Source organism: Loxodonta africana, chromosome 4, assembly GCF_030014295.1.
Source record: "Loxodonta africana isolate mLoxAfr1 chromosome 4, mLoxAfr1.hap2, whole genome shotgun sequence".
Classification (NCBI taxonomy): Eukaryota; Metazoa; Chordata; class Mammalia; order Proboscidea; family Elephantidae; genus Loxodonta; species Loxodonta africana.
The window spans coordinates 65567782-65856139 of record NC_087345.1 but is presented as its reverse complement, the minus strand read 5'-3'; the positions used below and the strand labels follow the sequence as shown (position 1 = coordinate 65856139).

Genomic DNA, 288358 nt, shown 5'->3' with positions numbered 1-288358 from the left:
CTCTGAACGCTGTAATAATTTTATAAGTCGACCAGATCTTCAGAGAGGATTATCCTGGGATTTGGGGGTGGGGGGAGACCCAATGTGGCTACTGACAACCACCAAAAGTCACTTCTTAGCAAATAACATTAGCCAAACCACTCAATATTTTACAAGCTGATAATAGTCAGAAAGAGTATTGAAAATGATTTAAAAATGGCAATCAAGAGATGAAACGGCTCTTGTTAAAATTAGGAAACATAGGGTGCATCTCCCTTGATTTCAGAATAAAGCCCGGGCACTAAAAATCTATTTGTTTTTTAAGCTTCAGTTAAAGATTTTGAGAGCCTACTGCTGAAATCTAAATCCAAAGTAATCCAGTAGGAGCCTCATCTAAATGAGGCTTTTTGATTCCTTAGAAGTAATAATGTAGATGAAAGAGGAATGATCAACGTCTTACTCATATAATGCTGCTATAACAGAAACACCACAAATGGGTGGCTTTAACAAAGAGAAATTTATTCTCTCACAGTCTAGGAAGCTAGAAGTCCAAATTCAGGGTGCCAGCTCCAGGGGAAGGCTTTCTCTCTCTGTCGGTTCTACGGGAAGGTCCTTGTCATCAATCTTCCCTTGGTCTAGGAGTTTCTCTGTGCAGGAGCCTCAGGTCCAAGGGGCATCCTCTGCTCCTGGCGCTGCTTTCTGGCTGGAATGAGTTCCCCTACTTTCTGCTCACTTCTCTTTCCTTTTATCTCTTGTAAGATACAAGGTGATGCGGACCACAGCCCAGGGAAACTCTATGACCTGTGTAAAGGTGTTACATCCCACCCTAATCTTCTTTAACATAATCCAGTCTTGCCTCATTAACTACAGGCAGAGATTAGGGTTTACAACACATAGGAAAATTACAGCAATCGTGAAATGGGGGACAACCACACAATACTGGGAATCATGGCCTAACCACGTTGACACATATTTTGGGAGGGACACAGCTCAATCCATAACAGCCAGTAAAAGCCCATGGATTTGATCTTACTCTTAAAACTATCTGTGAAATGTTTTAGTTCTCTTCTGTAATGTGTGTGTGTTTAATAAAAACTAATGTACTGTGAAGTGAATATGAATTTTAAAGAGTTTAGGTAATTTTATTTTCCTCTGAGGTCCCTGGTTGGCATAGATGGTTTGCACTTGATTCCTAACCTAAAGGTTGGTGGTTCAAACCCACCCAATGGTGTCATGAAAGAAGGCTAGTGATCTGCTTCTATAAAGGTTACAACCAATAAAACCGTATGTAGCAGTTCTACTTTGTAACACGGGTTGCAATGAGTTGGGATCGACTACAGAGTAATGTGTTTCATTTTTTTTTGTTTGTTTTCCTCTGTTAGAAAGTCATGGTTACCCAATTTCCATTGCAACCTTTAATTCTGACCTAGAGAGAATAAGTAACTTATCCAAGTTCACAAAGTTCATGATAGAGCTGCAGTTAGAGCCCAGATGTGGTTGTATCCCTTCCCTAACTAAATTGTAAGCTGTTTGAAGGAAGAAATGATGCCTCTTCTATTTGTGTTTCCATAGGCATTAGCACAATTCCTAAGCTAGAGTAGATGCTCAGTAAATATTGTTAATTTTCTTTGGGATGGTTTAGATTTAATAAAGTCATGTCTATAGAGAGTGAATTGGCCTAATTATCTTCTTAGATCTCTGATTAGGGAATATTTACACTTTCTATAACTTGAATTATGTGATGAGCAAAAAAAATCTTAAAAATTGCTATGTATAGGAAAATATTAATACATAAAAAAGTACTTAGTAAGTATTTACTGCTCACCCCTGGGCCTCTTCTTGTGCTGATGGGGTAATTATTGGAGAGAAGAATTAATTTCAAAAATTGATTTATATGGATGAGTTGTCAAGCTATTTATAATCAAAGAAACAATCAGTCAATCAATCCAGAAGTAGAGATAAAGACTAGGAAGTGAAGGGCGAGGTGAGGAGTCTAGAGGGGCCAGATTTCCTTTTTTGTGTGTAGCGGGTGGGGGAAATACAGATGGAAAAATCTGTGCAGGACCAGAGTTCCAGAACAAGGAGTGGCAATGGAAAACACAGAGAGAATTGTCAAAGATTTGCTGGCGGAAAACTTCCCTAATATCATGAAAGACGAGAAAATATCCATTCAAGAAGCCCAGTGAACTCCATACTGGATAGATCCCAGAAGAAATTCACCAACGCCTCATAATCAAACTTACCAAAACCAAAGACAAAGAAAGCATTCTGAGAGCAGCTCAGGAAAAGCGAAAAGTCACCTACAAAGGAGAACCAGTTACTAAGCTCTGATTACTTATCAGAAACTCTCATACAGTCAAGAAGGCAATGGGATGACATATACAAAAGCTTGAAAGAAAAAAAATGCCAACCAAGTATTATATATCCAGAAAATTGTCTCTCAAATACAGTGGTGAAATTAGGACATTTCCAGATAAACAGAAATTAAAGGAATTTGTAAAAACCAGACAAGACTTACAAGAAATATTAAAGGAAGTCCTTCAGATAGAGAACCAATGATAGCAGACAACAACCTGAGTTTAGGACACAGGACAAAATCTGCCAGATACCAACCCAGATAAAGAATTCTCAAAAATAAAACAAAGCTAAAAGACTGAAAATGGAACCAGAGCCTTCACTCTGTAAATGATGATGCCAAAACAAAAAAGGGAGGATAAACAGCGTAGTTATAGAACTTTCATATGGAGACAAAAACAAACTAAAACTCAAAGAATGGGAAAAAAATATCCAGCAAATAATAAGCAAAAAAGAAAAGGAGTGGCAATATCAGTATCTGATAAAACAGACTTTAAGGCAAAATCTACCATAAAAGATAAGGACATTATATAATGATTAAAGGGTTAATTCGCCAAGAGGTCATAACCATAATAAATATATACACACTCAATGACAAGACTCCAAAATACATAAACTCTGACATCATTGTTATGGATTGAATTGTGTCCCCTCAAAATGTGTGTCAATTTGGCTAGGTCATGATTTCTGGTATTGTGTGTTTGTCCATCATTTTGTCATCTGATGTGATTTTCCTATGTGTTTAAAAAAAAAAAAATGTAGATCCTACCTCTCTGATGCACAATTAGAGGCAGTTATGTTAATGAGGTAGAGCTCAATCTACAAGATTTCTTGAGTCAATCTTTTGAGACATAAAAGAGAGAAGTGAGCAAAGAAACAGGTGGATTTCATACCACCAAGAAGGAAGCACCAAAAGCACAGCATATCCTTTGGACCTGGGGTCCCTGTGCTGAGAAGCTCCTAAACCAGGGAAAGATTGATGGCAAGGACTTTCCCCCAGAACTGACAGAGAGAGAAAGCCTTCCCTGGGGCTAACACCCTTAATTTGGACTTCTAGCCTCCTAAACTGTATGAGAATAAATTTTTCTTTGTTAAAGCCAACCATGTGTGGTATTTCTGTTGTAGCTGCACTGGATAACTAAGACAGTCATTGAGAAGAGAAACAGACAGTTCCACAATAATAGTAGGAGACTTCAACACTACACTTGGGGTGAATGACGGAACATCTAGAAAGAAACTCAACAAAGATACAGAAAACCTAAATACCACATTCAACCAATTTGACCTTACAGATATGTATACAGAACACTCCACCCAACAGCAGCAAAGTATACACTCTTTTCCAACACACATGGAACATTCTCTAGAATAGGCAACATTTTAGACCACAAAGCAAGCCTCAACAAAATCCAAAACATTGAAATATTAGAAAGCATTTTCTCTGAGCACGACACCATAAAAGTAGAAATCAATAACATGAAGAGCAAGGAAAAAAAAATCAAATACATGGAAACCGAATAATACCTTGTTTAAAAAAACAGTGGGTAATAGAAGAAATAAAAGATGGAATAAAAAACTTCCTAGAATCAAATGACAATGAAAACACATCTTACCAAAAACAGTTGGGAAACAGCAAGAGCAGTACTCAGAGGTCAATTTATAGCAGTAAATGCACACATCAAAAAAGAAGAAAGGGCCAAAATCAAAACATTAACCCTACTAGCACAAACAGAGAGTAGCAAAAGAAGCCCACAGTCATGGGAAGAAAGGAAATAAAAAATATTAGAGCAGAAATAAATGAAATAGAGAACAGAAAAAAATAGAATCAACAACACCAGAAACTGGTTCTTTGAAAGGATCAACAAGATCGATAAACCATTGGCCAAACTGACAAAAAAAAAAAGCAGGAGAGGAAACAAATAACCCAAATAAGAAATGAGATGGGTGACATTACCACAGAATCAACTTAAATAAAAAGGATAATAACAGAATACTATGAACCCATAACAAAAGAAGAGATTAAAGAGGTAATAAAAAAAAAAAAAACTGCCTCCCTCCCCCCCAAAAAAGCCCTGGCCTCAACAGCTTCTGGGGGAATTCTACCAAACATTCAGAGAAGAGCTCACATCAATACTATTCATACTATTTCAGAGTATAGAAAAGAAAGGAATACTCCTGAATTCATTTAATGAAGCCAGCATAATCCCAATACTAAAGCCAGGCAAAGATGCCACAAAAAAAGAAAATTACAGGCCAATATTCCTCATGAATACAGACACGAAAAATCTCAACAAAATTCTAGCTAATAGAATTCAACAGCATACCAAAAAAATAATACATCACCACCAAGAGGGATTCATACCAGGTATACAAGGACTGTTCAACATTAGAAAATCAATCAATGTAATCTACCACATAAATAAAACAAAAGAATCACATGATCATCTCAACTGATGCTGAAAAGGCATTTGATAAAGTCCAACATTCATTCCTGATAAGACTCTTAGCAAAATAGGAATAGAAGGGAAATTCCTCAACCTAATAAAGGGCATTTATACAAAACCAACAGTCAACATTATTCTCAACAGAGAGAGACTTAAAGGATTCCCCTTGAGAACAGGAACCAGACAAGGATGCCCTTTATCACCACTCTTATTTAACATTGTGATGGAAGTCCTAGCCAAAGCAATAAGACAAGATAAAGAAATAAAGGGTATTCAAATCAGTAAGGAAGAAGTAACACTATGTCTATTTGCAGATGATATGAAAACATACATAGAAAACCCCAATGCTTCCACAAGAAAGCTACTGGAACTAATGTACAAGATCAATATAAAAAATCAGTTGAATGCCTTTACACCAACAAAGGGAACTTCAAAAAGCAAATCAGGAAAATAATACTATTTACAATAAAAAAAAAAAAAAAAACTATTTACAATAGCACCCCCAAAAGATAAAATACTTAGGAATAAATATAACCAGGGACATAAAAGACCTATACAAAGAAAACTATAAAACACTACTGCAAGAAACCAAAAATGACCTACCTAAATGGAAAAACATACCATGCTCATGGATAGGAAGGCTCAACATCATGAAAATGTCAACACTACCCAAAGGGATCTATAGATATAATGCAATCTCTATCCCATTTCCAACAGTGTTCTTTAATAAGATGGAAAAACTAATCACCAACTCTGTATGGAAAGAGGCCCCAGATAAATAAAGCATTATTGAAGAACAAAGTATGAGGCCTCACACTACCTGATCTCAGAACCTACTATGTGGTCACAGTGGTCAAAACAGCCTGGTACTTGTACAATGACAGACACATAGACCAATGTAACAGAATTAAGAACCCAGACATAAATCCACCCACCTATGGATCGATAAACCATTGGCCAAACTGACAAAAAAAAAAAAAAAAAAAAGCAGGAGAGGAAACACAACTAAAAGTCCACAAATAGCAGAAGATGAACTAGATAAATGGGACCTCCTAAAAATTAAACACTTTTGCTCATCAAAACACTTCTCCAAAAGAGTAAAAAGAGAACCCACTGACTCGGAAAAAATTTTTGGCTATGACATATCCAACAAGGGTCTAATCTCTAAAATTTATAGGAAATTTCAACACCTCAACAACAAAAAGACAATCCAATTAAAACAATGGGCAAAGGATAAGAACAGACACTTCACCAAAGAAGACATTCAAGCGGCTAACAAACACATGAAGAAATGCTTGTGGTCATTAGCCATTTAAAATAAAAACCTGTTGCCATCAAGTCAATTTTGACTCACAGCGACCCTATAAGACAGAATAGAACTGCCCCATAGGGTTTCCAAGGAGCAACTGGTGGATTCAAACTGCTGACTTTTTGGTTAGCAGCCAAACACTTAACCATTGCACAACCAGGGCTCCTAATTGCCACAAATCAAAACTACATTGAGATACCATCTCACCCCAACATTATTGGCACAAATCAAAAAATAGAAAATAACAAATTTTGGAGAGGTTGTGAGAAGAATGGAACTCATACACTGCTGATTGGGAAGTAAACTAGTACAACCACTATGGAAAATAGTATGGTGCTTCCTTAAAAAGCTGGAAATAGAAATACCATATGACCCAGCAATTTCACTCCTAGGTATGTAACCTAAAGAAATAAGAACCGTGACACAAATAGGCATATGCACACCCATATTCATTGCAGCATTATTCACAATAGCAAAAAGATGGAAACAACCTAAGTGCCCATCAACAGATGGATGGATTAACAAACTGGAATACACGTACACAATGGAATATTATGCAACAATGAAAAATAATAATGATCTGTGAAACAGCTCACAGCATGAGTGAATTGGAGGTCATCATGCTGAATGAAGTAAGTCAATCACAAAAGGTCAAATATTGTATGAGACCACTATTATAAAGAAACAAGAAAAGGTTTACACTCAGAAAAAAACAAAATGTTTTTTGATGGTTACCAGGGATGGGAACCAAAACCCAAACCCATTGCCATTGAGTCAATTCCGACTCATAGCAACCCTATAGGACAGGGCAGAACTGCCCCAAAGACTTTCCAAGGAGGGGACCGACAGATTCAAATTGCTGATCTTTTGGTTAGCAGCTAAGCTCTTAACCACTGCACCGCCAAGGCTCCAGGGATGGGAGTCGGAGGGAAAATTACAAAAGAGATAGAAGACACAGGTTAACATTGGTGAAGGCAAAGGCAATGCACAATATGGGGAAGTCAGCAAAACATGACCAAAGAAATGGTGGACTCTGAAAGGAAAGCAAGAACAAAGGGCAACAACGATAATTACTATAGCATAGACAATCCTGTGACAATAGTATTAACAAACAATAATTTACCAAGGTATGCCAAGAGGTATGGGAGGATGCAATGGAACACATCCAACTGCAGATATAGGTTTGGTGGTGGACAATTCTACATACATAACTGTAGGGGCTGCTTAAATATTAATATAGACAATAGAGCACACAAGGGCCACAGTGAGGGCAAATTCTTAGACATAAGCAAACACCTCGATCAGGCAGCATTTCATTCCATTGTACATGGGGCCCCCGTGAGTTGGGGGCTGGCTTGATGGCAGTGGACAACAACAATGCATTTTGCCTGGCACATAATAGGTGTTCAAAAAGTACTAGGTCTATTTTATAGGATGATTATTAGAAGGCGAAGCAGAAAGGAACAGAAAAACATATTTAAGGTAAACACTAGTTATCAATTAGAAACAATAATACCTATTTAGAATGTACATAAGTCAGTGGAGATAGAAGAGAATTTATTTTTTAAATACAGTGTTAGGATACAGTTAGTTGGAAACTTGTGTGATGAAAAAAGGCATTCATATTGATTCTTACAACTAAAAAGTTGAGGGACAGATCTAATTTTAGGAATAACACGATTCGATTGTTCAAACGGTTTCACATTCACCCTCTTTCTCTCTTGTCTGTGCTTTTCTTTCTGATGGCTTAATTCTCAAGAGATTACTTCCATATGGAAGCAAATAAGGCCCACATAGTTCAATGATTACATTTCCATACAACCAGTGATCCTAGAGAAAAGAGTTCCCAATAACTGAGAAATCTCCCAGAAGTGACTCTGATTGACCCAGCTTGTGTCATGAACCATCCCTAACCCAATCACTTTGACCAGGCAAATGCAGCACTCTGCTTGGTCAGCCTGAGTCACATTTCCACTACCAGGGTGTGACAGGTAGAATCATGTAATGGGCATTCCCACCTGGTGGAAGAAAGGCAGCTACTAAAACAAAATGACATCAGGCAGATAAAAAATAACAGATATCCACAGTAAAAACCTACTGTGCATCAGGATACGGGCATCATGAGCCTCATATAAGAGGTAATAAAACTGAGCCTCAGAGATGTGAAATAATGTCCTTGAGTTGTATATAACTAGTAATTTGATAATTGGATTTTAAAACCAAGCTGTTGTTGTTAGTTGCACCAACTCATGGCAACCCCATACACAATGAAATCAGGCCATTTTGATCCATAGGGTGTTCCTTGATTTTTGGAAGTAAATCGCCAGGTCTTTCCTCTAGTCTGTCTTAGTGTGGAAGCTCTGCTGAAACCTGCTCAGCATCATAGCAAGATGCAAACTTCCACTGACAGGTGACCAGGATTCAAACCTAGTCACAAATGTTAGTCTGGGCAAAATGCAAGCTTAGAAAGGAATTTAATTTCTTTTTTGATTTTTATTGTGCTTTAAGTGAAAGTTTATGAATCAAGTCAGTCTCTCACACAAAAACTTACATATACCTTGCTACGCACTCCCAATTGCTCTCCCTCTAATGAGACAGCCTGCTCCATCCCTCCACTTTCTCTTTTCGTGTCCATTCCTCCAGCTTCCAACCCCCTCTACCCTTCATCTCCTCTCCAGATAGGAGATGTCAACATAGTCTCAAGTGTCCACCTGATCCAAGAAGCTCACTCCTTACCAGCATCCCTCTCCGTCGCATTGTCCAGTCCAATCCCTGTCTGAAGAGTTGGCTTTGAGAATGGTTCCTGTCCTGGGAAAACAGAAAGTCTGGGGGCTATGACCACAGGGGTCTTTCTAGTCTCAGGCACACCATTAAGACTGGTCTTTTTATGAGAATTTGGGGTCTGCATCCCACTGCTCTCCTGCTCCCTCAGGGGTTCTCCATTGTGTTCCCTGTCAGGGAAGTCATTGGTTGTAGCCGGGCACCATCTAGATCTTCTGGTCTCAGGCTGATGTAGTCTCTGGTTTATGTGCTCCTTTCCGTCTCTTGGGCTCAAAATTACCTTGTGTCCTTGGTATTCTTCATTCTCCTTTGGTCCAGGTGGGTTGAGACCAATTGATGCATCTTAGATGGCCGCTTGCTAGCGTTTAAGACCCCAGATGCCACTCTCCAAAGTGGGATGCAGAATGCTTTCTTAATAGATTTTATTATGCCAATTGACTTAGATGTCCCCTGAAACCATGGTGCCCAAACCCTGCCCCTGCTACGCTGGCTTTTGAAGCATTCAGTTCATTCAGGAAACTTCTTTGCTTTTGGTTTAGTCCAGTTGTGCTGACCTCGCCTGTATTGTGTTGTCTTTCCCTTCACCTAAAGTAGTTCTTATCTACTATCTAATTAGTGAATACCCCTCTCCCACCCTCCCTCCCGCCCCACTCTCATAACCATCAAATAATATTTTCTTCTCTGTTGAAACCATTTCCTGAGTTCTTATAATAGTAGTCTTATACAATATTTGTCCTTTTGCAACAGACTAATTTCACTCAGTGTAATGCCTTCCAGATTTCTCCATGTTGTGAAATGTTTCACAGATTCATCACTGTTCTTTATCGATCTGTAGTTTTTTTTTAGTATTCCATTGTGTGAATATAACATAATTTATTTATCCATTCATCCATTGATGGGCACCTTGCTTCCATGTTTTTGCTATTGTAAACAGTGCTGCAGTGAGCATGGGTGTGCATATATCTGTTCGTATAAAGGGTTTTATTTCTCTAGGATACATTCCAAGGAGCGGAATTGCTGGTAGTTCTATTTCTAGCTTTTAAAGGAAGCGCCAAATCAATTTCCAAAGTGGTTGTACCATTTTACATTCCTACCAGCAGTGTGTAAGTTTTCCAATCTCTCCACAACCTCTTCAACATTTATTATTTTGTGTTCTTTGGATTAATACCAGCCTTGCAAAAGTGAGATGGAATCTCATTGTAGTTTTGATTTGCATTTCTCTAATGTTTTTTGGTTTTGGTAATGGCTAATGATGGTAAGCATTTCCTCATGGACCTGTTAGCTACCTGAATGTCTTCTTTAGTGAAGTGTCTGTACATATCTTTTGCCCATTTTTTAATTGGGTTATTTGTATTTTTGTAGTTGAGTGTTTGCAGTATCATGTAGATTTTAGAGATAAGGTGCTGATTGGAAATGTCACAGCTAAAAACTTTTTCCCAGTCTGTAGGTAGTCTTTTTACTCTTTTGGTGAAGTCTTTGGATGAGCATAGGTCTTTGATTTTTAGGTGCTCCCAGTTATCTACTTTCTCTTCTGCATTGTTAGTAATGTTTTATATACTGTTTATGCCATGTATTAGGGGTCCTAACATGTCCTTATTTTTTTTTCATGATCTTTATCGTTTTAGATTTTATATTTAGGTCTTCGATCCATCTTGAATTCATTTTTGAGCATGGTGTGAGGTATGGGTCTTGTTTCATTTTTTTGCAGATGGATACCCAGTTATGCCAGGCCCATTTATTAAAAAGATGGTCTTCTCCCCATTTAACTCTTTTGGGGCCTTTGTCAAATATCAGCTGCTCATATGCGGATGGATTTATGTCTGGATTCTCAATTCTGTTCCATTGGTCTATGTATCTGTTGTACCCGTACCCAGCTGTTTTGACTACTGTGGTGGTATAATAGTTTCTAAAATCAGGTATAGTGAGACCTCCCACTTTGTTCTTCTTTTTCAGTAATGCTTTACTTATCCGGGGCCTCTTACCTTTCCATATGAAGTTGGTGACTTGTTTCTCCATCTCATTAAAAAATGTTGTTGGGATTTGGATCGGAATTGCATTAAATCTGTAGATCACTTTTGGTAGAATAGACATTTTTACAATGTTAAGTCTTCCTATCCATGAGCAAGGTATGTTTTTCTATTTATGTAGGTCTCTTTTGGTTTCTTGCAGAAGTGTTTTGTAGTTTTCTCTTTATAAGTCTTTTACATCTCTGGTAAGACTTATTCCTAAGTATTTTATCTTCTTGGGGGCTACTGTAAATGGTATTGATTTGGTGATTTCCTCTTTGATGTTCTTTTTGTTGGTGTGAGGAATCCAACTGATTTTTGTATGTTTATCTTGTATCCCGATACTCTGCTGAACTCTTCTATAAGTTTCAGTGGTTTTCTTGAAGATTCCTTAGGGCTTTCTGTGTATAAGATCATGTCATCTGCAAATAGAGATACTTTTACTTCTTCCTTGCCAATCTGGATGCCCTTTATTTCTTTATCTAGCCTAATTGCTCTGGCTAGGACCTCCAGCACAATGTAGAATAAGAGTGGTGATAAAGGGCATCCTTGTCTGTTCCCCGATCTCAAAGGGAATGCTTTCAGGCTCTCTCCATTTAGGATGATGTTGTCTATTGATTTTGTATAAATGCCCTTTATTATGTTGAGGAATTTTTCTTCTATTCCTATTTTGCTGAGAGTTTTTTGTCATGAATGGGTGTTGGAGTTTGTCAAAAGCCTTTTCTGCATCAATTGATAAAATCATGTGATTCTTGTCTTTTGTTTTATTTATGTGGTGGATTACATTGTTTTTCTAATGTTGAACCATCTCTGCATACCTGGTATGAATCCCAAGCGGTCATGGTGAATTATTTTTTTGATAGGTTGTTAAATTCTATTGGCTAGAATTTTGTTTAGGATTTTTGCATCTAAGTTCATAAGTGATATAGGTCTGTAATTTTCTTTTTTTGTGGTGTCTTTACCTGGTTTTCGTATCAGGGATATGCCGGCTTCATAGAATGAGTTTGGGAGTATTCAGTCCTTTTCTATGCTCTAAAATACATTTAGTAGTGGTGGTGTTAACTGTTCCCTGGAAGTTTGGTAGAACTTTGCAGTGAAGCCATCCGGGCCAGGGCTTTTTTTTTGTTGGGAGTATTTTTTTTTTTTTTTCCAAGGGCCAGGACTTTAATACATGTATTTTGAAGACATAATTCAATCCATAGCAACTATGTTCCTCTTTGTTGGCAAAATAAATTCTAAACTCCAAACATGGCATTCTAGAAATAGACTCAAACTTATCATTTCAATCACTAAACTGGTCAATACACCATCCCCAAAATATATCTCATAACTCTGTACAGCTCAACTTGCTGCTGCTCTCCTTTCTTTTTTTTTTTTAAATAATTTTTATTGTGCTTTAAGTGAAAGTTTACAAATCAAGTCAGTCTGTCACATATAAGCTTACTACATACTCCCATTTGCTCTCCCCCTAATGAGTCAGCCTGCTCCCTCCTTCCAGTCTCTCCTTTCGTGACCGTTTTGCCAGTTTCTAACCCTCTCTACCCTCCTATCTCCCCTCCAGACAGGAGATGCCAACACAGTCTCAAGTGTCCACCTGATACAAGTAGCTCACTCTTCATCAGCATCTCTCTCCAACCCATTGTCCAGTCCCTTCCATGTCTGATGAGTTGTCTTCGGGAATGGTTCCTGTCCTGGGCCAACAGAAGGTTTGGGGACCATGACCACCGGGATTCTTCTAATCTCAGTCAGACCATTAAGTCTGGTCTTTTTATGAGAATTTGGGGTCTGCATCCCACTGGTCTCCTGCTCCCTCAAGGGTTCTCTGTTGTGCTCCCTGTCAGGGCAGTCATCGGTTGTGGCCGGGCACTATCTAGTTCTTTTGATCTCAGGATGATGTAAGTCTCTAGTTCCTGGGGCCCTTTCTGTCTCTTGGGCTCATAGTTATCGTATGATCTTGGTGTTCTTCATTCTCCTTTGATCCAGGTTGGTTGAGACCAATTCATGCATCTTAGATGGCCTCTTGTTAGCATTTAAGACCTGTTGGGAGTTTTTTGATTATCTTTTCAATCTCTTTCGTTATTGGTCTATTTAATTGTTCTACCTCTGTGTTAGTTTAGGTAGGTAGTGTGTTCCTAGGAATTCATCCATTTCTTCTAGGTTTTCAACTTTGTTAGAGTACAATTTTTCATAGTAATCTGATATGATTCTTTCAATTTCAGTTGGGTCTGCTGTAATATTGCCCATCTCATTTCTTATTTGGGTTATTTGCTTCCTCTCCTGTTTTTCTTTTGTCTGTTTGGCCAACGGTTTATCAATTTTGTTGATTTTTAAAAAGAACCAGCTTTTAGTCTTGTTAATTCTTCCAATTGTTTTTCTATTTCATTTAGTTCTGCTCTAATTTTTATTATTTGTTTTTTTTTTTCTGGTGCCTGAGGGTTTCTTTTGTAGCTCTCTATTTGTTCAAATTGTAGGGATAATTCTTTGATTTTGGCCCTTCTTTTTGTATGTGTGCATTTATTGATATAAATTGACCTCTGAGCACTGTTTTTGCTGTGTCCCAAAGGTTCTGATAGGAAGTGTTTTCATTCTCATTGGATTCTATGAATTTCTTTATTCCATCCTTAATGTCTTCTATAATCCAGTCTTTCTTGAGCAGGGTATTGTTCAGTTTCCAAGTGTTTGATTTCTTTTCCCTCCTTTTTCTGTTATTGATTTCTACTTTTATGTCCTTATGGTCAGAGAAGATGCTTTGTATTATTTCAGTGTTTTGGATTCTGCTAAGGTTTGCTTTATGACCTAATATGTGGTCTATTCTAGAGAATGTTCCATGTGCACTATAAAAGAAAGTTTACTTGGTTGCTGTTGGGTGGAGTGTTCTGTATATGTGTATGAGGTCAAGTTGGTTGATTGTGGCATTTAGATCTTCCGTGCCTTTACTAAGCTTCTTTCTGGATGTCCTGTCCTTCGCTGAAAGTGGTGTGTTGAAGTCTCCTGCTATTATTGTGGAGCTGTCTATTTGGAAACCCTGGTGGCGTAGTGGTTAAGTGCTACGGCTGCTAACCAAAGGGTCAGCAGTTCAAATCTGCCAGGCGCTCTTTGGAAACTCTATGGGGCAGTCCTACTCTGTCCTATAGGGTTGCTATGAGTCGGGATTGACTTGACGGCACTGGGTTTTTGGTTTGGTTTATCTCCCTTTTCAACACTGATAGAGTTTGTTTTGTGTGTTTTGCAGCCCTGTCATTGGGTGCATAAATATTTAATATGGTTATATTCTCTTGGTATATTGTCCCTTTAATCATTATGTAGTGTGCTTCCTTATCCTTTATGGTGGATTTAACTTTAAAGTCTATTTTGTCAGAAATTAATATTGCCACTCCTGCTCTTTGACTGTAGTTTGCTTAATATATTTTTTCTATCCTTTAAGTTTTTGTTTGTGTCTCTAAGTCTAAGGTATGTCTCTTGTAGGCAGCAAATAGATGGATCGTGTTTTTTAATCCATTCTGGCACTCTGTCTCCTTATTGGTGCATTTAGTCCATTTATATTCAGCATAATTATGGATAGGTATGAGTTTAGTACTATCACTTTGATATCTTTTTTGGTGTGTTGACAGTTTCTTTTTCCCACTTAATTTTATGTGCTGAGTAGATTATCTTTATATATTGTCCTTTCCTCATATCCATTGTTGTTGATTGTTTCTGCTGAGTCTCTATTTTGTTCTTGTATTTTATTTTGATGTGTAGGATAGTTTGTCTCCTTTGTAGTTTCCTTATTATTTACCCCTATTTTTCTAAATTTAAACCTAACTTTAATTTTTTTTATCGCCTTGCCTTCCTCTCCATATGAAAGATCTATGACTACATTACTTAGTCCCTCTTTATTGTTTTAATATTGTCTTCTTTTACATAATAACATTGCTGTTTCCCTGTTTTCAGCATTTTTTTATCTTGATTTATTTTTGTGATTTCCCTGTCGGTGTTGACTTCTGATTGCCCTGCTCAGTGTTCTAGTCTTGGGGTGGTGCCTGATATTATTGATTGTCTAACCAGAGAACTCCCTTTAGTGTTTCTTGTAGTTTGGGTTTGGTTTTTACAAATTCCCTAAACTTCTGTTTATCTGGAAATATCCTAATTTCTCTTTCATATTTGAGAGAGAGTTTTGCTGTATATAGGATTCTTAACTGGCAATTTTTTCCCTTGAATTTTTCATATAAGTCATCCTATTGCCTTCTTGCCTGCATGGTTTCTGCCGCATAGTCTGAGCTTATTCTTATTGACTCTCCTTTGTAGGTGACTTTTCATTTATCCCTAGTTCCTCTTAAAATTCTCTTTTTATCTTTGTTTTTGGCAAGTTTGATTATAATATGTCTTCGCGACTTTCTTTTAAAACCTACCTCATGTGGAGTTTGATGAACATCTTGGATAGATATCCTCTCATCTTTCGTGATATCAGGGAAGTTTTCTGCCAATAAATCTTTGACAACTCTCTCTGTATTTTCTGTATCTCTCCCTGTTCTGGTACTCTAATTACTTGTAGGTTATTTCTCTTGATAGAGTCCCACGTGATTCTTAAGGTTTCTCCGTTTTTTTTTAATTCTTTTATCTGATTTTTCTTCAAACATATTAGTGTCAGGTACTTTATCTTCAAGTTCAGAAATTCTGCTTCCCACTTGCTGAAGTTTGCTCCTCTGACTTTCTATTGAGTTGTCTACTTCTGTAATTTTATTGTTAATCTTCTAAATTTCTGATTGCTGTCTATGGATTTTTCCAGGTTATTATATTTTTCATTATGTTCCCGAATAGTCTTTTTAATTTCTTCAACTGCTTTATCTGCGTGTTCCTTGGCTTGTTCTGCGTATAGCCTGATTTCCTTCCTGATGTCTTGAAGGGTTCTGTATGTTAATGTTTTGTATTCTGCATCTGGTAATTCCAGGAAGGCACTTTCATCTAGAAGATTCCTTGATTATTTGTTTTGAGAGCTGGTTGAGGCAATCATGCTCTGTTTCTTTATGTGACTTGATATTGACTGTTGTCTCCAAACCATCTGTGCGTTTTTGCATTAGTTTATTTTATGTTTGCTTACTGTGTCATAGCTTCTTGCTTTGTTTTGTTTTGATATGCCCAAATGGGTTGCTTGAGTGAGCTAGCTTGATTATTTTCACCTTTGGAGCTCTGACGTCCTGTCCCCAGGTGGCTAGAGGTGTTATCATGTATATCAGTCTAGAATTCCATTCACTTTTCTTGTATGAATTCAGCTCAGGCATCCAGGTAGCTGATCATCAAGTGTGTGTTGCAGGTTCCATCCTACAGTCTTAGAGGGGCAGTGGTGATTGCTGTAGGTACAGGTATCTGGTTGCAACAGGGTGTCATGCTGTAAACAACACAGAGGGCTGAGAATCGTCCTCCAGGTGTGTCTCTGAGCAAATCACACCCTTCTTCCCTAGAGCATACAGGTGAGTAGGTACTGCAGATGGACTGTGGGCACCCAATATTTTTGGTTGTAAGGACTGTGAGGTACCAGTTTTCCTTGGACCCCTGTCACAGGTGGTTGGGTGACCTGTGTGGAGCCACCATTCCTTAGGCCCCTGATGTGGGTAGGTGAGGATCTTGTTTAATAGGCAAAGCAATGTCAAAGATCAGATACCCACCTCTCCACCGCATGGCTGAAATAGTTGTAGTCTGCCAACAAGGGCTTATTCTCCTGAAATAGACCCACACAGGTCCATGCAGAGGGTAAAAGTATTCAAAGTCCATGGTCTGTTTATACCCAGACAGGAGCCGCTTTTGTCCTGAGCTCCCCTAGTTAGTGGAGCTTGCAAATTATCTTTTCCACTAATTGCTCTGGGTGCTCAACCGGGCCTATCTCAGGTCCAGGGAAATCGGCCACTGAAGCCAGCTTGGGAATGGGGGGCATGGTAAAATATACACAAGTACTTAGCTCTTGGCAAGAGTACTGTTCTTCTCTGGTTCTGGAGGTGTGAGTAGGCTGTGTGGCTGGCTGCTTCTCCCTGAGTAAACTGCGGCCGAAAGCTAGTGCCAGCCTGCCGCAGCCGCTCCCAAGAATGGTGCCTGAGGGCTCCCAGTGATTCAGGTCTGGTAACTACTCCCCGCTTCTGAACTATCTCTTCCTCCCCCTGCCCCTCAGTTCATTTTCTAACCTTGCCTTTGATGTTCTGGGCTCCTAGCTTGTTATAAATATACTGATTTCACTTGTTTTTTCGGGTCTTTGTTGTAAGAGGGCTCGCCGGAAGCATCTGTCTGTTCTGCCATCTCGGCCCCGCCTCTCTGAAAGGAATTTAATTTCTTAGAGCCTTTACTTCACAAGAACAAGAGAATCTGATTTCAGGCTTAAAATCCTTTGGCTCTTTATGCCTTTGTACTTTAATATGCAAAGGATTTTTATCCTTAACCTTAAACTTCTCCCCAGGAATTTGATGATGGGAGGGTGGTGTATACACCTCTATGTTGGCATTTCACTATTAGAGTATTTTAATGTAACTGATTGATCTTATTGCAAAGTCTTTGCTAGGCTATGCTGAATAACGTGACTGGACATAACTTGGAATGGGTAACAGACTGAGAATCTTCTTATACTCTCTGAACCAATGTGGTTTGTGAAAAATGTTAATTCCCAGAACGATTGTGTCAGGTTCTTTCTTTCTCTTCTTCTAGCTGCACAGAGTTGAGGCTAGGTTGTACTGCAGTAACAAACATCCATAAAACCTCAGTGATTTAATACAACAAACGTGTTTGTTTTTGTCTTGTTCATGGCACATGTCTAATGCAGGTTGTCAACAAGCTCTGCTTATCATATTCAGGGGCCCAGGCTGATGAAGGCTACGTCCTAACTTGAGCTTCTGAGAGCACCATGGCAGAGGGAAGAGAGGGCAGTGATTCATGCACTGGCTTTTTTATGGCTTCCACCCAGAAGTGACACACAACACCTCTGCTCACATCTCATTGACCAAGAAAACTACCCTCCAAAGAAGGTGGGAAAATGCAGTTCTATCATGCAGCTAGAAGGAGGAAAGAATCAGAATAGTGGTCAACAATTCTACTGACTTCCACAAACATGGTATATATTAAAAACCCACCTCCAAGTAAGGAAAGTACCACCACTGGCTTATTTCACCTAATTTTGCCCTGTTATGTTCAAGAAAGTTAACTTCTGGGTTGGTGTTTAAAGTCGGGCAGTAATAGGGATGGGAGAATGGTGAATAATAACCTAAAACTTCAAAACCCAGAACCTGTGGCTGCCCACGTTTCTAATGGGTAAAGACCCTGAATAGAGTAGCCCAGAGGTAGTGGGGGAGAGATGAAGCATCTTCTCATCTTCATTCAGGACAATAGCTCCCTCTGTTTCAGAAAGGAATACATTCATGTTGTTGTTAGTTGCCATCGAGTCAGCTCTGACTCCTGGTGACCCCATGTGCAACAGAAACACAGAATGAAACACTGACTGATCCTGTGCCATCTTCATGATCTTTGGTATGCTCAAGTCCATTGTTATGGACACTGGGTATTCTGAGTGCCTTCCAAGCTAGGAGCTCATCTTCCAGCGCTTTTATTGGACAATATTCTATAATGATCTATAGGGTTTTCACTGGCTAATTTTCAGAAGTACATCATCAGGCCTTTCTTTCTAGTGTGTCTCAGCCTGGAAGCTCTACTGAAACCTATGCACCATGGGTAATCTTGCTGATATTTGAAATACTGGTTACGTAGCTTCCAGTATTATAACAATGCACAAGCCACCAAAGTATGGCAAACTGACAGACAAGTGGTGGATTGCCTCTCTAAAGTCTTTAAAAAATGTTTTTTTCCTATATGCTAAAGTACAGAAAATTCAAGGAATAAAGTCTGTATTAGCTCAAAGGAATTAAAAAAAAAAAAAAAACCTTGCACATGTGTCTTATTTATCCTCGTTGCGTGGCATGTGCCTGAGAACTAGTGGACTCAACAAATATTTGTTATTATGTGACTTATACTACATACTCTCTCCTGATACCAGACACTCGAAACTGTTTCCTTGAGATATTATGTTTTTAATCTCGTCACTTCCTGGGTCTAAATCACAAAGTAAGGTAAGGCTTTGCTAGAGTTCAATTTTGCCTAACTCATTCCCTTCCTGCTATTGAGGCTTCCTCAGATAAATAAAGCAATATACCCATCATTGTGTTGTTCATGTAGGTAAAAAATATATATATTCTGACAACATTTTCCTATAATTAAAAAGATAGACATACAGTAAGGATCATATAGTTGAAAGGTTAATTATTCTAACAGCCTCAGAGCTTCCCTTCAGTTATGTATTAGAGTAGGGAAGTTATTACAGAAAATGCCTCCTTGGTGCATAGGGTAATAACCTCATTAAGAATGTTAAAAGAAGAAAATACAGACAGAATGAAAGGAGTAAACAAGATAACTGGAAAGGGCCTGTCCTACTTATTTTACTACCTTTAATAATAATGTCTATAAGCTCTTCACTTTTGTAATGAAGAAAGTGGGGTATGGGCAGAGGAATATTTTACCATGTGCAACTGACATTTTATAGGCCACACAAAAGCAGGAAAAACAAAATTTTTAAAAGGCTCAGTAGCAATGTGTGGGAGATACAGCAAGGACTATATAGTAAAACAGCTCTGAATTAGAATTTTTATGCCATTTAGTAGCTGTGAAATCTTGAATAAGTTACTTAACCTCTCTGAGCCTCAGTTTATCAATCTATAAAACAGGAATACTAGTACTATATTCATAATGTGGATGAGATAACTGAATGTCGTAATGTGTGAAAAGGGCCTACAGCACAGTGCCTGGCACAGAGTAGGCACTCAGCAAATGGATTAGTTAGGGTATAGGCTACCTTGCTATAACAAAGAGACCCCAAAACACAGTGGGTCAAACTGCTTGTTTTTTCTCTCACTTAACAGTCCTAAATTGGCAGTGGACTCTACTTGCTGAAATCATCCTAAGACTCATATTGCTATCTGCCATTCTTTGGGTCAAGTTGTAGTCATCTCTAGCCAGCGGAAAGAGGGAAATAAGCAGTCCTGAGCAAGTGGCTTTATCCTTAAGGAGATGACACTAAAGTTGCATACATCATTTTTACTTACATTGCACTGGGAAAAACTTAGTCTTCTATAGGCCAAATGTAGCTGTAAGGGATGCTGAAAATAAAGTAGTTGGGCAGCCATGTGACCAGTCAAAACTCAGGTATTCTCTCACTAAAAGGAAGAGACATTAGCAATCTGTGCTACAGTGAACTAGTCTTATTGCAAAAAACAGATCATAAAGGATGCTCTAGTAAAGTCAGAATAAGGGAGGTATACCACAGCCTTCAGTATGGATTACACTGCAGCATAAAGAAAACAAAAATCCTCACAATTGGACCAACAAGCAACATCATGATAAATGGGGAAAACATTGAAGTTGTCAAGGATTTCATTTTACTTGGATCCCTAATCAACACCCATGGAAACAGCAGTCAAGTAATCAAAAGATGCATTGCATTGGGCAAATCAGCTGCAAAACACCTCTTTAAAGTGTTCAAAAGCAAAGATGTCACCTTGAAGACTAAGGTGTGCCTGACCCACACCATGGTGTTTTCAATCACCTGTTATGTGTGTGAAAGCTGGACAATGAATAAGGAAGACGGAAGAAGAATCGACACCTTTGAATTGTGGTGCTGGAGAAGAATATTGAATATACCATGGACTGCCAAAAGAACGAACGAATCTGTCTTGGAGGAAGTACAACCAGAATGCTCCTTAGAAGCAAAGATGTCGAGACTACGTCTCACATACTTTGGACATGTTGTCAAGAGGGATCAGTCCCTGGACAAGGACATTACACTTGGTAAAGCAGAGGGTCAGTGAAGGAGAGAAACACCCTCAAGGAGATAGACTGACACAGTAGCTGCAACAATGAGCTTAAGCATGGCAGCGATTGTAAGGATGGCGCAAGACCGGGCAGTGTTTCGTTCTGTGGTACATAGATAGGGTTGCTATGAGTTGGAACTGACTTGATGGCACCTAACAACAACAACAACAACCACAAAGTAGATGAGTGTCTTGAAAGGTGATTAAAACTCAATAATGAGTAATTCCAAAGCCAACAATACTCATAAATCTATGCATTCAGGAAACACTTACAGTTGTGGATCTCAATATCTTCAACCACTACATTCAGCTATACTTGGTTCCTGAGCCATCTCTGAACAGCATCAGCAGTTGATTGGGTCTGATAATATTCATGGATATAAACCATGATTTGAGAGGAATGTAGAGATCTCTGCCTTTTCTTAAGGTCTTCCACAATGTATTCTGCATTTTCTTCTTTACTGATCTTTATTTATTCCTGAACACCTATACTTGACTAGTGTCATAACCTCCTCCTTAGTTCCTTCTGGCACTTTCCACTAGGAAGTTGGGCCTTGCCTCCTTATAGTCCCAGCTGTTTGCTAGGAGTCTTACTAAAAAAAATCCAGGGTGTGGAACTATAATGTTACTGCCCACCTGAGTTTTGCCACTCCCTGGTGCCTTGTGCTACCGTGTCATATCAGATAAAACTTCCTTGGTTATTAATGCCAGCTAGAAGCAAGCTTACTTTGGCCTTTGGACTCTCTGTATTAGACTGCTATCAATCTATTGGGGCTCTGTGTGCTTGGGGTGGGGCAAAAAAAAGGAAACTTCAGCCTGGAAAATTCCCTTAATCTTATTACTGGCTTATTTTTCCTACCACTCTCTGCCACAAAGGGCTCAGCATGCCTCTCTGTGACACTTGCCTAAGTTATGACTGGAGCAGACAGGAAGCTTGAGAGCAGAAGGGTCAAGTGTTCCTTAAAGAATTCTTTAACTCTAGGACTGACGTAAACTTGGCTTGACCATAAGTTTTATGACAAGGAACTAGATCTACCTTGTTCACCAAGTGTTTTCAGTACTCATTACAGAAGTTAGTACAGTACCTAATACATCACATGCTAAAAAAAAAAAAAAAAACCTGCTGCTGTCCAGTTGATTCTGACTCACAGCAACCCTATAGGACAGAGTAGAACTGCCCCATAGAGTTTCCAAGGAGCGCCTGGCAGATTTGAACTGCCAGCCTCTTGGTTAACAGCCGTAGCACTTAACCACTACACTACCAGGGTTTCCACAACACATGTTAGAAGCCAATATCTGCTAGCCGGATGAATGAGGTACTAGGCAGGAATATGAGTACCAGGGAACAAGGGAGAAGCCTAATTCTGAGACATGAGATTATAAACACACAAAATATTCCCTATCTTCCAGCATTTCCTTATAAGAAAATCTGCCCGTACCACAGTCTCATCCACATCTAGACTCAGCAGCAAGACCAGCTACAGAATTTATAGTGTTCTCTGCAAAATGGAAATGCAATGCCCTCTGTTCAAAATTTTTAAGAATTTTGTGACAGTGACAGTGTTGTTCTTGTTGGTAGGTGCCATCAGGTTGGTTCCAACTCATAGTGACCCTACATACAATAGAAGGAACTACTGCCTGGTCGTGTGCCATCCTCACAATCCTATGTTTGAGTCCATCATTGCAGCCACTGTGTCAATCCATCTTGTTGGATCTTCCTCTCTTTTACTGACCCTCTACTTTACCAAGCATGAGGTCTTTCTCCAGGGTCTGGTCCCTCCTGATAACATGTCTGAAGCACATGAGACGAAGTCTTGCCATCTTCGCTTCCAAGGAGCATTCTGGCTATACTTCTTCCAAGACAGATTTGTTCATTCTTCTGGCTGTCAATATTCTTCACCAACATTCTTCACCAACACCACTATTCAAAGGTATCAATTCTTCTTTGGTCTTCCTTATTCATTGTACAGCTTTTGCATGCATATGAGGCAATTGAAAATACCATGGCTTGGGTCAGGAGCACCTTAGTCCTCAAAGTAACACCTTTGTCTTAACACTTTAAAGAGGTATTTTGCAGCAGATAAAAAATAAAATAAAATAAAAAAATAATAATTTTTATTTTTATTTTTTTGTTCGATGCAATATGTTATTTGATTTCCTGACTGCTGCTGCCATGAAAAATGGAATGAATTCAATTAAAGTGGATCCAATTAAAATTAAATCCTGGACAATGTCAATATTTTCTCCATTTATCATGATGTTGTTTATTGGTCCAGTTGTGAGGATTTTTATTTACTTTATGTTGAAGTGTAATCCATACTGAAGACTGTAGTCTTTGATCTTCATCAGTAAGTGCTTCAAGTTCTCTTCACTTTCAGCAAGCAAGGTTGTGTCATCTGCATATCACAGATTGTTAATGAGTCTTCCTACAATCCTGATGTTGAATTCTTCTTCATATAGTCCAGTTTCTCGGGTTATTTGCTCCGCATACAAATTGAGTAAGTATGGTGAAAGGATATAATCTTGACACACACCTTTCCTGATTTTAAACCACGCAGTATTCCTTTATTCTATTTGAACAACTGCCTCTTGTTCTATGTATAGTTTTCACATGAGTGAAATTAAGTATTCTAGAATTTCCATTCTTCACAGTGTTATCCATAATTTATGATCCACACAGTCTAATGCTTTTGCATAGTCAATAAGACACAGGTAAACATCTTTCTGTTATTCTTTGCTTTCAACCAAGACCCAAATGACATCAGCAATATCCCTCATTCCACATCTTCTGAAACCAGCTGAATTTATAATAGTTCCCTGTCAATGTACTGCTGCAACTACTTTTGAATGGTCTTCAGCAAAATTTTACTTGCATATGATATTAATGGTATTGTCTGATAATGTCTGCATTCTGTTTAATGACAGTAGAACATTAAAACCTATCCTAGGGCCCTTCTGGGTGCAGGGCCCTGTGTAACTGGACAGGTTGTCAGATCTTGGAGCTGCCCTGCCTTGCAGCCATGTTTACATACATAAATCCTGCTCTTCAGAAAACTGCTGACCCAAGCCAAGCCAATTATATCCTTTCTGGAGAACTGGAACTAAGAGACTGAGAGATTAAGTCAGTTAGACAATGAGCTTTACTAAGCTAATATTGACTTAGAGCTGGTGGTCATTTTTGACCACATGCATACAGATTCATAAGCAGGGAAAGCCAATCTGTAAGGAAAATTGGAGAATGTGGCTGAATTAGGTGAGATCATCAAGATACCATGTGACCACAGAGACAGAGAGAGAGAGAAGCAGCCTGATAAATTCTCAGGAGGCATGATTGTATACAGCATTTTTCAGGTTTCTGGTTCAGCTCTATGTCTGGCAATTCCCTGGGTCCTTCTCTTCTAATCAACTCCTTATAATTTGAGCTAATTGGAGTAATTGTTTTTTTGTTTTTTTTACTTTAAACCTAAAATTTCCTGACAAAGCCAGAAGGACATAATAAGCCAATGGTGTGGCATCCCGAAGGATTGACCTGCAATTTCTTAATCCTTTCTGCTTATGTAAAAACCCTAACAAGGATGGAACCATGGGCAGTAGTCAACTGGCCCAGATCAAGGGCAGAAGAGGGCTGCAGGGTCTGACAAAAGAATGGTTCAGTAGAAGTCCCTTAGCTGTTGTAATGTAAACTAGCAGCTGGTCACTTAATTGAAAGAGGGGATGAGGTAGGAAATACTAAATATATATATATATATATCATAGTTATTTTTTATTTATGTATATACACACACACACCTATTAAATATTTTATGAATTTAAATGGATATTTGCTTACCAAATTTTTTTATATAGGGCCAAGCTTTTTTTCTTCCATTTACACATTAGAGTTCAGAATCATCTTTCTTCCATAAACCACACTCATAACACATCATCTATGATTTCCAGTTCCCTTTAATTGAGAATTTAAAGATTCTTGGAAAGTGAAATTAATGCAGTTTTTCCCCATATTTTATGGCATTTTCCAATCTTTTACAGTTGTCTCATTAGCAATTTTTTTTCATGACTTGCTGAGTTTTTTCAACCATTCGACTTTTTTTTTTTTTTTAAGATATAATTTACATACTGTAAAGTTCACCAATTTTAAGCTGATGCTATGGGGTCAAGGTCAAGCCTATACTTTTAAGAATTGTTTTTATTTATTTATTTTTTTATTGGTGTTGTTTTGTTGCGACTACTGTCAGCTGTTTATAACCGTCCTTCTCTTCCTTAGGAGGAGGGTAAGGAGAAGGAAATGAAGTCTGAGTAGTCTGTTTTCATTTTAGCTCCCAAAAGCTGACTTTTCTTGAATAATGTTCTCTTCTATCTTCTTCCAGTTGTTGAGTGTTTCTCAGTTTTTTTCTAATGTTTGCCACTGTTTGGCTTAGAAGTAATTCGTAATTGTATTTTTGGTTCTTCTCTCCTTTTTTAAATAAAACATTTATTTGGATAAACTTAGATTTGCAAAAAAGCTACAAAGATAGTACAGAGAGTTCTCTTAGACTTCTCACCCAGTTTCAGTGTCTCCTAATGTTATTATCTTACATTACCATGGTGCATTTATCAAGACTGAAAATCAACATTGGTACATTACTATTCACTAAGTTCCAGACATTATTTGGATTTCAGCAGTTTTTCCACCAAAGTATTTTTTCTGTTCTAGGATCTCAAACAGGATACCACATTGCATTTAGTTGCCATGGTTCCTTAGTTTTCTCTGGTCTCTGACAGTTTCTCAGTCTTTCTTTGTTTTTCATGGCCTTGAAAGTCTTGAGGAATACTGGTCATATATTTTGTAGAATGTCTCTCAAATCAGTATTATTGAGTTTTAAGAGTTCTTTATTTACTTTGGATATAAGCCTTTTCTCAGTTACATGTATTTTTTACACATTTCATATTTTCTCCCAGTTCATGGCTCACCTTTTCATTTTCCTTCAAATGTCAAAAGCTTTTAATTTTGATGAAATCTAATTTATTGATTTTTTTCTTTTATATTTCGTGATTTCTGTGTCCCATCTAAGAAATTTTACTTTAATGCAAGGCCTCAAAGACTGTCTCCTATAAGGAAGAATGAAGAAAACGAAGGGAAAGATTAGTCCAAAGGGCTAATGGACCACACCTACCATGGTTTCCACCAGACTGAGTCTAGTACAACTAGATGGTGCCTGGCTACCACCTTTGACTACTCTGACAGGGATCACAATAGAGGGTCCCAGACAGAGCTGGAGAAAAATGTAGGACAAAATTCTAACTCAAAAAGAAAGACCAGTCTTGCTGGCCAGACAAAAACTGAAGAAACCCTGAGAGTATGGCTCCCAGACACCCTTTCAGCTCAGTAATGAGGTCACTCCTGAGGTTCACCCTTCAGCCAAAGATTGAACAGGCCCATGGAACAAAACAAGACTAAAGGGAGTGTACCGGCCCTGGGACAGGGACTGGAAGGCAGAAGCGAACAGGAAAGCTGGTAATAGGGAACCCAGGGTTGAGAAGGGAGAGTGTTGACATGTCGTGGGGTTGTTAACCAATGTCATAGAACAATGTGTGTACTAACTGTTTGATGAAAAACTAGTTTGTTCTATAAACCTACACCTAAAGTACACACACAAAAAGATTCTCTCCTATATTTCCTTCAGGTTGTTTTATAGTTTTAGCTCTGACATTTAGGTCTATGATCCATTTTGAGTTAATTTTTGTCAACTTAATTCTCACAAAACAACAGCACTCTTATTTTTTCATTCATATTTCTTTGGTTATATAATATTCAAATTACATTATTACATTAACAAGTACAACTATCATGAACAGACTGGAAAAACACAACTGAGTCTTACTTAACTAGGACAGCAGACATGTGAAATATACTGGAGAATAGCTTTCCTAGCCTCAAGTCTTGAACCCTGGATTTCAATAAGTAAATTTAACTGATGGAATGGAGAGTTTTGGTTAATCTGGTGTATAAGTGAAGTGAAGATGGGTTAAAAAAAATCTACCAGATACAGAACAAGTGAGTTGATAGATCAATTTTGTGTTAGTCACGCTAATCCCAAAGTATGTCTTTATTTTTGGTTGTCGATTTAAGAAAAATTGACAAACTGAAAAAGTAGTGTAAAAACTGTACTTCATAATTCTAAGATACTGTGGCAGTACTTCAGTAACACCCAAATGGAGTAGTTTGTTGTTTCTATTTTGCATAAGATTTTCTTCTCTTTTTTAGCGGCTCCATAGTTTAAAAGAACAGGAATAAAGGTTAAGAGTCATGGCTGAAAAGGTGTGTACTCATAGGAGATCAATCAAGTATGTGTATCCTGGGTGATATGTATGGAAGACAGAGTTTGTTGCCTAACCAACATCCATTTCCTCCACTTTCTTGTCAACTGCCTTAATTATCTAGTACTGCTATAACAGAAATACTACAAGTGGATGGCTTTAACAAAGAGAAATTTTATTCTCTCATAATCTAGGACGCTAGAAGTCTGAATTAAGGGTGCCAGCTCTAGGGGAAGGCTTTCTCTCTCTCTCGGCTCTGGGGGAAGGTCCTTGTCATCAATCTTCCCCAGTTTAGGACCTTCTCACCACAGGGACTCCAAGCCCAAAGGATGTGCTCCCCTCCTGGTTCTTCATTCTTGGTGATAGGAGGTCTCCTTGTCTCTCTGCTCACTTCTGTCTTTTAAACCTTAAAAGAGATTGTCTCAAAATACAATCTAATCCTGTAGACTGGTCCTACCTCATTAACATAACTGTCTCTAATCCTCCCTCATAAACATCATAAAGGTTAAGATCTACAACAATAGGATAATCACATCAGATCACACAAAATGGTGGACAACCACACAATACTGGGAATCATGGCTAGCCAAGCTGACACACATTTTTTGGGGACACAATTCAAACCATGACACCAACAGAACTCTGATTTTGTACTAGTAGCAATGTATCCAACCTCAGGGATGAATCAAGATTACTCGTAGCCAATCATACAACCTTGTTTCCCTTTGTTGGGTTGTCTTAGGGTTCTCTAGAGGAACAAAACCAATAAGATAAATATATCGGTAGAGAGAAAAAAAAAATGGAAACAGAGAGATTGGCTTAAAGAAATTTGCTCACGTGATTGTAGGGGTTGGCAAGCCCATAATCTGTAGGTCAGACAACAGACTGAATTTCTGGCAGTGTTGTGTCTCCAAATAGGTAGGCCAAGGAGTAGAAGGAGGAATCCCAGAAGAATTTCTATTTATAGTCTTGAGGCAAAACCTTTCTTCCTCAGAAAACCTCAGTTTTTGGCTTTTAAGGCCATTAACTGATTGGATGAGGCCCACTCATATTATGGAGGGTAATCTGCTTTATTGGTCACTTGATTTACATGCTAAAAAACCAGACCAAACCCATTGCCTCTAGTCAGATGAAAATGCCTTCATAGTAATACCTAGACTAGAGTTTGATCAAACAAATCAATCACCATAGGGGTGGTCAAGTGATACTAGTAAGGTGATAGAGGGGAAAATCTGTAGCCCTGATTCCTCCTTTCCTTTCTGTTTGGGATCCTTTGTACAGTAAAAGCTGTGAAAGCCAGAAACTGTGTAAGGCAGAAACCTATAAGAGAAGAAAAACTCAAGTATTTTCCATTAAAAGAAGAGATAGGAAAGTGGCAAGAGAGCACCTTGTCAAAGGTGGAAAACTTGAGTGACCTGGAAAAACAAGGTAGTCCTGTCAAGTTCTGGCTCTCACAGGTTTCACTGTATAAGGACTTGAGGCTTCAAACCTAGGCAGGTCTTTTGTGATTTTGAGGGAAGCATCTTGTGATGTTGTGAAGAGGTTATCCAGCACTTTGACACCATGTCACTTCTCAACCAATATTGGAGTTTCAAACTTCTGGTTCAGTAAACAAACATAGTTTGCTTCTGGTTTGTATGGTTTAAGCAACTGATAGTAAAGTTTCTTTTATTTGCCAAACACATCCTAACTGAGTATCATTTGAAGGAAATGGGAGTATTTAGCCTGGAAAAGGGTAGATCCAGTTAGGAATTGGATCTAATTTCTTCTTAGGATTTCTAGAACCAATCACAGTGCCTCACATACCACTAATGATAAATAGATGTGTGTTGAGTTGATTCAAATATCCTGAATAATCCCAAAGGGCAGACTTAGAATTGGGGAATGAGGGCTGTCAAAGTTGTTCACATAACTGAATGAACTGTCTAAGGCAGAAATAGTGAGTTTCATGCCCAGTAGGTATTTGAGCCTACTTGTTGCCCTTGACAAGGAGTTAAGGAGTTGTAGAGTAGATATAATGCAAAAACTGATGGCTTTCAAGGTCATTTTATAACCACATTCCAGGAAAGATTAACCGTGTCCACATATTTTTTGCTAAATTTAGATTATAGGTTTCTGAAGGCAGAAACCATTTGTGGTTCTTTAATTTATACAGTAATTATTTTGCCTTTGATAGGTTTGTCCTGAATCTTGATGATGAGTGCTGCTTTGTAAGCATCAACATACAAACTTTAATTTGGAATAGTTGTTAACCCAAAATCGGACATGTTCATTATTTTAAAAGATGTTGAATTAGATGGGTTCTGAACACTTCCTTGTATGTCCAAAGAAGAAGATTGCGAATAAGTATTATTATGAGGTAAGAAGGCCCAGCACGCTGCCTAGAACATAATCAGCACTGATATTTATTTGCTGTACTAGTAATCAAATGAGTATTCAAAACTCCTCATTTTACCATAAAAATCCAGATGCAAATTAATTTTTAATGTCTTGGACAAATTGATGGACTGTAGAACATATAGAAAATTCATGAGGAAAAAATTATAGTGGGAGGGTTAAAATGATGGAATGGTAATGTCTGTATACATCAGTTGATCTCATTATCTGAGGTAAACATAGTGCTACACTTAATAAAGACCAATTCTTACTTATTATGTTTATACTTTAGCAAAGAGTTTGGTATTATGTTGACTTCAAATATATGGCCACTTGGTAGGTAAGCAGGTCTCTGGGTGGCACAAACAGTATGTACTTGGTTACTAGCTGAAAAGTTGGCGGTTCTGATCTACCCTGCAGTGCTGTAGAAGAAAGGCCTAGTAAAAGCCCTGGTGATCTACTTCTATAAGATTACAGCCATTGAAAACTCTATGGAGCAGTTCAACTCTGACACACATGGGGTTGCCATGAGTAGGAATCATCAATACCGACAGGTTTGAGGAGTTCTTTGTTTGTTTTGTTTTGTTTTTTAGTATGTAGGTAGCCAAAAAATAGAGGAACTGACTCAAATGGAGAGACAACTGTGTACTTTTGCAGGAATGCCTCTTTCATCTACCCTCCATCAAAAGAGAACACTTATTAGACCAGGGCTGAATAGAGACAGTTATCGAGGCTTTACTTTTCACACCAGTGATATTGATCAATCTGTGCCCCTAACATTATGTCCCAGTGTAGTACATACCAGTATAGCTGCAAGGCGTGGCCAGCAGCAGAGACCCCATCCTGCTTGATCTCACCTCAAGAAAATCTCTTGGTCTGAAGGCATTTCTCATTGTTGCTTATTAATCATTGAAAAATCACAACCCAGAGTTTCTACTTATTGCCTATTTGGCCTTAGTAGCAGCCAAACAATCAAACAATATATTGCATTGGGCAAATTTGATGGAAAATACCTCTTTAAAGCATTAAAAAGCAAAGATGTCACTTTGAGGACTAAGGTGCACTGACCCAATAGTATTTTCAATCGCCTCATATGTATGCAAAAGTTGGACAATGAATAAGGAAGACCAAAGAAGAATTGACGCATTTCAGCTGTGGTGTTGGTGAAAAATATTGAATATGCCATGGACTTCCAGAATAACAAACAAACTTGACTTGGAAGTACAGATGGAATCCTCCTTAGTAGGGAGGATGGCAAGACTTCATCTCATGTACTTTGGACATGTTATCAGGAGGAACCAGTCTCTGGAGAAGGACATCGTGCTTGGTAAAGTAGAGGGTGAGTGAAAAAGAGGAAGATCATCAATGAGATGGATTGACACAATGGCTGCAACAATGAGATCAAACATAGCAATGATCGTGAGAATGGCACAGGAAACACAGGATAGTGTTTTGTTCTGTTGCACATAGGGCTGCTATGAGTTGGAGCTGGATTGACAGTGCCTAATGACAACAGCAGCAGCATCCAAGAAATGTTGACAGGTAAATGAGTAAATAGTGACAAGGTATGTGACATCATTGTTACATTGATATAATGCCAGAAGATGAGCCCCTCAGGTTGGAAGTCACTCAGAATATGACTGGGGAAGAGCTGCATTCTCAAAGTAGAGTCAACCTTAATGCTGTGGATGGAATAAAGCTTCTGGGGCCTTCATTTGCTGATGTAGCATGACTCAAACTGAGACGATACGGCTGCAAACATCCACTAACAATCAGAACATGGAAGGTATGAAATATCAATCTAGGAAAATTGAAAGCTATCAAAATCAAATGGAACACATAAAGATTGATATCCTAGGCATTAGCGAGCTGAAATGGACTGGTGTTGGCCATCACAAATCAGAAAATCATATGGTCTACTATGCCAGGAATGACAAATTCAAGAGGAATGGCATCACATTCATCATCAAAAAGAACATTTCAAGATCTATCCTGAAGTACAACACTGTCAGTGATAGGATAATATTCATAAGCCTACAAGAAAGACCAGTTAATACGACTATTATTTAAATTTACACACCAACCATTAATGACAGAGATGAAGAAGTCAGAGGTTGATACTAAATTCTGCAATATGAAATTGATCAAACACGCATTCAAGATGTGTTGATGATTAATGGTGATGGGAATGCAAAAGTTGGAAAATATGACCTTGGTGACAGAAATGATGCCAGAGATCATATGACAGAATTTTGTAAGACCAATGACTTATTCATTGCAAACGCTTTTTTTTCCCACAACATAAACAGCCACTATACACATGAACCTCACCAGATGGAATATGCAGGAATCAAATCTGTGGAAAGAGATGATGGAAAAGCTCAATATCATCAGTCAGAACAAGGCCGGGGGTCGACTGTGGATCAGACCATCAATTGCTCATATGCAAGTTCAGGTTGAAGCTGAAGAAAATTAAAACAAGTCCATGAGAGCCAAAGTAGGACCTTGAGTATATCTCACCTGAATTTAAACCATCTCAAGAATAGATTGGACACACTGAACACTAATGACCAAACACCAGACAAGTTGCAAGATGATATCAAGGACATTATACATGAAGAAAGCAAAAGGCCATTTAAAAGACAGGAAAGAAAGAAAGTACTAAAATGGACATCATAAGAGACTCTGAAACTTGCTCTTCAATGTAGAGTAGCTAAAGCAAATGATGAAATAAAAAATCAGAACAGAGGATTTCAAGGGTGGCTCAAGAAGACAAAGTAAAGCGTTATAATGAAATGTGCAAAGACCTGGAGTTAGGAAACCAAAAGAGAAGAACACACTTGGAATTTCTCAAGCTGAAAGAACTGAAGAGAAAATTCAAGCCTCAAGTTGCACTTCTGAAGGATTCTATGGGCAAAATATTGAATGATGCAGGAAGCACCAAAAGAAGAAGGAAGGAATACACAGAGTTACTGTACCACAAGGAATTGGTCAAAATTTGACCATTTCAGGAGGCAGCGTATGATCAAAAATCAATCGTACTGAAGGAAGAAGTCCAAGCCACACTGAAGGCATTGACAAAAAACAAGGCCCCAGGAATTGATGGAACACAAATCAAGATGTTTCAACGAACAGATGCAGCCCTGGAGACACTCACTTGTCTCTGCCCAGAAATTTGGAAAACAGCTATCTGCCAACTGACTGGAAAAGATCCATATTCGTGCCTGTCTTGGTCATCTAGTGCTGCTGTATCAGAAATATCACAAGCGGATGGCTTTAACAAAGAGAAATTTATTCTCTCACAGTCTAGTAGGCTATGAGTCCAAATTCAGGGCATCAGTTCTAGGAGAAGGCTTTTTCTCTCTGTTAGCTCTAGAGAAAGGTCCTTGTTATTCATCTTCCCTTGGTCTGGGAGCATCTCAGTGCAGGAACCTCAGGTCCAAAGGACGCACTCTTGGTGGCTGAGGTCCCTGTGTCTCTTTGGTCACTTCTTTCTTTTATATCTCAAAAGAGATTGACTTAAGACACCATCTAATCTTGTAGATCCCATAAATATAACTGCCACTAATCCATCTCATTACATCATAGTGATAGGATTTACAACACATAGGGAAATCACAACAGAAGACAAAATGGTAGACAATCATACAATACTGGGAATCATGACCTATCCATGTTGACAGATATTTTGGGGGGACACAATTCAATCCGTGACAGTGTCCATTGCAAAGAAAGGTGATCCAGCAGAATGCAGAAATTACTAACAGTATCATTAATATCACACGCAAGTAAAATCTTGCTACGGGTAATTAAAAAATGGTTGAAGCACTACATTGACAGGGAACTGCCAGAAATTCAGGCTAGATTCAGAAGAGGACATGGAATGAGAGATAACATTGTTGATATCAGATGGATCCTGGCTGAAAGCAGATAATACCAGAAAGATGTTTACCTGTGTTTTATTGACTGTACAAAGACATTCAACTGTGTGAGTCATAACAAATTATGGATAACATTGCAAAGAATAAGAATTCTAGAACACTTAACCGTGCTCATGAGGGACTTGTATATACACTACACTAAGAAGCAGTTGTTTAAACAGAACAAAGGTGTAACCTGACACTTCAAGGTCTGCTAGGCATGGCTAGGAAGACACACAGAGTGGATGAAAGCAAAAGAAGCTTTATTAAGTTGGCCAAGTAAAGAAGCACACTGGGCAGTGAGTGCCAAGGTATCTCCCAGAACAATAGCCCAAGGGGCTTATACAGATAAAATAAATTGGGTCTAGGGCCCCCGGGAACACCCCAGGGTGGGGCCAGCTTGCTCATTGGTTTGACATAAGAGCGCCGTTCTCGGGGCTGTCCAGTCTTCTGCACCTGGTCATTGTGAAAGGGGGGGCCACAAAGATGGTGTTTGCCCACATCCGGGGCGTAGCCGGGGGGTGGGGGTATTTTTCGGCCTCTGTCATCAATAAGCTGTTTCAGGGGCAAGGTCATCAGTACTGAGCAGTTCTGAGCTGGTCCAAGGCCGGTTTTAGCTGAACTGAAGGCCCCAGTCTCTTTTTTTGTTTAACTGTCAGAAACTGGAAGTATACCTAAATAAGGAGATACTCTAAAAACAGAGGTTATTTCCTGTTTTGCCTAGTAATGGGACAGCTTACATGCTGGGAGTTAACTCTCTATGTTACTGATGGTGGCAGGCTCAGCCCTCCGCCCCCACCCCCGGTACATTCCTTTGTTTATTCAACGTGGCTGTCACACTTTGGTCTCAAAGGGATACGGCATTGCTTAAAATAAAAAAAAAGGTAGGTCGGGGTTGTATCCTTTCACCATACTTATTCAGTCTGTATGCTGAGCAAATAACCTGAGAAAGTGGACTATATGAAGAAGAATGCGACATCAGGATTGGAGAAAGACTCCTTAACAACATATGATATGCAGATGACGCAACCTTGCTTGCTGAAAGTGAAGCACTTACTGATGAAGGTCAAAGACCACAGCCTTCACTATGGATTATACCTCAACATAAAACAAAAATTCTCATGACTGGATCAAGAAGCAATATCATGATAAATGGAGAAAGTATTGACATTATCAAGGATTTCATTTTACTTTCACAATCATCACGCATGAAAGCAAACCAAACCAAAAACCAAACCCATTGCCGTTGAGTCAATTTCAACTCATAGTGACCCTATAGAACAGAGTAGAACTGCCCCATAGAGTTTCCAAGGAGTGCCTGGTGGATTCGAACCGCTGACCTTTTGGTTAGCAGCCATAGCTCTTAACCACTACATCACCAGGGTTTCCCCCATGAAAGCAGCAGTCAAGAAATCAAATGGCATATTGTGTTGCACAAATCTGCTGCAAAAGACATTTTTAAAGTGTTAAAAAGCAAAGATGTCACTTTGATGACTAAGGCGTGCCTGTCCCAAGCCGTGGTATTTCCAATCACCTCATATGCTTGGAAAAGCTGGACAATAAGTAAGGAAGACCAAAGAAGTTTTGATGCCTTTGAATTATGGTGTTGGTGAAGAATAGTGGACTGCCAGAAGAACCAACAAATCTGTCCTGGAAGATGTACAGCCAGAATCCTCCTTAGAAGCAAGTATGGCGAGACTTTAGTACTTTGGACATGTTATCAGGAGGGACCAGTACCTGGAGAAGGACATCATGCTTGGAAAATTAGAAGGTCAGCGAAAAAGAAGAAGCTCTTCAATGAGATGGATTGACACAGTGGCTGCAATAATGGGCTCAAACACAGCAACGATTTTGAGGATGGCACAGGACCAGGCAGCGTTTTGTTCTATTGTACATAGATGAGTTGGAACTTAAGGGCACCTAACAACAGCACCTAAGGAGGCCTGATTCACTTTAGTTCCTTAATGGTGATTCATGAATAGTCTCAAGGGAGAGCACTTTCTCCTGTTTCCTGAGAAGATAGTTCACCAGCCTCATCAGTATTGATATCAGGATGTAATGTACTTGATTGGCTCTCCTAAGCAGAATTTTCTCTTTGTAAAAATGAGTTTAGAACATTGCTTTATCTCACCATCAAAATGTTTCTAAGCTTGATTGATGACATGCTACTGAAGAATAACCTCATTTAATCTATTTGATAAAATCAGAAGTCCTATTCTATGATGTAGATACACATAATCTTAAAATACAATCATTTTGGCTTAATATTAATTTGGACTGTGTTGAGAAAATCATTTTTACTGTTAAAAGAAACTGCCTACTTTATTCTCTGAATTGTAGACCGATAAATTTAATTATCAGTCTCCAAATTTCCTTTGAAAGCATACCCTCAAACATCAAATTATAAAAGGCAAGACAAATGTTTTGACTAATGTAAAATGCAATGATCAATAGGCACAAAATAAAGAACAGCTTAAAGTGCTCTTTCAGATAAATTCGAGAAGACATAAAAATTTTATGAAAAGGAAATACCTAGTTCGGCACTATCATTGGGAGGCATGGCTGGAACAGGAATCAGCAATGACACCAAATAAGAAACATAAAAGTCATCTACTCGCAGCCACAATTTCACAGAAGTAGAAACCGGGTATCAGGAAGACTGAGTGACTGATCACATGCCTTGTTATTCGCTGAAGACTAATCTCAGGTTTCATCACTCCCAGTCGAGTGTTGTCGTTCTGGTTTTTTTCTTTTCCATTAATTGCCTGCAATGGGACCAATTACATCCATTGTAGCTATCTTTATGATGGATACCAACGGCCAGAGTCTAATTGGTCAATCATCATTATAAAGGAGTTCAAAATGATTAGCGAGATTTACCCCTCCATTTTATTCACTTCTGATAGATGAACTTCAACCTTGTCAGAGCTGCCCTGGCTTTTCTGCCTGGTTGTGTGACCGTAACAAGTCTGTCGATCTTTCTGGTTTTCCATTTGAATCCTGGGGAAAAAGAACTAGCCCTTGTGGCGCTGAGGTTAAAAGATATGGTTGCTAACCAAAAGGCCGTCAGTTTGAATCCACCAGCTGCTCCTTGGAAACCCTATGGGACAGTTCTAGTCTGTCCTCTAGGGTCACTATGGGTCAGAATTGACTGGACAGCAACAGGTTTGGGTTTTTGTTTTGGTTTTGGTTAATCTCGTACATGAGAGTGTATAACTTAATCAAAGAATAAGAACATTTCACATTTTTAAGGTACTTCACAGATGAGGAAGCACTTTCACATATATCACAATTCTATGAGATATTATTCCCACTTTGCAGATGCAAGGAATGAATTGTCAAATGTTATGTAGCTACTGTGTTGCAGAATTAGATTAGAAACCATTTCTTCTGATTCCAAATCTGGTGCTCTTTCCCCATTTTACCTTTTTAAATCACTTAAGAAATGATTTACCTCCCATTCTAATAGACATGGTTAACTCATGGCCAAAAAATGAATGAAGGCCAAATGTATTTCATATCCATTGTTGGAGTCTGTGGTGGTATAAGCAGTTAACATGCTTGGCTGCTAACCCAAATTTTGGAGGTTCAAGACTACCCAGAGGTGTCTCAGAAAAAAGGCCTGATGATCTACTTTACAAAAAAATCAGCCATTGAAAACCCTATGGAACACAGATTTACTCTGACACACATGGTGTCGTCGTGAGTCGGAACTGACTTGGTGGCAACTGGTCTGGTTTTTATTGTTCTAATACTTGAAAAAGCCAAACTTGAACTAAGGGTGTTTAAATATTTACAGCTGAATACATTAATTCATAGAAGCGTACACTGAACATCTACTATGCACCGGACATTGTTATTTATGAGAGAACAAATCTGTTACTGGGAAGATTAAATTTAATAATGTATGTTAAAATAATTTGTAAATCATAAACAGTAATGTAGAATATGATTAAGGAGAAAACTCATAAATTACTAGGGGCCTAAAAATCTCTGGATATCAGTAGACCAGGACCCAAAGCAAAGACTCAAAATGTTTAGTTAAAAGGAATCTTCCCCAATCACTATGTCAAAGCCACTTCTTCAAGATAAGGAAATCTAGAAGCGAGATGCTAACTGACTTGCCAAGCATCACTCCACCAGTTAATGTCAAAGCCAGGTAATTGTTCTAGAAAAGGTAACAGTTCCAGGGCAAAATGAGAGGTATTGAGACTTTTTCTGAATTTTAGCATCCAAGAACATAACAATTGCTTGACTTTCCTATAGCATGGAAACATAAAACACAAAGAAAGCCCCTAGCTTCTTTTTCAATAACATGACAATCCCTTGGTTTCCCCTTCCCATCTTGCTATTGCAGAAAGATGTCTAATGGGCTTATACATAATAGATATCAGAAATGGAAGGCAGATGATATTACACAATGATTGGGCAAAGTTGGAGCATCTGCATTTCAACTACCTCATTTTTACAAATGTGAAAAATACTGATGGTGTTGGTACTGTCCCATAGTAAAGCAAGCTCAAGTTATCACTTTGAACTGTTATGCAGGATACTTTGAGCTGGAAATTTTAAAAGGTGTCCTTTCCAGAGCACACTAGCAACACACACATAAAACACCTCCAGGTCAATGAGCATTACCTTACAGGGAATTAATGGAACGTAGACCTGTAAGATGTGATCAGTAAGTGGATGCTTTGCTATCAGTTCACTCTACTCATCAAAGTGTTTCCTCATAATTCGAAGCAATCTCAGCTATCTGTCACCAATCCCCAGTGTAAAAAATGGAGTAATTCATTAAAGAACACTGCTTGTCAAATGAGAATCTATATTCCTTTAAATCAGTGGAACATTATCAGGCACAGAACTCAAGCATAAATTATAATATTAGCAATTGAGTGCCTACCCATTCATCTTCCCAAATGGCAAATAACAAAGATATGGCAACAGATATAAAGTACTGGCCCACTCAACTGCTCTTTAGAAAACCTATCTCAAAACACCCTGCAAAGTGTGCCACAGGAGGATAAAAGGATTATGAAGCAAAGGAGGAAATCAGGTATAGAAGGACCAGCGATGGTGTCAGCTGCACTCAGCTATAGCACTACATGTGCTTAGTCTGTCTTCTCTGGATATTAGAGTCCTGACTGCAGATGTTAATTGGGCTCATCAAATTTGGGTATTTCACATAACTAAACCGTATGAGGTTTTTTGTTTTTTACAAAAACACTCATTTAAAAGAATAAAACCTCCTTTGTGGAGGTTTAACTAGCAGGCATAAATATACATAGCAAATTATAAATCACATTACAGGAATAAATATTCATAGAAAATCAAAAATAACATACCACGGATTTAGTGTTAACTAATAATCACACTTCACTGGGCATCGATAAAACACAACAAAACTGAGTAATGAGGTTAGATTCTGTATCCTCCCTGTTAAAGCATAATTTTCAGAAAGTAAAATTATGACCCTCAAGCAAACACAAAATTAACATGTGTAATTAATGAGAGAATTAATAAGATGACAGGTTCAAAAAGCATTAAAGAAATAAAGGCATTTATAGAAAATTTAATGAAGAAAGGTTAGGATAAGATCGCTAGGTTGTCTAAAAAGACAAACAACCCAATTTAAACTCGGGCAAATGACTTGAATAGACATTTATCCAGATAAGATATACAAAAGGCCAATAAGCACATGAAAAGATGGTCAACTTCATTAGTCATTGGAGAAATGAAAACCGAAACCACCATGAGATAACCCTTCATGCCCACTAAGATGGCTATTATCAGAAAAATGAAAAATAGCAAGTGTTGGTGAGAATGTGGAGAAATTGGAACCCTTACCCATTGCTGATAGGGATGTAAAATGGTGTAGCTACTGTGACAATAACTTTCTGTATTTTAAAGCCACCCACTTTATGGTTTTTATAACAGCAGCCCTAGGTAACTACGACCCCTAGAAATTCCACTCCTCAGTACATACCCAAAAGACTTGAAACAGGAACACAGATAATTACACATCTATGTTCACTGAAGCATTATTCACAATAGTCAAAATGTGGAAACACACCCAAGTGTCCATCAACAGATAAATGGATAAACAAAATGTGGTATATCCATACAATTGAATACTATTCAGCCATAAAGAGAAATGAAGTTCTGATACACGCAATGACATGGGTGAACCTTGAAAACACTGTACAAAGTGAAATAAGTCACACAAAAGGACAAATGTTGTATGATCCCACTTATATGAAATATCTAGAATAGGAATATGTATAGAGACTAAAGTTTATTAGTATTTACTAGGGTCTGGGAAGAGGGGAAAATAGGGGGTTATTATTTATGGGGTGGTGCAGTAGTTAAGAGCTTGGCTGTTAACCAAAAGGTCAGCAGTTAAAATCCACCAGCTGTTCCTTGGAAACCCTATGGGGCAGTTCTACTCTATGAGTCGGAATTGACTCCACGGCAATGGGTTTGTTTTTTTGGTTTGAGTTTCTGGTAAGCACTTGGCTGCTAAGTGAAAGGCTGATGGTTCAAGTCCACTAGCCACTCTGTGGGAGAAAGACGTGGCAGTGTACTTCCATAAAGATTACAGCCTTGGAAACCAAATTGGGCAGTTCTACTTTGTTCGACAGCGTTGCTATGAGTCAGAATCAGCTCAGCAGCAATGGGTTTGGTTTTTAGTATGGAGCTTTTGTTTAGGATGATGAAAAACTTTTGGAAATAGATAGCGGTGATGTTTGCACAACATGGTGAATGTAATTAATGTCACTGAATAACAGTTAAAAATGGTTAAAATGGCAAATTTTGTGTTATACGTATTTTACACAATAAAATAAAAAAAAAAAAAAGAGATTGCTGGGTGAGATATAAACTGGTAATGACCAATAGGGCATAAATCTCTGGGACTATCTGTTTCATCAAGCACCACCACCATCTCTACCTGACAAAGTATCCAAATTTAAAGTGATCTCACTAAGTCTGAGCCTTTAATCAATAGTAAGCAATTCTACTAGATGGCAACGGGGTTGGTTTTGGGTTTTTAAGTCTATTCTCTACACAATCCTTGAGTGACTGCTACCCCTGTTTCATATTGAAAGATATGCTGCCCAGCTTTTTTGCCTTCTTTCCAACTCTTAGGTAATTTTTCCGACATCTTCTTTCATTACTTAGTTCCTATAAGACCATTTTCTAAGTGGGTCCAAATCAAGCCATGGATCAGAATGAATATTCTAACTGGCTAAAAGTTATTATTCTCTCTGCATGTTTTATTTAATAGTCAGTCATTAAAAGGACAATAACTTTCAAGCCTACCTTCGTAGTGTTCATCAAATATATTTTTTATTGCCTTTGGTTTTCTGTTCCTATTTAATTTTAAAAAGATCACTGAAATTAAGGAAATGTTGGGGATGTGCCCATTATACATGAACATTCTTCTTTCCTAAAGCTTCCTGGAAAATGTCTGAAAGTGCCTTCCTTAACTGTGTTTAGGTTAACTATATAGCTCTCACTAGCTTTAGGTAGTGGGGAGAAAACAGTATCTTTCAGGCTAAGCTGTAGCTGAAAAACTTTCTCCCACAATTCAAAAACCATCTCCTCTGTGGTTGTTTCTCACCCTTTCATTTTACATGCTCCCTTCCCTCCCTATTGCTTTGCCTTTCTCCAGGTACAACCTGAAAAAAATCTGACCATTCTTCTAGAATTTCAATGGTTACTTATTTTATAGCCTTTTACACACACACAAATTTTAAAACGGAAGTTCAAGAGTGTTATTAAATGAAACTATAAATTCAATCTGAAGTCTCCTCTCAAACCTCAAATAAAAGACTTTGGTAAAAATTTTGAAAACAGTGAACTGAGATGATGATCCTTGTACCTGAATTCATGTCTGAATTTCTGATTATTTCTTTAGAATGTTTTTTCCTAGAAGTGGAATTACTGCTTTAAAGGTTATGAACTCTGGATTCAGACCAAGGATCATGTCTCTTCATTCCATCCAAGACTAGCTTTATGATCTTGGTACCTAAGGCCTTGGTCTCCTCATCTGTAATGTGGGCATAATATTATACAGTTGTTAAGTAACATGTACAAAAATAATTTAGCACACGCCTGTTACATGATACCAAACCAAAAACCGAACCTGTTGCCATTGAGTTGATCCCAACTCATAGGAACCTCAATAAATAGTAGCATCCAAAAGTACCACCTCACTTTATCATGTTTTCCTGTGGCTAGCTCCATTTAACTGTCATCTCTTCATAGAGACCTTTTCTTTACCCCAGATATTCTCTACCAAAGTTTCCCATTTGTCTCTTTTGTAGCACATTCACAATTTGTAATTATTTATCTTGTCTCTCTTGCCCATGGAACTGGAAACTCCAGGAAGCAGGGGTAATGTATATCTTATTCACCATTGTGTATTTAGAACCTGCCCCAGTGCCTAGCACATAGTAGACATTAAGTAAATATTTGATAATGAACCCAAGCTGCACATAGAATTGCATTACCCAACATCATGGAGTAGTGCCTCCCATAAAAAATGTAGAAATCTCTTGTTTTTTCCTTAGCCTTTGCCACTGTCAGGGAATTAAGAAGAGGATTTGTGGATGCATGTTAACTTTTTTGTGTCCTGTGCCAAAGATATATTATAAATGCCTAGGACATTTCTGAGTGCCATGGAATTGGTAAATATTAAAATCTACAAATGTCCATTTGTATTACCCGCCTAAATATAAATGGAAACCCTGGTTGCGTAGTGGTTAAGAACTACGGTTGCTAATCAAAAGGTCGGCAGTTCGAATCCACCAGCCGCTCCTTGGAAACTCTGGGGCAGTTCTACTCTGTCGTATAGGGTCACTATGAGTCAGAATTGACTCGATGGCAAAGGGTTTGGTTTGGGTTTACCTAAATATAAATGAAATGGAATTTATATAACTTAAGAGTATTCTTATAAAGATGACCACCCCTTAATCATACATTATCCTTTTCTTCCCAAAGTAATGAATGGATTAGATTCCTAGATGTTTAAATTATAGGTGTATATCACCCTTATTTGTCACCCAGCATTTAAGTATCTTTCTGGGTATTTCATTTAACACAGCCCAAGCCTACAGCAAACTCTGAGAATATGAATCAATATAGAAAATCCATCTGTGCTAATTTGAAATGCACAGTATAGTAAGCTTCCTGGGTGTGGTGCTGACAGAACTTAGTTTTGTAAAACATACACTTAGTGAAATGATAGCTACGGAATTACTTCATAAATCCATAAATCTGATAGCATCTAGTCTCACTATCTATTCTTATTCAGTCTTCTGGGAATTCCAGTTCACTTTATCGGAATAAAACTAAATGGACAGCCTGGTCTCATTTTTTCTATCCTAAAGAGAAATGTTCTTGTTATTTCTGCCATCTAATTAGCCAACTTAAAATACAGAGACTCAAGGTCAAGCTTAAGGTCAAGCCAATGAAAGGTAAGAATTTGAAGGTAAAGTGCATAAATACATGGTCTTGAGTTCTGGGCTGAAGAGAAACACTGAATTCATGATGGAAAAATTGAGAATGAACTCTTCCAAGGTGTATTTGAGAGCAAGTCATAGGAATTCAAACACATAAATTTATATGCATCAATCTATCCTTTTATCTTCTTGTTCTAGTAAACTACATGAGGGACTGTGTTTTATACTATTGTTTCATTTGGTTACTCTTTTAACATATTTTTCCATTAAAAAAAAATTTAAAACAAAGAGCCAAATAGAGAAAAAGAACACACATTGCAATATGAAATCATTTCAGGCATAACTTTTGCCTTAAGTGGTTCCATATAAATGACAGCAACACAAAGGACAGATGGTACACAAAAAGCTTTACATGGGGATTTTAAGATTTAGGGATACGAATTGGTTGAATTTTACATGATTCTCTTAATAGATTATCAGAAAGATACAAAGCCTTCAAAGTAAACATTAGTCACTATGTGGCCTTGGCCTAAAAGAATTGAATCTAGAGAAAATCACCTAGCAGATCTAAAAGCAATATCCTCAAATTTCTACTCAAAAGCATTTTGCTTCCTCAGATTCATCTACCTTATGACACAAAGAGGACTTGACGTGATCAGAAAGCTCTAAATTGAGAGAATCAAGAGACCCAGATTCTAGGCCATGCTTCTAATTGCCAAGAAATTGTGACCTCACCTCCTCAGGCCTCAGTTCTTTAATCTGTAAATTGAATGAATTCAATTAGATTATACGAAGGATCCTGCAAGCTGTAATGTCCTAGGAGTCAATGAAGGTTCCCAATGAACATCATAATGCTCAGTGAATCTCACTCACCTTAATATAGAAAGCCATTAATGGATACCCTCCTCCATCAAATACTGCTTTCAAAATGGGCTCCTCCTGGCTGGGAATTGAGAGCACTAAACACAATTTTGTCCTTCTTCACAATTTTGTCTAGGCCTGACCACTGCCTTTGCTTTGCCCTTATATGCTGCAGTAGCATAGTGGCTTTGGAGTTAGGCCAACTTGGACTCAAGTGTCAGCCTTGCCAGTAACTAGGTTATGGTTACCTTGACCAAGTCAGTCTCTGAGATTTAGTTTCCTCCTCAGTAAAATAGGCATATTAATAGTATCTATTTCATAAGGTTTTGTGAAGATTATTACCATTATTGAGTGTCTCTTCCTATTGTGACATGTGCGATGGGGGTGGGGGGTGGTTTGGCTTACACTTATATGTGAGCAGAGATTGGTAGAGTAGAATAATAGGGAATGGGTCTAGGGGTGGGGGTACATGTAAATGCAAGATTTAAACTTTAGAAGGAAACATCTGCCAGACAACAGTTTTTAAAGTTTATTTACAAAGCTAAACTAAAATTGCCAAGTTTACATTTGTTTCTATTTAGCAAATTGGTGACAAAGTTCATGTTCACAATTAGAATTCCTGAACTAGATTTAGCAAATCAAAGTTTGGATTATTTCATTAAAAACCACCTTTTCCAATGAAAGAAAGTACACCAAAATGTTAATAGTTGTATCTCTGGTGCAAAGAGTATAGGTTATTTTTATTTGCTCATTTATGTATATTTCATATATTTTCCAAGTTTTTGTTTTCTAAAATAAAAGCATTACCTTATAATCAGGAAATTAATCACTATAAAATACATATTAACTGGAAAAAAAGAATACATATCTTTCATGGATCTGTTTTTGAACTTCTCAGATTCTCTAGCAGCTGTTCAGTATTTGTAGGTTTCTTTCCCCCCCTGTTAATAATGTAATTATTTAGTCCTCCTCTGAGTTTGCAGCATCAAAGCTGCTGCCTCAGAGACTGAAATTCTAAGATGATTTCAATACATCAAACACTCCCACACTCCCAACAGGACACAACAGAAAGATTCAAGTTCTGGATGAGAGGGATAAGCAGGCAGAGGAAACAAGATTTTAAAAACGTTTACACATTTACTTTCTCACAGACACGCGCATATATACAAACATACATATAAATACATAAACATACATATACGTACATACACAACCCCATCTCACTTCCTATTGCTTTTAATATTAGATAAAGTTTGAGCTTTACTTATGATACCCAGCTGTGCCAATTCCTTGGAATCTTTACCCATGTTTTCCTTTTAGATCTAATTTCTCTTGCCATTTAAACATTCTTTCAAAATGAGGACATTCTGACAGGCCCTGATATAGTATTTGGTTGACAAATATCCAGAGTACAAGCTGCTTAGCCAGATAATTCAGGTACCATAGATGTGGTCTCTGCTTAAATACCGTAAATGGACCCCAAAGCCTAAAAACTGAAGGCATACTAAGAGACCAAATTAGAAGTCACAGTTAATGGGAAAGTTCATTAGCCCACAGCCTATTCATCTAGGAATAGGCATGTGTCTAGAATTATTAGAGATTTCTAAGGCGTATTAGCATTATATACTAATTTATTTATTTATTAGAGTTAGAGGAGATATTAGAAACTATGTAACTGAACCACTTCCTTTTCACAGATTAAAAAATAGAACCAGAAATATTCAATATTTCACACAAAAAAACAATGTCTCCTGATACCTGAAGTCAGACATGAGTTTTTGGCCATAAGCAACAGAAGCCTCCTTGGCTGAACTAAGCAAAAACGTATGTGCTGGAAGATTAGGGAGAACTCACAGAAGTGAAGCAAAGCCTGAAATGCCAAGATCAGAAAGGATAAGAACCAGGCAGTTTCAGTGGTCTCAGGAATAGGAACTGTTCAATTGTTTTGACAGACAGCCACCATGGAACAAGAGGAACTAGCTGTTGTTTTCCCTCACCCCTGCATTATTCCATTACATAGTCAAAGAGCCAGCAAGACACAGTCAGACTGACCCATCTTTGGTCATCTGCCCACTCCTTGGCCAGTGGAAAGTAGGTAGGTACTTTATGTCTAATCAAATTTGCACTTAATGAAAGAAAATTGTAATACTATTACTCAAAAAAGGAGAATGGATGTAAAACCCACCTATGCCCACTACAGTGCTTCTTTTACCCAATCAAACTGGAAAGTCATGTGTTCATTAAACTCCTTCCTCATACTGCTTACAAATTCCTACAATTCTAAAATCGGTGATTTATGTATTACTCTGACTCTGCCCTGTGCCCTTTATTGATAAGCAAATACCCTTGAGGGAGGCAACAGATTTATAATTTAGAGTAATTAGTTTAACGGACCTTTCTGTAAAGGAGAGAGGTAAAGTACTTAAAAGCTCTGTGTACCTGAGATGATGGGAAAGAGTGGTGAAAAAAAAAATCAAGAACACCAAAGACAAATATTGTCTTCTTCATACTTTTTCTCTAGTCTTCATCAACTATAAGGCTTATAAAACTTTCTATTTTTGTACTACACCCTTTTAGCTAAATCCTCTAACTTGCAGGAATTGCCTAAGTAGCGAAAGATTAGTTATTTCCTACAGAGCAGTTAGTCAGGTGAGTCAATTTTTCTATCTTCACGAGTACTGTGAAAAGGACATAGTAAAATTCAGTCAGAGAAAAAGAAAATCCCTGATGGTGACCTCCTTTTCCTTCAGATAGCCCTTCGAAATAAGAAGAATGAAAATGGATTAACATTTTTCGATTTACCAAAAACAAGGCTTGATTTCCAAAATATTTGCACAAGTCCAAAACCTGTCACAATACTAATGTTCAGGACAGACACTGAGCAGACTGAGAATTTTTCATTGTCACATAATACTAATTAGAAAAGGGCCTTCAATTTTCTGATTTCTCTTTCAAAACCCATGTTTAATATATGCTTATGCGTTAGGGCTTGCTTTCTTGCTGCTCTTGTGAACTCTGTGACCAACATTACGTGAAAAAGCCTAGATTAATGCTAGATGATGACAACCATGTGGCCAAGTCAGCCTTCTTGCCCTGCTAACATCTAGCCAACCCCCAGACATAACCCAGTAACCCAGTGCCATCGAGTGGATTCTGACTCACAGCGGCCCTATAGGACAGAGTAGAACTGCCACATAGTTTCCAAGGAGCGCCTGGCAGATTTGAACTGGGGAACCTTTGGTTAGCAGCCATAGCACTTAACCACTACGCTGGGTGGAGGAGGCCATTCTCTATTTTTCATCCCCAGCCAAGCCCAGACTAGAAGAAATCCTAGCCAATCCACAAAATTATGAGAAACACTATGTGTTATTTGAAGCCACTAAATTTTTGTTGGTTTGTTATGCAGCAAAAGCCAGTTCCTGAATAATGCTAGCTTTTCTCTATAAAAGCCATCTCTGGGTTTCCACAAAACCTAATGCTACAGATTAGAATAGTTTCTGAGGGTTATTAATGGGAGGCCAATTTTCAATAATAAATAATGAATTTGCATAAGGTATAATATAATGTAAAATCCACTGATGACATGAAATGGAGTTATATAAACACATAAATCTTTAATCAACTAAGCATTTATTATTAATCATCTATCAAATATTTAAGTGTTCATTCTATACTAGATACTAGGCTGTGTCCCTTATACGCAAAGAAAAATATATTACTCGATATAAAGGAGGCTACACTCCTCCAGGTAGCACAGTTAAGAGCTCAACTACTAGCCCAAAAGTTGGCAGTTTGAACCCACCCAGAAGCTCTGCAGAAGGCAGGCCTGGCGATCTGTTTCCAAAAGGTCATGGCCTTGAAAACTCTATGAAGCAGTTCTACTCTACACACGTGAGGTTGCCATGAATCAAAATCAACTTGATGGCCATTAACAATAATCCAGTAGATGAAATAGACACCTAAAAGATAACTTATTTTTTAAATAACTGTAAATTCTTTCTGACTATAAAAGAAACAATGACGATTATGGAAAAATTTCAATAAAAATTACCAGGAATTCTATCATCCAAAGGTCAATATCATTAAAAATTCTTTATAATCATATATACTTTCAGTCCTTTCTCTATACATTTATACATTTTAACTAGTCTTTGATTATTTACACATACTCTTTATAATCTGCTTTTTAAAATGACAGTATATTATCATGTTTTTACATCATTAAATATTCTCTATAAAATCATTCCCAAGGATGCATAGTATCTCCATTATATGGATATATCACATTTTATTTATATAATCAATTATTTATTGTTAGATGCTGATATTTCTTCTAGCTTTTCTTTATTAATGTTATTGCTACAAAGAAATCTGTTGGGCTAAATCCATGTACACATACATGCTCATTTACCTGCGATAGAAGTATAAAAGTGGAATTAATGAATCAAAGGAGTGACTACTTTTAAGATTTTTTTATACATATTGCCAAAATTGTCTTTTTGATTATGTCTATTTCTCTAAATTCTGGCCAACGACTGTTATAAATTATATATATTTGGTAGTGAAAAATAGTATCTCATTTAAGTTGCATTTTTTCTGCTTAAGAGTGAGGTTGAACAGTTCTTCATGTATTGGTTAGCCATTTGTATTTTTGTGTGTGCATGTGTGTGAACTGTCTGCTTATGTTCTTTACTCATTTTTCCATGAGGTTTCTGTCATTTTATTATGATTCGTTAGGGCTCTTTGAAAATTAAAGATATGAACTCTTTGTCACATACATTACAAACATTTTCACAAATTACTTAAAAAATCCTTAAAAGATAATTTATAATACTTAGTTTTTAATGAAAATATTAATAATGATATGCTATGAGTGCAAGGAGCCCTGTTGGTGCAGTGGTTAAAGTTCTTGGCTGCTAACTGAAAGATGAGTGGTTTAAACCACCAGTGGCTCCATGGGAAAAAGATGTGGCAGTCTGCTCTCACAAATATTTACACCCTTGAAACCCCGTGGGGCAGTTCTACTCTGTTCTATAAGGCTGCTGTGAGTCAGACTTGACTCGACGGGAGTGGGCTTTTTTTTTTTTGTTGTTGTTTTATGGAAGCATAAAATGTAAGATGAATTATTTCCATTAGCAGTATTTTCACAAAGATTAAAAAATGACATTATAATAGAAAAAAATTACATTATCAGAAAACAACAAACATACCCCTGAACCCAACCTAACTTTTCACACTTCATTTTCGTCCCTTTCTCAGCTGTCCTTTCCTACAGTATCCTTTAAGACTCAGCTGTAACATAAACTTCTCTGAAAAATCTCCCTTGATCTTTAAAGGCAGAAATAGCCCCCACTCACTGTGCACTCATAATAACGTGTACACAATTATACTTAACCCACATGGCAGTTATAGCAAACAGTAAACTATAAATTTCTGGAGAACAGGAATGATGTTTTATTAATCTCTGTTTCCCCAGGACCTAGCACATTTTCCACCATATATGATGTATACGATTGCAAAACTGGAAAAGTTAAAAGGCACTAGCCAAGCCTGTTCTATATATTATCTCATTTAATTCTTACAACAACCTTGTATATCAGCTATATACTATTATTACCTCTCACGTTATGAACAAAGAAACAAAGGCTTAGAGACATTGAGTAATTTGCATAAGGTCAAAAATGGCAGAGCTAGGATTTTAACCCAAGCTAAGGCCAAATTCTGAGTTGTTAACCTCTACCTTACATGCCCAACTTTAAACACAACCTTGTAAAGAGTAAAAAGTCTGTTTTTTTCATCCATAAACTGGGGCTAGATAAAAGAACCTATATACCTCATAGGGTTGTTGTTGTTTTAGGTGCCATCGAGTCAGTTCCAACTCATAGCAACCCTATGTACAACAGAATGAAATATTGCCTGGTCCTGTGCCATCCTCACAATCATTGTTATGCTTGAGCCCACTCTTGCAGCCACTGTGTCAATTTATCTCTTCGAGGGTCTTCCTCTTTTTTGCTGATGCTCTGCCTTACCAAGCACGATGTACTTCTCCAGGGGTCTGGTCCCTCCTGATAATATGTCCAAAGTATGAAAGACAAAGTCTTGCCATCCTTGTTTCCAAGGAACATTCTGGCTGTACTTCTTCCAAGACAGACTTGTTCGTTCTTCTGACAATTCATGATATATTCAATATTCTTCGCCAACACCATAATTCAAAGGCATCAATTCTTCTTCGGTCTTCTTAGTCACTGTCCAGCTTTTGCACATATATGAAACAACTGAAAATACCACAGCTTGGGTCAGGTGCACCTTAGTCCTCAAGGTGACATCTTTGTTTTCAACCACTTTAAAAGGTCTTTTGCAGCAGATTTCCCTGATGCAATATGTTGTTTGATTTCTTTATTTTGATGAATAGGTTTGTTAACTTCCTTTGTGATTACCTTGAAATTTACCCATATATTCCTAGGTTTGAATCAGTCTATTATTATTTGGTATCGCCTTTCCTTCCTCTCCATTAGAAAGTTCTGTAACTACACCGTCTATTCCCTCTTTTATTGTTCTGACGTTGTCGTCATTTACAGATTAACCTCTCTGGTTCCCTGTTGTGATTCTTTTGGTTTTGGATATACCTTGAGAGTTCATATCCTAGGTTGGTATCTGGCTGATACAATCTTGCATCCTAGATTCAGGCTGTGGTCTGATGTTGTTTGTTCTCAGACTGAAGGACTCCCTTTAATAATTCTTGTAAGCTTGGTTTAGTTTTTACATATTCCCTTAATTTCTGTTTATCTGGAAATGTCCTAATTTCACCACCATATTTGAATGAAAGTTTTGCAAGATATGTTATTCTTGGCTGGCGATTTTTCTTTTTCAAGGCTTTATATTTTTCATCCCATTGCCTTCTTGCCTGCATGGTTTCTGCCAAATAATCAGAGCTTAGCCTTAAATTGTTTCTCCTCTGATTGTGACTTTTCATTTTTCTCTAGCTGCTCTCAGGATATTTTGTCTTTGTTTTTAGCGAGTGTGATTATGATATGCCTTGGGGATTTTCTTTTGAGGTCTAGCCTATATGGGGTTCGTTGAGCTTCTTGGGTGGTTAGCTTGACAACTTTCATATTATCGAAGTTTTCTGTCAGCAATACTTCAATGATCCTCTCTGTGTTTTCCATTTTCTCCCTCTGTTCTCAACTCCTATCACTTGCAAACTTTTCCTTTTGATTGTATCTCACATAATTCTCAGGGTTTCTTCATTTTTCTTCATTCTTTTTTCTGATTTTTCCTCAGAGTTGTGTACAAATGTTTGCCTTCAATTTTGCTGATCCTGTCTTCCATCATTTCACATCTGCTTCTCGGCCCTTCTATAATACGGTCCGTTTCTGAAGTCTTGTTTATCTTTTGGATTTCTAATTGTTGTTTTTGTATGATTTCTAGTTGTGAATTTATTTTGGCACTTTGTTCCCATATTATATTTCCCAAATGCTTCCATTTTTTTGTTTGTATTTTCCATGAATTTGTCTGCCTTTTCCATGAATTTGTCTATTTTTTCTTCATTCTTGTCTACTTTTTGATTCAACTCTTGGATAGCTCTAAATATTAGAGATTTGAATTCCCTGTCAGGTAGTTCTAGTGCCTTTTCTTATACTGGAAAGTCATCTGCTGTTTTATTTTCAATGCCTACCAGAATCATCCTGTCCTTTTTTAAAATATGTTTTGATATCGTCTGCTGTCTTTGGGACATTCAGTAGTTATTTTCTTTGTTTATTGATTGTAGATATGTTTGTTTCAGGAAACCCTGGTGGCGTAGTGGTTAAGAGCTACGGCTGTTAACCAAAAGGTTGGCAGTTCAAATCCTCCAGGTGCTCCCTGGAAACTCTACGGGGCAGTTCTACTCTGTCCTATAGGGTCGCTATGAGTCGGAATCGACTTGACGGCAGTGGGTTTTGGTATGTTTGTGTCATTCTGCTGTTTTATTTGGTTATGTCTTAGCGGGCAGGCTGTATGTTCTTTGTTGTTTACTCATCTGTGGTCATGATACTTTTCACCTCCTTTCCCAGTGGGCAGGGCCAATCACTTAGCTATGCTGCAGCAGGGCAGGTCCAGCTGAAGGGAAGGGGCTGGGATGGGGTGTTTGTGGCATGTACTAGGGCCAACAGGGTGGGCTGGGAATCACTGCTGGGCAGGTTCTGGTAGGCCATGCCTGCGCTGCTCAGGGTTGTGATGTTCAGTGCACAGTGCAGGTAGGCAGGAAGGGGGGGGTTGTGATGTATGGAGTTAGTATGTGTATGAGAAAGAGGAGAGAGAAGAGAGAGAATCTGGAACCAAAAAAAAAAAAAAAAGAGTGCTAAGGGAGATTGCCATTGGAGTGGTGAGATAAGAAATCAAAAAATGGAAAAAAAGAAAAAAAACTAGATAAAAAATTTGGAAAAAAAAAAAAAAGAAAAGCCCCTAGGGGTCCCACTGGTGAGGCTGTGAAGACCGGGGAAGTGGCTCCAGGCTGTGTAGTATATAGCCTGGCTAGAGGCGGTACAGATGTCACACAGCACCAGGTGTTCAGGAGACAGGAAAAGAAGATAAGTATAGAGAGATGAGAGTTGAGTGGTACTTCACAGTTGAGTGGCACTTCACAGCCTTTCAAGAAGAAGCAAAGATGGCACATGGAGCCAAGTGTACAAGAGAAAGGAGGGGGAGGTGGTGGGAGGCATGGAAGAAACCAAAAAAAGAAAAAAGCAACATCAGCAACAGACAAATGGCCCTCAGGAAGCCGGCCAGTGTGGGTGGGGTGAATCCAAGCAGTGTAGGGCCAAAGCAGTTGCCTCCTGGCCAAGACACTGTAGTCAGCGGGAAGCAGAGGAAAGTGTGTGTCACTGGTTAGTGGGTGCTCTCTCTTCTGCTGGGAACTTCTTGAAGCTACTTTCCCGTATTCCCTGTCTGCCAGTCTCCAACATGGGAGGGGCAAATCCAAGCAGCACGAATGCTGCACTTCCCGGCCAGCTGAGCCACCACTGCCAGCCAAGAAGCATGGAGGCAGAGCAGTGGGGAGAGGATGGGGGGTGGGAAAACATGTATTGCTGGTTACCAGGTGCTCTGTCTCCTGCTAGGATCTCCGTGAACCTGCTTTCCCATGCTCCCTGGCCACCAATCTCCAGCAGAACTAAGATGACAAATCCATGCTGCATAAGCTGACAGGGAACCTCCACATGTATCTCTCCTCACTCTCTGTTTTCTGTCAGTTTGTTATTCCATTCGGTGCTTGGCTGAGTTCTTTATCTCTTCATTTGACACTTTGGGTTCCAGGACTGACATTTGTCTCCATTTTACTTAGTTTTTCGGGTTTTTGCTGTGGAAGGATGGCATGGTACTTCTGTCTATGGTGCCATGTTGGCCAGAAGTCCTTCGTTTGATTTCTTGACTGCTGCTTCCATGGTTGTTGATTGTAGATCAAAGTAATATGAAATCCTTGACAACAATATTTTCTCGGTTTATCATGATGTTGCTTATTTGTCCAGTTGTAAGAATTTTGTTTCCTCTGTGTTGATGTGTAATCCATACTGAAAGCTGTAATCTTTGACCTTCATCAGTAAGTGCTTCAAGTCCTCTTCCCTTTCAGCAAGCAAGGTTATGTCATCTGCTTATCGCAGGTTGCTAATGAGTCTTCCTCCAATCCTGATGCCCCATTCTTCTTCATATAGTTCAGCTTCTTGGATTATTTGCTCAGCATAGAGACTGAATAAGTATGGTGAAAGGATACAACACTAATGCACACATTTCTTGATTTTAAACCATGGAATATTCCCTTGTTCTGAATGAATGACTTCCTCTTGGTCTATGTACAGGTTCCGCATAACCACAATTTAGTGTTCTGGAATTTCCATTCTTTACAATGTTATCCATAATTTGCTATGATCCACACAATTGAATGTCTATGTATAGTTAATACAACACAGGTAAATATCTTTCTGGTATTCTCTGCTTTCAGCCAAGATCCACCTGACATCAGCAATGATATCCCTAATTCCATGTTGTCTTCTGAATCCAGCTTGAATTTCCAGCAGTTCCACGATGATGTACTACTGCAACCTTTTGAATAATTTTCAGCAAAATTTTACTTGCATGTGATATTAAGGTTTTCACTGGCCAATTTTTTCAGAAGTAGACTACCAGATCCTTCCTTTGAAAAATTCTGATTATGAAGAACTATTCTATTGGTAACATGGACGATTTATTATATTTTATTTCCTCAGGGATATAATCACAATGATATGCTCCTTTAAAAATGGTTATTTTAAAGTATTTTTTTTTTACTTCCCTAAGAGTGATTTTATTATTCCTCGGAGCCAACTTATTTTCTATGGTTCCATCTTTCTGTTTATTAATGGAAGCAATGAAAAAAATGAATTTGAGATCTTTACATGAAACCCGTAAAAATACAGCTATCCCTTTATATAGAATAGTATCTGTTTTCATGTGCAGCCAGGCCCATTTGTTATGGACTCAGTGGTAATTGTGAGCTTAGATTTATAGCGCAAGCAATAGTATAACAAAGATAGAAATGAGAAGCTAAATGTGGTTGCTGTGTGCCACTGAGTTGATTCTAACTCATAGTCACCCTATAGGACAGAGTAGAACTGCCCTAGAGGTTTTCCTAGGCTGTAATCATTACAGCAGCAGACTGCCACATCTTTCTCTCTTGGAGCCACTGGTGTGTTCAAACCACCGGCCTTTTTGTTAGCAGATGAGCTCTTAACCATTGCACCATCAGGGCTCCTTGATATCTAAATGGATAACCTGTAAAAATTGTAATTTTAGGCAAAGTTTTACCTTGGTCATCTTTTCATTCTATGAGTTAAATCCAAGTGTACAAAATAACTATGCACCACAGATTGGAGTGACTGGCTACACAGTCCATCTAACAGCACACTATGCATCACTTGTGAAAATAACCAGTATGAACTCACAGGTCATGCTGCAGTTCTCTAGCTGCCCATTAACATAGCCATGGGCATATGGGTAGTTGTGGCATTCAAACCTATATAATTTTATTGTCTTCATGATGTATAACAGTAATCAGAAAATAATGTAATGCTAAATAACAATACCCTAGTTTGATTGTGGCACATTGCTGAAAACTACTTAAATGTTGTACTGATTTTTATATTGAAAAAATTATAAGACCCCATAAATTGTAGTTTTCACCATTATTAAACTTCTTTATATAAAGTTCTACAGGAAATACAAGGATTAAAGAAAATGTAGTCCCTGGATAGTGCAAACAGTTAACGTACTTGGCTGCTAACAGAAAGGTTAGAGGTTCAAGTCACCCAGAGGTGCCTAGGAGGAAAGGCCTAGCAATCTACTTCCAAAAAAATCAGCTGTTGAAAACCTGATGGAGCACAGTTCTACTCTGACACATATAGGGTCGTCACGAGTCAGAATTGACTGGACAGCAACTGGTAAAGGTCAACGCTTTTGTATATGCAATTCCTTTTTCACCATAACCTTCACCTTTCAGCACTGATAAAATACTCACTTGGTAAACTCCTTGTCACTCATCAAGAGCCAGCTCAAATATCTGCCTCACTATGATACCTTCATAGGCAATCTCTACTTTTGCACTTACCATACCATAACAATTTTTTAAAATATCAGCCTTCTCTATCAGGCTATGAACATTTATCTTTATAACCCAATACTTCTAAATTTATAACCTATATAAAATGTCTGATGCAAGGTAGATGTTTAAGAAATATTTCCTGGTTTATATATGCCTTGCTTCATTTAAAAAATTGCATATGGCTTACTGAGACACATCCAGTACAATGGGATTTTTTTTAAAGCTAAGGGAAAAAAATGCTTAACTTAACAGAGTGAGGCATAGATCTGAAAAAATAATTTGTGTTCAGGAATCTGGGGATAACACATTATCCCAATTCTAGAATCAAGAAAAAAATAAGAACTAAAACAAATTCCTTCCTTGAAAGTTTAAGCCTATATATTTTATGTGGAAAAGAAAAAGGCTATTCGAATTTCAAATCACTGGGAAAAATAAAGCTAATTCTTTGATTCTTGTAAATGTTCTTTGTGCTGTGCGTGAGCCACCAGTCTACATCTTTGTTATTCATATACAAGCATCAACATTTTAATTAAGTGGCTATGTAGTTGAATCATATGTCTACTAATGCCAAAAAATGGTTTTCTACATTCATGAAAAAAGTCATTGGTCAGTACAGGGGCAGCCATGGGCATAAGTGGGAAGTAGGGAAGTAGGCATAATTTATCCTGGTGTTCCTTCTCTTTCATGTCAGGACTCTTCTAAGCTATCAGGAAATAAACACAAATAATTTTTTTTTTTTTAAGAGACAACTGAAAACAAGAGGAAAAAAAAAAAGGGACACATAACCAACAAAGGAATGAAGGAAAAAAAAACCAAAAAACACAATTGTTTCAGAAAATCCAGTCTAGGAGAAGCTACATGATCAAATCCAAAAATTAAGCACTTTAGCTCCCTGCTAGCCATGGCAAAAAGAGAGAGAGAGAGAGAGAGAAACATGGGGGAGGAGGGTTATGTGAATCCCCTAAGACAATTAGAGAAATCACAAGATCATTAACATAAACACATGCAGAGCTCTGAAAAGAATTTACCTCTTGATTCTTCATGTTAGTAGTATTTCCCTTAGAAATAAACACTTCAGAGATGTTCTCCCTTTGGCCATTTCTTTTATCAGTTAGTTTACTAATTACCCCATTTGGTTCCACAAACTCACCATGTTCCATATCTTTTTATATGCTATTTCCTCTGAGTTTAATGCCCTCCCCACTTCATCGTTGCCTGAATTACTCCTTACTGATCCTATGGTGTCAGTGCAGGAAGCCTTTCCTTACCCATTTCCTTCCCTGGTTGCTGGTTGTTCACAGGAGTGCTGGGGGCAGTCCCAATTTCTCTCTTTCTCTCTCTCTCTCTCTCTCACACACACACACACACACACACACACACACGCAAGCACATGACCGTGCCTGGGCTAAGTCTCCTTCCTTATGCTATTATAGCACCTTGGACACATCTCTGTCCTAAAGCTTAACAATGCTACCTAAAGAAGCAGTTTATGAATGAACAGGAGAAAGTTCACTGCTGTTTGTGGCATTCGGTTCTTGGCATGTTCCTTCTAGCAGCTCTTGGTTTGTCTTATCTCTAGAGAGATGGAAGGGGCTTGAGATCCTTAAAGATCCCTTCTTGTTTAATCCTTAAATGATGGATTATTGTTTTGTTTAAAGGATTCAAGATCATTGAAGTAGCAGTAAGAAAACTAACAGAAATAATCACATTAAGACTAAAGCAGACTAAAACAAAATACCAACCATGACCTATTTCGTCTATAGCCAGAGGAGCTGCAGACAACCTGACCTAACAAGATTGTTCCATGTTCTAAGATTAAATGAGATCATTATTTAAAGTTCCTGCCCCGTAGGTTGATCAAAAAACAAAGAAGTGGGTTAGGGACCACATGAATGGCACAAAGAAGCCCTACGAATTAGGAAAAAAGACATAGGGAAAAGTAAAGATGAGAAATACAAAAGTTATTGTTGTTATTAATACTATCTTATATTTGCACAACACTATCTTTCAAAGTATTTTCTTACAATGAATGTGCTTTTGTTTTAGTTATGAAATATTTATACCTTTTCACTGTTAATTCCTTTGTTATATTTCCTAAAAAAATTCCATTGACTTGTCAAACAATTGATAGATCATATTTTATAAAGATAATTTCTATTATAGCCTTGGGCATTAATTAATATTCTATGTTATGGAATGAATTTTCAGGAGGGGCGTAATAGAAAATTAAAGGAAACAGCAAAGTGTCATTATTTTCTACTTTGCTGAAAACAAAAATAATTGAACTGTTTCTGCGCTTTAATTTAAACTTTTAACTAGAGAAAATATAAAGCAATTACTTTATATTTTTCAATTAATTAATACTTATTTTTATAGTAGAAAGCTTTCTCATTTAGCTGCTACCTTCTTTTCACCAAATAAGTGTTGAGATGAAAAATTTTACAATATCTTTTGAGCTTTTGTATTTTCTTTCCTATACAAATATATATTTGCAGTAGGCATGCACTTTTACGTACAAAAAAATGACACAAATAAATCCTATTATCAAGTCTATTCCAGTTGATAAAAGCAGATGGCGAAAACGGGAAATGTAAGGTCTTTCAAAACACAGTTTTAAAAAATTAAAATATTGCCAGTTGGCTTTAGATAACTTTTGATAGTAAAATCTAGAGGCTTATTTGTTTAGGTTTAAATTGTTCTTTCCCCCTTTGAGGTTTGTCTAATGGTATAACAAGGATTAACTCATTTGCCTTTCATAATTTTGAAATAATTTCCAGAAACTTCATTAAAGAACATGTACATCATATGAGAGAAAACAGCAAATTAATTGTAGTTTTATATGCAGTTCATTTATTAACTCTAGACAGTGAGCAGCAAGAACATCTAACTAAATCTAACAGAGGCTAAACAGAGCACAAATATATTTATCTTTAATACTGAACATTATAACCTGATTTAAAATATAAATATATAATGCAATAAGCTTTAAAAATTTTATAGCTATGACTTCACGTTCTTTTTTTTTTTTTTTTTAACTTTGCTGTTGTTAGGTGCCATCAGTCAGTTCCCACTCATAGCAACTTTATGTACAACAGAACGAAACACTGCCTGTCCTCTGCCATCCTCACAATCATTGTTATGCTTGAGCCCATTGTTGCAGCCACTGTGTCACTCCATCTCGTTGACGGTCTTTTTAACTTCATAATCCCCTAAATCACAGTAGGAGTCTTATCCACAGATGACATAACATTTTGAAAAATACAAACATTCTGTGTCTGCTCTCTCTCATGTTTCTACCTCAGGTTATAGGGAAGCTGGATTCTGCTCTGGTGGCGTGGTGGTTAAAAGCACAGCTGCAAAACAAAAGGCTGGTAGTTCAAATCTATCAGCTACTCCTTGGAAACCCTATGGGGCAGCTCTACTCTGTCCTCTAGGGTTGCTATGAGTCGGAATTGATTCAACAGCAGTGGGTTTGGTTTGAGATTCTGCTCAAAGGGTGGACACAGATGCTGTGAGTCTTGAGAGGAAATACTTGAGCACCCTCATGCCCTCACTGGTCATTGGGAGGAAGAGTTGCTCATCTGATCAGTCAGAACCTTATTTACATGAAGCCACACTTTACTAGAAGATAAGGTGGGCATAGACATGTCATGTTCCTTGGCCTTTCTTCTACTCCTGGATTCATACTTCTGGTCTGTTAAGAAAGCCAAGGCCTGGTCCTTTTTCCTACATGTGGGAAGAGGCTAACCATTTCCTTTCTTCTCTTTTCTTCCACAGTAGTGCAATGCATTTTAAATCTTGTTTGTATGCAAGATTAACACTTTTTTTTAATTTCATTTTCTAAATTAGAGCAATTATCTACTTATGGATGATATAACATTTTTAAAATCATAAACATGAAAATATGCTAATACATTTTGCTTTATCATTTATACAGTAAATCTCTGTGTAGTAACTGAGCATTATAAAACCATCATTTATTATATTAGAAGGCACTTCATTATCCACTATTCCTCTCAAAGTCTGCTGGACTAATGAAGAAAGCGTATCTATATTTTTCTTTCCAGAACCTTAATGTTGTTTCTTATGTCATAAAAAATTGCTATATGATGCTAACTTCCACAAAAAAGTAAAATACCATTTCACTTATAAGCGTAATACTTATGGTATTTTTTGAAAATTTTCTAAAAATTCAGTTAAAAAAAATAATGCTATACTTTATCTTTTCATTTTAATCACTACGAAAAAACTGTCCTGTGCCATCAAGTCAATTCTGACTTATAGCGACCCTAAAGGACAGAGTATAACTGCCCCATAATCTTTACAGGAGCAGATCGCCAGGTCTTTTCTCCCTTGCAGTCATTGTTGGTTCCAATCACTAGCCTTTCAGTTAGCAGCCAAGTGTTTAACCATGGAGCCACCAGGGCTTATTACAAAAAAATAGGAAGGTAATTTATATTTTTAGCTTGTGACACTTCTACTTTATGAGTTCCTTGAAAAGAGAAACTTTATGTTACTCAGTTTGTACTTCTACTGTATCTCTAATTACAGTATCTGTCACATAGTGTTTTCCATCGGATGGATGGGTAGGTGGGATGGGTGAATGGATGGGATGGATGGATAGGAATATTGAATGGATAGACAGATGGATGAGACAGATGGATAGATGGGAGGGAGGGATGGATAAATGAACACATTTAAAAATGGGATGGATGGATAGAATGCGTGAATAAGACGAACAAATGGATGGGATAAATGGGTAGTTGAATAGTTCAGAGGCTTAGAGGTTAGCTAAGTTGAGCTCCATTGATATTGCAATTTAAGTGTCAGTTAATTTAACACACATTTATTACTCTTCTCTAGATGCCAAGTATGTGATGGGTAGTGAGGCTCACACGTACGTAGACAGCACCAGCAGATAAAAGTAATAACACAATGGAATAAGTACAAAACAGAGGTAAGCATTAAGTCCCATGGGAGCATAGAAGACTACCGAAGGCTTTACAAAAGATATCCAGGATTTGAACCTTGAAGAGTGAGGATTATTTTTACAGTATGACCTGAAACATTGCATGAGGAAAGCACTTACACTGTACTAACTCACTGGGTAAAGTTCACTAGTGGACAAAACTGGTAGAGAAAAAAGGGATTCCAGGAAGATGAAATAGTACGTGCCAAGGCACAGAGATATAAAATTGCATGGTATGGCCAAGAAACTCCAAGTAATTTGATATGGCCTAAATTTATAACTGAAAACAAAAACAAAAAAACATTGAGTCATTTACTGTGATGCCACAATAGACAGGGAGGCCTTTTCTTTTGACTTAATACAGTGTACACCTACTCCTCACTTATTGACTATCTTGTTACCCAACATTTTGCATTTACGACAATAGTAAAAAATCTATCTGACTAGTTTGCACAATAACACATATGTCCGGCAGTAACAAATGCTGAGGTGTGAGGCGAGAGTAACACTGGCTGTGATTTTGAAGGATATGTGTCAACTTGGCTGGGCCATGATTCTCAGTGGTTTGGCAGTTATGTAGTGATGTAATTTGGCAGTTACGTAATGATGTAGTCATCCTCCATTTTGTGGCCTGATATGGTTATCCTCCATTTTTACATAACATCAATTTTCGCATAATGACCTCGTCTTTGGAACCTAACCATGTCGATAAGTGAGGAGTGAGTGTATTTCCAGTTCATGCCTGAATTATTGAACCAAAAATAATAATACTAACCAAACCCGTTGCTATTGAGTCAATTCTGACTCACAGCAACCCTAAAGAACAGGGTAGAACTGCCCCATAGGGTTTCCAAGGCTGTGGTCTTTACGGAAGCAGACTGCCCCATCTTTCTCCCATCAAGTGCCTGGTGGGTTCTAGTTAGCCGCCAAACACTTAACCACTGCGCCACAAGGGCTCCTTGCCTAACTTATTACTTATCTTCTATTCCTCAGCACTATACTCTGAAAGGAATAGTTTCCCGTGACCCACGCTGTTGGAAAAAAAAATTGGAATTACTTGACTTCTTAATGTGTAGACTCCTACTGATCAATAGCTATATTTTGCTTATACTTAAGGGTAAAAAGCCTTGATAAAAAACTTGGAATCGAGATTCTGATTAAAATATTAGAAGGACGTGAATAGTGTTGTAGAATCAACTTCAGAGTTCAGTATTTTCCTAAGAATACTTTAACAGATCAACTCAAAATAAAATATTTAGCATAAACCATAGGATATTAAATCATGCCTAGGAATATAAGAAACTGTGGCAATAAAAATAATAGTAATTACGAATTGCCAAACAATAGCTCATTTAATCTTCACAATCCTACAAGGTAGATATTATTATTATTTTATAAGGAGAAAACTAAATGAATAATTTTTACACACTCACACATGTAATAATTGGTACAACCAGGGCTTATATTCAGGTCAGCCTCTTTTCAAAATATTTTTTTAAAATGCGTTTTACATGAAAGTTTACAGAGCAAATTAGTTTCTCATTAAACAATACACATATCGTTTTGTGACACTGGTTGTGAACCCAGTGAAGTGTCAACACTCTCCCCTTGACCTTGAGTTCCCCATTTCCACTTGTCCAGCTTTCCTGTCCCTTCCTGCCTTCTTATCCTTGCCCCTGGGCTGGTGTGCCCATTCAGTCTCATATACATGGCTGAACTATGTATTTTATTGTTTGTTTTATGGGCCTGTCTAATCTTTGGCTGAAGGGTGAACCTGAGGAGTGACTTCAGTACTAAATTAAAAGGGTGTCCGGGTCATAATCTCGAGGTTTCTCCAGTCTCTGCCAGACCAGTAAGTCTGGTCTTTTTTTTTTTTTTTTTTATGAGTTTGAATTTTGTTCTACATTTTTTCTACAGCTCTGTCCGGGACCCTCTACTGTGATCCCTGTCAGAACAGTTGGTGGTGGTAGCTGGGCACCATCTAGTTGTGCTGGATTCAGTCTGGTGGAGGCTGTGGTAGTTACAGTCCATTAATCCTTTGGACTAATCTTTGCCTTGTGTCTTTGGCTTTCTTCATTCTCCCTGGCTCCAGATAGGGTGGGATCCAGTAGATGTATCTTAGATGGCCTCTTGATTTCAACTCTTGATGACAATGCTGTGTTGTTAGCTGCCATCAAGTCAGCTCTGACTGCTGGTGACCCCCTATACAACATAACTAAATGTGTCCAGTACTGCTCCATCTTCATGACTGAGCATATTGTATGCCTGAGTCCATTGTTGCATCCACTATGTATTTTGAAAACCTTCCAATCTAGAGGGCTCATCTTCCTGCATTGTATTGGACAATGTTCTGTTGTGATACATAGGGTTTTCACTAGCTAATTTTCAGAAGCAGACTGAAGAAAGCAGGCCTTTCTTCCTAGTCTGTCTTATTCTGGAAGCTCAGCTGAAATTTATCTACTGTGGGTGATCCTGCTGGTATTTGAAACACTAGTGGCATAGCTTCTAGCATCGTGCCCACACGTGAGTCACCATAGCACAACAAACTGATGGGTTAAGTTACCAAAATATATGTGTTCATATATGTATAGAGTATCCATACTATATAAAGAGCCTCTAGAAATTAATAAGAAAAAGACAAATAGCCCAATGGGGGGCGGGTAACAAAGAAATATAACCAGAAAATTCACAGAAAAGAAACATAGCTTATCAGCTATTTATGCTCATCGGGGAAACACAAATAAAAATAATGAGATACATCTTTTCACCCATTATATTACAAACATTTAAAATATTGATACTATCCAGTGATAGCGAGAATGTATAGAAATAGGTATTCATACACTAATCTTGGAGGTATTTTGACAAAAAACTGTTTGGAACGTAATATGACAGTATCTCTTAGGTTCAACCACTTGAAATTACTGTTATTTAACCATTTGGGGCCTATAAAAATGGTAATTTAATTTGATTCAAGTTAATATAAAATTTTTAAAATGCATATGTTTTGAGTCAGTAATTCTACTTAAAAAAATCTTTCCTACGGAATTACTAACGTGTATGCAAAGACACACATATAAGGATGTTCTTTACAGCATTTTTGTCACAACCAAAAGTTGGAGACAACATACTTGCCCTTCAATAAAAGAATGTTTAAATAAATTATAGTACACTCATTCTATGGAATCCTGCACAGCAGTAAATAATGGGGGATATCTATATAACAAGTTATCAAAAGAAATATTATTTAGTGAAAGGAGGTTTCAGAATAACACATATAATGTGATTCCATTTGTATATGAAAAATACCAAAATTATATTTATATACATTACTTGTGTGTATATGTATGGGTATATGTATAAGTGTATATAAAGTTTTTATTTATCTGCACAAAACTGAGATGATATTGAAGAATGGAATGGAGGGATAAGGGGTTGACAGGATGTAGCAGATGCTGTTGATGCGCCAACCCATGTTCCCTCAGCTCACCTAATTTCACACGAAGTTGCAGCAGACAGCTTTCCATCTGAAACACTCACATCCTCTTGCTTCTTCACCTGAGGAATTTGGGAACTTCATAGTCCACATGTACTGCAGCCGACAAGTGCCAGGGAGGTCATGCCATCATAGGCAACCCTCAACTAATGAAGTTGAGTATTTGGTATGTAAATTCCCCAGCTTTTCTGTATCTCGGGGGACAATTTTGAGGCACAATTCTACAGGGTTCCTCAAAGTTTCCTCCACAGGATTGAGCCTCAGTTGTCTACAGTAGTAACTCATTTATTAATACACCATTTATTGGATTCCTTCCCTTTCCCATCTCACTTTCTCCACTCCTTCTCTTGTGCTTACTAGAATCACCTCCCAACCACCTACACCAAGTCATTTTCTCAGAGTTAAGTTTTTGTTTTTCATGCTTCTAAATAATATTAATTTTTTTCACAATGACAACATGTTTAGATAGGACTTCAAAAAATATAATTAAGCCTACTGGACTAGACAAATCAGACCTGTGAATTTGAAATATTCTTTTAGAATTTTACATTTTGTTTTACTATGGGAAGACCTAGTAAATGGTAACCAACATCTTCATACTCTTCCAAATCTTTCAAAATTTAGATCTATAGTCCTATAAACATTTCCAGCTCATTCTTCTCTTAGACGTTCACATCTTGAGAATGATAATATAAAATCATAGAAAAGTATTCTGGAAATGTGGTTTTACAGATTTATAAATCTATAAAAATTTGCCATTTACAAACCTGCCACTCCTTGAAAAAAAATATTTGATGGGATTCATCTCCCTTTCATCTTCAAATGTTTGAAGTGTTACGCACTATAATACTGTTGGTGGAGGGCATTTGGAAATATTCTCTCTTAAGGACATGTGAGTGTTACTCACCAAAAAGAATCTGGGGAAGTGTGCAAAGCCGGATATGTAATCCAGGGGTTGATAGAAGCATAGTCTCAACAATTGATTGAGCTCAGGAAATGCCTTTATTTCTACTCCAAACTGAGAACTGTTCTTCAAATAGGAAGCAGGAAATTTTGTGCTAAAAGGAAACATAAGCTTAGAAACAGAGAGAGAGCATTTGAAGAGGGATATGACACCATGTTAAAAAACTAGAATTAAAAGAATGAAACTGGCCAAGATATTGCATGGCAATAGACAAAATCATTCAAGAGACTATAATCTCTCATGCAAGTACAATCCACATGCAAGTGTCACTGCATGGATAAAGCACACGAAAAGATACTGAAAGAGATACTGATCAACTGGTATACAAAATCCTATAGAATGATGAGATTATGAACAACGGAGGAAGACTCATGTCAGAAACTGACTTCTTTTCATCATACTCCATAGATCCTTATGAAACTACTATAGTAGCAAAAAAAAAAAAAAAAAAAGAAGGTACCTGACATGCTACAGCAAGCATCCTTCTATAATTGAAGAATTATTCAGCCTGAATTTCTTCAGTAGCAAAAAGTAATAAATGTAGCCAGAGCAATGGCAAATCATTTCATTTCAAAATTTGAGGAAACCCAAACAAAGTCTGAGAATTCTCCTCTAATTTCTAAATTGGCCCTAATCTGACAAAAGTAAGCATGAGGCACAAAAGGGGATCGGTGCAAGACACACACAAAAAAGCCCATCAACAAAAGAATATTCAATAAAATATTGTTAAAAAAAAAAAAGGATCTTAGGTGACTGCAAAATAACAGTTGGTTACCTTTCTATCAAAGTAACAATAAAACATTTTCAAATAAACATAGAATTGCAAAGAACCATAGCTCTGTCACAAGCAAAGAACTTTTGTTCTTTCTATTGTTTTGTTTTGAAATAATGGACAAAATAAAGTTGACATAAAACATGTACATACATAAAAGATATTCAGACTCAAACTGACCAAACCTTAATCTCACTCACTTTTGCCTACATGTCTTAGTGAAGAGGAATAGGTAATACCAGAACTAAATGATGTACTAGAACAACACATGACTCCTTTGATAATATGGGTTCCATTATTCTCAATTATATCTTTATAATGTGCCAAATCAAAGCAACCCTTTTGACTGCTAATGGCAGGTACTTGAAACACCTTGAACTAACAGACATATAGTGTTCAAAATTCTGGTGCTCAGGACACTGGATACTTACATGCGGTGAGTAGCATGCAACATAGAATGTTTCTGAGCTGGGAATTTAGAGTGTGTGCTAAAAGAAAGTAAAAGCTTAGAGTGAGAAAGGACTGAATCTATCTGCTCAGGTTATTAGCGCCATATGGCTATTTGTTCAGAATAAGAGAATCATTTCATCAAACTGATCTTTTAATTCAGTTTATGTATAATCTTAAAATGAAGCAATTTAAAAACAGGTGAGAGCTTAGCAAACTGCATTCTTGCACCTTTCAAGAGACCTCTTGCAGTAACACTCAGTCAGCAATGCAAGGTCAGAGCAAGATGACATAAAACCCAAAAGAAAGATCTCTGGATCTCAGCTAGTTTTTTAATTATCTATTGTTACATAACAATATTTAGTGGCTTAAAATACTTCTCCCTTAATATCCCAAGTCTGAATCTCTGCTATAAAGCACAAAGTAGATAACATCATCTCATCATCCCTGGGCTCAGAGCTTATCCTGTACAAACATGCCTGCTTGGAACTCCCCATTCTGTTATAGACTCCAGTCTATAGGATGCAACTAATTCACCTCAATTTCCTTCATTTGTAAAAGCTGAGATAATATTTACCTCATTTAAATGAGGTTCTATTTGTAAAATACATAGTACAGTACCCAGTATAGGACAGGTACTCAATAAATGGTAGTTATTGTTATCATTATTATTATCTACAATTCAATTGTGAGCAATTGGGCTGGCACATACCTGAAGCCCAATCAGTTTTCTGTTCATTTTTAAAGTTATTAACTCAGTCTCATATATCTGAAGGATTCTCGACTCCCCAGAAGGTCCTAGAAAAAGCCTGGTCATTGCTGTTTTCCATTTTCCAATGTTTAAACAGAAATATCACACTACTAGTAGTCCCTGGATGGTGCCAATGGTTAATGCACCCAGCTGCTAACCAAAAAGGTTGGAGGTTTGATAATACTGGGGAAACCAGCACAACTTGTACAAGGCAAGGTCACGGAAGCTCCATAAACACATCTAAACTCCCTAAGGGACCAAATTGCTGGGCTGAGGGCTGTGGGGACCATGGTCTCAGAGAACATCTAGCTCAATTGGCATAACATAGTTTCTCAAGAAAATGTTCTACATTCTAGTTTGATGATAGCGTCTGGGGTCTTAAAAGCCTGTATGCAGCCATCTAAGATACTCCACTGGTCTCAGCCCTTCGAGAGCAAGGGAGAATGAAGAAAACTAAAGATACAAGGAAAAGTTTAGTCCAAAGGACTAAGTGGACCACAACTACCACGGCCTCTACCAGACTGAGTGTAGTACAACTAGATGGTGCCCGACTACCACCACTGATTACTCTAACAGGGATCATAGCAGAGGGTCCTAGACAGAGCTGGAGGAAAATGTAGAACAAAATTTTAATCCACAAAAAAAAGGCCAGACTTACTGGCCTGACAGAGACTGAAGTAACCCCAAGAGTATGGACCCCGGACACCCTTTTAGCTCAGTAATGAAGTCACTCCTTAGGTTCACCCTTTAGCAGAAACGACACTAAAGGGGCACACCAGCCCAGGGGCAAGGACTAGAAGGCAGGAAGGGACAGGAAAGCTGGTAAAAGGGAACCCAAGGTCAAGAAGGGAGAGTGTTGACATATTGTGGGGTTGTTAACCAATGTCATAAAACAATATTTGTACTAGCTGTTTAATGAGAAGCTAATTTGTTCTATAAACCTTCATCTAAAGTACAAGTAAAAAAAATAACAACAACAACAAAAAGGTTTGAGATCACCCAGAGGCACCTTGGAAGAAAAGACTGGTGATCTGCTTCTGAAAAACACACTATGGAGTACTATGGAGTACTCTGCTCTGACACACATAGGTAGCTATGAGTCAGGATTAATTTATCAGCAACTGGTTTGGTTTAGCATTCTTAGAGTCAGAATAACAGGTCAAGTATCAGGTAAGGATGTCCTTGTTTGCATGAGGTCATTGGTGTTTTTGTCTGCTTTATCTTCCCGTTTTCTTAATCTTTTGTCATTCTTCTTTCCCCCTTCTCCATAAACCCGGGTTCTCCTTCCTCTAATCTTATGCTGTTCACCTAGGTGGTGATTTTTCCACTTTCTCTATTCCTATAACTCCATGTTGCTAGTGGGTAACTGCTGTTAGTAATGACAATTTTTAGACTACCCGTGCCTCATTTTATCATCTTACTTTTCTTAATGTTATTGTAGTGATTGCTAATCACATTTTATAGTCACAGCACGAAATCCTTTTCATTCAGCTAAATTTGCATTAGTGCACAGTTGAAGCATCCTGAATCTGAAAAGCCTGCTGTGTTTGTCCTAGGAGAGTGTTTTCCTCAGAACATTGGTTTGCTCAAATCACAGGCTCCTGCTTATCTTCCTGTTAAAATACTTCTTGTTTCACCATGCTGATATGTTAGATACCACCCCACAGGTGAAGAGAGCATGTGGTACGTATTTGTTGCCTTTCCCTGACCATTGATTAATCCCTTCAGGATCACTACAGCACCATCGTGAATTCACTGGGTCATTTCACTGCATTCATGTCTTATAAGAAGATAGTTTTCTAAGTCTCTCAACTGTTCTGTAGCCCCTTTTTCTTTATTTCATCCCAACGAAGAGGCAATTAATAAGCAATTAACTTCAGTTATGTCACTTAGCTGACATAAACATCTAGTGGCAGATTTGATGACATAAAATAAGTCCTCTTAATTCCTCATATAGGGCTCAACAAACCATTCAGAAAAAGATACAGGACTTTGTCATCTCTGTCAGAGGAAAGCTTCATTAACCTAAAAAGAATGGGATATAGCAGTTATCTGAGAAAATTCTGAGTTCTTCTTTTCTTGTTAAAGAGGATTAGTAAATCTGACACAGGAATTTTTAGGAATATGTAATTATCCCAACCCATTGCCGTCAAGTCAATTCCAACTCATAGCAACCCTACAGGACAGAGTAGAACTGCCCCCACAGAGTTTCCAAGGCTGTAAATCTTTACAGAAGCAGACCACCACATGTTTCTTCCATGGAGTAGCTGGTGGGTTCAAACCACCAACCTTTCAGTTAGCACCCAAGCACTTAACCACTATACCACCAGGGCATAATTATCAAAATGGACTCCTATCTATGACATCATAGGTCCCTGGGTGGTACAAATGGTTTGCACTTGGCTAATAACTGAAAGGTTGGAGTTTTGAACTCACCCAGTGAAATAGTGGAAGAAAGGCACAGTGATCTACTTCTAAAGATTACAGCCAAGAAAACCCTATGGAGCTCAGTTCTACTCTGTAACACATGGGGTCACCATGAGTCTGAAAAGATTTGATGACAGTGGGTTTGGTTTCTTGGTTTTTATCTATGACATCATAGTTTAAAACACTGAAGAAACTACATGGCTTTAGGGCCTTAACAAAAACTTAGGGTGTTTATAGACTATGATATACATGTGAATGGGTTTCAAAAATTGAAGAGTGTAAGAAGTTATGTGATCTGCCCTTCACTGGAATTCGTTCTGGTAAAATACAAAAGTAAAGATCAGTTTCTAATGTTTCTTCCAGCTTGGATATAGTGTTATTTGGTCCAATCATATTCCTACAAAGATATTTTTAATGATAAGCCCTTAAGGAAAAAAAAAAAACAAAACTTTAAATTGCCTACATATTTAAGTGAAGTATTCAAAAAAGAATTCTAAACAGGCCCATTTGCTCTATTGAGCACTTTAATGGGTTTGGATAGGCCAAGTTGTTTCTCAAGTTTGGCAGCAGGGGATATAAAGAGCTACTCTGCCTCAAAGAATGAGAGAAATTAAAGTTTTGCTCTTTAGAGGACAGAAAAGTGAGAGGATTAAGAAAAGTACAGGAGGTTGACATTAAGTTGTTTTCTGTTTACTATATTATGAATCCCTGCATATTACCAACCTTCAGTCATCTGTACATATATATGACTCTGTAAATGTTTTTAATGGCCTTCAAGGAAAGAGACCAAAGCACAATTGGGTTAATATGACATGAAACATGGGCAATACGAGCATAATGGTGCATGATACATAAACAAGACTAAGTAAATGGAAGCAGGGGTCAAGATCTAGAAATGACTATGAGATAATAAGGCCCCAGGGAATTCACATAAATCTTGAGGAAAATTTCGGACATCTACAATCCACAGGATGATGTGTTACATTAATCTCAACCAAGAAACCCATCCGAGTTAGACAAGTTCTGCTTCAGCAGTTTCATTAAAAAAAAAAAAAAAGTATTGTTCATAATCTGAAATGCTACTCTTAGATTGAGTTCTGAAAATAATAAGACCCATACACATAAGATAATGTCAACATAGCATTAACCCACCTTCTTTATCTTTTTAACTCTGAAGTTTAGTAACTGTTGGAAAACCCTTAAAGAAAATACACTCCCCCAGACTACAACATATTAAGCATTTGGGTACATTAAGGGATAATTTTATCCATCACATTTGAAACCTCAACTTGTCTTGGTCATCTTTTTACTTGTTCTTGCTGAGTTTCTGTATCTACTCCCTTAAGAAACTTGAAGCCACAAGATTTATTTTCTTAAACTTCTTTCTCACCCCTGAAAATACACCTGCACCTGCACAGACCTAATTTAATCTCAGAGGATGAGATGTCTGTCATTACGTGTATGCCTAGTTCCTCTAGCTATGCTTTTGATACCAGTTCCTCTCAACTTTCAGACCTTGCTACTTTCTCTATTTCTACCATGTTCAAACTTTCCTCCTCTCCTAGCAACATGATCTCAAACTATAAGCAATCTTGAGTCTCCTCCTATCCTAAAAAGTAAACTCCCTTAACTTATATTTCTCCTCATACCTTCTTATAAGTATATTCTCTGTCTTTGCTTTGTCACAGCACACATATTCTTAATTCAATAAACATTTCTTTAGCAACTACTATGTGTCAGGCACTACACTATGCAAACCATTATAAATTGTTTCTGCTCATGCCATTCCACTGCAGTGGTACTCAGAGATTACTACAGACCTCCTAATTGCCAAATCCAATGAATATGTTTTGATATTTATGTTTCTTGACCTCTCTCCAGCATTTCATAATTTTATTCACTATCACCTTTTTGAAGTACTCTACTCTCTTGTCATGGGATAGCTCATTCTCTTCTTTTACTTCTTTGACAGTTTCTTCTTTATATTTTCTTAGTGGAAAAGGCTACAAAGAAGGGTACAGTGAGAATTACTATGGGGAAAATTATTCTGCCACATTTCCCTGTGGCAAAAAGTAGTAGGACTCTAATCTACGTATAACTTCTCAAGGGTACAAACTTAGACTCAGCAGATACATCACTACATTGTAAGCTTTTTCAGAGCATACATTCCTGTGTCTTCACATTATTCCTGGCACTTTGAAGAGTGTCCAGCACAAAATAGGAAGTCAGTAAATATTTTTATAATAGCTTTATTGAGAAATAATTCACATACCTTAAAATTCACTCTTTTAAAGTGTATGATTCATTAATTATCAGTTGTAGAATCATCACCATCATTTACATTTTCATCACCTCGGAAAGAAACACTGATTCCCAAAGCCAACTCTTCAGACAGGGATTGGACTAGACTATAAGATAGAAATTGATACTGGTGAGGAGTGAGCTTCTTGCCTCAAGTAGATACATGAGACTATGTGGGCAGCTCCCGTCTGGAGGAGAGATGAGAAGGCGGAGGGGGAGAGAGGCTGGCTGGCTGAATGGACACGGGGAAAACAGGGTGGAGAGAGCGAGTGTGCTGTCTAATTAAGGGGAGAGCAACTAGGAGTACATAGCAAGGTGTATATAAATTTTTGTATGAGAGACTGACTTGCTTTATAAACTTTCACTTAAAGCACAATAAAAAAAGAAAAGAAAAGAAACACTGTACCCATTTCTCCATTTCCTCCCTTCCCCTAGGCCCTGGAACCCACTAATCTACTGTCTGTTTCTATGCATTTGTCTATTCTGAACATTTTTTATAAATGGAATCATACAATGTATGGCATTTTCTGCCTGGCTTCTTTTCCTTAGCACAATGTTTTAAAATTTCATCCATGTTATAGCATGTATGAGCACTTTATTCCTTTTCAGGGCAGGATAATATTTCATTTTACGGATATACCACATTTTGTTTATCTGTTCATCAGCTGACAGATACTTGGGTTGTTTCCATGTTTCCACTATTATGAAAATACTGCTATGAAATTCACGTATGAGATCTTCGTGGCTGTATGTTTTTAATTCTCTTGGGCATACACCTATGGTTGAATCACTGGATCATATGTTTAACACTCTGAGGAACTTCCAGACTATTTTCCAACATGTCTGCACCATTTTACAATCCCACCAGCAATGAAGGAGAGTTCCAATTTCTCCACATCCTCACCATCATTTGTTATTGTCCATCTTTTTTTATTTTTAGCTATCCTAGGAGTCCCTGGGTGGCAAAAATGGTTAAGCACTTGATTATTAGCTGAAAGGCTGGCGGTTCGAACCCACCCAGAGGTCCCTGGAAGACAAGCCTGGTGATCTGCTTCTGAAAGGTCACAGCCCTGAAAACCTTATGGAGCAATTCTACTCTGCACACATGGGGTCACCATGAGTCAGAATCAACTCCATGGCAACTAACAACAAGAACAAAGTCAGTGTAAAATGGTATCTCATTATGGTTGTGATTTGCATTTCCCCAATGGATAATGATGTTATCCATCTGGCATTTTTTCATATGCGTATTGGCCATTTGTATAGTCGATAAATATTTAATGAATGAATGTATATAATAATAGACACTGTGATAGGCTCTTAAGGACACCATTCATAGTTATTCAGTTACTATCTAATTACAACAAATGACCTTAAGGATAGGGAGTGTTTTATGATCAGGTGATTGCATACTCAAACATTTCACTTAGTTAATGCAACTGATGACCACGGTTGATTTTCCTTTCTCAGTATTGACAGCTGATTTAGAAATTATCAGAGATGATTATTGCTCTTATTCTAAACCATTTAAAGCAAATGGAGAGAGAAGGAGAAAAATACAGAAAAAACCCCAGCAATTATTAGAGAAATGACGCAGCAGTTTGATAGGGAAGGCCTGAAGTGAAGTGACAAGACATGAACAATTTAGCATACTGCAGAATGCTTTCCTTCATAGCATCACATACAGAAAAGATCAAGGAGTCATCTTTTTTTCTGTATCACTCTGAATATCTAGAAAAGATATTGAACAACTTGCCTCCAAACTCAATCCAATGTTAGTTGTTCTTGACTAAGTACTTTTGAACTGAGCCCACACTTAAAGATGATTTTTTCCTCTTCCTAAGTGAAAATTTTATATCCATGTGTTTCTTGTACTGCATCCCTGCTAAAACCAAAAAAAAAAAGCCCACTGCTTTTTTTTTTTTTTTTTTTTATAGGTTGAGTCGATTCAAACTGCCCCACAGGGTTTCTAGGGAGCAGCTGGTGGATTTGAACTGCCAGCCTTTTGGTTAGCAGTGAGCTCTTAGCCAATGAGCCACCAGTGCTCCGTATCCCTGCTAGAGATAAAGTTTCAATTCTAGAGTTTTTTCTCTTTAAGATTCATTATTAGGTGTCCCCTAAACATTCATTTTTCGAGGAGAAATTATCTAAATTAATTTTATTTAATTGTTCTACTGTACAGAGAGGAATATTAGAACAATGTTTTGAGTGGATCAGAGATCACACTACATAAAGGTAGAACTCTGGAAGACCTATAATACCACGGAAAGAGTGAACTGGGTGGTGGGGGAGAGGGAAGAAAGAATCATCACCCTGTTGTAGTAAAACAGATGACCTGTCTCAGAACTGACTCCAGGTAGAAGTTTAAAAAAAATCTCCCCACAAAATTGGGGCCATTATGTGATTTTCACAAGGTTTGGGAGGCTAAATCTACTCTACTGGAATGTTGAAATGTAAGTGAAGTTGAGTGTGTTGTGTTTCTAGGCTTCTAGAATAAGAAAACACAAACTCTCCCTGGAAGAGCATACTCTTAACACTAGCCTCAAGAAATTCCTACAGATAGAGATCCAAGAATCATTTGACAAACAATAAAAAGAACCGCAGATACAAAAGGAAACAAGCCAACAGAAACAAGAGTAAACAACATCCTGGAGAATCACATCCTGACAGATTGTAGATATTGAAATTATCAGATAAAAATATAAAATAACTATGTTTAACATGTTTCAAAATATAACAGGGAGTGAAAAACATGAGCAAGGAGAAAAGGACAATTAAAATCGACCAGGAAGATTTGAAAACTAACCACTTGGAGCTTCTGAAAATGAAAATGTAATAAATGAATTTTAAAGCTCAACTGAAGGGTTAAAAGGCATATTAGATACAGCTGATGAGAATTCATGAATGGATTACAGAACTACAAAAATATTGAAATTGTATCTTAGAGACACAAAGAGGTGTAAAATATTAAGAGATTTGAGACTCAAAGTATAAATGAGCCAGTATATTCAGAAGGAGGTACCTCAAATACGGAAAAGTAATATTTGAGGAAATAATGGCTAACAATTTTCTAAAATTGATAAAAGACATTGTCACACTCAAGATGTCCAAAAAATCCCAAACAGTATAAATAAAAAGAAATCCAGACCTGAACACACAGAGTAAAGCTGCAGAACAAAGACAAGAAGAACATCTTAAAAGTAAGTAGAAAGAAAAGAGTGATTATCCACAAAAGAGATAATTAAATTGACTGCTAATTTCTTAATAACAACAATGGGAGCAGAAGTTAATGGAATATTGTACAATTGTACACTTAATGAAATGATCATCTTAGAATGAAAATGAAACAAATAATATATTATCAGATTTAAAAAATGAGAGATTTATCACCAACAGATGCTTATTGGGGGAACACCTAATGAATGGGCTTCAAGAGGAAGGTAAATGATCTCAGCAGGAAGTGTTGAGATGCAAGAAGGTATATGGGGACTTCAAGAAAATTAGGTGTACATATATTTGATTTTTCCAGCAGGTTAAAAATCTTTTGTCACTAATAACTTAGTATGCTTTCTTGGCAATATATATCTTTAAAAACGATTTTTAAAAATGTCGCTAGATGGGATGAATTTTATATTTCTGTGGCCCAAGAGACTTGCTTTTGGCTAACAAATACATTTCTAGGACAGCTTGCTCCATCTAAATCAGAAAACTGAGAAAAGAAGCGGTCAGATCAGCAGGAAGAGCAAATGCTGCAAATGGAAGAAAACACAGACAGATGGTTGAATCTGTGTTAGATCACACTGAACCACTGTGAAGGCAAGTAAGGACATTAATAGTTCAGAGAGCATTTACATGGTGAAACGAGAGAAAATGATTCAATATTTGCAGATGACTTTCCTTATAATCTATATACAAGAACCACGGGTGTACATGTATGAGGTTGTTGTCCTGGAGTAAATGAAAAGATTTGGCATTTTCCCCTAAACCCATCTTGGTGTTGCATATGTACAGAAAGAGTCCTCAGGGGACTATTTATCCTATGGCTATTTTTGTTTGATGGCTTTTTCCATTGATGCAAAGCTGGGAGATATTAGAAAAGAATTGGAGAGATTTGTTTCCTAAAAAGCCAGGTTAGAAGCCTCATTATTTCAGTTAATGCCAGATGTCCTTCAATAACTGTCATTGAGGAATGTGACAGTTTTGCCCTTCAAAGCAATAGTTTCTCCCCTCCATACCCTAAATAAAAAATTAACTTTTCTTGTTTCAGCATCCTTTTCCCCAATCTCCAGGGTCAAAAGTACTGTTCTTAGCTATATTTACCTCAGCTAGATACTAAGAGAACCCAATACTTTATAACTATTTATAGTATTACTAATTCATAGCTCTTCCAAGGTTGCATTTTTAAACAAATTCTTACCAGAATGAAACACTAATTGGTAAAATGTTCAGCAACATGGAAAATTTCTGAACATCTACTATATCAAGGTGGCATGTTAACCCATTTAGGAAAGGACATTTTTTAAAATAACTGGCTAGCAATTTGTAGGAAAAGTTAACTCAAATCCCTAACTCAACCATAAGAAAAAAACAAACAGTTGCTGTCAAGGCAATTCCAACTCATGGCAACGCCATGTGTGTCAGAGTAGAACTGTTCCATAGAGATTTCAATAGCTGGTTTTTTCAGAAGTAGACCACTCCTACAAAATAAAAAAATTTAGATTAATGTACAGTTAAAAGTAAAAGTGTAAAAATTCAGAAGAAAATACAATAGGAGAATGTTTTTATTATTCTTGGTATAGGAAAGCCTTTCTTAGTATGTGTCTTAAGTTACCTGGTGTTGCCATAACAAAAAATACCAATGGGTGAATTTAAAGAACAGAAATTAATTTTCTTACAGTTCTGGAGACTAAGTCCAAACCAGGGTCTCAGCTGTGTCAATTCTTTCTGTGGACCTCTCTCAAGTTTCTGGTGACGGCCGACAATCTTTGGCCTTCCTTTGCTGTTTATAGATACATCTGTGGCATCTTCTCCTGTGTGCCTCTGTATCTATTTTGCTTAATTAAAAAAAAGACACCGCTCAGAAGTGACCAGGTTTAGGACCCACCCTACTCTAGTATGGCCTAATTAACATAACAAAAGAAAATCCCTATTTCCAAACATGGTCATGTTAATAGGTACATTTCTTTTGAGGGGACACAACTCAATCCATAACAGTATGAAACAAAACAGTAAAGTTAAAGAAAATATTAAAAATTTAACTACAGAAAAACTTAAATATCTGTACAATGAAAGATACAAAATAAAAAATATAAATGAAAAACGTAGAAAGTATTTGCAACATACATAATAGGCAAGTAAAGCCCAGAGCACATGCTCTGGAACTAGACTGATTAGGTTCAAAACCTAATTATACCACATTCTAGTCTTTTGGCCTTAGGCAAATTACTTAATGTCTTTGGGCCTTAATTTCTTCGCCTATATATAAAAGAGTCCCTGAGTCAAAACGATGGCACCTAACAACAAACAACATATTTAAAATGGAGATAACAGAATCTACTTTCTTGAGTAGGCAGGGAACTATTATTATTGCCCTTAACATGTAAAGAGTTATACAAATCAATAAGAAAAAATGCAAACAATCCACTAAATGCTTAACAGCAATAAAAAGCTACCTACCTTTTTCATTTTATTTTCAGCTACTCCCTGGCACAAACTCAATATATCAGTCAAATTGTCCTAGTCCATATTCTCCTTAAATTCGCTTTTTACTTCTTGATCCATACCTTTGCTGTCACTATTATCTCAGACTAAAAATTCCCCATCCAGACTCTTCAAGTGAAAATATTATCCATATTTTAAATCTTAACTCAAATCCTGCCTTTTCTATGAAGTATTGCTGATTAGTTAGCCAAAACAGCAGTCTCTCTCTCTCCTTCTCTCGCTCTGAATTTCTAAGTTGCCAACAATACTAGTTTCTGTTGTTAGATGCCATCAAGTCAGCTCCAACTCATACCGACCTTATGTACAACAGAACAAAACAGTGCCTAGTCCTGTGCTATCCTCACAATCGTTCTGTTTCAGACCATTGTTGCAGCCATTGTGTCAGTCCATCTTGTTGAGGGTACTCTCTTTCACTGACCCTCCACTTTACCAAGCATGGTGTCTTTCTCCAGGGGTTGATCCCTCCTGATAACACATCCAAAGCAAGCAAGACAAAGTCTTGACATCCTTACTTTTAAGGAGCATTCTGGCTATACTGCTTCCAAGACAGACTTGTTCCTTCTGGTAGTACATGGTATATTCAATATTCTTTGTCAACACAATAACTCAAATGACCCAATTCTTCATCTGTCTTCCTTTTTCATTGTCCGTCTTTGGGTTAGGCTCAAAGTGACATCTTCATTTTTCAACACTTTAAAGAGGTCTTTTGCAGCAGATTTGCCCAATACAGTACGTTGATTTCTTCACTGCTGTTTCCATGGGCATTGATTGTGGGTTCAAGTAAAATAAAATCCTTGACAACTTCAAAATTTTCTCTGTTTAACATGATGTTGCTTACTGGTCCAGGTGTGAGAATTTACATATTATCAAACTTTGTTTTGTCATTTCAGTGTGATATGTATACATGTTTTATCTCCTAAAGAAAACTGTGAGTTTTCACAGGCAAGAATCACATCTTCTACACCCCCACAGTGCATTGTATAAATGTTTAATTTTTTTTTTATTTCATGAAACATTAATCTACCCCAGGGCCATCAATGAAAATGTGGAATTCCCACCCTCATAGTCCATCCACACTCCCCACCCTACCCTCACATACACTGCGAAAGGTAAACTTTGCCCGAATGGCATATGACTCCTCTCTTTGTTTATACTTAACAACAATAAACACATGAGACATAATCTTAGGTATATATTTTTAAAGGCTGCTGTATGGAGAATCAGGCTGCAGAGTGGAAGAATTAAGGAGGCTATTTCAGTCATCCAGGTGAAAGATGATGGTAGCATGGACAGAATGGTAGCAGAGGAGAAACTGATAAGGGATCAGTTTCTGGAGACATTTTGAAGGTAGGGGCAACAGGCTTGCCTGCAGACTGGATGTAGTATGTAAGTGTCCAGGATGATGCGAAGTCCCAGAATGTTGCTGTGTAGCTGAGCCCAGAGAGCGACCAGTCCAGATTAGAACTGGAGAATGGAGGGATGACGTGCACAGGTCTCCAAATGGGATGGGCAGAATATCTCAGAGCTGGATATCTGTAAATTACATTAGTAGGCATATAACGGATCTAGTGGAACATGTCAAGAAAGAATACATGCATACAAAATGAATTGAACAAATCAGGCAATTATTAATCCAGGAAACACAACAATAAGTATGTAAGAGCAGATGTACATGCATAGATTTACCTCAGCTCTCCGGGAAACAATATTTTTATGGTTTTAGTAATGTAAACATAGTAATGTAATGTAAACATAGACTACTGATTTAACAAAAAGTTATGATATAACTCTGTTGGAAAGATGTGGGGAAGGAAAAAGATACAAATAACTAAACAAACCCTCATTTACTCTACTAGGAAGTCAACAGATGAAGTATAAAATTGTCAAATCAGGAAATAGGATCAAAAACATACTACTTAGAAATGGGTGTAAGTAAAAAGGAAACAGCTAAAAATAGTTGAACTTTAACACAAGTAAGAATAACAGTTTCTTCGGTCCCATCCCCAGAAATTATGATTCAGTACGTCAGCATGGAGTCCATGAAAGTGTATTTCTAAGACACTCACAGGTGAGCCAACACTACTGATCTGAGGTCAAAACTTTGAGACGTACTGTAGGAAGTAGAACTAGAGAGTTAGAAGTGGTGGGACATAATACAGTTGTTTTTTTATTATAATTATTTTAGAACAGTGGTTCGCAAACTTGGCCACTCATTGGAATCACTCGGGGAGCTTTGAAAACTAAGTAACACCTGGATCCCATCCCCAAACATTGTGATGTAATTGATCAGAGGTAAATCCTGCTATTGGTAGTTTTAAAAGCTCCCTAGGTAATTTTAATCTGCAACTACTTAACTATGTGCATAAAATACTTTAATTACTTTTTAATACAAAAGTAATTCTCTATATAGTCATCATGGAAGTGGGAAGAATGCAAGACTAAGAGTCAGAAGACATGGGATCATGTCTGGGATGATCCTCTGCTGTATGTCCTTGGGAAAGTCACCTAATCTTTCTGGGTCTCAGTCTCCTCACATGTAAAATTAGGATGTTGGACTAGTTATTCTTAAATGTTCTTTCCAACTCCATATTTTTATGAGTAATAATTGTTATGATCTATGCTATAAAATTTGAAATATGGAATTTAAAAAGCAAAAATTACTTATATAACATGGAGAGTGATTATTATATTTATGGAACTATATCATATTTTATTATTTCCTTTTAACTAATATTACTGTTCATATATACACGCTACCCTCCCCACCCCATTATCTATTTATTGTACTCAGTACTATAATCAATTTACCCGAGGAAGTAAAGATGAAAACAGTTGAAAGGAATTTACACTTGATGGCAGAGCAGTTTATCGTCATTTCTTCAAACCAATATTTGTTATATCGCATTCAAGAAGCTAACAAAATAGCCCTCCCTTGGGTTCTTTGAGTTGTTTTTCCAGTAGGGATTGTGAGCTGATCAGTTCCTTCTATTGGCCCCATGCTGCCTTCTACAAGCATCACGTGCCCCTGGCTAATTTTGAGGGGGCAGTGTGTGTTTATAAATTCAAGCAAAACAAAGTAACTGATTGGAGTGAGAGTTTAGCTCTCTAGTGACTCATTACTGAAAGGTCTTACCCTGATTATCCCAGAGGCTTGGAGTGATTGTGCTGTCAATTCACAATCATGAATACTAACAAAGGGAGATTTAGGGATGAGGATTGATACGGATAATCCAAGGGATTTTATATTGACCTTAGAACTCACTATACTTTTTTTATACATAGAGAACTTCCAAGTTGCCCTCTTAATTATATTTTCTTTAGAATAATATAAAAATCAGGTTTCATTTCTTGAATCAGTAGAGATAACTGGTATTATGTAGGTGGAAAAGAGAAACTGGTCTGAAATAAAAATCGGTTGCCCATAATTACAGATGGATTATCAAGAGTAAGCTGTTCAGAAGTAAATATATTCATGTGCACATGTGTTTGCCTGTACCTTTAACCTCCTGCCTTATAAGACACTTTTTTGCCCAGATGGAAATCAGAAGCCATATTAATCTCAGACTGAAACAAAAGGTGAATTCTAAAATGGAATGAGGTCGGAGCCATGTGGCATGATTTTGCAGGTAGTTAAAAATGAGCTGAAAATTCACCATCTGGTGGGAGTCATTTTAGGGAAGCAGCTACCTTCTGTCACGCAAAAGTAGAATAAAGCTTGTTGAGCTATTTATTCTTAGGTGATTGTAGTCCTGTTTTGCTCCTCCACTGATACGCCTCTACTGAAATTTGCCCATTTTACAATCTCACACTTTCAAAATGGATGTTCTTAGCTAAAAAAAAAACAACACTGGTCTAATTTCATAAACTAATTTGTGCTAATTGAAAAATTGTAGGAGACAGTCCCTTCTCCCAACACCTAAATTTGTCATATCTTTCCAGGTAAAAGACGAACATGCTATCAAAAGTTAGACCCTTCTTGTCCATTGTTGTTGTTAGTTGCCGTCGAGTCAGATCCAACTCATGGCAACCGTTACATTGCAGACCAGAACACTGCCTAGTCCTGGGCCATCTTCATGACCTGTGGTAAACTGGAGTCCATTGTTGTGGCTATTTTGTCAATTCATCTTATTGAGAGTTTTCCTCATTTTCACTGACCCTCTACTTTACCAAACATGATGTTCTTTTCTAGGAATTGGGCTAGTTGATATACACGTGGCATACTGCATAATTTTACATTTTTAGGTTGTTCTGTGTTCCTTGATGTTCCTTGACATTCATATAGGATTAAACTTGCAACACCAAAACTAAACTATGTCATTTACAACTTGAGTGAAGTAGTTACATTGTTTTTTATTATTCAGAATAGATATAATACTGCATATATTTATTCATTTTTTATTTATACTCTGGCTCCTTCCACAAAGGATTTGAGTGATTATGTATAATTTTAGCATCTACATCTAAGAGTCAATAATTGTATTAAGCAAAGCTATTATTTTGCCATGCATGATTCTATTTTAAAGTTCCACCATATTGCCAAAAAAAGGAAACGATATTGCTTAAAAAAAAGGCAACTTCAATGTGTTAATAACCTTTCAAGACCTAATTATTTTCTGCTTTGAATTTTTCATCGATACCACGTTTTCAGTAGTGGAATACATGCCGAGTCATTCAGTGTATTTAAATTTTTGGCTGGTAATCTTGAGAAGCATTATGTGAACATACACAAAAATACATGATTTGTGGGAGCCTGCCTGGTCCACTGGTCTTGGATAACAGGCTTTATTGAGGGACGACTTCCATTTGGGTATATGGCACACCTCTGGTTTTGCCTAATACCTCAGATATTTTGCATCAACGAACATTGCTTTTGCCTTTCACCTCTACACAAGTCCCCACTGGAAGGAAGCAAATACTTTCAGTGGGAAAATTATACTCCCAAAGAACTCCAGAGGCATAACAAGTGGATGGGATACCATATGTTCCACAAGTCACGAAAGTCTGCTGACAGGTAATTTAAACAACAGTATAAATTAGGTTAATAAATATTTGATGAAGAAGTTGGCTTGCAAAACTTAATTGCAGGAAACATTTTTTAGGTTGGCACATTGCTTGATATGTAGAGGGTTAATTTTCACATAACTAGAAAAGGACATCATGGTTGGTAAAGCAGAGGGTCAATGAAAATGAGGGAAACCCTCAATGAGATGGATTGACACAACAGCCACAACAATGGCGCAGGACCAGGCAACATTTTGTTCTGCTAAGCATAAGGTTGCCACCTTGCCAGCAATTAAAGACATCTGAAAATATTAATTACGTGAAAGAGCAGTGAAGGAGCAAAGTGGAGGATCCATGGAGGATTTATCTCTCCCTTCCCCACCAGTGCATAATTTTCATCAATCCCCAATCTCCCTAAAGAACCATACAATCTTAGTAAAAATGTTTCCTATATAAACCTTGTATTAGCACCTTCTTCTAGTCAGATTTTCTCTCTAGTCCCTTTTTACGTAGAAATTCTGGAGCCACCACCAGCAATCTGCAAAATCATAGGTTTGAACGTGACCCACATCGGTTCAAATAAATTGCTACTTGCTGCTGAATATCTGTTTTCAAAAAGTAACTAAAAGAAGGAAAGTATTTTAAAGTTTAAAAAAATAAAATAGAATTCTGGCAGTTAAATTGGAGTGGGGTGTGGAAAATACATATTAAAATATTTGTTACAGAACAATATAAGTTTGAAGGAGAGACATACACTGAATGCAGATTCAAAATCAGCACTGAAATAGGTCTAATATGCTACCTTCAATCATCAAGGTCTGCCAATTTAACCTCCTAAATATTTTGTTAATTCTTATCCTTCTGCTTTTGAAACTCAGGCCCTCATTTTTGATCCTCTGGATAACAATCTCCTAACTAGGTTCTCTGCCATCAGTTCTGTGCTCCTACTATTGTCTCTCACACTACTGCCAGAGAATTCTGAAATGCTACCGGTATGTTCTAAAATGCAAGCCTGTCCATGCCACACCACTGACCTATTTAAAACGCTTAACAGTTTTATGGAGATTTGTGCATTACCTCCAGCAGCGAGCTTCTCAGAACTTTAGTCCCAAAAGTGATCATTGATAAACGTTTCATGGTGAGAAACCGTATGTTATTGTTGTTCTTAGGTGCCATACACTCATAGTGACTGTACTTAAAACAGAAGGAAACACTGCCCAGTCTTACACCATCCTCACAACTTTCGCAATGTTTCAGCCCATTGTTGCAGTCACTGTGTCAATCCATCTCATTAAGGATCTTCCTTCTTTTTGCTGACCCTCTACTTTACCAAGCATGATGTCCTTCTACAGGGACTGGTCCCTCCTGATAACATGTCCAAAGTACGTGAAACAGTCTTGCCATTCTCTCTTCTAAGGAGTATTCTGGTTATACTTCTTCCAAGACAGGCTTGTTCATTCTTCTAGCAGTCCATGGTATATCAACATTCTTGCCAACATCATAATTCAAAGGCATCAATTCTTTTTTAATTTTCATTGCGCTTTAAGTGAAAGTTTACAAATCAAGTCTCTCATACAAAAATTTATGTACACCTTGCTATATCATCCTAGTTGCTCTCCCCCTAATGAGACAGAGCACTCCTTCTCTCCACTCTCTATTTCAGTGTCCATTCAGGCAGCTCCTGTCCCTCCTCTGCCTTCTCATCTCCCCTCCAGACAGGAGCCGCCCACATAGTCTCATGTGTCTACTTAATCCAAGAAGCCCAGTCCTCACCAGTATTATTTTCTATCTTATAGTCCAGTCCACTCCCTGTCTGAAGAGTTGGCTTTGGGAATGGTTCCTGTCTTTGGGCGAACAGGTCTGGGGACCATGACCTCCGGTGTCCTTCTAGTCTCAGTCAGACCATTAAATCTGGTCTTTTTACATGAATTTGAGGTCTGCATTCCACTGCTCTCCTCCTTCAGGGGTTCCTGTTGTGTACCCTGTCAGGGCAGTGATTGGTTGCAGCCAGGCACCATCTAGTTCTTCTGGTCTCAGGATGATGTAGTCTCTGATTTATGTGGCCCTTTCTGTCCCTTGGCTCATAATTACCTTGTGTCCTTGGTGTTCTTCATTCTCCTTTGCTCCAGGTGGGTTGAGACCCATTGATGCATCGTAGATGGCTGCTTGCTAGCGTTTAAGACCCCAGATGCCACTCTCCAAAGTGGGATGCTGAATGTTTTCTTCATAGATTTTATTATGCCAATTGACCTAGGTGTCCCATGAAACCATGGTCCCCAAACCCCCACCCGGGCTATGCTGGCCTTCAAAGCATTTGGTTTATTCAGGAAATTGCTTTTGGTTTAGTGCAGTTGTGCTGACCTCTCCTGTATTATGTGTTGTCTTTCCCTTTACCTAAAATAGTTCTTGTGTACTAATTAGTGAATACCCCCTCCCTCCCTCCTTACTCTCGTACCCATCAAAGAATACTTTCTTCTCTGTTTCAACTCTCAAATTCTTATAATAGTGGTCTCATATAATATTTGTCCTTCTGCAACTTACTAAGTTCACTCAGCATAATGCCTTTCAGATTCCTCCATGTTGTGAAATGTTTCACCGACTCATCATTGTTCTTTATCGAAGCGTAGAATACCATTGTGTGAATATACCATAATTTATTTATCCATTCATCTGCTGATGGGCACCTTGGTTGCTTCCATCCTTTTGCTATCGTAAACAGTGCTGCAATGAACATGGGTGTGCATATATCTGTTCGTGTAAAGGCTCCTATTTCTCTAGGATATAGTCCAAGGAGTGGGATTGCTAGATTGTATGGTAGTTCCATTTCTAGCTTTTTAAGGAAAAAAGACATCAATTCTTCTTCAGTCTTCCTTATTCATTGTCCAGCTTTTGCAGGCATATGAGGCAATTAAAAATACCATGGCTTGGATCAGGTGCACCTTAGTCCTCAAAGTGACATCTTTGCTTTTTACACTTTAAAGGGGTCTTTTGCAGCAGATTTGCCCAACACATCATTAGATTTCTTTTTTTTTATATATAATCTTTATTGTGCTTTAAGTGAAAGTTTACAAATCAAGTCAGTCTCTCACACAAAACTTATATGCACCTTGCTACATACTCCCAATTACTCTCCCCCTAATAAGACAGCCCACTCTCTCCCTCCATTCTCTCTTTTCGTGTCCATTTCGCCAGCTTCTAACCCCCTCTACCATCTCATCTCCCCTCCAGGCAGGAGATGCCAACATAGTCTCAAGTGTCCACCTGATCCAAGAAGCTCATCCCTCACCAGCATCCCTCTCCAACCCATTGTCCAGTCCAATTCCTGTCTGAAGAGTTGGCTTCCTGGGCCAACAAAAGGTCTGGGGGGCCATGACCACCGGGGTCCTTATAGTCTCCGTCAGACCATTAAGTCTGGTCTTTTTATGAGAATTTGGGGTCTGCATCCCACTGCTCTCCTGCTCCCTCAGGGGTTCTCTGTTGTGTTCCCTGTGAGGGCAGTCATCGGTTATAGCTAGGTACCATCTAGTTCTTCTGGTCTCAGGATGATGTAGTCTCTGGTTCATGTGGCCCTTTCTGTCTCTTGGCCTCATAATTACCTTATGTCCTTGGTGTTCTTCATTCTCCTTTGATCCAAGTGGGTTGAGACCAATGATGCATCTTAGATGGCTGCTTGCTAGCGTTTAAGACCCCAGACGCCACTCTTCAAAGTGGGACGCAGAATGTTTTCTTAATAGATTCTATTATGCCAATTGACTTAGATGTCCCCTGAAACCATGGTCTCCAAACCCCTGCCCCTGCTACACTGGCCTTCGAAGCATTCAGTTTATTCAGGAAACTTCTTTGTCATTAGATTTCTTGACTGCTGCATCCATGGGTGTTGATTGTGGAGCCAAGAAAAATGAAAACCTTGACAAGTTCAGTATTTTCTCCATTTATCATGATGCTGCTTATTGTGAGGATTTTTGTTTTCTTTATGTTGAGGTAACCCATACTGAAGGCTGTAGTCTTTGATCTTCACCAGTAAGTGCTTCAAGTCCTCTTCACTGTCAGCAAGCAAGGTTGTGTCATACACATATCACAGACTGTTGATGAGTCTTCCTCCAGTCCTGATGCTGCATTCTTCTTCATATAGTCTAGCTTCTCAGATTATTTGCTCAGCATACAGACTGAAGTAATTATGGTGAGAGGATTCAACCCTGACACACAACTTTCCTGATTTTAAACCATGAAGTATCCCCTTGTTCTGTTTGAACAACTGCCTCTTGGTCTATGTACAGATTCCTCATGAGTATAATTGTTCTGGAATTCCCATTCTTCGAAATGTTATCCATAATTTATTATAATCCACACAGTTGAATGCCTTTGCAGAGTCAATGAAATGCAGGTAAATATCCTTCTGGTATTCTCTGCTTTCAGGCACGATCCATCTGACATCAGCAAAGATATCTCTCATTCCATGCCCTCCTCTGAATCCTGCTTGAATTTCTGGCAGTTCCCTGTTGATGTATGGCTGCAACCATTTTTGAATTAGTTTCAGCAAAATTTTACTTGCATGTACTATCAATAATATCGTTTGATAATTTCTGCATTCTGTTGGATTACTTTTCTTTGAAATGGGCAGAAATATGGATTTCTTGCAGTTGGTTGGCTAGGTAGCTGTCGTCCAAATTTCTTGGCATAAATGAGTGAGCGCATTCAGACACCATATACACAACCAATCAACCTGTTGCCATCAAGTTGATTCTAACTCATAGTGACCCTATAGGATGGAGTAGAACCGTCATATAGCGTTTCCAAGGAGCACCTGGAGGATTTGAACTGCTGACCTTTTGGTTAGCAGCTATAGCACTTAACCACTACACCCCCAGGGTTTCCGGGCACTGTATAGTTGTGCCTATTTTGGAAATTCACAATGCACATTAGTATATTTAATTCTCCAAGAGATCTTACATTGAAGGGGTCTGTTTAATCCAATTTTCCAAACTTGTTTTTCCCCTACAGAATCTCCTACCAGACAAAACCAAATCCATTGTCATCGAGTCAATTCTGACTCATAGTGACAGAAAAGAACTGTCCCACAGGGTTTCCAAAGAGCTGCTGGTGGATTTGAACTGCCAACCTTTTGGTTAGCAGCTGAATTAATATTCCATCCAGTATGTGGTAGGAAAGCTCCTGAACATGTCATAGAAGGTCCTCCATGATTTGGACTCTGCCTGACTCTTCAGCCATCATTTCCTTCCACTTATAATTTCCATTCTATGCTCTAGTACCACTGAAGCACTGGTTCTCAGCCCTTGGCCCTATCTCAAACTGCCGCTTCTTCCTTCTATCCTTCCCTGTGTAATTCTCTTTCATTCTTTAAGACTTGTGGGAAAAGTCACCTCCTTCAAAAAACCTTGCCTAACTCCTCCTCTGTATTTCCATAGCACTCCATGCTTGCCCATTTCATTACACTTCCCACATTGTTACTGAATGTAATTATCTATTTATGAATCTCTCTCCCCCACTAGACTGCCTTCTGAAGGCAGTGATTCTTATTTATCTTTGTATCTCCAATATGAGCACAATAATTGACATTTAAGAGGACCTGAAATGAAGTAAATAGTCCCTGGTCTATGTAGCAGGTACCCATAAATGAATCCCTTAAATGTTAGTTGAATCAGAAGCAGGTTTCCATCAACCATAAAGCACTTATTTGAAGGCGATCTTTGACTATATAATCAAACTTTCCAATGGTGATTGTGCATCTGATGCATTCAATGAATTGTTTATTCACTGTGCCTTCAGACATTAATGCCCTTTTTACTGCTCTGATAGCACAAACGATATTGTTGTTCTATAAATCTGAGCAGTTGAATCAGTCTTCCTTGGCTTTTCGTTGAGTTTCTTGTTAAACTAAATCTTACAGGTGCACGGAACTAAGTGGGCAAAGGAAAGAAGATGTGGTTAAGCATTCTCTGGATTGGTTCTTAAAGGATATAGTGAGGTAAATTAATGCTGACACAGAACCCACTGTCAAAACAGCTGCTAGTCTAAGGAAATGATCACAAGTAGCGTATGTTCTGGTTGGGGAAGAGCAGAGCATTTGAGATGGCTATGTTACATTTGATTTTTAAACAGCTAGGCTTTCAGAAGAGAAAAAGGGGAAATCTGGTGTCCGGGTCATTCCTAACTCCTCTCCTGGGAAATCAACTAAAGTTGTTGCTTTTAAGCTACCAGGAATCCTGACTAACAAATACTACTTCACTTGTTAAGGTTGATCATCCTCTTAAAATTGGAGGCTGGATGGATGTTTACTAAAAATAGTGCTAAAGTATCTTTGTTTTTGTTTTTCCTTTCAGTTCTGTTCCCTTTTACTTACCATATATCACTTATCATTTCTGTTACACTTTTGCAGACCAATTAAACCTCTACTTATCTGTGGCTTAGCGAGGATTGTGCATTTGGATTCTTTAGTATTTCCAGGTAAGTCAGCCTTTAGTTAAATATACTTTGCAATCTTTAATGAACTCCTTATACCATGAAATAGAGACATCTGCTATAAAACTCAACCCATGGCTGTTGAGTCAATTCCTACTCATGACGACCCCATGTGTTACAGAGTAGAACTGCTCCCTAGGGTTTTCTTGGCTGTAATCGCCAAGATCTTTCTTCCATAGCATGGCTGGGTGAGTTTGAACCACTAACCTTTAGGTTAACAGTAGAGTGAAGACCATTTGCACCACCTGATCTTTCACTATGAAGGGCACCTCAACTACTCCATTGAGTTGTGCAGGAAAGGTCCACCTCTGGTCCGATGGCAGGTTATTTCTGAAAGAATTATATTAAATAGCAATCCCATGTGCTGAATTCCATCATAAAATTACTTTTATACGCAGGAACAGACTGCTATGTGCGCTGATAAAAGCACTCTGGGAGAATTTTAACCCTACAAATTCCAAAATTGTGGGAGAATGAGAAAAACTGAATAGCAATGGTTCTAGACCCCTGGGACATCAAGAGTGGTCATAGGATTATAGAGGGAGCTGATGCTTGACGACCTGAACATGAGTCGTAGCTGCAGTCTGGCAGCTCTTTTCTAGGCCTAGCAGTTGGTAAGAATTTATTAAGAAGGAAATTCTGTTTGTTTTTTTCTCAGTGAAGCAACGGAAAAGCATAGTAGACACCAGAGGGCAGAGATATCAGTTTCCTTCTTTTCTTCTTTCTCTCTTTTTTCAATTCTTCCTCTTTTGTCTTTAACTTAAATGGAATCCTGAGGATGCTACCAACACCTTGACATTGTACTCACAGACCCTTTTGTGTGCAATTCATTCCTTTGCTTGGTTGATTTGATACTATCTCCAGTACCACATCCCAAATGTTTGTCTCTCCAATATAATAACAAAAATCTATTCATACATTTTGAGAAAGAATATTTATGTAAATGTATGTGTATAGTTGCACCTCTTTGTTTTGGAGTATTTTTTTTCTCCATTTCATATTGTAACCTTGCATCATTTTGCAAACTGTTAACACCCCTCCTTTTTTAAAATCATTATCATTTTCTCTGACTCTTTCACCCCTAGAATTTCTGGAACCCAATTTCATTCCCAGCTGTTAGGTTTCTTTCCCAGTGAAATCCCCCTGGACCTTCTTGGAATATATATCTAAACTTGTATTATTTTACTCTCCAATCATTCAAATTGACAATGCTTCCCAATTTAGGTCACCAATAGACTTATCATGCTCTCTTCTTTGAGTCTAGATAAGGAATAAAGGGTCCAATAGAATAAACATGACCTTATTCTTATTCTGGCTCCTATGACTCTTATGGCACTCCACCAGGCTTTCTGACATAACAGGCTCATTCTCACTCTTTGCCTATGGCTAAAAAGAATGGCTCAATTCAGTTGAAGCCAGGTTTCAAATCATTTTGTATAAAAGTCCCAGGGCACAAATAACTATTATCCTACATTCCCTTCTTTTGTTTAGGAATTTTAAGAGGTAAAATTATTTAGAACATGTTATAGATTGAATTGTTGCCCCCAAAACATGTGTCAAATGGGCTAGGCCATGACATTATGTAGTTGTCCTCCATTCTGTGAGCTGATGTAATTATTCTGCATGCTGTAAATAGTAACCTCTGTGATGTTAAGGAGGCAGAATCAGAGGCAGTTATGCTAATGAGGCAGGACAAAATCTACAGGATTAAGTTGTATCTTGAGTCAATCTCTTTTGAGATATAAAAGAGAGAAGTGAGCAGAGAGCCAGGAAGCAAGAAGAGCCAGGAGCAGATTGTGTCCTTTGGACCCAGGGTCCCTACACCAAAAAGCTCCTAGACCAGGGGAAGATTGATGACTAGGACCTTCCCCCAGAGCCAACAGAGAAAGGCTTTCCTTGGCGTTGGCACCCTGAATTCAGACTTCTTGCCTTCTAAAGTGGAAACTCTAGTGGCGTAGTGGTTAAGTGCTGCTAACCAAGAGGTCGGTGGTTTGAATCCACCAGACGCTCCTTGGAAACTCTTTCGGGCAGTTCTGCTCTGTCCTATAGGGTTGCTATGAGTCAGAATCGACTCGACGGCAGTGGGTGGGCTTCCTCAAGTGTGACAGAATAAATTTCTCTTTGCTAAAGCCATTCACTTGTGATATTTCTGTGATAGCAGCACTAGCTAACTAAGACTAAACAGTTGATATAACTCACTTTTTTATAAAGGGCAGTATCTTAGTTATCAAGTGGTGCCCATGGAGCAAGGCAGTTACAGTGGACATGCCGACCCACGCAGTGAGAGAGCTGAGACAGTCTTTGGGCCGGAGGCTTCCTGGCAAAGTAGGGTGCCTCTGGGCCCTGATTGGCAGAGCTGAAGATTTTTTTCACACCTGACCAAGCAGGGCTGAAACCAAGCCAACGGGCTGAGAGGCCTTCCTGTGGGCATGGCCAATAAGCTGTCTTGACCAGATAACTGTATCCTGAGGCATTTCTAACTTCCCTAGTAAACCCCATAATCTTAAGTATTGTCTGTGAGTGCTGGGTGACCACTGCAGTTATCGAACTCAACAGAGAAGTAAAAAGTGCTGTAGGAGGGACGGCTGCTGTCAGAATTTGTGAAAAGTTTGGAGAGAGGAGGCATGTCTGACCTCCACCTGATAGGTATCAGCCTTGGGCTGATGCTGATCTTGATTCCCTCACCTCCCGCTCCTGAAGTCAGACAAGGAGGTGTGACGCCCTCACAATGCCATTTTTTACAATAGGCTTAACAGTGCTGAACAGATATCTGTTGAATGAATGAATGTAGAGTGATTCTTGCATCCTTATTTGCTATGCTCTCTCCTTTTTCTTTTTCACTCCCTTCTCCTCACTGACCACCCCCACAAAGTACCTAGCACCCTACAGAATTATACCTGGAATTATCTCTCTGTCAGCTCTATAGCCTAATGATATAAAGGTCTACAGCTTTGAACCTCTTTGATCTGGTTCCTCATGGGCTGCCTTGATTACTGAATTTGGGCATTTGTGAGACATAAGGGAGCTGCACCCACTTATCTGTATCCTTATTTGGTTATATATCCCTTGACTGCTTGTTTACTAGTTTAGTGGTACACTAAAGCAAAAGTAGCCTTGAATCGAATCATCATTTTCATTAGTCTTTGAAGTTAGACCAGACTTTATGAGATGGCCCAGTTCAAAAGAAAATAATTACTCTATATGTATTTCTAGTAACCTTCCTGCACTCTTTCCCTCCACATTTTTTTGTATCTTTAGGCCAGCCTGATTCACTCATAGATGGCTAGAAAAAGAGGAAAGCTAGTGATATTTTAGCTGTGGTCAATGTCTCTATTCAAAGATATCACTCTGTGTCATCTATTCCTTTATTCAACAAATATTCACTAAGCATTAGTCAGTGAACTATGCTCAACACTGAGAACACAATGAACAAGTGCTTAAAGGTCTCTTCTCAGAAATGCCTTTCCTGACAGTCCTATCCAAAGTAGTTTTCCCAAACAGCCCAGTAGTTTCTCTCTGCCTCTTACTTGCTTCATACATATTATCTTTCAGAAATTTGTCACTTTAATTCTTTTTAGTCTTAACTCTAAGTTCCATGAGATTCTATCTGCTCTTTTCACTGTTGTATCCCCAGTGCTTAGTACAGTGTTGTATATAAACCCTTACATATTTCACTAATTAATTAACACACTGGACCCTCAATATATACTTGTGGTTTTTCTGCTCAGAGTGTAGAATACAGAAAATTTTCAAGAATAAAGGTTTCAGAAAAATCTACTAATAATTGAATAATTCAGTTAGTAAATCAAAAAATCACCAATTTCCACAATGGTTCTAATAACTAGCATGTACTTTATAAAAAACCAGTTATTTGTTCTCATCTCCCAACTGAACTCTTATTTTTGTTTGCCAAATATTATGACTTTATTTACCAGCAGATGGTGCTCCAAAGTAAAACTGAGCATAAGGTTACCAAGCCCCCCTCCGCCACCTCCAACTCCACCAAAAAACTTTTTTCATTGGTTATACATTAATAAGTAATTGAGTATCAGTGAAAAAAGTCTTTTAGGTTTTTCTTCACAATAAATTCTTTACACTCTTACTTGGGATTTAGACAATTCTTGTTTACAGGAGAATCCCTAGACAAGCTCAGGGGTAACATGCAAGAAATTGTAAGGAAAGAGTTAAAAGCTAAAAAAAAAAAAAATTGCGTTACATTCCAACAAAATTTATAATTGAGGAGAAATGGAATGTAAAAACACAATTAAGGAAATGGGAAAGAAATTAGGCTGTATGTCTTCCCAAATACAATCATTTAGAGGTCTGACAAACTTGAACCAAGTGACTGGCAGTTTAGGTTATTAAACTAAAAAGAGTTCTTAAAAATAACTCCACCAAGACTTCCTATTGCATCAGGTGGTCAGAATATTCTATTTTACATATAGCCATGATTGTATTAGCTGTTTAATGGAAGTGTGGCTTTAAAGTTGCAGTGCAATGGGGTTTCTCTTACATGTGGCCTTTCTGGCCGTGGGTTCATAATTCTGCCAAAAATAACAGGTTGGGCTGCGGACTGCCCTGTGACTGGTCTATCTTACACACCTTGCAGGGATTGGTCAGTCTACTATGCAAATAGGGTGTGTAAAACCACTCAACAGGACTAAGTGACCTTTCGAGAATTAATCAATTACTATGCAAATTAAGTGACTGTGGCCTCCCAAGGGGATTGGTCTTAGTGGTCCTGGAGAGGGTAGCATGCCTTGAAATTGACAGTTTCCTTACATAAGGGCCAATCTCACAGAGGTTGAGGGAGACTTCACTATCATTAAGAAGAACATAGAGCGCAGTGCATCCTTTGAATCTGGGGTTCCTGTGCTGAGAACCTCCTAGACACAGTAGAGGGAGAGCTGTAACACTCCAGACGGTGAGAAACAGTGAGAAACATCAGCAACCACAGTAGAGCCCAGCAGCAGAGAAATGGAGGCAGCAGTACAAATGGCAGGATCCAGGAGACATGCATAAGGTGGCTACAGTGGACTGGCCAACGCACAGAGTATGAGAGAGCCAAGCACCTTTGGGCAAGAGGCTTGCTGGCACAGCTGAGAGAAAGTCTGGCAGCACGCACATCCGAGAGAAGTCCTTCCTGCGGGTGTGGCTAAGAAGAAGTTGAGAGCTGTCTTGGTTGGAAGCTGTCCTGATTGAAGAACTGTATCCTGTCTGCTGAGTTGTAACCTGTTACTTCCAAGTTGAACCTGATCCCAAGTTGTAGCCTGTTATTTCCCTAATAAACCACATAATTGTCAGCATGGTCTGTGAGTTCTTCGTGGCTACTGCAATAAATTATCAAACCCAGCAGAGAAGTGGAGAGTGCCGGGGAGGTGGGGGGGGGGGGGAGCAGCAGCTGGTGTTAGAAAGGATAAAAAAAAGTTGGAGAGTAGATGTATGTCTGATCTCCACCTCACAGGAAACAGCTTTATGCTGATCTTGATTCTCACTCCTCCTCCTGAAGTTAGATGAGGTCCGATGGTGGTAGGTGACAGAAGTAATGATATGAATATGTGTACATACATAATATATATGCCAAGTTTCACATATGAGACATTATGAAGCACTTTAATATACATTTCATATTTGATCCTCACACCAACCCTGTCAAGCATGGCAAGAGTTTTTATATTCTTATTAATGTTGACTCAGAAAGATTAGGTATTTATGTGAGGTAATTAGCTAGAAAGTTGCAGAGCGGGGCATAGAACCCAAAACTTTTGACAACTTTAATACTCATTTTTCAACACTACATCAACATTTCTTTTTATGCCACTAAGGTTTTCTTTATAGTGCTTCAATTGCTCTGATAGACACAGCAGTTACACTTCAGGAAAAAAAAAATTGAAGTACACAATTAGTATAACAGGTAAAATATTACATGTTCAGATTTAAGGAAAAACAAAATCATCTCTCCCAAAAATTGACTCTGCTTAGAAGTTCCATAAAAGTCACTCTTCTAGGCTTAAGGTTAGCTAAAATATTAATAATATATCTGGAAAAAACTAAGAAAAAATTTTTACCCATTAATATTTTAGCAAGAATTAGCTTATCATATCAAGATTAGTTACTTAGCAAGATCCTAGGCAGAGGTCCTGGAAATTTTATTGGAAGTATAACATGGTCATTAAAAGTGAGGACTCTGGAAAGAAATCAGACACTATGATTGTACTTTTATGAAGTTCCAGAACAGACAAAACTAATTCATGGTGAGAGAGGTTAGAGTGGTATTTACCTTGGGAAGGTTACTAACTAGGAGGAAGAATAAGAGAGCCTTTCCACCTGGGAATTTTCTGAGTGATATATACAGAATTCATTGAACCATATACTTAAGATTTGTGCACTTTACTATATGTAAGTTACACCTTGGTTTAAAAAAGTGAAATTTTTAAAAAAGTGAGGGTTGTGAGGTTAGACAGATTCGATCAACCCAGGGTCTGCCATTTATTAGTCTTATGATCCTACACATGTTACTTAACCTCCCTATGCCATAGAAACCTCATCTGCAAAATGGGAATAATAATATCTACTTCATGGAGTTGTTGCTAGGGTTAGGAAAGCTATCACACTTAGTGTAAATAAATTCCACAATCATGATTATCTTCATTACTACTACTATTACAAAGAGGAGGAATAAATGTAGGACTGGATTAAGTGCGATATCATAAAAGGGATACGTTGGAAGCCAGTGGTTAGAATGAAAGCATGGTGTCTGAAGCTTGGGAATAGTGCCAGTATTAACAGTGGTTGAAAGTTCAGGCTCTTGAAGCCAGAATGCCTGAGTCTGAATTTAAGCTCTGCCTTTTACTGGCTGTGTAACTCTGTCCAAATTCCTTGAACTCTATGAAAAATAGGGATATTAATATCTACTTCATATAATTTTTGCAAAGGATTTTGGGGTAAGAGAAAAAATAATGACTTTGTTTTAGAACTAGTAATTTTAAATACCTGTAGGGTACTTCCAGTGAGTTTGATTTTCCTCATGGCTGGCTCATTCTCATGACTCAGATTTCAACTAAAAGTCATATAATTTAAAGAAGTATTCCTAACTATCCTATCTAAAGTAGCTTTTACAAATAAAAATAAAAGTAGCCTCCTAACACATGATTGATTTTTTTTTTTACTTCTGTTTTGTCTGTCTTTTCTAACTAGAATCTCAGCTCCCTAAAGGCAGAAACCAGAATAGTGCCTGATATTCAGCTGAAGGTAAAAAAAAAAAAATTGAAATGAAGAAAAATAATTCAGTATAAAATAAAGGTTCTGAGCCATTGCTCCAGGAACTTTTCCCTCATTTTCAGGTCATATTTTTATTGTTAGCAACGGAAGACAAAAATAAATAAGTTGAATGCTGAAAAAGTAAGCCGATCAACCAAGTGTTCCAGCCACAACATGGGTTTGAAAATGACATTATAAATCTTGGGGTTTATAAGTATTCCTTCAGAGATTATGTGGGGGGAACTGGGGAGGGAGTAGGGCAGGTAGCAAACAGAGCTACAACTCCACTCATGCCCACCTTTGCTTCAAACATTTTTGTTTATGTACTTCGTTTGGGGGGAAAACAGCTTCTTTAAAAAAGCCTGAAAATAACTGATCTGCAGACAATAAGCAAATAGTTCAACATATTTTTTCACTTAATTATTTTGTCCAAGTAGGTATTTTTTTTACAGTAAAAACAAATAGTCACTGTTTGATATTACCCTTCTAAAGTACCTAATGCTGGAGGTTCGAATCCATCTAGAGGCACCACAGAAGAAAAGCCTGTGTGATCTGTTTTTGAAAAATCAGCCACTGAAAATCCTACAGAGCATATAGTTATGCTCTGACACATGAGGTCACCATGAGTTGGAATCTACTCCTCTATAACTGGTTATCACCTTCCTGGTAATGCGAGCTAATTTATACTCTCACGTTTATCTTAGAATGTTTGAGTTTTATGAATTAAAAAATCATTTGGCTGGTAGGCTTTTTATACTTTTAATTTCCACAAACCACTTTTAGTCAACCTCAGATTCGTAATTTTGTCCTAAAGTTTGGACTTCAACCATTTAAACAGTGTGTAAAAAGTTAAGACTATGGGTTTTGGAGTCACAACTAGGTTTGAAATATATCTCGGTCACTTCCTATGTGTGAACCTAGGTTAAGTCAAGTCACTTAACTTCTCTTAATTTCTTTATCTGCAAAGTGGGGATAATAATACCCATTTCACAGGATTATTATGAGAATTATATACATATATCATGTAAAAATGCGTAGCATGTGTTGTTGCTAGGTATGTTGAGTCGGATCCAACTCATAGTGATCTTATGTACAACAGAATGAAACACTGCCAGGTCCTGTACCATTCTCACAATAGTTGATATGCTTAAGCCCATTGTTGCAGCCACTGTGTCAATTCACCTAGTTGAGGATCTTTGTCCTTTTCACTGACCCTCTACCTTACCAAGCATGATATCCTTCTTCAGGTACTGGTCCCTCCTGATAACATGTTCAAAGTACCTGAGACGAAGTGTCACCATCCTTGCTTCCAAGGAGTGCTCTGGCTGTACTTCTTCCCAGACAGATTTTTCTGGCAGTCCATGGTATATTCAGTACTCTTCGCCAACATAATTCAAAGGCATCAACTCTTCTTCAGTTTTCCTTATTCACTGTTCAGCTTTTGCATGCATATCAGGCGACTGAAAACACCATAGCTTGGGTCAGACACACCTTAGTCTTCAAAGTGACATCTTTGTTTTTCAGCATTGGCACATAGCCTGGCACACAGCAGTTACAAAAATAAATGTTAGTTTTCTTCCCATTAAAAGTACAGGTAGTTCCTGACTTACGAGGTTTCATTCCAACAACTCCGTCATAAGCTGATTCTAATGTAAGCTGAATATCTCCCTTCTTTTTTTAGTTTTCATTATTATCGGTACCTTTATAAATCTGTTATCTTTGGGGCTTGGCACGAGGATGATAACAGCAGCAAATTACGAGCTGCAACACTGTATGTAGTACATATTGCTAATGACAAGATGTACAAAAAAAAAAAAAAAGACAGTCCTAACTACGGTTCATTTAGAACTCTATTATGTCCTAAGTCAGGGACTACCTGTAAACTTACATCAAAACTTTTTTCAAAGATGTTTTACAATACTGTCATGGATTGAATTATGTCTCCCCAAAATGTGTGTATCAACTTGGTTAGGCCATGATTCCCAGTATTGTGTGGTTATCCTCCATTTTGTGATTATAATTTTATATTGACATGATTAGAGTGGGATTATAACACCACCCTTTTTCCCCAGGTCAACTCCCTGATCCAACTTAAAGGGACATTCCCTGGGGTGTGGCCTGTACCACCTTTTATGTCTCAAGAGTTAAAAGGAAAGGGAAGCAAGCAGAAAGTTGGGGACCTCATACCACCAAGAAAGCAGCACGAGGAGCAAAGCGTGTCCTTTGGGCCTGGGGTCCCTGCGCCTGAGAAGCTCCTTAAACGGGGGAAGATTGAGGACAAGGACCTTCTTCTAGAGCTGACAGTGAGAGAAAGCCTTCCCCTGGAGCTGACGCCTTGAATTTGGACTTTTAGCCAACTTCACTGTGAGGAAATAAATTTCTCTTTGTTAAAGCAAGCCACTTGTGGTATTTCTGTTACGGTGGCACTAGATGACTAAGACAAATACTTTTCCTAATTTCAACTTTCTCATGGTGGAGAAGTCTAATATTCAATATACTACTTAGTAAAGTTAAATGTTAAAAATGTTTTTCTCTAAATGCCTAATTGAAAGTTATCTTAAATCAGTGTTTAAAACTCTTTTTAAAAACATAATTCAAAGAAATTAAAAGATGACTCATATTTCAAAAAATATACCTTGCCATCCTGATTTACACCAGTTTTTAAAACTGGTATAATAGGCAAAATGGCCTATTAACAGATGGATGTGAACGATCAGATGCCAGAAACCCAGCATGGCCACAGTTCACCTAGAATGTTAGGGTGGTGATTGTTTTCGCAGCTGATCCTCTGCTCCTGGTGATAACTAAGTCTACTGGAAACAGAATACAAACTCTGAAATACACGAAGGTTTATTTAATCTGCTACAGAAATTTATATTTAATATTGAAATATTTTTGGTACCTCTTAAAATCTATCAGTGTGGATCCAGTGTAGACAATCTCTTCTTTCTATGGTTATAGCTGGGAAAAAAATCAATCTAAACTGTCAGTGTATAGTAACAGTTCTGACTTCTGGCTTCTCTTTTCTAATTCAAATTCAGCAGCCATTCCTAAAATCAGAAGGCAGAGAATTCTAAATAATTATATTTGTAAAGATACAGCAATGAGGATGTTCACTGTAGTAGTATTTATTATAGAGAAAAACTGGAAAATACTTAATCAACAATAGAGGACTAATTAAATAAAATTTTTTGTACATTTTCTGTCTACCTATACAATGGCTACATTATGCTATATTCAAACTACGCTATGCAGCCACTAAAATTATGTTGTAGGAAAATATTTAAAGAAATGGGGAGTGAAATCATAATATATAAGTTCGAAACAAAACAAAAGCCCGTTGCTGTAGAGTCAATTCCGACTCATAGGGATCTTACAGGGCAGAGTAGAACTGCCCTATAGGGTTTCTAAGGAACAGCTGGTGGATTCGAACTGCTGACCTTTTAGGTTAGCAGCTGAGCTCTTAACCACTGCACCACCAGGGATCCATAAATAAAGATAACAGGTAACAAAGTAAAGATAGCAGGAAACAAAATAATGTTTGGCATGATCTCATTTGAATATATATATGCATGTGTGTGTATACATAATATATATACATAAAAAAATGATATACACACATATTTAGAAGGAATAAAAGACCTGCATCAAATGTTAAGAATGACATTCTGGGTGGTTTTTACACTTTTCAAAGATTTACAAAAATAATATTTCAAATGATGATACACTAAACAGATTTTGGGGCTCTTGATTCTATATTCAGAATCTGACTGCTTCTTACCACCTCTTCTGCTATCACTCTGGTCCATGTCATCATCTCCTGCCTCCTAGATTATTTGCTATAGCATCCTAACTAGCCTTCCTGCTTCTGCTTCTTACCCCACTTCGGTCAGATCTTATTAAAGCTAACAGAGATCATGGAGACCCTCAGTGGTTTTTTATCTCACTTAGAGTAAAAGTTAAAGTTACCAAAATAGCTTACAGTGACCTACATGATTGAAATTCTGTACCTTCTCCTCACGATTCCCCCTGCTGTTACCTCATTACCTTTCCTATCTTATCTATTGTGCTCCCACTTCTTCACTCCTTTCCAGTTTTATTGGCTTTCATGCTGAGCCTAGAACACAATACAGCTTTGCATTGTGGCTCCCTTTGCCAAAATGCTCTTCCCCCAAATATTCAATGGCTCATATTCTCTCCTTGTTCAGATTTCTATTCAGTCACCTTTTAAGAGAGGACTTCCCTCCCATTCCATTTTGTATTGCAATTTCCTCTCCACACCCTACTTCCTACCATGAATTACCTACACCCCCTCTTGTCTTTCTCTACAGTACTTAATCACATCTAACCATATTAAAATTTTACTTATCTATTTTTGTCTATTGCCTGCCTCACTCTCCTAGAATTTAAGCTCCACAAAACAGGGATTTGATCTGCTTTTTTAACTGATATATCTTCATCTAGCATATAGATTGCTAGAGGATAGTGTGAGAAGAAATTTCATTCAGTTATCCAATTTCTCAAGGCCAAGGGTAAGCTGTAAAATCCAAGGGAGCAATTTAGGAGTGCTCAAACTTAAATACTGTCTTTATACAGCCATTAATTTATTCTACAAAGACCTGTCACAGTGGAAAGTAGAAGGCCTATTTATCAGTTTCATCTACTATTTAATCAGGTAGCAACCTAAAAGGCTACACCAGAAGTTTTAAAAAATAATCAAGTTATGGCTTTCCTAACTTTTGGAAGGTTTTTAAGGCGAGAAGGGTTAGTAAGTCTGCCATTGTAATAGATAAAGTTGAAAGGTTCTTGGCGAAATTCTACTTTTCACAGAATATGTAAACTAAACAAGCTTGACTAAGCACGTTGAAATCTAACTGCTGTAATTTCTAGGTTCTGAAGTCATAAGCTTGTCTGCAAAATGTAATATGTGCTTTTTTCTCCCAGTTATTTGTCTAATGATTATTAATGAACATGCCAACGAAGCAGTCATTTGGCGTAACACTAGAGTTCCTTCACTAAAGGGTAATTTCTTATTAATGAGGCCAAAAGAATGCTCTACTGAAACTATGATTAACTCAAGCTGATGGCATTCACTTACAGAAAATAAGACCTAAGACTGCTTATTACAATTTTATCCTTTGATAAACTTACAAAAAATAAACTAAATATGATACACCATAAATTTTTTCTCCTTAGGAAGTCTGAATTAACAGCTGGTGCTTAGAAGCAAAACAAAGAATTATGGCTTAACTAACACTGATTTCTGGATTTTTAATATAAGTATACATTTTATTTTTACGCATTTTAACTCGGACTGTGAGAAACAATGCTAATAGTAACTTTTTTTACAATTACAATATCAAATAATTTTCCAAATAAAAATTTTAATAAGGATAGATACTCTTAAGTACTCTTACAGGAAACAAGATTAGAAGTTGATTTTGTGTTTGTTGTGGTAGGCTTCTAGGGTTTTCATTATATATGTTGTGCTTCTTATATAAAAGGTTGGTTTCTTGGGTATGTATAGAGCACTGTGCTCAGAAGGTCCCTGTGCTGTTTGGATTATTAGATTAGCTACATGATACCCTTTTTAAAGTAGGGATAGCTAGACTCTGAGAAGATTATATACAGAACAAGTAAATTTCCATGGAGAATGTATATAGGCAGAGGGAAGGAGCAACACAGCAGCAAAAAATTCTGGGAAGCTGGAATGCTTAATCTCTCCTCTACCTACAGTTATGAATTTGAAGTTCACGTGAAACTTTGGCTCTGCCAAAGCTCAGGGGCCAGTGCTGTCCCTTGTCAGGAAACACTTAAGGAGCACTAAGTTCAGAGCTCAGGTAACTCTGCATCAAGCTAATCCTTATCTAACTAACTTTGCACAATATTTCTAATTAAAGTGGCCAGGTCTCCAGGCCTTGATAACTTGTGCAGTACTAAGTTGTCTTTTTTAAAAATCCTTTCCCCAATCTTCTCTGGAACTGAAGCACTACTGCAGTAAAGAAAGCATTCACTAGGTAGGAGGACTCAAAATGAGTAGGGGTTAAGCATCCAAGATAATCCAGTGAGTTTTTCCTAAGGTCATCTTAGACATAGCTGGATCTGGTACTGACCTAAGGAGCCGTGGAGGCACAACTGTCAAGCGTTTGGATGCTAACCAAAAGGTTAGCAGCAGTTTGAATCCACCAGCCGCTCCACAGAAGAAAAGACCTGGCAATCTGCTCCTGTAAAGGTTACAGCCTAAGGAACCCTATGGGGCAGTTCTACTCTGTCATATAGGGTCTCTATGAGTTGGAATCAACTCATGGCACACAAAAACAGCTGAAGACATGTGTAGTTGGTCAGGAACAGGGAATAATATTACCTTAATATTCAAAAACAAAGTCTACCAGGGAACAGGTTTCTCATGGCTGGTTTTAAAATACAATGGTTCATGTTTTAATGGCCAGAATGCATCCATTGCAATATTTAACATTTTGTGCAGTTCAGAGGTGGAAAATTTAGAAAGCTGCCTTTTCATTTGCTTATCTTTTCAATCTTTAGTCTGTTGATGTAAAGGCAAAACATTTTGGTGTCAAAAGCATTTGGGGCTTAAAATTTATCTCTACTTAATACTCCTCATGATCAAATTTTTATATTTTAAAGGTGGTGGTTGCCACTCTGGCTACACAAATTTTCAGGTAATAGAACCCCAGTCACTACAGAGAAAGAAGGGATGGTAGAAAGCTTTAGTCCTCTCTTCCCTGGCTTAGAGAGGTATATTTTAATCTCAGAAAGACTTCAATTTAGTGTATAGCTTGCATAGCTTAGAACAGTTGCTTTGTGAAAAATCATTATGTTAACTGACAAGGGCTGGATCTTTGTCCTTGGAAAATGCATGGTCTATTTTTGGAAAATAAAACACATACAAGACAGCATATACTACGTGTCAAATCAGTGGTATAGAAAGTAAGTTCAAATGAAAGTAGGGGACATTGTAGACTAGACTGGAAAGGAAGACTTTTATAAGGAAAAAAAAAACTATTAGTTTTTAGAAATTGTTTTTTAGTAAATCAAACATATTAGTTTAGTGTCGATAAAAGTACATAAATTTTTAGTTTATAAAACATCTATGATCTTTTCAGTAAAAGATACTATAGCTAATGTTACCAAAAATTATCCATTACTCAACACTGATTCAAAAAGTATAGAACCAAAGAGATGAAATACAATTTTGCCCTTAAAAGATTAAAACCAATAGCAATTTGAAAATGGAAAGGAAATATAGTTACTATATGTAAACTAGTTGTAATTGCCTAGTTACCTTTTTTTTAATGTCATTCCTTAGAATCATAAAAAATTAATGTCACTTAACTCTACAAAATACCCAACATTATATGTAGGTTAATGAGGGCTGAGTGTGAACAAATTTATGATAAGGTTAGTGATAATAGAAAGACACATGAGATGAAGCAGAAAATAAGGTGAAAGAATGTAAGTTATTTTAATTTTATTGAATGAATTCATAAAAGCCCATTTTTCTAATTGCTTATACCAACAAATTATCTTGCAATTAGCCCTGCACTCAATTTATAGCATAAAATGAGTAATCTACTATATTTTCCAATTTATCATATATTATTATTTGGGATTTCTATAACATAAACTTTGGAAAAACCATTACTTTTGAACAAGAAAGGATATAGTATATTTGCTGTGTAACTACATATGCCAGTATATAAATATATACATATTTCTAATCATAAGTTACTTATCACTGCCTTTTAAAATGGTAGCTCTTCACAATCTCACATAATAAATTTTAATAATCATATATATTATAAAGGATATCTTTTAAGTAAACAAAAGAAAAAAGATTCACACCTTCAACAGTTATACATAGTGATGGTGTAACATTCACTTTATTTTTTACAAGCTAAGAAAATAAGAAACTTGAAAAAGAAAGTAACTTTTTTGCAGGTAAAAAGCATATGTATGCATATGTGTGTGTGTGTGTGTGTATCAATGACAGCCTGTCTCTCAGACAGGCACTTGGCTAACTTCTACATCTCTTCAGGTATTTGCCCAGGTCTAATCTTCCCACGGGGCCCACCCTGAACAGCCTATTTAATTCTATAATCTATTTTTCTCCTAATGCTTATAATCTCCTTTTCTCTGGTCTACTTTTTTCCCCCACAGCACAAACCACCTTCTAACACAGCATGTAATTTACTTATTATGTTTATTATTTATTGTCTGTCTTCTGCTAGAATGTAATTCCTATGTGGACACGGATCTTTATCTGTTTTATTCATTGGCATATGGCAAGAACCTAGAACAAAGCCTGACACAATCACCCAATAAAGATCTGTTGAATGATAATTAAAGGAAATGAGACCAGAAGCAAAAAAGCAAAACAAACAAAAAACTAGCAATCAATTTGTATGAAGATGTAACTGTCCAGGGCAACGTGCTACTTTTTGTAAGGGCAAGTTAGCTGTTTCTTGGAAGGTGTAATGGATTGAATTGTGTCTCCCCAAAATATGTGTCAGCGTGGTTAGGCCATGTGTGATTATCCTCCATTTTGTGATTTTCCTATGTGATATAAATCATAATCTCTGACTGTGGTTAAAGATTAGGGTGGAATGTAACATCCTTACTCAGGCCACATCCCTGATCCAATGTAAAGGGATATTCCCTTTCCAATGTAAAGGCCTGCACCACCTTTTCTCTCTCAAGAGATAAAAGGAAAGGGAAGCAAGCAGAGAGTTGGGGACCTCATACCACCAAGAAAGCAGCACCAGGAGCAGAGCGTGTCCTTTGGACAGGGAATCCCTGAGCCTGAGAAGCTCCTCAACTAGGGAAAGATTGAGGACAAGGACCTTGCTCCAGAGCCAACACGGAGAGAAAGTCTTCCCCTGGAGCTGACACCCTGAACTTGGACTTGTAACCTACTAGGCTGTGAGAGAATAAATTTCTCCTTGTTAAAGCTGCCCACTTGTGGTATTTCTGTTATGGCGCACTAGATGACTAAGACAGAAGCTGTTGTTGAGAATATACCAAAAAATAAATCTGTCTTTAAAGAATATTAAATTCATAGCTTGACCCGTAAATCACACATATATATCAACATGAACTTGGTGAAATCTCACTTCCTTCAGATCTCTTGCTCCAATGTTACCTCCTCAGACAAGTCTTCACTGACCACCTTTCTAAAAGAGCACCCTATCCCCCTTGTTACTCTGTAGGCCTTATCCTGTTTCATATTCCTTCGTAGTTTTTGTCACTACATCGTATTATGTTGAATATTTGTCTACTGTCTATCTCCTCCAAGACAGACCTTATCTGCCTTCCTTACTGCCCTACTTCCTTGTCCTTGGATCAGTGCCTGGCACATAGTAAATATTTGTCAATATGAATGCACTGCGAATTTGCATGCACTCATGTTGTTTTCAGATAAAAGAACAATCCTACTGTCTCCAGTTTTGAAGTTAAGAATCATTCACTTGTAAACAAACAAAACGTTCTCCATGCCTCAAACCATACTGAAAGTTAAAAGGTTTGCACAAAATATCAATGAAATTCAATATTGATCTAGAAGATAAAATCTTAAATGTTAAATATTTAAATTTACTGTCTGCTCTTTTTGGGTGTGTGTGTGAAAGTATATTAATTTTATTGAATTCTGTCAAATCTTGTTTGATTTTAAAAATTAAGGCCAATGCTAAAAGTAGAGAGGCAGTTAACCAAAACCAAACCCACTGCGGTCGAGTAGATTCCAACTCATAGTGACCCTAAAGGACAGAGGAGAACTACCCCAGAGAGCTTCCAAGGAGCACCTGGCAGATTTGAACCACTGACCTCTTGGTTAGCAGCCGTAGCACTTAACCACTACGCCACTAGGGTAGTTAAGACTCCTTTATTCCTTAATCCTACTATTCTCTTTAAAATCTGAACTGGGTGACAATGTGAAGATTGAATAACATGGTTGCCTAACAGGTGGCAAACAAACTAACAAAAAAAGACAAGGACTTTTAAAAATAACATTCTGCAAAGAATATTGTTTACCTAGTCTGTTCTTTCTGGGCCCCAGAATCTTCAACAGAACTATCAGTTAAGGATCTACCCTTAAACTACCTGTCAGGCTGTTTTAAATCACACACACACACACAATTGAGGAAGAATGAATAAAGCCAAACTTAAGCATAACTTTTTAAACATTTCTGTCTGATTTACTAAAATGTTCAGAGTATCAATAGGGAAAGTCTTCATTTTGTCTAATAACTACCCTCAGCAATAATTAAACCAAACCAAATCTGTTGCTGTTGAGTTGATTCTGACTCACAGCGACCCTTTAGGACAGAGTAGAACTACCCTATACGGGCTTCCAAGGAGCAGCTGATGTATTTGAACTGCCGATCTTCTGGTTAGCAGCCAAGGAATTCCCTTTTATTCACTGAGTGGTGGCTCCTTTAATAATTCTTTGATTTTCTGCCACTTCGAGTTATCAGGAAACTCACAATCCAGGATTAAACAATCAGTTTTACTAACTTAAAAACTTCCATCTCCAGCTTAATTCAAACCTCTGTCTTACCTTCAAGGAGCCCTGGTGGCATAGTGGTCAAGCACTTGGCTTCTAACCAAAAGGATGGCAATTTGAACCCCCCAGCTGCTCTTTGGGAGAAAGATGTGGCAGTCTGCTTCCATAAAGATTTATAACCTTGGAAACCCTAAGTGGAAATTCTATGCTGTCCTATAGGGTCGCTATGAATCAGAATCAACTCAGCAGAAGCAACTGGTTTATCTTATCTTCTCTTCCCACCTCCACCCATCCCCAGCACAATAAGCACTCTAGTGACTAGGAGGAGGTGGGGAAAGGCTGGTTCTCAGACACCTGTTTCTTTTCCCTGTTTGTGGCCAAGAGAAGAGACATAGAGAAAAGGTAAGTATTCCCTTACTTGACTGCATAAGCATGCAATCCTCATTGGCTACATTATTGATATTTTGTACAGAACAGTGTCCAAAACTGGATAGCCCATATATATATGTATATAGGTTCTCTGACAATGCAAAGCCTTACCATTACCTAGTTTCCTGGTAGTAGTTATCTGGCTTCAGCTTACTAAACCCAACCCACCCTCAGCTTACTGGACCTCTTTAATTCCACTTAACTGAAAAGGTCTCCTCTTGTTGTCTTGGTGATGATGCTGGTGATAGGGCTGGTTTAGACAATACTCAGCCTTCATATTGACAAAACAGTTTAAGCCTTCCTCTCTTCCTCCATGTTCCACTATCCATGGGAAACTCTATTATTCTTGCTACACTAAATGATGGCTATGGAGGCTACTTCCCTGCGTCCTGGCCTCTCTCAGTCTATCATCTCTTTCAAATTCTCTTTTCCTGAACTCAGGTAGGTCCAGGAAATCAGCAAGTTCCCTGGCCAACCAGATGTCCAACAGGGAAAATAGCCTCTTCTTGTTTTAGCAATCTCAATCTCTAGAAATGATTCTCTTTGTGCACACTTCACCACAACTAGATATTGGGAATAGCACTTCTTTACAAACATTGCTTTCCCCCAAAAGGCCTCCTTTTTATATCTTCGGTCTACCTTTTTTTCAACTAAGGGTGGCTAGGAGTGGTGGTGATGATGCTAGTGATAGGGCTGGTTTAGACAATACTCAGTAAATACTGTGGGGTTATTCAAAGTTAACACTTTATTATACAATTTTGGGCATAATCACAATTGTAGGGCAATAGGAAAACTCCCACTGAATATTGTATTTTATTATGTATTATATTGTATTATGCCTATAAAACATATTCAGCCGTAACTGTAGTATCATTGTGATATTAAATGTCACTTAGTCCTTGCTTTAAAGCATTGGTGAAACTTTAGCCCTAAGGAGTTAACAGAAATATCTCAACTGTCCTCTTCAAAACATCTCCTGTGATACACAATTTGTATTCCATGTCAATTCCTTGTAACAAAGTTGATGGAGAATTTTCAATCTCTGGTTACAGAAAACCAAAGTTTAGCTTTTCAAGTACTGTATCTTCATCAAGTGTAGTTAAATAGCTCATGCGTTTTGTGAGATATTAGATCAATTAGAAAACTAACACAGAGATTCACATATTAACATATTAAAAATTCTAGCAAACTTTGCAACAACGGAAACTTTTGTTTTAACTTAGCATTTCTTAGGCTTAATTTACTGTGGAATCCCTTTTTTAACAAAATATTTAACAGCATCCCATGTAACCAGTGTATTGAGGAACCTAGTCCTTCCTTCCTTCCTTTCCTCCTCCCTCCTTCCTTTCATCTTTTTCTTAATTTTTATTTCAATAAGCAACTACACAGATCCATGCAAGTTCTTCTACTTAAAGAAGTGTAATAAATATGTCTGTTGCTGGTTCATTCAAAATATAGACTTCATCCTCCCTCTGCTACTATACTAAGAGGGCTCTTTGTAAGATTTCTTGGCTTATAGCAGGAAAAAACTAGTTTCCGGCTACCAGAAAAAAGTCTTCCCTACTATTTACAACTCTTACATTTTACGGTTTCTTCTTGTACTATACTATCAAATATCTCCCGAGGCAGCTGCAGAGTTTGTAAGTGATCTATCAATTGTCTCTCTGGGTTTTACCATTCAACTGTTCTATGCCCACTTACGTGGGTGATAAAGGAGCTCTGGTGGCACAATGGTTAAGTGCTAGGCTGCTAACAGAAAGGTTCGAATCCACCAGCAGCTCTGTGGGAGAAAAGACCTGGGGATCTGCTCTCATAAAGATTACAGCTTAAAAAACCCTATGGGCAACTCTACTTTGTCCTATAGTCTCTGTAAGTCAGAATCAACTCAATGGCACACAACAACAACTTGTGGGCTATGCTTTTTTTTTACCTTGTGTCTTTTTTTTTTTTTTTTTAAATTGTACTTTAGATGAAGGTTTACAGAACTAGTTTCTCATCAAACGGTTAGTACACACATTGTTGTATGATATTGGTTAACAACCCCACGACATGTCAACACTCTCCCTTCTCAACCCTGGGTTCCCTATTACCAGCTTTCCCGTTCCCTCCTGCCTTCCAGTCCCTGCCCCAGGGCTGGTACACCCCTTTGGTTTTGTTTTGTTCCATGGGCCTGTTCAATCTTTGGCTGAAGGGTGAACCTTAGGAGTGACCTCGTTACTGAGCTGAAGGAGTATCAGGGGGCCATACTCTCAGAGTTTCTCCAGTCTCTGTAATTGCCTATAATTTTTGAGTATTTAAAAAAAATTTTTTTTATTGTACTTTAGATGAAGGTTTACAGAGCTTGTTTCTCATCAAAACAGTTAGTACGCACATTGTTCCATAACATTGGTTAACAACCCCACGACACGTCAACACTCTTCCTTCTCAGTCCTGGGTTCCCTATCACCATCTTTCCTGTTCCCTCCTGCCTTCCTGTCCCTGCCCCAGGGCTGGTGCACCCCTTTGGTCTTGTTTTGTTGCGTTCCACGGGCCTGTTCAATCTTTGGCTGAAGGGTGTGAGCTATGTTTATGGAGAGCTGTTCCCTAACAATAGACTGCCTCATTAAGAGGAAAATAAAAGGTTTTGGGATAATATTCCTCCAAGATTACCTTCACTGGTCAAAGGTATGGCAGATGTAGCAACTTTCATACTCTAGATTTTTTTTTTTAGATGTAAGGACTAACTTTATTCTTATTGATGAAATACAGTATTTTATGAAACAGTGTTTATGCAAGGCAGTGTTTTTAAAAACACCTTACTTGATTATGACTACAGGTTCTAACTGCTTCATATAGAATTGGACATCATGTTTAAAATCTAAAGTTGTTTGAAAATTATTATAAATATTTAGTAATTACCTTCTTGTAAACAGCATCTTTAAAAAGTGATAAGCCTTTTAAAACCCTATTATTCATTGTGGAAGGAATGCCATTACATAAACTGAAAAAAGATTAGCTAACATGCTTATTTTTTAAAAAAACAGCACTATTTTATTCCATACTATTATTCTTATGGTAGCAAAATAAAACAGGGTCACTAGTTGATGATATGAAATGTCATCAGTTGATAATATGCTTCATTTTGGTACTTTACCTGATTTTTAATTTCTTAAAAGAAAATATTCAGCTCAGATAGCACATTCATGCTTATGTGGTTTATTCGTGTTGTTTTATAAAAACAATAGCTACATATATATTCTATCATTTACTGGCATTTTCCCTTTCAGATGCCCCATTAGGAATTACTATGTTCTTCTCTTTAAAATATTGTTACATGTGATATTCCATATAAAAATATCATCATCATCATCATGGCAAATACTACTTATTGAATGTTTGGTTCATTCCATACTTTGTGCTAAGCATCTTACATATATCATTTCATAAACTTTTTATAACAACCCTAAAAGGTAATATTTTTGTGCACAATTTTCAAGTAACAATACTGAGGCTGGGGAAGGCAAGCATTTTGCCCAAGTGCACTTAGCTTGCATGTGTTTTAGTCGGATAAAATTCCACGTTTGAGCTATTCCAAAACCCCAAGCTTTTGACAGTTTTGTCTTAAATCCTTGATGAATATTTCTCATCAAAACCTTTAGTTTGTACTTTTGTTTAAAAATAATTTTAAAATTAACATAGCTATGTTTTGAATCACACCGAAGACCACTAAATAAATACTTTCACTTGATTTCAGTGCCCCTGTTTTAAGTGTTTATAACTGATTTGGAGCCAAGCTATATAAGTTAAATTGCCCTGGGCTAAAATAAAGAATGGAAACAAACAAATGAATGATGAAAACAGGCCAGCTAAAAGCCAAATCCTGTTATTGTTTGCTTCTGAAACAAAAGTTTTAAAAAAGTTACAAGAAAAGTGGTGGCAAAACTGGGTTATCACATAGCGATATGGGTATCCCAAATTCAAACAAATCTGTGCTGTATTACAGATGTATAAGGTCTTAGGTTCAGCAAAACAATATTGTTATATTAAAATTAATATTAGTAATTTTCACTGTTTTATTAATTTCACTTTTGCAGTTAAATAGTTGAATAAGTTATACATATAAGTGTATACCTAGTTTTCTATTTGTACATATTGGGTAGCTTTATAATAAAAATTATGTCACATCGGAGTATCCACTTTTTTTTTTTTATTGTGCTTTAGGTGAAAGTTTACAAATCAAGTCAGTCTCAAAAAAAAAGCCACATACGCACCCCCCCCCCCCGCCAGGCACTCCCAGCTGCTCTCCCCTTAATGAGACAGCACATCCCTTCTCTCCAGCCTGTACTCGCCGTGTCCATTCAAGCAGTTCCTGACCCCTTTTCCTTCTCATCACCAGCCAGGAGCCGCCACATAGTCTCACATGTCTACTTTAGCCACGAAGTTCACTCCTCAACAGCATCATTGTCTATCTTACAGTCCAGGACAATCCCTATCTGTAAAGTTGGTTTTGGGAATGGTTCCAATCTTGGGCTATCAAACGGTCAGGGTCCCTCCTCTCAGTCAGACCATCAAGCGTGGTCTTTTTACAAGAATTTAAGATCTGCATCCCACTGATCTCCTCCTCCATCAGGGATTCTCTGTTGTGTTACAGTGACGGGTGGTACCTGGGCACCATCTAGTTCTTCTGGTCTTAGGCTGATGGTCTCTGGTTTATGTGGCCCTTTCTGTCTCTTGGGATCATATTTACCTTGTGTCTTTGGTGTTCTTCATTCTCCTTTGCTCCAGGTGGGCTGAGACCAACTGATGCATCTTGGATGGCTGCTTCCACAAAAAATGTTCTGTATTACTCGAGTGTTATATAACTTGTATGGCTAGTACATAATAGAAATGCAATAAATGTTCACTGGCTCTGAATTTTAGTCACTATCTAGGTTCTCTGTGTTTATTCTTACTCTGTTGGACATACTCCGTGGTCAAACTAGGACAGTCACTTTCTTCCCCATAATAAATAGACCGAACTCACAATGAGGAGTTTAAGAGGATCTTGGACTTTTTTTTTTGCGCACCAGGAGCCCCTTTGAGAATCTTACAGACTGTCTTCTCAGAAAAATGGATATATAAAAATATCACATACTTCTTAAAAAAGAAAATGAAGAGGACAGGCTCTAGCATTAGAAGACCCGGATTTCAATCCTACCTCTTTATAATCTGTGTAATCTAAGGTAATCTGTCTTTAAGCCTCCATTTTTTCATCTGTAAAATGGGGTTACTCTTGTAGTGATGTTATGCAGACTGAGTGAAATCATGCAATTATGGTGCTTGCAATTTAGTGTTAGTTATTACCAGACCAACATTGACTTCATACTTTATCTCTAATTACTGTTGCTGGAGATGTTCTTGTGCTGACTGGTTTGTTGCAGCTACTTTCTAGTTTCCAAAGATCTTGAACATATTCTCCCCACTGGTTATCTCATTTTTTTGGTTGCTCCTTGGAGACTACCTATTTTTACAGATGATAGTGACCCATAAAGCCACTGGAGAGTAACAGCATATTTACTGCTGGGTTCAGAATATTAAATGGCTTTAATAGTGTCATGATCAATTCCAAAGGTGATGAGTCATAGACAGAAATTCAATATAAGGACACCGGTACTTGGAGGACAAAATAAGTTTAAAGAAGATCTACTACATACATGTAGCATATGATGAAATGGGGGAAATTACACTATTACACCTAAATCACATAGTTGTCTTGAGAACTAAATGACAATAAAACACAATACCTGGCACATTAACTGAGATACAATTCACAGTCGTTGCTTTTGAATAATGAATGACAAATGGATACTGAGACAGAACATCACATTAAGATGAGATCACATTATTCTATTACTCTTAAAACTGGTTATATTAAAAGTATACAGTTACATTTATGTAGATCTGGAATACAATTAAAAAATTTACAAAGAGCCTGGGAAGAGTGGTAATAATGAAAAGCTCTGAAAACTCACAATTACAGGAGAAATCCTTATACAACAAACTCTAAGGGACTGACCAAATTCTTCTTTATTTTTACGGTCATTTTCGTATTTTAAGCTTCAAATATTGCTTGAAATGTATAGGTGAGAAGCTGAGCATAAAAATACTTTGGTTATGTATTTGATATAGCGTCACTATAGTCACCCTAACAGAATTCCACAAAAGGCTAAAGAGTTTAATAAAGATCCTAAATGCTATAAAAAGCTTTTATGACTTAACAATAACCTCAATCTGTATGGGTGATTTAGACCCACAAAATGATCTTAAAAAGTGTATAATGGAACATGTCCCCCTCTCCCAAATGATGGCATTATTAGAGATGTTGGCCATTTACTGTCAATTAAGTGTTACTTCAGTTAAAAGTAGAGTACATTCTAGTTTATGCTCTTATGATTCTATACAATTTCTAAAAATATGCACAGCTGAGCCTGTAATCTAATGTTTTATTATCTCTATTGAATTTATCACACAGATAGGGAAGGCAAGCCAAAGGCTTTAAATACAGATGCCATTTCTATTTCAAATGATCTCACAGTTGAACAGTAGTATAATCTGCTGCTCACTTTTCTTAAACCTTGGCAACTAAACGCATCCTGGTATACGTATTAATTAGTGAAATATCTGTCACTCTTAATGCACAGACTTGTGATCGTAACTGTTTGTTTAAATGAAACTGGACCATCTATGTCCTCAGAGCAAATTGCTAAAGCAGTTTTTCAGAACTATTCATGTTTAACCACATAATCCACAGGAGGTTCCTTTTTGAAACAAAATTCTCTTCAATTATTAACCAAGTTACTTACTTTTGATTTCAAAAGCAGCTGTTTCTTATGTGTACTGAACAAATGTGTTTAATTTTTTGTGCCAGACTTAACTTTGACTTCAAGCACTGTAATGTGGGATGGTTAGCAACAATATATTAGTGTTTCTATTTGACCCTTTCAGGACTGAACTGTATCTCCTTTTATTAATTTTTCTCTGAGTTGTGATAAATGCAGCATGCAGTACATTAGTCTAGGTGCAGGTTTATATGCTCATTTTTAGCTTTTTTCTTGTACCTTTCTGCATGTTCTACACATTGTCCTGAAACGGTTTTACAAACTGCATACCTGTAAGGTTTATTAGCAATAAGATAGGAAATCGAGCAAGTTCATCCCATAATTTTACAGGAAAAAAAATCTTTTCAGTCCATGAAAAATCTGCAATACTAGCAGTTTCAAGGAATAAATAAAAGTAAAATGCAAAAAAAAAAAAAAAAAAAAGAAAGCTTTAGGTTAAATACAAAAAGTTCCTAACAGCAAGAATTTTTGAACAATAGAATGTAATCAACTTGAAGTGGTGGTTTCTACAGTGCCTCAGGCCCAAGATTTTAAGATCTATATATACTTCGTTGTCTTCTGTGTCACATTTTATTTGCATTTATATGGAACATGTTTTCCCTTTAAGTTCCTTGTTTAAAAAACAAGTTAACTTTCAGCATTTGCATGACCATCACTAAGGCCATCATTCTTTAAGAGGCACAATTTTTTCATTGACAGTTTTTTTCACTCCCAGTATCATTTATGTACTTAATGCTCATTCCCCCTTCTATTTTTAAGATTTCAGTTCAATTTTCATTGCCAGCAAAAATGTCGTAGATCATTATACATGGTTTGTCAATACAGTTGAAATCAATTTACTGTGTTATATTTATTTAATCTGGTAACTTTTGGAGGATATTTTAAATAGAAGATATCTTATAATTAGTTCCTACATAGAATGTTTTAAGAAGGCCACAAACATGTATTTAAACATTCAATGAAGCTGATGCAGTTTAGAGAGCAGAGGATAAAATATTTTCTTTTGCATGTATGACGTGAGGAAAAAATAACTTCTTTCATTGTATGAAATCAATGTGAATAGGTAAAAACTTACCTCAAATTATTTTTGAGATGATCAGTAGACAAGTAATTTAAAGTAATTATCTTAGAAGTATGAGAGTGGCAACGTCAGGTGACAAATGTGGATATGATAAAACGTGTACTACATACCACTCTAGCGTTTCTTCTTTTTAGTGGATTGCCATGAGTCAGAATTGACTCAGTGGCAGGTAATCACCACCACCACCACTGCCACCATATATTTTAGCAATTTCTATCTCATAAGATAGATTTAAGGATTTCATGAGTTAATATCAGGGCTTCTGGTTCAAATCCCTGCTGGGAATTTGCATTTCTAGCAAGTTCCCAGGCAATGCTAATACTGCGGTTAGGGACCAATTCTGAGAACCACTAATAGAGCAGTGGTTCTCAAAATTTATTATACTTAAGAATCACCTGAGATCTTGTCAAGCTGTAGGTTCTGATTCAGTATATCTGGGGTGGAAATGCAAATTCTCAGCAGGGGTTCGAATTGGAAAGGCCAGTTTGAAACCCTGATTAACATATAAGTAAAATGCTTAAATCAGTGTGTGGCATATAGTGAGCCTTAAACAAATGTTTCCTACTTCTGTGACTATTACTACTGTTTCTCCAAAGTATTTTCCTTTAGTTCAATCATGTTACCATTGATTGCTCTTTTTTAGCATCATGCTGAACATACAATAAACGCTAAAAACACTTAATAACTAATAAACACACTTAGGACTAACCTTGTTCATTACAAAGCTATCTCTGGAGCATCTGCAAATCTGCTTTCCTAAGATACTGCACTGAGGAGGACAAATCCATTGCTGTTAAGTCAATTCTAACTCAAAGCCACCTTAAAATAATCAATAAAAATACATGGTCTCTACTCTCAAGTTGCTTACAACAACTGATTAAAAATTTTTTCATTTCCTCTGACAAAATATTTTTTGAGAACTTATCACTTGCCAGTACTGTGCTAGAAACTGGGGAGAAAAAAATGAGACAAAGTTTTTGCCCTAGAGCAGCTCATTGTCTAGTAGGGCAAAAACCAATTTTATAGAAAGGGTAAGTGAAAACAAAAGTGGGTTCTGAAAAACTTCACAAAAGATGAGTCCTGAAGGAAGATGTATTAGTTATCTATTGCTACATAACAAACTACCCCAAACCTAAGCAGCTTAAAACATTTATTATCTCAGAATCCAGAAGGGGATTAGCTGGGTGGTTCTGGCTCAAGGTCTCTCATGAGGCTGCAGTTAAGCTTTGGGCTGAGGATGGAGTCATCTTAAGGGGGCCTAAGGATTTGTTTCCAAGCTCACTCACATGGTTGTCGGCAGACCTCAGTTCCTTGTTGGCTGTTAACCAGAGATTTCATTTCCTTACCATATAGGCTTCTCCACAGGCTGCCTGAGTGTCCCCGTGACACAGCAGCTTGCTTTCCCCAAATTGAATGATCAGAGAGCGTACTGTGAGGAAGAAGTTCCAATGTCTTTTATTCCCTCATTTCAGAATCACACACTGTCACTCCATGTTACCCTATTCATTAGAAACCCCCATTCCACATACCATTGCCATCGAGTCGGAATTCAGAGACCCTACAGGATAGAGTAGAACTGTTCCACAGGGTTTCCAAGGCTGTCATCTTCATGGAGGCAGGCTGCCACATCTTTCTCCTGTGGAGCAGCTGGTGGGTTCGAATCGCTGACCTTTCTGTCAGCAGCCAAGCGGTTAACCACTGCACCATCAAGGCTCGTTCATTAGAAGCAAGTCACAAAGCCCAACCCACATTCAGGGGGAGGTGAATTAAGATCCATGTCTTGAAGAGAGAGATATCAAAGAATTTTAGGATATATATTTCAAACCATTACAGAAGACTACAGGGAAATTTGTTAAGACATTTTGAGGCAAGAAATAGGTCAATTAAGGCAGACAGAAGAACACTGCAAAGGCATGAAGCATGAAACAGCATGGAATATTGGGATATAATCAGTAGTAGTACTTGAGGCTGCAAATGTAGGAAGGTGCTAGATCATGAAAGGCTTTATACCTCGGAGTTTGGACTTTTATCCTGTAGGTGATGAGCCACCATTAAAGATTTTATGCAGGGGAGTCTCCTAAGATGTGCACTGTAGAAAAATAAATTAAAAAAAACTCCTTTCGAAGTCTAAATAAGAGATTATAAGGGTTTGATTAAAAGAATGGCTAAAGGAATGGAAAGGGGAGGATGGATTCTAGACGTATTTAGAATGTAAAAATGTGATTAGATGTGAAATGTAGAGAACAAAGATAAAAGATTTTTGGCAGATATAGACAACTGAGTACGTGGTGCTATTTCTCAGAATTATCCACTTATTTCTTTAAAAATAAAGATAAGCCCTTAATAATAATAATAATAATAATAATAATAATAATAATAATAATAATAATAAAATAACCAAACCCATTGCTGTGAAGTCAATTGACTCATAGTGACCCTACAGGACAGAGCAGAACTGCTCCATCAAGGAGCTGCTGGTGGATTTGAACTGCTGCCCTTTTGGTTAGCAGCTGTATCACTTAACCACTGTGCCACCAGTGCTCCAAATAAGTATTATAAATCATTGTTATTCTATGAAAATTAAAAATATATACATGAATACACTAAAAACGATGAAAGAAAAAGTAACTGTACTAGTTCCTTCTGCAAGGTTGAATTAACACCATGTGCATATTCTGTTAGACCTTCTTTGTGAGACTTAAAAATTTTTGCAAAATTGGAATTTAAAACTTTTTCTTTGCACTTAACTATATGTCAATAAAAATTCCTCTACACCATTTTTAATGGCTGAGTACTGTTCTATTGTATGGATGTAGCTTAATTTATTTAACCAATCTCCTAATAAACAATGCAATAATGAAGATTCTTGCAATCTAATTGTTGCACACATCCTTTTTTCCTTGATATATTACTCGAAGAGGGACTGATAGATCAAATGCACATGGTCAAGGCTTTTGATATATATGTTAACCAAATGAGAAATATTCCTATTTACATTCTCAGCAGTATAAGCAGTTGTTTCTCTGAACCCTTTACAGTATTATCAAGACATGACCACTTATTACAGTAACACCTGAAGACTAACTTAAGGTGTAACATGTCACTGATAAGTCAGGCTATTACACTTTTATATTATCACACAAAGTCTAAGATTCTTACATGTATTTTAGATGAGGTCCTGTAAGTCACATAATAAATCAGACCCCTATTTAGTGGGAATTTCAACCCTGGATATTATATTGCAGTGCTCTTTCTGATATGCCCGTCTGCCTTACCAAGTTTTTTTTTTTTTTCCCTGTGATAACCACACAGGTTTCCCAGATAAGAGCATAAATTTTCATCTTCAAGGGCCAGAGCCTACGCTTATCCCATTAGTTTACCTGTTTTCCCTAGTTGCTTTCCAGCTAGGATTTTAAAATGGTCTTGAAAGAAACCTTTCAAGATACTGATTTTTTTAAAAGTCTATCTAATCTTAGATAATGATCTATTTTATTCATTCATTCATTCAATCAACAGCACTTATCTAACATCTACTATGTGTGAGGGATAAAGCAATGAACAAAACACATGTAGTCCCTGTTCTCACGGAAATTACATTTTAGTTAGGGTGAAGGGAAACAGAAAATAAATAAAAGAACAAGGCAAATATAAATTATAAGCACTTTTAAGAAAACGAGGGGCACTGGTGGTTCAGTGATAGAATTCTCACAATACATGTTGGAGACTGGGCTTGATTCCTGGCCAAGGTACCTCCATGGGCAGCCATGACCTGTCAGTGGAGGCTTGTGTGATACTATGATGCTGAACAGATTTCATTGGAGCTTCCAGGCTACAAAGAAAATCACAATGATCCAATTTGCAATCGATCAGAAAGCGTTTCCTTCTGCTGTGCATGGGGCTGCCGTAAGTCTGGGGGCCAACTAGATGGCAGCCAGCAACAACATTAAGAAAACAGAAGGTCATGTGATAGAGAATAAATGGGAAGGAAGCAACTTTAGGTACGGTGGCCATGGAAAGTTTCTCAGATATGATATTTGAGTTAACACCTGAAAAATAAGAATTAGCAAGTGCAAAGACCCTGAGATGGCAAGCCTATTAATATTGGATTTGGTTGAGAACAAAAGACCCAAATGGTGGCTTTAATAAGACAGTTTATTTTCTTCTCACATCAAAACCTGAAGGTAAGGCGTATAGGGCTGGTATGGTGCTCCAATTCAGAAAGTCTTCAAGGATCCAGGCTCCTGCCAGTTTATAGTTTTGCCATCTCTAAAATGGAAGAATTTGCCTATGGCCCAGAGATTCAAATGCTGTTTTATACAGGTTAAATTGGCAACTAGCATTCCAAGGTGTTGGATACAGGAAGAGAAAAAGAAGCAAAGGACTAAAGGTGCATACCAGCTTTTAAGGATGGTTCTGGAAAGGTGCCACATGACATTTCTTTTATATCCCATTGGCCAGAACCGTCACGTGGCTAAACGACAGGCTGGAAAATATAGTTAGTGTTCATTCTTGACAGTCATGTGTCCATACCCATTATTATGAAAAAAATGGAGGAATTTTAGGGGACAACTATCAGTCTGCTACAGACTGGAAAGAACTTAGTATGTGACAAAAATAGAAAGGAGGCAATGGGAAGGATAAAAACAAGATGAAGTTGGTGAGGTAGGCAGGAGCCAAATTATACAGTCTTAAAGACGATGGCAAGAAATTGGGATTTAATTCTCTGTACATAGAGAAGCCATCGGACAGTTTTAAACAAGACTGACGTAACCTATTGATATTTTTAAAATAACCACTCTGGCTATGTAAAGAACGGTTTGAAGGGGTAAGAGGCAAAGTGGAAGCAGATAATGTGGATTCTGCAGTGACCCAGCAAGAGAACACAGTGACTGGGACAGGGTGGTAGCACTAGAGGTGGTAAGTGGCTGAACTCAGAGTATATGTGTACAATTAAGGTGATAGTACTGGCTAATGAGTTGGATGTGAGTGTGAGGGAAAAAGCAATCAGGGAATTCTAGTTTTATGTGTGACCAAGTGGGTGAATGGTGGAACTACTTATGGAAATGAGAAAGATTAGGGGAGCCATGAACAAGGAGATTTAAACGTTCCGTTTTACACAAATTAAATCTGAGATGTCTGTCCTTTCTGTCCTTTGCCATAGTAAAATTTTCATTACTGTCCATTTCTTCTACAGCTAGTTATACACAAACTCATTCTTCCTTTAATAACATTTTTTTTCTTAATCTAAGTCAGTAGTTTTTCTATAAGGGGCAAAGTAATTTACCTTATGCGTATTTTGAAAATAAACAAAACACATACTCATAAATATGGACTGTTTAACACTATCTACCAAATGGGCAAATACACTTAACATTTGCAGTGAAGATGAACTTGTTAATGGTATAGGACAATTAAAAAAATGCACCATTTATTGACTGCTTACTAGAAAGCCAGAAACATACTAAGCTCTTAACAGATGTTAGCACATTCAATATCTAGAACCACTCTCTAAGATACGTATAAAGCAAACTTTACAAATTTGTAATAGATGAGAAAAACAAACCAAACCCACTGCTGTTGAGTCAATTCTGACTCATAACGACCCTGTGGACAGTGTAGAACTGCCCCACAGGGTTTTCAAGGCTATAAATCCTTACAGAAACAGTCTGTCACATCTTTCTCCCGAAGAGTGACTGGTGGGTTCAAACTGCCAACCTTTCGGTTACCAGCTGAGCACTTAACCACTGTGTCACCAGGATTTCTTATGGCACAACAGGATAATTAAAAACTTCTTCTTTGACAAGGTTTAAAGTAAATTCATCCTAAACATCATTTTCAAACGAGCAATAGCATCAGTGTATTTTTTCCTCACACTTCTTTCCTACACATTCAACGTCATGAAAATGTTTGCTGTTCTTTCTCTTTCAGTGATATACCCAAGGTAACAAAATCCTCATGCCAGCTTTGTCTCCTTTGGAAGTGATTTCTCTAATTTTCCAAAGTTTATACTATTTAAAATTCATGCTTTTTTGAATAAATATAGGGAGGTAAGAATAAAGTCCATCTTTTGGGCTTAAGGTCAGTAAGTAATGCTTAATACCCACACCCACTGCCGTCGAGTCGATTCTGACTCATAGTGACCCTATAGGACAGAGTAGAACTGCCCCATAGAGTTTCCAAGGAGCACCTGGAGGATTTGAACTGCCAACCTCTTGGTTAGCAGCCGCAGCACTTAACCACTACACCACTAGGGTTTCCACGCTTGATACATATAGGCATATAAGCATATTTGCTTTTTATCATTCCTTTTTATGTCTCGGTATTATTAATGGTTATATTTTTTTAATTAATAAATTCAAACGCTCAGTAATGCTAGGTATTACTAAATATCATTGTAGATAAAGGCATATTTGGTCTTTTAACACACAATGTTATGGTAATAGATGCTAATAACATCAAAAGAGGAAGCAGAATAGGTAGGAAGAAACGGGATGTAGGGTAGAAGGGAGCGAAGGACATAAAGAAACAAATGTTCTTCCTTGAATTTTCCTGAAGTTAAAAAACAAAAAAACATGACGTTTAATGAAATGAATAATTGGATAAAACATTTTCTATTGGCTACATGAGCACCATTTGGAATTAAAATAAATTCACACGATATCTACTGAAAACATCTTGCATTTCAAAACATAACAAAGTTATTCTTTATTTTATAGTATGCTTATTTTTCTTGCTATTTATGTCTGAAATGTCCTTGCCGTTTAGTGACAAATTTTGAATTGGATTATAGTGACTTTGGGGAGAGATTTTATATAACAAACAAAAACTAAAGTAAAAATTTTATTTACTTCAAATTAACTGTACTTTACATTTATTTGGAAATCCTGGTGACGCAGTGCTGAGGAGCTACAGCTGTTAACCAAAAGGTTGGCAGTTCGAATCCACCAGGTATTCCTTGGAAACTCTATGGGTAGTTCCATTCTGTCCTATAGGGTTGCTATGAGTCAGAACTGACCAGACGGCAATGGGTCTGGTTTTTTTTTTTTTTTGGTTTACATTTATAAATAAATTCTATCACTCAAACAGAAAGAAATTACAATTCTCATGTTCTGGAACTAAAGAATTCCAAGACACACACGCAGAGGGCCTTTTTCTTTCACTTTAAGTCCAAAAATGTCGAGTAACTATAAAAGAGAGAGCGTTTACAGACACACAAAGGAATAGAGCGCGATTATTGCAAGGAAAACAAACTTAATTTCACTTTTGAGCAACAATTAATTTCCAAGAAAGCACAGACTGCTGTTGCGCAATTTCCTCCAAAGCCACCATAATTACAAACGGACTTGCTGATGGCCCAGTCACTCAAGCTTACGCGGAGACGGGGAAGTGGGGGCAATTTGTTGTCGTGCGCCCTGGAGTCGATACCGATTCATAGTATGAGTAGAGGCTAGACAAAATGCTATAAACCTAACTCAGCCGGTGCAAGCTCACAAAATAATGCTTTTAAAAACCTGCTCTCCAATATACTTCCTCCCACCACGTTAAAAAAAAAAATAAGGGTGGCGAATAGAAAACAGCAATGGTTTCGGCAGAGAGGAACTCACTTCTCAGGAGGTGACGGTGAGGTGCTGCGGGTCTCTGGATGTGCGTGCACAAGCACCGGAGGCTCCAGGGGCTGAGAGAGGAAAACGGGACAGCGATCAGGTTTGCTTCAGGTGGTGGGAGTGAGGAAGGGCCCCACTCGAGGCGGACGTGGGAGGGCGGAGTGTTGGACACAAACACAAACACGCTCCACGTCCCCGAGGAGGGCGGACCGATGCCACCTCACCATTCCCCGCCCCTGGACCCCGCGGTCCCCCTCTGACCTACAGCCCGAGCCCAGTGCGAAGCGACCCGGTCCTAGGAGGGCATTACGGCCGCAGAGGGCCCCGCTCGCTGTAACGGCCGCGAAAGAGCCTCCCACGGAAAAACAAAAGACACGGCGGAGGCCGCGGTGAGGGCGATGGGTAGTGAAGCGCTCCTCTCCACCTTCCTCTGAGAGCGCTGGAAACTGCCCACCCACCCCATCCTGTCGGGTCGGCAATCTATGCTCCCACCTTCCGCCGCCGCCTTGAGGCAAGCCGGAGCGACGGGGTCACGACGGGGGTCAGAGGGTAAAGGTCTTGCTCCCAGCAGCCTCCGCGGTGGATACGTCGCCATCTTGGATCCGCGGGACAAGAAAATTCATGCGGTGAGTTTTTGGCAAATTTTCGGAAGTCTGGCTGCGGGGCGCGCGGCGGGGGCGGCGGATTCGGGGCCCCCGCAAGGCGGGGGAATGCCTCGGGGCCGGGCCGGTGGCGTCCGGGGTCCGCGGGCAGTGTCCCGACCCACCGCTTCCCGTTGCTTTTGTCTAGGCTCCAATCGAGAGAGGGAGAGCGGAGCGGGCGGGGAGGGGGGTGGCGGCGGTGGAGGGAGGGAGGGGGTGTGTATACGGGGTGGTGGTGGACGGGACGTAAAGCGTCGCTCTACTCAGGCCGCTGCCGCGGCAGCTCCGGAGCTTAGGCCGAGTCCCACCCGCGGGCAACCGGGCTTTCCCTACACTCGGCTCCCGCCAGCGCGGAGGAGCCGCCGCCGCGCTGCTTCTTGGGGAAGACAAGAAGGCGGCAGCGGCGGTGGCCGAGGAGTCCGGGCTAGCTTTAGACGACGCTACCGCCTTCCTAGCAGCTGCCGCGGTCTCTGGCTCTTCCCAGCGTCTCACTACACGTACATCGTCCGCAACTTGTGTGTTTCTGTGTTTAAGATGAGGGGCATTGGACTGGCTAACGGGTTGCAGGCCTTAGGGTACCAAAGGCTGTAAATGGTGGAGGAGGAAGGAGTGCAACTGTGATGCCTGTGCCACCGCACCGGGAGGATGAAGCTTCCGTGGTGTCATAGGGACTGAGTCAGGATGATCCTCTGGCGGCGGAGGAACCCGAGACGATTCTGCCTGTGAAAGTTGCTAGCCCTCGGTTTCCACTTCCGCCGGGGCTGCTGCTCGTCTAGCTGTCTTGGGTCTAACTTAAAAGTTAAACGAAAGAATGAGTGGGGTTAAAGGCCCTCTTAGTTCTTAGTTGAGGTTCTGTGGGTCCAGAAGAAAGCTTCGTAACTCTAGGTAGCTATGTTCCTCAGCGAATGCGAATTGTAGTTTTCTTTCGGGAAAGCATTTCCTAGGTTTTAAAGTAGGCATTTATCTCAGGCCCTGTGGGTACTATATTTCCACGACAAAAGCCTAACATACGGGTGCCATCCTCTCGGAAGGAACCTAAACATCAACTTCCTTCCAGTCCTAGGAGAAACCATCACTTTTCAACATCCAGAAAAGGGGTGCAGCACATTTTCTTTTTTATAACTCTTGGTCAAAGGATTCTACCTCATTTTCAGTCATCTAAACGGTTTCTAATCATTAGATACATTGGTATCAACCCTTAGATTCTTGGCTAAATGGTAAAAAGTACTGAGTTAAAATCTGTTCATGAGGAAACTAGGTTTGAAATTGGAGTTCAAAGTTGGACACATTTCCTGTCATGGTTGATATTAGGAATTTCTAGAACTCTGGAGTCATAGGTGCAACTTTTGATTTGCCTTTGAAGCATCATAAGCAGAAATGAAAAAGTGTGGGATGGGGTAGAAATTTAAAAATACCTGTTTTTTCATACCCATTTTATGTTGTTTGGGAATGCTTGGTATATTTGACAAGTTAACTCTCAAAGGTCACCGAGTATATCTCGTTTGCAATTTTGGAAGGTAACTGCATCCCAGATTTAAAGGGTTGATACACAATCTCAGTGCACTGAAATGATTGTCTGCTACGTTCAAATCTCTTTCATTGAAGTGTTTCTTAATGGACCAAGATCATTAATAAGTTTTGTATGTTGAACTTCTGTTTAGTTTGTAGTTCTTTTGTTATACTAGATACTAAAGGAAAAGCAAGATACATTTTAAAACAAGACAACTCCAACTCTGTCTGCTTCTTACTTGTCTGTAATATTTTCATTTAGTTTTAAAACGGCGTTTTTTTCCTTCTTTTTTCAGGGGGCATGAATTGCGGTGATTTCTGTAAACTGCTATTTTAGAGAGGAAAGGAAAAACTTTCACGTTTTTGCATTCTAATTAATGATGTATCAATACCAATAAGTTAATGTAAACATTACTTGTTGGCAAAATCCTTTTGTTCTACGTATATAGTGTAGAGATCTGTGACCTAATCTGATACCCTTGGGGAATGAGAATTGCTTATATGTTCAACCTAGCAACAGATAAAACTTTTAACATTTTTTTTCGGCTTCTATTACACTTGCGTTTCAAAGTAAATTTATGTGGTGGAAAAATGAGGGCAAAATGCACGAGTGTGAGTGACTTATACCCCCTTTTGAGAAGGAGTCCTGGTGGCGCAGTGGTTAAGAGCTCCGTTGCTAACCAAAAGGTTGGCGGTTCGAATCTACCAGCTGCTCCTTGGAAACCCTGCTCTGTCCTGTAGGGTCACTATTAGTTGGAATCGACTCGAAGGTAATGGGTTTGGTTCGGTTTTTGGTTTTATTTGATTAGTACTGATGTTGAAGATAATATAAAACTCAGAATGATATGCCTCCCCGTTTTTACTTTATAACTTTGAACTTTTACTTTTTGATTTTTCAGAGATGTTTTATCATTAGTTATAATCTGAAAATTCTCTTTGTTCAAAAGTGAATAAATACTTTAGATTTATGAGTAAATTTTACTAGAAGTGCTTCTAACCCAGTTTTTTTGGTTTTTACCTCTTCAGTAGATACTGATATTAAAAGTACTTGTATTTTGAAAGACCATTACAGAATTTTTTAAAACCTATGAGAGGTTATAATTTTACTGTTTTTAGGGACAAATTTGCTTCATAAGATTTACTGATAATATGAAAAAGTAAAGAAAATGATGCTGCATGTGTATGTATGAAATACTGAGTGGATACTAATAGACTTGTAAAAAGAGCTTGGTTTATAATTTGTTTTTTTTTTTTTTCCTTTCAAAGCAATGTTAAATGATAGCATTTTTTTTCAAGTGTCTTAAAAATTTTGACTGTAGAAAGCTTATTCTGTTACGGTCACATACTTAAAAGCAGACTCTAACAATCCCATGTACCTGCCCTAATAGGCATTTGCTGACAGTTTATGCAAACAGCAATACAGTCTTAGGAAAAAGTTACTACTAAATATTTATGATTTTATTTATTATCTGGACCTCTAGTGGATTTTGTAACACAAGGATAGGAAAGTTTCAGAGGCGGAGTTAAGATGAGTTGCACCATAATATGTTAATACAGTTAGGTTCATATCAATGGATCTAGTGCTATGATGGAGTCATTCTCCTTAATGGTACAGGTGATTGTTTTCCTTACTAAGGATGATTTCTACCTGCGATACTTAAAGGAATTGAAATTCATTATGACTTGTACTAGATATTTTGGGAAGTTACACTAAAATCGATGTTGCAGAAAGTCTGTTGAAAGAAAGAATGGAAGCTAGGGTTCTAAATTTTTTTAATTTTATCATTTTTACTTTGGTTTTGTTCGTTGAGTCCTTCCTCTGTTTAAATAGTACTTAGGTTTTTTTCTGTTTGGCATCCTTTGATTTCTCTTTTAAAACTTGCATCTTATTACCGATCATATGATGTAGCTTGTTCGTTTATTTGGGTGGGGATGTCCTAGAAATAAAATTCCTAGTATGTTTTTCTGACAGCTTGTTCTCTGAAATACAGATGCAAATCGCTAGGTGTATCGCTTGGAGTATTCTCTATTATGAAGTAATGCAAAGATTTACAATGGTTATTTTTTGTTAAGAATTTTTAGCTTATATAATATGGAAATACAAAGAAGTGAGTTTTCTAGGAGAAAATGATATATTCACCTTTCTGAACACTAACATTTTGTATATGGTACACTCAGGATGTAAGTCTATATAGATATAGTTAGATATATTGGACATGTTTACCACTTACCCTGTAGGGTTTTCTTTTCCTTTGCATTCATGGGTATGTTTTCCTTTGTGTGTGTGTGTATTTTAACTCTCTTCTCCATTGCTTGACAGACTTCTTATTCTTCACAGCTCAACTATGGTGTCATATTCTTTACAAAACCTTTCTGATATTCCAAATCCTTCTTTTGTACTGCCTTTTATTTTTGAAACTTCTGTTATTGAATGTGTCACACTTTATTGTAATTTACTGTTCATCCCCATCTCCCACTAATAACCTTCACTGACCAGTGAGCACCTCTGAGAGGTAGAGATCTGTCTTATTTAGGTTTATGTTTCTAGTGCCTTCTATGAGCCCTGGTGGCCTGGTGGTTAAAAACTTGGCTGCTATCCGAAAGACTGGCAATTCGAATCCACCAGCCGCTCTTTGGAAACCCTATGGGGCAGTTCTGCTCTGTCCTATAGGTCACTGTGAGTTGGAATCGACTTGACAGCAACTGGTTAGTGCTTTGTATAATGCATAGTATGTAGTAGGGTCTTAATAAATATTCATTAAACTGATGCCAGATTGTCATTTGACCCTTCATGCTGTCAGAGTACCTTGTTTCCAATCCAGAGTTCATAAGCAACAAATTGGGAAAAAAAGGTAGAGAGGAGAACATCTGTGTTCCTTTTTTGAATCCTTTCCTAGAGTTTTGCCTCTTGCCTGTCAGAAGTTAGGTAGGTAGTGAGCTATTTAAAGAAAGCATGTGTATAGTGAGTGAGGAACTGAGGGAAAGATGTTGTAAATAAAGTGATTAATACCCTATTTGGCTTTTGGCAGAATGTTTAGGACTGTGATTCTCTCTGTATTCAGTGTGCTAACACCATGGTTGAAGGAGATAGTTTTGTATTTTTATATAATAATGTATATTTACCAGGACTTAACATACACTTCTATTAGATTTGGGCTTTTTGAAGTTAGATTCTATGTTGTTTTCACCTTTTTACTCTTAATGCCTGGCCCTGTGCCTAGTACAAAGTAAGAGTTCTTTACTGCGAATACCGTTCTCCTTAAGGAAGTTAGGTGAGATGAGTTAACGTATCATAATTTACGGGAGGTCGAAAATCCAAAAAGCTTTGAGAAGTAAAATTTTTTTTTTTTTAAATAAGCATGGTGCCAAAATCCAACTTCAAATGATAGTAGCTTGTTTATCATCTTTAGTTGTCTCTCTCAACCTTATTTTCCAATATTTTGATAAGGGAAGTGTTGTGTTTGATCATGGGTTTTGCCTAGATCACTCTGGGGGGGAGCGGTATCATGATATATATATATATATATATATGTATTATTTTACCTTTCTAAAATCTGAAAAATTCTAGTTCTGAGAAATGCTGTAATGTGGTCTTCAAGGATTTTGGATAAAAGATTGTGCTCTGGTGTTGTGTCCATTTTAGAGATATAGATATCAAACCAGGTTAAATGTCTCCTGGAAGATGATAGAGATGCTAACATTTTCTTATATTTTATTTGCTTATATATTTTCTAGAGACATTTAACTCACAAACACACAGACAAAAAAATTTGATCCAGTACTCAGGACGCTAGTGCTTTCTCTGCTTTTACTGAAAGGAAATGTTTTTCCTTATTTGAAAGTAGATGGGAATACAGACAGTAAAATTTTACTCTGCCAAGTAATGACAAAATAAACAAGAGAGAATTATGTGTCCCAGCAATGTAGATAACAGTGAATAGACTTGCTTTTTTTTAAAGCTTATATTACTATACCATTTTTCCATTTATATATCTGGATATGGAAATATAACTCCATTTTGTATCAGCATCTGGTCAAAATGTAATCTTGATTATGTAATACAGTATGTTTGAGAGAGGGACATTTGGTTTCATGTCATATCTGGCAGAAATGTTTTTGTGTTACTTTTAAAATTGCAGATTACAATGCTTATCTTGTATACTAGTTTGTGAATAGTTTTTTGTTTGTAAAGGAATCTTTCATAGATTAGTAAACTGATAATATTCAATAAATTTACTGTGCCATTCAAAGGACCTGATTCCTTTTGGCTTTATATTATTAGTACCGAATATTTTAAAAATGCTTTGTAACTTGTTAAGTATTTTCATATAAAAAAACGAAAAAACCCATTGCAGCCGAGTTGATTCCGACTCATAGCAACCGTAAAAGACAGAGTAGAACTTCCACATAGGGTTTCCAAGGAGCAACTGGTGAATTTGAACTGCCGACCTTTTGGTTAGCAGCTGAGCTCTTAACTACTGTGCTACCAGGGCTCCATACTTTCATATACATTATCTCAATATCATATGATTGTCACTTTGATGTTTACTTTTTAAAGAAGTTTAAATTGCAACATTAATATTTATAAAAATAGAAAAAAATAAAGCTGTTTTGAGTAATATGAAGATTAGAAGTTGGAAATTATGAAGGCTGTTTCTGTCCTTTTAAATTGGACTCATCATCCAATTTGTTTCTTATTTATTTTAGTGCTACGCTGTAGAGAAAATTCTGATTCTCAAATTAAGTAGGTGTAAATGGAAATTTTTTTGATCCTATCTGATCATCTTGCAGATTCGAGACACTTAATTAAATTGATATAACCAAAACCAAAAACCAAATCCAGTGCCATCGAGTTGATTCCGATTCATAGCGACCCTATAGGACAGAGTGGAGCTGCACCATAGAGTTTCCAAGGAGCACCTGGCAGATTTGAACTGCTGACCCTTTGGTTAGCAGCCGTAGCACTTAACCACTACACCACCAGGGTTTCCATAAATGGAAATAGAAGCAGTAGGAAAATACTTTTTTCAAGCTTGACTTTCTGGCGATAGCCAACAACTGCTCATGTTTTTAAAAATTATTAACATGTTAATAAAAAAAACTACCCGAATCTTATATGAGAATAGTATTAAAATGAGAATAAATGATAATCTTGTATCATATTGATGCCACATATTACAGGTTTACTTATTCCGTACAATCCTGTGAGGAAACCATGTGCGGAGCAGATAGTCCTTGAGCTTTTCCTTGATTTTTGTATTATACAGAGTACTGCTTTAGGGGTTGTTATGGATTGACTTGTGTCCTCCAGAAATATGTATTGTAAATCCTTAACTCTTTGCCTTTGATTATGATCCCATTTGGGAATGGGTTGTTTTATGTTAATGAGACAGGATTAGTGTAGGGTGTGTCTTCAGTCAATCTCTTTTGAGATAATGAAAGAGATTAAACAAGCAAGCAAAAGCAGCAGAGATGGGGGAAGAGAGATGCCGAGGCACATGAAGATCGACCAGGAGCAGAAGCTTACAAGAAACAAGGACCTTCCTCCAGAGCCAACAGAGAAAGAAGGCCTTTCCCTAGAGCCCTAGAGCTAAGCACCCTGAATTCGGACTTCTAGCCTCCTAAACCAAAGAAAATAAATTTTTGTTAAAGCCATCCATTTCTGTTATAGCAGTACCAGATAACAAAGAATTTGTTATAGAAAAGTGGGGCTCTAACAAATTCATACAGTGTGTAAGTGGTTTTGGAATTGGGTAATGGGTGTAGGCTGAAAGAGTTTTAAGGTGCCTAATAGTAAAAGCAGGAGCCCTGGTGGCACAGTGGTTAACACGATTGACTGTTAACTGAAAGGCTGACCGTTTTGAAACTGCCAACAGCTCCATGGGAGAAAGATTTGACAGTCTGCTTCCATAGAGATTTACAGCCTTGGAAATCCTATAGGGTTGCTATGAGTCAGAACTGACTTGATTTGATGGCAGTGGGTTTGGAATAGTAAAAGCCTAGAGTGCCTAGAAGAGATGGTTGGTAGAATTATGGATATCAAAGGCAGCTCTGGTGAGGGCTCAGAAGGAAGTGAAAAGAGCTATGGAGACACTCTTATCATCTTAGAGAATATATGGTGTCAGCAACAGAATGTTACTAGAAAGGGGGCCATTGAATGTGCTCTGGTGAGACTTTAAAAGAAAATGAACATGTAATTGGACAGTGGAAGAAGGGCAGTGGTTTTTATGCAGTGGCAAAGAACTTGTCTGAATTACGTTCAGATGTTTGGTGGAAGGACTTTGAAGTGATTAACTTGGATATGTAGTTGAGGAGATGTCTAAGCAAGATCTCAGTGGGGCTGTCTGGTTTCTCCTTGCTGCTTATAGTAAAATACGAGAGTAAAGAAGATGTACTTAAACATGGACTGTGCAAAATGAAAACAAAACTTAAAGATCTGGAAAATCCTGCAGTATTAGACTAAGGACACGTGTCCTAGAATGTTCACTGAGGACATGGCTATACAATCTTTTGTTTAAGAGGTTAAGCCTGTGGCTGATGGACCTAACCAAGTACAGCAGAAAATCTATCAGTTTAGACTGAAAGGGACAGAGAAATGATGAAAGAAAACTGTCAGCCCCTTGGAATTCTACAGGCAGGAAATAGGCCAAAGGACATACATCTCTTGTCCTCCAGGAAAAGAAAAGGACCATCCCTAGAGCCGCTTGGGGATCAGCAGAACTGTTGGAAGGAGCAGAGGAAGCCAGGCCTTCTGGATCTCAAAGGGTGGGGCCATAGCCTCCTAGGTTGCAAAGAGTCAAATCTTTACCAACTTGGTTCTGTAGTGTTTGGCCACCCAGAGCTGAGGGGGCAGGGCTGCCACACCCAAGGGACAGAAGCACGGTGCCTGCTGGGGCTGAGAGTGTGGGGTTGCCATTCAGAGGAACTAGGAGAATGGGGCCTCCAAAGCCAAGGGAGCTGAGTTGCATTCTCAGTGGGCCTGGAAGGTGGAGCTGAAGCCCAGGGCCGAGGGGCCTCAACCCAGAATCCAGAGAGCGTGGCCAACACCAAGAGTCTGGACAGTAAGGCCATTGCCTAGGTGGTCTCAGAGAACACAAGATAATTTTCAAGCCTCGAGAGCTAATCTAAATTGTTGTTCTGGGTTTTGGATTTGCTTGGTGTCCATTATCCCTTCCTTCCCTCCAGCCTCTCCCATTTATAATGGAAATGTATATCTTGTGCTGGTTCCTCCATTGTATTTTGGAAGAAGATAACCTGTATTTTAGATTTCACAGGTTCACAGATGAAGAGAATTTTGCCCCAGGCTAGAATATGCCTAACACTCCAGGATGAAATATACCTAATGTCTCACACATATTTGATTTAGATGATTCAGAAGATGAGATTTTGGACTTGGAGTTGATTTAAGACTTTTGGGACGGGGTGAATTTATTTTGCATGTGTCAAGGACATGAATTTTGGACAAAATGTGGACGGGGTATAGTTTTTATAATTTCATGTGAATGAGCATGTCTAGCTTGAGTTTTAAAACAATTAGAGCTATAACCTTCTAATCTATGTGCATTTATGAGAGATTCTAGGCGTATTCAATGACATACCAGGCCAAACTTTACAACCTGGCAGCTGAGATGGTAGCCTTCAAAGAGTTTAAATTTGGTGTGTAATGTACTTATGTGTACATGTTATTTGTGTGTATGTGAGTGAGAAAGAATCACATATCCTAAAATACGTGTAAAACAATTATATTCAAATACTTCAGGGACTTCTTGAAGTATCCTGAATAATCTAGGGTGTTTCATGGCATAGTTTGGAAACTATGGGCTAGATGATTGCTGAGGTCACTTCCAATCCTAAAATTCCATGTTTTTAAAAAGTCAGACTTTTTCTTCTCACCAGGGATGCGAAATTCACAGAATTTTCTTCAATGGCATTTGAATATAAGTTGCTTAAGTTAAATTTTAAGCTGTACTGGTTGGATATTAGCATGGTAGATGTTTATAGCTAAATTCTTTTGTAATTTGAATATTCTCTGCTAGACATTGTTACAAATGCTGGGGATATGATTGTGAGCAAGACAAGCCTTGTTCGAGGAGCTAACACTATAGAAGGGAAGACAGATAATAAGCAAGTAAATTAACATGATTTTAGGTAATGGTAACTACTAAGAAGAAAATAAGGTGGGATAAGGGTATAATGATTGATTAGGGATGGGAGGAGACTGTTTTCAGTAAGGTGATAAAGAAGGACTTCTGTGGAGGTGTCATTTCAGCAGAAACCAAAAAGAGAAAGCTAGGCAAAAATCTGGGCAAATGGTTTTCCAAGTAGAAGGAATAGAAGGCCTAAGATGGGATCAAGTTTAGCATGTTTGAAGGTGATGAGAAGTTTTATAAATCATTATGTAGTGCTTTCTACATAAATTGGAATAAATCTCTAAAGGTGTAAAGAGATGATTAAGACATAATACTTGTCTTTTAATTGCGGGAAATATTGTGAGGCAGTAATTTATAATAAATTTTATAAAGGGCTGCAGGGAAGAGTTCCCTGACCAGGAAACGAACCCAGGCTGTGGCAGTGAAAGCACCAAATCCGAACCATTAGACCATCAGGGAAGACAGCTTCCTGGGCAACTGACTAGAAGAAATCCTTATTTATGCCTATTCCCAGGGAAGGTGATCCAACTGAATGCAGAAATTATAGAGCAATATCATTAATATCACACACAAGCAAAATTTTGCTGAAGATCATTCAAAAACAGCTGCAGCAGTATGTCGACAGGGAACTGCCAGAAATTCAGGCTGGTTTCAGAAGACGACATGGAACCAGGGATATCATTGCTGATCCTGGCTGAAAGCATAGAATACCAGAAGGATGTTTACCTGTGTTTTATTGACTATGCCAAGGCATTTGACTGTGTGGATCATAACAAGTTATGGATAACATTGCGAAGAATGGGAATGCCAGAACACTTAATTGTGCTCATAAGGAACCTTGACATAGATCAAGTAGCAGTTGTTCGGACAGGTCAAGGGGATACTGATTGGTTTAAAGTCAGGAAAGGTGTGCGCCAGGGTTGTATTCTTTCACTATACCTATTCAATCTGTATGCTGTGCAGATAATCTAAGAAGCTGGACTGTTTGAAGAAGAACGAGATATCAGGATTGGAGGAAGACTCATTAACAACCTGCGTTTATGCAGATGACACAACCTTGCTTGCTGAAAGTGAAGAGGACTTGAAGCAACTTACTAATGAAGATCCGAAGACCACAGCCTTCAGTGTGGATTGCACCTCAACATGAAGAAAACAAAAATCCTCACAACTGGACTAATGAGCAACATCATGATAAAGAGATAAGACTGAAGTTGTCAAGGATTTCATTTTACTTAGATCCACAATCAACAGCTATGGAAGCAGCAGCCAAGAAATCAAACGACACATTTCATTGGGTAAATCTGCTGCAAAGGACCTCTTCAAAGTGTTAAGAAGCAAAGATGTCAACTTGAAGACTAAGGTGAGCCTGACACAAGCCTTGATATTTTCGATTGCATCATATGAATGAGAAAGCTGGACAGTGAATAAGGAAGACAGAAGAAGAATTGACACCTTTGAATTCTGGTGTTGGTGAAGAATATTGAATATACCACAGACTGCCAAAAGAACGAACAAATCTGTCTTGGAAGAAGTACAACCAGAATGCTCCTTAGAAGTAAGGAGGACGAGACTGTGTCTTACATACTTTGGACGTGTTGTCAGGAGGGATCAGTCCCTGGAGAAGGACATCATGCTTGGCAAAGTACAAGGTCAGCGGAAAAGAGGAAGACCCTCAGCAAGGTGGATTGACATAGTGGCTGTAACAGTGGACTCAAGCATAGCAACAATTGTAAGGATGGTGCAGGACTGGGCAGTGTTTCGTTCTGTTGTGCATAGGGTCACTATGAGTTGGAACAGACTCAACGGCACCTTACAACAACAACAACATAGGGAAGTGGGATTTTTTTTTTTTTTTTCGTTAAGATGCCATGAAAATGCTTACTGGATCAGATGAAACTGTGAGTCTGTCTGTATTAATGGAAAAGTATAAAGGAGGACAAACTTTTTTAATTCATGAAGTTACGTAGAATAATAAAAACATCTAAGAAAGAATTTTTAGTTGTGCAAAATTTAGATAGCGAGCTTTAGATATTGGTAATGATTTTTATGTTCAATTAGATTTGGTTGTATAGTTTAAACATTGCTGTGTATCATGCACTTTAAAAACAGGTTCAGTTTTTGTGGTGCGTGATGTGGAAACATGCTAGAGAAGAGCAACAGTGTTTGTGGGAGTTAATGAGGGGGTTTCTGGGAGATAATACTGGAACTGGGTTCTCTAGGGTGATTTGGAGTTCACTCTGTAGGGGAGGTCATGGAAATAGCATTACAAATGCACACAGGCCTGGGAGAATATGCTTGATTTGGCAAATGGCAAGAAAATCCCCTGAAGTGGTGGTTGGAGTTCTGGGACCTCACAGGAGAGGCTGGCTGAAGGAGTGAACTGGCTGTATGGTGAGGCCTTTATCCTATACATTGTGAGGAGCCATTTACTATTTTTGCCCTCAGAGGAAGTGATATTCAGATTTGTGCTTCAGGGGGAAATTTTAGATTCCATCGTCAATCTGTAATTAAAATTGCAAGCTTGATGTTGTGTACAGGTATGCGCCACGTGACATCCGTTCAGGCAATGTCCAACCGGGTGCATGTCTGTGATCTCATAAGGTTCTAATAGAGTTTAGAAATTCCAGTTGAAGAATGGATCGTAGTGTATGTACTTTACTAAGTACTGTAGATCTTATCTTTCACTAGCTCTCCAGGTCCGGTGTCAGGAGCGGTAGGTCCTGGCGGCATCCACCCTATGGCTACCTGTCCACTTGTGCTTGCTTCAGGCAGGGACCATACAGATGCTGCAAGAGCTGCCAAGAGGGATGCCTTGTGAGGCTGGAAATAGCATTACAAATGCACGCATTTGTCTCACTTGGCCAGGGCGCCCTCTGTGACATGCCCGAGACCCTGTGATGGCAGCTGCCAAGCAGTCCTAGCTGCTGTGTTGGTGAGAGGAGGAGCCAGGAAGGTGGCTAGGGGAGGAGATGAAGGTAAAGGAGGGGTGGGCACCATTAGGGGTGGTGAGGAAGGCAGGCTGAGAGGAAGGAAGGGAAGGGAGCCAGCAGCCTGCCTAGAGGTGGCCAACTGGGCAGGAAGTGCTTGAGTCAGCGGGGGCCTGGCATGGCTCTCAGAGACTGGGTGGTAACCACGGAGGACCAGTTGTGGCAGAACCAAAGGTTTCTTGCAGTTCCTTGGCGTAGTGGTGGTGGCGCAGTCCCAGACCTGCCCGGTGACCGTCCTGCAATCCCCTTACCTATATATAACGTGGTGTTCATACAACATCCAAATCACATAACATCCTATTTCACATAATGTATTGTGGACATTAAGCTACGAGTATCTGTGTTTTTTTTTTTGAAGGATTATTTTTCTCCCCATTAAACAAATCGAATATTTTGTATTCATATTAGCAAGGTTTTTATTTATTAAAAACTGTATGAATTTGAAACTTTGTAGTTTGTTTCTTCCAGAGAACTTACTCCTTACATACATAAACCAGTAGTTAAAATTTTTACATTAGTGAATAGAATTTGTTACGTAAGTTTTGGGGCAGGCAGTTTGAATGTTATCATTGCTGTGTGCAGTCCAATTGATTCTAACTTATAGCGGCCCTGTAGGACAGAGTAGAACTGCCTCACAGGGTTTCCTAGGCTGTGTTACAAAAAAAACAGGAGCAGGTTAATAGGTCTTTTTCTCCTGCATGAACCACTGACCTTTCAGTTCGCAGCTGAGCGCTTAACCATTGTACCACCAGGGCTCCTTTGAATGTTATTATCTGACATTATTTGCAGGCATGAGACCTAACATTGCTCGGATAAATTAGAATAAAACAAATTAGCTATGCAGTCATAGAAGTTGATATCTGTATTATTGTTATTGTTAATTGCCGTTGAATCAATTCCGACTAATAGCGACCCCGTGTGTACAGAGGAGAACTGCTCCATGGATTTTTTTTTAAGGCTGTGTGACCTTTTGGGAGCAGATTTCCAGCCTGTGTTCTGAGGCATCTGTGGGTGTGTTCGAACCGCCAACCTTTCAGCTAGTAGTGAAGCACCTAACGCTTTGCTCCACCCAGGGACTCCATTATATTTATTACAAGTGCTTGTTTTAAAATGCTAAGATGTTTGTGTGTGTATATATATTGCTCAAAACACGATAACGTAAGACTTACGCACTTATTCTAGGTTGCTATCATTAGTTTTTAATCCTAAAATGAAAAAAACTCAAGTGTTTGTAATTAGAAAGAATTGATAGTATTGTGATTATTTTTTTATTCCCTAAGAATGCAATTTGAGCAAATTATTACTTTGATAATATGCATTATGTACTGCTATCACAGCAAAAAATTCATTCTACCAAGATGATTTGGAGCTGCTTAGGTCACCTAATTGTCCGTTTAGTCCGGTTTTGGCTAAATAAAATGGAGCTGATTATAGCTATCGTATTAAAGAGTGTTGTATTTTGTTGGGATTTTACATGATGTGATTAAAGAGTCTCTGGACTTAACCAGCTGGAATCGGAATCACAGATCCACCACTTTTAACTAGCTGTGTGACTTCTCCCTATATTTCAGTTTTCTCATGTGAAAAATGAGGTTAAATAACAATACCTCAGGACTGATATAAGGAATAAAGGTTCTTTTTTTGTTGTTGTTGTTGGACTTCCTGTATTAAGGATAAGCTTCTGAGACATATATGAAAATTAGCCGCAGTTAATTCATATTCATAAATCAGATTTGTCAATGAAAAGAAGAATAATGCGGCCTTGCTTTTTGAGTCTAGATATGTTTTTCCTACCACAGATTTTGTTTAGGTGACATTCTGGTTAAGTATTTTGTGTAATATTTTGAGTAACATATAAATAAATCTTAGTATTTCCCTATCTATAGCACTTGGCACAGTGCGTGACACCTAATAAGCATTTAATGATTTCTTTGTTAAATGGGCTAAATCTAATAGGAAGAGCACCAGCATTCAGTATCTACCACTTACAACCTGAGTTATATCTTATTCTCTATAGCAAATTTATTAACTTTTTGTATGTCTCAGGTTTCTTTCCCTTAAAATGGATAAAATATTTTCTCTTGTGCTCTTTTATAAGTATGATCATGTAAAGCATCTGACAGTAGGTTCTTAAAAATATTGGTTTCCATTTCTTTTCCTTTATACGAGTAAATACTTCTAATTTTCAGAGAAAATACTAAACATGACACCTATCAATTAATTTTTGAAAGTTGAGAAAATCAGATCATTTATCTACATTTGTGTGTATGCTTATCCTTAATGGTGAGGTAATATGTTAGTTTGGAAAAAATACAAAGAAGATTGGTTCTAGTCTGGGCTTCATAAATTTATGAGCTATGTGCCTGGCAAATCAATTAGTATTGAAAGCCTCAGCTTTTTAGTCATTTATACTTCCTAATGGATGACAAATGAGATGATAGCAAAGGTGTTTAACTGTAAAGCATGTAAAAGTATTATGATAATGATTTTGATACGATAATGGGATTCGAAATTATTAGTGGTTGTAATGTTACTAGTAGATTTCTAAGTTGTATGATTCATTCATTCATTTACTTCATGATGCTGCATTTATATGGTTTCCCATTTATGTATTTTTATTAAAATCTTACATAATTAAAGTTTAACGTGGCTTCTTGAAGTTTCGTGAGATACAATGATTCTATTATATGTTCATCATAGCAGGCTAGTTAATACTTGGATTTTTTTTTTTTTTTAATTTTTATTGTGCTTTAAGTGAAAGTTTACAAATCAAGTCAGTCTCTCATACAAAAATTGATACACACCTTTCTATATACTCCTAATTGCTCTCCCTGTAATGAGACAGCATACTCCCTCCTTCCACCCTATTTTTGTGTCCACTTGGCCAGCCTCTGACTACCTCTGCCCTCTCACCTCCCCTCCAGACAGGAGATGCCAACATAGTCTCATGTGTCTCCTTGATCCAAGAAGCTCATTCTTCACCAGTATCGTTTTCTGCCCCATAGTCCAGTCCAATCCCTGTCTGAAGAGTTGGCTTTGGGAATGGCTCCTGTCTTGGGCTAACAGAATGTCTGGGGACCTTGATCTTCAGGGTCCTTCTAGTCTCAGTCAGACCATTAAGTCTCTCCTCTTTACGAGAATTTGGGGTCTGCATCTCACTGCTCTCCTGCTCCCTCAGGGGCTCTCTGTTGAGCTCCCTGTCAGGGCATTCATCAGTTGTAACGGGGCACCGTCTAGCTCTACTGGTCTCAAGCCGATGCAGTTTCTGGTTTATGTGGTCCTTTCTCTCTCTTGAGCTCATAATTACCTTGTGTCTTTGATGTTCTCCATTCTTCCTTGCTCCAAGTAAGTTGAGGCCCACTGATGCACCTTAGATGGCCGCTTGCTAGCGTTTAAGACCCCAGACGCCACTCTCCAAAGTGGGATGGGGAATGTTTTCTTGATTGATTTTATTATGCCAAATGACTTAGATGTCCCCTGAAACCATGGTCCCCAAACCCCCACCCCTGGTACGCTGGCCTTCAAAGCATTCAGTTTATTCAGGAAACTTCTTTGCTTTTAGTTCAGTCCAGTTGTGCTGACCTCCACTGTATTGTGTGTTGTCTTTCCCTTCACCTAAAATAATTCTTATCTACTATCTAATTAGTGAAAACCCATGTCCCTCCCTCCTTCCCCCATCTTGTAACCATCAAGTAATATTTTCTTCTCTGTTTAAACTATTTCTCAAGTTATTATAGTGGTTTTATACAATATTTGGCCTTTTGCAACTGACTGATTTCACTCAGCATGATGCCTTCCAGATTCCTCCACGTTATGAAATGTTTCACGGATTCATCATTGTTCTTTATTGATGTGTAGTATTCCATTGTGTGAATATACCACAAATTATCCATTCACCTGTTGATGGGCACCTTGGTTGCTTCCATCTTTTTGCTGTTGTAAACAGTGCTGCAGTGAACGTGGGTGTATATATATCTGTTCATGTAAAGGCTTTTAATTCTCTAAGATATATTCCAATACTTGGATATTTTTGTATGCTAAAGTTCTGTTAATACCTGTGTGTAGTTATATAGCAGGAAGTCTACCTTTTCTTCCATTAGGAGTGAAAGATAAGAATCTTTGGGGTGTTCCCACACTTACAATTGTGTATTTTTTCTTTGTCATTGTAAGGTAAGCATTTTTGTGAGCACCATTCCCGTGTGTCCCAACAAATGAAATTCATTTTGATGCAATTAGAGCACTGAGAACGTTAGTGCAGCAGTTTGAAACTATTGTTTATTCTTTGTGTATGTAATGTGTATGAATAACGTGTATTGTTTTTTTCCTTCCTTCAATCTGTAAGATACCTCTTGACTGCTTAGCCTTTTGAAGCATTAAAAGTAAATACCATATAAGGAAAGCAAAATAGTACTAAGTAGCTGCAGTAGCAAAGCAAGGAAAGTGAATCAGAGTAATGAATTTGGAATATGAGTGTTTTGGATTCAAAGGAAAGGCATTGTTTTTATTGCCTTTCTTGTAAAATCTAGCTATTGATACTATGTGCTTCTTAGGTCTTTTAATTATTTAATCTTGAGCTATTAAAAGGAAGTTGCTTTCAAGTAAAATACTTTATCTCAAAAATACATACTAAAACCACTAGAAACTGGAATTCACCTACCGAAATCACTCAATTAGATTGTCCCTCCATTTTTCCATATGTACTGAGGCAGATAATTTAATAATTAAACAAAATAGCTCATTCATGTCAAAAACTTATTTATGAAAATTAACTTCTAGGAGATAAACAGATCGTCATCAATCTAAGCCCACTTATAGTTTTTCGTAGTTTTAATAATGATTGTCAGGCATAGCAGTGTCCTGTAACATCACATATTCAGTTATTCTAAGAAAAAACTGATTTATTAGTACATCTTAGATAACTTTGACAAGGTTCTTAACACCAAAGCCTTTTTGTTTAGTTTTCTGGGATAACCTGAAGTAACTAGAGAATTTATTCTGTAGATTAGTCTACATCCGAAGCTGTATGATTAATAAGGCTTTTATTTTTAATTGTACATGCCAGGCTTGGAAAGGTGGTATATATGCTAAAATGGAAATACATGGAAAAGATAGGTGTTTTTGCTTTTATAAAGTTCTACTGTTAGTTTTAACATTATTTCAGAAATGCTTTGTCTTTATTTCTGGTTCATCTTCAATTGGCACAGAAAAAGAACAGTTAAATTCCTCTGATATCCAACATCTTACTCAAATTTATGATCCGAGAAGTTTAAATATACTTGGAGAACTCTAACTCAAGTAATTCTGAGTTGAAGTTTTTTAAGGGGATGGAAATGATTTTCTCTATAATTTATTTTATAGTTTTGGATTCCAGTATATAGATATATATTTCAGCATACACACACACACACCTGTTGCCATAGAGTCGATTGCGACTCATAGCGACACTATATACCAAGGAGGTGATACTGTTATTTATTGATTTTTAAATTTTTATATGAAGCAAATAAAATGTGGGGTCATGTGCTTAAAGGAGACCTGTGGTAAAAATTAATAATAAATGGCATGTGCTTATTATAAAAAAAGTAGAAAATAAAGATGAGAAAGAAAATAAAAGTCACTTGTAACTTGCAATCTAGAGAACTTTTAACAGGGACCAACATCATTTGTCCATTTGTGTGTTTTGGGGGTGGGGCGTGTATGTGTGTGCATGTTAAAGCACTATAGTCACTTGTTTTTCTCCTTTATTAAAGCAGTGTAGGTTAATGTGGAAAATTTAGAGTATACAAGAAAGTATAAAAAGGAGGGGAACCTCCACCAGCCAAGAAAACCACTGTTAGCATTTCTGTAATAGAGAACATGGGGCATATACTCACTGCTTTGTAACCTGAATTAAAAAACAAACAAACAAAACTTCGTAATCATTTTCAGCGTCATTTAATTTTTTTCAAAAACATTCTTTTTCTTTTATGTGTACTATTACCTGAGCATTTTATTAATGCAGGTAACATCCGTTTGAAGTATATCAAGTGTGGATGTTATTCTGGAAGTTTACATATTCAAGAAATATTTTTTTTTCCATTTATTGTACTTTAAGTGAAAGTTTTCAAATCAAGTCAGTCTCATAAAAAACTTATATACGCCTTGCTGTGTACTCCTAGCTGCTCTCCCCCTAATGAGACAGCACACTCCTCCTCTCCACCCTGTATTCCCTGTGTCCATTCAACCAGCTCCAGTACTCCTCTGCCTTCTCATCTCGATTCCAGACAGGACCTGCCCACATAGTCTCATGTGTCTCTTTGAGCCAAGAAGCTCACTCCTCATCAGTATCATTTTCTGTATTATAGTCCAGTCCTGTCTGAAGAATTGGCTTTGGGAATGGTTCCAGTCTTGGGCCAACAGAAGGTCAGGGGACCGTGAACTCAGGGGTCCCTCTAGTCTCATTAAGACCATTAAGTGTGGTCTTTTTAGGAGAATCTGAGGTCTGCATTCCATTCTTCTCCTGCTCCATCAAGGATTCTGTGTTGTGTTCCCTGTCAGGGCAGTCATCGGTGGTAGTCGGGCACCATCTAGTTCTTCTGGTCTCAGGCTGATGTAGTCTCTGGTTTATGTGGCCCTTTCGGTTTCTTGGGCTTGTATTTAACTTATCAAAAACATTCTTAATGGCTAGAGTATAGCTGATCTAATGATTCCTTGGATTCCTTGGATGGTGGAAACAGTTAATGTGTTTGCATGCTAACAGAAAGGTTGAAAGTTTGAGTGAAACAGGTGTCTAGGAAGAAAGATCTGGTGATCTACTTTTGAAAAATATGCCTTTGAAAACCTTATGGAGTCTGGTAACACACATGCAGTCACCGTAGTTGAATTCCACTCGACAGCAACAGGAAAGAGAAAATGATTCTTTGTTATTAAACATTTAATTTTATTTTGATTTTTCACTTTTTATTAGTAGCAATGTGGTGAACATTCTTGTACCTGAATTTTTGTTTGCATATCTAATTATTTCTTTAGAAAACATTCCTATAAATGTAATTTTTATTCCAAAATATATAAATTTTTAAATTAATAGCCCCAGTGTTTAACTAATTGTTGTGTCATTAGAAAAATTACTTTCCAAGGTGTAGTGTCCTCTCTAGAAAAATAGATATAATAATGATACTAATTCATGAGAGGAGTAAATGACAATATATGTAGAGTACTTAGCATAAATACTAAGAGAGGCGTTTCCCAAGTACTCTTTCTTAAGTAATCTCCTTCTCTCATAGTATCTTATTACAGTTCAGCAATTATTAAAAAAAAAATTTTCTGTATCATTCTGCCACTAGATTATGAGTAGGAGCTAAGTCAGTCTTGTTCACTCATGTATGACGAAACTTCATACTATCCCTGGTAAGTATTTGTTGAATGCATGAAAGATTATTTTGCATAGCAAGGCTGTGCCAATTTACATTCACTTAATTGCCAATGATACTGAGTATGGTTGTGTAAAAAAAAAAAAAAAAAAAAACTTTATTCTAAATTTTGAAAGTGTAAACTGATAATTAAAGTGTCTATTGCTCCTAAGATTGTTTTTTTTTTATTATAGGAGTAATAATAAAGTCTTATAATTTTGTCTCTGGTTCCCTCCTAAGGGTCATTCCATGCTTTCTAGAAAAAAGTAAATATTATTGAACATCACAAATATGAGATGGGTTTAGAATACATAGATACTATACCAAAATTGACCATAAAATGATTTAAACTGGATAAACTAACAATGTAAAAAGCTTGAGAAAACCTTTGCTTAATTGAGTGTACTGTATCAACATTAAAAATGTAGCTAAGATGTTATGTTAGATGCTAAAATCAGTTGTATTTATACTATTAAGCTTTCTCTGGATGGCTTCAAAATCGTTTTGATATCCATGGATGTATTTGAAAATAGTAAGTGGTTTGTTAGTGGTGGGTAGACAAAGGCAAAGTAACATTTAGGTACTGTATTACTTTTTTATTCATTGTTCATTTGTTTCACACCTGTTGTGTGCCAGGCACTATTCTAAGAGAAGATGTAACAGTGTATAAAATAAATAAACATATGGTATGGCAACCAAATACTTCCAGGGACAGAGTAGCAGGGGCAGGGATCTGGGGACCATGGTTTCAGGGGACATCTAGGTCAACTGGCATAACAAAGTTTATTAAGAAAATGTTCTGCATTCCACTTTGGTGAGTGGCATCTGGGGTCTTAAAAGCTAGCAAGTGACCATCTAAGATACGTAAATTAGTCCCAGCCCACCTGGAGCAAAGGAGAATGGAGAACAGCAAAGGCATAAGGAAAACATGAGCCCAAGAGACAGAAAATGCCACATAAACTGGAGACTCCATCAGCCTGAGACTAGAAGAACTAAATGGTGCCCGGCTACCATCAATGACTGCCCTGAAAGGGAATACAAGAGAGTCTCTGATGGAGCAGGAGAAAAGTGGGGTGCAGAACTCAAATTCTAGTAAAAAGACCAGACTTGATTGTCTGATTGAGACTGGAGGGACCCCAGAAGACATGGCCTCTGGTCTTTCTGTTAATTTAGAACTAAAACCATTCCTGAAGCCAACTCTTCAGACAAAGATTGGACAGGAGTATAAGACGTAAAATGATACTTGGTGAAGGGTGTACTTCTTGGCTTAAGTGGATAAAAAAAAAAAAGTGGATACATGAGACTAAATGGGCAGCTCCTGTTCGGAGGCGAGATGAGAATGCAGAAGGGACAGGAGCTGGTTGAATGGACACCAGAAATACAGGGTGGAGAGGAGGAGTGTGCTGTCACATTGTAGGGAGAGCAATTAGGGTCACATGAAAATGTGACCATAAGTTTTTATATAAGAAACTGACTTGAATTATAAACTTTCACTTAAAGCACAATTAAAAAAAAAAAAAATGGTATGGCAGGTAGTGGTAAGGGGATGGAGAAAAACAAATCAAGGGAATATGGAGTATGTACGGAATGCATGTTGAAGTAGTGTGGGCAGGGCAGCCCTTCCCTAGAAGGTGATCGAGTGAACCTGTGGTGAGCAAGCCTTTGTACATCCAGGAGAAAGAGCTTCTAAGAAGGGACAGCCAACAAAGAGCAAATGCCTAAAGAGAGAAGAGCGTTCTTGATTTATTGTGATTGAAAACTGCGAGGAATTCTGGCTGTAATAGAGTGGCTAAGGAGAAGAATGAATACAAAAACTGTGAGTACCAGAGGTGGATCAGAAGAGGCTTTTTATAAAGCCATCATCAGGGCTTTGGATTTTACTCTTGAGTAAATTCTTTCAAATATACTGCTCACAGTTGTTCCCATTTTACAGTTGATAAATAAAGGTTCTGTGGGTTAACCAATAACTAACTTCTCCAAGGTCACATATCTAGTGAGTGGCAGAACTCAGATCTGAACTTACTTTGATTCCAAAGCCCATGCTTTTTTCATTACACTTACTCTAATGTATTTCTAGAGGCCTTCACTTTTTTTTTTTTTAAAACCAAGATCCGTACTGTGATTTCCTAAAAAAGAACTCAGAAAGTAATAGCCTTTACTATGCAGTGTATCCTGTGTTATGTTTTTAAACATGCTGATTTTGACCCGGTAAATTGATTTCACAACCCACTGTTGGGGTGCAGTCCACAGTTTGTAAAACACTGCACTATATCTTGGTACAAGTAGTTAACGTGTTTGCCTACTAATTGAAAGGTTGGAGGCTTGAGTCCACCTAAAGGTGCCTCAAAAGAAAGGCCTAGCAGTGTACTTCCTAAAAATCAGCCATTGAAAAGCCTATGGAGCACAGTTCTACTCTGACACACATGGGTCACCATGAGTCTGTGTCCACTTGAGGGCATCTTTTTTTTAACACCATGTTACCAGTAAAATAGGTGCATTTTAAATCTTATTTCTCTTGGAATAGCAGAAGTCCCAGTTTGTCTATGGCTCTGAATCATAATGCTAAGAATGACTCCTTTGTTTATATTAAAAAAAAAAAAAAATTGTGAGGAATAGCTCTTAAATTGAGAAGCAAAATGTAATGAAATTCAGAGATTTTAAAAATATGTGTTGTTACATTAGAAGTCCATAATCTGTTGCCATGAAGTCAATTCCGACTCATTGCCACCCTGTAAGTATATTTTTCAGTGTGTTATTACAAATACCTGTGTAACCATAACCACGATCAACATAAGGGACATTTCCGTTACCCCCAAAGTTTTCATCCCCACTCCTGGTCTCAAGCAACCACTGATCTGCATTTTGTCACTATAATTTTTTCCTAGGGTTTCAAATAAGTGGAATCTTACAGTGTGTATTGTTTTGTGTCTGGCTTTTTTTGCTCATTATAATGTATTATTCTGTTGTGCACTGCTATTCTAACAGGTGCCTGAAACACGTTTGTTGAATGAATGCATATTTGGTATAGTAAATATCCTACTTCCCCCGTAGTTTTATTGCATTTCTTTCTAAATCACAAGGATGCTAAAACCTATTCTAGATTTTACGTGTCTGTCAGTTTGTCTACTATGGGGGCTTGTGTGTTGCTGTGATGCTGGAAGCTGTGCCACCAGTATTCAAACACCAGCAGGGTCACCCATGGCAGACAGGTTTCAGTGGAGCTTCCAGACTAAGACAGACTAGGAAGAAGGACCTGGCAGTCTACTTCGGAAAAGAATTAGCTGGTGAAAACCTTATGAATAGCTGCGGAACATTGTCTGATATCATGCCGGAAGATGAGCCCCTGAGGTTTGAAGGTACTTAAAAGACGACTGGGAAGAGTCGTGTCCTCAAAGTAGAGTAGACCTTAATGACATGGATGGAGTCAAGCTTTTGGACCTTCATTTGTTGATGTGGTATGACTCAAAATGAGAAGAAACAGTTGCAAACATCCATTAATAATTGGAACATGAAATGTATGAAATATGAATCCAGGAAAATTGGAAAGCATCAAAAATGAAGTGCTTAAACATCAATATCCTAGGCATTAGTGAGCTGAAATGGACTGGTATTGGCCATTTTGAATCGGACATATTGTATGGCTTACTGGAAATGATAAATTGAAGAGGCATAGGATTGGCATTTATTGTCAAAAAGAACATTTCGAGGTCTTTCCTGAAGTACAGTGCTGTCAGTGATAGGATAATATCCATACACCTGCAAGGAAGACCAGTTAATACCACTATTATTCAAATATATGCACCAACCACTAAGGCCAAAGATGAAGAAATTGAAGATTTTTACCAACTTCTGCAGTCTGGAATTGATCAAACATGCAATCAGGATGCGTTGATAATTACTGGTGATTGGAATGTGAAAGTTGGAAACAGAGGAAGGATTGGTATGGCCTTGGTGATAGGAACAGTGCTGGAGATTGCATGATAGAATTTTGCAAGACTAATGACTTCTTCCTTGCAAATACTTTTTTTCACCAACAAACACAGTGACTATACACGTGGACCTCATCAGGTGGAATACACAGGCGTCAAATCTACATCTGTGGAAAGAGATGATGGAAAAGCTCAGTATTAGAACAAGGCCAAGGGCTGACTGTAGAACAGACCATCGATTGCTCATATGCAAGTTAAAGTTGAAACTGGAGAAAATTAGAACAAATTCCATGAGAGCCAAAGTATGACCTTCAGTATATCCCACCTGAATTTAGAGACCATCTCAAGAATATATTTGACACGTTGAATGCTAATGACCAAAGGCCGGACAAGTTGTGGAATAACATCGAGGACATCATACCAGTAGGAGATCATTAAAAAGACAGGAAGGAAAAGAACAAAATGTATGCCAGAAGAGACTCTGAAATTTGCTCTTGAGGGTCGAGTAGCTAAAGCAAAAGGAAGAATTGATGAGGTAAAACTGCTGAACAGAAGATTTCAAAGGGTGGCTCAAGAAGACACAGTAAAGTATTACAATGACATGCACAAAGACCTGGAGATAGAGCATCAAAAGTGAAGAGCATGCTCAGCATTTCTCAAACTGGAAGAGCTGAAGAAAAAATTCCAGCCTGGAGTTGCCATACTGAAGGATTCTACAAGGAAAATATTAAATGATGCAGGAAGCATCAAAAGAAGATGGAAGGAATACACAGAGTCACTATACGAAAAGAATTGGTTGATGTTCAGCAATTTCAGGAGGTATCATGTGATCAGGAACCAATGGTACTGAAGGAAGAAGTCCAATCTGCAGTGAAGGCAGTGGCGAAAAACAAGGCTCCAGGAATGATAGAATACCAGTTGAGATGTTTCAGCAAACTGATGCATCGCTGGAAGTATTCATTCCTCTATACCAAGAAATTTGGAATACAGCTACCTGGCCAACTAGAAGAGATCTATATGCTTATTCCCAAGAAAGGTGATCCCAGCGGATGTGGAAATTATTGAACAATATCATTAATATCATATGCAAGTAAAATTTTGCTGAAGGTCATTCGAAAGTGGCTGCAGCAATATATCAACAGAAAACTGCCAGAAATTCAAGCCGGATTCAGAAGACATGGAATGAAGGATATCATTGCAGATGTCCGAGGGATCCTGGCTGAAAGCAGAGAATACCAGAAAGACGTTTACCTGTGTTTTATTGACTCTGCAGAGGCATTCAACTGTGTGGATCACACCAAATTATGGGTAAAATTGCAAAGAATGGAAATTCTAGAACACTTAATGGTGCTCATAAGATTAAGAAGCAGTCATTCAAACAACAAGGGGATACTGCGTGGTTTGAAGTCAGGAAAGGTGTGCCTCAGGGCTGTATTCTTTCACCATGCCTATTTGATCTGTACGCTGAGCAAATAATTGGAGAACCTGCACTATATGAAGAACAATGGGGCATCAGGATTAGAGACTCATTAACAACGTGTGTTATGCAGATGACACAGCCTTGCTTGCTTTAAGTGAGGACTCGAAGCACTTACCTAAGGAATATTAAAGACCATAGCCTTCCATATGGATCATACCTCAACGTGAAACAAAAATCCTCACAACTGAACCAATAAGCAACATCATGGTAAACGGAGGAAGACTGAAGTTGTCAAGGTATTTCATTTTACTTGGATCCATAATTAATGTCTGTGGAAGCAGCAGTCAAGAAACTAAAAGACACATTGCATTGGGCAAAGCTGCTGCAAAAGATCTCTTTAAAGTGTTGAAAAGCAAAGAAGTCACGTTGAAGACTAAGGTGCACCTGACCCAAGCCATTGTGTTTTCAGTTGCATCATATGCATGTGAAAGGTGGTTGATGAATAAGGAAGACCAAAGAATAATTGACTCCTTTGAATTGTAGTGTTGGCAAAGAATATTGAATGTACCATGTACTGCCAAAAGAACGAATAAATCTGTCTTGGTAAAATTACAACCAGAATGCCCCTTAAAGGCAAGGATAGGGAGACTACATCTCTCATACTTTGGACATGTTATCAGGAGGGATCAGTCTCTGGAGAGGGACATCATGCTTGATAATGTAGAGGGTCAGCAATAAAGAGGAAGACCCTCAATGAGATGAATTGACACAGTGGCAGCAACGGTGGGCTCAGGCATTCCCAAGGTTGTGAAGATGGTGATGGACTGGGCAGTGTTTCGTTCTGTTGTACATAGGGTAGCTGTGAGTTGGAATTGACTCAACAGCACCCAACAGCAACAGCAACAGACTTAAATATGTATATAGATAATGTGAAGTTAGGATTTATAGAAGTTAGCCAGGCGTAATGTAAAGTGTACAAGTTTTAGAGCTAAGTGACTTTGACATGAACCCCTTTTCCACCACCCTATGCTTTTAGGCAAGTTAGTTAACTTTTCTGAACCCTAGTTTCCTCTTTTTTAAAATGTAGGTAGTTATTATACTTGCTCTGAATAGTTATTGAAGTATTAAATACACTGAGTATTATATGTAAAGCTCACGCATTAGGCTCTTGTAAAAATGGTAGTTTAATTTGATGGTAATTTTGAAGGCAGTAGGATCTAGTCTACTTTTCATCTACTAACAATTTTACCCACCCATAGAGTTTCAATTTTATATCTTATTAATATTTAGTTTGAAGAAACACATGCGTATGTTATTTATTAAGTTTCGCTAGCAGAACTGATTTGTAATTCTCTCTTAATTAATAGTGTAATTAACATTAATATCTATTATTAATATTATACTGCATAAAATCTATCCCTCTCATTATAAAAATAATACTTTTAAAGTTTACAAGGATTAGTTAAAAAAAAGCAACATTAATCTCACCGTTTCATTTTTGGTGAATATAACACGTTTCTCTCCAGAAAGCAACCAAGCATTTATTTGAATCAGATTCTGTAGTAGGTGCCTTTCAAATGCCATTCATTGATTCAGCAAATTTTAATACTATGTTCTAGGCATTCTTCTAAAAACGCAAAACCAAACCCACTGCCATCGAGTCAGTTCCAACTCATACGGACCCTACAGGACAGAGTAGAACTGCCCCATAGGGTTTCCAAGGGGCGGTGGCATTCTTCTAAGTACTGAGGATACACTTGACTAGATTGTGGGCTTTTGAGGTTGTTGTTATTTTTTTTTTAATTCCCTGTCCAGCTTAGAGCTTGATACTTATTAAGTACCATATAAATGTTTGCTGAACGTATTAAGGTTTCTTCTAGGCCTTCGTGCCAAGGAGAGTTAATGTAGTTATAGCAGATTAAATTGATAGTGAGTGCTTGTGACCATCAGATAATTTTAAACTGGCCCAAATAACCAAAAGGTTATTAAAGGTTATGCTTGCCTGTAAACATTGATATGGTTTAAGCGACTTCCTAATTATGCTTGTATCTAATTAGCCTTAACCTTTGTGCAAATGACTCTGACACAGACTACCAGGAGTTAGGCCAAATTTTACAGGTTAAGGGCGCAGTCCTTCCAAGTCTGCCCAAGAATTCAGATACCAGCCACAAGTTCAGAGGTTCCCAGGCCACCTCTACTTCTAACCGGCTAGGTTCAAATTTGGGGGTTTCCACTATCCCCTCAGGTTCAGTATTTGCTAAGAACAACTCACAGAGCTCACTGAAAGCGCCATACTTACAGATTTATTATAGCAAACGGATACGAATCAGAACAAGCCAGTGGGAGAAACAGAGTGAGGTGTGGGAAGGTCTAAAACGCACAGCTTCCGTTATCTTCTTGTGGAGTTTGGACACATCACCCTCCAGGCACATTGCTGTGTGACAGTATGCAGAGTATTGTGACTCAAGGAAGCTCACTTGAGCCTCTGTGTCCAGAGATTTTATTGAGGCTTCATTGTATAGGCATGATTGACTGAGTCATTGCAGGTGACTGAACTCCATCTCCAGCTTCCATCCTCTTTTGGGAGGGCTGACATCACAGTGGTCAAAGCTCCAGACTTTTGATCACATAGTTGGTCTTGCAGGCGTGATCAGCTCCCATGAGTCATCTTATTAGCATAAATTATTGAGGAGCCTAAAATGACTCACCTCATTATATAAACTGTCAGATGTGGGCCAAGAGATCCACCATCAGTAACAAAGATACTCCAATCACTGGGGAAATTCCATGAGTTTAGAGGCTACCACCCAGAAACCAGGGACAGAGACCAGACCTCTCTGTGTAAAGTTAATTCTTCGCTACACACTTGAAAAATTTGAAATGTTGAAGGAATGATAGTAAGTTTCTCTGTGTATGGTATTGGATTTTTGCAATAAGGGTACCAAGGTTTTAAAGGGTATCTTTTGGTGTTTTTTGTGTGTGTGTGTTTTCAGTATAAAATTTTACTGTTTGCCATTATGTCACATCTTTTTCTTAAAATTTACAGGGTAAGTCTAGTTGATTCATTGGCTTATTGATAACTGCTTAAACCAAACATGTAACCACACATTCAGTAGCCTGAGTTGCCAGATGAAAACAGTAATAAATAAATAAATAAATAAATAAGATGGTTCAGTCTGTAAATGTATTATGTAGAAGAAAAATGGAAGTCATTAGTAGAAAAAGTACAAGTGGGAGATTAAATAGAGTTATGGGTGATAATGAAAGAGGGACAATAATAAATTGTGCCTTTAAAAGTATTAAAAGTTTAGTTAAAAGCCTTAAAATTAGTATTCTGATTTTAAACATTCACATAGCACAGAAACATTTTCATTTAGGCATGTGTTTCTCAATTTTGAGTGCCTTAAACTCTGTGGGGGTCAACAAAGTTAGGGATACATGAGTTATTTCAGTATTTAAAAAACTCAGACCTAATGAAAATTGTTTATTTACTTTGGGTAAGACTGACCAGACTAATTAAAATTAGTGTTCTTGGCTTTTCATAATAAATATATTAACTTATGGGCATGTTAGTCATTTTCTGTGGATTAGAATATTTTGTTGGTAGTTACAGGTGTTTAATAGAAAAACACCTTTGTTTAAAAGGAAAATACATAGAAGGAAAAAAAGTTTTTAAGAGAATTCTTATTGAAAAGGTGAGGTGTCTGTTTTGGGATAGCTGGCGTATCAGTTGTAACCTCAGAAAGATCATCCCTGATCAATTTTATCTAGTAATACTTCTTGGCATTCTTCCCCTCAATATCTTCATACCCTCTGTCCCAGCATTTATCACTGTCAAACATCATTTCTTCTAACTACTTGTTAACTAGAATTGAAATTCCACGAGAGGAGGTACCGTGTCTGCCTTATTTTTATTTAGTGTCTTGTCTTTAATTCCAGTACCTAGAACAGTGTTACATTCTCATCAGCAGTGTATGAAGGACCCAGTTTTTTCACTGTCTGGTCAACATTTGTTGCTTGGTGAACATTTGAATATAGTTATTCTAGTAGGCTTGAAGTGATATTTCATTGTGGCTGTAATTTGGATTTCCCTCATACCTAATGGAAATCTGTTCATCGTTACCTTAAAAAAAAATTCTGCTGAGATTTTGATTGACATTGTGTAAACTCTATAGGTCAACTAAGAGAGAGTTGATATCTTAATTTTAGCAAGCCTTCTAATCTATGAATATGGTATGTCTCTCCATTTATTTATTTCTTTGATTTCATTCATTAGTGTTTTGTAGTTATCAGTATACAGATCCTGCATATGTTTCGTTAGAGTTATACCTAAATATTTCATTTGGGGGGAACTATTTGGAACTATTACCAGCTCTTACTGGTATACAGAAATAAGATTATTATTTTTTTAATTTTATTAACTTTTATTGAGCTTCAAGTGAATGTTTACAAATCAAGTCAGACTGTCGCATATAAGTTTATATACACCTTACTCCGTACTCCCACTTGCTCTCCCCCTAATGAGTCAGCCCTTCCAGTCTCTCCTTTCATGACAATTTTGCCAGCTTCCAACTCTCTCTATCCTCCCATTCCCCCTCCAGACAGGAGATGCCAACACAGTCTCAAGTGTCCACCTGATAATAAATAGCTCACTCTTCATCAGCATCTCTCTCCTACCCACTGTCCAGTCCCTTTCATGTCTGATGAGTTGTCTTCGGGAATGGTTCCTGTCCTGTGCCAACAGAAGGTTTGGGGACCATGACCACCAGGATTCCTCTAGTCTCAGTCAGACCATTAAGTATGGTCTTTTTGTGAGAATTTGGGGTCTGCATCCCATTGATCTCCTGCTCCCTCAGGGGTTCTCTGTTGTGCTCCCTGTCAGGGCAGTCATCGATTGTGGCCGGGCACCATCTAGTTCTTCTGGTCTCAGGATGATGTAGGTCTCTGGTTCATGTGGCCCTTTCTGTCTCTTGGGCTCATAGTTATCGTGTGACCTTGGTGTTCTTCATTATCCTTTGATCCAGGTGGGTTGAGACCAATTGATGCATCTTAGATGGCTGCTTGTTAGCGTTTAAGACCCGAGACGCCACATTTCAAAGTGGGATGCAGGATGTTTTCATAATAGAATTATTTTGCCAATTGACTTAGAAGTCCCCTTAAACCATGGTCCCCAAACCCCTGCCCTTGCTCCGCTGACTTTTGAAGTATTCAGTTTATCCCGGAAACTTCTTTGCTTTTGGTCCAGTCCAGTTGAGCTGACCTTCCATGTATTGAGCATTGTCCTTCCCTTCACCTAAAGCAATTCAGAAATAAGATTATTTTTATGCAGTGACCTTATGTCCTGCCACCTTGCAAAACTCACATAAGTAGTTCTAGGAGTGTTTTTATAGACTTTGTTTTGCCTCTTTTACACAATCATGTCATCTGCAAATAGGGAAAGTTTCTTATTTCTGCCTTTCCAATCTGTATGCCTTTTTTTTTTTTCTGTTTGTTTTGCACTGCAATGTTTAGGACATCCTTGCCTTGTTCCCAGTCTTAAACCAGTTGCTGTCGATTCCAACCAATTCCGACTCATGGTGACTCCATGTCCTGCAAAGTAGAACTGCACTTCATAGTGTTTTCACTGGCCGTAACCTTTTGTAAGTGGATCTCCAGTCCTTTCTTTTGAAGTGCGTCTGGGTGAATTCGAACCTCCAACCATTCAATTAATAGTCAAGTGCTTAACTGTTTGTGCCACCCAGGGACTCCTGTTTTTAGAGTAGAAAAATTTAGTCTTTAATCATCAAGTATAACGATAGGTATGAGTTTTTGTAAATGCCTTTTATTAAATTAAGGAAGTTCCAGCCAATTCCTAGTTTGCAATAAATTTTTTATGATTGATGGATGTTAAATTTTATGAAATGATTTTTCTTTGGTAGTTCATATAATCATTTGGCTCTTTACTGTTTTATATGGTGGATTATATTGACACTATGTAACAGTTTTATTGAATTATAATCACTTTTATACAGTTAATCAATTTAAAGTATACAGTTCAATAGTTTTCAGTATATCACATTATGTTCAACTTAAAAAAAAAATTTTTATTACCCCAAAAAGAAACCTAGGGCCTATTAGTAGCCCCTCCCCACTGTTTCCCAACCCCTTCCTCCTAGTGATTGTTATTGTTAGCTGTTGTTGAATCAGTCCCCAACTCATGGTGACTGCAGGCACAACCGAACAAAATGCTGCCTGGTCCTGTGCCAACCGCATGATCAGACCACTGTGATCCATAGGGTTTTCATAGGCTTATTTTTGAAAGTAGATTGCAAGGCTTCTCTTCCTGGTTTGTCTTATTCTAGAAGCTCCACTGAAACTGTTTCAGCCTTGCAGCACCATGCAGGCCTCCTCTGACAGGTGAGTGGTGGCTGCGCATGAGGTGTGTTGGCCAGGAATCAAACCCAGTCTTTCTGCATGGAAGGAGAGACTTCTGCCACTGAACCAGATGCTTCTGCTGTTGGTAGGTGCTGTCAAGTTGGCCCCTGACTCATGACGACTCCACGTACAACAGCATGAAATGCTACCGAGTCCTGTACCATTTCCATGATTGGTTGCAGATCAGACCATAAATCTACTTTCTGTGTCTGTATTTGTTTATCCTGTACTTAGCATTTAAATGGAACATGTGTTTTTTGTGACTTAGCATGTTTTCAGGTATCATTCACATGAAACATGTAACAGGGTATCATTCCTTTTCATTGTTGAATAATTTCCGTTGTTTGGATATACCACATTTTATTTATCCACTTATCAGTTGATGAACATTTGGATTGTTTCCACTTTTTGGCTGTTACGAATAATGACTTGGGTAGTATTATCTTCTATTTTCTGGAAGACATTGTGTTGAGTTGGCATTATTTATTTAAATTTTTGGTAGAATTCACTCATGAAACTATCTGAGCCTGGAGGTTTTTAAAGTACAATTTTTTTTCCCCAGTGCATATGAGACTGTTCAGGTTGATATCTCTTCCCTCTGAATTTTGGTTGCCTGAAGTGATTGTGGAATAGGTTCATTTCATCTAAATAATAATTTTTTTTTTTTTTTGCAGAGTTGTTCTGATATTCCTTTATTATGGTTTTAATGTCTGTGGGTTCTGTAGTGACAGAACTCCTTTTTTCCTGATAATGACTTGTCTTTTTCTTTGTCAGTCTTCCTAGTGATTTTTTTTAAAGAACCAAAATTTTGGTTTCATTGATTTTTCTTTATAGGTTCATTGTTTTTAGTTTCATTGACTTTTCTTATCTGACATTATTTTCTTCTGCTTTCTTTATATTTATTTTGTCATTTTTATAGTTTTTAAGTTTATATTAGGTTGCTGATTTGAGAGCCCCCCCCCCTTTTTTTTTTTAAATAGAAACACTGAAAGCCCTAAATTTCTTCTGGAATGCTGCTTTGTCTGTGTTCCACAAATTTGTGTTTATCGTTTTTAATTAGTACAGAATATTTCTGATTTTCTTTGGTCCTTGTCTCTTTGACCCACGGATTATTTAGATGTTTGTAGTTTGATTTTCATTTTTGTAGATATTTCAGTTACCTTTCATCAATTTCTAGTGTAATTCCATTATAGTCAGAAAACATCCTTTATGACACAGTAGGGTTTATTTTGGTGAATGCGCCGTCTTCCCCTGAGAAGAATTTGTAATCTGCTGTTGTTGGATGTGGTGTTCCATGTGTGTCAGTTAGATCCAGTTGGTTGATGATGTTCTGTTTTTCTATATCCTTGTCAACTTCCTGCTTGTTCTGTTATTATTAGGGAGGGGTGTTGAAATCTCCAAATCATGTTTTTGTCAATTCCTTTTTTCAGATCTATCAGTTTTGGGTTGTATTATTTTGAAACTTTGTTGTTAGGCGCATACACATTTAGGAGTGTTATGTCTTCTTGGTGAATTGGCCTTTTTATTATATTTCTTTTTATCTGATACTTTTTCCTCCTGAAGTCTTTTTCTGATATTAATATAGCCACTCTAGCTTTCATTTGTTTACTTTTTGCATGATACATGTTTTCCATCCTTTCACCTATGTGTCTCATTATATTTAAAGAAAGTTTCATGTAGACCGCATGATTCTCATTATTTGTGGTACTTATGCCTTATAAAGTACTGCAAACACTGAGTTAGTGAATATTAAATCTTTTAAATCATTGCTCCTAGAGAAAACTCAGGGTCAGGCTTCTGCAAGCCCCTGGTCACAACATTTTTATCAACAATCAGTACATCACCATGTTTTATGTGTGTGTCTGCTTAAAGACACCTTAGTTAATACATATTGTTAAATATTAGCATTGAACTCAAGGCCAGCAGCATTGTCAGTCATGTCTGAATGAAACTTATCTAACATATTTTCCTGTAAGGCATTATCACAACCTTCTTGTGCTTAGGAACATCAGACAGTACTTCAGCACTGTGCTTCAGGGTCATTTTAAACAGCTAAGTCACCAAAACAAAAAGTACAAAAATGCAATAAATGTGCACTAAACAGGCTGCAAAAAGGACACTTGTTTACAGTATGAGATCTGAAACAGTAAGGTAGAGCATTATCTTGTTTGACCTCAGTTGGGAATCTGCGTGTCAGGCAACTCAAATTTTTAGTGACTTTACATGTCTGTAAATGATGGTGAAAATGTCCTGATATGGGGGTTATAAAAGTAAATTTTTATGAATAGGCAAATTCTTAAATACAGACTCGGTGAATAATGAGGATAGATTAAAAAAAAATTTTTTTTTTGACAGTATCAAATTAGTATCATTTCTCTTTGTCCAAAGTAACTTCCTTTCTTTTTGAACAAGTCTGAGAATGTGTATTTCATCATCACTTTTTGTGCCATAAAGAATTCTGGGTTGACAGTTGTTTTCTTGGCAGCCATGAACTAGAGTTGAGTAGAAGCACCTGTCTTCTCTAGGCGGTTCGCTGACTCTCCAGTTGCCATTGTTCTTGCTACTTTCTGTTGTCTCCTTGACACTAATACTGTCACTTGATATTTATTATTGTGATTATGCTGTTCTATTTTTTATAGTAGAGTCAGGAGGAAAATATTCATTTTTACCCACATCTCAAAATCAGAAAAAAGAAATGCATGTTTAAAGGGAAAATGGAGGAGACAATGTATTTTAATGGCATTCAGAATATGTATATATATTCAGTATGCACAGAAAGCGCTCCCAGTTTGTTTTCTGACCAGTTTTTGTAAACATTTGGATTTTCAGCTCATACTGTAGCCTTCATTTTTAAAAAGCTTCAATGCCTCAGTCCATCATTTTCTTTTCTAAACCAGCTCTTCCTCCTCTATAATTTATTTCTTTACCTAATATCTTTCTGGTGTGTATTTTCAGAGTTGTCTTTGCCTTGTCTAGCTTTCTCATAGCAAAAACACATCAAAGTTGATTTATTCCTGGATTGAAAGTCAGGACACCAGGATTGTTTTCTCTGGCTGTATAGCTATTTAACTGTATGTGTGTGTGTGTGACCTTCAACAAGTCACTTACTCTCACCAGGCCTCACTCTGTTTTATCCTTAAAATAAGAGTTTTCAGGTAAATGTACTCTGAGGCTTTTTACATCTCTTAAAGTACTGTAGTTTTTACGTAACTTCCTGTCATCAACCCAGCCCATTCTCAGATGTTCTAAAGAGGGGTTCTTAAAATCCTTTTTTGTGCAATGAACTCTTTTGGCTCTCTGGTGAAGCATGTGGACCCCTTCTGAAAATAATATTTTAAAGCACAAAATTAAATGTGTGGGTTTATGAGGACACTAATTATATTGGAATGCAGTTTGCAAAATGTTGAATAAATAAATTTAGTAATATGGACATATTAACACCAAGTTGAATGGTATATGGTAATTTTAGGCTATAGTAATGAGCATAAGTGATAATGTGAGATTTGGAGCAACTAAAATGGTATGAAAATATCTGGTTTATATTGGTGACAAAAGTTACAGGTATAGCTGTAGCTTGTTGCCTACATTTTTGACTGAGGAAATACTAAATTTCAGTTGCCCACTGCCGTCAAGTCAATTCCAACTCATAGCGACTCCATAGGGTCTGTAAATCTTTACAAAAGCAGACTGCCCCATCTTTCTCTCTGAGAGTCACTGGTGGTTAGCTGTTGATTGCTTTACCCACTGTGCCACTGGTTTTCCTTAAATTTTAGTTAGTGGTTAGTAAAAATAAAGATGTAATTTTTTTTTTCTCATCCAAGTTTATGGAACTCTCAGTCAGCAGCCTCTTTGAGGATTTGTAGGTCTCAGGATAAGAACCCCTACTCTTGTCATTCTACCAGACGTTTACTCTGTCTACTCCATGTTAGGGATTACTGAAATGGTAAGATAGAGGTAAATAAGGTTTATAGCCTTTCAGGTGCTTTAGTCTAATTGGGAAGGGTAATGGTTAGAAAACAAGGCATGGAGACTCCAAATAACCTTAGCCTTTCCTCTAATTTAGTCAGTCATCATTGGCAGATGAAGGCTTTTTTCAAGAGGTCTCTTTGATTATGAATAAAGTTCAAATTCTGTAGCTTTTCTAGGAAAATGATATTTGGCTTTTAATGTTGAGGATTCTTAACTTCAACACAACAGTAACTATATTCTGCCTAAAATTGTATCCACATTCTGCCATTAGTTTTTCTTTCCAACCTTATCAGTCAGTTCTCTACAAAAACATAGTACTTTACTTTCCAGTGGTGTTCAACCTTGAAGGGATTTGTAAAAAAAAAATTTTCATCACAATATTTGTGTAGATGCTGCTGGCATGGATAAGGGGTTCTAACTGTCTTTCAGTGCAGTTCCGTCCCAAACTCATATAGTATACCTGTTCTTGAGAAACACTGAGCAGCCCAAACATACTGTTTTGCTTTTCTTAATCATATCTAGTACCTTTACATATTAAAATCTGAGGAAATGCTTACAATGCCCACCATGGTATCCTGCTCTTCCCACAGTCTTTATCTAAATTGCATCATTCCTTTAATATCAGTTCAAAAAGGCCAACACAAATGTTTTTTGGGCCACAGAATCAGAAAAAAAATCTTTGTGTTCTAAACACAAAACATTACATTCATGGCACTTGTTTTATAATGCCTGTATATTGTTGATATGTTGTTACTGATAATGATAGCTTTTATTGAGGGTGAATGGGCTTATTTGGTTACTTGGGTAGGTGGCAAAGCTCCTTCACAATCTGTATGTTTCTTGAAGACAATTTTATCCTTATCGTAATTCATTTGCTTGAAAAATATTTACTAAATATCTGCTATATGAAAAATCCTCAGGATACATTGGTCAGTAAACATTGCCCTATTCTGTCTCTTTGCTTAACTAGATACGAAGCAAAAGTAAATATGAGTATTTGTTTATTATTGTTAAATATTTACAAACAAGTATTTAATTTAAAATAGCAATAAATTCCATAAAGGAAACAATATGGAAGAATAATGGCATAATTTATTTTTAGTTTACATTTGTTTTGACATGATTTTAACACCTTTTCATTCTCAAAAGTATCACATTGAGTTGATAAGGTACATGATAAATATGGTGAAGGGGGATTGGGAAAGAGGATTTCTTTTTAGAAAAAAATATACTACAAAGTACTGAAAGGAATGTGTAAGTGAGCAAGGAGGACAAAGGTGAGGAATGTGATCAGGAGGCGAGAATCAGATCATTCAAGGCCATGGTTAAAGTTTTGATTTTTAAGCACAGTGAAAAACTATTGAAAGGTTTTGAGCAGGGAACATGTGATCTTATTTATGTTTTAAAAAATTCGTAACTATTGCAGTTTGGAGAATAGATTGTAAAAGAGTCAAGAGGAGAAGGGAAGGAGATGAGTTATGAGGCTTGTGATAGTTCAGGAAAGAGATGATAAAGATGGAAAGTAGTGGTCTTAAATATAAATTGTTTAATAAAAAATACATTCCTTTGTGAATGAATATCACTATTAAAGATCTGAATATTACTAACATTTGTGACCTTGTGTTAATCAGTAGTTTAAAACTTATTGGAGAACAATTCAGAAACATTTCTGACCCTAGGATGTTTACAAATGGTGTTTTTATTCCAGAAATAGATTCTCTTTCTACATTTCTTATGGGCAGTTTTCAGTGAGTTCTCTTTCTTTACTACCTGACATATAGATGTTCAGTAAAAGGGAGTTAGGAAGACATCTGCGATTGTTAGTATTAGGACCTTTGAGTATTTTGAATACTTGTTTCAAAATCTGTGATAAAGTCCTAGTTGAAATAATCTGTATATTTAGTTGCTTAGTGGAGCACTAGGGGCACAGTGGTTAAGGGCTCCACTGTTAACCAAAAAGCTGGCAGGTCAAATCCACTAGCCGCTCCGTGGTAACCCTAATGGGCAGTTCTAGTTCTACTCTGTCCTGTCGGGTCGCTATGAGTCAGAACTGACTTGGAGGTACCTAACAACAGTAACAACAGTTACTTAGTATTTCTTAGCTGGAAGTAAAAGTATCCCTTATAAGTGGCAAACTGCTACAGTTACTTAAAGGGGTATTCTGGCTGTGCTTCTTCCAAGACTGACTTCCTTCTGGCAGTCCATGGTATATTCAGTATTCTTAGCCAACACGGTAATTCAAAAGCAGCAATTCTTATTTGGTCTTCCTTATTTGTTGTCCAGCTTTTACATGCATGTGAGTCAGGTGAAAATAACATGGGTTGGGTCAGACACACCTTAGTTCTCAAAGTGACATCTTTGCTTTTTAACACTTTAAAGAGGTCTTTTGCAGCAGATTTGCCTAGTGCAATGCGTGGTTTGATTTCTTGACTGCTGCTTCCAGGGACACTGGATCCAAGTAAAATGAAATCCTTGATAATTCAATCTTTTCTCTGGTTATCACGATGTTGCTTATTGGTCCAATTGTGAGGATTTTCGTTTTCTTTATGTTGAGGTATGATGCATTTTGAAGGCTGTAGTCTTTGATCTCTATCAGTAAGTGCTTCACGTTCTCTTCTTTGTCCTTTTTGTTTTCAGCAGGCAGGGTTCTGTCATCTGCATATCACAGATTGTTAATGCGTCTTCCTCCAATCCTGATGCCCTGTTCTTCATGTAGTTCAGTTTCTCAGACTATTTGCTCAGCATACACTTTGAATCAAAGTATGGTGACTGCATGTATTCCTTCTATCTTCTTTTGATGCTGCCTGTGTCGTTTGATATTTTGCCCACAGAATCTTTCAATATAGCACTTGAGGCTTGAATTTTTTTCTTCAGCTCTTTCAGCTTGAGAAATGACTAGTGTGTTTCTCCCTTTTGGCTTTGTAACTCACGCATAATCTTGATCCACACTTTTCCTGATTTCAAACCAGGCAGTATCCCCTTGTTCAGTTTAAACTACTGCCTCTTGGTCTATGTATAGGTTCCTCATGAGCACAATTAAGTGTTCTGGAATTCCCATTCTTCGTAATATTATCCATAATTAATTATGATCCACCCAGTTGAATGCCTTTGCAGATTCAATAAAACACAGGTAAACATCTTTTTAGTATTCTCTGCTCTCTCCAAGATCCATCTGACATCAGCAGTGATATCCCTTGTTCCACGTCCACTTTTGAATCTGGCTTGAATTTCTGGCAGTTCCCTGTCAGTGTACTGCTGCAACCATTTTTGAATTATCTTCAGCAAAATTTTATTTGTGCGTGACATTAATAATATTGGATAATTTCCATATTTTGTTGATCATCCTTTTTGGAATGGACACAAATATTGATCTCTTCCAATCGGTTGGCCGGGTATACCTGTGTTCCAAATTTCTTGACATAGATGTGTGAGCACCTCCAATGGTGCATCTGTTTGTTGAAACATCTCAGTTGGTATTCCGTCAATTCCTGGTACCTTGTTTTTTGCCAGTGCCTTCAGTGCAGCTTGGACCTCTTCCTTCAGTAACGTTGGTTCTTGATTACATGCTACCTCCTGAAATGGTTGAACGTCGACCAGTTCTTTTTGGTACAGTGACTGTATGTATTCCTTCTATCTTCTTTTGATGCTGCCTGTGTCGTTTGATATTTTGCCCATAGAATCTTTCAATATAGCACTTGAGGCTTGAATTTTTTTCTTCAGCTCTTTCAGCTTGAGAAATGACTAGTGTGTTTCTCCCTTTTGGCTTTGTAACTCACAGTCTTGGCACATTTCATTGTAATACTTTGTCTTCTCGAGTTGTCCTTTGAAATCTTCTGTTCAGTTCTTTCACTTCGCCATATCTTCCTTTCACTTTAGCTGCTCTACATTTAAGAGCAAGTTTCAGAGTTTGATTTGACATCCATTTTTATCTTTCTTTTTAATGACCTTTTGAACTTTATGTGTGATGTCATTAATGTCATCCCATGAATCATCTGATTTTCGATCATTAGTGTTCATTGTGTCAAATCCATTCTTGAGATGGTCTCTAAATTCAGGTGGGATATACTCAAGCTTGTATTTTGGCTTTCGTGAACTTGTTCTAATTTTCTTCAGCTTCATCATGAACTTGCATATGAGCAATTGATGGTCTGTTCCACAGGTGGCCCCTGGCCATGTTCTGCCTGATGATACTGAGCTTTTCCATCAACTCCACATATGTAGTTGATTTGATTCCTGTGTATTCCATCCGTGAGGTCCACGTGTATACTCATCGTTTATGTTGGTAAAAAAAAGGTATTTGCAGTGAAGAAGTTGTTGGTCTTGCAAAATTCTGTCATGCCACCTCCGATGTCATTTCTATCACAAGACCATATTTTCCAACTATTGATCCTTCTTTCTTTCCAACTTTTGCATTCCAGCCACCCGTAATTATCAGTGCATCTTTTTTGCATGTTTGATCAATAGCAGACTACAGAAGTTGGTAAAAGTCTTCAATTTCTTCATCTTTGGCTTTAGTGGTTGGTGCATAAATTTGAATAATAGTCTATATTAAGTGGTCTTCCTTGTAGTGTATGGATATTATCCTATCACTGACAGCATTGTACTTCAGGTTAGATCTTGAAATATTCTTTTTGATGATGAGTGTAACACCATTCCTTTTGAATTTGTCATTCCCGGCATAGTAGACCATATGATTGTCCAATTCAGAATGGCCAATACCAGTCCATTTTGGCTGACTGATGCCTAGGATAGTGATCTTTCTGTGTTCCATTTCATTTTTTATGCCTGCCAATTTTCCTTGATTCATACTTCATGCATTCCATGTTCCGATTATTAATGGAAATAATAGTGTAATTGTTGTCATGCAACATCAGCAAATGAAGCTCCTAAAAGCTTTATCCTATCTATGTCTTTAAGGTCAACTCTACTTTAAGGAGGCAGTGCTTCCTCAGTCGCTCTTGAGTGCCTTCTAACCTGAGGGGCTCATCTTCCAGCAGTGTATCAGACAGTGTAATGCTGCTATTCGTAAAGTTTTTACTGGCCAATTTTTTAAGAAGTAGATCACCAAGCCCTTCTTCCTGGTCTTTCTTAGTCCGGATGCTCCATGGAAACCTGTCCACCATGAGTGACCCTCTTTGTGTTTGAAATACCAGTGGCATAGCTTCCAGCATCACAGCAACATGCAAGTCACTGCAGTATGATATATCAGGGTAAGAGTTCTTTATAGTTTCTGTGCTGTCTTATCAGTGTGTTACTTGGAGTTGAAACTCAATAGATTTAGACACCTAATACTTTAACTGTAGTTTTACTCTAATTTTAGTTTTTCTTCTGAAAGTGTATGTCCTGTGTTTTTATAGGCTTTTTTACGCTGTCTCCCCCTTCTAGTTGCTGATCCTATCAGACAAGATGCTTCTGATGTAGTCCTTTTAAGGAAAATGATGTTTTAATAAAATTAAAGTTAGTAAAGCTTTTAGTATATTTTTTATGGCTCATTTGTTTAATGTATCTACTATGTGTTAACCATTTTAGGTATTTGATATAATAGTGATAAGCAGAAAAGACATGGTTCCTCTGGTAAGGAGATTACATTCCAAGGGATTGAGAGAGACAATAAACAAATAAGGACAAAAATCAAATAATGGGTGTTCAGGGGAGGCCTCTCTGATGAGAGATAGTTAAGCAAAATGTTAATCTCAAGAAGAAGCCAGCCATTTGAAGATATGTGATAAAATCATTGTAAAGAAGCAGCAAATGTAAGGACCCTAAATTGAGCACTGAGTTGATATGTTTGAGAAACACAAAGAAGTCCAATATAACTTGAACCTGGTAGGTTAATGATGGCCTCCCTTATACTTCATTCACCTGGCAGAACCCTCACCGTGGTTAAATCCAACTCTGTCTACCCTGTTCCTACATCCCTACAGCAACATTGGCTGGAGAACACAGTGATGAACACGGACCTCAAGTGGGACTTTAGTGCTACTTGACAATTCTATTTTATTTTTCTAATCTGTTCATACTCCTACTTTCTTAGAAGACTTTCTAAGTCTTTTTCACACCATTTCCTCCTTCCTCAACACCACCTGTATTTCTCAGTCTCAACTGATGACCTCATTTCTTATTTTACTAAGAAAACAGAAGCCACCAGATGAGAACTTCCCGTATGTTCTCACACTATATTTATTCACCTACATGAACCTGTACTATTCTTCTTTCTATTACTATTAATCATCTGTCCTTGTGCCTTTTAAGGCCAGTCTTTTCTTCTAGATTCCATTCACACCTGGTGAAGGTCGTCACTCCAGGAATTCACCCTTTATCTTGCGCCATCAGTTTTTCCTTCTGCTATGTTTCGTAGCTTATAAAAGTTTTCTTTTGACTCCATGTTTCCTTTAGCCACTCCGCATTTTTCTGCTTACTTTTATGACAAAAAAAATCCTTTGGAAAAAATGTCTATATTTTGTTTCCAATTCCTGTCTGCCTATTCTCTAGTGAACCCTATCTAGTCAGGGATTTATTTCCACCACCCCATCAAAACAGTTCTTGCCAAGATTGCCAGGTAACCACCGTGTTGTTAAACTCAAAGATTAGTTTTCATATATTTTTTTATCAACAGTATTTGAAACAGTTTAATACTCTCTTCCTTGAATCTTTTTTTTTTTTTTTAATTAACTTTCACGGTATGTAGCACACTCTGTTTGGTTTTCATCTCTTCACTAGCTGTTCCTTCTCTGTTTCTCTTTTATATCTCAAAAGAGATTAATTTAAGTTATAGCCTAATCTTGTAGATTGAGCTGTACCACATTAACATAACTGCCTCTGATTGTGCCTCATTAACATTATAGAGGTGGGATTTACGGCATAGGAAAATCACATCAGTTGACAAAATGGCAGACAATGACACAATAATGGTTTAGCCAAGTTGACACACATTTTGGGGGGGCACAATTCAATCCATAACGGAGTCCATGTAGATAGTTCTTAAAAGAGCACAATGCTCAAGGCAGACATTTTTTACTAGTGTAGCTAAACTATTGTTTGGTTTTAGGAAGACATCGGGATTTTTTTTGTTTGTTTAAAGGTTATCTCAGGGCAATGGTTTAGGAATTCTTCCATCCCCGTGGCTCTAGAAAGTCTGAAGCCCATGAAAATTTGAAATTCTGTTCTAAATTTTCCCCCTTTTGATCAGGATTCTTCTGTAGAATCTTTGATCAAAATGTTCAGTAATGGTAGCCGGGCATCATCCAGTTCTTCTGGTTTCATTGCAGAGAAGGCAGTTGTTCATGGAGGCAATTGGCCTCACATTCCATATCCTTCTCCCATTCCTGACTCTCCTTTTTCCTCTGTTGCTTTGGGTGAACAGAGATCAGTTATATTGCCTTGCAAGCTTTTAAGACCCCAGGCACTATGCACCAACCTAGGAGGTAAAATGGAAGTACTAAACACTATCACTGGTTAACTGGGATGTCTCTTGAAACTGTTACTAGTCGTCAGTCTGACACAGAGGGTCCTTGTCTTTTCTATATTAAGAATACACGTGAAAGACAAATCTTTATCTTCATTAAGATTTATTTTGCTTGAGTCGAGCAAAAGGAGTCAGCGGGGGACTAAGCCTTTCCAAAAGACTGACTCGAAAAGGGAAGCAAGGCTAGGGCATATATAGGTTCGGTGGAGACAATAGAGTAATTAATATTTAGTGAGCTTCTTTCAAGGGGCGGTAGTACTTCTCAGAATGTCAGTGCATGTTAATTAGGTCACGCGCATCTGGAATCTGAGATGGAACCTGCTGGTATTCAAGATGGAGTCCTCTTGGCAGCCTTTGGCATCTTTATTATGGGATATAGCACAGGTGCACTGATCTTTGGCGCTACATAGCCATCTTCGGAGGTCTAAGGAAGGTTAAATAGTGGTCACACTTTGTTCTGCCCATGCGGGAGCTTGTAAACGGGGAAGGGACTAGAAAAACACTTAGAAGGAGATACAGTAATTCATGGGTTGTTTCAGCCTTATCTCATGTTGACAGGGTGTGGTTCCTGTTTATCCAACTTCTAGATGGTAATCTTATAACAGCTCTTTTGTTAACCCTGTCTGTCTCAAAACCATGACCCTAAACCTCCAAACCAGATAACCAGATCCCATGAGTTTTTTGGTTGTACCTAAGCAGCTTCAGTAGCTACACTTTTTTTGTTGTTGTTGTTGTAAATATATCTATCACACAGTTTTTGCCAGTTCAGCTTTTTACGAGTATATAGCTTATTGATAGCAATTACAATAATTGGTGGTACAAGCCTAACCTGAATCATTGAGATTTTTCCACTGCCCTAGCCCCTCATTTCCCTGTTCTTCCCATCCCCAGTGACCACTAATAAACCTTGGTTTCTATACATTTGCCTTTTTTTTAAATTACTTTTTATGTAAGTAAAGTAATACAATATTTTTCCTTTTGTGATTGACTTATTTCACTCAGCATGTCTTCCAACTCCATCCATATTGTAGCATGTAAGACTTCATTTCTTCTACCAGCTGAGTAGTACAGATAGTCCCTGACTTGTGAAAAAGATCCATTCCTACGACTTCATCATTAAGTTCATTTTGATATAAGCTGAGTACCTTTTTTTTTTTTTTTTCTTTTCAGTTTTCATTGTTATTGCCATAGCCTGCTATACAGCAGTGTTTTGGACAGTAAATAATAGTGTTTAACATTGGTGAGTGAACATCTAAGAATGATGACATCAGCAAATCACGTGCTGCAACTTTGTATGTAGTACACATTACCAATGATAAGATGTATAACGAAAAAAAAAGACAGTTGTAAGTGTGGTTCTTTGTAACAGGAATACGTCGTAAATTGGGAACTACATCTGTGTATGTACCACGTTTTGTGTATCCATTCATCAGTTCATGAGCATTTAGGTTGTTTCCACCTTTTGGTTGTTGTGAATAGTGCTGTAATGAACATTGGTGTACAAATTTTTGTTCGAGTCTCCGCTTTCAAGTTTTTTGGGTATTGCTGGATCACAGGGTAGTTCTGTTTTAGTTCCCCCCCCACAAACGGCTGTTCTATTTTGCATTCCTACCTTCAATGAATAAGGTTTCCAATTTCACCACATTCTTGCCAACATTTATTATTTTTTACTTAGCCTTTCTAGTTGGAATGAAATGGTACCTCGTTGTGATTTTGATTTGCATCTCTCTGATGGCTAAGGATGTTGACCATCTTTTCATGTGTTTGGTGCCCATTTGAACGTCCTCTTTGGTGAACTGTCTATTCAAGTTCTTTGTCTATTTTATGATGAGGTCATTTCTCTTTTTGTTGGTAAGTTGTTAAAGTTTTATATATATTTTGGTTATTAGATTCTTATCAGATACAATCATGTGGTGCATAATGTCTGGGCAACATCTGAACACGTATACGTTCATGGTCCCGTAAGGGTATGATGAGTTCAGAAATCCTGATTGGAGAATGGGACATCTATCTGAGAACGGGAACAAACAAAACAAAAGGAAACTTGCATGGTCCTTTGGGAAAGCCAGTGTTTGGTTGAGGATAACCTGTGCTGACTGTACCGGGCCACCCTGGGCCCTGGGGGTCTCCAACACCGAGGTTTCATGGGCCATGCCCTCCAGGCCAACCTGGACAGTGTTACAGCGGCCACTAGGGACCTGATTTGGCACAATGTTTGCACAACATCCAAATCACGTAACATATCATGGATGTTAAGTGGTGTATAACTGTATATGGTTTCGGAAGATATTCTCCAAGTCAGTAGCTTGTCTTTTCACTTTTTTGGTAAAATCTTTTGATGAACAGAAGTTTTTAATTTTTATGAGGTTCCATTTATTTATTTTGTCTTTTGCTGTTTGTGCTTTTGTTTCTGTATTACATAACTCATTGTTGAAAGCTAGGCCCAACAGCGTTTCCCCTGCATTTTCTTCCAAGAATTTTATGGTTTTAGTTTGCACATTTAGGTCCTTAATCCACTTTTAATTTGTTTTTGTGTATGGTGTGAGGTATAGATCCTATTTAATTTTTCTGCATGTGGAAATCCAGTTTCCCCAGCAGTATGAAAGAGAGATTTCTATCCCCATGAAATGGACTTAGCACTCTTGTCAGAAAACAGTTTTGACCATAGATGTGTGGGTTTATTTCTGGACTCTTAACTCTATTCCACAGGTCTGTATGTCTGTTGTTATACCTGTACCAGACTATCTTGATTGCTGTAGTTGTATAATATGTATTAAAAAATCAGACGTGTTAGTCCTACTTTGTTCTTCTCTTTTAAACGCTGTTTTAGTTATTTGGGGCCTCTTGCCATTCCACATAAATTTGGGAATTTTTTTTCCATTTCTAATAAGAAAGCTGTTGGAGTTTTGATTGGGATTGTGGAAAACATTTATTTATATTTATTGTACTTCAGATGAAGATTTATAAAACAAATTAGTTTTTGATTAAACAATTAATATACTGTTTTATGACGTTGGTTGCTAATCCCATGATGTGTTAACACTCTCCCCTTCTTAACTTGGGTTTCCTGTTACCAGCTTTCTTGTCCCTTCCTGCCTTCTCATCCTTGCCCCTGGGCTGGTGTGCCCATTTAGTCTTGTTTTGTTTTATGTGGCACTCTAATCTTTGGTTGAAAGGCAAACCTCAGGAGTAACTTCAGTGCTGAGTTAAAAAGGTGTCCAGGGGCCATACTCTCGGGGTTTTTCCAGTCTCCATAAGACCAGTTAGTCTGGTCTTTTTTTGTGAGTTAGAATTTTGTTCTACATTTTTCTCCAGCTCCGTCCAGGACATTTTATTATGGTCCCTTTCAGAGCAGTTGGTGGTGGTATCCGGGCACCATCTAGTTGTGCTGGACTCTGGTGGAGGCTGTGGTAGTTGCGGTCCATTAGTCTTTTGGACTAACCTTTCCCTTGTGTCTTTAGTTTTCTTCATTCTCCCTTGTTGCAGACAGGGCGGGATCAGTGGAGTATATTAGAGGGCCACTCAGAAGCTTTTAAGACCTCAGATGCTACTCACCAAAGTAGAATGTAGAATATTTTCTTTACAAACTGTTAATGACAGTTGAGCTAGGAAAACATTTCTTAATTTCACTTCCCTGGACAGTCTTAATCCTGACAGCCTTAACCTTGGCTGTGTGTTAGAATCATCTGGAGTTCTTTAAAAAGAGTCTGATGACCAGCTTTCATCCATAGCCAGTTAGATTAGGGTAGAGAGATGTGTTGGGGGAGGGGATAGCAATATTTTTTAAAGCTGTCTATCTGATTCTAATGTGCATCCTGGGATAAGAACAATGTAAATACTTTAGTCTACTTCTGCCCTCTCTAAATATGCCTTTTGTTGACTTCTGCTTTGTATGTGCATTCTTTGACCAGTCATGTACCACCATTCCTGCAGAGTATCCCAGTCCGTTCCCTTGTCTGTCACAGATGAAAAAGTGTACCAGTGCTCCTTTTGTCTTTTTCAAGAACTAAGCTTTAAGAGGTTTGGAAAATGCCTATTTAGTGTTCTCAGACTATTATAGTATCTTCTTTAAATGTATAGCGATAATTACTTTCTGCACCTTTTTATTTCAGCTTTCTTTATTTTGATAGTCTTTTTAAGAAAACTGGAAAGATAAATATTTTTAGTATTAAAAAGTATACTTTAATGCATATATATATATTTTTAATTTTAGGAGCAACTTTCACAATACTTTTCCTTAAAAAAAAAAAAAAGCTACATAACTTTCCCCCATCACTTGATTCATCTTTTTTTTTTTATGAGGAAATTTGGTAAGCCTAATGGGTTGGTGGAAACCCTGATGGTGTAGTGGTTAAGAGCTATGGCTGCTAACCAAAAGGTTGGCAGTTCGAATCCACCAGGTGCTCCTTGGAAACTCTATGGGGGCAGTTCTTCCCTGTCCTATAGGGTCGCTATGAGTCGGAATTGACGGCAGCGGGTAATGGGTTGGTACGAATTAGTTTTTAATAACCTCATTGATAGAATAAACCATTTATATAAAGTGTTATGAGAAAAATATGTATTACCTGCAAAAATTGTTAGAGCTGTGACTTTTCAGGTTTCTGATTAACATCTAATGTGGTATGTTCAGTTGCTGACGTAAAATGCAATGTTTAATGACCTTAGAGCCATTCTACTGAGGTGTAGTAAGAATAATGTATAAACCCAAACCAAACCCACTGCCATCGAGTGGATTCCGACTCATAGGGACCCTATAATACAGAGTAGAACTGCCCCATAGAGTTTCCAAGGAGCGCCTGGTGGATTCGAACTGCCGACCTTTTTTGGTTAGCAGCTGTAGCACTTAACCACTACGCCACCAGGGTTTCCAAGAATAAGATATACCAAATCCCAAACCAAACCCATTGCTGTTGAGTCGATTCTGACTCATAGTGACCCTGTAGGACAGAGTAGAACTACCCCATAGGGTTTCCAAGGAGAGCCTGGTGGATTTGAACTGCCAACATTTTTGGTAAGCAGCTGAACTCTTTAACCACTATGGCACTGGAGTTTCCGAATAAGGTATAAGAAAGCTGTTATTTGTGTTTTAAGCAGTTTTACTTATACGTTACAACTCATACAAGTTCCTTTGTGGAATTAATAGAACCAGTGTGTCTGTTCCACGGTGGATTGTGGGGCTGTTAATTTGATTTGGTCATATTTTAGAGGGACTGCTTTGGAAGATGTTACTTCACCATTTGGAAACTCTTGTGGATTTTTAGCCAATTTTTATTTATGTATTAAATACACTTTACTAATCTTGATATATATATTTTTTAATCTTGATACTTTAGCTCGAAACTTACAGGCAATTAGTACTAATTTGGTTATTTAAACACTGAAATAAAAAGTTGAATGAATTTTACACTTAAATGAGGTTCTGTGTACTATAAATGTAGTTCACAAACTTATTTGATCATAGCTATGAAATAAACCATGCAGATTACTAACTTCATGTATGAGGAAATTCAGTCATTGAGAGGTTAAGCAACTTGTGTAGCCATAACATATGTTTTAGGCAGCACTAAGTCTAGAAAGACCCCACTGTCTAATTGTCTTAATTTTGAACCCCAAATTCATTTAAGCCTAAGACAAAGCTTTTAATTTTCAAGTCTGTTGATCAAAAGTTATTGAACTTTTGCCATTTAAGTTCAGTCATACCTTATTATAATTTTGGAGACTTTTAAGACTTGGTAATAGAAAATGTCTATATCTTGGGATGCTGGACCTTTTAAAAGGACAGATCTGCGGATTCCCTGCTTATAATGATTCTGTATTATCAGATGCCTACACCTGCCCTTGAAATATGTGTGCTAGAACTTCACATGTGTATTGGAGCTAGCGCATCAGGAAGGCTGCCACTACAGAGAATAGGAGATAAATACAAAATTGTCATAAGACATTAAATTATGACAGCCAGAGAGTAAATTGATTTCAAGGTAATACTGTTGGTTTACTTCTTTCTTTATATAGACACGTTTTCATTTTATATGTTAATTACAGACTTCTGAAACCCGTACGTAACATTAGTTTTCTAGGGCTATCATAACAAATTACCACAAACAGTTTGACTTAAAAAACAAATTTATTCTCTTGCAGTTCTGGAGGGTAGAAGACTGAAGTCAGATTCGTCAGGGCCATGCTCTCTGACCACTGTAGGAAAGAATCCTTCCTTGCTTCTTCCAAGGTTTTGGTTGAATCCTTGGAGTTCATTGGCACGTAGCTTTATCACTCCATTTTTTGCCTCCTTCCTCACATGACCTTTTTCCGTCTGTGCATGTCTGTGTGTCTCCAAATTGTCCTCTCCTTATAAAATGAAACACCAGTCTTTAGATTTAGAGTTCATCCTCTTCTAGACTCTCTTTCCAAATAAGGTCCTGTTCACACTCACTGAGGACATGTTTTTGGGATCACAGTTCAACCCACTGCACCTATATTATTAAAATGTTCAAGAAAATTATTTTTAGTTAATATGTTTTAGTTAATATGTGTGTATGACAGTTTTCCCAGCCGAAGTATGCTGTGTAACAGAAATTCTTTAATTTTACTTTGCCTGCCTTGGTTTCTTATGTGTGTTGTTGTTGTTAGGTGCCGTCAAGTCAGTTTGGGTTCATAGCCACCTTATGAACAACAGAATGAAACATTGTCCAGTCCTGTGCCATCCTCATAATCGTTATGCTTGAGCCCATTGTTGCAGCCACTGTGTCAGTCCATCTCATTGAGGTCTTCCTCTTTTTTGCTGACCCTCTCCTTTACCAAGCATGATGTCCTTCTCCAGGGACTGGTCCCTCTTGACAACATGTCCAAAGTGTGTGAGACATAGTCTCTCCATCCTTGCTTGTAAAGAACATTCTGGTTGTAATTCTTCCAAGACGGATTTGTTTGTTCTTTTGGCAGTCCACGGTATATTCAATATTCTTCACCAACACTGCAATTCAAAGATGTCGGTTCTTCAATCTTCCTCATTCATCGTCCAGCTTTCACATGCGTAACAGGCGATTGAAAACACCAAGGATTGGGTCAGGCACACCTTAGTCTTCAAGGTGACATCTTTGCTTTTCAACATTTTAAAGAGGTCTTTTGCAGCAGGTTTGCCCAGTGCAACGCGTGGTTTGATTTCTTGACCGCTGCTTCCATGGGTGCTGACTGTAAATGAAATCCTTGACAACTTCATTCGCTTCTCCGTTTATCATGATGTTGCCTATCGGTCCAGTTGTGAGGATTTTTGCTTTCTTTACATTAAGGTGTAATCCATACTGAAGGCTGTGGTGTTTGATCCGCATCAGTAAAATGTGTCAGGTCCTTTTCATTTTCAGCAAGCAAGGTTGTGTCATCTGCATAACACAGGTTGTTAATGAGCCTTCCTCTAGTCTTGATGCTCAGTTCTTCATATAGTCCAGTTTCTCAGATTATTTGCTCAGTATCCAGATTGAGTAGATATGGTGAAAGAGTACAACCTGACACACCTTTCCTGACTTCAAACCATATAGTATTCCATCGTTCTGTTTGAACAACTGCGCCTTGATCTGTGTACAGGTTCCTTATGAGCACAATTAAGTGTTCTGGAATTCGCATTCTTTGCAATGTTACCCATAATTTGTTATGATCTACGCAGTCGAATGACTTTGCATGGTCAATAAAATACAGGTAAACATCTTTCTGGTATTCTCTGCTTTCAGCCAGGATGCATCTGACATCAGCAGTGATATCCCTGGCACTGCGTCCTCTTCTGAATTGTGTTTGAATTTCTGGCAGTTCCTTGTCGATATACTGCTGCAGCCGCTTTTGAATGATCTTAAGCAAAATTTTACTTGCGTGTGATATTAACGCCATTGTTCAATAATTTCTACATTCGGTTGGATCACCTTTCTTGGGAGTAGGCATAAATATAGATCTCTTCCAGTCAGTTGGCCAGGTAGCTGTCTTCCATATTTCGTGGCATAGATGAGTGAGTACTTCCAGTGCTGCATTCGTTTGTTGAAGCATCTTAGTTGGTATTCCGTCAATTCCTGGGAACTTGTTTTTTGCCAGTGCCTTCAGCGCAGCTTGGACTTCTTCCTTCAGTACCATCGGTTCCTTCTCATATGGTACCTCCTGAAATGGTTTAATGTCAGCCAGTTCTTTCGGTGCAGTGACTCTGTGTATTCCTTCCATCTTCTTTTCTTGCTCCCTGAGTTATTTAATATTTTCCCCATAAAATCCTTCAGTAGTGCAGTTCAAGACTTGAATTTTTTCTTCAGTTCTTTCAGCCTGAGAAATGCCGAGTGTGTCCTTCCCTTTTGGTTTTCCATCTCCAAGTCTTGGCACATGTCATCGTAATACTTTGTCTTCTCGAGCTGCCCTTTGAAATCTGTTCAACTCTTTCACGTCATCATTTCTTCCTTTCGCTTTAGCAACTCGATGTTCAAGAGCAAGTTTGAGTCTCTTCTGAAATCCATTTTGGTCTTTTACTTTCCTGTCTTTTTAATGACATCTTGCTTTCTTCATTTATGATGTCCTCAGTATCATTCCACAACTCGTCTGGTCTTTGGTTATTAGTGTTCAAGGTTTCAAATCCATTCTTTAGGTAGTCTCTAAATTCAAGTTGGATATACTCAAGGTTGTACTTTGGCTGTCGCCAACTTGTTCTAATTTTCTTTAGTTTCAGCTTGAACTTGCATATGAGCAATTGATGGTCTGTTCTGCAGTCAGCCCCTGGCCTTGTTCTGACTGACGATATTGAGCTTTTCCATCGTCTCTTCCCACAGGTGTAGTTGACTTGATTTCTGTGTATTCCATCTGGTAAGGTCCACGTGTATAGTTGCTGTTTATGTTGGTGAAAAAAGGTATGTGTAATGAAGAAGTCGTTAGTCTTACAAAATTCTGTCACGCGATCTCTGGTATCATTTCTATCACCAAGGCCGTATTTTCCAGCTACCAGTCTGTCTGCTTTGGTTCTAACTTTCGCATTCCAATCACCAGTAATTATCAATACATCCTGATTGTGTGTTCGATCAATTTCAGACTGCAGATGTTGGTAAAAATCTTCAATTTCTTCATCTTTGGCCTCAGTGGTTGGTGCCTAAATTTGAAAAATAGTCATATTAACTGGTCTTTTCTTGTAGGTGTGTGGATATTATCCTGTCACTAACAGCGTTGTACTTCAGGATAGATCTTGAAATGTTCTTTTTGTGTGTGTGTGTGTGTGTGTGTGCTTTAAGTGATAGTTTATGATTCAAGTCAGTTTCTCATACAAAAACATATACACACATTTTTATGTGACCCTAGTTGCTCTCCCTGCAATGTCATAGCACATTCCTCCTCTCCACCCTGTATTTCCTGTGTCCCCTTCTGCCATCTCATCTTGCCTCAGGACAGGAGCTGCCTATTTAGTCTCATGTATCTACTTGAGCCAAGAAGCACACTCTTCACCATATCATTTTATATCTTATAGTCCAGTCTAATCTTTGTCTGAAGAGTTGGCTTCGGGAGTGGTTTTAGTTCTGGGCTACCGGAAGGTCTGGGGGCCATGTCTTCTAGGGTCCCTCTAGTCTCAGTCAGACCATCAAGTCTGGTCTTTTTACTAGAATTTGAGTTCCGCACTGCACTTTTCTCCTGCTCCTTCAGAGACTTGCTGTTGTGTTCCCTGTCACGGCAGTCATCGCTTGTAGCCGGCACTGTCTAGTTCTTCTGGTCTCAGGCTGATGGAGTCTCTGGTTTATGTGACCCTTTCTGTCTCTTGGGCTCATATTTTCCTTATGTCTTTGGCGTTCTTCATTCTCCTTTGCTCCAGGTGGGTTGAGACCAATCGTTGAATCTTAGATGGCTGCTTGCTTGGCTCACTACCTTTTTAGACCCCAGATGCCACTCACCAAAGTGAGATGCAGAATATTTTCTTAATAAATTTTGTTATGCCAGTTGGCCTAAATGTCCCCTGAAACCATGGTCCCCAGCTGCATGGTTCACCCCTGCTACTCTGTCCCTTGAAGTGTTTGATCGTAATCAAGAAACTTACTAGCTTTTGGTGTACTGTGGTTGTGCTGACTTCCCCTGTATTGTGTGTTGTCCTTCCCTTCACCAAAAATAATTCTTGTGTACTGTCTAGTTAGTGATTACCCCTCTCCCTCCCTCCCCACCCTCATAATGATCAAAGAATGTGTTACTGTTTAAACCTTTTCTTGAGTTCTTATAATAGTGGCTTCATACAGTATTTGTCCTTTTGTGACTAATTTTAGTCAGCAAAATGTCTTCCAGATTCATGTATGTTTTGAGATGTTTCGAGGATTCACTGTTGTTCTTTATCATTGCGTAGTATTCCATTGTGTGAATATACCATAATTTGTTTATCCATTTTCCCGTTAATGGGCACCTACATTGTTTCCATCTTTTTGCTACTGTGAACAGTGTTGCAGTGAACATGGGTGTGCATGTTTCTATTGATGTGATGGCTCTTACTTCTCTAGGATATATTCCAAGGCATGGGATTGCTGGATCTTATGTTATTTCTGTTTCTGGCTTTTTAAGGAAGCACCACATTGATTTCCAACATGGTTGTACCATTTTACATTCCCACCATCGTGTGTAAGTGTTCCAGCCTCTCCACAGCCTCTCCAACATATATTATTTTGTGTTTTTTACATTAATGCTAGCCTTATTGGGGTGAGATGGAATCTCATTGTAGTTTTGATTTGCATTTCTCTAATGGCTAATGGGACACCCTGGTAGCATAGTGGTTAAGTGCTACAGCTGCTAACCAAAGGGTCAGCAGTTTGAATCTGCCAGGCGCTCCTTGGAAACTCTATGGGGCAGTTCTCTGTCCTAGAGGGTCGCTATGAGTCGGAATCGACTCGATGGCACTGAGCTTGGTTTTTTTGTTTGGAATGGCTAATGATTGTGAGCATTTCCTCATGTATCTCTTAGCCACCTCGGTATCTTCTTTGGTGAAGTTCCTGTTCATATCCTTTGCCCATTTTTTAATTGGGTTATCTGTCTTTGTTGTTGAGGTTTTGCAGTATCTTGTAGATGTTACACATTAGACACTGATCAGATTTATCATAGCCAAAAATTTCCCAGGCTGTAGGTTGTCTTTTTACTCTTTTGGTGAAGTCTTTGGATAAGCGTTAAGTGTTTGATTTTTAGGAGCTCCCACTTATCTAGTTTCTCTTCTGGTGTTTGTGCATTGTTACTAATGTTTTGTATTCTGTTTTATGCCATGTATTAGGGCTCCTAGTGTTGCCCTATTTTTCTTCCATGATTTCTATCGTTTTAGATTTTATATTTAGGTCTGTGATCCATTTTGAGTTAGGTTTTGTGCATGGTGTGGGGTATGGGTCTTATTTCGTTTTTTTGCAGATGTATATCCAGTTATGCCAGCACCATTTGCTAAAGAGACTGTCTTTTTCCTGGTTAACAAACTTTGGGCCTTTTTTAAATACCAGCTGCTTGAAATGTTCACTTTGATGATGAATGCAATGCCATTCCTCTTCAAGTTGTGGTTCCAAGCACAGGAGACCGTATGATCGTCTGATTAAAAATGGCCAACACCAGTCCATTTCAGTTGACCATTGGCTAGGATATCAGTGTTTATTCATTCCATTTCATTTTTGATGACTTCCAGTTTTCCTAGATCCATACTTTGTACATTCCACGTTCTAATTATTAATGGATGTTTGCAGCTGTTTTCTTCTCAATTTGAGTCGTGCCACATCAGCAAATGAAGATCCTGAAAGCTTGGCTCCATCCACATCATTAAGGTCAACTCTACTTTGAGGAGGCAGCTCTTCCCCAGTCATATTTTGAGTGCCTTCCAACCTGAGGGGCACATCTTCCAGCAGTATATCAGACAGTGTTCCACTGCTATTCATAAGGTTTTCACTGGCTAAACCTTTTCAGAAGTAGACCGCCAGGCCTTTCTTTCTAACCTTAGTCTGGAAGCTCGCCTGAAACCTGTCTGCCATGGGTGACCCTGCTGGTATTTGAATACTAGTGGCATAGCTTCCAGAGTCACAGCAACATGCCAGCCCCCACAGTATGACAAACTGGCAGACACTTCTCATATGTACCAAGGAGTGATTAACTCAGAACATTTTTTAAATCGTTTTATTCTGGTAAAAATACATGTAAACAAATATTTGCCTATTCAGCATTTTTATATGTACAATTCAGTGACATTGCTTAGGTTCATAACTTAGAGCATTGTGAAAACATTCATCTGTGTTATCAAACCAGAAATTAGTTCATAAGGGCAAGGAAGTGTTTTTGTGGCTGTGATTCATTTACTAATCAGAAAAGGTTGATTGACATAGTTAGGGAATCTAAAAAACCTTTGAATTTTAAGGGTAAGAGCACAGTGTGTTTACTTCAGCTTACTCTAGAGTTCCATTGAAATTGGCCACACCTGGTAGTCTGTTCTAATTAATAGCCAGCCTGGTATATAAAATTCTCTATATCAAAAAAGAATGGTGACGCAGTGGTCGAAAGCTCGGCTGCTAACCCAAAGGTCAGCAGTTCGAATCCAGCAGGCACTCCTTGGAAACCCTATGGTGTAGTTCTACTCTGTCCTATAGGGTCACTATGAGTCAGAATTGACTTGATGGCAGTGGGTTTGCTTTTTTTTCGGAGTTTATTTCAGAAAAAGAAAACTCGTCCAGCTGGTTCAACAATCATAACTTGACCAAATTCCTCACGTTTTAGCTCAAAGTTGAGTATGGTAATGACTACCATGTTTTACTTATTTCAGATAGCGTTAAAAGAAAACCCATTGATGTCAAGTTGATTCCAACTCATACTGACCTGTAAGACAGTAGAACTAGGGTTTCCGAGGTGTAATCTTTACAAAAGCAGGCTGCCATATCTTTCTCCCATGGAGCAAGCCGTTGATCTTTTGGTTTAGCAGCAGAGTACTTAATCACTGTGCCACTGGGGCTCCTTTCAGATACCATTAAACCAAAACCAAACGAGTTGCTGTCAGGTCGGTTCCAACTCATAGTGACCCTATAAGACAGAGAAGAACTGCCCCATAGGGTTTCGAAGGAGCAACTGGTGAATTCACACTGCAGAAGTTTTGGTTAGCAGCTGAGCTCTTAACCACTGTGCCACGAGGGCAACCGTAAAATGTTGGGGTATTTTTTGTATACTATTGAATAGTGCAGTGGGAAGAAAAAAAGACAACATAGAAAAGGACATCTGTAATTGTCCACTTTCCTGTGAGCATTGTCTTGACACCGAACATTGAAAATAGACAATTTTGGAGTTGGATGTGTTTTCTAAATTCATTTGGATCAACCACCTTATTTTACACGTTAGGAAACTAAGACTAGAAAGGAGAAATTGATCAAGCTAATACTTCAACTCAGACTTCCTGATTCTTGTTCCATTAGCATATTTTATTTGGTGACATGAAATTTAAAAGAATAAACTTTAATAAGTATTTCCCCTCTCCAATAAAGTATTTTCTAGAAATTTTACTCAAAATATATTGATTTCCTGTTTTGAGAAATTCTTTTTTTTAATTATTTTCTGAAAGAAGTTGGGGTTCAGTTAATATTCATTAATCCAAGTACTGTTTATTGCATGCAACATTTTTATTAGGCTCTGATTTAGAGAAACTTAGAGACATATAAGTTTGTTTTTTTCCATTAATTAACATTTGGTTTATGTATTTCTTTTAATTAGATTCTTGTTGGTCTTTTTAAAAAATATAAATTTAGATTTAGTGTCTCATTTTCTCACCTCTCCTTTGGAATCCATTTGGTTGATAATCTTCCTTTTCCTTTAACTATGATATTCTTCAAATGGTGTGTTTTGTTTTTTAATTAATAGACTGTTTTTTAGAGTGGTTTGTTTACAGAAAAATGGAATTGAAGGTAGAGTTCCTGTATACTTCTTCTTACCTTACCTACCATTTTTCCTGTTATTCACATCTGCGTTGGTGTGCTGTATTTGTTGCAGGTGATAACCAATATTGATACATTATTATTAAATAAGACGTTATCTATGTTTTATTCATTATGCAAAGGCATTTGACTGTGTGGATCATAAAGAATTGTGGATAACATTATGAAGAATGGGAATTCCAGAACACTTAATTGTGCTCATGAGGAACCTGTACGTAGACCAAGAGGCACTCATTCAAACAGAACAGGGGATGCTCTGCGTGGTTTTAAATCAGGAAAGGTGCGTATGAGGGTTGTATCCTTTTATCATACTTATGTAATCTCTATGCTGAGCAAATAATCCCAGAATCTGGACTATACAAAGAATGCTGTATCAGGATTGGAGGAAGAGTCATTAACCTGCGATATGCGGATGACGCAACCTTGCTTGCCGAAAACGAAGAGGACTCAAAACACTAACTGATGAAGATCAAAGACTGCAGCCTTCAGTATGGATTACATGTCAACATAAAGAAAACAAAAATCCTCACAACTGGACCAATAGGCAAGATCATGATAAACAGAGAAAAGATTGAATCCTCAAAGATTTCCTTTCAAGTTCTCAAGGATTTCGTTTTACTTGGATCCGCAATCATTGTCCCAGGAAGCAGAAGTCAAGAAATCAAACTATGCGTTGCAGTGGGCAGATCTGCTGCAAAAGACCTCTTTAAAGTGTTCAAAAGCAAAGATGTCACTTTGAGGACTGAGGTGTGACTGACCCAAGCCATTGTATTTTCGGTTGCCTCATGTGCACGTGAAAGATGGACAATGAATAAGGAAGACTGAAGAAGAATTGATTCCTTTAAATTATGGTGCTGGCAAAGATGATTGAATATATACCATGGACTACCAGAAGAACAATCTGTTTTGGAGGAAGTACAACCAGAATGCTCCTTAGAAGTCAGGTTGGCGAGACTTCGTCTCATGTACTTTGGACATACTATCAGGAGGAACCAGTCCCTGGAGAAAGGACATCATGCTTGATAAAGTAGAGGTCAGAAAAAAAGAGGAAGACCCTCAAGGAGATGGATTGACTCAGTGGCTGCAACAGTGCGCTCAAGCATAGCAAAGATTATGAGGCTGGTGCAGGATCAGACAGTGTTTCATTCTGTTGTACATGTGGTCATTATGAGTCAGAACTGACTTGAGGGCACTTATCAACAACAACAACATTATTAAAACCCATAGTTTACATTAAGGTTCACTCTTTGTGTTGAACAGTTCTGTGGGTTTTGACAAATGCATAATGCTATGTATCCACCATTACAGTATTATACAGAATAATTTCACTGCCCCAGAAATTCCCTGTGCTCCACCTATTCACTCTCCCCATCCGCTACCACTTTCTGAATTGGAGGCATCCACTGATCTTTTTATTGTCTCTGTATATTTTTGCCTTTTTTAGAATGTCATATAGTTGGAATTTTACAGTATGTAGCTTTTCATACTGGCTTGTTTCACTTAGCATTAAGCATTTAAGATTCCTTTTTCCTGACCAGGTTAGCTCATTTCTTTTTGTTGCTGAATAATACTCCGTTGTGTGGGTGTACCATAGTTTGTTTTACCATTCGATTATAGTAAAGCTGCTATAAACATTCTTGTGCAGTTTTGTGTGGACTTAAGTTTTCAGTTTATTTGGAAAAATACCTAAGAGCATGATTGCTGGATCATATGTTAAGTCTGTGTTTAGCATTATAAGAAACTACCCAAACTGTCTTTCAAAGTGACTGCCAACTTGCATTCCCACCATTGATAAATGGGAGTTTCTGCTGCTTCACATTCTCTCCAGCATTTGGTATTGTCAGTTTTGGGGTGGTGCAGTGGTTAACGTGCTCAGCTGCTAACTGAAAGTTTGGCACATTGAACCCTCCAGCAGCTCCACAGGAGAAAAATGTGGCAGTTTGCTTCTTTAAGGATTACAGCCTTGAAACCGTATGGGGAAGTTCTACTCTGTCCTATAGAATCACCATGAATTGGAATCGAGTGGACTGCATCTACTTTTGTTGCTTTTTTAAATAGATGTAGTGGCATCACATTTTTATTTTAAAGTACAATTCCTTAATGATACATGATTTGAATACTTTTTCTATGCTTTTTTGCCATCTGTGTATCTTCCTTGGTGAGGTGTCCACATCTTTTGCTCACTTTCTAATTGGCTTGTTTGTTTTCTTAATGTTCAGTTTTAAGACTTCTTTGCATATCTTGAATACAAGTCCTTAATCAGATACGTGTTTTGCCAACATTTTCTCCCAGTCTATGACTTACCTTTTCATTCTCTTAGCAGTCTTTTGCAGAGCAGAAGTTTTTAATTTTAATGAAGTCCAATTTAGCTTCTTTTTTTCTTGCATTGTGCTTTTGGTATTGTATCTAAAAACTCATTGCTAAATTCAAGATCACTTAGATTTTCTCCTATGCTATCTTATAGAAATTTCATAGTTTCATATTTTACATTTAGGTCTGTGATCTAGATTCACTTTTTTGCACGTAGATGTCCAGTTGTTCCAGCATCATTTGTTCAAAAGACTCTTTTTTGTACTGCCCCTGCTTTTTTGGCAAAGATCAGTTGACTATATTTGCATGAGTCTATTTCAGAGCTCTCTATTCTGTTCCACTGATTTGTATGTTTATTCCTTCACCAGTGTCTTCATCACTATAGCTTTATAGTAATTTTTGAAGTCTGATGGTGTCAATCCTCCAGCTCCGTTCTTCTTCTTATGTTGGTTTTTCTTGATCTTTTGCCTTTCCATATAAACTTTAGAACCATTTTGTCATTATCTGCACAATAACTTGCTGTGGTTTTGATTGGGATTGCATTTCATCTATAGGTCAAATTGGGAAGAATTGACATCTTAATAAGTCTCTGTATCCATGAACAAGGTCCCTCCCTGGGTGGCTCAAACAGTTAAGTGCTTGACTACTAGCCGAAAAGTTCGTAGTTTGAACTCACCCAGAGATACCTCAGAAAACTGTCCTGACTGTCTGTTTCCAGAAAGTCACAGCCTTGAAAATCCTATGTTGTGGTTCTGTTCTACACACGTGGGGTCTCTCTGAGTTGGAATTAACTCAGTGGTAACTAACAACAACACTAACCTAAAAAGTTGGTGGTTCAAACCCACCCAGACCAACACTGAAGAAAGCCCTGGGGATCTGCTTCTATAAAGATTACGGTCAAGAAAACCCTCTGGAACAGTTCTACTTTGTAACATATGGGAGTGCTGTGAATCAGAACCAACACGATGGCAACAAGTTTATATTTGTTTTTATCCTTGTATATGGTATATCTCTACATTTATTTAGATTTTCTTCTATTTCTTTCATCAGAGTTCTTGTAGTTTTACTCACATTGACCTTGTACGTATTTTGTTAGATTTATACCTAAGTATTTTATTTTTGGGTTGGTGTTGAGTTTTTTATTTCAAATTCCACTTGTTCATTGCTGATACATGGAAAAGCAGTAGACTTTTGTGTATTAACCTTGCATCTTGCAACCATCTTAAAATTGCTTATTAGTTCCAGAAGTTTTTTTGCTGGTTTTTTGGGATTTTCTCCATAGATAATCCTGTCACCTGTGAATAAAGACAGTTTTATTTCTTCATTTCTAATCTATATGCCTTTTGTTTCCTTTTCTTATTGCACTAGCTGGAACTTCGAATACTAGCTATGTAGGATACTGCTGTGTTGAATAGGAGCGGTGAGAGGGAACATTCTTAACTTGTTCCTGATCTTGAGAGAAAGCATCTAGTCAGTCTCTCACCATTAAGTATGGTGTTAGCTGTTTTTTATAGGTGTTCTTTATCAAGTCGAGGAAAATCCCCTGGATTCTTAGTTTGCTGATAATTTTTATCATAAATGGGTATTGATTTTTATCAGATGCTTTTTCTTTGTCTCTTGGTATGATATGATTTTTCTTCTTTAACCTACTGATAATTTTTGAATGTTGAATCTGTTGAATAAATCACTTGATTGTGACATATGATTCTTTTTATACGTCATTGGATTTGATCTGCCAATATTTTGTTGAGGATTTTTACATCTATTTTTATAAGCTGTCTTAGTCTGTGGAAACCCTGGTGGTGTAGTGGTTAAGTGCTACGACTGCTAACCAAAGGGTCGGCAGTTTGAATCTGCCAGGCTCTCCTTGGAAACCCTATGGGGCAGTTCTACTCTGTCCTGTGGGGTCGCTATGAGTCGGAATCGACTCGAAAGCACTGGGTTTTTCTGGGTCTTAGTCTGTAGCTTTCCTTTCTTGTAATGTCTGTATTAGGGTATCCTGGTGTCATAGGATGAGTTAGGAATAAAGTGTTATCTGCTATCTGGAACAAATTGTAGAGAATTGATGTCATTTATCCCTAAATGTTTGGTAGAACTCACCAGTGAAACCTTTGGGGTCTGGAGCTTTCTGTTTGAAAAGGCTCTTAATTATCAACTTAGTTTTTTAAAAAATAGATATTCAGGTTGTTTCTCCTTGTGAGAGTTTTGCTAGATTGTATCTTTCAAGGAATTGGTCCATTTTATCTAAGTTATCTAATTTTTGCATATAGAGTTGTTCATAATATTCCTTTATTATACTTTTAATGTCCATGGGATCGGTGATAATGTTCCTTCTTTCATGTCCAATGTTAATAATTTGTGTCTTTTTTTCTCTCGGTTACCTGGCTAGAGGCTTATCAACTTCACTGATCTTTTCGAAGAACCAGGTTTTGTGGATTTCTTCTGTTATTTTCCTATTTCAGTTTCATTGGATTCTGCTTTGATTTTTATTGATAAATTGTATTTTCATTTTCATTTAGTTCAAAATATTTTTAAATTTCTCTTTGAGACTTCTTTGACCCATGTTTTACTTAGAGATGTGCTGTTTAATCTCTAAATATTTTGGCATTTCCTAGCTCTCTTTCTGATTTCTAGTTTAATTCCATTGTGGTCTAAGAGCCAGAAACTCTGGTAGTGTAGTGGTTAAGAGCTACGGCTGCTAACCAAAAGGTTGCCAATTTGAATCCACCAGGCACCCCTTGGAAACTCTATGGGGCAGTTCTACTCTGTCCTATAGAGTCACTATGAGTCAGAACTAACTCGATGGCAATGGGGTTTGGGTGGTCTAAGAGCATACTTTGTAGAATTTCTTTTTAAATTTGTTAAGGTGTGTCTCAAGGCCCAGAATACGGTCTGTCTTGGTGAATGTTCCATGTGAGCTTGAGAAGAATGTGTATTCTGCTGTTATTGGATAAAGTGTTTTATAAATGCCAGGTAGACCCAGTTGACTGGAGATACTGTTCTGATCAAGTACAGGTAGTTCCCAACATACAGTGGGGTTCTGTTCAACGACTTTGTCCTAAGTCTAATACCTCATTTTTTATTTTTCATCGTTACTGCCTTTTATTGTCAGTATCTTTATAAATTCATTCTCTGTCTTTGGAGGTTGGAAACATTTTGTGTAAACTTACAGATAGGATGTCATCAGCAAATAACATGCTGCAACATTGTCTGCGGTACAAATTACTAACAATAAGATGTAAAAAACAAAAAACAGACGGCCCTAAGTGCGATTTGCTGTAACTTGAATATGTTTTAAGTCAGTGACTGCCTGTACATCTTCACTAATTTCCTGCCTGCTGGATCTGTTGATTACTGATATAGGGATGTTGAAGTCTCTAAATGTAATAGTGGATTTGTTTGTTTCTCCTAGTAGCACTACCACTTTCTGCCACACAGGTGTGTGCACATTAAGGACTGATTAATAGCTACCATATTTGTGCCTGTTTCTATTTGTTGCCCTTGTTCTTGATTTTCTGCAGTTTGAATGTGACATGCTTACGTGTAGATTTTTTAGTGTTTATCTTGATGTTCTCTGAGCTTCCTGGATCTGTGCTTTGGTGTCTGGAAACAATTTTGGAAAAGCCTCAGCCATTATTCAAATGTTTCTTCTGTTCCTTTCTCTTTTTCAACTTCTTTTGGTATTCATATTATACATATGTCAGGCCTTTTGTAATTGTTCCACAGTTCATGGGTATTGTGTTCTGGTTTTCCTTTTTTTTTCTTCTCTGCTTTTCATTTGGAAAGTTCACTGATTCTTTCCTTGGTTTTGTCCAGCCTATTGATGAGCCCTTCAAAGGAATTCTTCATTTGTATTACATTATTTTTTACTTCTAGCATTTCCTTTTGATTCTTAGAGTTTCCACCTCTGTTTATATTACCCAACTATTCTTGCATGTTGTCCACTTTTTCCATTAGAGCCGTTAGCATGGTAATCATAAAAAAAAAAAAAAGTAGTTATTTTAAAATCACGGTCTGATATGTCCAAAATCTCTGCTAGATCTGAGTCTGGTTCTGAGGGTAGCTGTGTGTTTTCAGACTTTTTTTTTTTTTTTTTTTTGCCTTTTAACAAGCTTCAGATTTTTTTGTAGAAAGCCAGACATCATATACTGGATAAATGGAACTGAGGTGAATAGGTCTTTAGTGTGAGTTTTTTTGTTGTTGTTGTTAACCAACTAGTGATTAGGCTGTGTTTACTGATTGCTATAGCTGTGGCGTCATGGCTAAAATTTCCTCTAGTGTTCTTGTATTAGTCTCCTCTGTTATCTTTGGATTTGTCTAGAGACTTCTTGAATAGGAGCTGAGGCTTGTAGCTCTTTTTATCCCACATCCACGTGTTGATGCAATTGTAAGGTATGGAAAGAGGGAAAGTGTTCTCCAGTCTCTGATGAGGTCTGAATCTTTTAGTGAGTCTGTGTGCCTGGCCTCTGACCTTTACAACTGCTTTGCAGCTTTCCCCCCCTTTCTTAGGTGAGACAGGAAGGCTAGATGGAGCTAGAATTGGGCATTATTCTTCTCCCATGTTGAAGGCTACAGGGGGCTGGAGTTGCGTATTTTCCTTCCCCCTGATCAGTTAGACTTTGGTAAAACCCAAGTACATAAGATTCTGGTAAAATAGTTTTCCCTTGAAGGCAGTCCTGTTAAGGAGAACAGACAACTCTGGGCATATTTCAGAATGGTTACTTTTTCCGGTCTCCGTGCCAGAGCAGGAGATTTTCTTAGATCTTCACAGTGAGAACCTGGTGGGGCTGCTGGAGGTAATACCAAGAAAGTGTGGGGGCCTCCCTAAGAAGCCCACCCCGCCCCAAGATTTTAACTCTGAAGCTAGTGCACATTGAACTCGCAGCAATTATCAATTACACTTTAAAGTAATCCTACCAGTACTGGGTCCTGCTGATTCCAGTTTGGGCTTTTCTCTCCAGTTTTCAGGCAGCAGTTTGCCTTGTGACCTCAGTTCTCTGAAGGGATCTAAGAAGAGTTGTTGATTTCCAGTTTGTTTGGCTTTTTCTTGTTGTGAGGATGGGAGTCATGACTTCCAAGCTCTTTACCTGTTGGGCCAGAAACTGGAAGTTCTGACTGCCTTGTAAGCTGATAGAATGACTAAATTTATATTGAGTTTTTCAATATAAAAAAGGTATAAATGACTATTCTTTACCACTTTTTGCTGTTGTATTCAGTAATTTGTCCTAAAAGTATCTCAAATTTGAGAGAAATTGTTGTACACAAGTATACATTAGTGATTGTTTGAGTTTAATCATTTGATTTGCTTTACATTTTTGAAATTTAATTCTGTTGCTAGTCTGTTAAATACATTAGAGATAAAATTTATTTAACCTACCGATTTGCAGACATTTAATAAAATTTGGAGCCTTCTTAAAATTAGTTTTCTCCACATTGTTAAAAATATTTTAAGTACTCTTATTTCGTTAATATTTACATTAGTTTCAACATAACCTGTTAATCATCTAGTGTTTTATCATCCTTTTTTCCATTTTCAAGAGCCGCACACCGATGGAACTGCCTATTAACAATCTGAATAATACAATGTATTAGTGTTTTGTAGTTGAAAACAAACTAATATCAAAAGTGCTTATTTTGCTCAGGTAGATTGTATTTTGGGGTTTGTACTTAGAAATCAGAGTCCCTGGGTGGTACAAGTGGTTGACACACTTGCCTGCTAACCAAAAGGTTGGAGGTTGGAGTCCACTCAGAAGCACCTTGGAAAAAGTCCTGGTGATCTACTTCCAAAAAACCAGCCATTGAAAACCCTGTGGAGCACAGTTCTACTGTGACACACATGAAGTCGCTGTGAGTTAGAATCCACAGGAACTGGTTTATGGGGGCAGTAGTGATTCAGTGGTGGAATTCTCACCTTCCCTGCAGGAGACCCATGTTTGATTCCTGGCCAGTGCACTTCATACACAGATAGCATATGTCTGTCATTGGAGGCTTATGTGTTGCTGTGAATAGGTTTCAGCAGAGCTTCCAGACTAAGATGAAGTAGGAAGAAAGAACTGGTGATCTACTAAATCAGCCAGTGAAAATCCTATGGATCACAAACGGTTCAATCCATTGTACATGGGGCCACGATGAGTTGAGGGCCAACTCAGTGGCAGCTAGCAACAACAACAGGTTGGAAATCATATTCCTTGTGATTTCAGAATAGCATTTGGCAGTTTCTTTTACTACCTTGGGTTTTTATAGATCATTTAAAAATTTCTATAATTAAAACGTTTCTTAAGTGCAAAACTTTGAATTTTACTGCAGTAAAAGTAACAAAACATCAATTTCTGAACTAGTTTTGTTAATTACATGTCTTTTACAAGTAGATTAATATAGCATGTATGAAAAACAAGCATGTGTATATTCAGTGGTTCACTAAGTACAGAATATCATTGTCATTAGTACTAAGTGACTATCACTTGGAATGAAATTTTGACGAGGTCACGACATTTTACGGAAAATGAGTTTTGAGTCAGGTGGAAGGTGTTGAGAGTTATGGACTGGAACACAAGTTTTTTATGCACATTGAAGAATGTATGACATGGGAGAAAGAGCTGTATAGGAGAGCATATTAATCTGAATGGAGTAGAAAAACAACCGTTTGGTGCATAGTTTTGAATTCTGGATGTTTTAATTTGATAAGTTTATGTACATACAATATATATACAATTAATTTATTTTTGCAATCGCACAAATGAAGATATCCAGTGGATTGAAAAAAACAGAAATTTTAGGAGAGTTGGAATGTGAGAAAAGAGCTGGTATGTACCCAGGACCACACGGTTTTTATGCAAGGTATTAGGTCTTTAAAACTTAGAATAATCAAAGTAAGACAAATCCTGATAAAGAATGCTGGGTATTTTACTCCACCTCATAAAATGGAATTCTGATGAGCTTGTAATATTAAAAAGATTGTGGGTCATTCACCTTTGAGTTAGTAATGTTATAATTGATTCTTTTATATTTATATTTGCATTTATGAAGTGCTTCTTTTATAATTATGAAATAACCCTTTTTTCCTCTAGTAGTATTCTTTCCCCTGAAATCTACTTTGTCTGATATTAATATAACCACGCCAACATTCTTTCGGTTAGTGTTAACCTGGCACCCATTTTCTATCATTTTACTTTTAACTTACCTCTCTTTATATTTAAAGTGCTTTTCTTGTGGGACAGCATATAGTTCAGGCTTGCTTTTTTTTTTTTACCCAATCTGACCATTTCCATCTTAAGTGGAGTGTTTAGAATGTTTATATATAGTGTAACTATTGATTTTAATGGTTTTAGGTCTCCTTACTATTTTGTCCCTCCCTCCCCCCCTTTATTTTGTGCCCTTTTTGGTATTAGTTGAATATTCTTCAAGATTTTATTTCCTTCGTTGGTTCTCATTCTCTCATTTCCTCCATCCTGACCTTTGTGCTGTTTTTTCTACATTTTGTATCTATGTATAATATTAATTCTCTAATACCTTGTTATTTTATCTTGAAACAATGATTTTTTAAACATTATTTTTATGATAAACAAGTTGTACTCTGTGTATATAAAGTGTTTTATATTTACTGACATATTTACCATTTGCAGCGCTCTTCATTTTTTTGGCACACATTCATATTTCCATCTGACATCATTTTCCTTCTTCCTGAGAGGTACCCTTTAACATTTCTTATAGTGCTAGCTTGCTGGCAATTAATTCTTTCAGCTTTGTGTTTTTACTTTACCTTCATTTCTTAGAAGTAAACTTTTTATTTTAATTTTGGATTTACCAAAACGTTGCAAAGATAGTAGAGAGCTTCTGTATACCCACACCCAGTTCTGTGGTGGCTTGTGTGTTGCTGTGATGCTGGAAGCTAGGCCACCAGTATTTCAAATACCAGCAGGATCACCAGCAGTGGACAGGTTTCAGTGGAGCTTCCAGACCAAGACAGATTAGGAAGAAAGACCTGGTAATCTACTTCCAAAAATTAGTCAGTGAAAACCTTATGGATAACAACAGAACGTTGTCTGATATGGTGCTGGAAGATGAGCCCCTCAGGATGGAAGATACTCAAAATACTACTGAGGAAGAGCTGCCTCCTCAGAGTAGAGTTGATGGAGTAAAGCTTTTAGGGACCTTCATTTGCTGATGTGGTATGACTCAAAGTAAAAACTGCAAACATCCATTGGTAATCAAAACATGGAACATATGAAGTATGAATCAAGGAAAATAAAACAAACAAAAAAAAAACCAAACCCAATGCCGTCAAGTCAATTCCAACTCATAGCAACCTTATGGGACAGAGTAGAACTGCCCCATAGAGTTTCCAAGAAGTGCCTGGTGTATTCAAACTGCCAGCCTTGTGGTTAGCAGCCATAGCACTTAAACACTACACCACCAGAGTTTCCAAGGAAAATAGGAAGTCATAAAAAAATGAAATGGAATGCTTGAAGATTGATATCTGGCATTAGTGAGCTGAAATGGACTGGTATGGTATTGGCTGTTGTGAATCAAACAATCATGGTTTTCTGTGTTATGAACAACAAATTGAAGTGAACATCATTGCGCTCATCATTAAAATGCAGTGCTGTTGGTGATACAGTGCTGTCCTGAAATAAATGCTGACAGCGATAGGTTAATATCCATATGTGTCTTAGTCATCTAGTGCTGCTATAACAGAAATACCACAAGTGGATGGCTTTAACAAAGAGAAATTTATTTCTTCACAGTAAAGTAGACTAAAAGTTCAAATTCAGGGTGTCAGCTCCCGGGGAAGGCTTTCTTTCTGTCAGCCTTCTCATCAATATTCCCCCAGACTAGGAGCTTCCTTGCACAGGAACCCTGGGTCCAAAGGATGTGCTTTCCTCCTGGCACTGCTTTCTTGGTGGTATGAGGTTCCCATGTCTCTCTTCTTTCTTTTATGTCTCAACAGATCACCTCAAGACACAATCCTGTCTTGTAGACTGAGTCCTGCTCACTAACATGAGTGCCACCCATATTCCCTCATTAACATCATAGAGGCAGGATTTACAACATATAGGCAAATCACATAATACTGGGAATCATGGCCCAGCCAAATTGATACACACATATTTGGGGGGAAATAATTCAATCCACATCAATATGCCTACAAGGAAGGCCAGTTAATATGACCATTGTTCAAATTTACATACCAACTGCAAATGCCAAAGATGAAGAAATTGAAGATTTTTACAAACTACTGCAGTCTAAAATTGAACGTGCAGCCAGGACGCATTGAAAATTATTGGTGATTGGAATACAAATGTTGGAAATGAAGAAGGATCGGTAGTTGGAGAATACATGTTGGTGATACAAACAGCACTGGAGATCGCATGGTAGGATCCTGGAACACTAACGCCTTCTCCGTTGGAAATAACTTTTTCAGCAACACAAAGGATTATGCACATGGGTGGTCACCAGATGAAATATACAGGGATGAAATCAGCCACATCTGTGGAAGAAGACAATGGAGAAACTCAAAGTCATCAGTCAAGACAAAGCCATGGCACAACATAGTGCTACATCCTGCTTTGGTGAGTGGCGTCTGAGGTCTTAAAAGCTTACGAGCAGCCATCTAAGATACAACTATCAGTCTCTTCCAGTCCAGAGTAAAGGAAAGGGAGGAAAACTAAAGACCCAAGGGACCAATTAGTCCATAGGCCTAATGGACTACATGAACCATAGTCTGTACCACTCCAAGACCAGAAGAACTAGATAGTACCTGGCTACCACTACCAACCACTCTGACGGGTGTTACAGCAGAGAGTGTCAGACAGAATGGGAGAAAAATGTAGAACACAACTGATCAAATTTTCAAAAAAGACCAGACTTACTGGTCTGATGGAGACTGGAGGAACCTCCAAGTCTGTGGCCCCAAGGACACAGTTCTAACTTGGACTTAAAGCCATTCCCGAAGTTCACCTTTCAGCCAAGGATTAGTCAGGCCTTTAAGACAAACAATAACACAAATGAGGAATGCGCTTGTTATATCACTCAAGTATACAAGATCAAATGGGTAGCACCTGCCCAGGAACAAAAATGAGAAGGTGGAAGGAGACAGGAAAACTGGATGAGTGGACATGGGGAACCTGGGGTGGAAAGGGAAAGGGGGAAGAGTGCTGACACAATGCAGGATTGCAGCCAATGCTATGAAACAATTTGTAAATTTCTGAATGAGAAACTAATTTGCTCTTTAAAGTTTCACCTAAGTCACAATTAAAAAAAAAAAAGACAAAGCCAAGGGCTGATGTGGAACGGACCATCAGTTGCTCATTTGCAAGTACAAATTGAAGCTGGAGAAAATTAAAGCAAGTTCACAAGAGCAAAGTATAACCTTGCATACATCTTGCCAGGATTTAGAGAACATCTCAGGAATAGATTTGGTGCGCTGAACAGTAATGACCAAAGACCAGAGGAGTTGTGGGAAGACATCAGGGACATCATACATGAAGAAAGCGAAAGGTCGTTAAAAGACAGGAAAGAAAAGACTAAGGTGGGTATCAGAAGAGACTGAACAGTGCTCTTAAGAGCAGAGTAACTAAAGTGAATGGAAGAAATGATGAGGTAAAAGAGCTAAATAGAGGATTTCAAAGGGTGGCTCGGGAAGAAAAAGGTAAGGCATTTTAATGAAATGTGCAAAGACCTGGAGTTGGAATACCAAAAGGGAAGAATACAATCAGCATTTCTTAGGTTGAAAGAACTGAAGAAAAAACCCAAGCTTCCAGGTGCAATATTGAAAGATACTGTGAGCAAAAATTTGAATCATATAGGAAACATCAAAAGAAGACAGAGGGAATACACAGTGTACCCAGAATAGTTGGCAACCATTTCAGGAAATAGCATATGGTCAAGAACAGTGGTCAAGAATCATGAACAGGACAACTCAGTCAGTGGGTTCACAAAGTTCATGTTCTGTGTCCTAGTGAAGTAAATAACATCTGGTGTCTTTAAATATTGTGAGAAGCCATCCTAAGATGCAGCTATTGGTCTCTGTTCCTTAGGAGCAAAAGAGTAAGGAGCTAACCAAAATCTCAAAGAAGAAACAAGTCTACAAGGCTGATAGCCTATATAAGCCATGGCTCATCTACCCTGAGACCAGAAGACCTACTGTATTTTTATGCAAATAACACACACCTCCACATTTGTTTTCCAGCTGTGCCCTCCCTCCACAAAGTATTTTCATAAGCATCGCTATGCCAATTTGTTTTAACATGTTGCTGTAAAAAATTAGCATAGCATGCTTAGAGAAATACCTCTCAGGGGAAGGGCACAGTTGGCAAACATAGAAGGCACGCATTATTTGTATAAAAGTATGGTAGATGGTGCCCGATCACCAGCACTGACTATTCTGACTCGGGTCTCAGTAGATGTTCCCTGATGGAATGGGAGAAAAATGTAGAACAAAACTCAAATTCTTGAAGAAGACCAACCTAAGTGGACCAGTTGAGGCCGGAGGACTGCCTGAAACTATCTCCTGAGATCACCTTTCAGCAAAATAGCAGAGTGGCACACAGAATAAAGGATATTACCTATAAGAATAGTGTTGTACTAAAACACCACTTGTAAGAGACCAAAAGGTCAACATTTACTCTAAAGCAAAGATGAGAAGAGGGCAGGGAAACTAAAGTACTGGAAATGGAACAACCAGATCACAAATAAAGAATATTGACGCATCGTGAAACATGTAACTAATGTCACTGAACAATTTGTGTGGAAATTGTCAAATGGGACCCTAACTTGATGTGTAGACTTTAACAAAAAATGCAATAATATATTCAAAAAAGAATCGTGACTGCTGGTACCGAAGGAAGCAGTTCAAGCTGTAGTGAAGACATTGTTGAAAAACAAGGCTCCAGGAATTGACTGAATACCAGTTGAGTTGCTTCAACAAACTAATGCAATACTGGAAGTGCTTACTCGTCTATGCCAGGAAATTTGGAAAACGGCTGCCTAGCCAGCTGACTGGGAAAGAGCCATATTTGTGCCATTTCCAAAGGAAGACAATCAGATGGGATGTGGACATTATCAAACAGTATCATTAATATCACATACTAGCAAAATTTTCCTAAGGCTAATTAAAAAAAAATGACTGCAGCCGTACACTGACAGGGAGCTGCCAGAAGTTCAAGCCAGAATCAGAAGAGGGAGTGGAATGAGGGATAATATTGCTGATTTCAGGGAATAACAGAAAGCAGGGAATACCAGAAAGATTTTTACCTCTGTTTTATGGACTGTGTGAAGGCCTTTGACTGTACAGATCATAATATATTATGGATAACATTGTGAAGAATGGAAATTTCAGAACACTTAATTGTGTTCACACAGAATCTGCATGGGTCAAGAGGCAGTCATTAGAACATAGCAAGGGGATATTGCATGGCTTAAAATTGGAAAAGATACCACGTGGTTGTATCCTTTTGAAACCCTTACTTATTCAGTCTGTATGCTGAATCTTAGTAGCTGGACTATATGGAGAAAAACGTGGCGTCGGGATTGGAGGAAGATTCATTAACAGCTTGCAAATGATACAACTTTATTTGCCGAAAATGAGGACAATTCGAGCACTCAGTGATGAAGATAAGACAACAGCCTTCAGTGTGGATTACACCTAAACATAAAGAAAGGGAAAATCCTCACAACTGAACCAATAAACAATATCATAAGTGGAGAAAAAATTGAATTTGGCAAGGATTTCATTCTTCTTGAATCAATGGTCAACACCCATGGAAGCAACAGTCAAGAAATCCATATGGTATATTGCATTGGGCAAATCTGCAAAAGACCTTTTAAATTTTAAAGGGAAAGATGTCACTTTGATGACTGAGGAGTATCTGACCCAAGCCATGGTCTTTTCATTCACCTCATATGCATGTGAAAGCTGGACAGTGTAAAAAGGAAAACAGAAGAAGAATTGATGCATTTGAGTTGTCATATTGGCAAAGAATATTGAATATACCATTGACTGTCAGAAGAATAACAAATTAATCTTAGAAGAAATACAGTGGGAATGCTCTTCAGAAGCAAGGATGACAGGACTTTATCTTGCTTTCTTTGGACACATGATCAGAAAAGAACAATCACTAGAAAAGGACCTCATGTTTGGTAAAGTGGAGGGTCTGTGAAAAGGGAAAAACCCTCAATGAGATGAATTGACACAGTAGCCACAACAATAGACTCAACCATATCAACAGTCATGAAGGTGGAGCAGGACTAGGATACTTAAGGTTGCCATGAGCTGGAGCCAACTGGAGGGTAACTAAACAACAGGGAAAATATGTTTCATTATCATGATACATTTTTCTAACTAAGACACCAACATTAGTACATTTTTGTTCTTAGTTTTCATCAAGTTGATTCAGATTCATGGTGACCCCATATGTTGCAGAGTAGAACTGCATCCATAGTGTTTTCAAGGCTCTGACCTTTCAGGAACAGATCACCAGGCCTTACTTCTGAGGTACCTCTGGGTAGGTTTGAACCACCAACTTTTTGGTTAATAGTCCAGCGCTTAACCCTTTGTGCCATATTACTCTTATCTAAATTCCACGCTTTATTCAGATTTTACTAGTTCGTTTACTCGTCATTTTTCTGTTCCAGTTTTCCATCTATGGTCCAAAAAAAAAAAAAAAAAAGCCTGTTGCTGTTGAGTCTGTTCGACCCTCTAGGACAGGGTAGAAATGCCCCATAGAGTTTCCAAGGCTGTAAATCTTTACAGAAGCAGGCTGCTACATCTTTCTCCTGTGGAGTGGCTGATGGGTTTGAACTGCGGACCTTCCAGTTAGCAGTTGAGTGCTTAACCACTGCATCACCGGGGCTCCCATCCGTGGTACCTGCTATATGGTATTCAGTTATCACATCTTCTTAGACATGATGATCTGTGACAGTTTCCTGACAGTACTGGTTAGGTATTTTATGGAATGCCCTCAATTTGGGTTCGTCTGATGTTTTCTTTATGTTTAGATTTTGGGTTATGGGTTTTCTGGGAAGAGTGGCACAAAAGTGAAGTACCTTTCTCTCATATCAAAGGAGTGATGCTATCAACCTGATTTATCACGGATGATGTTAACTAAGATCACCTGGTCAAAGTAGTGTTTGTCAGGCTTTTTCCGCTGTGGTTTTTTTTTTTTTTTTAATATTTAACCTTTCCATAGTCTACCTTTTGGGAGCAAGTCTTTATTCTTGGTTAATTTTATAATTTCAGTTTTATTATTAATTTATAATATCACTGTTATCACATGCATAAACTCATCTAACCATCACCACAAACAAGATAAAGAACCTCTCTGTCACTACAAAGAAACACCTTTGTGCTACCAACTTGGTTCTTTTTATATCTTGCATTTCTGTCTTAATGTTCACAGCAGTGTTTTCTGTCATTAATGTATGGACTGTATTTCCAATACCTGTTTTAACATCCTTGTCTACTTATTTTATCATCTGTATCATTTTTCCATCTGTTTCCGTTTATTCTGTTTCACCTTGTTATGGGTTGTGTTTCCTGCTATTTTGGATGCTTGTAATATTGATTGGATGCCAACCATTAAACTTCACATTATTTTGTGTTGTTTTAAATATTTTGGTGTTTTTTCTTAGATAAAGTTAAGCTACTTAGAATCAGCACAATCATTTTGAAGCCTGGATTTAAGCTTTGTTAGTGCAGGCTCAGAACATCCTTTAGTCTAAATTGTATTTGGTCTTATTACTGAGGCGTTACCTTCTGAATTCTACCCATAACCCACGTTTTAAGAGATTCTTCCATTCTGGTTGATGGGCTCATGAGTTCTGGGATTGTTCTGAGTACTCCTTTTCTGAGGCTCTTTCCCAGGAAACACTGGTGGCGTAGCAGTTAAGAGCTATGGCTGCGACCCAAAAGGTCAGCAGTTCAAATCCACCAGGTGCTGCTTGGAAACTGTTGGGCAGTTCTCTTCTGTCCTGTACGGTCACTATGAGTCGGAATCAACTCAGTGGCAATGGGGTTTTTTTTTTTTTCTTTTCTTTTCCCCAGATTCAGTAATTTTTTTTTTTTACAGGCATTCACAGATGCCAAAACCTTGAAGGGACTTTGTCTACAGATATTTTGAGCTTTCTATCTGTAGCTTCTTTCTGAAATCTGCCCTGCAAATTCTACCTGCCCCAGCTCTGAACTCCTTAACTCAGTGTGACTCTTGGGCTCTGACTGTGTTTCCTCTCCTGTCCTTCAGCCTCAGAACTCTACAGGCCATGAGCTGGGGCACTGGTAGAGTCAGTTCATTTGTTCCTTTCTCTTAATGACCTCTGTCCTGAGTTGGCTGTTGTCCAGTGCTTGAAAACCATTGTTTTATATATTTTTGTCTAGTTTTCTGGTTATTTAAGGTAGAAGGGTAAATACAGTCACTGTTTTTCCACCGTGGACTGCATACCCTGTCTTATAGAAAATTTTAGTATAGTTTTGCAAATATTTGCTTGTTCTGACTTCTCAAATATTTGTAGGACTTTGTGGGAAAACCAGTGTACATACAGATCTTACTAAATTCAGGCAGCTAGAGTGTATGTTCTCATGCTTTTTCCTTTTCACTTGCTCACTCTCTTTTGCTCATATATAGCCACATCCTCTTTCATCTATTGCGCATCCTTTCATTTCTAATATGAAGAGTACCAACAAAATCTATCACAGAACATTTTATTTAATACAAGATAGTGGTGACAGATGTTAGCTTTTCGTATTTACTAGGAAGAAAATAAAGTGCCTTCTGTCCTTTTTCCCTTTGTTTACTATAAAGAGATAATGATTTTTAGGTTATTTTTTATTGGTTCAGGTATATAGTGACTATCACTTGAAACTCTCGGGCATGAAATACTTGAAGTTTTCCCTTCCTACTGAAATTCATAGCTCTGCAAAGTAAATTAAGCAGATTGATCGTTAATAGCATGTAAAATTCAAACCTAATTATCTTTTTGTGTATAGTGATTAGGTTGTGATATTTAAGGTGTTGAAAACTACCTTGCCTGATTTTAGATTTCTAACATATCTTTGATGAAACTACTATAATTTAAAGGTAATGCATGGCTTTAATTTGAGCATAATGTATTTAAGAATACCTCTTATTCTGTGAGAAATGGTTGAAAATTTTCCCTAGTATCCATTGAATTCAGAGTTGCCAGAAATACATTAATTAATGGTAAGGCAAGTACTCTTTTAAAACATTAATATTATAAAACACTAATATTAAGACAGAATTAATGTTTAGGGAATGCATAATAAAATGTTTTTGTTCTCTTTTTGTGACAATCACGAAAATTTAAGTTGCAGCTGAGTATGTGTCATTTAACTATTCTTGGACATCTAGTATGCTTGGTAATTTTTCCTTATGAGCAACCTACTTTCTTGCTAGATGGTAAGAATTACATTTATAATAGTAATGGTAAGGATTACATTTATAGTAGTAAATATACTTATGGTTTAAAAAACTTTACCTCTTTAACGTTTTTTGTGAGAGATGTACTTAATTCAAAAGCTACATGTAAGCTTGGTAATAATTAGTTACATTTTTGCTGTGGAGCAAGGTATTTTGATGTAATCCAGCCAAATATGTGCAATGTAAGGTGGTTAAAATTAAGTTAAAAAATAGCACCCGAATGTGATCAAACATATCTTAAACCAAAACCAAATCAAATCCATTGACATTGAGTCGATTCTGACTCATAGCGACCCTATAGAACAGAGGAGAACTGCCCCACAGGGTTTCCAAGACTATAATCTTTACAGAAGTAGTGCCACATCTTTCTCTCACAGAGCAGCTGGTGGGTCCAAACCACCAAGTTTTTGGCTAGCAGCCAAACGCTTTACCACTGCGCCACCAGGGCACCTTAAACATACCTTAAACAAAAATCAAACCCACTGCTGTCGAGTCGATTCCAACTCATAGCGACCCTATAGGAAACAGTAGAACTGCCCATGGAGTTTCCAAGGAGCACCTGATGCATCCAAACTGCTGACCTTTTAGTTAGCAGCCGTCGCACTTAACCAGTACGCCACCAGGGCTTCCAAACATACCTTAAAAAAAAAAAAAAAAATGGGTTTTCATTACATGAGATTATTTTTAAAACTTTAATACTAGTTTTTAATGTTTTATTTTTCTGAAGGTTTTTTCTGTTTTTTTTTTTTTTTAATAAATAATGTCTTACTGTGTTTTTGCTGAGAGGTTACATAGCAAATTATGTTCCCATTTAACAATTTGTACACAAATTATTCAGTGACTTCGATTACATTTTTCACAATGTGTGAACATTGTCATTAATTCCGTTCAGGTTATTCTGTTTCCAATAACGTAGTTTCCCAGCCCCTTTACCTTGTCATCTTTGCTTTAGGGTCATCGTTGACCATTTGGTCTGCTAGATGATTTTTTTTTACAGGAATGTAGTACTCACAGGTGAAGTCCTTCTTAATAGATCGCTTTTTAGAGGTAATTTACTTGTATGTGTGTGTATGTATGTGTTGTTTTTTAAATACTGGTTCACACTCCTTACAAATTAGATTTGTTTTTTTTTTGGCTTCTCCAGTATTGTGTACTCTTTCCGCTTAAATTAGATATTTTTATTATCCCCTCCAAAAGTAAATTTTGTATGGTATTAAAGAATCACTTTAAATTTGACTATAATTTTTAGTGGTTAAAACTATTATTATTTCAATAGGTATTTGTACTAGTTGTCTAGAATAAATACTCTATTAAAACTTAAGTGAGAGAGAGTTGTCTTGAGGACATACATTTACAAATGCTTTGCGGACATCTGCCCTTTTCAGTTTTTGAGCTCTCTTGCTTTCAGTTTGAGTTTTTGAATTAGCATCTCTGGTCTCTATCATCTCTACTTCAGGTACACAGTGCAGTTATTTTGGACTTATTTATCTTGGTTAAGAAATGAGCATCATTTTTCTTCACTAATATAAACACCTGCGTTCTACTGGACTATGCATAAAATTGGAAGATTGGTTGATAAAGGCATTGAGAAACTTCACATTTATTGCTACTCTTCATTGGATTAAAATTTTAATAGACTGTTGAGTTAGGTTTGCATCTGTTATCGTTTGAAGACTATATGATGTATTCCCATTTTATGTCATAGGAGTAAACTTCATAAACTGGATTGGATCAGCAACTACATAAATAACTTATACCCATCTATCATCCATATATATAAGCACATGGCGGGGAGAGATTTGAAGTTGAATGACTGAATCTGAATTAATTAGATATCTCTGAAATTACGAGAATATCTATTTAAGAAAAATACGTATGACAGTTTTGCAGAATTTGTTGTCCATTCATTTTTATTCACTATAATTTCATCTTTGTGAGGTCTGGCGGACAGTTTTAATTGGAGAGCGTAAAAGTGGGAGAGAAGGGTTTTTCATATTTATTAGTTTTTATCTCAAGTAAAGTATGTCTGCCAGTCTAACCTTCTCTAAATTTACAAAAGGAAAAACCACTTTGGGTATAAAGCAAGTACTTTTTTCGGTTTATTTTTTTCCTTTTTTTTTTAATGTATCATATTGGATATTTTTACTGCTGTTCGTATGTTTACATGTTAGTAATTTTGACGGCTTTTGGATAATTCCACTCTAGAGGGAGAACTGGTGGGCGGTCCTTCCTGTGACACGATCCTTGAGTGACAGTTCTATTTGATTGCCTCCAGTACTGTGAGGAAAGGACACGACTCTATGGTGAGGACTGATGGACATACATTATCTGAGAAAAGAAACTACCAGGTAAGTACAATTTTGTTTTTTTCCTTTATTGGTCATTTAGCTATATTTAACTGTTTAATATGTTATATTTGACTAGAACCAACAGATTGAATACATCTCAATTTGAAAAATTCAGTTTGTAATTTAAAATACATTATCTTTAAAATAATTTGACAATTGAAATAATAGGGAAGATACATTCAGAAATGTTTGTTATTGGAATACTGGGTTATTGGGATATACATGTATGTACATTGGAAAGATATATAGTAAATGTATCAAGTTATATTCTGTTAGTGTCAAAATATAAATTTTCTGATATATATGTCAAAACTTGGATTATATAACTGGATTCAAAGCTAGTGTTTCATAAAACAAAGTGTTGATTGCTTTCATATGTATTATACCCATAAGACTAAACCCAAAGTCTTGAGCTGTATTCTAGGTAATAGAATATCACAGAATTGTAGAGAAAATTAGGTAGAACATAGAAGAAATAGAAATGAGAAACTCAGGGTGCTCAGAGACCCACATTCTATTGAATTCTAAGTTATTAGCTTGCTGTCCTTAAAATGCTAGATTCTTGTTTTCTCATTTATTAAACAGTTTAATAATATCCATTCCTTATGTATTGCTTAGGGATGCTGAAAGAATGGCTGAAATGTAATATTTATATTTCTGTCCAAGCTTTTAAACGATGTTTAATTTTCAAGGTACATTTATTTAATAGTGGTTTTTTTTTTTTAAATAATAATGTTTTGAATGTAGTTTTTCAAAGAGAAATGTGCTTTATTCATTTGAAAATGATCCATTATCAAATTATGTAGTGATGTAGAATACAGAATAGTTGAAAGCTCAAGTAGGAATAGGCTTTTAGGCTTCCTGTACAGATATGTGTCTGATCTCCCTTTGCCCTCACCAGTTCCATTCCCTCTAGGCTTATAAAGGCAACTATTGTGATAGCAGCAGGCCTGATTGTCTAATCATTTATCTGCTAATCGTTTATTTTAGCTTAATTAATCAGTTGGAAAAGTGAACAGCTGAGAAAGTTGTAAGTGGGCCTTCACAGTATATGATAGCAAAGAGCCTTTGGTTTTAACACCAGGTTCGGGTTCAGGCACTGTCCCTAAAAAGAAATGTGTCAACGTTTAACCTTTCTAGAGTTTCAACTAACTTGATGTTTAAAGCTTTTTGCCAGATCTTAATGATTTTAATAAACCAGAATAAGCTGGGATTGAGGCTATGCTGAATCAGTTTTCCCTGTAGCCTTTTCTATTCTGGGTTGACCTCATGGACTTGACCAGCATGGCCTTTGCTAATTATTTGTACTTGACATAGCTCCTCCTGCCTCACAACCACTTCCAACTACCTTGACTTATAAGCTTTTAATTGTTCACACTCTTGGGCTGTTGCAACTTTTTGTAGGCTATGCTAGATGTTTTAAGAATATGGTGATTCTAGGTTATATATGTCTCTCAGTGCTCATAATCCAGTTTTTAAGGTGTGAGTGTGGAAGTTTTGTATGATTGTGCAGTATAATTAATTTATCTCATGGAATCATGTTAATGTAGGATTCCAAAATTTACACTTGAGAAAGGGGAAAAAAAAAAAAGGAATTATATTTACTCATAAAGAGATTTGCTTAGCCCTGCTCATTCCATACTAAAAATATCCCATTGTTCCAGTCATTACTTACACCTCACCTGAAAGATGCATTCTGAGATAGGGTTTTGGTGGCTGAAAATATTTTTCCTTTTCTCTTTTGTTGTTATATAGTGTCACTTGATGCATTTTGAAATATACATGGAAACAGTTGTTTAAGTCTGGATTGTAAAATTATATTTTTGCAGGCTTCTCTGAAAAGCACGTGTGTAGAAATATAGGTCCTTCTTTGGTATTGTGATGACTGTAGTAAGAGCGTATGGGGGAGTTCAAGGGAATGTCAAGTAAATCATTGAAGTAAAATATGTATATCTGTATTGGTAACTCTTAATAGTAGTTTTGTATATGCTGAGATGAAAATGATTTGGACTTTTTATTTTGTGGGAACTTTATTCATTATTTTTCATGGACAGATAAGGATTTTTTTGCATCCATGTTTATACCCATTTTCACTTATCCTTGAGGGCTTTTGTATTTGGAGGGCACCAGATGTCTTATAGTGATATGTAATAATAGGTTAATATTCTAGAGTTTAACAAGAAGGAAAAAATTCCTCCAATTCTCATTTCCTTGTAGACCTCATAAACCCTTGGGAATTTCATTTAGGAAGGTGCATCTGTGCTAAAGCTTGTGACTTTAAAATGGACGTTGGTTAACATTGGTATCATTTTTTCCTATAAATTAAAACCCAGTTAGGATTTTTCTAAAATTTTCATATCTTTCTGTAATTTACCCAAGCCATTAACATCCAAAACCATGTTAATTACCAACTTAACTCCTCAGTGGTTTTCTTTCTCTTATGTAACAAAGCCAAGGTCCTAATATTTACATATAAGTCTTTCCACATTCTGGCCCCTCCCTGGACTTACCTTTCCAATTGTCTTTCCTGTTATTCCTTTATAAAAATGGCCTGGCAGAGGTGTCTGACCTTCTCTAACTTCACAAGGTGGAAGGAATGTCAATATCAACAGCCTAAAGCTGATTCCTGTGAGGTAGAGGTCAGACATAGCTCCTCTCTACAACCTTTTTACCAGTTTTGACACCAGCTCTTCCTCCTCTGGTACTCTCTGCTTCTCTGCTGGGTTTGATAATTCATTTCAGTGGCCACACAGAACTCACAGACAGTACTCATGATTATGAGGTTTATTAGGGAAGTAATAGGTTACAATTCAGGATACACTTCTTCTATCAGGACAGTCTTTTCTCAGCCTTTCCAGCAGGCAGAGCTCTCTCTGGCCCTTGGCCTCTTGGCCTCTTGACCTCACCTCTGCCCTGCTTGGGCAAGTGCTACAAAACTCCTAGCTCCATCATTTTTCAAGCCCCACCACAGAGCTCCCTCGTAATGGCCTCCTGGTACTGCTGGTTCTCTGTTGTGCTTACTATCAGTTCTCATTATCTTGTGCCCTCTCATGTGTTACAGCTCTCTGTCTCCTGGGTCTAGGAGGCTTTCAGTGCAGGGACCCTGGGCCCAAAGGATCCACTCCACTCCCGGCTCTTCTTTCTTGGTGGTAGTTAGTGGGAGTCCGCCCTTTCCACCTCTCAGGTGGCTCATTTTAAGCTTAGCGGGATGGCAAAACTGACCAATCATCTCTTTACATTTCCATATACCTTATTTGCATGGGCCACCTCCACAGGGAAGCCATGCACCTTATTTGTATTATTAGCAAGCTGTCTAATCCCCTTAGTGGGTCACAAGCATCTTATTTGCACAGTCCCACCCAATCTTTTGGTGGGAATTAACAAGACCATGGCAAAAAAAAAAAAAAAGACCATGTAAAAGCAATCCATTGCACCACAGGCCACCCCCTGGCGTTTCTTCATACTTGGGGGATAACTTGCCCCTCCGTCATTTTACCAGTCCAAAACAGTCATTAACGATTAGTCCTTCAGTAGGGCAGAGAGTCCTCAGGTTATTCAGGTACCAGCCATTCAGGTCTACTGAAGGTATCCATCTGATCAGGTCAATTTCTCCAAAGTCATCTTGTCTTCACCCTTTCTGGCTGGTAAAATTTAACTGAGAGAAGACTGTTACTTTGCTCTGAGCCTGATGAGGTTTTAGCATAGCTTTAAGGGACTTTAGATTTGGCCACTGTACCCCAGTCCAGCAGTGCCTCCCCCTTAATTCACTGTTTCACACTTACAGCTTCTACAGTTAACAGTTTTTACAATCGCAAGTAACCCTGTTAACAGTCAGCACTCACAACTGAATCATATAATCCTATCAGCATCTTCCCACACCATTCCTTCCCCAGACGTATCAGGAAAAGAGGAATCAATTCAGTGGGGATCCTCCCTTGCCCTCGTCATTTTTGAGTGTAAAAATACCCACGAAAGCATGTAAGCCAGCCACTTCATGCCTTTATCTCTCCTCATTTTAGACAGCCAATGTTTAAATTGCCAGTTCCTGCCAAACCAGTACTCAGAGGAGACAAGCACGTTCCTTGATCTGAAGATTGTTCTGTTCTAGTTGGAACTTGGAGCATCTTCAGCCACAAGCAAAGTCCAATCCGGAGCAAGCCATCAAATTGCAGCAGCCTGTGGTGCAGCAGCTTACCATGTCAAACACCTTTCTCTTCGTTTGGTCAGGTTCTGGTCAGCTCATCCCTAGCCCCTGTGGGCTAGATCAGTGGGTACTACCCGTAGACTCCGGAGTCCACATACTTTGCGGCATTTCAGACCAGCCAGCCCCTTTTGTCTCTGTCTTTCATCCCTAGCCCCAGTGGGCTAGGTCAACAGGCACCACCTGTAGGCTGAGGAGTTCACACAACTCCCTGTGCATCAGACCAGCCAGCCCTGTCTCTCTCTCTCTCTCATCCTTAGCCCCAGCAGGCTAGGTCAGTGTGTGCCAGTGGAACATGTCCAAACTCAGCCCATCTCTTTACATAGCTGCACCTCCCCCACTTCCACACATCTCAAGGCCCCAGGTGGTCAGCTCAAGTGAACATACCAGGCTTTCTGCTCGCCGGCTCCCTTTAACTTCCAGGCCTGGAAGGGAGTTCTACTGATGGGCACTGGCCTTTCCTGCCTCAGTGCATCCAGTGGCAAACTGCTTGCTCAAATTCAAAACACAAAACATTTTTTTTCCTGCGCTGTCCTTCCTTCAAATGCAAATTTTCTGTTGTCTCAGTAGTTCTGAGTAGGTGGGCATGTCTTTTCAAATGGAAATTTCCTGACTCTGAAGGTTCTGGGTGGGGCTCAGGTTTTCTACCTAAGTTCTCAATACTCTATATATAGGGCTCCTGCATTCAGACCAACAGTTGTGTTTCTTTCAGGCAAACCTTAGTTTGTCTTTTAGCATATCCAATCAAGTATTGGCTGAAGGCAGAGTTAAACACTGTAATACCCAATATTCGTTTCTATCATACATTTAGGTCTGTTTTACAACACTAGGTAGGAGAAACATTTCAGTGTCCATAGCACAGTCAAATAAACACATAACCCTGTTTAAAACTTGCAGTTTCATCTTCTCTTCCCTACACATTGACTATCTTCCAATTCATATGCATACGGCCTTGGGGCTCTGGCTAGGTGGAACCAGGCAGCCCTGGCCCCCTATTAATCATCTTGTTTAACCAGCCTGGCTTTTGCCCCAAGCTACTCCAGATGTAGGTGGAGCATAACATCTCTTACTTTCGTTTGAGCCATTACAGGTAACAAAAGACAAAGTAACCATCTAAGAATCAAAAGTTTCACTTCCCACTCTCCTTCCTGTTCTTTCTGTTACAAAATCCCATGCTTCCATGAGTCTAGAGCTGTTGCCACGAATCCTGCTTCTGATGCCAACTGTAAAAATGGCATAGCAGGGGTGTCTGACCTCTAACTTCACAAGGGGGAAGGAGAATCAAAATCAAAAGCCCAAAGCTGATTCCTGTGAGCCAGAGATCAGACATACTGCCTTTCTCCAACCTTTTTACCAATTCTGACACCAGCTGCCCCTCCCTTGGCACTCTCTACTTTTCTGCTAGGTTCAATAATTTGTTGTAATGGCCACACAGAACTCATAGGCAATACTCATGATTGTGGAGTTTATTAGGGAAGTAACAGGTTACAGTTCAAGATATATTATTTTGATCAGGACAGTCTCTTCTCACCCGTGCCTGCAGACAGACCTCTCTCTGGCCCTTGGCCTCTCGGCCTCTCAACTTTGCCTCTGCCCTTCTCGGGCAAGTGTTACAAAGCTCCTAGCTCCATGGATTGGCAAGCCCCATGAAGCTGTCTCCTGCTGGTCTCTTGGTTCTACAGCTGCTAGTTCCCTGCCATGCTTACTGCCACTAATTGCTGTCTTATGCTGTCTTAGGTGTTACAGCTCTCTGTCTCTTAGGTCTAGGAGGTTCTCAGTGCAGGGACCTTGGGTCCAAATGATGTGCACTGCTCCTGGCTCCTTTTTTCTTGGTGGTACTGGGGTCCCCCATTTCTGCCTCTGGGATTGCTTATTTTAAGCCTAGTAGGTTGGCAAAGGAAACCCTGGTGGTGTAGAGGTTAAGTGCTATGGCTGCTAACCAAAGGGTTGGCAGTTCGAATCCACCAGATGCTCCTTGGAAACTCTATGGGGCAGTTTTACTCTGTCCTATAGGGTTACCATGAGTCGGAATCAACTCAACAGAACTGGGTTTGGTTTTTTTTTTTTGCGGGGGAGGGGGTTGGCAAAACTGACCAATCCGCTTGTTAGGGTTCCATATGCTTTATTTGCATGGGCCCACCCCTACAGTGGTGCCATACACCTTATTTATATCATTAGCAAGCTGTCCAATCCCCTTGGTGTGCCTTATTTTTATAGTCCCACCCAGTCTTTTGATGGGAGTTGACAAGACCATGGTGAGAAAGGCCATACATAAGCGGTTCGTTGCACCACATCCCTATAGTGGTGTTTTTTCCATTTAGTAATACAAAACTGCTTTTAATCTCCCTACCATGTTCTTTCACATCTTCTAGCCTTTACTAATCAGTTCCTCTTGTTGGAATGCCTCGGCTTTCTTCACATGATTCAAGAATTAGATATTGGTTCTTCCAGAGGCCATTCTTTGATGGGCTCTGTGCCTTTCCCTTGTTTTCATAGCACCCATACCTGTGCTTGTTGTTAGCATAATACGTTACTGTTATTTGTCCTTGTGTTTCTGTAGACCTGTGCTGTCCAATATTGTAGGCCACAGGTAACTATTTAAATTTATATTTCGATTCATTTAAATTAAATAAAAAAATTCAGTTTATCAGTTACATTAGCCGCATTTAAATGCCCAGTAATCACATGCTGCTAATGGTTACTGTATTTGACATTGTGGATATAGGACATTGCTATCATTGCAGCAGTTTGTATTAGACAGTGTTGTTCTATGTTACGAGCTTCTTGAAAACTGGAAGCATATCTGTTTTTTTTTAGTACCCAGCACACTGTATGGCATATGATAAGCATTCAGTGCTTGTTTTAATAAAATTCTATAAAGCAGTGAAAGAAGGGAAAGGAAGAGGTTGGAAAGTGTGCTGGGTAAAATACTACTGATATTTCCAAGATTTTTAGATGTTACTCTGAATAGAACTTTTTAACAGGAGGTCATTGGTCACATCATACGCTGGACTGTTCTTCATGTTATCCGTAAACTGATCTAGTGCATCCCAGTCCATATGTTCCTGAAGAATACCTCAGAAATAAAATGCAGCTTCAACTTGGTGGAAAGTGTCAGAGAACTGACAGAACTATAACAGGAAAGTATAGCTTATCATTCTCTACCCCCTCACCATTAAATGTTTTATTTCTTTTTTATTAGTTCTTCTTTTATTTTTTTAATTATAGAAGTAATAGATGCTCATTGTAGAATCTTTCCAGAACAATGCAGAAATATACACAATACATTGTGTGTCTTTCCAGGCTTTTTCTAGGGATTTTATGGGGGCAAATGTGATTATCTTTGTTTTTAACATATAGAGGTTATAGTATGTGTAGTTTTTTGCAGCTTGCTTATTGTTATTAATGGAGATGATTCCAAGTCTCACTTCTCATCCCTTACCCTACCTCTTTCCCCAAAAGCAACCAGTAGTTTGAGTATTTTGTCTCATTCTTTTAATTTTCATATATTTTTTACATATGTGTTTCAGTATATACAGGCATCCCTCTTTAGTGTTGTGTGGCAATTTTTGGGAAAGTGGTGCCAGATATTTGGTTATTTTGAATGGAATAACTAATGTTATGGATTGAATTGTGTCCCCCCAAAATGTGTGTCAACTTGGTTATGCTGTGATTCCCAGTGTTGTGTCATTGTCCACCATTTCGTCATCTGATGTGATTTTCCTGTTGTTGTAAATTCTGCCTCTATAACGTTAATGAGGCAGGAATGGAGGCAGTTAGGTGAATGAGGCAGGACCCAGACTACAAGATTAGATTGTGTTTTTGATTAATCTCTTTTGAGATATAAAAGAGAGAAGCAAGCAGAGAGGCAGGGGGACCTCATACCACCAAGAAGCAAGGGCCAGAAGCAGAGTGCGTCCTTTGGACTCAGGATCCCTGTGCTGAGAAGCTCTTCAGCTGGGGAAGATTGATGCCAAGGACCTTCCCCCAGAGCGGACAGAGAGAGAAAGCCTTCCCCTGGAGCTGGCACCCTGAATTCAGACTTTTAGCCTACTAAATTGAGAGAATTAATTTCTCTTTGTTAAACCCTTCCACTTTGGTGTTTCTGTTATAGCAGCACTAGATAACTAAGACAACTAATAATGAATTTTCAGTCCACCAAAAACTCTCTAAGCAATTTACCAGATATCTCTAAAACACTCAATATGTTAATTACTATCTACCAAGGATTTCTGCATTATATAAAGCATTTAAAATAAAAGTTATGTAATTATATAGCATATACAGATTCAATAGGTGTGTTTGTTTACTTAGCATACAAGATTTTTATACAATACTGTATACAAGTTATATTTTTTCTTTTTCACTCCAATAAAGAAGGAATGTAAATAAACAGTGAAGTACCCTGTTTCTTTGATTCTAAGTTGCTCATGTTGAGCGTTTTTATCTCTGAAATCAAGATGCATCTTAAAACTGATAGTGTCTTAGAGTCATAGTTGTGAAATAGTAGCTCGACAACCTTGTGTTGACTCATTCTTGTAAGATTTTAAAAGCACCAACATAAAAGCATCTTATAACCTATGATACATAGTATGTTAAAGATACATAATTCATCTTTAAAGATGCTTAATAAAGAACACTTAGGAAAAGTAAAATCAACAGGAATTTTTAAAAATGAATACTTAGCAATTGAACAGTTGTCAGAATAGATCTGGCATCCAGAGCAGAAAGATGGAATCATTAGTCATTGTAGCTGTTTGGTGTTGAGTGAAGGTGAGCAAGGGTAAGCTGGTGAAACCCGTTGCTTTTGAGTCGATTCTGACTCATAGCGACTCTACGGGACAGAGTAGAAGTGCCCCATAGGGTTTCGAAGGAGCACCTGGTGTATTCGAACTGCTGACCTTTTGGTTAGCAGCTGAAATGTTTAACCACTGCAAAGCTGGTGGAGGAGTGAGTTAAACAATAAATGCCAGAATCCAAGGCATTTATTTTTCTCTTCTTTGCCCTTGAAGCTCTAGAAAAAAACGGCTGTGACCTATTGTGTGTAACCAAGTGTGAAGCAACCCCCCAAAAGACCGCTTGCCATTGAGTCAATTTCTCAAATTGGATGACTCTTCATATTCCCTTTGCTTACAGTTATACAATGACTTCTAAAATGCTCTTATAATTATATTATTAATGTAATGCTTCCCATGTCAAGATCACACTATTAGCAGTAAGTCATTGTATCAGCATGAACTAAATTTTTCTTATAAACTTTGACCTTTTGTTTGACATTCCTCTTCCTATATCTGAGAACATCAATTTCAATGAATTCCTAAGGTCTTCAGAGGTTGGTTCTTTGCTATGTGATGCTAATAGTGTTAGCTTTTTGTTGTTGTTGTTGACATGCATATTATGATACTTTTTTCTGTGATCTTCTAAAATCATCAGATGAGGCAACATTTGTTTTTCAGAAAGTCCAGTTTCACTAAGATACTCAAACTTTCTTAAACCGGTTTAAGGCACCTTACTCAATAATTTTTTTCACAGCACCCCTAGGGCAAAAGAAATACTAACAGCTTTTTAAAATGCATAGTTAGCTCCAAGCCTAGTCGTGGTTCACATGGCATCTGACAGACTTTGCTGTGTTAACCTAGAAAATTTAAAATATTCCATGACACCCTGTGTGTTCACTGTGGTGCCCCTTTTGGGAACTCTTGACTTAGACATTATGCACATGAAATATTATTAAGTGTTCTCTTTCAGAAAAATATTCTACATATAATTGACTTATCTTTGTCCTAACTGTGGACCTTTGAAGCATTGTGTTCATCGTTAAATAGAAAGTTACAACATTAGTGCAAATACTTCTATAAATCAGAGAAAATGTAGAAGAAAGTTACCTTTCAGGTGTAATCTTTGCTATGCTTGTGTTCTGGGATGATAGCAGTAATGTTGACAGTTTGCTCTCTTATCTTTCCGAATTCCCACATAAACGGGCAGAACAACTAGATAGCAAAACCAAAATCTATGAAAACATTTACAGGAAAACTCGGTGATTGAGGTATCACCATGAACTTCAAAATATAAGTAGGTGCTAACTGACTTGCATGTTAACAGTTTCTGTGAGGAAGAATGTACAAAGAGACGTTGGAATACCTAATGGATATCTATCTCAAAATAGTAGCACTCCAAAGTTGTTGTTGCTGTTGTTAGGTGCTGTTGAGTCAGTTTCAACTCGTAGCGACCCTGTGTACCACAGAACGAAACACTGCCTGGTCCTCTGCCATATTCACAATCATTAACGTTTGAATCCATTGTTGCACCCGCTGTGTCAGTCCATCTCGTTGACGGTCTTCATCTTTTTCATTGACCCTGTACTTTACCAAGCATGATATCCTTCTCCAGGGACTCATCCCTCCTGACATGTCCAAAGTATGTAAAATGCAGCCTCACCATCCTTGCTTCTAAGGAGCATAATGGTTGTACTTATTCCAAGACAGATTTGTTTGTTCTTTTGTTAGTCTATGGTATATACTCCAAAGTAGTTAACATGTATTCACTGGAAAATGGATGAGTCAATTTGAGAGCAGCAGGTGAAATTGGCAGAGGTTTCGCCCACTCCATTAGATGAGTGAGACCCATGGCAAGGCCTGAAGTGATGAGGGCAGTCTAGCTTTGTGAACTCTCAAAACTGAACCACCACCAGTGCTCACTTTCAGGGCCCTACTGCAGAGAACAAATTTTTAAAGTGATGGAACCAAAATTGAGCAGGATAGGAACAGCAGTGACATAAGAAAGAGAAGATCCAGAAAAAGGAGACTAGAGCCAGATGGCCTCATAAAGCAAGCCACCATATTTTTAAGCACTATGTGCAAACAAAAGAAGAGGGAGCTTTATGAAGTTAAAAAAATTATCTGAACCAGACCACTTTCTAAAAATTATTAAATTCACAATAGGTCTCCCAGGAATATGTTTGGGAGTGTTTGTACCGACTTATATTCTGATCACATATTGATCTGACATTTGATAATGTCAGAATTTTTTATTTTTTTTCCCAGTGTATTAGAGTTGTATTTGAGATCTTTCCCTATTGAACCAAGTAATGAAGATATGCTTCTGTATTGTCTTTTTAGACATTTTTTGATTTTGTCCTTCATGTTTAAATTTAGTCTGACTGAAATTAATCTTTGTACATGGTATGAGTTGGTTCTAGTTTCCTTTCATTTGCTTGTAATCAATTACAGTGTTACTGTATGCATACATTTTTTATCTTGCTCAGTTGATCAGTAGTGCCAGCTCTGTTGTAAATCAAGTTTCCTTATATGCATGGGTCTGTTTCTCTAGTTTGTTTCTTCGATGTATTTGTCTATGCTTGCATCAATATCATGTTTTATTATAGCTTTGTGTTAGAGCTTCATGTCTTTCTACATTGGTCTTCATGAGTGTCTTGACTTGGTGTTTTGTTCTATGACAAATTTAGAATATTCTTGAAAAACTCCCTCTCACCCCAAAAAAGTGTTGGGTTTGTAAATAGAATTGCACTTATGTTTTGTTTGGGGATGGATTAATATCTTTATGCTGTTCTTCCTATTTCTGAATTCATATATCAAGGTCTTCTGTATTTTCTTTTAGTAAGGTCATTTTTTTTTTTTTTTTTGTAATGAGCTTGTAAATCTTTAGTCAGATTTATGCCTAAGTGCTTTTTCGTTACTATTATAAATGATATTTTTAAGATTATGTTTTATAGGTATTACTGTTGTGTTGAAATGCAATTCATTTATCTTACAGATTTTTACTTAATTTTTTTATCTGTGGATGTTGCTGAACATTTATCTTGTAATGTATATATAGGTTCTTTGAGGTTTTCATGTAAATAAACATATCTGGGAATGACAGTTTTGAGTCTTCCTTTTTTAGTTTTATAACTTACATTTCTTTACTGAACTTATTAACACTTCTAAATACAATGTTAAATAGAAATGTTAATAGTGGATATTTTTCTCTTGTTATTTGTCTGACAAGGAAAGCTTTACGTTATCACCATTAAATGTGATGTTAGATATAGGATATAGGATTTTTGTACTTTATCAGGGTAAAGAAATTGTTCTTAATATACTATACTCTTATACATATTTTTGTCTGCAGCAACTTTTTCATTCTTAAGATTGTATTCTGTGTGTCTTTTCCCTTTATTTGATCAGTCTTGCCAGAGATTTGTCAATTTTATTAGCAACCACCTTTTAACTTTATATTTTAAATTTAGTTTTTGTTTTTTATTCATTAATCTCTCTTTATTTAATACAGATATGTTCTACTGTTCTTTGACTTTTAATTTGGTTCCTTAGCTTAATTTTTCAGTCTTTCATCTTTTTTACTGTATTTAAGGATCTGAATTTCCCTTTGAGTACTGCTTTTATGTTTCATAAATTTTGAATTGTAGTGGTGGTTGTTTTCGCCTTCTCTTCCCCCCCTCCCCCCCACCGTGGTATCTTTTTTGGCAGCAGATATTGTAACTGTTTTTAAGTTTCCAAACATAGGAAGTGTTTTTGTTTTTTGTTTTCTGTTGTCTATTTCTCATGTATTTCCATTGTGGTGGGATTGTGGTATTTGTTTATGTGCCTGAACAAAATGCCTGTTGACTTATTCGTGGGTGTGTTCTTTTTCTCTCCATTGGATCATGTTTCTTAGTCCTGTTGTCTAAATCTTATGTACCCAGTGTTTCCCATTTTTCAGCACTGTTCAGTCCTTTGTTTAATTAGATTTGGTTCCCAATAGATCCTCTTTTATTTCATTAATCATTTTATAATTCTTATGTTCTGTATGTGATAATTTCAAAAATTAGAAGTCACAACAGATCATTCTGTTATTTTTTGTTTCTGTTGATTCTTTCTTATGGTGTCTTGTTTCCTTGCTTGTGTGTTAAACTGTCATTTCATGTTTCTTAGAACTCTTTCTGTGGGAATTCTTTGAGGCCTAGGTGGAAGGGCATTGTTCCAGAGGAGATTTTCATTTGCTTTTTCAAGTGCCTAGGGGTACTATCAATCCAGGACCAATTAAAAGTAAAATAACTTGAGATTGTAGTCCACTCAGGTAATGCAAATTTGGCCTTGCTTGTGGCTATAGTTTCTTAGAGGAGATTTTCTTCTAATCCCTCTGGTTAAAATCAAAGCCATCAAGATTTTTTGTTGTCCTCTTCCTGAAGGGGTTATTACAATTATGTTGTAGCTTTTCAGGGTACTTGCTTTATGAAAAAGTTTTCTAATAGATTTGCTGTCTGTGGCATATACCTGTCTGGGACTATAAGCTTATTGGCTTCTCCGAATTTCTCCTTTTACTTAGCTTTCAGGTGCTGAGTATTTCTTTTATCTTTTCCTTCCTTCCTTAGTAATTAAAAATAAAACTGTAATCTCTTTGTTAGTTTTCACTGATAATTTGTTCACTTCTGTATCTTTACACGGGAGTAGTGCCGGACTTAAAATAGGTACTCCGTAAATATTTGTTGGTTAAATGAATCAGATATTTCATGGAACATTTGTAGTTGTTTTAGAATAGAGCATTTTGGTTTTGGTATAGTCTGCCATATTGCCGGAAAAAGATATAATCGTTCTCCAGATTTTGCTGAAATTTTACTTCTTAAGGATCACATTTCCTGTCTCCATTTTGTCATATATGTTCATTGTAGTTTTTTGGGGTGGTGTTATTTTGCTTTTTATTATCATCCATAATTAAAAAGTCTTGGTATTTTTTTTTCTTCTTCCCATCTCTACTTTTTTCTTCTCTTCCTTTCTTGTTTCCTTTGCCTATCTTCTTTCTTTTTCCCTTCCCTTTCTTTTTCCTTCCTTCCCTGCTTTCTTTATGGTATCATTTTTTTTTCTATCTGGGAAGGACTTTTTAAAATAGGAACATTTTTATAATGTAGTGCTGAGGTGGTAGATCCTTTTAACTTTGTATGTCTTAAAAAGTCTTTATTTTACCCTCATTTGTGAAAGATATTTTCACTGGGTATAGAATTCAAGGTTGATAGATTTTTCTTTTTGTACTTTAAAGATGTTATTCTTTGAAGTAATGCCATAATTAGTGGGTGAAATTTTAAGTAGAAACCGGTATGACATACTCTGAAAGTGCTTTCTTTGAAACGTTATTGTTTACAAAGGGAAAAATAGTAATTTACGTTGGGAAAACTTGGCATATGTGCCATTTTAAATAAGATAAAGGTTAACATTGCCTGTAATAAAACATATTAACAGCATATGTATAACATATTGATATATATGCATCATATATGATGTACTTGAAAGAACACATCACCTCTGGTAGTCTTCCTAAAAATGCATAACTTCATTCTAGTCGTGAGAAAACATCAGGCAAACCCAGTTGAGAGACATTCTGTAGTGTGATTGGCTATTACTCTTCAAAAGCATCAATGTCATTAAAAGCAAGGAAGTACTGAGGGCAGTCCCAGCATGGGGAATATTAAGGAGACCTGAAATAAATGTAGTCTGGGATCCTGGAACAGAAAAAGGACAGTAGTGGGAAAACTGGTAAAAGCCATATAAAGTCATTTAGTTAATAGTTTCTTCGTTTTGATATTTGTACTGTGGTTATGTAAGATTCTACCATTATGGGAAGGTAGGTGAAAGGTATATCGGAGCAGTGTACTTTTTTTGTAACTACTCTTTAAGTCTGAAATTATTTCCAAATAACATGTTTTATAAAAGCTAAATGGTAACTGCATTTGTGGGCATAGCTTGTTAACATGCAGTTGAGTTAGCATTTTCTTTGGGAAACTCCATTATGATAGTGTGTTGCATTTGTTTCTCTGGAGCCATTAGGTTTTTCCAGAAAATTTGTATATATAATTTGAAGATTTTGAGATGGTGGGAGAGTAGGTGGTTCTTAACATCTGATTGGCAGTGTTTTGGGAGCAGGGTAAGGAAAGAAGGCTGAGGATCCCACAGTTTAGAATGTAGAATCTTTACTTTATTCTTTAGTTTTGAAGCCCATGCCCCATTCCTCATCTCCATTTTGGTTAAATTTCTAAGTTTGAAGTCTGTATGAATTTTTCTGGAAAGTAAACCTTTGGTATTATATTGGGATTTGAGTGCTGGGTATTCTCTGTGCTCAGTGTGATAGGGAAGCATCTTCGGCCCAACCACTTTATAGATTCTACCTCTCTGTGCCTCAGTTTCCTCATCTGGAAAATAACAACGAGGTAAAAGTAACCATCTTACGGAGAGTTTGTTATGATTAAGCAAGGTGATACACATAAAGTACTAACTAGATTAGTAGGTTGTCATTTGGTAAACGTTCAGTACATATTAGTTCATATTTGTATGAGGCCCACTATGTTACACTATTAGGCTGTGTACTGTACAACTGATTCCAAGTGGGGCCATTCCCATGGACTGCAGTGCAGCCCAGTGGCCCTGCTATGATTTTTTAGTGAGATTTTGTAACAGAAAAGAAATATGTGTTGTCACATCATATTAAACTATAAGTCTGAAATATTTTCAAAAGAACTTTTTTTAAAGGAAAAACTTATAAAAGTAATTAACTTGAGAAACAATTTGATAAATGGTGGAAAAAAAATTTACAATCTCCAAATCCTTATCTGATATTTTTCATAGTGCGGCCTTCTAACCAATGAAAGTTTTGGATAATCTTTTAGGTATTTTGGAAGTGGTTGTCAATTCCAGTGTAGAAAGGTTGAAAACAATTTAATTTTGCGCATGTTTCTGAAATACAAAATTTAACAATTTTTGACATAATTTTATTACTTTTTAAAAATAATTGTTACGCTCAAAGTTTTTGCATGTGCTGTAAGCGTTACATTGGTCAGCTAATGTCAACACTCAAATAACAGCATGCATGGAGTAAGATGGGATACATTCATGTTATGGCCTGCTATTTACCACGCAATTCTCCAGACCCTGGATACAGAAATGAACAAAGAGATAAAAAAAAAAAAAAAAGAATTCCGATTCTTATGAAGCCAATGTTTTAGAGCATAGGTAGATATTAAAAAAAAAAAGAGAAAAGCGTTGGCCGTGGAGTCGATTTCGACTCATAGTGACCCTATATCTCAGAGTAGATAAGACCCATAGGATTTCCAAGGAGTGGCTGGTGGATTCGAACCGCCGACCTTTTGGTTTCAAGCTGAGATCTTAAGCACTGTGCTGCCAGGGCTCCATATGTAGATAGTAAACAAAATAAGTAAAATGTGTTGTGTGTTATTTGGTGATATATGTTATGAGGAAAATAAAGCAGAAAAGTGGAATGGGGAGCTTTCATGGGCTTGGGGGAAAGAGTATTGTAGTTTTAAATAGAGGAAACAGGGAAGGCCTCACTGAGACGACTCAGTACCATAGGTGAGGTAGGAAACCATGTGGGGATACCTAGGGAAAGCGCACTCCTAGAGGATACAGTAAGTGTAAATGCTGGGAGACAAGAATGCCTAACATTTGAGGAATAGTAAGGATGCCAGTGTGGCAGGAATACAATGAGAGAAGGGGAGAGTGGTAGGAGATTAGAAGTAATAAAGGGTAAGGTCACTAAGGCCTTATACACCACAATAATGATACAGGAACCTATGGTAAATGTGTTTTCCTCTTTCCTCCTTTTGATTTGTGATGCTCCTTTATCTTGAGCATCAAATGGGTATATGAGAATATAAAATATATAGCAGTTTGCATAATAGATGGCTCTCTGAATGTTTATTGAATTAATTTATATGGCAAGTTACTAAGTAGTGTATGTTCAGTGTCCTGTGTTCACTTGATGAAGTAGTGCTTTTTGTTTTTAACTGCTTCCTGAAGCCCTGGTGGTACAGTGGTTAAGAGCTTGTAACCAAAAGGCTGGTGATTTGAATCCACCAGCTGCTGTTTGGAAACCACATGGGGCAGTTCTACTCTGTCTTATACAGTCGATATGAGTAGGAATTGACAGCAACGAGTTTTGTTTTCGTTTTCTTTTAATAACATAATTCAGGATTCCAATATGCCTGTGTGTATTCAGTTGAAGGTTTTTAAATATTTGTCACCTTTAATAATGTCTATTTGTACTCTTGAATAGATCTGTTATCTCGAAAGAACTTAAACAGACGTTTTTATTAGCTTTGGCAGTGGGTTTTTTTTTTTTTTTTTTGGTATTTAAATAGTCAAATCATATAACCCAGTCCAGTTTTCTCTGAATAAATAGTTTACTTTTTATATTATTAAACAAGGACTCACATTTTTATAAACGTGATTAAGTCACATTTTATTTAAATTCTCTGTTCAGATTGATTGTTAAAGTATCTTTAATTTTTACCCTTTATCATCTAGTTTGATTTAAGTGTCATATTTTTTTAATGGGAGTTTTTCTTTGTTTTAATCAGTGGAACAATTTTAAGAAATTCATTTTTTCCCCATGGAGTACACTTACACCAAAAGTCATCCTTAGGTTTTAAAAAAAGTTTACTAGGCCACTTTTAGGAATTAAGCACTCCCATTTTTTTATGTAGTCCAGCTTTCAATTCTGCTGGTTGATGGAGTTAACATGTTTTAGAGCCTTAGATTTAATGTTGAGTACTGAAAAGAGCAAAGGAAGTATATAAGCAGATAAACAAAGTGTTTGAAATATTGTCTTAGATATTTTTATGGTGGTCAGGTAAGCTTTCCTTCAATTTTTCTGGAAAAGTATGCAAATTTATAGAAAATTATGTTTTTGTTTTTTTTTAAGTTCTTTGAATAGTTCTGAGAGGTGGTTCTGGGGTTGGGAAATAAAGAAGAAGTGAACAGGGAGTCATAATATTGAAACTGGACATTCAGAGTTTTATAGCATGATTTCCTTATTTTTCAAAGAGCAGAAGAATCCCATCGTTTATCATGTTCTGGTTGGACTCCTTTCTTATCGTTTGCTGGAGTTTGAACTTCAGAGCTATGGTGTCAACCCTGCTGTAGTATCTCAGGGGAGCTCCTAGTGTGGGGCTGGTGCCATGGCTCACCCTCCAACCTTTCCTTCTTCACTTCAGCCTCCAGCTCTGAGCTTTCCAATTCCCAGAGTAGCAAATGTTGAAAGAAGTTGCACAGGTAAGTATGCGGTGGGAAAGGCTGGGGAAAATACGGTACTGTTGTCAGTATTTTGAGGGTGGATATTGGACCGTTTTACCAGTGAGGCATTTTGTTAGTTCAGAAATATAACATTATTTCTTATAGATTATTTTTCTTGTAAAACTATCTAATAGATTACTGAAAATCAAAAAAATCCAATCAGTTTAATTCTTATTAATTAGAAGTCAATCTGGGAAAACCTTAGGCTGAATAAAACATTAATATTTAATGGAAAAGTTGTTAGATTGCTTTAAAACTTCATATTCTCCCCAGTGTATTACAGGACCAGAAAACTCATTTTCAGAAAAGAAACGAAGAAAAAAAAGTTGGGGGAGGCATAAACATGTAGAGTACAATTTTGCCACATGTAACTTGATCTCAGAATGAGACAAGTTGTTTCCTTTCAGTAGCTTTAGACACGCTGTTCTTCTCTGTTTTGAGGTTTTAGGTAGCGACGTTTTTAATCTCTACAGGAATAGAAACTTCTTCAAGCATCTTTTTCTTTGAAGTCTAGACAGGAGAGCTGGAACATTTCCACTCGTCTCATCAGTTTGAGGTTAACATAAACAAGTACCGAAGCATCGAAGGCACAGTGTCTGATACATAGTTCAGCAAATATTTGTTGAATAAATCAATGAATTCACCAAATCTTGTGTGTGTATATCTGTGTGAAAAATGCCAACACCCCTGATATTTTCTGCTTGTCTGCCTTGCATCAAAAGTTATGATCTGACATTACAGATTTTTTTCCCCCTTAGTGCATGATTTTTAGAAATAAATTTGGAGGTGTGTAGCCCTTGGTTTTCACTACCTTATTTACTACGTTTTGACGTTCTTCTCAGGGAGCCTTCAAAAATTACTTGTTTCTTTAGTTCTTGTAGATCTTTTCCATATAGTCTAGATTCATGTGCTTTATAGCTTCTTCTGCACATTTATAATTATACCCAGGAAAAGTAGACTCTTATCATGGCCTATGATTGCTAAAATTTCTTCAGAGAGAGTGTGTCATGCTTAAGGAGATTGAGACACCAAGTATTTGGCATTTCAGATCTCAAAACAGATCCTCAAAATACATAATCTTTAGCAGTTTGTCTCCCCTTTCTGTCTCTTAAGCTCTAGGGTTTTTTAGCTTTCTGGGAGCCTTTTACAAATACTATATCCCTCAGTAAAGTAAACCATGTATCTAGTTTCTTCCACTGAAAAATAAGTTTTTTCTCAGTGTATATTCATATTCCCTTCCTCTTCTACTTTTTATTGGACCTATTTCTTCCTCTCTTACTTTTTATTAGACCTTAGGAGTGCTTTAAAATTTCACCTTCATTGAAATATGTCATTTATGCTTTGAGGATTTGTTTTGTATCCTATACGCATATGTTTGCTAGTGTTGTATATCCTTCCATTTGTATAATTTTACATCCTTTTTTTAATATTTAAGGGTAGAGTACTACTTACTTTAGGCCATATTATGTGAGTTATCAACTCTTAACTTATTATTGCTCATAAAGTCCACCAGTTCTATTATAGTTGTTCTTTAGTTGGTGTAAGATCATGTACTTTTTTCCTATTTGTTGGTACTATTTGAATGATTAGAGTCTTGACGTTAAGATGATGCACGTTTAAAGCTTATATGCTAATGATTCAAGTCTGGATCTATAAAGGCATATATGTACAGGAGATTTTAAGATTTTAGAAACCCAGGAAATCTGTTTCTTCAAGTTGAAGTATGTACAATATATTCTTCATAAAGTTAAACCGAGAAGGGGAATTATTGGTGAAATCTGTATAGAACATATGGTCTTTTTGATGACACTTCTTATGGAATATGTAGATTTTTGGCAAATGTTAAGGAATGGTACACATGACTTTGGGGAACATGATCTGAGTAACAAGATTTTGGTAAATGATTTTTGGATTAAGGAAGAGTAATGCGTACTCTTGTCTCTTTTAGTTATGTACCTACTCCACTTTTCCTTCAGATGTGGGCCAACCTGTCTTTTTTTTTTTTTTTTTTTCCGTACCATGCCTCTCAAAAAGAATTTTTGCAGCCCTTGGAAAGGACTCTTTCAGAATGTTTACCTACTCTCCAGAATAATGGCTGTGGAAGTGTTTATATAGACGCCTAGTTTTCTGCTAAACCACATGTCCAGACAGAACTACGTTTTCTGTGGTAACTGCTTTCTCAGTATTCATTAAGACTTTTATTGCTCACTTTTTGGGCATTTGGTATTTCTAAAACTATGAAATGAATTGCTTTTATTTTTTTCCATGCCCTAGATTCAATCTGATGAAACAAAAATTCTAGACTTTATCTAAACTTTCATTTTTCTTAGATCCATTCTAAGCAGACTCATAGACTATTCATTATATATTTATCATATTAGAAATACCATATCACAAGATTATAGAACTAAGAAGACTTCAAGAATCATATTCTTCAATATATAAAGATAGATCATTTGTTCTTTTCCTAAAGATTTCCAGGGATTAAGATCCTGGTTTTTTGAGAAGCTAGAATATTTTTTATCCTTGTATGTGCCCTTTTCTCCTTTACTTAAACCCATTTTTCAAGAATGAAATATAATTAGGATCATTTATAACAGTTGTGAAGCAGGATAGGTGGCTCAAATGCTATTACAAAAAATACTGTACACCAAAAATTCTTTGGGTTACATATATTCTCAGATTGTGGCAAGATAATTATCAATATAGAGATACTCTAGTTCCATAGAATTTGGGCAGTTTCTCAGTGAGATTTGACCTAGCATGTTTTCCCTCTAAAGGGCAATAATAAAAACACCAGATCATCTTTGGCACGTACTATGGCTCCTTGTTATTGACCGCATCTTGATAAAGGCAGATAAGTCTTAATAGCAATGGTTCTGATTTTCAATAATTAGTTTCTGCTTACTTTGTAGACAAACAGGAACTTGTGCATATACCTTATGAAGTCCTTGCTGATATTGAATATGGAATTGGGAGGGAAAGCAAGAAGTCAAATTCCATTAGGAAAACAGAAAGAAATTATCTGTCTATCTATCTATATATTTTTTAATCTCCAGCACTGTAATGACCTGCAATTATCAGTCTTTCCTTTATAATGTAATTTGAGTGCAAATCCTATAGTTAGAAATGAAAAATTGGTGGCTATGAAGATGTGAAAAGTTTTAAAACACATTTTTTTTACCTAGTCAAATAGTTAATTAATTTTATGATGGGACACTTCTGTCAGCATGTGTCTTAGGCTGGGTTCTCTAGAGAAGCAAAACCAGTAAAGCATATAAATACATAGAGATTTATATCAAGGAAACGGCTCACACGACTGTAGATGCTAAAATGTCCCAGTCCATGGATCAGCATAGAGGCTTCTCTCACTTCACATAGTCACAGGGGCTGGCGAACCCAAGATTGGCAGGTCAGAGAGCAGGGCTCCTGCTCTCAGGCTGTGAAGATCAAAGAACCCTAAGATCTGCAGATAAGCTGATAGCTTGAGTCCCAAAAGCCAAAGGTCAGATGAACAGGAGGAAGCTACAGGATCCAGAGTGAGCAAAAAAACCAGAACATCTCCTTATATTTGGATGCAGGCCACACCCCCAAGGAAACTCTCTTTCAACTGGCTACTCACAGCAGATTCAGTCACGGGAGTGATCACGTATAAACACTGAGAATCACGGCCCAGCCAAGTTGACACACAAGCTTAACCATCACAGTTTACCCCTTGTCAACTTGGCACATGTACACATGTCCTTAAACCTTCATAATCTCTGAATAAAGACAGTTACAGAGTCATACTTGTGCCTAGCATGATACAACTAACATGTGTACAACCAAAAATGCACTAGCCCTGTTTACATCTTATATTTTATAAGTTAAGAAAAGAAAACTATTTGATGCACACATACAAAGCAGAAATATTCATAACAATTACAGTCCCCATTTCTGCAGCTGGTCACGTAACTGTAACTGGTCTTTAGAACTGCCTTCTTCCACCACCCATTCCGTATTCCCTTTGTCCTCAATAAGCACCTCAGCTGGTTGTGGTTCTTTGCCTGGTGGGGTGACCCAAACCTTCACTCTTGAAGGGACTGGGTCATTAGTAGTCATGTTGGAATTGGGTTGCTGTAGTTTTCCCTTGACTTTAATCACAGGGCATGGTAGTAATACCTAAGGGATCTCCTGCGTTCCAAACATACTCTTCTTTACCTCCATTATGTAATATCAATCCAATGTTCTCTTGGTAATCACGGTCAGTCACACCAGCCAGTATGGTAACTCCCTTCTTTGCCTGTTGATCCAAAGGCATAAGGAGCCCAAAGTGGCCAGGTGGCATTCTTAGCTTACAGTGCAATGGAATCAGTGATGTGTCTCCTGGTGGGAACATTCATGTCTTTGAAACTAAGACCTCTAAACCTGTAGGTTGTGGGGACAGGGAACAAAGATCTTGTGAGTGGTCACAAGGGGTAATAGTGAGTGGTACCACTCCCATTTCCACCCCTTGATTCCTGGGCCCATGAATCCTAGCTGTGGGAAAAACAGCACAATATACTGGACATTGGTTTAGAGCATATGTAGCCTCCTGGAGAGCATTGCCCCAACCCTGCAAGATATTGCCACCTATCTGGTGCCCTAATTATATCTTTAGAAGGCCATTCCATAGTTATATCAAGCCAGCTGCTTCAGGATGTTGGGGAACGTGGTAAGACCAGCGAATGCCATGAGCACAGGCCCACCATCACACTTCATTTGCTGTGAAGTAAGTCCCTTCATTCAGTGGCTAAGGCACTCTGTAAGTCCATGGGTTGTAGTTTTGGCACAAACATTGCATGCATGGAAGGCAAATCCATATCCAGAGTAAGTGTCTATTCCAGTAAGGACAAAGCGCTGCCTTTTCCGTGATGGAAGTGGTCCAGTGTAATCAGGTTGCCACCAGTTTGCTGGCTGATCACCTCAAGGGATGGTGCCATAGCGAGGACTCAGTGTTGGTCTCTGCTGCTGGCAGATTGGGCACTCAGCAGTGGCTATAGCCAAGTCACCCTTAGTGAATGGAAGTCCATGTTGCTGAGCCCATGCATAACCTCCATGCCTGCCACCATGGCCACTTTGTTCATGAGCCCATTGAGCAATGATGGGAGTAGCTGGGGAAAGAGGATGACTGGTTTCCACAGAATGCGTCATCCTATCTGCTTGATTGTTAAAATCATCCTCTGCTAAGGTCACCCTTTGGTGAGCATTCACATGAGACACAAATAATATTCACTTCTTTGGCCCATTCAGAGAGGTCAGTCCACATACCTCTTCCCCATAAATCCTTGTCTCCGATTTTCCATTCATGTTCCTTCCATGTCCCTGACCATCCAGCCAAACCACTGGCCACAGCCTGTGAATCAGTATACAGTCACACATCAGGCCATTTCTCCTTCCAGGCAAAGTGAACAGCCAGGTACACTGCTCAAAGTTCTGCCCATTGAGAGGATTTCCCTTCGCCAGTGTCCTTCAGGGAGGTCCTAGAAAGGGGCTGTAGTGCTGCTGCTGTCCACTTTCAAGTGGTACCTGCATATCGTGCAGAACCATCTGTAAACCAGGAATGGGTTTTTTCTTCTTCAGTCAGCTGATCATGAGGAACTCCCCATGAGGCCATAGGTGCAGAATGAGAGATGAAGGATAATGTGACAGGAGTGGAGACTATGGGCATTTGGGCCACTTCCTCATGCAACTTGTGCCTTCAGGTCCTGTTCAGGCCCAATCTTGTATATACCGCTTCCGTTTAATGGTGGAATGCTGCTGTGCATGTCCAACTTTATGACTCCGTGGGTCAGACAACACCCAGTTCATGGTGGGCAGTTAAGGTTGCGTGGCGACTTGGTATCCCATGGTTAAGCATTCAGTCTCTGCTAAGGCCCAGCAACAAGCCAAAAGCTGTTTCTCAAAAGGAGAGTAGTTATCTGCAGAGGATGGCGGGGCTTTGCTCCAAAATCCTAAGGGTCTGTGCTGTGATTCACCAATAGGGGCCTGCCAAAGACTTCAAACAGCGTCTCTATCTGCCACTGACACTTCAGGCACCATTGGATCAGCTGGATCATATGGCCCATGTGGCAGAGCAGCTTGCACAGCAGCTTGAACCTGTTGCAGAGCCTTCTGTTGTTCTGGGCCCCACTTAAAACTAGCAGCTTTTCAAGTCACTTGATAAATATGCTGGAGTAGGACACCCAAATGAGGAAGGTGTTGCCTCCAAAATCCAAAGAGGCCCACTAGATGTGCCTCCTTTTTAGTTGTGGGAGCACCCAGATACAATAACTTATCCTTTGCTTTAGAAGGAGTATCTCGACATGCCCTACACCACTGGACCCCTAGAAACTTCACTGAGGTGGAAGGCACCTGAATTTTTGTGGGATTAATTTCTCACCCTCTAGCATGCAAATATTTTACCAATAAGTTCAAAGTCGTTGACGCTTCTTCCTTACTAGTTCCAATCAGCATAATGACATCAGTGTAATGGGCGAGTGTGACGTCTTGTGGAAGAGAAAAGCAATCAAGGTCCCTGTGGACTAAATTATGACATAGAGCTGGAGAGTTGATACAGCTCTGAGGTAGGCAACTGAAGGTGGCATATTGCTGACCTTGCCAGCTGAAGGCAAACTGCTTCTGAATGTCCTTAGAAACAGATACGAGGGATCAGGAGATGTATCAGTTTGCTCAAGCAATGAAACTGCATCTGGAACAGCAGCTGCAATTGGAGTCACCACCTGGTTAAGTTTTTTTTAATCTCCTGTCATTTTCTAGGATCCATCTGTTTTTTGCACAGGCCAAATAGTCAAGTTGTATGGGGATGTCCTTGACAGTGGCAGTAATCTCTGCAGTTTACTATTTTCCTAGGTAGGGGCAATTCTAATGGCTTCCACTTGGCTTTTCCTGCCGTGATTAAAAAAAAAAAAATGGCCCTTATTATATTTGTCAAGGATCTGTTGTGGTAGTTCTGCCAGTTGCTGAGTAGTATATCTATTCCATTTATGCATTCTGGAACTGGGGAAATTACTACAGGATGAGTTCAGGGACCCACTGGACCTTCTGTGAGATGGACATGAGTCAAGACTCCATTAATAACCTGACCTCCATATGCCCGCACTCTGAGTGGTGGGCCACAGTGACATTTTGGGTCTCCTGGAATTAGGGTCAGTTCAAAGCCAGTATCCAGTAATTTCTGAAAAGTCTGATTATTTCCTTTTCCCCAGTGAATAGTTACTCCTGTAAAAGGTCATAGATCCCTTTGGGGAAGGCTGGGAGAAAGATTAACAGTAAAAATTTTTGGCAGAGTATTGGAGTCCTTCCTCAAGGGGACCTGGCCTCCCCTTTATTCAAGGGGTCATAGATCTTTAAACTCGCTCAAATCTGGGAATTGACTGAGGGACCGTGACTCTCTATTCTGGCAATTTGAGTTAGACTGCTTTTCACCTGACCTAGAATTCATCTGTTTATACAGATCAAGTAAATGTTTAGTAGATTTCCTATCTATTTCGCTCCTAGGGACATCATGACTAAGTAGCCAATGCCATAAGTCCATACAAATCAGGCTATTCTGATTACTGTTTTGACTCCTGTCAATTATTGTAACTACACCTACCCTGTCTTTGTCTATTGAGTGCAGCCACTTGGCCCCTACTCCATGGGGTCCAATCAGTTCATTGTAGTTAGGTGTCTTAATTCAGTTATGGCAGTTCCCACTGTCAAATCTGATTTACGTAAAATAACAATGACAGCAGCCTTCAAGGATGCTGGAGCTCCCTTCACAAATTTGTTCCTTACAGTTGTGGTAAAAGGTGTGTCCTCAGGGCACTCCACGTGTAGGTGTGTGGGTCTAACCTGATAAATCCACTCTAGCATGCCAATTTCCCTAAGTCTTTGGATGCCTTCTTCTACAGGTCTGGAACTTCAACTTGATTTCGTGTAGGCTACCTCATAATCCCTGCTTCAGCAACCCACTCAAATGAGCTATTAAATCCTTCTGTAACTTCTTAAGCTGAAACATTGAATGAAGAATCTGCTCTGTGGACCATCAGTAAACTCAGACTGATCCATCTCTGTGTTCCTTGCACCATTATCCCACACCTTTAATAACCATTCCTGCCCATATTTCCTAGGTTTCTGTACGCATTAGAAAATCCAAGCAGTTCTTTTGGAGTGTAGCGTACTTCCTCCTGGGTCACACTTTGTACTTCATCCTTTGGGGCTTGCTGAGTCTTAAGTCTTGTAATAGGTCTAGAAGCCAGAATGGCAGTCTGGAATTGTTTTGAGAACATTGAGCATTGTTTCCTAAAGCATCTGCCTCAGGCGATGCCCCCGGCAATGACTCAGGCAAGGGCTCTTTAGAGGCAGCTGGGCTACGGCTGATATTAGGTGGGAGTGGCGGGGCTAATGGCTTTTCTTGGCAGGGTGGTTTAGCAGACAAACAAGAAGTAATCTCTTCAGATGGGAGTGGTTCTGCTGGCAGGAGTGGTTCCGTGGAATTTAGGGGCTCAGTGTCTCCAGCTTCCTGATTATCTTCCCATATGTCCCCATTCCAAGTTTCAGGATCCCATTTCTTCCTGTTCAGTGCCCTTACTTTAACTTCAGTCACCTCTCAGGGTTGGCAGTTGAGCTAGCGTTGTAGTTCAGCCACTCTTACAATAAGACTTTGGGTTTGGTTTTCGGCAATTTCAGCTGTTACTGCAAGAAATTAGGCTTTCTTTCAAAGCACAAGTGGAAGCCTTAAGGTCATTTATGAGGCACCTGAGCTTTGACTCTGAAGCTCTGAGTGCATATCTTTCTTTCATCAGTTTGTCTTAACGAAACTAGGACCAACCAACCAGCTTCCTTATGCTTCTCATTCTGACAAGCATAAGGAGCCTTGCCTTTCACCAGTACCTGATCTACTGGTGGTGATACTTTGCGTAATTGTAGCACCACATCACGCCATGGATTAGCAGTGTCCTCTTTACTGCCGGAAGCAAAGTCATCAACATCTTTAAGACTAACCAGACTTGGGAATCATTTTAGAAAACTCATCCTTACAATTTTGTTTCTCTAGAACTACTCTTGGTACCACATCTTAGCCTGGGTTCTCTAGAGAAGCGAAACCAGTAGAGCATATAAATATATATAGAGAGAGAAATTTATATCAGGAAAAGAGCTTATGCGATTATAGAGGCTGAAACATCCCAAGTCTATGGATCAGGATAGAGGCTTCTCTCAGTTCACGTAGCCACAGGGGCTGGCGAACCCAAGATTGGCGGGGTGGCAAGCAGGGCTCCTGCTCTCAGGCTATGAAGATCGACAAATCCCAGGGTCTGCAGATAAGCTGGTAGCTCAAGTCCCAAGAGCCGGAGGTCAGACGACCAGGAGGTAGCCACAGGATCCAGAGTGAGCAAAAAAGCCAGAATGTTTGCTTATATTCGGATGCAGGCCACACCCCCAAAGTCCCTTTTAACTGATTGACTACTCACAGGAGATTCAGTCATGGGAGTGATCACACATAAATACTGAGAATCATGGCCCAGCCAAGTTGACACACAATCTTAGCCATTGCAGCATGTTAACAGTAGAACTCTTCACTATGTTAAGATAATTCACAAGAAAATATTATTAGGGGTTTGTTTTTGTTTTAACCTCCTTTCTAGATGTTTAGTACTACAGTGTCTACATCAATAGCTTCATAATGAAACTTGGAGTTTTGTTATAATCATCCTAATTCCTTGAAGGATTAAATTTTATTCACTGTATTTAGAAAGTACTTTAAAAATGTTAGTTCTTTTGGAACACAGTTTTTCATTTTGTTTTGTTTTTTTAATTCATTTCTACTTATCTGAAGGCCTCCTTGGAGAATAATAAGGAAAAAGACTACTGGTGTAATAGTCTTTTTTCTTTTAAGAGTAATTTTATTCTAAAATTAATGTAACTTTAATACAATCAGTCTTGTAGAGACTGACTTGTCTCACATACCTATAGTCAGTCAGTCCATTCTCATTCTTCAACTAAAGTGATCTTTTGGCATACACAAATATTTGATTCCAGTAGCCCTTGCTTACCATTTGTTGTTAGCAGCCATTGAGTTGGCTCCTGACTCTAGTGACCACAGGAGCAATGGAGTGAAATGCCTTGTCTGTTGTGACCCATAGGGTTTTTATTGGCTGATTTTTGGAAGTGGATTGTCAGATCTTTCTTACTATTCCATCTTACTCAGGAAGCTCCACTGAAACCTGTTCAGCATCATAGCAACACACAGTCCTTGTTGACAGACAGGTGGTTTCTGCACATGAGGTTCATTGGCTGGAAATTGAACCTGAGTCTCCTGCATGGAAGGCAAGAATTCTACCGCTGAGCCCTGGATGCCCTCAAACCAGTTACCTTCAAGTCAGTTCTGACCCGTGGCGACCCCATGTGTGTGTTCAGAGTAGAACTGTGCTCCACCGGGTTTTCAGTGGCTGATTTTTCAGAAGTAGATTGCCAGGTACCTCTGGGTGAGTGTGAACCACAACCTTTGGGTTAGTAGCTGCCTTAGTCATCTAGTGCTGCTATAACAGAAATACCACAAGTAGATGACTTTAACAAAGAGAAATTTGTTTTCTCACAGTCTGGTGAGAAGTCCAGATTCTGCTAGAAGTCCAAATTCAGGGCATTGGCACCAGGGGAAGGTTTTCTGTGTTGGCTCTGAACGAAGTTCCTTGTCATCAATCTTCCTTTGGTCTGGGAGCATCTCAGCACAGGAACTTCAGGTCCAAAGGACGTGCTGTACTCCCGGCACTGCTTTCTTGGTGGTATGAGGTCCCCCATGTCTCCCTGCTCACTTCTTTCTTCTGTATCTCAAAAGAGTTTGGCTTAAGACACTGTCTAATGTTGTAGATCTGATCCATATAACTGCCACTAATCCATCTCATTACATCATAGTGATAGGATTTACAACACTTGGGGAAATTACATCAGATGACAAAAGGTAGACGGTCATACAATACTGGGAATCATGACTAGCCAGGTTGACAGATATTTTGGGGAGACACAATTCAATCCATTACAGCAGCCTGGCATGTTAACTGGTTGCACTACTGGGGACTCCCTGCTTACCATTGTTCACCGCTAAATAAGGCCCATCTTTTATTTTTTGCTCTTGATTGCTTCTCCCTTTCTGAAGCTTACAGTTCAGAAGAAGATAGAAGTTAAACTATTAGTTGCATTTTTAGGAGTCAATGTAAGTTAAGAGTTAAAAATGGGGACTCTGTAGCAGCAGATTGTCTGGGTTCAAATCCCATCTCTTCTACTTAACACATGGGCAAGTTACCTAAGTTCTTTTGTTCTCAGTTCTCCCATTTACAAAATATAGTACTTGTTGCTACCTAATTTTTTTTTAATAGAATTATCATGAGGATTCTATGTGTAAATGAATTTAAAGTTTTTAGAACATTGCCTGCAAATAGTAAGTGCTCATAAAAGTTATTATTATTGTATAATTATAGTTACGATAAAGTATTTTCGCTGACTGTATAAAACAAGAGTCCTAAGTTAGTGTGAAAGTTTGAAAGAAGGAAGAATGAGAGAAAGGTAATTCTAAGTAGAGGAATCAGCATATTCAAAGGCCCTGGCATGCAAAAGAGCTTGATGTGGCAAGAGTTTAGTGGTGGCAGAAGACCTGTGGAGATGAAACTATAGAGGTTACATAGAGTCTTCAAGCCTTATTGTTGATTTGGGGAGCTGCTGAAGAATTTCAATCAGCAGGGCCATGAAAATAAATACATACTTTAAAAAATCACTTTGGCTAACATGGGAGAGTAGACTTGAGGCGAGTTAGAGTGGATGTTGGAACGCCTTGTACTGGAAGGTGACTAGGAAAGACATGGATGATTTCAGTAAATATTTAGAGTTAGTTTGATAAACTTGGGTTTGGATTGTTGAAGGCTGCGGAGGTTAGGGATGGTATTTTTCACATACGAAGTGACGTTTTTCAGGGATTACCATGTACAGAAACAGCTGCAAATAAAATTAGGCTGAAGTATAAGGTTCGTGTTGGTTTAAGATAATTATGTAACTAGTTATGTTGAGGCTAAAATCTTAGGAATCTTGGTCTGTATTACCTAGATAGGGGATGTTAAGAGAGAGGTGTGGGAGCATGAGAGTGATAAGATCAGTGTAGCCGTTATTAATATGGGGCCATAATAAATTGATAGTAGAGGGAGGTCTGACTTAGTTCATCACCTAGAATTTTGTACCTGGTTCCCCTGCTTGTATTCCTTCCCTCTTAATCTGGCCTTGAAGCCCCATCACCAGTTACCTTCCTTCCAGACGCCCTTTGTGATGGCTAAATTGAAAGTTGTATTGTTTCCTGAGCTTTCCCTCTCTTCTGAGCATTTGTACACACTCTTATGTCAAAGTTGCTGTCTGTTTCATCCAAATGTACTTCTACTTTTTTATACTAAAGCCTTTCAGTCATTTGCCCTCAGCCAGTTAGATGTTCACTAATTTATGTTCCAGAAGCACTACTACAGATTTTCATATTGTAATTGCTTATTTACAGTTTTGTCTTCTAGCTAGACTGTGAACTTATTCAAAACTGAGACCGATAACTTTTTCAGCTTTTGTTTTCATTAGCCCAATTCTTGGCACATTTCACATAGTAAGCCCTCAATCTGTTTGTTGAAAAGTAAAGGGAGACCAGTCAGGAGACTACTAAAACTAGTCCAGGGTTTCAACTAAGATGGGGATAAGAAGAATGGCAAAACAGAAGTGAAAGCCACTGTGAAAGAAGGATAGAACTTGATGGATGTGCAGAACAAAGGAAGACAAAGTAACTTGGGAAGTCAGTTTTAAATATAGCACTTTAAAATATGCTGCTGGAACTTTGAGTGTGAGACTAAGACTGGAGATAGATTTAAACCAACCTACGTTTGTTTATTATCCAGGAAGGACCACCCTGCCATGGGATGTATTTATGTTCCCTGGTAACAGGATTCCATGCCTGGCCCAGCATTTGCCGACATGATAGTGAATAAAAGGATCCATGGCAGTGCAGTGGTTAAGTGCTGGGCTGCTAACCGAAAAGTCAGCAGTTTGAACCCGCCAGCTGCTGCATGGGAGAAGGATGTGGCAGTCTACTTATGTAAAAGATTATAGCCTTGAAGGATCCCTGGTGATGCAGTGCTTAAGAGCTATGGCTGCTAACCAAAAGGTTGGCAGTTTGAATTCACCAGCCATTCCTTGGAAACCCTGTGGGGCAGTTCTACCCTGTCCTACAAGGTCGCTAAATGTCGGAACCGACTTGACAGCACCGGGTTTTTGTTTTTTTATAACCTTGAAAAACCTATAGGGCAGTTGTATTCTGTCCTATAGGATCACTGTGAGTTGGAATCGACTCAACGATAATGGGCTTTTCTAATCAATAAAAGGTTTCAGAGTAAGTTTCTCTCCAGAGGCCTGATATCTTCCTCCTGGTGATGTAGTGGTTAAGAGCCATATCTGCTAACCAAAAAAGGTCAGCAGTTCGAATCCACCAGGCGCTCCTTGGAAACTGTCTAGGGCAGCTCTGCTCTGCCCTGTAAGGTGACTATGATTTGAAATCGACTCAATGGCAATGGGTTTGGGTTTTTGTTTGTTTGTTTTCTTTGAATATGGTCTGAGTCTATTTTTTATTCTTTCCCATTTATCTTTATGCTTTTTAACATATAGGATATAAATATTTATATGTAAATATATATTTATTTTCAAGTTCCATTTATACAGTGACTTAGTTTTATTTCCTTGACCATTTAAAAAGCTCTGGGCATTTTTTGCTTTGTCTCTTAGCCCTTCTGTTCTCTAATTGCCATTCATCCCACCTGGATCAGGAGCCACTTTATCAGTCCTCTCTGAAGTTGTTGGTTGGTGAATTATCTCAAGTTTGGTGCTTTACAAATTATTTTCCTGTGATTATTCTGGGTTCCTACATTTGGCTTTGAAATTCTTTGTTTAACTATTTAGAATGGCATATCTTAGGAATTTATAACTAGTTCAAACTAAATAACGAAGGAAAAGTTATACCGGGAAAACTCAGCCCAGTCAGTGCTTCCATTCTTCCTACCAGATTAATTTTCCTCTCTCTTCTACTTCATTCTGAGGCTAGCGTTTTTTTGTTTCTTTGTTTTGTTTTGTTTTGTTTGGGTGGGGTGGTCAGGCTGATAGGTAGAGCATTAGTGTAAGATAACTTGTCTACTTAAAAAAAATATGCATTGCTTTTAATAAAATCAGAGGAAGAATAAAATGTCTTGATTAAATGTTTTAGATCTGTGTTCAAAACAAACTTTAAGTAACATTACTTTAGATATATACATATGTCATATTCTTTCTTATTGAGTCTTTATATCCATCTCTTCTTGTCCTTTATAACATTTGCTATGAATCAGAATCTAGAGAGAGGATGGTTAATTAGCAAAGCAGATGTAAGCCCACAATGTGTGCTTGAAAAAAACTGAAACATTGTACCTACCAAAGGTTCAAAGTTAAATTTTATATGTAATGTAAAATGAGGTATGATTTTACTTTTAAACTAGGCTGTTGGGTCGATTCTGAATCGTAGCAACCATATAGGACAGAGTAGAACTGCGCCATACAGTTTCTAAGGAGCACCTTTTGGTTAGCAGCTGTAGCTCTTAACCACTATGCCACAAGGGTTTTGTTACTTCAGGAGAGTATTGACATATCTTCTTTGAAATTGATGCCTTTTCATAACCCAACATCCATTCATTATTGCATTCTGTCAGCTTTCCCTCAAAGTATATCCTTTATCCAACCACTTCTCACCACCTCTACCACTACCACCATAGTCTGAGTCACTGTGATCTCTCATCTAAATTACTGTACCTAGTTTTTATCCATTCCTATTTATATTTTTTGTATATTATATAGCCTCCTAATCTGTTTCCTTGTTCTACTTTTGTCCCCTCTGTAGTACATTCTTCACAGAGTAGCAAGAATCATTTTTTTTAAATATATGTCCAAATTATGTCACTCTTAAACTGCTCCCACACCTGCTATTAACTTCCCATCATACAAAGAATAAAATCCAGAGTCTTTCCTCTGGCCTGTAAGATGCTACATGTCTTGGCCCCCACCAGTATCTCTGACTTCAGTTCCTACCATTCTCCACTTAGCTCATGCTGCTTGTGCCATACCACTAAGGGTCTTTCTGTCCCATCTGTACTGAGTCTCTTCCTCCAGGTTTTTGCCTAATTGGTTCCCTTATTTCTCTGCTTAATTATCATCTCCCCAGTTATACTTCTCTGGCTATTTTAAAATGCCCTCCTACTCCATTCCATTATTCTATATGGAATAAAGGACAGCCCTTTAAAATTACATAAATCTGGCTTTATGAAAACTTTGTACATTGTCATTTTTCTGATTTTGCCATGGGTCAGAGAATTCTTTGTCTCATTCTAGCACCCATTACTGGACTACGAGTTGCATCTGGGGAGAGATTACACTCTTACCTCTCTTCTTTGCTTACATCATGTAAAAATAATCAGTATTTTTACTGATGTGTTAATAACTTCATTATTTAGTTTCTGTGGTGAAGCACACAAACCAAAGATGAAGTTCTGCATATTTTCTCTCTGTCTCTCTCATACACACACACACGCACACACACACACAATACAAACTATAACCTTTGGGCAAATCTGGTATTGATGGAAGAAGAACATTCTGTGTTTTCCTCTGTCCTCAGGCATTTCACATGCTTAGTTTTACTTTCAAAACTCTAAAACACCTTTGCATGGTATTAAAGCCTCTCTTTTTTTCCCTATACAGTTACTTTTGATTTTAGAATTCTTGTTTATAATTGATTTTGATGATAATGTTATAGAAGAATTGTCAAAGAACTCACTTTGTGTTCGAGTTGATTTATGTGTGTAAAATTTGATGATAGATGCTCTAGTAGTCACTTGAAATTTTATTGAATTATGTAAGTTCCATGCCATTTTTCCACATTTATTTTTTGTTAGAATTAGAACTCACTAGTAAAGGGACATAAAGGGAACTAAATATACCCTTAAATTTTGAAAAACAAACTTAAAATATAATATGTAATGAGTCTTAATTTACAGATTGTAAAATCCTTTTTTGACACTGTTTCTTTTCTGAAATATAGTTCATTAAAAAAAAAGAAAACTTGTTCTAGTAGGGACTACTCTGGGGATTGATGAATAGGCATGTAGGATGGTCGTCCCTGAAATTATATTCAGAATTATAGAATAGCTTTCATAAAATTCACCAGGGAGTCCACTGCACAAACAATATTAAGTACTTATGTTTTACTAAATTAATAGACTATTTAAAAATACCTCCCTGTGTTTCAAACCTACAGAAATTACTGGTCCAAAGATACAAAGCAAAATAGTTGTTTAACTGTCCTCAAACTATTGTTCATATCTAACTGAATAGCTTTTTCTCAGACTTCAACAGGAGGGGTTGTTAAATACTTGTGCTTTCTACACATTTAACAGAATTTAAAATATAAAACATTTATTTAACAGCATGGTGCTTTCAACAAACTTACACATAATATTTGGCCCTTAAAATCTGTAACACGTCTGTTCACCTTAGCTACTGATAAACAGTAATAACTAGTATTTCATTTTGAAATGATAGATTATAGGGAAATTCACTACTTACTTACAGTTGAAGAAAGCATTCTTAGTCATGAATGTACAAGACAGATACCAAATAGTCGAGGGGAAATTGTCCCCATGAAAAAAGTTAGTCACCTTTTATTCAAGTCCTTGAAAATCTCTCATATCATGGGCATTTCATTTTACCTTGAATTACACAGTAGTGTTAGGGAGAGGAAGACACATTGACCTTAAATAACCTCAGTCAGTTGCTAGTTTTGAAAACTTTAGAGGTCATGTTAAAAGAAGGACAGATAAAAGTTATCCTTAAAAAAAAAAAACCATTGCTGTGGAGTCAATTCCGACTCATAGCAACCCTATAGTAGTAATTTATCTTGATGTGGCCTCAAAATTGCTAGTGGTGGATGTTATAAAGAGTTAAAAAGCAATAGAGTTAAGTAGTGAAATTATTGAGATCATATATTTACACCAGTATCATGAATGAAACAGCTTTCCTACTGTTAAGTTGAGTGAGTACTTGTGGCTTGAAATAAAATTTCCAATATGGTAATATAACCCTATTCCGAAAATGCTGTATCTCAGTTAACTTATAAGTGAAGAAAATTTGCTCTGGAAAACAAATAATTTAAAAAGTTGATCTAGTGATGACAAAGACACTAAATTTGAAGATGAGTGTGAAGATTTTGAGTAATTAGCCCCAAACATAGTTTTTTAAAATGTTTATGTTAGAAAGTTACGTTTAGGGTGGCCAGTTTTCAAGAGTAAGTAATACTTAGTTCTTTAAAAGTAAGTGGAACTGTTGCACGAGGTGGGCTTTAAGATTCTTCTCTTACTTTCAAGGCCTGGAAATTAATGAATGCTGTGTTGTTATAATCAGATTTTATCACATGCCCCATTAGCCCTTAGTTTTTCTGTTTTTATATCTTTCCAGTGCTTCCTTCATTTTTGTTTTTCCACACAGAAACAAGGTTAAGTTGGATATTCGCCAAAATATTACACTTGATAAAAGTAATATTTTTGTTTAGGTGACAAACAGCATGTTTGGTGCTTCAAGAAAGAAGTTCGTAGAGGGGGTCGACAGTGACTACCATGACGAAAACATGTACTACAGCCAATCTTCTATGTTTCCACATCGGTCAGAAAAAGATGTAAGTTAATCAATTACACTGTATTTACTCAGCGTTGTATGTCTGTTTTGGGTTTCTGAAAAGCTGCATATGACCTGCAGAGTACTGTCTTTGAGTACCATTTTGGTCATAGTGACTGTTTTAGGCATAGTGCTAGGCCCTAAGGATATAAAGATAAGGAGCTTACATTCTCATGGGAGAAACAGAACTGTACCTGTGATTGTCAAGTTGGGATATGGTAATACTGTAGGACATACTGAAAGATATGGGGTAGACATGGTACAACTTCTGGGTCATCAGTTTTTTCTTTTTCAGTTGGAGAAGTAACTTGTTATTTTTGAATTAAAACAAACAGATACAGAGTATAAAGCAGATTTGAACACATTTAAAGATGAGACTTCAGTAAACTTTATCCTGTTTATTTTTTTTAATTTTCTAGCTGTAATCCTAAACTTCAGGCAGAACGCCTCTCCGAGCTATTAGGGATGCTGTGTATTCAGAATATGAAGACAATGTATTATTAAAATGTGAATTAGTGTTTTGAAAGGCTAATAGTTCTTAGAAGTCCCTGGGTGTCACAAACGGTTAAGCACTTGACTAGCCAAAAGGTTGGCAGTTTGAGCCCACCCAGAGGCACCTTGAAAGACAGGCCTGGTGATCTGCTTCTGAGAGATCACAGCCATTGCAAACGCTATGGAGCAGTCCTACGCTGCACACGTGGAGTTGCCACAAGCCAGAATCTACTTGACGGCAACTAATAACAACAACAACAGTAGTTCAGTAATCCCATTAGAATTAAAAGGATTTAGAACACAGCCAGGTCATAATAAGCAAATTTATAAAATATTTCAAAATGAATTCAGTTGTTACCATTATCAAGTTACTTTAAATTATACCTCATACGCTGTAGTCCAGCCAGTTGCATCCTTAAACTTTGTACCTGCCCAACTTTTTTTCCTTTCAAACCTTTGTAACATTGCTGTTCCTAATGCCCCTAGCTTTTGTAACAGTTTACTCTAGCTATTAACCTAATGAGATTCTTACTGATGCTTAAAGCACTTATGAAGTTCTAAAATATGTAACAAATGCCCTTATTTTGTTTAGAATTGATATTTCTTTAGTTCTTAAGCCTTTTAAAAAATTTTACAAATTAACTTAACCTAGGTTTACATTTTTTTTTTTTTTTTTCCTGTTTAGATGCTCACCTACCCCTCTTTTAATTTGAAATTTATATCATTTGGCAACAAATTATCAATTGCATTGTTAGGGCTCTCTTCAAATTATGTGTGGTGGCTTTCTTTATAATTAGTGTGCAGCCTAATAGCTGATGGAATTGTGTCATTTAATCAATTTGCGTTTATCTTACTGTGCTTTTAGCTATTTGACATAAATTATAATTGAATTATTCTTTATGCATATTTATTTGTTTAACTGTTGATCTTGTAGGTAAAGAATTTGCGGTGTTTTTCTGATAACATCACTGCAGAAACTACAAAACTAATTGTGTGTGTGTGTGTATGAAGGAATATGTATTGCTGTGATTGTATTGTGAATATTAAGTTTGATGTAAAAATTATAGTGGAACACTTTTGATAAAAAGTATTCTGATTAGGAAGATATGAAACTTTCAGACTGAAATCTGAAAGTATGTGTAGGGCATGAATGACAGAGATGTAGTCTATCTTCTGGTAAGTAGAAATACTGCACGCCTGAGGTTTTTTTTTTTTTTATCAAAATCATTATATACACTCACACATACATACATACATCTGTTGCTTACATTCACATCTAGTTATTTGTCACAGAAATAGCACAGAATGATTTGCTCCACAAAACCTTTTTTTTTTTTTTCCAGTATATAAAGAAGATACTATGGCATTAAAAAAAAAAAAAAAATGGCACAGAATGATTTGCTCCACAAAACCTTTTTTTTTTTTCCAGTATATAAAGAAGATACTATGGCATTAAAAAAAAAAAAAAAATGGCATTAGGGATTAAGAATTCAGACCCTAAAGCAATACAGATCTATGTTTTAATCCTGGCTTTGCCTAACTTCTCTAAGCCTTAGATTCTTTGTCCATAAAATGGAAATAGTAGCTGCTGCTGTTGCTGAAATGTTTTTCTTGTTATAAATAACACAAGGGAATTATTGAACTTTAGAAAATTTAGATGGATTTGAGAAGAAAAATTACCCATAATCTTGTCAGTGATAACTTATTCCTAACACTTTGAATTTATAGTTAAAATATTTTGTCTTTATGTAATAAAATACAGGTATACATGTTAATATTTAAATCCTCTAAGGATATTTTGGCATATTTTCCTTCAAAAAGTTTGTGCCAATTTTTACTCTAATCAGCAGCATCCGTACTGTCAAGAACACTAGCTATTACCTTTAAACCTTTGCCAAGAGATAAAAAAAAAAAAGCTTAATTGTTTTAATGTACATACATTAAAACATCACTAATTTTATACACACACACAGTTAGTGATATGTCTTTTCCATGTATTTATTGGCCATTTGTATTTCTTTTTTATGGGTTACCCATTTTTATGCCACCTTGTGTTTCTCTTTTTGAAACAGTAAGCCTTGTTTTTGTTAGTGTTCTCTGTATGTTGTTATTAGTAACCCCTTGTTTGTTACAAAAATTTTCTGTTTTTTCGCTTTAAATTTGGTTTATGGTACCTGAATATACACATATTTATAATTTATATTGAATGTGATCTGTTAGTCTTTGTGTGTGTGTGTGTGGTTTCTGTTTTTGAGATCGTGCTTAGTAGAAAGACCTTTCCCAACTATAGGTTAATTAACTATTTTATCTCTGTTTTCTTCTGGTAATTTTATGTTTCATTCTTCACATGTAATTTACATCCAGTAGAAATGGCTTAAGGTGTGAATTGTATGGTGACAATTTTTTTTTCCCCCATGAGATTATCCTGTTGCCCCAATATCATTTATGGCTTAGACCAGGGGACAAAAATTTTTCCATAAAGGGCCAGATAGTAAATATTTTAGGCTTTGTAGGTCAATCAAGGGGAGAAATCAAGGATATTATGTGGATATTTATATAATCACTGAAAATGTTAAAAGCATTCTTAGTTCACCTACCCTACAAAAACAGGCAGTATATTCACTTTGGTCTGCAGGCTGTGTGTTGTTTGACTACCCTTGAGTTAGATGATTCGTTCTTGGCTAATCCCTCCCTTAATATATACTAATGTCAGTGTATTCTTGGGCTTGTTTATGAACTGTTTTGTTGTTTATCATTCTGATTTGATGTCAGAACTACATTTTAAATTACTGAGCTTTATAGACAATTTTAACATCCTAGATAAAGATCTTTCTCATTTCTCATTATTCTTTATAAAAATGTTTTTGACTATTGCACATTTATACCAATATTGACATAATGACTCTTCTGAAGAATGTCTTTTTTTTTTCTTATTCTTTCTGCCTTTTTAATAAGTAGAGTTTGTAGTTGATGTTTTCACATTGGTTTTTACTGATATGTAGAATACTTTGTGTGTGTGTTTATTTTATAAGCAACTGCCTTATGAACCAAACCTATTGCCATCGAGTCAATTCCAACTTTTAGTGACCCTGTAGGGCAGAGTAGAACTGCCCCGTAGGGCTTCTAAGGAGCAGCTGGTGCATTCAAACTGAAGACCGTTTGGTTAGCAGCCAAGCTCTTAACAGTTCACCAACAGCAGTTTGAATCCACCAGGCATTCCTTAGAAACCTTATGGGGCAGGTCTTCTCTGTCCTATAGGGCTATGAGTTGGAATTGACTCTCAACTGCAATGGGTTGTTACCATATCGAACATTTATTAGTTCTTATTGGAAATGTGGACTCTGGGAATCCTACTATCTTGTTCATATCCCAGCTATAAGATTTACTTGCCCTTGAGTAAGTTAGTCTGTGTGTCATATTTTTTCTCATTTGTAAACTAGGAATAATAATACAGTAAAACCTGTGAAAGCCGGAACCTGTGTAAGGCGGAAATCTGTCAGCGTAGGAAAACACAAATATTTTCCACTAATAGAGAGCATAGAAAAGTGGTAAGATTACACTTTGTCAAAGGTGGAACACTTACGAGACTCGGAAAAACAAGGCAGTCACATCGAAATCTGGCTCTCACAGCTTTCACTGTATGTGACTCCTGGGTGGTTGTAAAGGTTGAGTATTTATGTGTAAACTTTAGAAAATGTTAGGGTTAAATGTAAATAAGTCAGAATACAAAGACATGGAATTAAATGTTAAATCTTTTGATGGGAACTTTCTAAAACCTCTTAAACTTGTTTGTGTATGTATAATCTTCAAACTCAGTATGTTAAAGACAAAAGCGTAGGTATAAAAACCCATAAACCTACTGCCCTTGAGTTAGCTCTGACTCATAGTACCCTATAGGACAGAGTAGAGCTGCCCCATAGGGTGTACTAGGCTGTGGTCTTTATGGAAGCAGACTGCCACATCTGCTGCTGGATTGGCTGGTGAGTTCGAATCACGGGCCTTTCAGTTAGCAACTGAGTGCTTAACCAGTGTGCCACCAGGGCTTCTTCTAAGTATAAAAGAGAATTACACAATGATATATCTATAAAAATAATTATAAAATGTTTAATAGTAATCATTAAAACTGTGAGAAAATACTATTTCATTCCTGTCAATTAGCAAGGATTTTCTTTAGTGAAAGAGAATAGCCTGCATTGAAGTGACTGCTGTGGGAATGTAATTAGTAAGATGTTGTAGAAAAGAGTTTAGCAATACATATTAAAAGCCTTTAAAACGTGAACATTCCTTCAATCAGTCATATGCTGTTCTATAAATTTGTACATTGGCTCTAACCTAAAAGTCAGGTAGTGTAATATGAAAGTGTTCATTACCATTACTTTTTAAAAGTAAAAAAATCTTAATCTTAAGTGTTCAATACTGAGGAATTGATTACAGTGAATATTTCTGCATGTATTATTATGCTATTTTTTAAATGTTCCTTTTGAAAACTTAAGAATATTTTAGTCAGAATTACTTGAAATACCCAGTAAATTCATAGTTAGTTGATTATCTGATTCATAAAGTACCAGAACCTGAGACTTATTGGCTTGTATTTTTCTGCCTGCCCCTTTTCTCTTTTGATGTTTTTAATGTATGTATTATTTTCTTACAGTCTTCTTTTTGTGCCTGCTTGCTAGAATTCATTCTGATTTCACTCTTTAACCATATGTTTTTAATTTTGGAATAGTCTTTAAATTTTGTCTAGATCTCGAACAGTGTATATGTATGTGTATGTATGCATATGTGCAGATACACAGACATGCCTTCTTTCCCCTTTTCTCTCTTTTTTGTGGTAGATATGATATAGTCAAAAATCACATTTACTTTTTTATGTTTCTTCCTGGAATAATAACATAATGCTAGGAATCGTATCATGGTCTTACCTTTAAGTATATTGTACAATGAATTTTTAAAGAACATTTTAAAATTTGAATTTTTTTTTTTAATAGCTTTTGTGGTCAGAAATTTTTATTTAGCAAAGTTCTGTTACATTTTAAACCCATTTATTCTAATGTAGGAAGTAATTTCCTGACCAAGCTGCTTTAAATGTTTCTTAAAATAGGTTTTGTAATTGAAGGTACATTCATTGGAGGGAGTGATTGTGAGAGGTAATCGCTACTAGGAAGCATGAGCGAGTAGTTCTGTAGTTGTGGAGAGTTGGCAGTAGCCATTACGTTTTTCAAATGTACATTTTTTAAAACAAGAATGTTTTGACAGTTTTTTTGTTTGTTTGTTTATTGACCTTAGAATTGTATCTAGTAGCAGTGGAGGTAATTTTAAAAATACAGTTGTTTCAAATTTGTTGATTTTTCTTAACATTCTGTATACTAAAGAATTAGGGAGTGTTTCAGAGCCCTGGTGGTACAGTGGTTAAGAGCTTGGCTGTCTGAATCTACCAGCTGCTCTTTGGAAACCCTGTGGGGCAGTTCTACTCTGTCCTATAGGGTTGCTATGAGTTGGAATCAACTCGATGGCAACGGGTTTGGTTTTTGATTTGGTTTTGGTGGGTCAGGGAAATAAGTGGAATCACATTACTATTTCTTGTAGTTGGCTTCCTGGTTCAGAATCGACTTGACGGTAGTGGGTTTGGTTTGGACATTGTTGTTAGACCACAGTGTGTATTAAAGATTTCTTGAATGATGGGGAAAATATATAATTGTTGGTTTTAGGCTGAGAACACAGTAACCTAGTTGTTGGTCTCAGCATTCTACTGATTATGTGACATTTAATTTTTTTTTTTTTAACCCATGTCTTGCCACTAAGAACACAAGTTCTACTCCTTATTTTTCCTGGGATTTGTGAAAATAAATGTCTTTCTTTAGTTTCTTGGGCCAAAAGTTATATAAATTTTATTATTTAATAAATTCCTCAGAGGCGGAATCCCCCTCTGATTGTCTGCTGTTAGTGAAGTCTTACATTCAGAGGAAGATTAGATTATTAGCAGCTACTGCTACCATTTATTGAGCACCTACTATGTGCCATATCTTATCTCGTTTAATCTTCACTTTAACTTTCTGAGGTAGGTGGTGTTACTTCCGTCTCAGGGAAGGAAACTGAGGCTCTGTGGTCCCATAGGTAAGTTGCAGAGCCAGGATTCAGTCCAAATTTTTCTGACTCCAAAGTTGGGTCCTTTCTTCTTATGCTGCATTCCCTACTGTGGTGTATTTCTAGATCCAAAGTTCTGTATTTTTCTAAGAAATTCACCTTTTTATTAACTTTCAGCTTTTAAAAAATTTCAGTGTTCTCTCGTCTGTTAACTGTAGCCATTACTCTGCTGGGTACATTTCTTGTGCATTTTCTTTGCTCTTGTAAATAGCATTTTTGTCTTAGTCACATTCCTTCATTGTGTGTTAAATCCATTTTTAGCAATCATTTATTACATGAACCATGTCTTCAGAGTATATCATTAGGGATAGATTTTATATGAAATCATATATTTGCATTTTGGCATTTTGAGACAGTCACTTATCTTTCTGTATAGCTAATTGATTAATGCTTATTTTACATGGATGTTTTGAAGGCTATAAATTGAACTACTTTTATGTTCCTCTAAAACTGTTCTTAGTCCAAATACTTTGCCAAGGGAGCCCTCCCACCTCCCCATATCTTCATACAGTCTTTTCCTCCCATATGTACTCCCCCAGGACTGAGAGGGCTGATAACTTGGCATGTGTATAACTTCTTTGTTAGTGTATAACCTTTATGAAAAAAAAAAAAATGTTGCTGTCAAGTCAATTCCGACTCATAGCGACCACATGGGAAAGAGTAGAACTGCCCCCGTGGAGTTTCCAAGGAGTGCCTGTTGGATTCAAACTGCCAACCTTTGGTTAGCAGCTGTAGCTCCGCCAGGGTTAAAGTATACTATAAAATGTCTGTTCTTTAGATTTAAGTGTTCAATAAATATATACGTTTCTGGGAAAGGTAAAGTTTTGAGTGATCCATTCTAAAATGTTTACATTGTGGATCATTCAAAGTCATGTACTCATGTTGGCCAACATTTTATATTTGAAGCCTTTAGAAACAGCTATACTCTTACTTTCATTTATGGTTTATGGTTTATAATGATAACAGAAAATTATGATTCTTAAACCTTTTACTTTTTGTCACCAACTAAAGCCTCATTACAGTTTGGAAATGAATCTTCAATGTGTTAATGAAAGAATTACAGTTATGTGGTAACCGTAATGACTGTAGTACCTAATTGAAGGACTTGATCAGGCATAAAATGCCTATTAACTTGATCTGTTGGATTGTATTTGATAGAGTATATAGTTTGAATGTTAGTTTAATTGTCTATATCATATACCCCCTGGATTTGAAAATGAATATTTATAAGGTTTGATACTTTTTATAGAAAATACTATGTTATAAATACTTATGTTTTTAGAGTAACTCAGACCTACCTCAGGACCATCAACAGTTAAAACTATTTTATTAAAAATTTAGTCCACTTCAGAATAATTAAAACAACTTAGAATTTTGACATGAAAATAGCATAAATGTGTATTATGAGACCTTCATTGTTTTAATGTTTCTCTTCTTGCTTTTCCCAAAGTGATCAATGTCGGCATGATTCTTCTTCATTGAAAACCACAGACTGACCTCTTATAGTTCCCTGTCTGGTGATCTCCCACACCCACGTAACCCCCTTTCCTTATTGCCCCAGCCAGTTAAACTGGACACCAAATACTATTGCCTTTATCACCAAATGCCTCTCCTTTCTAATCCCACTTGTGCTGTTTTAGTTCAGTATCTCACCCTTTCCCTTTTCCATCCATTTCTGCTACTAGAATTTTCTTCCCAAAGCCCAGTTTGTGTCACTTCCCTGCTAGATATTTTTTTCTCTTTTTTGTCATAGTTGGTAGCCATTTCTGTATAATATTCAAGAAAACCCTTTACAGTCTTGTCCTGACATACTCTTTATCCCCTAAAAGGCATAGGGGTGAGCCCTGTCCCCTTCCCCCAATTACTGTATTATCCAGTTACCACTATTTTATATTTGATTTCCTAATCATGTCATTAACTTTTATTATACTTACACTCACTACATAGTCTTAGCCTGAAAAAACTCTTATTTGTATCCACATCAATGTAATCCTAATACCTCATCCTTGTTCAGAATTATCTTCCTCTAGTGATGCTTTATACTCCCTTTAGAGCATCTACCATCCTGCATCTGTGGTTATAATTTGTTATATAATTCCTTTGCTTCCCCCACCATATTATAAGCCTTTTGATAACATGCTTATAATGTCTTATTTAAGGGTTTTTTGATGGTTTTCTAATATAGACAGGGAATACACGTACACACATTTTGGTTTACTCAGCTTAAGTATCCACTTTGTATATAGCACTGCTATGCTTAGTGCTAATCTCTATGAGGAAATATGACATTGAATATACCAGTTTCATTAGTATAACACGCCTTACAAAGACTTTATATTCTACTAGGAAAAAAAGACATTGATGCAAAAAATTCAAAGGCATTATGCAACAAATACCATGAAAAATTCACATCAACAGTGTAGTTTACATGCCATGTCTAAGCATTTTTCTAAATATTTTTGACTTGTCTTTTGCTTTTTGTGTCATCTTTCAATTTATTATGTAGTCGTATGTTTATTGGGTAGGTTTTCCTACCTATTTGATATACATCATTTGTGTATAATAATCAGGAAATATTCTTATAAAGTACAAAATTTTTCTTTTTAAGCATTTCTCAATTTTAGTAAGCTGAATTCAGAATTTAGCTTAATATTATTTACGTATCAAGTAATTTCACTTAAAAATTTGTAGAGGTTGACTTTGAGATAGCCTTCATGTTTTTGTTAGCCTAGTGTTTTTTTTTTTAAGTGAGGTAATGGTGCTGCTACAGTTTTCATTCAGTGTAACTTTAAAAACCCTTATAGTAACCAAAAATAAAGGAACATGGAATTTATTATGTAACATTTGTTTTGTTTTTGTGAAGAGTGAACAATGTAGGATCAAATCTTACATGTTATAGTATGACATATAGATGGTAACGTGTACAATGCTATGTGTACTTTCTTTATGCTCTAATATAATTAATTTGTTTCTAGATGCTGGCATCACCATCTACATCAGGTCAGCTGTCTCAGTTTGGGGCAAGTTTATACGGGCAACAAAGTAAGAATTTTGCATTTATTCTGGTATACTTTATTTAAAGAGAAAAATACCTAACTATGAAATAAAAAGCAGCCAGTGCTTCCCATGTGGGTTTATCCTAGGGTTTAAAAGGAAAGATTTAATTTTCAAAGTTTCCTTATTTATGTAGCAAAATGTCATTATTTCAGACCTTAACTAAACCAAATTTGCTTTTATTGGATATAGGACAGTTTGAAATCTGTTTCTACATCTTTTGTATTTTTATGTCCTTGGTAGTATTTTTGAAGAAGCATTTGCCAATCAATTAAAAGTAGATATGCTCTATGTTTTCAGTTAGAGGAAGTTAAAGGTTTTTGATTGGTTGGTTGGTTAGGTTGTTTGTGTTTTGGGACGATTGATGAATGTAAGACCATTGCTTAGCAACAGTTTGTGAAATATTCTCTTTGTTTTAGCAGATATTTCTTCTTTTGTTTTAGCTCAGTCTAGGTATAGAATCTAGATTTTTTTGACTCACAGCCAGTACTTTCTCCATTACACAAGGTTCTATTTAAGTATTGTCATACTTTTAAAGTACTTAGCCCAGTGCCTGGCGCATAGTAAGCTCTCAATAAATTTGTTATTATTATTACATAAAATTTTTATAAAACTCCAAATCATAAAAAAATTTTCATTTTTTTAAAATTAATTTTCCGAATTATTATATATTAATAAAGTTTTACATCTCTGGTGTCATTTATGTGGTGGAGGAGTAAAAATGTTATAAGTTCCCATCAGAGATTATAGAATAATGGACTAACTGGAAGAGACAATCTGATGGTTGACAGTTTTAACCAGCTTCAAATAAAAATTAGTTATTTTATTTGGAACTCTTTCCCATTGTAATAAAAAGCAAAAATTTGATAGGTATCAGAATAGTTTGTCATACCACTTTATCCTTCAAATTCATTTTGAAGTTTAGTATGGGGAAGAAACTTACTTTGTAGATAATCATAGTTTCCATCTACTTTTCTCTGTCTTTTGTGACTTTCCTCTTTTGCATGGAACACAATTTTGTTAATACAGATTTAGTAAATAAAATTTACTAATTGCTTATTAATATTAGCAATTTTCCCTTGGTTATGCAGAAAAACAAGCATTTTTAAAAATTTTATTACATTAAAAAAAGTGTTATTTATCCTCAGATGTTTATTTTAGTTATTAAGGGAATATTATCAGCTAGTAGTTTGTTCCATTTAGCTTGTGTTCTAGCATGGACTTCCAGCTTTCTGGTAACCGTTATCATGGAAGTATCTAGCTATTTAAAGTTACAGTTTATTTCTGTAGAGAAGCTGCAAAGTCCACAGTTTATCACAGCAGAAATTAAATATGGAATGGAGAAAAATTGTATTTCAGAAACTAAGGTTATTTCATAATTGGAATGGCAGTGGTTTCATAATATAATTCACTGTGTGGATTTTTAAAAACAACAAAAAAAAAACTTGCTAATCTAATTTTTTTAAACCTGTAAATGTGAAATTGTAATTGAGATAAGATAGAAAATATATTGGGTTTAAAATAAAGTTACCTCATTTGAATGAGAGGTACTTGTTGACATGTGCAACTCATTATGTTGGTTCTTAACGATAAAAGAAAACCCTGGTGCATAGTGGTTAAGAGCTACTGCCTGCAGTTTGAATCCACCAGTCACTCCTTGGGAACCCTACAGGGCAGTTCTACTCTCTCCGATAGGGTTGCTATGAGTCAAAATCGGCTTGATGGTAACGGGTTGTTTGTTTGTTTGTTTTAAAGATAAAAAAATAATAATAAATTAGCAAATTACTTTCATTAGAAAAAGTATTTTTAAGGCACTTATTAATTCAAAAAAGCCATATATGACAGAAGTACTTCCTTTTGGAGCTCAGTATATAAAATGGCTATATAGCAGTCTCTGGGTAGCACAAGCACTTAAATGCTCAACTGCTAACTGAAAGATTGGCATCTCGAACCCATCCAGAGGCACATCTGAAGACAGGCCTGGCAGTCTGCTTCTGAAAGGTCACCGGCTTGAAAATCCTAAGGAGCACAGTTCTGCTGTGTATACACGAAGTCACCCGGAGTTGGAATTGACTCAACAGCAACTAACAACAATACTCCTGTAGCATCAGTGAAGCAACATTTTGAACATTGGACCTAAGACCAGCTGGAACTGAAATGTTTCCAGAGTACAATTATTCATATCCAGAGTATAGCTCTAGAAACTGCAACTAGTGGAAAAAAAAAAAAACAGAGCCTGGATTGCCTGTCTTCTTCCAGTAGGATAGGCCCAAATGGGCCAAATTAAAGAGGTCGTTTAGCTAGTAGTCTGAATAAACACCTTGTCTGAGAAGACACAAGCTTATAATATGGGGCTTTAAGGTCAAGGTTTCAATAGCACAGGCAAGTCAGAATGATAAAACTTGAAGGACCAACTTTAAGGAATGATGGGGGATAGCAGGAATAGGTAGGTTTGAGTACATCAGAGGTGTTATTCTTATGACAGGTTGTCTTTATCTAGGGCATTGAGATTGAAATAACAAAGTTCTTTTTTCCTCCCAGATGCATTGAGTACCACCATTAACTGTTATTCAGATTGGCAAAATTCAATAGGAATTTATGCCCTCAAAATGTGAGGTCTGCTACGCGTTGTATGTTCTTGATGGTTGGAAATAAAGGTGGAGGAGATTGGGAAGGAAGAGTGCCCTCTCCAAAACGGAGACTCTGCTGAGATTGAACGAGGCAGGCAATGGCTACAGAACTCCTACATTTTTTTGCTTATTTGGGTGAAAATGATTGTGCAGTGCATTAGGGTACCCAGAAAATGCTGGACTAGAGGCTTGTATAACCTTTGTATCCAAACGCACAAGTAACGTCTCATTCAGGAGTTTATGTGAATACTGTTCATCATATGATACCTCTAGAAGCCAGTAACTGTGACCTGGTATTCAAGTTGCATGATGTTCTCTGTCTTTTTTTAGTGTCTGCATAATATTTTAAACATACCTTATAAGTTTGAAGACCCCTGGGCTCCCAAAGCTGCCTACTAGATTGGAATAAACAGGGAGCCAGGAATTAAGTTCTCCTGGATATTCAGCACATTCAAATTGAGTGGTGGTGTAGGGTCGCTGTGAGTCAGAATCGACTCAACGGCAGTGGGTTTTTTGGGTATAGGTGGAGTAAGGAGCCCTAGTGGTACAGCGGCTAAGTGCTTGGCTGCTAACCAGAAGGTTGGCAATTCAAACCCACTAGCCGCTGCATGGGAGAAAGATATGGCAGTCTGGTTCCATAAAGATTACAGCCTTGGGAACCATACGGGACAGTTCTATTCTGTCCTGTAGGGTCGCTGTGAGTCAGAATTGACTCGATAGCAACAGGTTTGGTTTTTTGGTTGTCTTTTTTTTTTTTTTTTAGTAGTTGGAGTGACTTTTTCTTATTTATCAACAGGATTTAGAGTCTTGGAGGATAGAAAAAAAAAAAAGAATACTACTGTTTATTGAGTGTTTCCTGTATAACTTACCTTATAGGCTTATAGGTTAGCTAGTCGTCTGGATGATTCCGTTATACACATTTGTATCTGAATTCTCAGAGGACCTGGGCTTCTAGATTGGAAAGGAAATAAGCCTTTTTGTTACCTGGACTTCTGGCTTTGAGAGCAGTGATATAGTCCCATGCTTTCAACAGACATCCTTTCTGCTTTGAAAACAACGTGTGTGCAGGATGGAGTCCCTGGGTGGTGCAAATGATAAGCATGCTCAGCTGCTCACTGAGAAGGTTGGAGTTTTGAGTCCACCCGGAGGCTCCTTGGAAGAAAGTCCTGGTGATCTAAGTCTGAAAAATCAGCCATTGAAAACGCTGTCGAGCACAGTTCTACTCCGACACATGTGGGATCTGCATGAATTGTAACCGGTTCAATGGCAACTGGTTTTATGTGAAGGCTACTTGCTTTGTGGGGAGTCAGAGCATCAGTTGGGGGGGGGGGTGCTGCTGCTATTGTCAGTGTAGATAGATGAGTGGCAAATTTTGTTAGCTTCAGGAAATTGTTGGACCGTATAACAGACAATTAGTAGCTATATACCAGATGCTGTGGAGGTTCTTGCTTTCAAAGAGCATGTGGTATATTTGGGGAGGACAAGACATTATATGTAATATATTAAATAACGGCCTACGATGCCTAATACATCGGTTAAAAGGTATCATGTATCAAGTGGTATGGACATTCTTTTAGGACTTTGGGAGAAAAGCACAGTCTTGGTGATACCAAAATAAATAAATAAGCCAAACCTATTACCATGTAGTCAGTTTGGACTCAAAGCAGCCCTATAGGACAGAGTAGAACTGCCCCACAAGACTTCCAAGGCTATAAATCTTTCCGGAAGCAGACTGCCACATCTTCTCGTGGAAAGCAGCTGGTGGATTTGAACTGCCAACCTTCTGGTTAGCAGCCAAAGCTCAAGCACTGCACCGCCAGGGCTCATAGTGGTACAGGACAGCTTCAAAAAAGGAGGTAGGAATTTAAGTTACTTTTTAAGTGCCTACTATATATATTGTGCCGTGCTAGATACTGCAGAAGTGTGATAGAAGAGATCATTCTCTATTGCACTGTCTCTGTACAGTGTACTTGCCTGAGCAGCTATGGTATTACTGCATTTATTACACGTCTTCATTGTCTTTGTAGCCTCAGTGCCCTGTAAATGGCAGGCACTCGTTAAATGTTTGAATGCATGATAAGCAAAATATAACAAGTACACAAATTACTTTATTACAGAAGAAGAGTAAGAAGTGCAGAGTTTTCTGGATATTTCATGGGAGTAATCACATTTCTTGGAGAATGATTTGAAAAGGATTCACAGAGGAGGTCATGTTTGAGATTGGCCGTAACAGGGGTGTAGATTTGGGAGTTGATCTAGCTAATCAAGACAGGAGAAGGTTATTAGGCTGTTACTTGGTTTCAGCCAAGGGGTGCAGTCTTGACATTTCTGAAATCTCAAGATCTTTGTCACGTTCAGTGTACAACAACACTACTATAGTGTAAAGCTTTCCCCCATAAAGAATCTTTTCTGGTGAAAACCGTGAATTCATCAGACTACTTCATTTTACATTCACCTCAGGACCGCTGTTGGGTGTCTTTGAGTAGGCATGTTTCACAAAAACAAAATAAAGCAAAAAACTAATATTTGAATATTTAGTATGTGTCAGATGCTGTTTTAAGTACATTATATGAATTAACTCATTTAATTATCCTTATTGCATAAATGAAGAAATAACCCAGAGAAGTTCAGGAACTTGCCCAAGGTTATATAGTAGTAAGTAGTAGAGCCAGGATTATATTTCTTTTTTCTGATCCCAGACCCATTCTACCCACAATTCTGAGTTAGCAGTCCCTCCTGTGTGTACCCAAACTATATATACTGCATGTAAGCACCTCAGTCATAGCATATATATACATATACATATACATATACATATACATATACATATACATATACATATACATATACATATACATATACATATACATATACATATATACTTTTATATTTCTGTAGAGCAGGAGAAGGGAAAATATTCTAGGTGGGAATAATGATAGTAAGTAAAGGTACAGGGCAGATTGGGGGGTTCAAGTGGGGAAAGAAGAAAGATTTTAAGTCATACAGGCAGTGTGTTAGCAGGATTTCTATTGGAGTGGGTAAAACGTTAAGATTACAGATAGCTTTTGGGCCCTGACAGAGAATTTTAAAGACTAAACTGTGTTTGGATTTTGATAGAATAGTGGCTCTCAACCCTGATTGTGCCTGTAGAAACACCTACAGGGCTTTTAAAATTCCACTGCACAACAATTGCCCAGACCCAGACTAACTACATTCAGATATCTGGGAATGGGACCTAGACATGAGTATTTCTTATTTCTTTAGATGGTGTAAAAAGTAACAACTGTAAGCAAAGGAAAGCAAGTGATTGGTTGAAAAAGGGTGTTGAAATAGGAGTCAAGAAATTGGACCATTATCTTTATTTTTCATTACCCCTGACCTTGAGCAAGTCATTTAATATCTGGCTTTAGTTCTTCATCTGTAACTTTGTTCGGATGATCTTTTCTCTCTCTAAAATCCTTTGATTTTAATGAAGTGAATTGCATGATAAAATAATTTCTCAGGGAAGGTTAATCAGCTAAGTGTAAGACAGATTGAAGATGAGATGTAGGGTAAAGCAGTGTTTAGGACTATTGTCCTACATTAGTGTGGACAGGACAGTTAAGTCCTAGAGGGATCTAGTTGCTTTAGGAATGGAAAAACAAACACTTGGAGCCCTCTTGCATCAATTACAGATTTTTTTTTTTTTTTCTTAGTAAAGATTCAAAGGGCTTCATTTAAGTATGAGTATTCAGGGATTTGGTTGCTGTGATTGAATTTTTTTTTTTATCTCTAACAAAAAGTTGAATAAAGGATGGCACATCTTGCCATAACTATTTAAAGATGTGCTTTTAATCAGTTTGTATGGTGAAAATAATTCATGGGATCATTTCTTAGATCATATTCTTTTGGGTTTCTGAAAAATTATCAGTAGAGAATCTAATTCATTCTTTGATTGTTTAGCACCCTGCCAAATAAGAGGAATCTTTTTAGAATATACTCAGATTTTCTTAGTAATACTGTATTTTTCTTTATCATCAATTTATCAAATTGAAAGGAAAATTTGATTTGGAAGTATAACCTTTTAAAGTGTTTTTGTTGTTGTTCCTTTATTCGTTTTCTGTGTAAAGGGGTTAAATACTGTCTCTATAGGATTGCTGTAAAGAGAAACTTAGATGAAGTAGCATCATTCTGCTACTCTGCCAGTCAAGGCACCTACCCATACACAAGCTGGTGCATACAGAGTAACATTTTTGTTCCCTCATGTTTTAGTCTTTGGTGCCAGAAACCTCTGTGAGTTTTTTTTTTTTTTTTTTTTAGCTTGCATGTTGTCTTCTTGATACAATGTTTTGGAAGTAATTTGCTGTGATTGTTTCTATTTATACTGGTAAAAGATTAAATTTCTCTTCCCCTTTTCCTACCCACTTGTAGTAGTGTGACTCAAGTAACTCAAATTTTATGACTTAGTATATTTTGTTTTCTAAAAATAAGTCCTTGTGTGTTCTTGTTTAGTGCTATTAATTCTGTTTTAAAGAAATTCAGTTTTTTCAATTAAATTTAAAATAGATGGATTAAAAGTATTGAAGGTTGATGATCCAGTTTAAAATAATGCACTCCTTTTTGATCTTCTCACGGCTAGTTCAACAAGTCTTTTGGATTTTATTAGCTTTTTTGTTTGTTTTTTAAATCAAAAGGTTAAGATAAAAGTAAACAATAATCTTTAATTTTCTTTATTCCATACAGCCTTCCTCTTAGCACTATGAATTAAGTATGCCAATCCCTAATTGAGTAAATATAGTCTTATCCATTTTTGTTTCCTTTTCAAAAGCTTTTTGCTAATGTTCAGATTATCTCCAGTCTCTAAAATATTTCTGAAATTGTTAAGTTTCATGATATGATATAGAATAATACGTATGGAGGATTGAAGTGGACAAATCTCAATGAGTCTTTTGTAGGGCTTGTGGATTATTAGAAGAGGCCAAAGGGTACTCGATTTTTGGAAAGTATATGTTTGTTTATAGTGATGCAGTTATCACCCATTCAATCATCGATTGAAGCAGGTATAGAGAGGGTAAAAATGGAATGGAGAAGTAAAACTAGAGGAAAGAAAACTGGCAGCTACGGAGAAGAGAAAGAAAATGGAGGGAAGGAAGAGAACAAGAACTGATGAAGAGAAGGAAAGTATGAAAAAGAAAACTGAAGAAAATAGATAAGACATTTTGCAATTTTGGGGGCACTTAACAGGGTACTATTCGAGTGTTGTATTGGGCTTCCATAATGCTATCTTTAAGAACACTAGGAGTTAAGAGATCTAAATTCTAGTCCTGGTTCTTTGCGTCACTTTGGAGAAGTCAGCTTATCTGAGGCTCAGATTCCTCATCTGTAAAATGTGGACATTGGACTAAGTGATCTTTATGGTCCATTCTGGCTGTAAAATTGTATTATTTTTCTTTGTGGTCAGTGACTGTGAGAAACACATTCCTGTGGGAAATTTGCAGCTATAGCTGACTTTAGGACAGCATGTTTGGAGGGTAGGATGTAAGCTCCATGAGGGTAGGAGCCTTTTCTTTCGTGTTCACAGCAGTTAGTACAGTGCTTGGCACATAGTAGGCACTCAATAAATGTTTGAATGAGTGAAGTGAAAGGTATCACATGGGTGGTATCTTACGGAAGCATCTGAAGGGCCTAGGGAAAACCCATGTGCTTGAGCTTAAGGAAAAGACTTACTTCTTCTGAAGAAATCATATGTAGGCTGATTTTAGTCTCTTGTTCTTCCTTATGTAATCCTAGATTCAGAAAACTTGGCTGTAGGTAGGTAGTGGCATTCTCGTGGTCACAGTTTATGTGACTAGACATACAGTGACTAAACCAGTGTTTTTTTAGTTCCCTTCAGATGACTTAAATGTAGAACCAAGCTTGGGTCTTCAGTGAACATGAATGAAAAGAATGCACATAGAATGTAGTAGCTATGTTGAATTGGATTCATTGCCTTCACTCAGTTGAGAAGAAAAGTTAGGTTGCAAGCTGAGTTCTAAAGCTGCCAAATTCCAGATGCAGTGAAACCTGTGAGAGCCAGAGCGCAACAAGACTGCCTTGTTTTTCTGGGTCTCTCAAGTTTTCTGCCTTTGACGGGGTGCAGTCTTATGAGAGTTTTCTATCACTCTGTATTAGTGGAAAATATTTGATTTTCTCTTTTCTGACAAGTTTCCACCTTGTACAGGTACCAGGTTTTACTGTACCTGTCAGTGAAATCTTTGTGATCTCCTAATATCCCTAGGTTAGAGAGTGGTGAATTGTTACACCAAGACATTAATGGCATATATATAGTACACCATTTATTTGGAGGTCACAGTTTCAAAATCTTCAGGTCTTTTAACTTCTTGGACCTAAAATTAAACCAAAAAGAAAATAAGTCAGTCTGAAGTCCCTAGGTGTGCAAACGATTAAGTGCTCCACTTCTGTGTAGAGGCTGGCAGTTCAAGTCCACCCAGAGGCACCTCAGAAAAAAGGCTTGGTGATCCACTTCTGAAAAATCAGCCATTGAAAACTCTTATGGAGCACAGTTCTTCTCTGGCCATGAGTTGCAATTAGTTTTTAAAGTCGTCCACTTACTCATTTAGCGCTCACTCTATTTTATAACTTTTGCTTAACCTCCAGTTCAGAATAAGCTAGGTTGACCAATGCTATTCCACAACATACTAGAGAAAGAAAGCATTAAAAGGTGTGGGTCAGGAAAATGAGGAAAGGCGGCATTCATAAATATGTACGTGATGACAACAGGAATGACAGCTAAACATCCTTATGTTGAAGGATAAAAATAAACGTCTAGAAAATTAGATATCCATAATAATATTCTGGGTTATCGAGACAATAATAATTTATCTTTCATATTATTTGAGCAAAAGGCAAGAAATATTGTTTAACACATTTTTGAAATAAGTTTATCCAATTTGGTTAATATTTTTTATGTTTTGTGTCTGAGTGGTAAATCTTAGCAGCCTTTAAAAATATACCTTTTGAAACATGTCCGTCACCGAGGAGTATTAGATTAATATAGGATCATTATACATTGAATTTTTTTAATGTTTTAATATTTATCTCTTATAGATATATCAGGTTGTGCTTTTAATAGTTGCTGACATTTTATGTTGGGTTTGTAAAACTGTAACATTGAGGACTAGGTAGGGAAGAGTCTTTTCTTAAATGCATATAAAAAGGATCATATAAAAATTAAAGCTACTTCAGCAAAGTAGAGTTAAGTCTTTTTTTGTACATCAATTGTAAATTAAAACAAAAACACACAGGATTGCAAAATTTCTTGACAGCCTATTTGTACATAATGTTTTTATTAAAAGGCAAGTTATCTAATTTGCTAAAATCATTGACATACTTTATTGTAAAATAAAAATGAAAAAATAGACATGAAAGAAATATTCATAAGAATAAATTTCAGACTAGAACATATTTTTGTTATAAATCAAAGTCCATTTGGAATGAATAGAATATATCCATTTAAGATTTGCATATTACATGTTAGGTCATTTAAAAATGTTTTACATTGCCAACTCCAGAAGATGGATGACACAGTTTCATTCCTGATGGCAATGAATTTCCTTCTTCTGAATTTTTTTATTAGGTGCACTAGGCCTTCCAATGAGGGGGATGAGCAACAATACCCCTCAGTTAAATCGCAGCTTATCACAAGGCACTCAGTTACCGAGCCACGTCACGCCAACAACAGGGGTACCAACAATGTCACTTCACACGCCTCCATCTCCAAGCAGGTATTTATTGATGGACCAGAATATTTCTCAGAATGTATCTTTGTAGAGTAAGCAAGCTTTTTAAACTTCTGATAAGATTATTTGAATTTCTGGTTCAGTGCTTTTCACTGAGAAAGAGAAAGTTGATACCCTGTGCCCATTTTATTTCATTGCGAATTGATAAGTATAGTGCAAGATGTTTTTATCCTGTAGCTAGATGACACAGTGGTTGTCAACTTGGGTGGGCATCAAGGGTTAATCACCACCTGCGGAGTTTTTCAAAAGCCAGCTCTCTTCCTCAAAGCAGGATGTGCAATTTAAAATTGTTCCCCAGGTAATTTTAACTACTACTCCTTTCCCACATGTCCATTGCTCTAGTGAGAGCAAAATAAAACAGATGACACAGAAGTGCATAATAGTATAAAGAAGATAGAATGACATATTTGGAATGTCAGTTTCATAAATATATATGTGAAATACATTTGTATTTTATGTCAGAGTCAAACCAGTAGCTCTGTCATCTTAGATATCACATTATATAAGTTCCACTATAATTTGCCTTTTTGTTTGTTTACTTTGATTTTTCTTTTCAAAGAGCTACAGTGATCAGACAAAAGAATTAACTTAAAAATTAGTAATACAATTTGAAAATAATTTGAGAGTCTAGGGTTGGACCAATTGATTTTATAGAAAATTTTAATGAGTAATTGTAGAGAGCTCATTTAGTGTAATGGACTTCTTTTTCAGGGGTATTTTGCCTATGAATCCTAGGAATATGATGAACCACTCCCAGGTTGGTCAGGGCATTGGAATTCCTAGCAGGACAAATAGCATGAGCAGTTCAGGGTTAGGTAGCCCCAACAGAAGCTCGCCAAGCATAATATGTATGCCAAAGCAGCAGCCTTCTCGACAGCCTTTTACTGTGAACAGGTAAGATGTTTACTGATACTGTGTATAATTGTTTTTCTGGGTTTCTTCAAATTTGCCTTTTCATTATCCACCGCTCTGTTCTTGAGTCTTGGCTTCTGTCTCATAAGTGTGTTTAATCATGCATTTATGATCAAAGATTCTCTTTCTGTTACACATCACAACTCTAACCTCGCCAAACTGAAGATAGGTTCTTTTGAAAATCAGCTTGATTTTAGAAAGGACATTAAAACATGAATATTGTTTGTTAGAAAAGAATTGTTCTTGGGTTGTCACCAGGCAAATTTTTGTTGGTAGGTACTTCCTTGATTAATTGAAGTTGACCACCTGTATGATAAAGAGTTTGAGGCTTATGAGTAGGACTGGAGACATGTTTGACTATTACTACCTTGCTTCAGTTTTGCTTTGGTTAAATACTTTCTCGACGGAGATTAAGATTTGTGCTTTGGAGGATTATTGACCAAAGTTTTTTTTTAAGACTATACACTATTGGAAAATAGTGTCATGTCTGGAATTCAAAACAAAAAGATAGGCTGTTGTGCTTTTTACTTTTTGCACTGTGAATGCGTATGCTACGCAAACAATAATATGAAATTAATTATCCATTTTGTTACAGTTTTCAAGCTGGTTGGGTAATTTATGTGGGAGTTATGTCTACAACATAAGGTTCTCTTGGACAAAAGCGTTTAAGCTTGATTGACTTTTTTTTTTTAATGGGGAACTGTACGGAAATTAAAGGACCTTAATCTGGCTTTTATCATCATATCCATTTGATTTTATTTTCTTCTATATGTAGTATTTGTAAAATCTGGATTAAAATAGGTTATTAGCACATTTCCTATTTAGTCTCCAATTCTTTTATTTAGACTTACTATCATTTCTTCTGTAATTTTACTACTTTTCTAATTTTCTTTAAAAAAAAAACCTATTATTTGTAAAGGTTATCAAAGTGCTCATCACCTTGATAGCTTCCTAACCATATAATGCTTCTTGGGCTTTGTCGCATCTTTCTGCATTCTTGTAGTATTGTTTGTTGAATGTATATTTAAATTTTCACCTTTCCATATTTTTTCACATTTTAATTGTTTTTTAAAAATATATTGCTTGTAAATTGTTACAGCTTGGGTTTCTAATATACTGCGGATTTCTACTATTAATATGTTGTTTTTATTAAAAAACGTTTTCATCTGTAAGCACTTACTCAATGTTTGCAGGTACCTGTATCATCAGCAATTCTAACATGCTACTAAACAAAAATTTCCATTGACTTTCTTACTCTTCTATAGAGTGTTATTTTACCATCTGCAAATTTTATGAAAATACTGATTGTCCTTAATTTTACAGATTTAGGCAAAAAAAAACTATCACCTTCAAACAGTTTAACCCTAGTCATAACACTGACACAGTATTAACTGTCTTTTATCAGAAGATTATTTTATGTTAAGTATGCAAGGTTTCAGTATACAATTTGTATTAACATTTCTTATTGACATTCTTAATCACTTCTGATCTTTCTTTAATTAATTAAGTTCAGCCTTACTTTTTGTTTTTTTCTTCCCATGCTCAGGCTCATGCAAAAAAAAAGGAGCATACGTAACTATTTACCAAGTACCAGTTGTGCATTAATTCAGAACTGGGGGCATTAAGGGCAGGTTTTGTTTTTTACCTTTTTAGTAACTGAAAGGTAAACTATATTTAGGTAAGAATGGTGTGTTTCAAAATACTGAATTTGATTAAACAAAAGCACCATTTAATTCACTTCATCTAAACATTTGTTGAGTGCCTATTTTATCCTCCTGAGCTAAGAGGAGAGGATGCAAAATTGAATATGACATTGACTCTGTCCATTAGAAGTTTATAGTCTAGTTGGGAAAGACACACTGTATGAGGGAAGAGCTATTATGAAAAGTAACTATAGCAGTCTTCACCAGTAGGGAAATATTCGGGAAGAATAGCCTCTCACTAACCTGCATATTTTTGAGGTTAATTCTTCCAGGATAAACAGTATGACTCCCAAAGTACACAAAATGGTAGTATTTAATCTCTGTTTTCATCAAGGTTCATATATAAATTGTTTTTTGTTTTTTTTAATTTGTTGAAGACAGTTGGTTCCCTGTTGTTCACAGAAGGGTTTCAGGGGATTTTTTTTAAATAAAAATTAGGATTAAACTCAGGCAAATAAAATTAGTATTGGTTTTTAAACATATTGTTGTCTTTTATGAGGAGATCAAAAGTGTACACTTTTGTTTTTCTTCATCTGAAAGTTAGTGTTCTTACCATATATCTAAAATTATTTTCTATGTACCCAGTATGTCTGGATTTGGAATGAACAGGAATCAGGCATTTGGAATGAATAACTCCTTATCAAGTAACATTTTTAATGGAACAGGTAAGCTTACTCTGGAGCTAGTACCGTATAAAAAACATATGGTAGATTTTTGAAATATAAAGCAATTCAACATACTGGTCTTCATATGTAGGATTTTTTTATTGTGTTAGATGGCAGAGTTTAATTTAGTGAAACACTGATAGGAATAGGATTTAATTTAGTGAACACTTAGGATATTTCTACTGAGATACAGTTTTTCATTTGGCATGGCAGCAGCATAGTGATCTGTGTTATAATATCAGGATTATTTCCTTAACATCTAAGTGGGAGCCTAAACATTAACTTAATGTAAATTTGTACCTCAGAGACCCCCCCCCTTTTTTTTTTTTTTGCTTCAAGAGCTTTTCCTGTCTTCAGCTCTGTCACTGTGAGAAAGAACTACAGTTTAGGTTGGTATGACATTTTGGTTATAGAGACCCAGATTCAGGAGAACCTTTAAAATTATATGGAACACTTAACACTTTTTTCTTAGTAAGTTTAATAATAGTAATTTTGGCATTAACTTTTTAGGAATTTTTGATCCATTTTTATGTATACAACTTAAGATTTAGTTATATGGAAAACCAGTTCTGATTCTGAAAGTATTCTTGCAGCCTGTTTATTTCTTTTATCAATTGCTTCAGACAGAAGAGAACAGGAAGCTTTGTTGCTACGCTGGTTCAGTTTTCATCCCCTTTACCCCTGCCTCCATACCCCTTCCTGAGGAGGAAGTAAAGGATGTTGTTATGACTATAGGAGCAAAAATGGATAGAAATGTTGAGAGAGAAATACATTTAAAGGAAGTGAAACATAAAAGAATGTTCAGTGAATTGGAGCATATTTAGAAGCACAAGAGAAGATTGAGGAAAATGTTACTTGTGGCTATAGGCTTTTAATTTTTAACTGTTGATGTACGTTTAGCAGCATAGATTAATAAAAATGAGATTAAAAACTTTGAAAAATTCCACATTTTAGGATTTTTAAATTATAATCTTATGTTCAAGATGTTCAAAATTACACAAAGTTCTATATTGTTCCTAATATGTACATTTTTTTCATACCTCAATGTCTCTGAAATCAGGTTGCATATCATAGTTTAACTGGCACTGTTTTTTACCCCCTCAGTGGGATATAAATTAACAGTGTGTCTGACACTGTCATTTTACATTCTGAATTACAGTTTTATACAGTGGTATAAAATTTTAGAATTAATTTTAAAATTCATTTTAGCTAAGTGTATTTTATGAGGGAAATTGCAAATCTCCAAAAAATTTAGGGCTTCATTAACTATTTTTCAGATTAAAATATAGTCTCAAATAATATATGGCAATTTAAAATTCCATCCTGGAGGAGCGAAAGATGTATATTTAAAGTTAAGATATATAATCAAAGTTTATAATTTTGTAATCAAATAATTCGAGATTACTTTGTAAATTGAAACACTAAGTTATTTTCTGTTGTTGTATCTTTTTAAAATTCAAAACCTATAAACCTCAGTTTTTGTAAACAATGGTTATGAATGATTTTGTCTTTTACCCTCCATTAATTTTAAATTGTCACCTGTTTTGGACTGTTACTATAGCCTGTGGTTTTTCTATCAATAATCTTGAAGGTAGTCTTGAGAGAATAGGTGCTTTCTGAGATTCTTTCAATTATGAAATTTGAAGAAAAAATACTTAACTGGAAAAGGGCAAAATAAATTGAAAATGGTTGTAAAACACAAGATGAAACAAAACTATGGTACAAGCTGAAACTGAGGTAGAAAATTAAATGCTTTAAAATTTTAAAATATAAGTTGTAAGAATAATAAAAACAAAAACAGAAGAATCAAGGTGATTAAAGTAGGTAAAATAGAGAAGATAGGTTAAATTTTAATTTATAAAAGGAAGTAAGCTCGTTTTTTTATTTAAAATGAACAAAAATTCATTCATTCAATATATATTTATTGAGCGCCTACTGTGTAATAGGTAATATATATTTCTGGGCTTTGCATCATATTCCCCTAATTCCCACCTACTCACCAGCATATGGGACCCTTATGCCATTTCTACTTTTACCTCTACCCCCAAAACATACATACACGCATCTTGTTTACAGGACCAGTAGGTTGCATGGCCATTTCTGGTGCCTCAGGTAACTTTCTGGCCATTTGCAGATGGCACTGTCATTGTCAACACCTGTGTGTTACTGAAGGTCCAGGCATTCCAGGTATAACTTCCACCTGGATACAATGAAAAGAGCAGTTAAAACATAATAATCTTGTTAGCTTACAAACTGTAATTTTAGATTACCATTATGCACCACTTTACCCCTTATTCTCTAAAGTCTCTAGGATTTTGGATTTTTATTATGCTGGTTGCATATTGGTTTGCTGAATTGCTCATGAAACGTTTTCACATAAAATCAATGTACAAGTATTTATTGAGCACATACTGTATACCAAGTATAATTTTGTGCATTATTTAGGAAGAAGGCATTGTCATTTCAAATTATTTATGGTTGGTCTTTATAATCTCTTCTAAAAGTTCGTAGAATCAGTAACTAGTGTTCTATCTTATTGTATAGATGGAAGCGAAAATGTGACAGGATTGGACCTTTCAGATTTTCCAGCATTAGCAGACCGAAACAGAAGGGAAGGAAGTGGTAACCCAACTCCATTAATAAATCCCTTGGCTGGAAGAGCTCCTTATGGTAATTATACTTTTAAATGTCCAATAGAAAGTTTCCAGTGAACACACACATTCATATATATCTATGTGTTTGTGCATATGCATATGTATGTGCACATATAGATGTATGTGCTTTCTATAAAGGTTAGTATAATTTTGACAGTTGATATGTGCAAAGTGCTTTTTTTCTCCCAGAATACCATAAAAACTAGGTTAAATAGGAGAAACTTAGGTTGTACAGAAACCCAAAAGAAAGTCCTCATTAGTATTCAAAAATTATTTTCTTTTGGCTTCTCTGCCTTAATACAAGACCTTAAGAGATTATTTTGTAGTCTGCCTTTTCTCCTCTTAATTCATCTCATATTTTCTAAAAGAACACATCTTAGTGATTAATCATACTGACCACACATTGAAGATGTTTCTCTAAGCCAAAGTTTCTCAACCTCTATACTTCTGATACTTTGGGCTGGATAATTCTTTGTTTTGGGGCAGAGGTTGTGATGCCTATGCCTATGCTGTGCATGGTAGAATGTTTAGCAACATTCCTGGTCTCTGTTCACTAGATGCCAGTAGCACTATCAACCACAAATGTCTCCAGACATTGGTAAATGTCCTCTGGGGGAAAAAATTACTACCACCTCTTAGCCCCCTACCCCTGCTCATGGGTCATGTATAGTTTATGTAGATACTTGGCCACCATTAATGTCCTCCATCACCGTTGTTCACTGTCCCTAATAAGAAATTTGGATAATAGGAGCTAGATGAAAAGAAAGAGGGAGAGGGGAACCTGTGCAATAACAATTCAAATATGAAAACAGTATAATAGCAGTGTAAACATACTCTTTTTATCCTTTGCATCTAGTTGTTTCTTTCAGGAAAATCAGAAACAACGAACTTACAGGTCGTTATGAGTCGGAAGCGACTCAGCGGCAGTAGGTTTGGTTTTTTGGTTTAATTTATTAGTTATTCTAAGATAGAATTATAATTTTTTTTTATTTTTAACCAAGAAGGATTTTTATGCCTTTGAGAATATGAATACAAATAACAATATGTGAAGAAGGAAAAATTTTATTGTTCTTATTCTAAGGTTTCCAATCAGTCTTCTAAAAATGACAAAAGATGATCAGTCCTGGAAGTTGAGTACCTAGCTACTTGATTCACAGTTCAGACTCTAATATTTTTAACCTTTCCTCATAGGTCCATTTTTTCATCCCTTTAGTCGTTTCCGTTGCTCTCCTTGGACCATCTCTAGTTTCTCCATATCGTTCTTGAATTGTGGAGCCCCAAACTGGATTTGTTCTCCAATAAGGGCCTGACTAATGCCAAGTATAGTGGGAGAATTACTTCCCAGTTCTTGCATGTTTTACATCTGTAACATGGAGTCCAGAAAATCTGAAATAATATGGAGTTGTTTTATAATTGATTGCAATTTGCTCATTCTGTAAGTCACTTTCAGGTAGAATACTGACATGTTCTTTTTAAATTTATTGTGTTCATTTGTATTTGGTGGTTACTGGTGTTTATAGTACCTAGTCAAGTATTTACATACAGCAAGCTTGTAAGCCAAAGTTTTTAATAATTACCAATATCAAATCATTAAGCATATATATATATGACATTAGATTAGAATTACAGGATTACCACTTATTTCTCTTGTATTATTCTGTAGAATTGTTAATCGGTATATAAAAATATAGTTCTTTATCATCCTGTATACTATTTTTTTGAAGTGCATTTTTATAGCATTAAAAAATAATTTTTATATATCATCATGAGAAAAGTTAAATTTTTATAAGCCATAGCAAAAATATCATAAATATCAATTGCGACTCTTTGGGTTGTTTTCATTACATAGTTGGAATGGTAACAAAGCCAGCAAACGAACAATCCCAGGACTTCTCAATACACAACGAAGATTTTCCAGCATTACCTGGCTCCAGCTATAAAGATCCAACATCAAGTAATGATGACAGTAAATCTGTAAGTAACTGACCATTATATATGTGAGTTGTGTAGATTTTTCTCCTCATATTTCTCTTATATTAACAGTTCTATAGACTTATTAAAGGAATTACTAAATACTATTACAAAACTGCTTATCTTTGAAAATCTGTAATAATCTAACTTCTGAAGAATGTGGAGAACCTTTATAACTTAGAAGATAGCCTATTTTTTCCTATTTCATATAGGTTTGCAAATTTCTGTTGAACTTCTCAGAGTTAATTTAGACTTTTATTGTAGTCCCTGTCAGCTGGATCCCATGAAGTTTGATATTATAGCCTTCTAAGGAGCTGTGTTTTTCTTGAGTAAGTTTTCTCCTTGAAGAATCTTTGTACACATTTTTATTCCTGTGTTGATTCAGCCAACTCAGCTTCCTCTTTCTGACTTAACGAATTTGTTTATTTCTTCCACATTTCATTGAAAATAACAAAAAAATTTCCGATGTATATTGTTAAAATAATTGATAAGGAAGATTGTTGGGTAAGAATTAGAGTACAAATTAAGAAGTTCATACATTCTAACTTTTCTTGGAGGTTGTTCTGATGACATTCTAGGTAACGTACTATGTTTAGTTTCACTTCTAAATGAAAACATTGAAGAGTTTAACTTCAAGTGTATTCCAAAATACAAAGTCCTAAGATATATACATATATGCATACACACACATAAATACATATATTTAAACTATATGTTTATATACATTATATGTGTGTGTATATGTGTATATTTTTTTTCCTGTGACTAAAGATGCAAGGTAAATAAGAGTATTTTTCATAGACTTCTTGTCCTTTAAGTACTCAAATGTGAATGATACAGGATTTATTTGTATACCGTAAGACTACTGTGGAAACAAACAAAAAAAAAATCCATGTAGAGCTTGAAAAACAGGTAATAATTTACTACCAATTTAAATGGAATAAAGAATGAATAGCAAGGTATTAATATATAAACTCGAATTTTTACACTTAAATTTTAATGTCACTTTTTTTATTTTTGTTGTTAGAATTTGAATACATCTGGCAAGACAACTTCAAGTACAGATGGACCCAAATTCCCTGGAGACAAAAGTTCAACAACACAAAATAATAACCAGCAGAAAAAAGGGATCCAGGTGTTACCTGATGGTGGGACTCTAAAAATACGTCAAAGATATTATAAAATACATTTTCTTTACTTTTCTGCATATGTAAAAATGATTATGTTCTTCTTATACAGGTCGGGTTACTAACATTCCTCAAGGGATGGTGACGGACCAATTTGGAATGATTGGCCTGTTAACATTTATCAGGGCAGCAGAGACAGACCCAGGAATGGTACACCTTGCATTAGGAAGTGACTTGACAACATTAGGCCTCAATCTGAACTCTCCTGAGTAAGTTTTTACTTTTCCTCGCCCTTTGTATATAATTCCTCTCTGCAAATTTCCAGTTTTTAATTTCATGTCATCAGATTATATATATCACTGCTGTTCATTGTTGCTGTCATCTGCTGACTCTTAGAGTCATCCCCCTTCATATTAGCTCCTGGATTACTGTCACACTCCAGGATTATTCCTGTCATGATTTGGCAGTTTAAAAATACATGTATCTGATACTTGCAACATCCTGAACTCCCAGCTTCTTGAATTTCTCTCCTCCAGTAATCTTATCTTCCACCCTACCTCAGCCACTTATTTCTTTAGTCATACCTTTGACTATGTCATTACCACTAACTGCAGTTTCTTCATAATTTTAAGTCTGGGCTTCCCATGCTCTCTCACTGTCACTTTTTCCATCTCTTTCCCTCTAGTACTATATGACTCCATTCTTCTACCTTTTCATATTTCTTCAGCATACTCCTCCTCTTCCCTGCCCCACCAAATGAACTTACTCCCTTCTTACTCAGTGAAATTTTATGGTCAATCATAATTGCCCCCTTATATACACCCTTGACCCCTTTGCCCCCCTCACACTTTGTCTCACTGTGTTACTTGTATGGCAAAAACCACAACTCTGGTTAAATCTCTGTCCATTCCATTCCTGACCCATGCTCCTGAACCTAGCTGGAGAAAAATATAAAATTTCAGTGCCTGATCTCACTTCAAATTCATGGCCAGGAACCTCCAGTGGGCCCTGCCCTTAATTCTGCCAGGTAACCATACTTGGTATGCCTAGTCTATTCACTCTTTTCTCCCCCCATCCTTACCCTCAGATAATTTCTGCTTTACTAAGAAAAATTGGAAGAGAACAGTGGACAGTCCTGCCACCAAATCTAACTATTACCATCCACACCCACCTTATTCTTATCTTCCACTCTATTACCATAGTTGATCCATGCCTCTGTTCAAAGCTTCTTTTAGAAACTCAATATCACGGTTCTAACAGTACACTGTTAACTACATCATTAACTTTTTTGTGCTTTATTGCATCATTTCCTTCAGTAATTAATAGGCTGTTCTTCTCCCACCCTAAAAAATACCTTCTCTTGACCCAACTTCTTCTGCCAGTTACTGCTCCATTTCTTTATTCCCCTAAGAAGCAAAACTACTCAAAAGAGTCATATCTGTATTCCCAGTTTGTCTTTTCCCATTCCCTATTAAACCCATTTTGGTCAGGATTTTGCTCCTACCACTCCACTACAACTGTTTTCATCAAGGTCACCAATAACCTCCATGTTAATTAAGCTCAGTGGTCACCTCTAAGAACTCATCATCCTTGACCAAAAGAAGTATCTGTCATAACTAAATCATTGCTTCCTCCTTGATAACACATTCTTCACTTGACTTGGAGGACACCTTTCTTAGTTTTCTTCTGATCTTGCTGGTTGCTCTTCCTTTTCTTCCTTACCTTTAGTGTTAGTACTCTTCTCTATACTCTGTTGATTTTTTCCAATCTCATAGCTTTAAATACAGTCTATATATTGAGGAAACACATGTTTGTATTTTCAGTGCAGACTTCTCTCCTGAACTTGAGATTTCTAGATCCAGTTGCTAACAAGACATGTGTTGCCCAAACCTGCTCCGTCTGTAGCCTTCTCCATCTCAGTTGATGGTAATTCTGTCTATTCAGAAGCTTGGCATTATCCTTAACACTTCTCATTTTTTTTATAGCCTATATCCCATCTTTTTCCAAAATATATACAGAATTTGACCGCATCTTAACTACTTCCAAATACTCCCACCCTGGCTTAAATCACCATATCTTCCTGGATTTGTGCCATTAGCCAACCACCAAGTGTCTCTGATTCTCCCGTTATGCCCTCCCATACAATCTCTTCATACAGCAGCCAGGGCTATCCTTTTCAAATAAGTTACTCCTCTGCTTAAAACCCAGTAAGGGTTTGCAGTTTCATTCTGAGTAAAACCCCAAAGTCTTTATAGTGGCCTGCAAGGTCCTGCATAATCTATGTCTCTCCCCTATTTTCACCTCAACAGCTTCCCCCTTTGTTCACTCCTCTTTTAACTTTATCGGCCTTCTTCCTGTTCCCTATCTTAGTTGCTGTAGTAGCTCCCTCTGACTAGAATGTTCTTCTGCCAGATAATAAATATGGTTATCACGCTCAACATTCTTCAAATCTTTGTTCAGCTCTCACCTTCTCTATGAGACCTAACCTTACCACCCTACTTAATTATGCAACGAATATCCTTTCCCATCCCTCCACTAACATGGAATTCATTTATTTATGTATTTATTGTGTTCATTGTTACAAGCTCAGGGTGTCAGCAATCTTGTTTTGCTCACTGGTATATATTAAGCGCCTAGACCAGTGCCAGGCATATAATTGACGCTCAGGAAATATTTGGTGAATTTGAACTTTTGCTTTTAATCATTACAGATTTTTCTCTGGGCATATAAATGAAAAAGTTGTTTTACTTAGAAGCACGGTGTTAATGACTGTAAATCATTCTGAGTTAAAGTAAATTAAAAGTAGAAATATTTAAATCTTATGTTTGTGTATGGTGATATACTATCGTTGATACTGCAAGAATACTGAGAAGCAGTCTTTTCTTTTTCCTCTGTGTGTAACTTTCTGTTTCCTGCTGTAATTAAGTCATAGTAAATACAAGAAAGGGAGTTATAAGTAAAGATATTCATTTTACATTTGAAGTCATTGTTTTGCCTGATTTTCTTGAAACAAGATTAGAAATCTTTTTTTTCTACCTTGGACTTCAGAGTTTTGTTTTTCTTTTTTTCCTCCCCCCCCCCCATTATTCAGAAATCTCTATCCCAAATTTGCATCACCCTGGGCATCTTCACCTTGTCGACCTCAAGACATAGGTAGGAGAATCTGTTTGTGTTCAAATCTTTTAAAAAGATATTTATAACTGAGAATCAGTTAATAAGGCTTTTCTCATTTTATTATCCAGACTTCCATGTTCCATCTGAGTACTTAACGAACATTCACATTAGGGATAAGGTGAGTGTAGTTTATTATTCTACTCAGTCAGCATGAATATATCTATTTTTTTAGGTGCTGTTTTTCATATCAGACAGCATAATATTTTTCAAATACTTAGTAATGGCCTCAAGGGTATGCTTTCTTAAGTCCATTCAGTTATATATGACATAAGTTTATTTTTATTTTTGTTAATGATATTACTGTGTTAATGATGTCCTGGGGTTATACTTTAAAAATAAACAATGTTAGGACTGGTAAAATATTTCCTGTAGTTAATAACAAGGTACAACCATAACCACAGTTAGTGGGAGAATAAACTAATTTGGCAAGTTTGATACATTTCCTTCTGATATTCCCATTTTATGTCCTTATAAATAAGAAAGATTTTTCTTTACAGATATTACAGATACAGTATTTTTGATGGGACTATGTGTGTGTGTGTGTGTGTGTATGTGTGTATAAACTATGACCTTCAACTTGTGGATTTTTCTGTTCCATGTTTTTGATTACCTAGAGTTCCACTTACAAAGTAACTACTGGTGCAGTGGTTAAAAAGCTATGGCTGCTAAACAGAAGACTAGCAGTTCGAATCTACCAGTTGCTCCTTGGAAACCCTACGGGGCAATACTACACTGTCCTATAGGGCTGCTATGAGTCGGAATTGACCCGACGGCAGCTGGTTTGGTTTTTGAAAACAGATTGTAGCTTTGATCTGTTTTTCTAAGAAAGAAAATGGTAAATACTTTTGCTTTAGGAAAGAACTAAGAGGATTCATTTCTTTTTGGGAAAAAATGTAAAGATGTCTAGATTTTAGCCTTTGATAGGCTATAATTTAATGAAAAATTTATATTATTCATATGTGTATAAATATGTATAATATATATATAAATGACAGTGTTCTGAGCCTATGCCATACAGATGTGTGGTTAAATGGACACTGATTTTGTGGACAGGAGAGTAAAGGAAGTATTTCTCACATCTTTCAACATCTGAGTGAATGGAAGGCAAGAAGTTTGAGATGAAGTGGGCTGGTTTTTTCTCTTTGTGAATTGTGCAGTTTGCTTCCACCTCCATTATAGAGGTGTTTTGCTCGTTATTATCTAAGTGTTCAGAACCTTTCCTCATGCCACTTTGAGAAGTTGTTGAGTTGAGGTCTGTTGCCTAAATGGGAATAATAACATGGACAGAGAGAAAGGTTGCATTCAAAGAATATGTCACAGCCAAATGAACATTTAGATATAAAATCTGATAAAGAGATAAAAGTATTTTTGTTTTGGGGAGTTTATGTGAGAATATGTGACTACTGAACTCACATTTACTAGTTTGATAAACAGTTATATTTCTGCATCACACTTTGTGGAGACAAATGTAAGGCAGTCATCTTTCGGTCATCCGTGTAAACAAAATAAAAACCATCTCTTTATATGATTTGTGTGCTTACCATCTGTAATTTGCGGGAAACATATAGCCTAACAATTTGTGAATTACTGTTGGTGTAGATTCAGTTAACATTCCTTATAAGCCTTCCACGTATCTGACACTGTACAAGCTGCTTTCATATATATTCACTCACTTAATTTCATTTACTCTCTTAGTAACTCATAGGTGCCATAGTTCACTTTTTACAATTAAAGCTTGTTGACATTAAGTAAGTCGGCCATGGTCATATTAGTAAGTAATGGAACTAGGACTTGAATATGAGTCCTGGATCTCTAAGCACAGTGTTCTAGTATTATTTCTACATTGGATATTAGTAAATCTTGGAGTGAGACAGACAACATTTGGTCTTGCTTTGGAAGATTTATGTAGCTTTTGTTCTTATTAGTACATCAATAGATGTACCAGAAATAGTTGTTAAATGACTTTAGTCTTTTAAATGAATAAACTCATTTTAAAATTATAAGTATTTATCTGTGTAATCGTGTAATAATAGTTACCTGCTACAAAGAAGAAGAGTTTCTATTTATCTTTCCATTTTTACTTGAGTGATGGCAATTATATATTAGGGTTTTCAAACATTTTACATTTTAGAATAATTTATGTTTCTTTTCCAGCTGGCTGCAATAAAGCTTGGTCGATATGGAGAAGATCTTCTCTTCTATCTTTATTACATGAATGGAGGAGATGTATTACAACTCTTAGCTGCAGTAGAGCTGTATGTTCAAAGTATCTTATTCACTTTTCTATTATAGTGAATCTTCATTATTTTGAAAGCATTTTTTTTTAATTGAACATGGCTGCAGTTTTTTTTTAAGTGGAAATATTTCTTCATTGAAAAATTACATTTGTTTACTTTTACATTTAATAAACAATGTAGATTGAAACCGTATTTTACCATGGGTTCATAATCACAGTGTACAGAAAAGGGAAGAATTTGAAATTTAACTGTAAAATTTTTAAGAAGACAAAACAGACTTGACTCATGGTTTGGTTAATCTAATTTCGGTAAATGCATGAAGTATAAAATCATAATTCATGACTGTGCCTCTTACTCCTTATGGAACAATATAAGTTAATGAAAGTGAATTTCATCATTTAGTGAACACTTATTGAGTGTTATTAGGCAAGGCACTGTGCATACTGTATTTTTACACAAATAACTTGCACCTTCTGCGTTTGTGTGCTGGTTGTGGCACCCCCCACCCCTACCCCACCACATGAGGTATTTTCGTAAGCGCACTATGCTCATTTTTTTTACAGCAGTATGAAGAGGATTGGCATGGAGGTGCTTGCAAGGGTACCTTAAAGGGGCGGGGTGCGGCAGGCAAACAAACGCAGAAGGAGTGCATTATTTGCATAAAAACACGGTGTTTGTTGTGTGTTTTGAAGTTTGGTAAAATAAAGACCACATTCATTGTCAGCAACCTATTAACCAATATAAATGGAAGTTAGTATACAGAAATTTGTCCATTCCTTGGTATTTCTGTTTTCACCTGATGCTCTAAGAATGAAAGTTTTGTGTCACATTTCTCATATGTCCAACTGGTAACATAGTTATCATGCTTACTATATAGTGAATTATTACTAAAAATTTATGGCCTTAAGATTGGGAGAGCGTTTCTCATATTTAAGTATTTTATAGTATTCTGTAAATGACCTTGGATAAGATACTTAAAAATGTAAAACTCATGTGTTGATAATGACTTCTTTTTGTTTTCTTAATTAAGAGAATTTGTTTTCCGCTCATTTTTTTTTTTTTTTGAGAGGAATTGTTACCAATCTTATTGTGGTGGTAGGAAGGTATTTATGTGGAGATTTATTCTGTCAGAGTTCTTTTTTTTTCCCCCCCTTTGGCACATTTACCTTCTAGGAACTATCCTTTGGTTGTTAACCCCAGTTTACAAGTAGTGCAAATCCTAATTGCACTACTTTAGGATCAGCAAGACTAGAATAAAAAATAAAAGTAATACATTCATTAAAAATTTTCATCGTTGTAGATATTCTGTTTTCGACGTAGTTATAAAATTAAGTAGTTATTTTAAATAGACTTTGTATTTAGTTGGTTGTGAAATAATACGAATAGTTGGAAGCTTTGTTTTAATAGGTATTTGAATGTCTGTTGAGTGTTAAGAAGAACAAGAAAGCAGTGAAGTTCCTAGAACACAATGTATCTTTATTTGTTCTACTTCAGTTTTTATTTCATTGCTTAGAGCTTTTAAGTTCTCATTTTGTTTGCATAAAATTTGTTCAGTTAAATAAAGATGTGTATATTCATTAAACACTATTTTCTGGGAAAATTCTTTTCCTTTTTCCTGTTTCAATAGGGCTATATTTAATAAGAGTCAGGATTAAGAAGCATCCATATTCATGTGTAATGTAATTATTTTCTGAGAAAAGTTTTGAGAAACATAGGAAATATCTGACGTGAGCCACAGAAAATACTTAATTGCATTTTTCTTTTAAAAATTGAAGTTTTAACCGTGATTGGAGATACCACAAAGAAGAACGAGTATGGATTACCAGGGCACCAGGCATGGAGCCAACAATGAAAACTAATACATACGAGAGGGGAACATATTACTTCTTTGACTGTCTTAACTGGAGGAAAGTAGCTAAGGTATATTTTTTTCCTTACGCAAATGTGTGAATGTATAAAACTAGACTTTTTAAAGAAAAGTCTTGCCTTTTATCAGTTTATATGTATCAATACATCCCTTCCAGTAATGTGCCAGATAATTGCTAAATCTTTTGTCTCCACCTCCTTGCCTTGATTTTAACTCTAGGAAGGTCTCCAGAAACAGTTCATTTCACCAGTGGTTAGGAAAATGATTGAACTTAGTAAAGATAAAGAAAGAGATTTTGTAATTTTGCATGGTAACATTTGAAATATTTTTGTATCTACTGAATTGTAAAATAAAGATACCCTCTTGCAGTCCCAGTCTTGTATTCTTATATTAATTGTAACTTTAAGCAAGTAAGAGAGTTCCCTAAAAGCAGTATATATAGAGATAGAAGCATTTTATTTTACACTTTACATTATACTAATTGCAAGATAAAAGTCTGAATTTTTATTTCCAAGCTATTTAAAGATGAAAATTATGCAAGCATGAATCATGACCTATTCCTATGACTAGTATTCTGAATATTGGGGACAGTGGGCTGTGGGAAAAAGTTGGGTTGTTTTTACAACTTTTCCTTATAAAAACCTTTGGAAAGGTAGGATTCTTTCTGCCTCATGCAGAATTTCCGTTAGTGCCAGTGCATATTTTACATTTGCGTTCAGTACTTTATGTGTGTGTTTAGTCTACCGACTAGAGAATATAACCCACATGATCTGATTTCACAACTCCAGGAATTCCCTGAATGCATTTTCTACTAGTGATTCTTGAGATTTAGTAATTTTTTTTTCTTTTTTAATTTCATGTTTCATGATTTTGTTTCTCTTAATATGAAAGGCAAAGTATTATCTAGTACTGATCATGTTTTTGGCACATTTTCATCAGGATAATGAGAACAGAATATGATTTTGTGTCATGAAACAGTATTTCCACAAGAAAAATTGAAGATATTTCCTTGGTACCATGTTTTGTCTGGACTACTGTTTGTCCTTAGATTAGGAAGATAAAAAATCAGAAGAAGAATTCGCTAGTAAGTTGTCATTTAATTGTTCCTGTAGTACAGCCAGGGTAGAACTGTTTACCTCTGAGTGCCAGTACTGAAAACATTTGTCTCTATTTTCCAGGAGTTATTTTTACGTGATTTTTTTTTTCCTTCCTAAATGAGTTTAATTATGTTTTACTGGAGCCTATTAGAATATATTACATCTAATTAATATTTTTGTTTTTGCAGTTCCTATAAATTCTTTACTTTTATATCACTATGAAGACTTCATATTCCATGATTTTCACTGTTTTGATAAACTCCCGCCTGTAACCATAAGAAGTTATGAGAAGTTGTATAATAAAATTGTTTATGATGCTAATTTAGAATTCTTAATTCCTTAAGAATATAGATACATTTCTTTACTCTCATGTGAAGATCTAGAATATGTCTGGAAAAATGTGTGTATTAGATTGCCATGTAAATCCACATTTTAGGCTATAAGTATTAAAGAAGATATGAATAAGCGTATTTTATTCATTTAAAAAGTTTATCATCACATATACTTATTTTTACTTAACAGGTTTTCCAGGAAAGAGGAACAGCTACATGTTTTAAATAACTAAGCAGTTTAAAACTACAGTTAGTTCTGTTTATTTAAACAGAAGAAAAATATTTCTTGAAAATTAGTTCTTTGGATAATTTCTATAGTTAGTTTGGGGGGTTTTAATCAGTTTTACTAAATTTATAAAATGTAAAATATTTTAAGGAGACAATATAAAATGCTTATCAGGTATTTATCACAGAAGGATTTACATCCCAAGATTTCATATAAAACTTGAAAAAATAGGAAAGCATGAGCCCAAAAAAAAAAAAAAACCACAAAAATAAGACACACCAAAAAACCAAACCCGTTGTCATCAATTCTGACTCATAGCAACCTTGTATGACGGAGTAGAACTGCCCCATAGGGTTTCCAAGGCTGTAAATCTTTATGGAAGCAGACTGCCACATCTTTCTCCCACAGAGCAGCTGGTGGATTCAAACCACCAACTTTTCAGTTAGCCAAGCTCTTTAACCACTGCCCCACCAGGGCTCCTTCTAAATCCTTCGTTATTATTATTATTATTTAGGTGTTTCTCAGTGGTAAATGTCATTACTTCTCAGACCAGGTTCATGTACTATATACTGTATTTGAGTTATTTTCACAGTTTTAATTCAAGTGAGTATCAGACCTGTGACTTAACCTTTTAGTTAAATACAGATAATTTAATTAATTACAGATAGTATATGCAATATTGTGTATATTACCTGTTCTTTAGGGAATATAGTGTAGTGGAAAGCTATAGCCATAGAATTTAAGTCTTGTATCTCCTATTTATGCTTTGACCTTGGGCAAGTAACCTTTCTTTACCTGTTTTCTTATCTGTAGATTCGAGATTATATTTACTTGTAGGTTATCATGAGGATTAAATGAGATTATACACACACATACATGTACATATACACTGAGTACAGCGCTTGGCACATACTGGGTATTCAGTATGTGGGAGTGGTTGTGGTAGTTTGTTGCTCTTGTTATTACCGCTTTAGTATTTTTCCAGAGATGGAAAAATTGCAACTGATTGTTATTAGGTTAGGTCAGTGGTTCTCAAACTTTGGTTTGCATCAGGATTACCTTAATAATAAAAAAAAAAAAAACCTTAATAGGGATTGTTAATACACAGATTGTTGGGCCCTGCCTCTATTGTTTCTAATTTAGTAAATCTGTGGGGTGGAGGCCTTAGAATTTTCATTAACAACTTTCTAGATGATGCCAGTGATGATGCTGGTCTCCCTCTGTGAGCATACTTTGAGAACCACTGGGTTAGATGATGCTTTGGCAGAGAAAAGAATATCTTCGGAGGGAAAAAAAAAGTTGAAATTTTCCCTATACTAGCTGAGTAACATTGTAAATTTTTTTCTGCTAAGTATCATTGTAAATTCTTTCAAACCTATATATGTAAAAAGTAATGGATGTCTGCAGTAGATGCCTATATAATTTTAGTTAAATTTTATACATACCCAACTTACATAAGGAAATCAATTTTCCACACCTAAATTCTTTTATAAAATTAAGTGTTAAGAAATAACCTAAATATTAATACAGGACCCTTTAACTTTCCTATAGAAATTTCCCAGTAAGGTATCATTTTAAAGAAAGTTATTACTATCTTTATTTCCCCAGTTTTACCTTACAGTTCAGCTTTTGTCTTGACCTTTACCTTTAAAAATTTTAACTGTGAAGTTAGAAGATAAGACTTAAGAAATAATATTACTAAGCTATTCCTTAAGAAATCTTCCTTAAGGTAACAGTTTGCTGGCCACTTGCACTGACACTGTATAACAAAATCAAGAGCAAGCCAAATTGTTGGTTTCTATTAGGTATTAAGAAGCAGCTCACTTCTCTTTGTTATATTAAAATACAAACACATGAACTTAACATTTAAGTTGCATTATATTCATAGAATAAATTTTTCATAATGGCTTCTGTGTTTTTGAAGAATATTTAGTGCTTTCCCAGAAATTTGCTTAGGAATTTAGAAGTTTAGGTGTTATTCATAGTCAGACTTCATCATCTTGTAGATCCAACACTAAACAGGATTTTTAATGTTCAGGATTTTGAAATCATGTAACAGCTAGCCTGATATAAACTGTGATTTTTTTCCATTAATTTCGCTGGTACACATTAGCACATCTTTATACTTAGTTGGTAATATGTACTTTGCAAAATCATAGTTATTTCTAATAACTCTAAGATATTTTACTACTTCTTAAAACTTAATGAGGATTTAGGATGGTGAAGAGAAAGCTAACATTTTTGAGAATTTACAAAAACATTCCTGTAGTGTATGTTCTGTAATGAGTTAAGTGATGATATTCATGCTTTTGTAATAATTTCATCTGATAATCTGAATCCAGTGTATGTTTCAGTTCATTCTCACAGTAACCTGCTGAGAAGACAGATCTTAATTTTATTAACAGAAAAACCAAGGCATTAAAAACTTGTTTAATGAAAAAATCTAGAACTTTTTCTCTCCTTTTTAATCATTAAACTATAAGCTAAGAATCTTTTTTTAATCAAAAGCAAGTATACATATAGACCTTCTAATACATAATTATTGAATATTATCTCACAAATTAAGTGTCATGTTCCTAAAACCAGTGAAGAAACTTTTAAGATTGCTTCATCAGTTCTTAATTACACACCGGGAAGGGGCCTGACAAGGAGCCTTATTGGCACAATAGTTAAGCACTCGGCTGTTAACCAAATAGTTGACGGTTTCAAACTCACCCAGCCCCTCTGCAGGAGAAAAGGCTGGTAATTGCTTCCATAAAGATTGTTGTGTGCCGTCCAGTTGATTTCCCACTCATAGCAACCCTATAGGACAGAGTAGAATTGCCCCACAGAGCTTCCTAGGCTGTAATCTTTATGGGAGTAGATTACCAGGTTTCCTCTCCCACAGAGCCACTGGTGGGTTTGAATCACCAACCTTTTGGTTAACAGCTGAGTGCTTAACGATTGTGCCACCAGAGCTCCTTTCCATAAAGATTACAGCTTAGAAAACCTTATGTGGCAGTTCTACTCTATCACGTAGGGTCACTGAGTAGAAATTGACTCAGTGGCACCTAACAACAACAGGGGTCTAGCACTAGTCCACTCAGGAGGTAATGGTATACAAAATGACAAACTTCTTGTCCCCACACAGTATGGAAGGGTGTATGTGAGTGTTGTGTGTGCATTCACATAACATAAACAGGTAATAGATAATCAATAATCAAAGTTAGGGAACAAAGAAATACCAGCGTGTTGCATTTTAAGAAGGGAAGGATAAAAATACATAGAAGACAAAATTTGACCTAGATAGTTTCAGAATCTCTGATAACAAGGGTCCGTGTGATTTTTTTTTTTTTTTTAGATGTTTATGTTAAAATACTTATACTCCATCAGGAAACCCTGGTGGCATAGTGCTTAAGTGCTACGGCTGGTAACCAAAAGGTTGGCAGTTCGAATCTGCCAGGCGCTCATTGGAAACTCTATGGGACAGTTCTGCTCTGTCCTGTAGGGTCGCTATGAGTCGGAATCGACTCGATGGCACTGGGTTTGGTTTTGGTTTTATACTCCATCAGTTTAAATTGATCTTTTTAATAGGTAGGGGCATAGGTGCATTGATTAAGTTAATCTAGTTTAAACTCTAATAGTTTTGGTTTAAATTCTAATAATACTTTTGGAATTTTAGTTTATATAACTTTGAGATAGTGGAGTTTATCATTTTTAGCAGTTATAAATTGACTTTTCACCCTATCCAAACCCTGTTGCCATCGAGTCAGTTCTGACTCATAGCGACCCTGTAGGACAGAGTAGAACTGCCCCATAGGGTTTCCAGGATTCGAACTACTGACCTTTTTGGTTAGCAGCTGAGCTCTTAACTGCTGTAACAATAGGGTTCCTTTTATCCTGTAGCAACATATATCTGTGATAACTAAGATGCTAATTTTAATTTCAAAAGAATAATAAAAATATATTTTCTTCACTAATTTAGATACTTCAGCCATGCAATAAAGTTTTTAATTTCTGGACAAAGATGGGGAGAGAGGGAGTAGTGGCTACACAATGTACAGAGAGGATGTGACAACTGTGGTGGTCATCCTGGTTTGGGCCAGATTTTACTGATAAGCAAATAACATTTCTCTATTTGTGCCTTAGTTTCTTTATCACATAAAGGGAGCCTTTTTAGGTTAAAGTCATCACGGTCTACCTTCTTTATAAGCATTTGTCAGGGGACTGAATTTTTTCTGCATTATTTCTGGATGGGGTATAATGTACTAATTCAATTTTGGGTTGGCTAAAATTATTTAAAATAACGTTATACTAAAAAAGGTACAGACTTTGGCATCACAAAGGTCTGAATCCTAATATAAGGTCTGCCACTTACTGTGTAACTTGGGCAAGTTTCTTCTGAGTCTCATTTTCCTCAGTGCAAAATGAGGATAATGTTACACACTTCAACAGGGTTGTTATAAAGATTAGGATAAAATTTTGTGTGTCTCTAGTAGCCTTTCAATAAATTATATCTGCTATTTCCGTCACTGTTAATATAATATCCTTAAATTTTAAATAGTTTATTTTGTATCTTAAAGTTTACTGCGGCCTAGGTTTTCCATTTTTGTTTCATTTAATAACAAAACATCCATTATGGAATCAGTTTGAAACAAGACAGGTAAGGTAAAATATGTTAACCCATTGTGCTAAAATTACTCATTGGCTTAATTTTTAACGTTGTTGTGTGCCTAAGAGTTGATGTCCAACTCGAAACGACCCTATAGGGCAGAGTAGAACTGCTGTGTTTACAGCCTAGGCTATAAATCTTTTCAGGAGCAGATTACCAGCAAAGATTCAGTGGCACCACTGATGCGCTCAGACTGTCTCCCTTTCCGTTAGCAGCTGAGCACTTGACCACTGTTCCACCAGGGATCCTTAAATGTGTATTTAGGTTCATAGTTCTTTAAATGGGATTGTATATTTAGTGCTAATTACATTCAGATTGTAGAAGTAGTAATTTTAGAATCTCTCACTTTTGGGAGTCGAAAAGATGTGTTTGCTTGTTTAATATACAGTTATGTATTTTTTTCTACTCTTGATTTTTGAGGCAATACAAAAAAAATGCTTCACTGTTCTTAAATTTTAAAATTCATGAAGTTAATAGAGGAGTATTTTGAAGATTTGATTAAAAAGCTATACAGTGAGTCTTCATACGTGCCTATAGCAAGACCACTGTTTAGTTTTGGATAGCAGTTGCATTACGTTTAAGTCAGGGTTTTGGGCTTGCGAAGTATAAAGTTTGGAGATGTGTAAGTTTTAAGTTCATTGTTTTCCCCAGATTTTAATGGGGTTAAAATAACTAAATGTGTTTTTTGTTCTGTTTATTTTTATAAGTGTGATACGCCAAATTGGAAAATTTACTCCTAAGCTTTTTTAATGGACAAAAAGTAAAATTTTAGGTTCTACACTTCATTGAAGGGTGCCTCACTTTTAAATATCATACAGTTTTCAGTGCTTTTTATTAAGAAATTCAGGCTTTTTTTTTTTTTTTGAGCAAAGAAATGCGTAGAATTTCAGTGTCTTAAAATAGGTGTTCACAGGTAGTCTCTGACTTTTAAACAGAAAGTCTGTATTTTTTTACTTATCAGAAACTATAGCACATTATATTCTTTCAAGCTGCATTTTACTTAGAGGGAAAAAGAATTGGTATTATCTGTGCCTGTAGGTATTTTATTTGTTTACATAGCAAAACATTTTGACAGGAAACTGAGATCAAAGGAAGACGTTACAATGAGGTCACCTAAATTCTTTCATTTATTTTTTGTAGGAGTTCCATCTGGAATATGACAAATTAGAAGAACGGCCTCACTTGCCATCCACCTTCAACTACAACCCTGCTCAGCAAGCCTTCTAAAAAGACTTCCCTTTTCTTGGGGTATGGCTGTCTCAGCACAATACTCAACATAACTGCAGAACTGATGTGGCTCAGGCACCCTGGTTTTAATTCCTTGAGGATCTGGCAATTGGCTTATGCAAAGGGTCACCATTTTGAGGTCCTGCCTTACTAATTATGTGCTGCCCAACATCTAAATTTGTAATTTGTTTTTCTCTAGTTCGAGCAGGGTCTGAATTTTTTCATTTATTTTATTTTTGCCAGCAGACAGACTTGGTCTGTAAAGACATGCAAGTACACTGACAGAAGTTTACCAGTTAGTTTCTAAAATGTAAAAAAGAAAACCCGCAAAAGACTCAACAAAATTAGACCACAAAATTTGCATTGTTCATTGTAGCACTATTGGTAATAAAATAACAAATGTTTGTGCATTTTTATGTGAAGATCCTTCTCGTATTTCATTTGGAAAGATGAGCAAGGTCTGCTCCCTTCATTTTACTTCCCCTTCTGTTTTTGAAAGGCAGTTTCGCCAAGCTTAATGCAGAATATCTGACTGTTTAGAAGAAAGATATTGCCACAATCTCTGGATGGTTTCCAGGGTTGTGTTATTACTGAGCTTCATCTTTCCAGAATGAGCAAAACACTGTCCAGTCTTTGTTACGATTTTGTAATAAATGTGTACATTTTTTTTAAATTTTTGGACATCACATGAATAAAGGTATGTATGTACGAATGTGTATATATTATATATATGACATCTATTTTGGAAAATGTTTGCCCTGCTGTACCTCATTTTTAGGAGGTGTGCATGGATGCAATATATGAAAAATGGGACATTCTGGAACTGCTGGTCAGGGGACTTTGTCGCCCTGTGCATTAAAGGGCCAGATTTTCAGCAGCCAAGGACATCCATACCCAAGTGAATGTGATGGGACTTAAAGAAGTGAACTGAGACAATTCACTCTGGCTGTTTGAACAGCAGCGTTTCATAGGAAGACAAAAAAAGATCAATCTTGTATTTTCTGACCACATAAAGGCTTCTTCTCTTTGTAATAAAGTAGAAAAGCTCTCCTCACTGCAGTGTTGACTTTGATTTGAAATTGTGACATCATTTCTCCACCATAAAAAATAGAGGGAAAGAAAGTTTTACAAATATCAAACTGAATGGTGACTAAGCAATTTAAAATGAAGTCTTTTTTTTCCAACTTTTGCCAGGTAATGTAATGGATCCATATGCCATTTCATTTCTAAGTTTAAAACATAGACAGTATTAGCCAAGTTCAAAACAGAAAACTTTAAATGAATTATGGCAACACTAGAAATCAACCAATCAGAATACTCTTATAAGAAGTTTCTTGATAGACCTTTGGGATATATCTTTAAGAGGTAATGTGCAAATTTAAGGTAAGCCAAAAGGAGTGGGACAGAATTTCCCTTCAGTTTGCTGGCCTGGATATATGTGAGTTATGGATTCTTTTACATCTAAAGACAAATAATGTATTTTAAAATGCCTGAAGGCTGAAACTACCAAAGAACTAGAGATAGCAAAAAAAAAAAAAAAGGCAGGGTTTTGATTAATTAAATTTTCATTTTAACTTATATTTCTATGTAGAGTAAAAGTTGGTTGACATTTACCAAATCATGTTTGAAAATGAAATGTTTATGACATTGCTGTGTTTATATATCAGGAATATAAAATGACGTAAAATTTAACTTTTTCTATGTATTTTAAGGTATGAAAAACTGACATAAAAATAACAAGATTTTTTTTATCTTAAGGAATTAAACCAAAGCATTTCCTCAATAGGAAAGGTGGCACTTATGTAATTATAGTTTTAACTATTGTACAAAAAAAACTTCATAGAAAACTACACCATATTTGACATAAACCAGAATAAAATCCTAGAAATTGATTTCTTAAATAAAAATAAAGATTACCTGTTTTCATAATAATTCACTTTGTAAAGCATAACTTTTCCTACAAAACTACGAGAAAGGTGGTGAGAAGAAAAAGACAATGGAAAGGGATCTTTATTCTTACCTTACAAGTACAGACATAACAAAGAATCTAAACAAAGTCTCAGCTGAAGCGTGATCATGATTGGTACTGTATGGATGACTCAGAAAAACAAGATAGATAGCCCTTATCAAGTGGTTTGTTATCTTAGCTCTAATTTTAACTGCCACATACAGAGTTTTAAGTGTACTGTTTTCCAGTTTCCTGAGTTCTTTTTACCCTAAGCCATCAAAATAAGGAAACTTTTGCATGTAAATCAACTTTGAAATCTTTAAAAATACTACATTAAATTCTTTAATATAATACATTGTTATATTCCTTGGTTTTATGATTTGTGGTTAAACATGTTCAGAAATTGACATAAACTAATTATATTTCACATTTTCTTTCTTAAATTTAATTCTCTTAATTTTTTCCCCATATAAGTAGTGACATGGGTGTATACATTATGTTAAGTTTTTTGAGATAAGCCGTAATTGGCCTTCTGGAAACAAAAGCTACTTAGTTGCAGAGGGAAGTCCTTTAAGCTACTTAGTTGCAAGTATTTTTGCTTCTTGTGGTGGTACTATAATTTCTATAATAAAACTCCATTTTCCAAGATTTTTCATTGCATAAATAGTTTTCCTTAGATATAAAAAATTCTAATTAAGAACAGAAGGTTTTCTGAATTTTTACAGTATATATAAAGCCAGCCACTTAAATGGTCTTTTCCTTTTTGCCACTGAAACTGGGACATCATAGTTGCTTGATGAATACTTGTTGACTGAATGGTATAAGTTGACAGTTCAACTTGAAAATAAAATGTACATATTAAACCATTGGGCCTTGAAATAATTACTATCTTTTGCTGTAATTTCATTTTCACAAGAATTTTTTGTTTTCAATTAAGTTTCAAAAATTTCAGCTTTTTCTCACTCTCCCATTTCTAGCTGATTCCTCATCTGAATCTCCCTGCCTCTTCTTTCAAGAGGATCTGCCATTCTGTTATAGCCATTGGTCATAAAATATATGGCATCTGAGCATGGCTCCAAAGGAAGAATCTCTTAGTTCATTTAACTTAGATGTGCTTAGTAACATCAGTTTTGTAAAAAGTTGCTGAAAACCTGAACAAGCATATGTGTAAACAAAGAGGATATCAGTACTGAATGTTCTCTTAACCATGGCTTGTCTATGTAGTTAATAAAGAAGACCTAGAAATACCCACTAACTAGGTTCCATTAAGACAGTCACTGGAAAATAAAATGTATCTCAATGTCTTTACCTTTTAAGAGCTGGTTTCTAATGATGTCATAAGGCGAGGCTCTTTTTGCTACTGGAATTACCAATTAGATCGTACCATGCATACATGGCAAACCTGAGAGATAAAGCAAATAAACAATCAAAAGTCAAAATTCGAATCTAAATTGAACCCGGTAGTTTGGAATATTGAGTTGAATAACAGGATACATTGAATCAGGATAATTATTTGGTTTTTGCTCTTTGGTTGCTAAAACTATAAAAGAATAAAGGATGGCAGAGTATGACATGACTAAAGAGTGGTTCATATGTAGGTCAATGTGAACTGTGATTCTGCTGCCAAAAGCACTAGTGTAATCTTAGGCTACGTTAAGTGCTCAGAACAAGGTAAGGCACCTGCTACGCTTGAAACGGTCATGCCAGCCATTTGAAAGTTGAGGTCCAGTTTGAATGCTGTCTTTTAAGAGCTTCCTTGACTGGGAAAGTAGAAGGGCTGGGGCGATGTGGCATGCTTTCCAGCGGCCAAGCAACAGACTAAGTGTTGTACATACATTGTTGTGTCCCGTCTTTCGAATAGCATTATGAGGTAAATTTTCGTATGCCCATATTGCAGTTTGTAAATTTAAAATGTCAGACAAAAAGGAAGTAGTAATGTCACTAGAGAATAAACTTTGCAAACATGGTGTCTTTGTTCAAATAAATTTAAGAACTGTCAGTGAAAGGCAAATCAAGCTCATTTGTATGACTGAAGAGGACTAGGACCACTAAGAGAAAGATTTCAATGAAATAGAAAAAATTAACTGATGTAATTAGCTTCCAATTTTGAAGTGAGTTGCTATGTAGGATGTTAGAATCAACCTCATAGAACATAATCAAGGACAGACTGACCGAACAATGTTCTGTATATAAGGTAAGGAATTGAATTGGATGATCTTGAATGTTCCTGCGGTTCATTGAAAAAGTGCAGAGGGGAATGGAATAATTACTGTATTTCAGCAAATCTAATTGCCAACAGTTGTAACCAAAACTAAACCAAACCTGTTGCCATTGAGTCGATTCCGACTCATAGTGACCCTATAGGACAGAGTAGAACTGCCCCATAGAGTTTGCAAGGAGCGCCTGGTGGATTTGAACTGCCAGCCTTTTGCTTAGCAGCCATAGCTCTTAACCACTGGACCACCAGGGTTTCCAAACAGTTGTAAGGCACACCATTATTTTGTATACCGCTAAGGAAGAAAAAGTAGCTCAATTAAACTATGACATGCCATCAATTATAAAATGCATCCGAATTTCAAAGATGTGTAGAAAAAATACGTATCTGAGAACTGATGAGATGTAGTGCTTGGAAAAGAGACAACCAAAAGACAAGTTCACAGAAAACACAAAATATTACTTAAAAAGGGGGGGGGGAGAGATGACAGCTGTCTTCAAATATTAAAAAAAAAAAACCCATATTAGAAGGACTTAAATTAGGAGAAGGGCAAGTCTCAAACCAACAGGTGGAAGTTAAGTGAGCAGATTATGGTTGTATATTAAGGTGCTGTCCCACAGCATTAACTGCTTCATAAAATAAGGACTGTCAATAAAATGTCCAAACACACACTGGATGACTGGCAGAACTGCCCGACAAGATTGCCTTTTTGAGTGAAAAGTTGGATTTGGTGACTTTTAGGTCTCTTTTCAACTCCTTTAGATGTTGATATCCTTTTCTTGAACTGAAATTGGGGAATATGATGTCATCAAGGGCTAGAAAGTATATAAAGCACTGAATCAGCCTAAGACATGCTGTTCTGTGAGTCATGGATAAGTTTACTTAAGATTACTACTGTATCTTTTTTTTTGAAAGAAATGTAAATAACCAACAAAGGCTGGCTAAAGGCAACTTTATTCAGTTTACCTGCTTTTTTTCCCCCCACATTGGGAACAGGAACGTGAAACTTAACTGGTAAATCACTTGTATATGTATATTCACATTTGTGTATTTAGGCTTATACTCGAAGAAGCAAAATTTCTGTTTTGGGGGTAAATGTTTAGCCTCAAATTATACATGGCATCATCAGTGTACCATCTCCTGTTTTCTGTTACAGTAGTGATCACATAAATTCCTATTATTAAGAAATTTGATCATTAAGTTTGATGTCTAAAAGGCTCAATTTGGATTGAAATAGTACCAGAAACTCACCAAAGTTATTCTCTAGTTAAGTAATTCTCAAACTTAACGTGCGTAAGAGTCATCTGGAGAGCATGTTTAAAACATCGATTTTAGGCCTCAATCTACAAGCATTCTGGTTTTCAAATGTCTGGGAGGTGCCACAGAACCGTGGTCGTACATTGGTTAAGAGCTATGGCTGCTAACCAAAAGGTTGGAATCAACTCACTGGCAGTGGGTGTGGGTTTTGGGTTTTTTTTTTTTTTTTGGTAGGGAGGTGTCCTAATACTTAAGCAAATACCACAAGTCATTTATCATAAAAACTCAACATTCACAGAGTCTTTAAAAAGCTGATATCCAATGTTTACAGTTTTCCCTCAGTCATTTAAATGACTTCTTGAAAATGTCATGAAATTCAGAATGGTACTGTACATTGTTATAATTTCCTATCTGTAAAACCCAAAATATTGCATAAGTAGTTTAATAGCTTATCATCGGTTAATATGCTAAAATACTTCAGCTAATATTCCAACTATCTTCTTTGTAAAAAACTCACTGCCATCGAGTTGATTTTGACTCATATCGACCCTATGGGACAGAGTAGAACTGCCCCGTAGGGTTTATAAGGAGCTGCTGGTGAACTCAAACTGCAGACCTTTTGGTTAGCATTCAGCTCTTAACCACTATGCCACCAGGACTCCAGGTGAAATAACCCAAAACTGAAAAACCAAACCCGTTGCTATCAAGTTAATTCAGACCTATAGGACAGAGTAGAACTGCCCCATAGAGTCTCCAAGGAGCTCCTGGTGCATTCGAACTGCCAGTCGTTTGGTTGGCAACCATAGCACTTAACCACTACGCCACCAGGGTTTCCAGGTAAAATCAGCCTTTATTTATGACAGGAAACCCTGGTGGCATAGTGGTTAAGTGCTGTGGCTGCCAACCAAAAGCGTGGCAGTTCGAATCCACCAGGCACTCCTTGGAGATTATGGGGCAGTTCTACTCTGTCCTATAGGGTCGCTATGAGTCAAAATCGACTCGACGGCAATGGGTTTCGTTTTTATGACAAAAGAGGTCCTTTAAACAACAATTGAGGGTACTAGCTGAGGAAAACAATTTTTCACTATAAATCAGAGTCTAATTTGAATAAGCATTTTCTAAAACAATGTTATGGTAATTTTTGTTTGTTTTTGGCCTAAGAGCCATTTTGACCACATAATTTAATTTTTAAACTTAAATGCCATTTTTTTTCTTCCGGGTTGATCTATTATGTACACAGAAGGTAATTTTGTTAGCACATGAAAGTTATTTAAATACTTTGGAAGAAATGCATCAAATTTCAACAGCAGTGTTACATCCAGAGGAGTCCTGGAGTGGTGCAGATGGTTAAGCACTCAATTACTAGCCCAAAAGTTGGCAGTTTGAACCCACCTAGAGGTGCCTCAGATGATAAGCCTGGTGATCTGTTTCTGAAAGTTCACAGACTAGAAAACTCTATGGAGCAATTCTACCTTGCAACACATGGGGTCGCCATGAGTCTGACAGCTAACAACAATTATGTCCAGAAATGACAGATTCTGCTTGGATTTTTTTTTTTTTTTAAATAAACTCATTTATAATGAAAGAACTTTTACATTGGTCATTCTTCAAAATCGTACAGATCAATGAGAAAAGATTACATGCAGCAATGATATAAATAGTATCATCTTCTTGTGTATAAAAATAAAGATTTGGGGCAGCCAGAATGTTTTCAAGCTACCTTTAAATCTT

General features: G+C 37.2%; 1 protein-coding gene across 9 annotated transcripts; it reads left to right on the top strand.

Moving 5' to 3' along the window:
• The first annotated feature begins 122420 nt into the window (after positions 1 to 122420).
• Positions 122421 to 282261, top strand: CNOT2 (CCR4-NOT transcription complex subunit 2). Of its 9 annotated transcripts, none has more exons than XM_064283882.1 (17): positions 122421 to 122980; positions 180262 to 180419; positions 201155 to 201227; positions 237145 to 237267; positions 246878 to 246944; positions 257202 to 257349; positions 258076 to 258258; positions 260565 to 260644; positions 263189 to 263314; positions 265148 to 265272; positions 266297 to 266417; positions 266509 to 266665; positions 269488 to 269549; positions 269639 to 269688; positions 271725 to 271825; positions 273583 to 273727; positions 281121 to 282261. In XM_064283882.1, exons 2-17 carry the CDS (start codon positions 180310 to 180312, stop codon positions 281205 to 281207), a joined length of 1758 nt encoding a protein of 585 aa, XP_064139952.1. In that variant the 5' UTR covers positions 122421 to 122980; positions 180262 to 180309; the 3' UTR covers positions 281208 to 282261. The 9 variants fall into 9 exon arrangements, with proteins under 9 accessions (XP_064139952.1, XP_064139956.1, XP_064139954.1 ...); XM_064283886.1 differs by lacking the exon at positions 180262 to 180419 and adding an exon at positions 163854 to 163971; XM_064283884.1 differs by lacking the exon at positions 180262 to 180419 and adding an exon at positions 163854 to 163971 and having other exon boundaries at positions 201085 to 201227.
• The last annotated feature ends 6097 nt before the right edge of the window (positions 282262 to 288358 follow it).

What these genes read in the sequence shown, in the direction of transcription:
- CNOT2 (XM_064283882.1), top strand. Translation starts at nt 180,310, where the DNA reads ATGGGAATTCCAGAACACTTAATTGTGCTCATGAGGAACCTGTACGTA. An exon ending in GGCTGGAAGAGCTCCTTATG is followed by an intron (nt 263,315 to 265,147) that starts GTAATTATACTT and finishes TTCATTACATAG; the next exon opens with TTGGAATGGTAACAAAGCCA. An exon ending in CTCAATCTGAACTCTCCTGA is followed by an intron (nt 266,666 to 269,487) that starts GTAAGTTTTTAC and finishes CCCATTATTCAG; the next exon opens with AAATCTCTATCCCAAATTTG.